The 288358-nt window shown below is 43.2% G+C and overlaps 4 protein-coding genes across 6 annotated transcripts in view; 2 read left to right on the top strand and 2 right to left on the bottom strand.

Moving 5' to 3' along the window:
- The window catches only part of SHQ1 (SHQ1, H/ACA ribonucleoprotein assembly factor), a 38856-nt gene extending 4675 nt beyond the window's left edge, over window positions 1-34181 (bottom strand). Inside the window, exons 1-11 of the mRNA XM_071439335.1 lie at window positions 34113-34181; window positions 31834-32016; window positions 31327-31391; window positions 30745-30867; window positions 29822-29970; window positions 29034-29146; window positions 27036-27163; window positions 22005-22159; window positions 20685-20738; window positions 18736-18859; window positions 15968-16088 (exon numbers count right to left, since the gene is read on the bottom strand). Of these exons, the coding sequence (XP_071295436.1) occupies window positions 15968-16088; window positions 18736-18859; window positions 20685-20738; window positions 22005-22159; window positions 27036-27163; window positions 29034-29146; window positions 29822-29970; window positions 30745-30867; window positions 31327-31391; window positions 31834-31976 (1175 nt within the window). The 5' untranslated portion in view covers window positions 31977-32016; window positions 34113-34181. The remainder of the gene's footprint in view (window positions 1-15967; window positions 16089-18735; window positions 18860-20684; window positions 20739-22004; window positions 22160-27035; window positions 27164-29033; window positions 29147-29821; window positions 29971-30744; window positions 30868-31326; window positions 31392-31833; window positions 32017-34112) is intronic.
- A 3212-nt stretch (window positions 34182-37393) lies between these two features.
- On the top strand, window positions 37394-58609 carry GXYLT2 (glucoside xylosyltransferase 2). Its single transcript, XM_071439334.1, has 7 exons — window positions 37394-37725; window positions 43656-43845; window positions 44047-44178; window positions 49836-50087; window positions 51454-51577; window positions 54490-54662; window positions 55195-58609. The coding sequence occupies exons 1-7, from the start codon at window positions 37544-37546 to the stop codon at window positions 55375-55377; spliced, it is 1236 nt and encodes a 411-aa protein (XP_071295435.1). The 5' UTR covers window positions 37394-37543; the 3' UTR covers window positions 55378-58609.
- A 3661-nt stretch (window positions 58610-62270) lies between these two features.
- On the top strand, window positions 62271-89848 carry PPP4R2 (protein phosphatase 4 regulatory subunit 2). 2 transcript variants are annotated; one of them, XM_071439332.1, is made up of 9 exons: window positions 62272-62462; window positions 63162-63243; window positions 79555-79725; window positions 84191-84284; window positions 85103-85140; window positions 85462-85536; window positions 85904-86047; window positions 86303-86571; window positions 87527-89848. In XM_071439332.1, exons 1-9 carry the CDS (start codon window positions 62429-62431, stop codon window positions 87838-87840), a joined length of 1221 nt encoding a protein of 406 aa, XP_071295433.1. In that variant the 5' UTR covers window positions 62272-62428; the 3' UTR covers window positions 87841-89848. The 2 variants fall into 2 exon arrangements, with proteins under 2 accessions (XP_071295434.1, XP_071295433.1); XM_071439333.1 differs by lacking the exons at window positions 84191-84284; window positions 85103-85140 and having other exon boundaries at window positions 62271-62462.
- Window positions 89849-143350: 53502 nt separating this feature from the next.
- On the bottom strand, window positions 143351-274708 carry PDZRN3 (PDZ domain containing ring finger 3). Of its 2 annotated transcripts, XM_071439329.1 has the most exons (10): window positions 273764-274708; window positions 267689-267775; window positions 266459-266566; window positions 159413-159654; window positions 156659-156746; window positions 149268-149366; window positions 148655-148717; window positions 147851-147952; window positions 146663-146779; window positions 143351-145778 (listed from the first exon to the last, which is right to left on the bottom strand). In XM_071439329.1, exons 1-10 carry the CDS (start codon window positions 274478-274480, stop codon window positions 144237-144239), a joined length of 3165 nt encoding a protein of 1054 aa, XP_071295430.1. In that variant the 5' UTR covers window positions 274481-274708; the 3' UTR covers window positions 143351-144236. The 2 variants fall into 2 exon arrangements, with proteins under 2 accessions (XP_071295430.1, XP_071295432.1); XM_071439331.1 differs by lacking the exons at window positions 266459-266566; window positions 267689-267775; window positions 273764-274708 and adding an exon at window positions 173826-173943.
- Between the last annotated feature and the right edge of the window lie 13650 nt (window positions 274709-288358).

The raw sequence follows: 288358 nt of genomic DNA, 5'->3' as shown, positions 1-288358 counted from the left end.
AGAGTTTCTTCAGGTGCTAGAAGAAGAAAAAAAATCTTGTTCTACAGATCTTAGATTATAAAGGAGTGAAACTGGGCTGAAAAGAACAAAGAATCAAAAGAGATTTAGCAAATAAAGGGAGATGGATGGAACTCTGAGAAAAATAAAAAGAGGATTATGGCAACAGGCAAGGGAGATCATTAGAGGTTTACAGCAAAGGCCACCTGTGGCAGCATGAAGAGAAGAGCTGGTGATGGCACTGACTGCAGGACAGGGACACGAGGGACAAGCAGGGTGCAGGACACAACTCCAGGTAAAGCCAAACTCCTACAAGCTCCAGTTCTGCTTTCTGTTCCAGGGAGCACAGGATCTGAAGAGTCAAGATAGCTGTTATCTGCAGAACATAGAGCTGTGAGGAAGAAGTCTCACTGCAAACAGACACCAGGGATTTGATTGTTTTCAAGGAAGATTTCACATAAGCTGGAAGACAAAAATCAACCCAGTCACTGACAGTAAAAAACAAATGCAGGAATTGGAGGGTGGGGCACATCCAGCCACAAAATCCTCTCATTTTTCCCCCAGTGATGAAGAAAAAAAAAATTATGCTTCTGTATACTATGTCCATCAGCCAGCACTATGTAAGGAAAAAGGTTTAAAGACAGAGTGTTAATAGCTCAGACCTTCCCATCTGCCTGGTACTTCCCCCCTTACATGCAGAACTCTTGTTTTAGCAGTTATGTTAAAAAAGACCAAACAACTCAAAGAGAAATTGAAAATATACAAGTCAGCAATCTGCTCCTCATTCTGAATGATGGTGGTACTGCACACTCAATCATGGCAGGGGAATTACAGATCTAAAACACTCTGCAGATTATTTGCAAACACATGGGAGTGAATGTCACTGCCCAGAGCAGCTGTGGCTGCCCCTGGACCCCTGGAAATGTCCAAGGTCAGGCTGGAAAGGGCTTGGAGCACCCTGGGACAGTGGGAGGTGTCCCTGGTTGAAACTGGCTGATCTTTAGGGTCCCTTCCAACCCAAACCATTCCATGGTTCTGTGAAAGATTCACACACTGGCAGCACAGCCTCCCGAAGCTGCAGTCAGTAAAATCTGTGGAATGGAAAGTGACTTTTCCTGCACAGGCACAAGCTCCAGCTTGCTTTTGTTTTTGTAAACAATAGAAGGATTATTTCTACTGGCTCATCAATTTGGCTTTGCATTCACAGATGCACACAAACATCCCCTGTTCTGAAGTACTCAGTGTAAACAAGGTGTAAGACACGGCAAAGCCTCCCTGGTATCTCCCCTGGCTCATCCTGGCCAAGTGGCAGCTCAGAGCTGCCAGGGCACATCGAGCTGCTCCTGCCCCAGCACAGCAGGAAAGGGACCAAGCAGGGGAGCCTCAGTGTCACAAACACTAACAGCAGCTCTGCTGCCTGAATGGGACCCAACTGATCTTGGAATGAACTAAAGGTGATGTTGTTCACATGTGGACAGGGCCCACTCGGTGTTCAGTGGGAATCAGTGCCCCACGCTGGCAGGGCTGCCAAGCCCTGTTTTAGAGTGTGAAGCCCTTCCATTAATTATCTTTAAGCCTTGCAGGCAAGATAAACAAGTCTCAGAGGCAGCAGAGCCGTGTCAAGCACGGACGTGCCTGCGGAGCGAGCGGGGCTGAGCGCGGCCCTGCAGCTCCTGGGGATGCATTCAAACATCCAAACATGCAAACATGCAAACAGCAGCAGCCTGCTGGGCCACTCTGCAGGGCTGACACATACTCCAAGGGCTGCTATTTAACTTCTCTCCACTCAGCACGAGCTCTGGACACACAGGATCCATCTCATGGTAAAGCTGCTGCATTAAGCAAAAGGCTTCCTGTCTGCTGCATCACAAGAGCCTTAATTTTATATCTGCAACACACAAGGAGTCACCAAGTTTAAAGAGAAAGCATCAGGCTATATTTACACCACCTTTCTCCAAGAGGCCTGGCAAAACTCAGACTTAGCAGAGCAAGTTTCACAGACAGCCTCTTTCTTTGATAAAACAGATAAGATATCAAGCAATACAACCAGACCAGTATCCCCACTTTAAATGTGTTCCAAATTACATACCTGGCAGCACTGCTTACAATTTCCCACAATTATTCATTTAGCCAGAGGCACTGCAAGTATGAAGACAATTCTAGAGTTAATATTATCTCAGACATCACCAGATATTATCCCAGAGCCTGAGCAGTTCAGATACAGAGAGTGTGTAAATTTACTATCTGCGAGACATTGAAATGTCAGTTAAACTATAAGGAAAAATGAAATTTTCTGCCTTGCCACCAGGACTGGTTGAGGACAGGCTGCAATAGGACATGCCTGGTGTTTCTGCAGGGTCTGTCCCTAGTGAACAAAAGGGCACCTGCAAAGGGACAGGCTCTCCACACCCTTCAGATGGTCTCATTTTCCCCCTGCTCACAGTGGCTCTTGCTGGATTCCATCCATCACTGTCTTCCAGCCCAAGCCTGATCTGCTCACTCATCAGGGGTATGGAGAGACATTGTTCCAGTCTCCAGATAATGCCAGATGAGCTCCCCATGGAATTCTGTCAGCATCCTGGTGTACATTCCTATCCCTATGTCAGTAAGTCTACAGCTCAAGTTCTCTCAAAGCAGAAGGCACAACAACACAGCAGCAGAAGGTAAGAAAGTGAACTCATACAAGAATGACACAGCTGGAAAAGCACCCAACTAGTCCATCAGGAAGAAAATTAATTGTTCTTTGCTCTAAAATTCAGATACAGCTTCTATCTAGTCTCAAACAGCTACTGGAGCAACCAAACTGGTGATTTTGGGGGAAAGCTTGAAGCTGGTAACTGAGACCACCCTGGTCACTGATCAGCATACTCTGAGAGCCAGGGATGGAGGATAAAGCAGAGGGAAGGCACATTCAAAAATGGCTGTAACAGAACTCAAACTTCAGGGGTTTAGCCCAAAAGTAGCACAACTCCTTCAGCAAAGCAAATAACAATGAGAAACAATCCTCCACACCCGATGTGCACTTTCAGGCAGCTTGAAAGAAAAAAAAAAGATTGAATTCTTATGATACAGAATTGACAGACAATTTGATTTTAATAAAATATTCAAGACATGAAAGAGTCTAGGTTTGATCAGGCCTGACTGGTAAGACACAGGAGCAATAATGATGATGGCACTGAATACTAAAGCAGAATTCATTAATGCAGAAACAGCTCCAGTCAACAGGCACAAAATTGCATAAATGGTCCAACAATGGGGTTAGATCACAAAACCCCTCCAGTTCAGGAAAAGAACCCTTATAAATGGACATTTAGGTGCAATAATAAGAAACTCATCACACTAAAGGCACCATCCATTTGCCCAAACCACTCTTTAAAAAGTCATGGGTTACAAAAGAACTTGAGCCTCAGAATCTGCCCAGAGACAAGAGACGAAGGCTCAATTACACTTTTAGAGTGTGTTTTATAGTATCTCACATATTTCACCATTTATTATTTCACTTTCAAGGTTATTTATAATGAGTGCTTCAATTATACACTAGTCAGTGACCTCCAATCATAGTGAATTAGCTTTGAAAAAGCAAGTTCAGGAGCAGGGAACAAAAATACTCCAAAGGAAGTTCTGAAGGAAATTCAGAGCAGAAAATAATCTGGATAAGTATTAATAGTGCCACCCACTTTGCCTGTCATGCACACTGCTGAATTACAGACCATGACAACAACTAACTTTACACAGTTTTTACTGCTGAAGTATCCTACTACAGAGTTTTACCCCAATTCCCCACAAGGCTGGGCAATCTGTGCACAGATTTTACCTCATCTGGATCTGGGAACACAACTATTCCTTTCAAACTAAAACTTAAAGCACAATACTACCATGAAGTTTAAGGCATGAACTGAAAAATACACACAGCACCTGAACCTGAACATGGCAACAAAAGGCCCTGACCCAGAAGAACACAGAAAATATTTTATAATCATCAGGAAGATGAGTAAGTAACATCTAAATTTCTTTCCAGCCTTTATTAGCTGGTTAGCTCATCATAGCCTACCTGCCTTAGGAGATCTGAAAGAATCCCAGAAGAGGTCATAGAATTAACAGAGATAAAAACAAACAGAACCATCCAACAGTTTCATGTGCTCAGTTTATTATACACTTTTATAGTAAGAGGGAGAAGCCATAAATAACTCCATTAAAATCTCATTAGCTCTGATCAATGAGTACAGAAGATAATGGAAGAATGTTAGTAAAGGAAAAACAGGATCATTTTCTTCAGAACTTAGGTAAAAATTGACCTAAACTTTAACTAATCTTCTACCTTATCTGCAACAAAAGACAGATGAGTGTGAACATAACAGCAAAAACACAACATTTGTTCACAGGAATTAGTCCTGGATTAATCACTGTTTTCATAGAAAAGAAACAAACCACCTCCCCAGCACATCAAAGGCTACTTAATTTCTAAACTTCAAGACAGTACTCAAAAAAATAAGTGTTCAATCTGTGCAAGATCTTTTATGCAACTGCAGGCAGGAATTCTTGCTATCTCTCAAGATGATGGACTCTGATTTTCAGCCTAAATAACCTAGCTCTGCACAGTTACACTGTCCATGTCCATACTGACTGTTAATAATTTCCTTTCTAACAGCTCCTGGAAACAGCAGGCAACTTTATCAAATTTAAGAGCAACTAGAATTTAAAGATCTTTGAATTCCTACATATTTCATGAAAATAAGGAGAGGGATGAATAATGAGCTTCCTGGGACAAGGCTGGCAGGACACAGCTACTGTAGGAGGCCAGGGCAGGCACCCACCAGCCACTGATCCATGCTAATTCCAGCTGTGGAGGTGTCAAAGGAGGTGGGAAAGGGACTAGAACAGAAGAATTGAGTTGGGAAGTTTATAAAGTCTTTTCTCCTCCTTTCCTCACAGATCCCTGATAAAGCAGAGACAGGAAAAGTTCCCTGCACAGCAAATCTTCACTGCAAACAGGAAAATCTCACTGAAAAAATCAGTGCTGGGTTCAGAAGTGTGGAAAATGCATCTCCCTGTGAGCAGCATGCCCCCACTTCAACTGGAGAGGAGCAGAAAAGCTGAAATGCAGCACCAGGAGCAGAAAAGCTGAAATGCAGCAGCAGGAGCAGAAAAGCTGAAATGCAGCACCAGGAGATGACTCTGGGCATGAGAAACCACCCTTCTGTGCAGGTGACAAAACACAGCCCTGCCCCATAAACAACGGCTGATGGGGAGAATCCAGCAGGCTTAAGGGGAACATAAAATGCTTTAATCTTGGAATTCTGGCTTTCAAAGGGCATTACATGGATTCTGAAACCAAGAGAGTGATGTACTTACACTGCAATCCAACTGGCAGTCTTGTAAACATGAACTGCTATCTACATAGCTTAAAGTATTACAGTTTGTTAACCATAAATCAAATAGAAAACAGCACCAGCGTTTCAATTTAAGTGACTTCTTTTATGTTAATAAGTCTGAATGTTTCAAGTGACTTTCCCCCCTTATTTATTCTGAAATTCCACAGTGCTTCTTTCATAATGAATCTAAATACTGCATGAGCTGAACTTCACATTTATAAATATTTTAAAAAAAGATGAAGCTTTCCAATATAACATCTTACTTTCATTACTTGCTCTTTTTGATAAGTTGAAACCAAACAGATCATGGATTATAAAAGAAATCAAGTACAGCTTACTTATGTAGATGATATTATGAAAATATTCGTAAGAGAAAACAGACTTGGAATTAATATTGCACTATAAAAAGAAACTGAAGAGTATTTATATGTTTTAAGAATAGTTTAACAGAGCTCTGTTGCCAAAACAGCTCCAGTAAGTTGCAGCCAGTCCAAACATCTAATAATGGCACAGCTTCCATAGTCATATATGATAAACACAAATAATGAAAGATGAATAGATAACTCACCACAAAACAGATGCAGGGAGAGATTTTATGAAATGATAGCAATATTGACTGTGTTACAGAAATGGAACACTGAACTGTTCTGTATTAGCCCCATTTCCCTCAAGTTTCTTTGCTGCCATTGCCTAGAATTTGGTCTTCACCATCACTGCTGGTGATCTAGGAGAAAGCTCTTCTCATGCTGCAGATCAGACAATTTGTGTTCCAGTATGGGAATGAAAGGTACTCACACAGCAGGGCAGAAAATGTGAATTTTACTTTCAGGATAACGCTAGCAAAGTCCTGTATTACAAAAATAACAACAATGGCAGGGAACAGGCGTAAAGGCACAATTACAAACATTACTCCAACGTGATCCTACCCCTCCACAATGGAATTTATCCACCAAACAACACAGTGGGGCTGATCAGAGTTTAACTCCTCCACTGCTCCAGTGCTGTGACTGACACTCAGAACACCTGAAGGGAAAACTCCACCTGCAGCCCCCTCAGTCCATCCTCAACCCAATCTGAACAGGAAAGGACACCAAACCAGAGCATCTAGCCAGCTGCTGGCAGGAAGCCAGATTTCTGCAAGGGGCTGGAGGGCACAGCCTGCTCCCAGCTCCTCCACATCCCCTGGGTGCTCAGGCACCTGCTCCCAGCTGCTCTGGGGCACCACTGAACAAGGGATGATCTGAAACTGCAGCAGGGTCCACTCAAGTTAGATATAAGAACAGTTTTTAACAATGAGGGTGATAAAACACTGGAAAAGGCTGCTCAGAGAAGCTGTGGCTGCCCCATCCCTGGAAATATTCAGGGTCAGGTTGGGCAGGGCTTGGAGCAACCAGACTGAGTTGAAGATGTCCCAGCTCACTGCAGGAGGGTTGGGCTGGATGCCTCTAAAGGTCCCTCCCAACCCAAACTGCTCCATGATCATGCCTCACAGAAATAATGACTATTATTAGGCTAGCTGCTGAGCAGGTTGGAAACAAAGCAGAAAGATGTTCCCAGCCTAGAGCTCAGCTTCCCCTTTGGAGCAGGGCTGCACATTCCACCTGCTCAGGAAGGGAACGACTGCACCAGCTCATCCTCCCCTCATCAAACCAGAAATGCACTCAGCTGAGCTGTGCTGCCTGAACAGACACAGATCACTGACCCTTCTGCAGGCACACAGCAACTGCCTCCCCACAACTTTGGAAAATCAAAGCAGTAGCCTGAGGGGGGAAAAAAATGGCTTTCTTCTTTGCCTTCTCTGCCCACAGCAAGGTGCATTCAGACACAGCCTGAAGGAAGCTGAGCTATAGAAAAGTGATGGAATAAATAGGAAAAAACAACAGAGGGCAGGAGAGCAAAAACATCAAAGGAAACTGCAGCTAGCAGCTGGAAGGAGAGATTAAATCCCTTGTTAAAAATCCATGTTTTACAGGGCTTGCTAAAACATACATGAGAGGGAATTTCTGGTATAATACACATCTGTCTATCACCTCTCTGAGCCCTCAGGGCAGTGTTTTGCCTTAAGGCTCTTAGGTCAGTGCACTGTGTTAGTTGAGTATTGTTATTTACAAGTGCTCTGTGTGCACCTCCTGCTTTACAGACACCTGAAGTGACAGCTCAGGCCTTAAACAAGATGCAGGACCTAAGGAGAGGCACTGGCAGCAAAACAGAAATTGTATTAAAAACATGCATCAAAGCACTGAAAGAGGAGACACACAGAATGTGCCTGCAAATTATTAGTTACTCTTCTTAAATCCAAGAATTGTGATCTAAGGTGTAAGAACAGATGACTTGGGATGAAAATAAATAAATTTGGGGGTTCTACCAACTCTCTGATGAATTGGTAAAGTCCTACCTAACTTTTAAGGAAAATGATAGCATTTCCTGTTTTAGTAGCATAATAAACTGCTCAGAATCTCCAATACTTCCTGAATCAGACCCAGAACTCAGGTTTGAAGCAAAAGGTGTTTATCTGAGCTGTGCAATTTTGATAGAAACAAGTAAGACTGTACAGAATTACCCAACAACACAGGAAGAATGAGTCAACTCAATTACTTTTCACTAGGAAAATGTGAAAATTTATTGCTGTCTGAATTTTTCCTGTTCAAATAGACTGTGCAATTTCTTTTTTAAATACAACTCAATGGCTAAAACCTGAAATCTCTCTCCCAGCATACTTGTAGACAAGTCCTAATCAACCTTTAATTTTCTTACCAACGCACTCCTGAGTTTATTTGATGTCTTGGTGTAACCCAGGTCACTCAGACATTTACATTCATGAAGTATTTTCCCCCTAATCCTCTCCATTTTTCAACATCTTCTTGAACAAGCACTAGAATCAGTGTTTTAACACAGTCTTACAAATGATGCATTTTAAGGTCATGCCACTTCCTTCTCCTAAGTGATACTACTCTGCTTCTTCAGCTGAAGTGCACTCACCCTCTCTCACCTGCTCAGGTTCAAACTGTTCTCAAGCATGACCCAACCTATTTTTCTGAAGCTGCTGCCCTCAGCTGTCTTTTATTCTCCAATCCAAAACTGTGCTCTGCAAGCTTTTACTGAGTGTGTCATTTTAGACTCCCTTCTATTAAAATGCACATTGTTCAAATAAGCACTTATGGCCTGTTTGGGGCAGCCTGTGCAATTCATTTTACACCTTTAAATAAATAAATAACATTTAATGCTACAAAAAAATTCTAACAGGATGCATTATGTGCTTTCTTACAGATTTTTAAATATACATTAAATTAATCTCAAAGACCATCTGAAGCAGCCACTCATTATTGGTAAGAGCAGCTGGGACAGCTCAGAGTTAATTCAGCACTCCAGGCCACCAAGGAAGTGAATGGGAAGCAAACCCAGCACAGCACGAGTGCTGCAAGCAGTGCTGCACACTGAGCTGCCTGCCAGCAGCAGCAATGCCAGCTTGTAAAACCTGCTAAGAAGGAATTACAATAATTGGGGATTGCTGTCCTGAGCTCCAGTAATTGGGGATTGTAGTCCTGAGCTCCTGCAGCAAGTGCTCTCAGGGCAGGCAGGGTGCAGCCCCAGCTGCCTCACCTGTTCCAGGTGTGACCACAAACAGCACCAAGCTTTTGGGCTTGTCCTTGTACCTGCATGGCTCTTACCAAAGCAGAACAGCAAAGGAAAGAACTGCCTTCAAGGTGAAAATCTTCAAAATAGGAGAGGGTATTTGGTTTGCAGGGAGTAGGGGAAGAGAATGATGTGGCTTCAGTGCATCCCACAATGACATTGTCATTAAAAAGCTACAGTCAAAACTCACTACAAAAGAGATCAAAACAGATGAAGTTAAGGGGTTTTGTGATGGGGTTGTTACACTACCTGATAAGTGAACACAACAGGCCACAGCAGAACATAAGCTAAAAACACATGCTCATGGCAGAGCTGCTTTCAAAGCAGCTCCATGAAAGCCATTTGGCTTTTCTCTGCACCACACACTCTGCAAACTGGAGTTTTTAACAAACCTGAAACTCCTGCAGCCTCCACTAAGCCAAGGCTGCCCTGCAATGAAGCTGAGGGCAAAGGCAAAGGCAGGCAGAGCAGGAACAGCTGCCCATGACCTGTAACTCAACACCACCAGGGGCATTTTCCCTCACGCCTCAACTGCATGGAGTGCTTTAAATGTGCTGTACAAATCACATTAATCCCACAGAGCCAAGAGGCAGGATTTTCATCCAGAATATATTACTGCTTATGCCTTTGTTCTTTGGAATCAGGGCTGCTGGATCCAGGAGGTTAACAGCTGAAAATTAGCATATTCCTCTAACATTTGAGAATGCTTTAAATCACCAATTCATTCTTATTATGTGTTAACACATTCCCTCTTTCCCCCAGCACAAATCAAATATTTAATAAACTAACATTAGCAGTGCACCATTTGAAAACCTTTTAGGACAGTTTTGTTCCTGAATTCTCCTATCTGAACTCAGTATTTTCACAGTAGAAGTGCTGAGTGAAAAACTATTTCACTCCTCAAGAAAAACTCCATTCACTCCTCATTTAGTAGTCCTGAGTTTCAAAGGTTAAATCCTTCCTAGGAATGTGAAAGTGCCATAAAGGTGAAATAGGATTTCATGAGTATAGGCAGGTTTAGGTGGGATATTAGGGAGAAATTCTTCCCTGGGAGGGTGGGCAGCCCTGGCACAGGTGCCCAAGGATCCCTGGATCCCTGGCAGTGCCCAAGGCCAGGTTGGACACTGGGGCTGGGAGCAGCCTGGGATAATGGAAGGTGTCCCTGCCATGGCAGGGGTAGAATGGGATGACCTTTAAGGTCCCCTCCAGCCCAAACCATTCTATTAATCCATGAATATCAACTGTACAAGCAGAAAAAAAGCAGATAAGAAAAGACTTTTAAAAGCCTGGCTAGTGTCTTTTCAAGTGTTTTGAGCTTTTCAAAACCCCAAAACACTAAAGAACACAAAAATACCAAGAAGAAACAGCTGCAAAAGTGGCACAATCAAGATATTTTCTACACACTTTGAAACGTTTTTCAAAGTTTTCCAGCTTTTAGCAAATAATAACCAAATCCAATTTCTTCAGTTTGCAGATAAATGATCCATTTCACAAATTATTTTAACACACCATTGGAATGCATGTTAAAATTCTATTTACATTCACTGAAAGATCATATTTGACTGCAGAAGCTTCAACATGTTTATATGTTACAAAATATTTCCCCAAATCTAGCAAAAGCCTGAGGTAAAGCCAATGCAATGGACTGAAACTACAACACTTAAAGTTGAGTTCTTTACTCCCTTGTGCACTTTAGGATCTGATGTGAGACAGGCAGTAAAAATCCTGCATCTCACAAATCTTTTTTTCCCTCTCTCAAAGTCCTGGACTCCTTCATGCCTTTGCAGCATCAGGGCAGCATTACACTGTATTGATTAAACAAGGGATTCAGAAAACCTGGGGAAAAGAAAAGCAAAGGGGGCCTGAACAATCACAGTCGATCTCATCACCTCGGTGACATGCTGTGAATGTAATTAATCCTACATTTATTTAGGAGAAATTCACATCCTACACATCAAGCAGCAACTCCCTGCTGGCTTCAGACTGGGTAATTACAGTGTAACAAGGACAAGGCTTCCATTGTAAGGAGGAGATGAAAAGGAAAACAGACCTATGAGGCCAGCCCACCTTTCAGGGGCTGTCTCACCTGCAAACCAGGAGAAGCAAATATGACATGCTCAGGAATATCTGATTTTAAATTAGTTGGTACCAATGAAGACAACAGCTTCTACAGAGACTGTAGAAATGCCACAAGGAATCCTGGTTTTCGCTTTAAATCAAGGAGTCCATGCTCAAACTGGCATGTTACACCTACAGTCACCAAAATTAGCACCATCACATTTGTCTGAGGGTGCAGAGCACGTATTTGTGAAGGATAACAAAGCAAGTTGCAGATACAGCTCCAGAGAACACAGCAAGGCAATTTAACAGCTCAGCTGCCTCAGCTCACAGCTCTCCCTCACTGCACGTGTTGAAGCTACTACAAAATACAACACAAACAATGATCTTCATCATCTTACCCAAGTTAAAAAGTAGAAAAACATACATGGGATCAAACATTCTCCTGTGCATGTCATACCTATAAAACTATGAGAAAAAAAACCACTGTACAACAGGCAGGCTGGATGAGTAAGCTGGTCTGGTGGAAGTCTCCCTGCCCATGGCCAAGGGTTGGAACTGGATGATCCTCACAGTCCCTTCCAATCCAAACCATTCTGTGATTCTATACTGAGAGCACCAAACCCTGGGAAACTGCCAGGAACACTCACAGCTTCACCTCCAATTCAGGACTACAGATAATACACTTTTACAAATGTTAAGCTGGTACAATTTAAAGCTAAATATGCATGCAAATATTAGGTAAAAATCCTTTAAATTGCCATGGGCTGGAGCTGTTCCCTTGAGCAGGGGTGCAGAACTGCCTGTACTGCCAAAGACTGGAGGAAGCTGTTCAGCCTCCCACCCATGTCATGGCCAGCAGGCACATATGTACAACAGCAGCCAAAAAACCCCATGTGAATAGAGCCTGGCACAAAGGGGAACACAAAACACTGGAGAAAGACATCAGGCCACACAAAGGAACCTCAGCACAGCAAGAGACAGTGGGTAAACTATTCTGGCTCCTCTAAAGGACACAGCTCCTGGGGTCACAGACTCCTGACAGGAGGGAGGAAAAGCTCTCCTGCACTAAATGCACACCTGGATTGCCCTGGTCCCAGCTGCCCAGATTGCAGCCATCAGCCAACCAGTGGTTTCCCCAAAAACCCCTTTCCCTCTCCTTCATCCCCTTCTGCTTCAAGGAAGGTGTGAAAGATGGAGAAAACCCCAGACTTAGAACAAAAATTCAGTTCTAATTTCACCTTGGAGAGGCTGCCATATGTATCAGAGTGGCTTGTAAAAGCTCGGACCTGAAGAACAAAAGCATGCAAACCAGGCAAATTAAATTTAATTTTATTATGGAAATGAAAGCAATAACAGAAGTGACAGCAGGGTGGATGATAAGCTCACTTAGCAGGGGGATCAAATGAAGTGATGACATGTCATTATGACCTCAGGGGTTAAAGATGCAATTTTCCATCTGGCTGCATCTGGCTTTTCAACAGAAATGTTGACACCACCTGCTGAGATTTACCACAAGCTGCTTTCATAGGTCTTTGTCAAGCTTTTGTTACCCAGGTTAACATTTACTTTTCCCTCTTTTCTGATAAGTTTGGCTGAGCAACATGCTGCCTTTCTTCAAAACCTAACAACACTTAAAAGGATTTACATGCCACCTTACACAATGGATGGAATTATTAATAGTCACTCCACAAGCAGCTTGGAGGGAAATACTGAGAACCTAGAAAGCAGGTGAAACTGTCTTTAAAACTTCAAGCAGAAAGAGGACATTTTAGCTACACTTGCTGGTATCTTCCATTGTCTAAGACATTTTGGAATCTACTTTTCTCTTAGTAACAGGCACCTGAATAAAGTAATTTTTCTGAAAAAAAAAAAACACATAAAAAAAATCCTTAGAATTCCAGACCTAGCTTGTACTCCCCATCCCCAATTGACTATTAGCCACCTGTGTGTGTTTTATTCAGCATCTTCATAATTTCCAATTCCAGACAGACTGTGTTTAAAATAAATCACCTTTTGCCAGCCCAGTGACACATTCACTTATTCATGTAATTTACCCACAGCCAAACTATGATCTCAAACCAAATTTGTAATCAGCTATTGACACTCTGCTGGCTATAAGGATTTTGTTTCCACATGGCATATTTAAAAGCTAGTACCTACCAGGGGTGTTTCTCTTCATCTGGAATGGGACTGAGTGCTGTCTTTCACTGGATAGATCCATTATGGCTTTGCCTGTGCCAAACTTTCTTCCTAAACCCAGAGATCTGTGCCAGCACAGGTGAGCTGAAGGGCTTGTTTCCAGCTGCTTTTAAAGTGCCCAGATTCTTCACTAAATGAACCTACAGTCTGTTTTAGCTGTGTAAACAGAGACCCCCCACCCCCACCAGGAGTTTGTTGCTTACAGGGGAAGAGGAGAAGAAAAGCAAAACCCTCCATGGATTTTGAGATTATCCTCAGCCACAAAAGGACAGGAGGAAATGGAGACAAAGGAAGTTAATGAAGCCTGATGGAGCAAATAATAGTTAAGAAGCAAAACAGGGGAAGCATCCAGACTGACTGGAGGTGGAAATAACTTTAACACTGAAAGACCACAGTAACATCTATAAACACCTTCTCCCCCCCAAAACTCTTCCACCACAACAGCAATTACAGAACCACAGAATGGTTGGGGTGGGAAAGAAGCTCAAAGCTCTCCTCAATCCACCCCTGCCATGGCAGGGACACCTTCCACTGTCCCAGGCTGCTCCAAGCCCCATCCAACCTGGCCTTGGGCACTTCCAGGGATGCAGGGGCAAACACAGCTGCTCTGGGCACCCTGTGCCAGTGCTTCAGAAGGAATTCCCAGAGGGATGTCACAACCCTCATCCCTGAAAGGGAAGATGCACACTCTGCTCTGCAGGTGCCTCACCTTGGGGAGCTGGGACCCCTTGCCTTGAACAGACAAATCACCTCCCTGTCAAGGTATGTCCTGAGTGACAAGTGAGCTGAGCTGCTCCCTTCAACATAAAGGAACAAAACCAAGTGTTCCCATTCCCTGTGCACTTGCTGAACTTCAAACACTGCTGAACTGCACAGCAATAACTGCAGCATATGCTTAAATGCTGTCCTGATTCAGGCCTAAAAATAGGACTGGGTTCTGCAGCTCCTCTCTCTCTCTCTCTTGCTCTCCTAATGACAGACAGCCATTGTGCCATGTCACTCTGACAATAAGATAGCTTAATTGCCCTCTTTCCAGCAGCTGTCAGTTCTGCTTAACTGGGACATAATGTGAGAGTCTGGGAGGAAATGTGTTAATCTATCAGTCACTTATAGCTACTGTGCATTTTCCTGGGCTGGATTTAAAGAAAACTGGGTTTATGACTGACTTGCTAGTCATTATATTCATTGATATGGGCAGCAGAGGTATTACTGCCTAATGACTCATTTCTCTGTGAAAGATCCATGAAATAACTTTTTCCTTTATTTACTGCACTTTTTCTACTCAACTTCAACCTGAATTTCCCCGTACCTGGAGAATTTCCCACACATTTCAGGTGTGGTTGACAAAGGCCTCTTCAAATTTGACAGTGTAAAATGAAGTGGCTGTTTCAGGAATTCAGCAGAATCAAAATATTTGGAAACTCCTGTAATTTTTTTAAAGCATTTTATATTTTATATATATTGTTACCTATAGGAACAGAGTCACTGAATGCACACAGAGAATAAGAATCAACATCTAAAAACCATCATGAACAGCTGTGAACTGATGGTCTTTAATTCTCCAAGAAGTACTGCTAAGGTCACACCTCAACATACCAGCCTGTGCAGGCTGCCTCAATTCTGCCTCATTCCCCCTTCTGATCACAATTATTACCAAATTCCCTCTATATCCCCTTCACTGTCTTGTGCACTTCAGATGTTTTATCCCCCAGAGTCTCCTGGTAAATACAAAGACTATTTTAGCCACTGGTTCAGGAGTCTGCATTGCTGTATTAACAAATAGACAATGACTTTTTTTTTGTGTGTATATTAGTCATGCCTACTCCAACTCACACCTTTTGTGGCTTTCAGAGAAGGCTGTGAAGATATAAGAAGGAAGGAAAAATAATACAAAAAAACCAGAGTAAATCTGACAAGAACAATATAAAGCTTAGTAAGATTTGAACCTGCAGGTTGCTTTAATCATTTAATCCACTTCCCACTGTTTTCCTACTGGTACTTTTGGTTTTAAGCCATTAAAACATGCTGATATTCCAACCAGTCTGGCTGCAAACTAGCCAAAACTCTGGGAATAAGCCATGCTGAGTCCATTAAAAGAACACAGGTGAGACAGAAGTGCAGGGGTTTTGTCTGGAGGTGGCAAAGTCCTTCTTTCCTCTCAAGCAGTGGAAGCCAAAGCTTCCCACAGTGCCAGGGAGAGCTGCAGGAGCAGGAGCACATGGGGATTTGTGACACTTCTTCTGGTGTTAATAATCAATTGGTGCAACTGCTACAGCCCATAAATCAATGCTCCATGCAGCTGGGAATGCTTTGCATGTGCTGTCAGTTGTGAACTGGAAGCTCCTTCCAGCCTTTATCCTGAAGTTACAGAAGTGCTACATAAACATTTATCTTCATAGGAAAGATCACAATAGAATGAGAAATCCCCACAAGCTGTTTTTTTCCCCCAAAACCCCTATTAATATATTAATGAAAATTCACATTTTTACTTAAAATCCAATTCCTCCCTCCCTTCTCCAGTGGCATCCCTGTATTAAAAAAAATGCACTGAATGTCTTTGCTTCTGTATCAAGAATTGCTGGACAGACACAGCTACTAAATGAAGAAACTGATCATATTCCCACATACAGGAGACAATTTATTTTACTGATATTTGTTCACAGATGAAGTATGCTAAAAACATTTCCCACATCAGAAGAACTTACTTGACTTTCTGGATCCAGATGCAATAGTCTGTAATGAAGAGATCATTAAGGATGTAAGCAGGGTCACTCTCCATAAAAATCTTGTGAATGTCCAGCAGACACTTGAGCACTGCAGCTTTCCCTGGAAACAGATTTTTGGTTTTGTGATTCACAAGAAATTCACAATAACAGATCATCTTTATCCTCTCCCACCTGAGGGTTTAATAACCACAGTATCCACGCCCTCCTTGGAAACTGGGCTTGATTCCCAGGCTGGGAACAGCAGCCCTGTAACTGTGTCCTCCAGCATCCACATCCCTGGGGATGGGGAGCCCTGGATTCAGCAGGAATCTCTGCAGGACCAGAGCCTGCAGGCCCAGCCATGCGTGTAATTCTCCACAGCTGAAGCAGCCCCTTCCCCCAGCTCCAAACTGCAGCACACACAGGCAGGGCACTGTACTTCAAAAGAAACAAACTAAGCTGAAAAGGAGCTCACAAATAACAAGAAGTTATGGCCCAGCATCTCTCTCAAGAGGAGCATTTCTCCCTTTGTGCCTGCACAAACACCAGTGCTGGGAACACACAGCTCACAGCAGGGCCAGGCACGTGGAACTGGGAGAGGCAATGGAAGGATTACCTAGCAGGGCCTGGAATTAGGGAGAACTTCTCCTACTTCTGCTAGTCACAGAATAGTTTGGCAAAACGAAAGAAAAAGCTCACTTCATGTTCAGGAAGGAGCTATTTGACACACAGTCAATAAAGACATTTTTAATTTTTTACTGTATTCTCAGTCCACAACTAGAAAACCTCCCATTGTCAGTTTGAGTTTTCCTTCCTATGCAGCATTCCAATTAGCTGGAATCTCCCCCCTTAGTTTTCTGATGACAGTTGCTAAAGGGTTAAGTGCTGGAACACTTAAAAAAATTATTTTCACCGTTTAATGGTGGGGAAAAAAACCCACATTCAAATGAAAACAGCCACCACTGCAAATGGAATCTAATAACCCTCTCCCAAGAGGCTGGCTCCTCCCAGGCTATGAAACCTGAACAGGGATGAAATTTCATTTTACAGATTTAGAGGAGAGGGAAAAAAAAAAAAAAAGAAACAAAAAAGATCAGAACTCCCCCTGCTGTTCAAGCACAAAATTTGTTTGCTTATTTGTAAGTAATTCCATGCTGAAAAAAGATACAGCCAGAGAATGAAAGCTTAAGGGAAGGAAGATGGCAATAAGGAGGAGGAATGGAGAGAGCAAAAAGCCATGGCAAACAGAACAGAAAAAGCCCACTGGTTTTGGAAACCAAGTCAGCAAAGAAAACCTACAACCCCAAATATAACTAATAACTTTTAAATTGTATCCCCATCAATGCTTGTCAAGCATCACTATTTTGACTAAAAAGAAGTGTGCTCTTTCACAAAGAAATGATGTGTGGAATTAAAATTTTGCTGATTTTTTCAGGTTCCAGCTGTCAAGCTGTCAGCCCAAACCATTTCCAACATCCACTCCTGTTACTCATCTGCCAAGTAACAATGTACATCAGTGAATGTTACAGTCATTCCCAACTAAAAATGTCTTTCTTCATAAATTCAAAGTTTTGGATTACAGTATCTTGATGGGTCTCTAATGAGAGGCTGCAAATCTTGCCAGACTTGAAACAGGGAATCCTGCATCAGGCAAACTATCAAATGTCTGCTTTCAGAACACGGGCCCATGATATTTAACAGTTTTGGCATAGTTACAGCTCTGCATTATAGTGATCAATAAATAAACTGCTCTTTATGTGCAGATGCTACTTCCTTATTATCCAGAAAACCCCACTAGTTGTGTTTAGAATAAAAAAGCTTCCAATGTGTGTAACAGGAAAGTCAGAGAAGGTGTCTGCAAATCACTGGATCCTTCTGGAGCTCCTTGCTGAGAGAGCTGCCTGAACAGCCTGAAACCTGAATTTTACACACTCAGAATCCAGGCCTCTTCCCACAGACTATTTCAAAATGAGGATAAAATTTGACCCCAGCTCTGTATGTACCATTTGATATGATAATCTGATTTTATACCATCATGAAATTCTACCAGCTTTCATCCCGTGTATTTGGAAGGAAAGTTTAAGTCATATATCTCTATTTTACATTCTTTTTCCCCACAGACTTCTATGTATTTTTCCACATTTTCAAGGAGGAGCATTCATCTAAAGATAAACTGAACTTTGCTGTTCTTCTCTCTTTTTAATGGAACAGTATTCTGAGACACAAGGAAAGAAATCTACAAACTTTTTAATTGAAAATATCCTGGTAGTAACTTACCCAGTCAGGCAATATTTCACTGGATCACTGAATGTTCACTGCAACACCATTTTCCATTGTGACATTAAAATAAAAGCAAATTTCTTACCTCACACGAACTGTATCCTCCTCAGGAAAAGGCTGCCAGCACTGCATCACAGAATTTTCTTTTTCACACTTATGAACAGCAACATAAGGCAGTGCAGATAAGTGAGGAGGGACAGCATCCATCTTCCCCTTAAAACTTCACTCCCTGACTGTTATAATGTCAATGGGATTTTCAATCAGCAACAGTTTTTGGCAATAGTAAAGATTAATATTGCCATTTGTGTGGGTTTTTAATCCTGCAACTCACAAGCATTTAAAATAATCCAGTGATCCTTCTGTCCAAAAAATAAATCAAATGCTTTTCTCAAAGAAGTAACTCATGCTAAATAGAGAAGCTGCAGGTAACTTGAACAAGGCAAGGTATAAGGATGGGTTTGTACAACTTCCAGTCCCTAAAGACTCACCCAGCTGCAGAATCATGACTGTGTCACTGAAGGCACGTGTCACCAGCTCAAAATGCCTGTACAGGGGATAGCACAGCACTCTCCTTCCAAAAGATACCAGGACATCATGGATGCTGGAGAAACTCTGTGTGCATCAGGGAAAAATCTCCATTAGTCTGTGTGCTTGTTTGTTTTCCTTTAAGGAAAAAAGCCATAGCAGAAGAGGAAAAAAACCAAAAAGCACATTTTGATTTATTATGCCTCTACTCTAAAAATCTGTATTTGAATAGATATGGAAATGTACATGTTAAATAGAAACAAGACACTGCACACTGAGTTTGCATGGCAAGATAACACAAGTCCTGTACATTTTAGTGGTTTGGGGGTTAAAAAAAAAACAGAGAGAACATGGGAATAAAACATCTCAGTCAAGACTTTGCCATCCTTTAGATTAAAGCAATAAATTACATCTGTCCCACATTATTACATATATTAAGGAGAAGCTATAAAAAGCCTTCTAAGAATAAAGGAAAATTAAATCCATATGATATTAACCAAATACATGTGTACATGTAAGATCTTGAAAAATGATACACAACTCTGCTTTTCATGAAAATTCTAGATATTCAAGACAGGGATAAATATACCTGCCTGGGGAGAACAGTTCATTGTCCTCCTTCATGAGTGAGGAACACCTAATTTACTCAGGCCAGAGGCATTAAGGAGTTATTAAAGACTTTCTTAAAAGTGATTTCCCTTCCAGCTTTCACTTTTCAAGACAAAATGCTCCATTTATTAATGAATTAAAAAAAAAAAAACTATTTCATCTTGAACTCTCAATCTATTAAAATTAATAAAAGCACTTTGCTGACAGCCAGCATTTCTTTGCATTCTGTGACTACCTCAACCCATTGTTCATTTTAATGGATCACCAGCAAGCATTTAAATCATTTATGGTTTGTGATTGAATATTTAGAGGCTAAGGTGTGTTCATGTCATGGCCAGGAAAATGGCAGGCAGCTCAAACAAACCAGAGCTGAGGCTTTTTTTTGGTACAGAATGATGAAAACTCCCAGCCCTAATGGTTGGGCTAACAGAGATAGTTATTAAGAGTTTGGTGCCAGGACTGTGAGTTTTCTAGGTGTGAAATACACTGTTGGCTGCACAAGAACTGCTCTATCATAGGGCAAGCACATGCAGAAAACTCCTTCACTATGTTAGGATGTGGATATGGAAAAAAAATATTGTGAATTAAGACAGGGCATTTTTACTGCACTCTTTGTAACCTGCTACTGCAGAACTCAAAAGAAAACCTGCTGTCACAAGACAAGTTATAACTGAATATAACATTCAGCACTAGTGGAAGAGATTGAAGGACTGGACCCAGAAATCCTGTCCAGTTTCAGTTTTGATCCTGCAAAGTGAGACTGGGCTCAGCAGACTCAGCTCAGGGCTGGGACAGGCCTTTCCACCTTCCTGCATTTTAAGAATTCATGGGTTTCAGGCCAGGTCCAGTCCTTTCCACCCCCAGCTCTGTAACAATTTCTTTGCACAGGCCTGGGTGCTTTCAGTGAATAACCTGAATGTGGAGAGATGGAATTCAGGCTTTCATCTCTGCTGGTTCCAAAGGATGTGCAACAGCTCAAACAGGGAAGTGGCACTTGGACATGGTTTAATGGTGAGTGTGGTGATTGTGCTGGAAATGGTTGGACCTGGGGATTTATAAGGTCTTTTCCAACCTTTATTATTCCAAGAGTAAGGCTGAAAAGAAGGGGACAGGTAAAGCAATATATGCCCAATAACTTCTGGAGCCCAGAACCCAATTTCTGGCACCATTAAAAACAGGATATACAATTAATCAATCTTCAATCCTAAAGGAGCAAACTTGGGACAGAAACAACACAAAACACCAAAAAAAAAACCCCCAAGTAACCCAGCAAAAATAACACAAAACTTTACTTTTACCTTACCTCCAGCCAGCACAATGCTGCACTCAGTTTCCTGATGTTCCAAGATGATTCAACCTGATTTTAACAGAAGACAGTAAAACAAGTATTATCTAATCCAACACTGCTGGCAAACTATTTAAGATAACATTCTGGCAGCAATTTAAGAACATTTGTGAATAAGAAGCAGTAATTACATTATGTGCATTGAAATGGCCACAGGACAGCATTAAAAATTATATTGCAATGCAGATGTTAAATAACTGAGTTGCTTCCCATAGTAGGATGATCCAGCCTATGCACAAAATCTTTAAAATATAATAGCAATACACAGAGAAATGGTATTTTAGTGGAATTCTGTCCCTTTGCACAAAGCAACAGAGACTTGAATCAACAAAAGCCAAGCTCAAATGCCTTGTTTCATGAAAACAGCTCAAGACTTTTGGCTTGCAGAGAGGGTCCTGAAGCCAGCAGTACATGTAAAATGTCATTATTCTTAATATGTGACAGATTCATAGCATTTGAGTGGAAGTGTGGTCCAGTGGGATGACTGGGGCAAAAAGCCAGAAAGCCTTGATCTATAATCCTGGCTCTAGTAAAGATTTGTGTGGCCTGAATGTCTTGGTTTTCCTATTAAATAGGAATGAAAAAAAAAGGGCAGGAGGGAAAGGAGAAAAAACCCCAGTGTGTTTTCCACACACATCATACAGTTACTGCAAAACCAATAAAGAATTGCACAACTGTGGTCCTGGCAGATGTGCAATTCTGTGCAGCTCTAACATGCAACACAACCACAATCCCAGATTATTCTGGTGAATCAGCAGGTCTGGACACTTTGCTTGTCATGCTACAGTCCATGCCCTGTGTGTGAGTCTGATTAAGCCAGAATGGCTTTGATTACATGTGCCAATATTTTGGTTAAAAGCATTAAAAACACATCTCCTTGGTTCATATCAGCACAGGAGATGTGAGGCACAGAGCTGTATCTGGGAAGCAATCCCAAGAGGGCAAGGTATCCACACAGAACAAAAAAGAACAATTACTTGTTAAATTTGCCTAAACCAAGATACAGAAATCAGAACTGCACAGAATTGTCTGGAATCCCCTGCTATTCCACATCTCTCCCATTCCAATGCTACTGCAGAAGAACACAGGTATTTAGAAATCCTACTAATCCCCATGTGCACCAAATTTAGAGATATAAAGTCTCACATTTTAACTTCATCACCTAAGTTTAATGCCTGGGAATAAGTTCATGTTAAAAGGTAAGTTCCCTAAATGGCAGTAGAGGGTCCAGCACTAAGTTCCTAAAACATGTTATATTTTTTACTTTTATTAACTCACATTCTTGTCCCCTTCATTGACACGGATCTCGTAGCAATATGCCAGAAGAATATCAATTAATCCAAGATAGACGTGGCGACGGCTCCTTTTATCCAGAAGAAAAGATTTGTTTGTGAACTTCCTCATCTGCTCTCTCTCTGCCTCAGAGAAGACAACTATAAAAAGTAAAAGGATAATTGATTATGAATTTAAAGCTGGCACATTCACTTTAAGAGGTGGGAATACTACCTCAACAATGTCTTTAAAAAGGAGCGTGTAACTAATCACAAGACACCAAGCACTCAAGGAAAAGCCTAAATCACTCTTACTTTCCTTTTTCATTTTTATTAAGCTCTGATATATTCATTTCCATGTCAAGCTCCAGCACAGCACTGCATGTACACACTGATGATTTTGACCCTCCCCAGGTGCCAAGGGTTTCTGTGGATGCCTGGATATCTTACAGGGACAAATGCACAATCAGGATCCAAGTAAAATGAGGATCCTAAGCCCACAATGGTATGGGACAAAAATCCAGAGGCAAGTGGCAATTAATTAAGAGTATGGCAGTTCTAACTCTGTTTTTTCTGTTCATGCTAAGCAGGTCAGTATCACCCCTTGAATCACAACTATACATGATGTATCTCTATTCTATCAGTAAATTTCTTTATAAGTTGATTCTTCAGTGTAAACATGAACCACACTTCACTTTTAAATACCAAAGAAACCCCCAATGAAATATAGCAGTAAAGTTTTGTTCCTTTAAAATTCAAACTCTGAAGCATCATAACATCTACAACTGGACCATAAACACAGAAATTCCAGGTATATTACATACCAGCAAACAAGATGCAGACTAGACAATTCCCAGAGGTAAATGTTACAAGATGCTCCTTAAGTTGCTGCAAAGTGCCAGGTGTTCTAAATAAAATATCTTTCTCTGAGAAAATACTTCAATGCTGGAAAAAAAAATTCTATCAATTGCCTCAAGTTTTTGAAAATTAATTATCCAAGCCTGAAACTCATTATTAACATGTCCAAACCACCACCTACTTTGTTTTCCCTGTACTTCCAAGTACATGGTGTGAAATTATCAGAACAATTAAAATTGTAATTACATTTCTGCTGTACTAAGCCTGTACACTTTTGTACACTTACACTGCCAAGTTTTAGCTAACAATCTGTACCACAATCAGTATTAATCTGATGCAAAGCAGCACTTGCTGCTACTTATCAAGTAAGCTAAATTGGCAAGTTTTTCTGTAACTTTGATTTAAAATTGTTTTGTGTATTTGCCAGTGGCAAAACCATGCCAGAATATAAATGTGTGTTAATATACCCACATCTAAAGGAGTCAGACATTCATCTCACAAAGTTTCTGACAGATGAGACTGCAGACATTACCTTTACATTTTAATCACCTCTTTTACTTGTTTTAAGCTGGCCATTGCTCATGTTAAAAAAGAAGCTACTTCAAATTGTCCTCCAGTAGCAGTGTCAGTGAAGCAGAGTTTAATCTCTGAGGGGAGGATGAGGTCTGACAGCCAGAGGGTGTTTTGTTACAGCCCTACTGCTATTTTACACTGTGATAACACCACTTAAATCACTGGGAGATCTGTATCTCCAGACTCCTATGACACTTCAGCTCTAAATGTGTTAGGGGCACTTAGATAAAATGTGCTGGACCCACACAGAGAGCTGACTCAGTGGGCAGTCAGCAAAGTACAGCTCAGCAAGCACCTCTGATAATCTGCTGGGGAGAGCACAGCCTCACTTTCTGATCCTGTCAAGCCAAGTCTTGAATCCCACAGCTCTCCCAAAGGGGAAGAACTGAGCAGAACTGAACCTTCCTTAACTTTTTTTTTTTTTTCTTTAAACTTGAAATATTATGTTCCAATTTTAAGGTTTTTAAATGTGTGCCTCTACCCCTGTAGGAATCAGCAACATCAGATGGAGGAGAAGGCAGCAGAGAGCAGGTTAGTCAGAATGAAGTTAATTATTGATATTTATCTTGCCTTTTAAGACCTGAGATACTTTACAGTGGAACCCAATCATTAGGAGTCTTGTGTGAATAAAAAGCAGAATTTCCTCACAAATAACAAAAACTGCTCTGCAGCAGAGCCAGGAAGGAACACAAGATGCAAAGGCCTGAAAACTGAGCAAAGCAGGTAGACAGAAATTTGATAAAAAAAGAAAAGTAATCCATCTTAAACTTATGAATCCACCAGTAATGGCATATATTTGAGCCAAGCCTTACTGAAAGGTGGAACTTTGAGAGGAAATTGCTTCTCTTTCTATAAAGAAATAAAAAAGAGAACAGTCACTGTAAGCATGAGAGGTTACCCTGAACAAAATAAGATATCCTTGGAGCATATAAATGTTAGATTAAATACATATGTCAGCCTGAGCCTTTGAAGATTATTGTGTTGCCTAAAGAGGAGTTTTTTACAGTAGTGCAATTGGAAGTAGAATAAAAATGAACTCTTAACCAAGCTGAATGTGACTGTTAGAAAATACAAACCCTTTCATCTGGAATCTGTAGAAGCAAGACACTAATGTAAACTTCAGCAGCAGCAGCAAGGAAGCTTTCCAAAAATGTTATCCCCTCATGGGAAAGGCTGTGTAATTAATAAGGCTTTATGGAGTATTACTTGACTTGAATGAGACATTTTAAGTGTGAACAAGAGAATGCACAGTAAGATGTACAAAAAGGACAAAAAGAAAAGACACTTGGGATAAGGAAAAATTTTAAAAAGGCAAAATACACAAATCATGCACACAAGCTGGAGAAAAAGTAAAAAGGTCAAATAAAAATAGATTCAAAGTAAGGACAGAAGAGAGATGAAAACTTTAAATGTTAATGAGAAGAGATGAACCAAAAAGAGAAAAAAAACTTGGTAATGAGACATTAGAAGAACTTGATGATGTAAAAACAAAGAGAAAATAACTAGGGATAAATATAAGAGCAGTAATCAACCAAAGAAAATCTTCAGTTAATTGCAATGTCATGCAAAAAATAAAAAAGGCCATCTGTACTTCTAATTACTTCTTGCAGCCAAAGACATTATAAAGACAAAAGTAATCAAGATTTTGGTTCCAAGAAACCAATAAAGATAACAACTGAAAAGACATCAATGTAAATCAGGAAAAGGAAGAAAAAAAACAATTCTCTTTATTCAGTGTTTCTGAAAAAGAAAATAAATTTTAAAGAATCTGCTAATTTTTATGTTTCTTTCCCACCATAAACTCACTTTTACATTTAACCTGAGGAGCCACATGTCTTCATTCAAAACCAAATCCTTCCTTCCCACAGGACAGAGAGGAATTGCTGATTAAGTGCACCATTCCCTTGGCTGGGTAGAGCAATGTAAACCCCCAGGGGACACATCCTGCTGATGCCCAGATCCCAGCTGGAACAGCCTGGAGCACCCCCTGCCCTTCTGCATTCCCACTGACAGGAGACCTTCACGTAGAACCTGCACTCCCTCTCATGGTGGTTTCCTTCAGCACAGCTCACTCAGGGCTAGGAGCCTCCACTGATTTCAGTCACTTATCCAAACAGCACAAATGTTACCAAAACTGAGGTTTCTCCAAGGAAAAGGGTGGCTTTGTTGGCATTGACATCACCCAAACTCCAGATTGCCCCTCTTGGTACTTAAATTTCCTCAAGATTCACAAAACAGCATGAGCCTCTCCACTCAACCCCATGAAGGTGAGATTTTTTTGATCAATCTTGTGAAATAGGTGTCTGTTATAACAAATGGTTTGGAGCAAAGATGATCCTTTATGAAGTCCCTTCTCTGGATCCTTTATAAAGTCCCTTCTCTGGATCCTTTATAAAGTCCCTTCTCTGGATCCTTTATAAAGTCCCTTTTCTGGATCCTTTATAAAGTCCCTTCTCTGGATCCTTTATACAGTCCCTTTTCTGGATCCTTTATACAGTCCCTTTTCTGGATCCTTTATATAAAGTCCCTTTTCTGGATCCTTTATATAAAGTCCCTTTTCTGGATCCTTTATATAAAAGTCCCTTTTCTGGATCCTTTATATAAAGTCCCTTTTCTGGATCCTTTATATAAAGTCCCTTTTCTGGATCCTTTATATAAAGTCCCTTTTCTGGATCCTTTATATAAAGTCCCTTTTCTGGATCCTTTATATAAAGTCCCTTTTCTGGATCCTTTATATAAAGTCCCTTTTTCTGTGTAATTTCCATTAGCAGGCTTGCCAGACTTTTGAGGAGTTTTCCTTGTTTCTGACCCTAAAACCCAACAACAGACATGTTTTTCCTCAGTACCTCAGTTTGGAGGAGAAACATTCCTTATCAATAAAATCATCCAGTGGTTCTTCATTTTAATTATATTCCTTAAGCCAAGCAAACAGGAGTAGTGTTTCATTTACTAAGGAGTGAATGGATAAAAACAAACAAAGGAAGCCCTCATTATTGTATTCTCAAGCCTCTTGTACCTTTGTCCACTGCATTTTAAATCAAGTGATTATGATGGACATAATTAACAATTTCAGAGGCTGAAAAGACACCAGGAATGAAGATCAGATTACATTCACAGTAAAACACACAACATCTATCCAAATTCTATTTTTCTCCCAGAGAAAATGGGGAATTGCAGGTATTATCAGTGCACTGAGAACCCCTGGTGAAGGGATTATCATCATCTGCTTTAGGAATATCAGATTTTCATACAACATAGGAAATGAACAAAGAACAATAGGAGAAAATGCACAATAGTAACTTGCAGTGCTCTCTGTAATCACTGTGTGCAGGGAGGCAGCCTCAGTTATCTGCTAGCAGTGCTCCCACAAGGTCACCTACTCACCCTGGAACATCCCTTTAGGTTTCCAAATGGACACAGTGAGTTTTCTTTCTAAAAAAGTTTCTGAGACACATAAAGTAATGTAATAAAGTAATAAATATTAAATGTAATAGAGAAATAAATTAACTTGAAGAACAATAAGCTATAACATGGCATCACAGCAATTATCATTCAAGCAACAGATGTGTGTATATATATATATTTTTATATATATATATTTTCTCACCAAATGCAGGACTGTCATGTTCCTGATGACTTCCTCCCTGCAAGGCTGTCATCTTTTTATGAGCATCAATCCACCAGGGCTTGTACTTTAAAAGATGCTTAATAGCTTCATCTTCAAAAAAATCAGCTCTAGGGAAAATAAAAAGAACTTTCATATGCTATTTATTTCAATTCATATTATATGTGGGTAGATATTAACACATCCATAGAATACATCTCACTTGGCCCCAGGTTATTTTCCATGTTAGAAATATGTTCTTTGACTTTAAAGCAGAAAATAATAATTATCTAAAAAAACACAATATTCTCCTATGTTTCATTATTCCTTCCTTACCTCCTCCACCTTTCCTGAGCCACCCAGAAGCCCAGGAATTAATGAGCTTGCAGCATCACATGAAGCTGAACCAACCTGATTTGTTGTGAATGCAGCTGAAGGAAAACACTCCAAAGGCTTCTCAGACAATCATTTTGTTGAGCAGCTCTCCCACTTAAGAGCCAGGGAGTTTTTTGGGAGGAAGTCATGCAGCTGAAGGGTAAAGGTGAAGCAGGGATGGGGATGGACTTGAACAAGGACATGCAGCAGCAAGGTGGAAAAAGAAGAGTTGTACATGAATTCTGGAAGAGAGATCACCTCCATCTCAGCACAAAGCCACTGTGCTAAAAATCTCAATCTAGTAATTCTGGGAGGATTTATCCTAAAGGATTCAAGTTCTAAGCCTCCTATTACCAGCTGAGCTTTTTCTTCAAGTCAAGCAATGGTATAAATACTGAGAATTAAAAAAAAAAAAAACCTCACAGGAAATTTCTCAATACCTTCTTCATCACCACACAAAACCTAAACACAGAATGCAATCTGCTTCCCTCTCACACTGACAGATTTTTTTGTTGCCTCCCTTCAATGTCAATGCAACTTTTCAGCCAGGGTACACTTTCCTCAAGGCCAACAGAACAGTTGTTTTGCCCCCATTTCTACCAGAGCTTCTGTTCTCCTCAGGAAAACAACTTTTGTTGAAGAAAGGCTGGTATCATCTGTTCTGAAACAACCAAGACACAGCCATTAAACTAAATGGTGGAGCTCTACCAGGCCAGAACACAGAGTCTAAAATTGAAACTTGAAATTACTGCAATTTGCATCCCATTAGAGGTTAGGAACTACTTCAGTTCTAGTGAAATGTAGTTCAACAAAGCTCTTCTGCTTTTTGTGAGTTACAGGAAGACATGAGGATGCCTCTGAAATATCCAACTGAGGAAAAATTCCAGGTTTGCAAAGTTACCTTCTGAAGCAATCCAAAATGGGTTAAGCCTTCCTGTCCCCACAAAACACACCACAGTACTAACTCTCACTGGGGACTACCCTCTTCTCCCACCAGATCCATCTTGCAGGAATCAATTATATTAATAAATCTCATGGCTTTCATTTATTTTATGTATCTGAACCTAAGTTGCCTGAAATATTTCAACCTGAAAGGCACAAAAATCATTTTCACCTCACTACATGGAATGAAGCATAAAAGAAACAAAGTTTTGGTTTGGACATTTTCTTCATTCTGCTGTAAAACAAGTTTCACATAATAAAGGAAAAAAAACAAAAGTAGCAAAGACAAAATTTTATAGCTTCAAAACTCAAATTCCCCCTCTTAGACAAGTGTGGCTTATTAATCCTTTCACAAGGTGAAAAAAAGTTCTGATTTTGTCAACCCAAGATGCCAGCAGGGAGTGGCTGCTCAGCTGCTGAAGAGATGAAGTTTATGAAACAAGGTTCTGCAATAGCTGACAGCAGCTCCCCTTAGACACAGAGTAATGAAACAATTAAGTAACCCCAAAACAAATGAGCAATGTTCTGTGCCAGTGTCAAAATACCCACTAAGGCCTGCTCTGATGAGACAAAAGGAAAGCTGCTCTTTCTTGAAGTGATCTTAGGCCCAATCATTTGTGAGAAGGGAATGTGTTTCAGAGGTACCTGGCCAGGGGAAGTTCATCAGGACTAATCAGTACTCACAGGTAATGGTCAGGCTCAAACTTGGCAGCCTCAGCTGCCAAACGTCTCCTCCTCCGCTCCTCTGCAGGCGTCTGGTCTGGATCCTTAATGTCAATAACATCACTGAGCTCATCCTGCACATGGCAACAAAATTCTAGAATCAAGCCTCTGGTATGGCACACAAGATTGATTCAGGAAGAATTTGAGTAGGATGCTTATCAGAATTGCACTGAAATCCCTAGAAAAGCTTCAATCTCCAAATCCAGGCTCCACTATGCAAATAAAACATCAAAATTCCAAGGAAATGCAATTATTTGAAGCTCCTTAGAACTCGTGATATTATCAAGTCTATTCAGGCCATTTTATCATAAGACAGGGAGGTTATTTTGCATTATGACAAATTTGCAATGTTAAACAAAAGCACACAACCCCAACAAAGACAAGAATCACACACCATTTGTGACTTTTGAGAACACTCTCACTCTCTGAAGTGGCTGTACATTAATAGGCAATTGCAGTGCCCTTTTAAACATCATTAGGTAGTTATTTCCCATCCCATTTCCTGATGGGAAATGTATTTCTTCACAAATTTCATGGTAATAAAGCAGCATTCATGTCCAACCAGAATGTAAATACTTTATTTATAAGCAGCAATCCTGCTCCAAGCCCTGTGAACACTATAATTCATACAATAGTAAGTTAGAGTTACATAACTGAGTTGCACTTTTCAGTAGCTGTTGTCTTGTGAGCAAGGAAGCCTACACAGTTACCCAGAGCTTCTAGGACAGGAGAAGATGAAATGCACCCACCTGCAGCCTCTGGAACACCCCTGAGCGCAAATTCCCAAATCCATAGGGGTGCTGCAGGGGTGGGGGGCTCTCCTCATAAGGAATCTGTTCCATTTCCCAGTCAAATTCTTCTTCATTCTCTTCACACAGCTCAGCAGAGGCAGCTGTATCTACAGCATGGTCAGAAAAAGAAAATTATTTCATAGAAAATACTATTTCCTTGAAAGGTTTATGGTGCTGCTGGTGTTTGCCTTTCTTAATTTACTGCATCTTTTAAGAAATCCCACTCAACACTGGGTGATACAAATCTGTAACCCACAAAGCCTGCTTCAAACTCCCCAACTTTCAAAAATGACCATCAGGAACACTAAATTTTAAATGCACTCCCTCAGACTGAAATACATCTTCCACTGAATTCAACCAGATCAGCATGTGATGCTAAGAGAACCCTTACAGAACCTAAGTGATGTTATTGATAATTTAAGGCAGGAATTGAAAAATCAGAGACAGCCAAACATTTTTGTCTGTTAAATATTGCTGTTAAGCAAGACATGCAACAGAACCTGTGGTTTTAATTAGCTTCTCACTTGAGCTAATAGTCCAGTTGTAGTTTGTAGAAAGCAGAAGACTCAACTGTGTGTGTGTTCTACAGCCACTAGAGGGGTACAAAGCCCTACAGAGCATCAGTATTTTTAAAAGAACATTTTAAGCATATTTTGGAAAGATTTAAACATAACCAAACCCCTAAAGTTGACATGTGTATGATCTGCAACATTTTTATTTCTACTCTTATCCATACTTTTATTTATTCACACCTTTCTCATACCTTGGACTAGTCAATAATGAAAATATTGTACTTTCCTACATGTATCCCTCTATAGATCAATAACTGTTTCATTACACACATGTATCATCTTGTATAAACTAGATTGATTTTGTCATACCCATCTCTTCTACCAAAGGTTTTGCTGATCTTGATTTCTTTGGTGCTAAAAGCGATGTCAGCATGTCCAGCCCCTCAAAATATTGGCCAGGAACCTCCTTGGGCAACTGAATTGTAAAAGTACCTTAAAAAAAAAAAAGTGGGAATACAATTATTGCATTAAAATATCTGAGACAGACAAACATGCATTATTCCTCTGTGAGAAAGGCTCAGAGGAAGTAGGACACATGCAGGTAACATTTTATTTTTCAACGATCCCTGTGCATGTTTTTAACCTTATTTTTCATAACAATTCAGGATTTTAATGATAAAACATGAAAGAGAATATTTAACTACTTGAAGTCTCCTGACTTACATTGTATAAACACAAACCAACAAAAGAAAGCAAGCTTTATTTAATTTTTAATCCTTACACCAAACAATCCACAGAAGCTACATTCACCAACCTGATTATTGTCTTAAGCCATGTAATAAAGGTTCTGCAAGCAACAAATTTATTGCTTTACCTTTTTTTTTTTGTTTGTTTTGTTTTACAGCATAAATTACTGGAAATAGCAACATTTTTTGACATAGATACCAATACCTTCATCTGTATTGTAAGATGCTTTTTCTCTGCCATCCTCTACAATTCTTCCAGGAAGTGTCAATCTGCAGGCAAAAAATGAGATGCCTCACTGAAAGCCTGACTAATTCTGCAAGTTAATGTCTCAGCCTATAAAAATGTAAGGCACATTCCAAAAGCAGCACAAAGGACTTAGCTACACTCCTCCTTACAGTAATGCAATCCATGCAGTTCAATCCCCCTGGATTCCTCTCTACAAAATTTACACCCAGAGAGCTGTCTGGCCATCTACAGTTAAAAAGCCATTGTACAGTAAATTTAGAAAAGTATTTCTTTCACCTCCCTTTAACATGATTTAATGCCTAGGAACAAAGAGGCCAGATCCAAAAAAACCACATCTTTGCATGAACTGAGCTGTCTGTAGTCAACAGAACAAAAGCTGCAGATGAAGAACATTCTGAAGGGACCAAAATTAAGTTCATTTCCTACTATGAAGATCAATTTTTGAAAACTTTTTCCACTACTTGCCTGAGAAAGTATGGCTTAGCATAAAATTTGAAATCTTCCCCTTCAAAGTAAATGTCAAACTCTGAAGCTCTGGCATAAGGCACTCTGATTTTTACTGTAAGGAAATCCGGGTCCTGGGTCACTTCAAAAGCTGGAGTTATCATGATGAATCCAGCAGGAAAAGCAAACACTGCTTGTGTGGCCCTGCAGAAACAGGAAAAGAAGAAAAGGATTATTGTAGCTTTCAATTTGTGAGAGCAAGTGATGTATCTCCAAAATTCTGTAAGAACATTTCAGATTGCCACAATAATTATCCTCCACGTGCTCAAGAAGAAAACACTGATGACAACAACAACAGCATAAAAGTGTTATCAAAAACATGAAGGAACCACCTCTCTGCACCTTAATGAAACAAATGAATGTAGAGCTGCAGTACAGGAAAACACCTGTTACATGCCATGGGAAAACCACATTAAAATTCAGTCCTAAAACTTTCCAGCTTTCCCTAACTGTTATTTATAATTTCACACATAGCAGATCTTAGACCTTTACAGTTCTCTAGTGAACTGAACACAAACCACTATTAAAAAAATCCTAAAAACAAGTAATACTTCCAAAAAATAGAGCTGTGTTTTGTAATTCACACACATATTAGCCAGAATATGAGCAACAGATTCAAGGGCAGTTTAGGTAACATCCCTCAGAACCATATGCATGTATACACCTGGCATGTGTACATATTTAGCACAAGAAAAGGAATTTATATAGTGCTATTTACCTAATATACAATTGTCTGACCTTTCAATAGCTTTTCATCTGATGTTTAATTTAGAACCCAGTTATGGATTGTTTGGGGATTTTTTGTTTGTTTGTTTTGGAAGATGTGTTTACAAAAGACCACACAGTTTTGAAAATTAGCTTTTTAAACCAAAACTATTTTAAATATTTAAACAAATATAACCAGAACAGAACTATTATTTGGGAAATAACTACTTTTCACTCACTTTCAGTTACCTTTACTTAACATATCCCATTCTGATAATTCTATGAACAGCCAGAAATCATTAACCATTAACAAGGCTAAATTAACAGAGCATCCTTTTTCTCATATGGGTAATTAGCCTTATTTAGCATGTATAAAAAATATTAAAAACTCCTATTTTACCATATCACCTGATTCCAGGGTTAACATTCCCACCCATTCCAGGCTGAGGCTGCCAGGTGTTTTAAGGAATTGTATCTAAACAGGAAACACGTGGCTCGTAGAACACCTACACCTGAACACCAGATACACCTTCCTGTGGATTTTCTTCTTCTCTCAACACCACAAGCACAGCTAAGAGGCACCAAAACCCCAAGAGCTCATTTGGACTCTCAGGGATGACTTGCCAGTGTGCATTTTTATTTTCCCCAGTCAGAGGTCCATAATTAAACAGCAGCCCCCAAACCAGGCCCAGCTCTCCCTGCCCTGCGCTCCTGCTGCACTTGGAGCATCCCTGGCTCAAATTAATCACCCCAAACCCCTCCTGGGGGAGTCCTACACAAACCTCTGATATCTCACAGCTGAGGGACCACTGGGACACAACACTCTGACGCCAGATATCCCAAATAATCACATCTCCCGGCCTCTCCTGTGCACCAGGGCAAGGCAGAGGGAGCAGGGCAGGCTCAGGGATGGAGCATGCGAGGCTCGGCATTAAAACACAGAATTGCTCGGTTTGGGGGGGCCTGGGGACCCCTCTAAAGCAGGGTCACCTGAAGCGGTAACACAGGAACCCCGGTGGGCTTGGAATGGCCTCAGAGAGGGAGACTCAACACTCCCGGGCAGCCGCTCAGCGCTCTGCCACTCGCCATGCCAAAGTCCTTCCCCACGTTGAGGAGAAACTTTCTGTGTTTCATTTTACGGGCGCTGCTCCCCGTCCTACCGCTGGGCACCCCTGAACAGAGTCTGGTCCCGTGCTCTGACACCTCTTGGCGGTATTTATGTACGTTAATCTGATTTTTCCCTTCTCCAGCCTAACCAGGCCCAGCTCCTGCAGTCTCTCCCCATCAGAGATACTCCAGACCCCATATCATCTTTGCTCCCTCTCCTTCCTGCACTCAGGAGCCCAGAACTGCACACAGCCTCCCGCCGGTGCCATCACACCGGGCCACGCGCCGACCTGCGGCCGTACCCTCCCTCAGCCACCCAGCAGCGGGCCCTGCAGGGGACAGAGCCCTCGGGGAAGGCGCCTAGCAGCGGGAAAATCCCGGGAATAGCGCCGGGAAGAGCCCCGGCCGTGCCCGCCCGCGTCACTCACTGAGCCCCGCGCCGCTCCGGCTGCCGCTTCCCGCGCCCGCCCGCACCGGGGCAGAGCCACGCATGCGCACACGGGCGAGCCCGCCCCGTTACAGGCGCTCCCTTCATGGCCGCCCCTCAGCGCCTCCCACCCCGCCCGGCGGGCTCTGCCCCTCGGTGTTTATAGCTCTGTTCTTTTGAGGGAAACGTGTAGAAAGTCAAAGATCTGCTCGAAATTCTTGCTGCCCGTAAATTTGGTGGAGTTTCCTGATGTTTGCAGGAGTTGTTGGAAAGGGAGTGTTTAGCAGGCAGTACGGATGTGGGCAGTGTAAAGCTAGGTCGTTTAGGGTGAAAATCATAATCCGTCGTCTGGACAAATGAAAAGAATGAATTCTTTCCTGCGATTGCATAAAACATCGTACACAGACTGAGCATATTTTATTTCAGCAGCTGCTATTCATAAAGAAGTGTGGAAATTGAACTCGAGTGTGGAAATGGAACTCGAGTGTGTTGGGGAGATGGTTGTTTCTTTTCTGTGACACCACTGCTTAATCCAGCACTATTCCTGTGCTATTTCTGTTATGTTTACACTCCCCTGTCTTCTCCTTTGCTGCAGATAAGGTGCAAGATGAGTAAACAGAAGAGTGACCCCACAAGCACTGTCAGAGGAGGAATTCCCAATCACATAAAGCTCCTCTGAGCTACTGGATTAATGCAAACACTGACAGGGTGAACAGGGGACAGATCCTGATGGATCAAAACAAATACAGCAGGAAGGAGAACAGGAAGATCCAATAGCTGTAATTTATTAAAAGTAATAATAATTACTTTTTAAATAATTAAATGTAACATTTATTAAAATTTTATTTATTTATTTTTAAAAGGTGTAATTTGTTAAATGTACCACCTAATGTAGAATTCATCTAATTTTTCTGTCTTTGGACCATGAGAGGTATTCTGGTTCCAGATAATTCTCTATATTTTAAAATGCTACTGACTGTCTTACTGCCCCCTCTGAAATGCATTCAAATATTTTTTCCTGGAGGGCAAAAGCATAATTATGTAACCTCTCCTAATAAATTTTTCTTTAAAAAAAAAAAAAAAAAGTAGACAAACAATCCTGCACACTGGAAATCCACTGAATATGTACTGAACTGAACCAGCAGTTCAAATACTGCACAAAAATTAAGTAATTTGCTTCAAAATAGATAGTTCTCCCCACTGGTTTAAAATTGATGGATGGTTTTAATATTTAGCCTAAACTTCCTTGTATCCCAGTTTTTCACGTGCAGAAATTGAAGATGTATGGCATATAAAAAGCTTTTTTTCATGTTAAGAAGTTAATGATATCTAATTTCAGATGCTGATTTGTTTTGGACCAAGGCCTCAGTCATGTCCTCAGAAACTTTGATGCATTTCCAGAGAACTTCAGCACTAATTAACTTTTAGACCTTACAAAGTAATCTGCAATAAGTATATTGGACAGGAAGTTGGATTATGAACCAGTAGGCACCATCTTCTCTAGATAAATTCAAATTTGCAGGACAAGCCTGTGAAAGATAAAGAAGTTTCATCTGACAATTAATTCTTGTCTCACTGACACTTTCCAAGACCGCCTCAGAATTATATTTTTAGAGCCTAAGAACTCCTAGCCTGTTCTTTTTTTTTTTTTTGTGCTAATACTTTCCTTGTAACAGAACTATTTATATATTGATTTTAGTGAAGAAAGTGGTGCATCAGCCATTCTGCTCTTCCATCCAAATAAAGGATGAAGTAGCATCTCTAAGCAATGAGAATTGCTTTCTTCTGTAAAATACACACTGAATTTTTTTTAGAGCTGCAATGAAAAAGTTTTATTTGGAAATGTACAAAGATACATCTATTAGTGCATCTCTGATGAAGGGAATTTGGCTGGCATGTATTTAATGGAGCACAGAAGAATTAAAATGCATTTTCTACAATGTTTTGGGCAAGTAATTAGGACAACTTGCTGTTTGCTTGAGAAATAGAAACATGAAGCTTTGCAATTGATAAGCACAATTGGCTCTACATTGCTAATAATAATGAGTAAATCTGGCAACCTTGGAAATGGTAATTCGAAACAAAATTACTAAAAGGGCCTAATTGATACATCTGGAGGAGAAAGTGATTGTATTGATGATACAAAAATCAGACATTTGAACAGCTCAAGGATTTCAACCACTGGTACTCTTTTTCATTAAGTATAACGTTTGGTAGGGTTTTATTATAGTCTGTGTATTCTTGGGAAAGAGCATATGCTCATGCATTGTGGTTTTTCTGTAGTTTCTCATTTAGTATTGCTATTTTCTCTTAGCATGAAGTAATTTACGTTTTCATATCTGGCCACAATCTGAGTTGGATGAAACTCTTGAAAGAGTAGTTGTTCATTGCCTTTGGACTGATGCTGAGGCAAAGTACATTTTGGGACACCACTGACGAAGGCATGTGGCGTGAGCAGTGTAAAATGGACTGTAATTTACATTGTAATGGGACAGCGTAAAAGGCTGCCCAGTTCCACTGCCAAGTGAATGCCAGGGTCCCTTCCGTGGCTCCAAGAGGGATGCAAAGCTCCTCCAGTACTAAACTTGCAGGGCTCCACTTTCCCTTCTCTCCCCTTTGGTGTCTCCATTCTTTGCACAGCTTGTACTCCAGCTCCACGGGGCAGCAAGAGTCCTTGTATTTCTGTCATTCTGTACATTTCAATGTATGTTTCTGTCACTCTGTACATTTCAAGGTCTATTTCTGTTATTTTGTACATTTCAAGGTCGTAAATCAGATTATGGCCCCAAGCAGGATTTACCTCTGCGAAATTCAGTGTTGTGATTTCTGCTGATGTCCCACGGCAGACTGGCTCGGATGGGTCACACGGGGACAAAAGCACCCACAAGTGAGTGAGCGCCTTGTTCCTCCTGCAAGCATTCATTGCACTTTCTCGTTTGCCTGTCCTCGGTGCGGATGGAATGAGGAGTGCGCGCTGCCTGCAAGCGATAAACCGGGGCAGCAAGGCGGAGGGAGGCTCGGTTTCCCCGTTAGCACCGGCGGAGGAAAGGCGCTGTCGAGAGGAGCTTCCCCACTTTCTCCTGATCCCATTCACGCTCTCGCAGCACTGCCCACCCATGAAAGCAAAGCTCCCCCTGAGTTCCCGCGGTCCGTGCCGCGTTAGTTGCACCCCCCCAGGGGTGGCACGGCCCGGCGTTCGGCCGTGCCCGGGCGCTCCGGGGCCGGGCTGCTACTCCAGGCAGTACGGTAGGCGCGGCCCGCCCCGCTCCGCCCCGTCCCGTCCCGCCCCGCGCCGCTCGGGCCGGGCCGTGCGGCCACGTCCCCGCTCGGGCCGGGCTGTGGCGATGCGGCCGGCGGGACGCGGCCGTGCGGTGCTGCTGGCCCGGCCGTGCCGCGGTGCGTACCCGGCCATGCGGCCGTGCTGACCCGGCCATGCGGCGGCCCTGCAAGGTGGCGGCGGCCCTGCTGTGCCTGGCCGTGCTGCTGCTGCTCTATCTGCTGGCGGGCAGCGCGGCCCCGCCGCCCGCGCCCTCCGCGCCCGCCCGCCGCCCGCCGCGCCTCGGCCGGAGCCCCCCGAGGAGGAGCCCCGCGGGCGGCGGCAGCGCCAGCGCCAGGTAATGGGGGCGGCTCCGTGCCCCGGCCACTGTGCCCGGGCACGGCCCCACGCGGGACCCGCGGGTCTCCTCGGCGGTGTCGCTTCGGTGCCGGTGCGTCGGGCACTTCTCTCTCCCAGATGTTCTTCCCCCGCTAGCGATCGGCGTTGAAAGACCCTTTGCGAACTGCTGAGGTTCGCTAGTACAAACTTTCCCTGGCAGCGTAGTTGCCAGAGGTGCCACGGAAGGTTTTCCCCGTGCCCGAGCGGGGGGTTCCCTCCTCTCCGGGAGCAGGTTCTGAAATAGCGGCTTTTCCCTCGCTCCTGGCCTTGCCTGGGAGGCGGACGTGGGCACTGTGCTGCTGCTGTGGGCACCGAGGGGCTGCTGTCACCTCCGGAGAGCGCTCCCCGGGTTTGCCAGGGAAAAGGGAATGCGGCTCCTCATCGCCCTGTGCTGCCGCTGGGTTCCGAACGGCGGAGGCACTGGCAGGTTTGAAACTATCGAGCTTTTTGTTTTGAATGTTTTTTAGATGTAAATTAATTCAGCAGAACTTTAAAGGTGCTTTAAATCGTGGTGTGGTGTGTTTCCTGTCCCAGCACCTTACAGGCAGGGTATTTTTTAAAAAACTAATTAGTTGAGAAAGGGCAGCTTTCAGTGGGTGGAGGACTTGTTTTCCCCTTTGCATTCCAATTATATTATGGTCAGTGTGACCTCATATATCTAATTAACTTGGTATGTCTTTGTGTCTCTGATTCATGATTTCACAGAGATGTTCTGAATGAAAGACTATTCCCGTTTCTTGAGCTCTTACTCCTTAACTTATTAAAGCGGTTGGTTTCTCCCAGCATTGTTACCCCACTGAATGCAGGAGATGTTTTCTGGGGCTGAGAGTGGGCCACGGACAGAATTTAAATGCCGGTATTAAAGCAGGATTATTTCCACTAGCAACTGTACCTCCTGAAGTCATTTTTCTTGAAGGCATATCTCTGGGATTATCATGGAAATCAAGAAGAACACTGAAGGAGGGAGCCGGGAAAGTGTGGAACTGCCAGAGAGTGTAAACAACCATTCCACTTCAAAGCACTTTTCAGTGGCGTCTTCATGTTTCACAATTTGACATTATCTAATTTTTTGATTATTTGTTGACTTTGCAAGTCCTTTTTAGAAGGTCTGCAACACAACAGCAAAAAAAAAAAAAAGAGGAATTTAGTATTCAAAGTGTGCATTTTCTTCAGAATTTTGTTTATGGGGCTTGGTGGTTGTTTTTCCCTGTGTCATCCTGCACCATTGGCCCCAGCAGGAGTTTGTATAACTGAGAAGCCCAATTCTGTTGCTCCCCTTCAGCCATTTCCTGAAAGATTCTGTGTTATATTAGTTACTACTAAAATTTATTCAGGTGAAGGTATATTCATAAAAAAAGAATTTTTGTGGGAAGGGTGTGACATAAGTGGTTTGAAGTGGAGGTGATGCTTACCTTGTTGGAAAGGCATCAGGTGGTGGGATCTGCTGGGTTTAAAAAGCCTGATCCAAGCTAAACTGAAAGCACTGTGGGGGGTTTGAATTTGGATTGTAAGAAACAGGCCATGATTATAATTTCAATTCCTCTTTATGAGCAAAGGAACGTTATTTTTTTATTTGATGCAAGAGATCCCACTTTAACTATTCATTCAGGGTAATAACAAATCTGATCAGGACTGTAAGATCTTGTGAGGTGATCACAGTGTACATGCTTGTATGAGACTGCACAGTTGATTGACAGAGCTTGAATGTTAAACATTTAAATTCAGTTTTGTCAAAGTGGTTTGTCAGAGGATGCAGGATTTGGGCTCAGCTCAGAAACAAGGGTGTAACTTAGGTTTGTGTTTGCTTCATGAGAATCAGCACCGTGCAGGGAAGATGAATTGTATTTTGACTGGGATTTGTAATATTGCTTTCTGTAGTCCCATAATATCAGAAGACATCAGGTTTTAAGTTTTAAGCAGTGCAGAATTCTTTTCACAAAAGAAGCTATACATAAAGCTTAATGTAGGCACATATCATTAGTTGGCTGGTGCCTCACAAATGTTAGCAATGACATTTGTGTGTCCTGCTTTGGTCATTAGATAATTTTGACAAATCTAGGTAAGTTTATGATTAGCTTTGAAAACTTGATTTTTTTGTGGTTGTTTTACTGCTCGTTCCTGTTGGAAGTAGCAAGTTCTGTGCTTTCAGTAAGACTTTTTTATATAAAGAATTTTAAATACATGCCAAACCCATGTGTGCAAAGTATTAAAAAGAAGGAGGATCGTTTTACATTTGAAGTGCAGATGTGACCATGCTCTCTCTTAAACCAGCGTGGCAAGGCAGGGGAAGTGAACCTTCACCAGCACATTTGGTTCCCTGAAAGTAACTTTTCCAATGCCAAACATCCCTTGCATGGCAACCTGTCAAGATACTTTTTCTTTCTGTGCAGCCTGTGTGCACACAAATGCAAGTTTGGCTTGAGTTTGATAATAACATGCTGAAACCCCAAGTATTTCATACTTGTTTCATAAAGAACCCACTTCATAAAAGGAGAGAGAAGCATCCATTCTGGTTTTGAGTGGCTTTTTCCCTTTCCTTTGAGTGGTAGGAGAAGGTGGAAACTTTAACCACTTTTGGATTGACAGCAGCTCCAGTTGGTTTTGTGCAACTGCTATGAAGTGAGAAAGGTTGATTTAAAAACGTTTGTATTTCAAAGTGTGCAAGAAAATGTGTTTCACATCATGGAGCTGTTGTTGGGATGTTGACTCAGAGGTGGCTGTCAGGGAAGGAGCCTGTTCAGTGAATCACCAGTTTTGATACAATGCCTAAATCTACCCTTGTTTGTGCTGCAAAAGTAAATGAGATCATAATGGAAAGAAGGTTTCAAACATCAACATCTATATTGCATTTTGGAAGTGTCTGCATGCATTATCTTTCAGGAATAAATCTGAAGGCTTGAATAGATTAGCAGGCTCTGAAATGAGGTGGGAATGCATTATTTTGAATGGATTTGGATTGATTTAGACAGGTTTTGGGTTAATTATGTTTGAGGCACTTTGCTGTGACTAATAAGAAAATTACATGTAATCTAAACTTTAAGACCTAGGAATGCACACTGTTGTGCTTGAGCACCCAGGCTGCTCCTGCTGTGTCAGTGCCTTTCTGCAGAAATTGTATTCAGTAAATAAGAGTGAGCAACTGGATGGGAGTTGTTCTGTATTGTTGGAAGGTTTTTGCTGTAAACATTTTATTGTGCTCCATCTTATCGAGTTCAATTTTCAGCCACTGCATGGGGATGTGTTCTGCAAGTATTTTGTGGTGTTTTCTGGAGTGCTTAATCTTAGTTTGTGTATTTGTTCTTGTCAAACACGTTAAACTTTAGGGGCCAGGTCTCTGCATTGCTTTCAGTGTGCTTAGACATTTAATTTAGGTTACAAAATCCATCTAGAGACTGTTCCTAACAGACAAGTTGATCTATAAAGGAATGAATGTAAATGTTAGGAAGAATTGGCTAATGATAATTGCATTACTCTGTGGATCTTTGGGCTTTTTGATGTCTTGGGAATCTCTTGAGGTGGGAAATTCTTAGAGCTGTAACAGCATTTTCCATTATACAGGTGGGACAACTTGGCTGTGTCCTGCACATTTTTAAGGGATGTCCTTCCCTCCAGCTGTTCCTCCTGCCCTTTCCATTCTCCTTGCCCTGTATGGGGTTCCTGCATGAACAGGGAAGGGGAGCTGGGAGCTTCTTTGCCATGATCTGCTTGTTTGCCCTCCAGGCAGTTTGACTTTGCCTCTTCTACACCCACCCCTTCTCAGGCTTCTGGATAATTGTTATTTTTTAAAGCCTAAGTTAAAATTGCAGTCAAATGCATCCTGCTGTGGAGCTGTCTCCTATTGCAGCTCACCTTTGTTTCCTCTGTTCTCTAAGTTTCTTTATGCACTTAAAAGGAGATGCAAAATATTGTGTCCCAAAGTTCCTCTGTACCTCATTGATACTTTTCTCACTGATTATTGCCCTCAGTGTCCCAGACTGTGACTGATGTAGTTCAAATAGCTCCTTTTTCTGGGATGTTTATTCCAGTTCAGGCCACTCCAGGCTCCTGAACCCCTGCAATGTTGGAAATTCCTCACCTCCAAGGCTCAGCTTTCTCCTCCAGGATGTCTATGTGTTGTTATCCCTACTCCCATGGGCTTTCCAGGCATTCTGCTTTCACCAGGCATTGCTTCTGCTGAGTCTGTCCTTTGGAAGTGTTGTCTGCACATGCTGGATTGTTCACTGCAAAACAGCTGCAGAGCTCACTGTGGCTAAAACTGCCCAGGAAAGCCAAGTGCTTTGGTGTGGGGTTTTGAAATGTTCCAATAAAAGTGCAGGGTTTAGTCCCTCTCCCAGTGAATTCCATTGCCAGAAACTACATCAAAGCAGCTCCCAGCCTGTGCATGGCTTGATTTAGAGACTCAATTAAGGGGAAACATTTCGCAGATGGAGAGAAGGGGGAAAAGGTGATCTGTATGAGCAGCTAATTATTCACTTCAATAATTCAGCAATTTTTACACTAATAGGTTGGAAAGTAAATACCACTTCACATAGAGGTAATATTCCATTATTTATACACTGGTGAAATTGGGGGTTAATTAGGACTAAAGCAGAAGATTTTAAACCCTTAATGAAACGTGTTGCTTTGTACAGTCAGTGAAGTGTCAGTGCCTGGTGTTCCTTTACACAGAGGTGGGTTACTCTGAAGGGTAGAATGCTGCTGTTACACAGAGCAGCACTTCAGTGTCTGGAAAAAATAATAACAGCTTTAAACTGTCATTTTTCTCCTTATTTAGAACTTCTGTTTGTAGCATTAACTCCAGTGATTAATTGTGTGTGTGTAATTGTGTGTTCTGAGCAGGGCTGGGATTGATGTGCTCTGCTCAGAGGTATGTCCAGAGCAGGCAGTGATCTATGATTTGCCTTTTGAACTCTCCAGGAATGATTCCTGTGCCTGGGATTTGGTTGCTTGGTCAGCTCCATCCTGTGTGATGGAGGCTAAGTGCCATTTGTGTTGGAATGTGGAGACACCACGGTGCAGGCATTCCTGGAGGATGCAATTCTTACCTCCACACTAATCACAGAACTGAGACTGCTTTCAAAAGGTCTTCACGTTTTTCTGGCTAGCAGAAAGCTTCATTGTGCCTCTTCCTGTGTTCCCTATATCTGGATGAAATGTATTTAAAGCCCACACAGGTGGGTGCTAAGTGAAAATCCCACAGTTTGGCCCTTGGAATATAGTCTGATTCATCTGGGATATGTGACTATATTTGTTTTCAAAAATCTCTATTTTAGCAAAGTCTCATGGATTCCATGGGGTGAGATGGAGAGCAGTCCTTTGAAACTCTGCCAGTGCCTTCAGGCCAGGATTAAGGCATGCATCTTTAATAGAAAATTAATTAACTGTTAGAACAATTTACATATGGATGCAGTGGGGTTTTTTTTTAAGTATGGATGTCTTCTTCCAATGTAGCCATTATGGGCTTGGAAATGAAGTTGCTGGATGCAGTTGTGTGATCTGCATTGTGTTAGAAAGTTGGCTGGGTAGCTGTAACTCTGTTCTGGCTTTGTGGCCTCTGGAAGGGGAAAGAGCTGTCATTTGCACAGAGCAAGGTGAAGGTGCTATGAAATTGGCTTCATCTCTGTCTGTAGTGCAGTGATTTTTGCAAACCCAGAAATGTAGGAATAACAGAAAATAGCCTTTTTCTTTACATTATAATTGTAACACTGTTGATCTGTACCATGGACAGAAATTACCATGCTATTTGCTTGTTCTGTAAATATGTAACCAAAAAAAACCCCTGATCCCTGCAAAATGATGAAGAATAAAACCAACCCTGATGTCTGTTAATGAGGGCTTCTCTTCATGTCTACCTCAGTAATTTTTGTGTGCCTATCCCTGAATTTTCAGGAAGCCTGGAGAGCAGAAACATCCGAAGGAGCCCCCATCCTTGCAGTGCATGCATCTGGCAGTGGTGGCATGTGGGGACCGGCTGGAGGAGACCCTGATCATGCTGAAATCAGCAGTTCTCTTCAGCAGCAGGAGGCTCTGCTTCCACATCTTTGCTGAGGATTCCCTTAAGCCTGAATTTGAGACAAAGGTGAGCTTCTTTGTCATTTGGTAAATAAATAAATTATTAGTTAGAAGTTTTAAATCTCTGAGAAAATTACATGAACATCAGCAAGTAGCAGCTGATCACGTTGCTTGCTGTCCACACTTATAAATTCCTTATGCATGTATTTTTTTACAAAAGCTCTATAATAAGGTGTAGTGTCTGATTTCCTCCCACCGTGTCTTTCAGTTAAAGGAGTGGCCTTCCTCATATACAAAGAAGTTTGAGTCCAACATTTACCCAATAACCTTCTCAGTAGGAAATGCTCAGGAATGGAAAAAGTTATTCAAACCATGTGCTGCCCAGCGCCTGTTTCTTCCGGTAAGGCACCTGGATTTCTGAGTAGGTTGCTTCAGGAAAATTCCACGGAAAGGAAGCTCTGCTGGTATAATATTAAAACCATTTTCAGGCTGAAACATCTGCTGAAAGATAATTTTAGTCTGAACTTTAAGACACAGTAAAAAAGAAAAAAAAAAACAACACAGAAATCCAGCCTGGCTTTTTCCTGGCTAACAAAGGATGTGTGTTTCTGATTTGTCTCTGGTTCCATGAGCCTCTTGGGCTCTGCACACTCTCCAGACTCCAGAGAAAATGTGAGAACTCTGTCAGGGCAGATATTTTGGGGTAGATGCTGTGTGCCTTTTGTAAATAACATTCTTTACAATATGCCCTCTTTACCCACCATCTTCCTTTCCATATGTTAGCCCTTAAACTGATGCTCCCAGCATTCCCTTTTCCTTGAGTTTTACTTCTTTTTTCCAAGACTGTCACAATTGCCCTTCAGGTAGTAATTCCAGTGTGTTTGAAGTTGGATTTCATGTGAGAGCTTGGTCTATCCTGGACTCTTCAAGTTCACTGAAAAGTTATATTATACTCAGTGTTGTAAACTTGGAGAGAGGGGAAGTGTTGATACCAGTTTTGCATATCAGAAGTTGAAAGAACGTTTGCATAAAGCAATTTCTGTGGAACTGAGAACATCTATCAAAAATACCTCGTGGGTTGCTGTTGATTGGGGTGACTCCAGTGAAGTGACAAGCTGTTCACATGATCCAGATTTCTTCATGGCTGTCTCAGGAGAAGTGGAGGGGGGACAAAGAAATCTTTTCCCTCTCAGATGGAAGCAATCAGAGACAGCTGCATGTCCAGATATGTAGCCTGTGAATACATATGTGAGAAAATATGTGCTGTCAGCAGTTCTGCTGATCTGCCATTTAGGGGTGGACTATCAACAGCACAAAGGCCAGATGGGCTGGAAGTAACTCCAACTGCAGCAGGGATCCTCTCTCCCCTGAGTAAATATTTGTATCACCTGGAAGATGGTCCCTGAGTGTTAGCTTGTTCCATACAGTGTCAGGATGTCCTGGATCAACAGAAATCTCTGTTCTTCTGTCATTTTGGGGGACTAATCATAGGAATGACTTCATTTTCATTTCTCTCCACTGTTCTGATGACAGAAAGGGGTTATGCATTCATGCTGATTCCTTCATGCTGGGCAGTGCTTTTACTGATCCCTTTTTGTCACTCACACGTTGCTGAAGTTCTCCAGTTACTTCTTTTAAAGAATATTAGACTGTTGCTTGTTGTGTTAGCAGAATGAGGGGGCAGCTGTAGATGTTTGCTTCTCTAGGGGCAGTTGCAAAATGCTGTGTGTGGTCAGGCTGAGGTTTATGGCTTTGTGTAGGAGGGGCTGTGCAAGAGGGGTTGCAGCTGACACGGAGTTGATGTGGGTACAATAAACAAGCTGTCATCAGAGTTGAGGTGGCAAATGTCCTGGGGGACCCTCAAGGTTTGGTGCTCGAGTTCACGGGCAGGCACAACCTTAGGCTGTTTCTGGGTAATTCCAGCCATTATTTTGGTTTTTTATGTTGGATAGCTGGGTTCTGATATCCCACTTGAACTGTTAGCACACAGTGGGAGCAGAGCATTCCTAGTTCACTGTTTAGAGAACTAGTTTGACTTTTATTTTTAATAAATACCAGCAGAATATCAGTTTGGGGTTTTTTTTCATCCTTCTCTGTACTGAGCACTTTTCCCTGCAGCAGCATGAAAGGTGCCTGGATTTCGGGAGGAGCCCAGGAGAGCAGTAGTTATCAGCTGCTTAGCTCTCAGTTGTGCAAATTGTCCTGCTCCTGATAATGCTAAACCCGAGTGGAATGCGAGTCTTTGATTCACAAGTGCCTTTCCTGCCAAAGAAATCTCCTCTGCAGCACCAGCAGGCGTGTGAAAGTGGACAGGAGGCTCTGAGGAATGTGTTCAGGGAAAATGGGGTAAGAACCTTTCAGTGCTTTTACCCCGCGGTGGAAGCAGAGCTGTGGGATGTGAGCCTGCACTTTGCAGTACTGAGCTGTTCTGTCCTGGGCACAGGTTGAAGTGCACATTCCCAGCTTGTTGACTCTAGCCAGGATGCTAAAATATTCAGGAAGACTGTACAGCATCCTGCATTTTTCAGAGGCATTCTGAGACATCTGATCACATTTGCCACTTTGATGCAGGGGCCGTTGATGGAGCCTCTGTGTAATCTCACAAGAGAATCTCTTGCTGCACTCTGCTGCAGCAAAACCACCCAGGGCATTTGTAGGGACACAGGGAGGAAGATGTGTAGATCTTTTTGTAAGCACAGAGTGAAACTTCAGCATTAAACTAGGAGTCACTGGGAACTGGTTTGTACTCCTGCCACGGGTGTTAAGACAGCAGATGAGGAACATCCTCTGCTCCCAGGGATGTTGGTCCCTCAGGGCTGGTGCAGCTGTCTCTGTGCTGCTCTTCTGGAGCTACCAAAACAATCAGCTAAAGTATCCTGAAATGCCTAAGGGATTTTTGGATGATTTTTGGATGAACATTTAGAGCCCTTCTCAAAACACTTAATCTACTTAAGAGCTTTTAAGATAGCTTAGCAATATCCCTGTGTTACAGCTTTCCTCTTGAGGGATGCTCAAGTATCCAGCCCAGGGGGAATAGATGCCAGGGCCTTATCTAAACAAAAGTCTCTGCTGTAACTTGAGTTAATCTCTTACTACAATGAGGTTTAGTAACTCAACTTTGTGGCACTGTTACTCTAGCATTAAGCTTAGTGATTTGTCCCTACTTTTGGATAAAGCTGTGCTAAGCTGCCACATGAGCCCTCACAAACCCTTAGGTAGCCCAGCTTCACAGTACACCAGTGTGTGTTTACTCAGGAGTGTGTTATTCTTTGCCAACCTTGCTAACACAGGGAGAATCTATGGAGACAGAAGTTGTGAAATCAAATTACAGATAATTGAGTATTTAAGTGAAGTGCCAGGCTAAATATAGCCAGTTCTATGCAGAACTTTTTGACAGATTTACTAAGAATACTCTATATAGCTAAAAAAAAAAAAAAAAAAAAAAAAAGAAAAATCACACTTTTAAGATGTTAAGTGCCTGCAGAGCAAGGGGAAGACAAGCAGAGCAAGCAGTGTTTCTGGCCATCCCTTTCCAAAATTCCAGGCTGCCAGGTGTGTCTGCATGGTTTGTGTGAGCCCCATGAGCTCCTCCAGACACAGCCTGGCAAAGCTCCTGTTCCAGGTCCCTGTGTGTCACTTTTAACCTGCACTGAAGTTCCTGCTCAGTGGGGAACTCCTACAGCTGCAGTGGGTGAAATTAAATCCCCCCTGCCCAAGGCACAGCCAGGAGAGATGTGAGCAATTCAAACTGACATCTGCAGCTTTTAGAGGAGTCTGCACGCTCAACATGTGAAAGTGGGAAGGGCTTAAAGGAGGTAGCACAGCTCTTTTTTTAGGCACTTGGGTGTCATTGCAGGGCAACACCTTGGACACAGGAGAGGAAGAATCTTTGAACCAGCAGGAAGGAGAGCAGGTGAACCCTGAGAGGAGGAATGCAAGGTGGGGTCAGGTGCTGGTAGGCACTGCACAAAGAACTGCAATACCTTCTTGAATCTCTGGGAAAATTATAACAGTCCATGGACTTCCACAGATTTAGATTTATTTGTGTCTTGAAAGCTGCTGAAAGAATGTTTTTCTGCTGGAAGAAGCAATGGCCAGGCTGTCACTTATACTTGGGAAGGATGAGGAGGGTCTGTAGGTACCTATTCAACTTCCCCCTGAATTGTTGTCAGTTTTTCCTGCTGGAAAATGCCTCAATTTGCCTTTTGACCAAGGCCCCCTTAGACAGAAATCTTAAATGGTCTGCAGTGTGCTGTGGATCCACAGGCAAAGTCTGCTCTGCTTGTCTTCCAGTGTTACCTCCTGTCTCAGACTAAATTTGGGGATGGTTTTTCTTTTTTTAATGCATTTTCATTTGATGTGACTTGATACAGCAGGTCCCTATGAATCAGGGCTCCTAGGTGCTGCAGAATAATTAATACACAATACCCAGGATATCCCTAAACTGAAAACCTCTCTTCCTTGCAGACTGTCTTCTATTGATTTATTCTTACAGTACCTGTCTTTTTTATTGGTTTGGTTTTTTAATACTGGACTTGAGGATACTTAACATCTGCAAATATTTGCTCTGAGCTCTTAGTGTATTGCTGTACAATTTTTGTCACTTACTTACAGATACCTCTGCGTGATGGTTTGTGAGGGTTTTGTGAGAACATGCTGTATTTCTATAATCTTCCATCCAGCAGAGATCTGGACTGTGTTGAATGTGTTTACTTAGAGTTTGTTGTAAGCCTAACTTTTGTTTAAAATGCAGAGACAGTTCTTTCTCCTGCCTGCCCTGTTCTGTAGGAAGAACATGTAGTTATCCTGTCAGAAATACAGGTCAGGGATTTGTTAAACTTGACTAAATGTCAGTCTGAATCCCAATGTGTTGAGTCAGGTGAAAAATCTCATTTAAGTCTTTACTCAGGCATTTGGCATCTTAGTGGATTCCTGTTGAGCATGCTTAGAGGTGATATTTTTCACCCACTTTTTTACCCATCAATCCTAATGTTGTTCACTCTTATTTCACAGGTAATCCTCAGTCACAATACATTAGAATTTATGTAAAATCCAATTTCCTTGATAGAATTTCTTTTCACCTGCATAAATAAGAGAGTTTGTCATTAATGTCATTGCAGTTGGATGAGAGAGTGATTGTTGTGTTCCACATGGTGAAAATCCAAAGCCTTTTGGGTTTGCTTTTCACAGAAAGAGAGAGAAGTAAAAGGGGTTTTGGCTAGACCAAAGTAAGAAAATTTCAGTACTTAAGGAAATTTTGAACGGTTTTAGCAAATAATGAAGAAGAGCAATGAGAATGCAGTTGGGACTGGTGGTCAGCTGTAGGTAATGATCTTTATTACTTTAGAAAGACTTGAAGCCCCAGGTCATTGTCCCACCATGGATATTAATGAAGGAGCGTGTGAGGATTTGGGCAGCCACAAGGGGGAACATGGTCAGCAGGAACTGCTGAAACATCCTGGCTCTAATCTGCAGTTACACCCTTCTGCCCTGACCAACTTTACTGCGGTTATTCCTCATACAGAATCTGGTAACAGAGCTCAGAATACGACCTGGTGTATTTTAATGTGACATTTCTGTTTAACAACCAAATTTTGTTCTTCAGGGGGATGCACATATGTTGGTGATCAATGGGGTTGTCTTAATTAATGTGAAACGGTTGTATATATTAATTATATATGAAGGTAAATCTAAATATTCTGGTCTCCTGGGTTACCTGGCTTACCCTTTCTGCCACTGGAGATCTTGAAAATAGCCCTGTAAATACATTTTATTTACATGTAATTTCTGAACAGGTACTAAGTAGTCCTTGCAGGTATTTTTGGGAGCTCAGTGAATTGCTGCTTCAGAACCTCAGTGCTCTGGTAGCTGCTTTATTGTGCAGTTAAAAAAAAACCCACAGCAAGCAATAAGCCAATAATCTGATAACTGTTGTTCCTCTGTGTAGTTACATTTAGCTGATAAATCAATAACCTCTTCCAAACCATCAGTTTAAAGGAAAAGTCCCTTTTGCCAATAACCTTTGTGTTTGCCGCCTCTGTGGTTTGTTTCCCAAAGGTGATTTTAAAGGATGTGGATTCGCTGCTTTACGTGGACACTGACGTGCTGTTCCTGAGGCCCATCGATGACATCTGGCACCTGCTGAGGGAGTTCAACTCCACCCAGCTGGCTGCCATGGCCCCCGAGCACGAGATGCCCAAGATTGGCTGGTACAGCCGCTTCGCCCGGCACCCCTACTACGGCAGCACCGGCCTCAACTCCGGCGTGATGCTGATGAACCTGACGCGCATCCGCAGCGCGCGCTTCAAGGTGAGAGACACGCAGCTCTGGCACAAACTCGGGATTGCTGTGCTTTCCTCACCGCTTTTCTCCTCACAGAGAAAAGCAAGGCAGTCTGCCCAAGAGTACTTCTGGGATTTGTGGTCTCTGAACCTCAGAGAGTGGTCAAAACAATTCTCATCGTTTGCTGCAGCTGTGTTGTGCCAAAGTAGAATGCAGTGTGGAGATTGGTTACCCAAAGCGATGGTGTTTTGTTTCCTGGGCCTGTCCTGTGTGTGTGTTGGGACTGTCGGGTGACAGTCACAAGTTGTTGGGCAGTGGTGTGCAGAGTTGAGTGCTTGGCAGATTCAGTTTAGATGTAATGTAATATAATATACAATAATATAGTATAATAAAGTCATTAATTAGCCTTCTGATATCAATGGAGTCCTCCTCATCGTTCCTCTCCTTGGTCAGGGCATTGCTGCAAATACTGCATGTTTTCACATCTTGGAAAGCTCAGTGTAAAATTGCATGATGTTCGTAATACAAAGAATCAGAGAAATACGGAATATGTATAATTGGATATACTAAAAGCTGTTGTGAACATGATTATTAAAATAAATGAAACTTCCTCAAGGCTGGAGCAGTGAGAATTTGCAGCTGAAGCAGTCTGGTAGCAGTGTTAAAAATGGCTTCCCCAACTTCTTACATTTCCCTGAAAAGATACATGAAAGAATAAACTCACGGATCTTCAGTAGCTGTATTGTTTTTAAAATTGAAAAGCTGGATGTGAATATCCAGAGAAATTGGTGATTTCTGCATCTGTTGTGAATAGACTTTTGCATCCTGCTGCAGGTAAGTGAGTCTGTCAACTGGTGTAAGTGAGAAGGGAGCGTTTTCATGACAGATCTGTGTTGTTGAGCACATATTCTGTAATCACTAAAACTTTGCTTACCCCAAGTGGTTCCTCAGACAATGCCAGGGGTTTCCCACATTGTTACTGGAACAGCTGGAGGAAAAAACCCCCAAGCTTTGCTCTTACTACCATAATTCCCAGGGAGGATGATCTTTAGTGTGTCATTTTCCTTGCTTTTATACCTTGGTTTTCACCTTGTCCCTGCATTTTCCACTTTTTCACTTTTTTCCCCTCCTGTTACTTGGAATAGGAAGATTGTGAATAGCAGGAGCTGACATCAGAGCTGGGCCCAGGAGACTTTGTTTTCCTGTTGAGATAAACACAGTGAGTTCTGCTCTTACAGCCCTGTCCAGGTCCAACATTTCCTGGCTGTTTTTCAGTTTTGGATGTCCAACATCACTTAGCAAAGCTTAGAGATTTGTGTGTGCCCACTCTGGGTCAGATACCACAGCACTGATCATGATTTTAACCCCTTGCTTCTGTTCTCCTGCCCTGCAGAACAGCTTGATACCCGGTGGCTTGACTTGGGAGGAAATGTTATATCCATTGTACCAAAAGTACAAAAATTACATCACATGGGGAGACCAGGATCTGCTAAATATAATTTTTTACTTTAACCCAGGTAAGGAATGATTCTTGGAGTCTTCATTATCTGTGTCAGGGAAATATCTTGAGCTTGATTTTTTTAACTGCTATTCGTTATTTAGAATATGCATAAATACTCTGGTATGGAGTTACTGTGTAACTGCATCCTCAGAGGATTTATAACCTATGAAAATATTTCTGACATTGCTGCAGGTAATGGGGCTTGGACTTGGTTCTATTGAATATATAAATCTGTTTTCTGGAGATTTGAGAAAATAATGAGGTGTAAAATTAATGATGAAGTGAAGGGGTGAAGTTCATGTTGTGTGTGTCCTCCAGGGTGTAGCTTCAAAAATGTTTTTATTTCAGATATTTATCTGAATGTGAAAGTGCCAAACTTTCTGCAAAGCTAAACCCACTTTTTCTGAAATTCAGCTGACTTGTGATAATTATGCAAATAAGTAACAAAGCTAATATAGACAGAAGGTGGACACAGCCATTGGAATATCTCACCTAAAGCAGCTTCCAGCCTCTGAGCTGAGTGACCTGGCCTCAGCAGGCACCAGATGATGTCATGGATATCCTGCTGGTGGGAAATGCAGGGATTTAAACACTGGAGCATAGCACACACTTCCCAGAGAAGCTGAGAACCTCATTCTGTGCTTCTGAATGGATGCTGAGTATCCATCCCTACTGCTTCTCCTGGTTTCCTATGTGACCTTGTCACCTTAACTTATCTTAAGAATAAACCGAGTTTGGAATTATCTTTATTTATTCTGCTCCCATTTCTTTTTCTCTGAGGAGTCACAGGGTAGGTAATTGGATATACCCAAATCCAGGCAAACTGCTGGAGTGAGGAGAAGCAAAGCAGAAGGCAAACATCTGTTTACTGCAGACAGATGTCAAACATCAATGTCCCATAGATTACCCCCAGTCCTAGGGAAAAATAGAGTGGGAATTAGTTTCCAAAAAGAAACAAATGTTATGGGAGCATGGTCTCCTGGAGAATGAAAAGTATGGAGCTGGATTAGTTGTGAAGTCAGACACTGAAGTGTGCAGGAAAAAACAAAGACTGCAAAAAAAACTTCAATATTGTGTTGAGTGTTCTCTATCAAAGCTACATGTGGAGACTCTTCTGCACCACAGTCTATCCTTTCCTCAGAACTGGTAAAGAATTTTTTTATGAATTGTGTCATACCAGACTGCTCAAGAAAAGAAAATGAAAGAACTGTGTACCATTAGCACTGAAAACTGGACTTTCTGGGGTTTTCAGCTCTGGGTTGTTGAGACTGGCTGGGGAGGGGAATTGGCCAAGACTGCTGCAGTTGCCTTTTTATGGATGTGAGAGTTAAAACCACAGAGAGCTCTGTTCCCTGGGCCTGAGGAGCTGCTTCCTTTGCCCATCTCCAAAGACTGCTCTCCCTTTCTGGAGAACTCTGCTGGAGAGGCCCTAAGGGAGGAAAAGGTCAGAAAGTTTTTCTTCTGCTTTTTAAGAACCACACGAGACCAGCTGCAGGCTTCCAGGGAAGCTGGGAAAGGCCAAGGGAAGAATTCAATCTTCAGTGCTTCTGCCATGCCCTGCTGGCACCAGCCATCATTCATTGTTCCCCAGGGCCAAGGCAGAAAGGTTGCAGGGACTGGAGTGATTTATGACAAGCAGATTGCAAGCACTGTGTGCGTGGAGTTTAAAAAAAATCACCAGGAGAAAGGGAGTTATGAGCTCTTTTGAGAAATTAGGCTCATCTCTAAATAACCTAGACCTGTGAAATTAATGGATGATGATTCTTTGGAGGGCTGTGGATAAAATACACCAGCCCTTATACTCTGCTGTGTAACAAATTGTCAGGGCCTCTGGGACAGCTTCAGCAGCAAACCCTGGATATACTTTGTAAGTTTTCCCTTGCTGGCTTCAGGAGGAGTCTGGATTTTTCATGGCCCCACTGCTGTGTGTGCTTCCCCAGTCGCTCCTGTCACTCCAGAGACTCCTTCCTATGGAGGGGGTGCTGGACACTGCCACCTGCTGTGTGCTCTCCGGTTTGGTTCTTCAGCTTTCTGAAGGGCTCCCTTGGGTTGTGTTCAGTCCCAGACTTCGTGTTGTCCTGTCTGTTCAGTGTCACTGTCATGTTTTCTGAAAAATCCCCTTTGCCCAGGATTTTTCTCCTGGGAAGCTGAGAAGCCTCAGAGAAGAATGAAAACAATATTATCTCATTTTCCTCTCCTGTTTGGCTGCTTTGGTCTGGAGATTGTTTATCCAACAGCTGGTTGTTTCATTGGTTTAATGAGAATTGTTTTGACTTAATGACCAATCACCATCCACCTGTGTCAGGACTTTGGAAGCAGTCATGAGTTTTCATTATCATTCTTTGTTACCTTCTGTATGTATCCTTTCTCTATTCTTTAGGATAGTTTTTGTATAATATAATGTAATATAATGTAAATATATATAAATATCAATACCAATATAAATATAAATATTATATAAATATAAGTATAAATACAATATAATAGAAATATAATATATAATATATAATGTATTTTATATACAATACATATTATATTATATTACATTACATTATATATAGTATATTATATATAGGATATTATATATAGTATATTACATCTAGTATATTATATATAGTACAATATAAATATGATATAGTATAAATATAATATAACATTAATTTAATATAATAATAAATTAGCCTTCTAAGACCATGGAGTCAGATTCTCAATTCCTCCCTCGTCCTGGGGACCCAGCAAACAGCACAGTTCAGGACCAGCAGCTGGGGAGTGGAGTCCCCCATGAGGGAAGGAGGTGTCTCTGTTGGGGCTACTTGCAAAAGATGTGACCGAGCATTCCCCGATGATGGGTGCCAGGCTGGTTTAATTTGCTGTAACCCTCGTCTGCCGTGTCTCCTCTCTTTCCCTGTGCCCTGCTGGCGTGGGCAGAGTGTCTGTACGTGTTCCCCTGCCAGTGGAACTACCGGCCTGACCACTGCATGTACGGCAGCAACTGCAGGGGGGCGGAGGAGGAGGGCGTCTCCATCCTGCACGGCAACAGAGGCGTCTACCACGACGACAAGCAGCCCACCTTCAAGGCCCTCTACGAGGTGATCCGGGATGTAAGTGCTGCATCCTCAGAGCCACTCCCTGTGCCCCAGGGTGGGTTCACTCACATTGCTCTGCCAGCCATCAGGATGGGTAGTTGTGTTTGGGTAAAACCCACCAGACACAAATGAACGTGGTTGTTTTGGCTTCTCACGCAGTTGAGGTGGTTTCAACATTTCTTTGTTGTATTATAGTAATCAAAAAGGCTGATCAGTTGCTTTTCTGTAGTACTGAAGATAGAAAAAGCTGGAGTGGAGTTTCTCATGCTGGGGCTGCAGCTCTGGTCCATAAATTCCCGGGAAAGCTTTTTCTCCCTGAGCACCTCAGGCCTCCAGGCACATAGAGAGCAGAAGCTTGTCCATAGGCACGGCTGGGATGTTGAGTGTGTACAGCTCTGCTTCCCAAAAGTCCTGTTTCCTTACAGAATCCTCACATGAATAAAATTCCTGTCAGTGCACACTCTCAGGCAGGCAGGATGTGAAGTGATGGGGTTGGTGACACTCAGCAGGTGAAAACTAAAAATTCTTTTTTGCTTCTTTTCCTTAGTTTCCATTTGAAGACAATCTCTTCCAGTCCTTGTACTACCCTCTGCAGTCGAGGTTTCTGGATACAGTGCACACTTTATGTGGGAGAATTCCACAAGTATTTTTGAAGCAAATTGAGAAAACAATGAAGAAGGTGTATGAAAATCGTGTCATTGTGTACTTGGGGGCTAACCACAAATACTAACTGTAGCTCTCTTACACAGAAGTTATAAGTCTTGTACTCCATTTCATGAAGGATATAAATGAAGAATATGAATTCTTTTACTGAAACTCAGAATTAAAATATTTCTTTTTCCAATTTTCTAATTACCCTTGAAATTACAAAAAGCAGGAAATCCTAGAAGCCTACTGAGATTGTTGCTGAGAACAGCAGGAGAATCCTTTCTTTGTGGAATACAGCTGTGGCCTGCCACCCCAGTCCCTTACAGTTTAAGAATGTATTCTCTGGCTTGGTAATGTGAATTGCACGAGGCACAGTCCAAGACTATTGTCAGTGAAGAGTACAAACCCAGGTACTGTTGATTCATCCTCTTTAAGTGCTATTCCCTGCACAGTGAAGGCAGTATTCCACTGCCACACAGTTTTCCATCCCTGCCTTGGGGGATGATGGCCAGTGCTGCCCCTGACTCCCCTCTCCTGCATGGAAATGTATTTCTGCCTGAAAGTTCCATTTCTGGGATCACAGCACCACAGAATTCTAGAGTGGTTTGGGCTGGAAGGGACCATCAGGGATATCTTGTTCCACACCCTGCCATGGTGACAGGGACACCTTCCACTAGACCAGGTTACTGCAGCCCTGTCCAAACTGGCCTTGGACACTTCCAGGGATGGAGAAGTTGAGAGCTTTATGCTGGGATCAAAATGAATAGCCTCAAAGTGGAAGAGGATACAAAATGGCTTTGATGTTTATTTAAAATACTTCATTTAGCTTAAATTTCCAAGGTATGATCATCATCTTGTGATAAGCACAAAGAGCTTATTTAAATTGCAGTAGCTGAAAGATGCTTGGGACCATTCCCTGGGGAACTGGAAGTGAGGACACTCCTGCAGAGCAGCTATCCAAGAGCAGACTCACTCCTAAAGAGCAGTGATCCAAGAGCAGACTCCCAGAGGGTATTTTCTAGGTGTAAGCCCCATGGGTGTGTGTAGGAGTGCTTCAAGGAAGCAGCAGAGAAAATGATGTTACTTTTCAAGTCTGTTGAGCAGAAAACATCAGCCATTACTTGGACCTGCTCATTTTTGTATCTAACAGGCAAAGTAGGAGCTGGGTGAGATAATGGAGCCTTCCCCTAATGAAAAGAAAACTGGCACAGATGGGATATCCTGTACATGTATCATACATTGTTATAGAGAAATTCTTGGGGACTGTGGGGAGGGAAAGGATATGGTCCCAAAGTTAAAACAGGATTTCTGAGGAATTGCAATTTTGGGCATTCTCCCCTATCCAGTCAGGGTTTCATATGAAAACACCAGGAGTCTCCCTTTTGTCTCAACATTTCTCTCTCCTTGTGTGGCAGTTCCTGAGAGGAGGGAAAACAGGACCTTGGTGCCATCCCCAGGCTGCCAGATAAGAGCCTGTGCACGGGATGGAATCCCAAGCTTTTCCCAAGCCCTGCAGTGTGAGAGTGTGTGTGACACAGCCTGGCAGAGAGCAGGGCTCCAGGCAGCTGAGCAGGAAAGCAGTGGGACAGGGCCTTGGAGTAAGGGACAGCAGAACTGCAGCACCTCACAGGAGTGACAGGAACAGAAACCTTGTTTGTACCTCTGCTGAAAATCGTAATCACAGTGTGGTTAAACAATGTGCTCTGACTCCAGCCCTTATCTCACAGTGTTTGCCACCAGAGTGTAAATTGACATGTGAAGGACAGAGGCAGCTAACTCGACTGTGTGACTGAGAGCCTGGGACCCAGAAAGTCATTTAAACTTGAGCAGAGATGCCTTTCCAACTTGCCTTAGGATTTTCTATTTCAGTTGCCAATTTTTAAGCAAGAGTACACTTCTACCTACTGAGAGAAGTTTGAAATGTAACTCAAATGAGCATTGAAGATTTCAGAACCAGAAGGCACAGAAAAGAAGGTAAAGCTGCTGATTTCAAAAGTCTAAACTAATGTATGACAGGTAAACCTTTAGGCCAGCAATTCTGAGAGCTTGTATAAAGTATTAGCTTGCTTTTGGTCTTTATTTTCAAGTGTCAGGGTAAAGCTGACACAGGTCTAAGGAGCTGGTGGAGCTGCATGCTGGGCAGGCTGAGTTCCTGATTTCCATGGTGTCTCCAAGGCACAGAGAGCTGCAGAGCACAGTGTTGCTGCCCAGACAGTTGCAGCCCCAGTGCTGAGGCTCTGGAGTTTGGGAGGCTGAGGTTGTGTAAGCTGTGATTCAGCACAGAGAACCCTGCAACTACAGGCATATTCAAATGAAGGAGTGGAATTCATTACAAAACAAAGGCATTATTGCATATGAACTGATAAGAGATTAAAGCAGTGCTTTTTATGTTCACAGGAGGTGCTGCATTTTGTTTAGGAAGAACTGAGTTGTGTTCTCAACAGCTATTAAATATATGAAGTACTTGCTTTAACATGAAGACTCTTGTTAATGTAATATCAGCTGGCAGGAAGAATGGGGGAGGTTCCCCCCTGCTGGGCTTTTTCTGAGGAAAAAAGCAATAATTGGAGCTCTCCAAAGTGTTTTAAAACAATTATGTAACTTTGGTTTTTGTTGTTGTTAGAATTATTAATTTATATTTCACTACAGCTTCCAAAACCTTGTTATATTTTATTTTTAACAGTAGTTGATTGTAATATTCATCTTACTTAGAAACCAGTTTTAATTCATTTTGTATTTCATACTTGTGGCTAATTCCATGTTAATTAGCCTTCATTTATCTTAATAATGGGATGTGTAAATACTTACTAAGACTTTATGTCCTCATTTCCCCTTCCTCTCCTGTGTTTTAGTTATTTCCAGTGGTATAATGGATAGAGCTCACCAGCATTTTGCTTACAAGGGAAACTGGAAACTGCTCAGTGCGTGTGTGTGCACGGCACGAGCCTGTGTGTAAAAAATGTCCCTTTTCTCTGTCACTGAATTGCTTGTGGATTTTTCTTTGACAAGTGCACTGATTGTTACAACTCCCAAGGAGGCTGAGCAGTGCATTTCTGAGTTGAGGATGATCCCTTGGCTTACAATACAAATAAATGAAATTTTAAGCAAGCTCTATAATTTGCTAGTTTTCTTTTAAATGCAAGATTTTGTGCTGGTCTGGTTGGGATAGAGTTTTGTAGGTGTGATGTTTTAGTGTGTGTATACTGGGTTTGACAGCAGGGAACACAGATAAATGTTCCTCTTTTACAGTTTTACTGTAGTGAAAGAGTCTGATATTGGATATAAAGAGATAAATACATTTAACTTCCCCCAAAGTGCTCGTGTGTCATGCTGCAGCTCCAGCTGTGTTACAGTGAGCATAGATCAGAACCTTCTCTCAAAGGAAACTGGAGTTTTATCTGGTACTCTTTACTGGTTCTCCATAATGTTTCACTCTCTGGAGGTCATTTAGCATCATTTCCCCTCCCTCCTCCTTGTATGCATTTTTGGACGTTATTTTGTGGTCACTGCTGTGCTGTCCTTGCTTGTGACATCTCTGTGTGACAGAAGCTGCTGGGCTGTCTGTCCAGCCACATCCTGGTGCTGACACTGTTCCCAGCTGGGTGCCATGTTGGGCTCAGCCTCAGCTCTCTGAAATCAAGGATGATAACACTGTCATTGGCATGGATGGGCAGGGGTGGGCCAGCTGTGAAAGCCCAGCCCTGTGTGGGTTCTGGGAAGGCTCTGGTGTGTGGGGTGTGTCACACACTCACAGTCACACTGCTCGGTGAGCCAGGGCTTTCACTTGCAGACCTGCCTCCAGCCAGTGTTGCTGTGGGGAGAGGAGAGATTTCCCTAGCTGGGAATAAAGTACAACTAAAGAAAGAAATAAATCTTGACACTTGATCAACTCTCAGAGAATCCTTTTCCCCTCTCCATCAGGTACAATAAAATGTGATGGTAGGAAATAGAGAGAGCACCCCTCCAGAGGTGAGATGGGATGGGATGGGATGGGATGGGATGGGATGGGATGGGATGGGATGGGATGGGATGGGGCAGTCACCAGGATCACATTTCCCACTGCTCCTGGGCCAAGTGCTCGTGTGTGCTGGGATCAGCCTGCACCTCCTGCTGGCACGAGACTAGGAATTGTTATCTCAGCTTCAAAAGAAAGAGTGATGTTTGGAAATTTTGCTTTCATTCTGGATCAGAATAAAAACCAAACTGTCAACACTTCCTTTGAAATGAAAATGGAGACAAAACACCAAATTGAGAATCAGCATGGAAGATGAACAAAGCGCTTTGTTAATGTTTTCTTTTGAGGTAAAATATTTTGGTTTGACTTTCACATTTCTGTAAACTCCCTTAATTGCTGCTGTTACTCTACTATAGGCCAAAAGTGTGGATGTATAGCTTTGGGACACAGAAATGACATGGCTCTTTATTATAAAGACCTGTTCTTGTAGAAGCATCTTTTCCTGAATCCTGCAAATGTTAACTCCCTCCTGTGAGGGTTAGAACTGTGCACAGCAGGTGCCCTCTCAGGGTTCACACCCTCAGGGAAAGATCTCCTTCCCATTCTGCCCAGGGCTTCCCAAGGGCACCCTGGTTCTCACACCTGAGGCTCCAGATGACAAACAGGGCTGGTTTTAGTCTGGCTGGTCCCAGAGTTTGTGGAGTGATGTCAGGAAGCTCCTGTCCCAGGGATGCACTGGGAGGAAGATGTGAAATACAGCTTGGAAAGAAAACTGCTGGTCAGCTTGCCACAGGCTCTTGGATTAATAGGAGACAATCCCTGGGGACTTGCTGGGGCCAGCGGCTGAGCCAGGTAAAGCCTGGAATGTTTGTCACATTCCTTGGTTTTTTTGTATCTCCTGTGGGTAATCTTTCAAAAGAAACAGCTCCCACAAATACAATTTTTCTCTTTTCAGCCTCTTTTTTTTGGGCACTGTGTGTGAGCTGTTCTCATCTTTCGATACTCCCAAGTCTTCCAGATTTTTTAAAAGCACAATAAAGATTTTTAGTCATTTTCTCAGAGGAGAATCATAATTTGTCTCAAGGTGGCTGTGATATACTTTGAAGAAAAAAAAAAACAACTTTCCTTCCAGAGATCCATGATTTTTAGTGTCAAGTTATTGTACCATACTCAGGTTCTGCAGCTATAAATTTAAACAAACCAAACAAAATCTCTATGCTCCTTTTTTAAATCCTTTGATGTGTATCGATGTACAGTATTTTCTGAAGACCTAAGTGGGTCTTGAAATATAAGATTGTTGTCATTTTCGTATTGTTCTCCCTGGATTCTGCTGCATCTCCCTTGCTTGAATGCTGTATTGAATTGCTACAGATTGTTTCAAAGCACAACAATCAATTTTGGTTGAAACTGGGTGGAAATACCTTACAAATTGCTGTCACGCTTCAGTGAAGGGAAACTGCTTTAAGTCAAGTTGGGTCAGGGCTCTCTAGATACCTAATCTAAGCTTCATTACTGAGAGCAGAAGTAGCTGCTGGTCTTACACCACAAATAATTTTAATTATTGATCCATGCCCAAGGGTTGAACAGCCTATAACTCTCAAAAAGTATGTTTTTAAATCTGAAACGTAAATCTTAACAAGGCTTTGTGTAAGTTTAGTGGAAGGAAAAAAAAAAAAAAAACTGGATTGTTAAACAGTTTCTCATTGTTCTTTACTTAGATGTTAAAATGACCACATCTTCCCCAACTAGGTGATTTTTCTTACTGTTGGGTCTCAGTGAATACAAGCAGGCTGGGAACTGACACAAAATGAAATCATCCTCTCTGTGTACATTTTTATTACAAGGTGTGTCAAATACCTTACAAGGAGTAATTATAATTTATGTTTCATTAATGAAGAAGCTCAGGTGTGATTGCCTCACCCCTTTGCCTGAGATCACACAACAAACTGATGATGAAACTACCTACAAGCTTTTTGTGTCCTAGGATTACATTTAAATGTTTCAGCTTTGAAAAGAGAACTGGTGCAAAAGGTGAACTGAGCTCTTTCCCAGTTAGTGGAGGGGCCTGGGCTAGAGCCTCTTGTCTGCTCCTTGCCTCACCTCGGGAGCTTGGCCAGGAAGGAGTGACAGCTCTGCCAGGCCTTCGCATCCTCAGAGCCCAGAGCTGGCACAGGGTGGGCGAGGGGATCGGATCGTCCCAGGAGCACGGGGAATGTGCCAGGCTGGGAGGGGCAGGAGAGCACCGGGAGGAGTCTGAGGGGAGGGAGAGAGACCTCACTGGGATCTTCAGCATCCTCATGAGGGGAAGCGGAGGCGACAGGTACTGATCTCTGTCTTCACTCCCGTCACCAGTGACAGGACTCGAGGGAATGGCCTGAAGTGTCGGGGAGCTTTGGGCAGGATATTAAGGAAAGATTCGTCCCCCCAGAGAGTGGTGGGGCACTGCCCAGGCTCCCCAGGGAATGGTGCCGGCCCCAAGGCCGCCAGAGCTCCAGGAGCATTTGGACACTGCTCCAGGGATGCACTGGGGGGATTGTTGGGGTGTGTGTGTGTGTGCACGGACTGGATGGTGGACCCCTTCCAACTGGGGATCTTCTGTGATGATCTTGAGAATAAAAAGACAAGCACGTCCTTGCACAAACAGGGGGTAGCGCGGTCACCCTCAGCCTGAGAGCGGGGAGGAAAGAGCAAGAACTCTGAGGGGCCGGCGTGTGAAGGGGAAACGGCTCCGCGTTCTCTCCCCCGAGGATCCGCACGGCGGGGCCGGCATGAGGAAGACGATAACCCGCGGCCGGAAAAGAAGCCCTGGAAGAGCCGCGCTCGGACCGTGCCCGCAGCTCGGAGCGGTGCCCGCCGCTCGCTCGGCCGGGCGGGCGCTGCGGCCGAGCCTTTCCCGCCGCTTTTCCCGCCGCCTTCCCTGCCCCTCCCTCACGGCCGCTGGCCCCGCCCCCTGCCGCGGGATCCCCGTTAACCCCGCCCCCGCCGCGGGACCGCCCATTGGCTCCGCCCCGTGGCTCCTCCCCCGGCGGGCGGGGCCGCGGGGCCGCGCACGGGCACGGCGCGGGCGCCATGTTGGAGCGTCGCTGAGCGCGGGGTCTTGCAGTGAGCGCGGCCCGGTCTGCGCGGGACTGGGGCGGGGGAGCCGCGCGGAGCCGCGGGGGAATCGCCCGGGCGGATCATGGACGTCGAGAGGCTGCAGGAGGCGCTGAAAGGTGACGGCGAGGCTGGCGGCGGGGGCTGGGGGAGCGGTGTCGCCGCGCGGAGGGGAAGACTGAGGTCCCTCAGACGCTGTGGGGGGAGCGCCCCTCGCTGAGGGCGACGGGGCCCCGCTCTGTGGGGAGGGGGCTGCTCGCTGGGGGGGTCCCGCAGAGCGGGGAGAGCCCGGGGGTCGTTGGGGGGAAGCGGAGGGCAGAGTCCCCGATCTCCCTACCCAACGACCCTCGGGGCTGCGTGAGGGGGATCGGTGACTCTCGGGGCTCCCCGGCTGCCGCCCTGGACTCCCCGCTCTGGCCGCCCCTTCTCCCTCATTCCTCCCCCTTCCCCCGCATCCCGGCCCCTTCCCCCGCATCCTGGCCCAGCCCGGACCTGTCCCCTTCTCCCTCCCCAGCCTTCTCTGTTCTGGGCTCAGCTTGAGGAAATCGGTCTCTTTCTGTGCTGTAGCTGCTCAGAAGAAGTTGCAAATCAACTTTTGCCACTCTGGTGCGTGCGGTTTCTCCGCAGGAAAAATAATAAGTGTTTCCCAGGGCTGGGAAGCTGGTGGAGTTCATGGGAACAGCCGGAGCATTGTGAGAACACAACAGTGTTTATGTGGGAGCTGTACTGATAGTTCAAGCAAATCGCTATTTATTGTGAATTTTTGTTCTGTCCCGTCTTCTTTTACCATTCTTTTTGTGTCGTTCTCATGCCAACAGATTTTGAGAAGAGAGGAAAGAAGGAAGTGTGTCCAATACTGGATCAATTTCTTTGTCATGTTGCTAAGACTGGAGAGACGATGTAAGTGTGACTGTTTTGGTGATCCTCAGTTGTGACTTAAAACAATTCTTGCATTTGACGTCAATGAGATTTTACCAGGATTCTTTCTTTGCCTGTAGGTTGCTTCAGTGAGCTGGATAAGCTTTCCTTAGTTCCCTTTTAATTTTGTGTGAATTAATTTAGTCTGCTGGTAGTTTGATCTAACGAGGCTTCTCGTATAGGCTTTGCTCTGGGGTGTCTGTCAGGTCTTACTGATCCTGCTCAGCACAATAAAAAACCTGTTGCTTTCCCTGGATTTTTAACAGAGATTCAGGTTTTGTAAGTGGCAAGTTCAGCTGCTGTCGCAACGCCTGCTATTACACTGTTGTATAACTGTGTTCGCAGTATCTAATCGTGTTATTTACATAAAGATATCAGTCGCTCACATTGTTTCTTTCTGAGCTCTGTAACCATCCTGTGATTGTGCCTGGGCGCTGCTGCTGCTGCTGCCGGGGGACGCTCCGGAGGTGCTTTTGCAGCCGGGGTGCGCTCGGAGCTGCCGTGGTTGTTGGGCTCGGCGCAGTTTCCCTCGTGCCGCCCCTCCCGTGCCGCTCTCCCGCTCGGGAGCGGAGGGAGCCGCGCTCCTTGCAGGGATCGCTCTGGTGACTTCCTGGGCTCACTATTTGGCAGGAAGGGGAAAGGCTTTCCCGGCTGCGCTGCCGTAGCGTGGCTCACTTTCTGGCGCCCAGGCTGTCTCCTTGTTTTTGAGGCCTAGTGCCAGACTACGGCTCCAGCAGGGGAGATTTGCTTTTGCGAGTGTTTTGTGATCAGCCAGTGACCGCAGGGGCTTTGTTTGAGTTTCTAGAGTCCCGCGAACTTGTAAGAGGTTTTGTAGCTTTTGGTGGTTTTCTTTTTTCTTTTTTCTTTTTTTTTTTTTTTTTTTTTGGTAGCTTGCTAGTGCTGCTTGGATTAATGGTTTAGAAAGAAAAACAAGTTCTGAAATGTACTTTGCTCTTTGAATAGAAGGCTCATGCTCAGCAGACATACACAGCTGTAATGCTTCTTGTTTTGGTGTAGTGCTTATTGTACAGAAAAACCACACCACAGTAAGCCCATACTGAAATATGTTTAAAATTTTTTTCCCATTCTGAGATATTTCTTCAGGGTGTTTTTATTGTTTCTGCCACTATCACACATATTCCAAACTAATTTTTAAAAAGTGATTCTATAGGGGCGAATTCTTGGGAAAATTATTTCCTCTCTGATTTTATTTTTATTTAGAAAATCTAGGTTTATTTTTATTATTTTTCTTTTATTTGTACAAACTTAAACCTGAACTGGGGTTCAGATTTGAGTCTTCTGATATACTGATCCTGCCTTCTGTTTCTAGGGTTTTCTTTTGGTTTTCTTGTTTTCTTTTTTTTTTTTTTAAGTCTGTAGCTCTTTTCAGCCTTCTTAAACCTTTCAGATGCATTAAATAGTTTTTTAAAAGGTTTTGGATGTGAACATCAGAAGTGCCTAATAGAATCTGGAGGTAGGCATGGAAATATTGTTTTATAATACTAAATTTGCTTCAGAATATCTAGCAAAGTCTGTATTTGTTCATCAGACATGTTTGTTTGTTCACTGATGTGTTATGTATGAAAATATCAGAGAAAAAATGAGTAAAAAAATTAAAATCTCCTGGGAGTCACTCATATGAAGATTGCTAACATGCCTTATAAGAACTTAATGTACTTTTAAGCTGGTACAGCTTGACAAGTACAAGTCTTTGGAACAGGCAGACCTTCCAAATACATGCAAATTTAAAATGCACTAGATAGTCCTTATTTTCACTTCTATAAAAATAACTTTGTATAATAGAATGAATCTAAACCAGCAGATACTTTGGAGTGAGAAGATAAAATACTAATTTGCCATGACATTTCTTAGGATTTTTACAAAGTTCAGAGGATAGCTTAAAAAAAACAAGCAGTGAGGATGGTTTAGTCAGGAGTAATTACACCCGTGGTTTGCAGACTTGATTATTGAACAACAATGGATCTTACTCAGTCACAGCCTGTTCCTAATGTAACAAACAAAAAGTACTGAGGCAAATCAGGACAAGTGAAATGTGAAATATTTTTGTGTTCAGTTGTTAGTTCTAGCAGAGTTCCATGGTCTTCATGGGGGTTCTGTCAGTTCTTTAACTTCATCATGAATCCTGATTTTTAGAGGATAAACTGCAGTCTGTATCCTGGGGGAAATGCTCTCATCCTCCACATGTTTCCAGACAGGGTTGCAGCAGATCTTGGTGACTCAGTAAAATTACTTTGAAAAGGTAGTAATGAAGTAAATTAAAGTGATGTTTTAGGTTCTCCTCAAGCTTGATCACAGGCAGCTCACCCAGCAGATGGAAGGCACAGGCTCAGGTCAGGTCTCTGGGTGCCTCCCTGCCCCCACTTGTTCCAAAGTGCTTATTCATCTGAGGGAGCTGGGAACAGGTAGGTGCAGGTTGAGTGAGGCTCAGCCCTCCCTGGGATTGCCATGGCAGCAGCCTTGCCTGGTGCAGCCCGTGGGTCACTGCTGCACTGGGGCTGTTGAGCTGCTCTGCAGCTCCCTGGAGCCTGGGGCAGGAACTTCTCCAGCCCTGACTCTTCAGGACAGGGCTCAGTTCATTGACCCACGTGCTCCGTCCTGGGAGCTGCTGCTGGTGAAGGGGAGGAGCAAGGGGTGAGAGGTGGTGGAGCCACCACTGCACCTGTGATAAGGCTCTTGGTGCTGTGTTGTAATTAGAGGGCTTTTTCACTTACAAGGCAGGTGTGGAACAAAAACATTGCTAATTTTGGTTCTGTTATCACTGTAAGCTTAGGTGTGTTATCAGTGCTGTGCAGTAAAGTCCTGATCATCCAATGATGGGCATTCACTTCATCTTTTTGAAGTTGAAGTTTTCCTCTTGTGCAAAGTTAACCATTCATGTAATTGCTGGTGAGATTATGGCCTACATTTACAGAAGCCAGTCTAAACTTCCTTTATTAGAGGTGACAGAAGCAAAAGTCTGATTGCTTGGCTACTATGAAATATTTTTGTTTCTTAACAGTTGCCATGGTAAGACTTAGCCTTAGGTGAAATATAATATAAAGTTTGTTGTTCAACCTTTTTAAAGTTGTCTTGAATCTTAGGAATTTTTTTCTTCTTTTCAGAGGAGGAACATACTCCTCAATTAACTTGACTTTTTACTGAGATACTAATGTGGAATTTCCTTTGTGAGACCAAGTACAGTCAGGGAAGTTTGTTATAACCTCCTTGTCTCCAGTTTGTAACAGATCAGTGTGACTTGCAACACTGAGGAAAGTGAAGAGAGAGGAAATTTGTTCCTCCTAGTACTTAGCTGTACCTGAAAGACCTCTCGAAACAGGATGAGTTTTATGGTTTTTTTTTTTTGTAAGAAATCCACTTATCTATTTTTTCTGAAGTAGAAAGAGCTTTAAAGGATGGGATAGAAATCAGAGCATTGCAGTACTAGAAGTAAAATGCAACAGTGACATTTTTTTCTTGTTTCTGAAGAATCCTTAAAGATAGTTATGAAGATCACTGATGAATTGTGATCTTGTGTCCTATATTTAAAATATTTTCTCTTACCTCTTAGGAAATTCTTTTGGGTTTAGAGTCACTCTGCCCCTTCAATAGCAAAAATGTTTTAAAACCATTTATTTAGGGGCTTCACCAAGAAAATCTAATGTATTGGACTGGAAAGGAAAACTAGATTTTTCTAAAGTGGAAAATAAAACTTTGAAAACTAAAGCAATCAAAATTTTTATGTTGGTTTTTTATGCATTTCCCCACTCTTGCCCTGGGGCAGGGAACCTATAAAGTGCAGTTTTAATGGCTTACTGTAGTGGAAAGTATAATGCAAAAACTTACTGCCAGTAAAGGAATCCAGAAAGTAGTGAAGTACCAAAATCTGGAGCAGTGCAGTTTGTAGGCAGGAGTGATTAATTGTAAAATCCTTCTAGGCCTAAGTAGAGAGCACTGCCCAGGACGTGATGCAGTTACACTGGTTCTTCCCCTCAGTGCAGCTTCAACAGCCATTAAAATACATGCTGGTCTTATTTCTTCCTGTAGTGAAATTCTTTTGGAAGCTCTGAAATGTTTGTTTGAACCTCATCTGGGCCTGAAAACAGAAATTGTTTCTTTGCTTGTTTCCTGGAGGGCCAGCATAAGTGGGTTTTGCAGAGTTTCTTGAGTCAGGTTTCATTCATGTGATAGGCAAATCTGGACATCAGTACTGTCACCATAGACTAGTTGGAAGTGACTTGTGCATATGATCCAGGCAGATCCTGTGCTCAAGGAGAGCTAATTCCAAAGTTAAATAAAATTGATTAGGCTTTGTGCAGCATTTCTAAAACTCTCCAGTGATGGCAATTCCATACCCTCAGTTTGGCTCCGTTTTACTGCTTAACCACGTGCACTGGGAAGAGTGTTTCCCTTGGAGCATCCTGGGCCCAGTGCTCTCAGGAAGGAACCTGCTTCCATCTCCCTGGTGGCAGGGAGCCCTTCCCTGGTGGTTCTCAGCAGCTGGATCCCAGTGGCAGGGAGCCCTTCCCTGGTGGCTCTCAGCAGCTGGATCCCAGCAGCAGGGAGCCCTTCCCTGGTGGTTCTCAGCAGCTGGATCCCAGTGGCAGGGAGCCCTTCCTTGGTGGCTCTCAGCAGCTGGATCCCAGCAGCTGGATCCCAGTGGCAGGGAGCCCTTCCCTGGTGGCTCTCAGCAGCTGGATCCCAGTGGCAGGGAGCCCTTCCCTGCTGCTCTCAGCAGCTGGGTCCCAGCAGCAGGGCCCGTGTTCCCCACTGGGGCTGGCAGAGCTCGGCTCTCCGGGCCGGCACGGGGTGGGGTGGGTGCCCTGCTGTGAGCCTGTGGAACTGGGTGTGGCTGGACTTTGGCACCGCGGGCCCTGCAGCGGGGCTGCAGCTCTCTCTGCTCAGGTTGAACTGCAGCGTTCTCTGGTCCTCCCTCCTCGGCAGCCGTCAGGTGGATCAGGGATGATTTGCCTTTGGTAAATTACATAACTGTAAATGTAAGTTACATAACTGCAGCTCCACCAAAGATAATGGCAAAAATATTTTTGACCTTTTGATGCTGTTTTGTGTACTTTATGTAGCAGTGAACTTTTTTCTTATTACACTTTTAAGCTTTTTCAATCAGTTTAACTTTCCTGTTAGTTTATTAGAGCAGTGAAATAGTTTGTTTGCTGTGGGAGAGCTAAATGAAGATACAGTAGCCATGAATTCCTACAAGAAGAAGTTTGCATCTCAGCTTAAGTGTTTTACCTATGTACTGTGAAGGCTTGTATAATATCCTTTCTCTTGTTACAAATGTATAGGTTTTTTTAGCCATATGTTCTCTGGCTTATTTCACATGCTTAAATTTAAATCTATTTTTTTCCTTTAACTATGTTCTCTGCTTTTATTCAGCAAGCATTTGTCTTGCTCAATATGTGTGTTCTAGCATTTTTTTCTGATTTGGAGACAACTTAACTTTCTGGAAATCTTAATGCCTATTTGGGGAATGTAATTCCTTATGATTTTTTAAGACATGAAATAAAACAATTCTCAGGTTTCTGTTGTAATAAGCATGATCATATTTTTCTGAAAGCAGTTTCTGTGTGCCTTTGATAGTGTAAGCCTGTTCCATTTCCATGCTCTCAGTAAAGCAAGAGATGTAAGTAAACTTCCTTGCATTGTTGTCCACTATTATTCCTCACTAACTCCATTCCATTCAGCATCTGGAAGTACCCCCTACTAATCCCATTCCACTGGTGTCTCGAAAGGAGAGGAATCTTTGGTCAAAAAGCCTGCTGATGGACCTTTGTCAGCACTGATTCAGCTTCCTTACTCTTTTACCTCTATTATAAACAGCAATTTCTGTATGTGTGAATTGTGTAGCTGCAGTACTTGAGAGCAGTCAGTGGTGATATCAATGAAATCACTTGCTGCTTTGGGAAACACACACTGTTGTAGTGTTTTATTTTAAGTGCTGCCACTTCATATCTATTGGGAGTGGAGTTTACAGTGTAAAGGTCAGACTTCAACTGCCATTATAAAAGGTGTGTGATGAACTGAGCCTAATAAACATTAGTCTCTCTATGGAACACACGTGGAAGGAAAGGCAAAAAGCAAACTGATTGCAGCACTGAGGTTTTTGGAGTGATTGGACTGTTTTAATCACAAATGGAGCTGTTTGCACTTTCAGATTTGCAGTGTTAGGGTGGCTTCCTTCCCTGTTGCTATACACAGTTCTTGTAAGCACATTTCCTGATAATCTTTTTGGCAGCCAGTCCATGTCACTTTGCACAGAAAACCTCCCCACCATGCATTCTCTGGTAGTTCATGCAGTTGCATGTGTTTCTGATGATCACTTTTACTTGGATTCTGTGCTCATCCTTCTCCTCAAGCTCACTTCTCTGCCTTGCTTGATAGGATTTGTTGTCACCCTCAGGGTGTCTCTTGGTCTGTACCTTCACCTTTCAGTGACGTTGCTGTAGTAGCTGCCTCAGTGTGGCCTCTGATATTTTCCAGTGGGCCTCAAATCTCTGTTCTGTAGGGGCTGTGCTTGTTAGTATTTCATCTGAAGGACTTTCCCAGGCATTTGGATATTGTTCACACTATATATCACTTCTCAGTGGCAGGGATGTTTCTCCATTTTGACTTTGTAATTGGTGAGCCCTGATCCCTCTTCCTGTCTGAAGCTTTTGGAAGGTTTTTGCCTGATGGCACCTGGGGGGAAGAAACAAGGCAGTAGTGCACACAGAAGGAGGGGTACAAAGCAGTTGGGGAAGATGGATTATCAATTTATAGATAAACCAGACTGATGCTGCCTTTCCACAAAGCTGATACATGTCTGGCAGGTCTCAGCTTTAGAAATAAAGCTACTTGAAGACAATGACAAAATTTCCATGATGCCAGTACCTGGTGATGCTTGGCTTGGAAGTGGCAGGGGAGTGTGATGATGCACAAACACCTAATGCCTGTGGATTAGGTCAGTGAGGTAGGGCACACCTTGTCATCCCAAGCTTAGCATGTGTCAGCTGAGCTGCCTTGTGGAGAAGCCACTTGGGTGCCTTTTGTTTCTGGTTTTGGAAGGAATCAGCAACAAGTGCAATTTCCTTGATCCCAGCAGAACTGCTGTGAGACCTGAGTGAGGCCTGTGGGTTCCTGGGACACTGCATGAGGTGCAAGCACAGGGACTCAGTGCAGCAGAGATCAGGAGGAGCTGCACAGGGTGCATTTTCCTGATCTGCTCTCCCAGTTTTATTGCTTGATACAATAAACATCTGATCATATTATGGCAGTGTGGCCTGCAGCTCCTCTAACAGGGACAGCCACACTGACCAGAGGAGCTGCAGCAGTTCTTGTGTGGATTTGGTTATTTGGGCAAATTGGTGATACCTGAAGCAGCATTGGTGTCCTGTATTGCTTTCTATTCTGCTACAAGGAAGTTCATTTTTGAATGAAGAATGTTGTAATCTTGTACTTTTTTGTTCTGTGGTCAGTTTTTGACTTTAAAAGAAAAGAAAATGAAAGGTACTTGAGTTTGGTTTTAGATAACTGTATTCACAAATGTACTTCTTAGAAAATTTTGGCCTGAAATTTTGTTTCTGTTCTGTGGGACAGCTATATTCTGTTAGAGTCAGCTGAATATTTATCAGCAGAGATTAGAATTAGTCCCTTGATGATTATAGATAGTGCTTTAATGTCTTCTTCAGCTGCTTGTTTCCATAACTAAGTCTTAATCTTTGTTGTTCCTGGCAAGAGCAGTAGTCATTTGCAAGCAGCAGAGGTGAACACTCTCACTACTGAATTAGTTGTAGTTCTGATGTCTGACAGTTTCCCTGGTTCTGGAATGAGCTCACTCTGCTCCCAAGGAGAGCAAAGACTGCATTTAGGCTGACAACAATCAGCCAGTGAAAATGGAAAAACACCTCCTGTGCTTGTGGGAAATACCAGTTTTTCCTCCTTTGAACTCTTCAATATATTTTTAATTAAAGTGAAAGGTAACATGAGGTAAAAGCCTGCTGAAGATAAAATGTGAGTGTTTAATTTTACATGAGTTATCAGGTGAAAGGGAACAGGACGCTCCCCCAGGACGAGCCTTTGCCAGTGCTTTCCCAGCAGGAGCTCTCTGCAGCACACACAGTGCTCCAGGAAATGCCCCTACCTGCAGCACCTCAACTTGAAATGAAACACTCACAGAGGGTCTAGCACTTGTTTAAGGCTTTGATTTGGTGTTGGGTTGAGGTGTTTGTCTGCTGCCAGAAGCCAGTCTCCATTGCTGTACAGGGGGTTTTACAGTGTGAATCTGTTGACATTGTTTGGAATTTCCCCTGTTAGTCTGCACTGTGTGAATGGTGAAAATAGCAGCAGTGTGCAAAACCATTACACTAAAATGAATTGCATCAAAATACTGTTAAAGCACAACAAATGGAAAAATAGGTTTAAAATACAAAGAATATTTGCCACAAGAGTGGAATTCGGTGAAGTATGTTTTTACCTTATAAATGAGTGCTGCTGCTTAAAGAAATGGCTTAGCTCCCTACTAGTCCCATCACACACCTCACTCAGCCTTATCTGCAGCATTAATTTTGTGGTTAGATCAGGGATCTGCCTCACCTCCCTGTGTGTGGGATCACAGGAACGTGTGGGAGCAGCAGAGCAGGCTTGCCCCTTTTGGTGCAGACAGAGGACAGGGTTGAGTGTCTGGTGGGCCAGCACCCTCCTGCTCTGCTCTGGAATGGGATCCTTGTGGGAACCTCAGCATGGCTCAGGGTTTTTATCTCCCTGTCACTGGGAGTTCAGTGCTGCAGCTTTTTATCCCAGAAATGTTCAGTGGTATTTTCTGAAAAAAACTGAAAGCACACCCATTTAAAAAGCAATCTGTTTATATCTTAAATAATGAAATAGTAATTCCTGTATGAAAGCTAACATGTGAAATGGCAACAGGTTTGGGTTTTTTCATTTGCTGGTCTGAAAATGCTGGGAATTGTGTTTTACAGGCAGTTCTTAAAATTTTTAACTTGTGCACCCTTTCTGTATGTCCAGGTATCCTTGTTTCCAGCCACTGAATAGATCTCAAATTTGGGTGTGCTGGATAAGGTCAGGATTGATACAAAACCACAAAAAGGTGGAGAGAGTAGAACAGAGACACCCGAGGGAGGAGCTGAGCGTGGAATCCATGCAGTCCCTGCGTTCCCTGAGCAGCTGCAGCTCCCTGGGCTGTGGAGAGGATCCCTGGGTGCTGCTCCGAGGGCTGGGGACAGGACAGGACAGGACAGGGGGACAGACAGGACAGGACAGGACGGACAGGGGGACAGACAGGACAGGACGGACAGGGGGACAGGATAGGACAGACAGGGGGACAGACAGGACAGGACAGGCCGGGCTGCCCCGGGCAGGCTTCTGGCGCTGCCTCCCCGGCGCTGCTCTTTGCTCTGTGCACAGCCCGGGGGAAGGGAGCCGCGCTGGGGCTCCCGGTGCTGCCATGGGCTCTGTGCTCCCTGCTGGCAGCCCCGGGATCCAGGCTGTGGGAGAGTGTGTGTGCTGCAGAGTTTGCTGCCTTGCCAGGGGTTTGAATTGGGTGTGTGATTGCTGAGTGCACTTCATTTTCTCTGCCTTTTCACTTTGCAAATAGTTCTAGAGATCCCATTGATTGACCGGAATAGCAAAGGAATTAACTTGTTTTGGATGAAACTTTAATTTTGCCTTTGACAGCCTGGGGAAATTACTGTCTTAGGGTATGTATTCATCTCCTATGAGCTCTAGAACAAGGCACAAAAGAAAAGAAACAGTTACTAAAGTTGGCAAGTTACTTCACTTCCAAACACCTGTATCCTACTCTCAGGTCTCTTTGGGAGTGTCATGTAAGTCAGCAAAAACTGGGGGGGCAAAGGTAATAGCAGTGACTGACATCTCTTGTTCCATGTTATGTGACTCCCTCAGAGATTGTCCTCTGCTTCTGTCCTTGTGTGTTCTGAGGACATTGCCTTAAAATCAGTTTAGCTGGACATAAAATGTTTGCATCCTAAATATACTAATTTGGTGGGGGTATTGTTGTTTTGTGGTGTTTGTTTGTTTGTTTGTTTTTAAGTTTCTACTTGTCAGAGAGCCAATAGTGGGAGAAGTGTGGAGAGGGAACTATTTCTTTTTACTGAGTTCTGATATTTCTTTTATGGCCTGTTCAATGAACAGAATCAATAGTAGATCCACTTTGGTTTCATTTTATGTTCTGTGTGGTATTCAGCATCTCCCCAAAACAGATGGCATCCTCTTAAAATTTCAATCAAGTAATTTTGTAATGAACTTAAACACTGTGAAATCTGAAGACAGACATCCCACCAGGACTCCTGGGACTCTTCATGTTTTAAGTACATAGCTGGGTCTCTGGAAGCTTAACATCTCTTCAATATAATGTTTTTCTTAATTAAACCTCTAATCTGTAAGGCAATTCCAGAAAGATTTATGGAACAATTGCAGTACTTTCATTTCTGGAGTTAGCCTTGTTTCAGGCATTCTGAATTCTTCCTCCAGCTCTTCAGTCAATTGTAGGTTTTGTCCTGCTTTGCTTCAATAAGTCTTACTGGAGTTTGAACCTTAAAATCTGCAGAGTTTCTCTAAAGTGGATGAGCCATATGCATCCCCCAGGGCTATGTCTGATGGTTTATGTCAGTTTTTAAAGGGAGATGAGTAAATCAGTGGAGTTGCCTTCTGCACTCCTGGAGACTTGGCAGCCCAGCCTCCACCTCGTGTCCAAGTCGTGTTCTGCTGTAGGGATGCAATTTTACAGCAAAACCTTGCAGTGCTAAATATGTGAGAGGGAACCATGTCATTTGTTCAACAGGGATTGTTTTCCCTTAAAAATAGTAGGTATTTTTATCTTTGTCAGGTCTTGCCCAGACAACTTTGTTAAATATTTCAGGCCTTTTGCTCTTCTCATTGACACCTTATCTCCCAGAGTGACTGTAACAAGTGGCCAAAGAATCAAGTATAAAAACTTGTCCAGTGGTCAGAAGGAAATGCCAGTTAATTCTCTGGCACACAACAGTGCAGGTACTGAGCTGGCTCTCCTCCTCCCCAGGAACCATTGTGGTAAGAGAGAAAGCTGCTTTCACAGCTTCTCCAGGACAAGCATTTTGCATAAGCAGGAGATAAGGGAATGGGGGGATGTCTTTTACACTCTGGGAACGATATGATTAGATTATTTCCATGTAAAATGCAATTTTGTTTGGATATGCATGTTTGGAAGGATGAATCCTATGCAAATCATGTTAGCAGAGACACAGTCATTCCTTGCAAGCAACTTTCTGCTCCTAATTCTTTGAAATCAAAGCATTGCATCAGATTTTGCCCTGCTTTCTGTCTGAGGTGGCCTGTTCCCTGCTGAGGATGCTGTTCATCAAGTAGAATTGGTGCATTTCTAAACTTGGTTGATGTTGCTTGGCAAATTCTGTTGATCTGTAGTAATGGATTAGTTCCAAGAGCAAATCATGTAATTCAAGTACAGGTGTGAAATAGATGGATTGCTTTTATTAGAGAACAGAGCTATTGAGGGTTGTGTTCTTCCATGACCCTGCTCTGACAATGTTAGATTGTGTCTAAATTAATCTCTCTTCTTTTTCTTGTTGTATTTTCTTATTCTTCCCCGTGCAGTGGAGATATTTTTGCTGCTTCATCAACTCTCAGTGACTCAGGGTGTTACTGTTTCATGTTCTGACTGTGGAGTTCCCCATCCCTCCTTGGTGGCTTTCCTCTCAGAGTTTGTTTCTTGTCTTCATCTACTAATTTTGATTGCATTCTGGGGTTTTGTTAGTTATGTGTGGGATTTTTTTTGAAAAAAAATAATTTTATTAGCAATTTTTTTGGTTAGCCTGTCATTTAATTTAATCCCTACTGGCTCATTTCATGTCTCATGTCTTCCCCTCACCCTTTCCTAGCCTTTTGTCACCTTGTCTCTCTGATTATATGTAAATCTCCTCAAAACTTGCTGATGTTCTTTATAGGATTGGCTGTTTGGTCAGGTGCTGTCTGCTTTCCTCATTCACTTGGAAAACACAGCTGAGTGTCTTCAAACACTGAAATCTTTCATCCATTTTTCCCTTGTGTTTCTAATGTTCAGTGAAATTGCAAGGCCAGGGGCTGCACTGGGGTGCAATATAAGGGTGTTAAACATCTCATACCTTGAGGCACATTATTAGCATGTATAAAATGTTTAGAAAGACTGGATTTGTTGAACTCTGTGAGGTCCCATGCTCTCATTTGTTGCTTGACTTTTAAAGGTGCTTTTAAAAAAACAATTCAATTTTTGATTTAAACTACCAACATCTGTGTCTGCCCTGGGAAAATTTGAAATGGGTGCTGTCTGTATGGATACAAGCTGTAGTTCTGCAGGGCTGTGATTGATTGTTCCTCTTCAGCCATGCCTTTGCCTTTGCCTTACTTTTCTTGTTAGGGGCTTTTTACTTGAAATCAGCTTCTTCCTCTTGGTTTTTTGCATGCCAGGGCAAATCATTTAGGTTGATAAAGGGGAGGGTGGTGCAGGATCTGGTGGGAGGGAAGCAGAGGACTCCCATGATAAGCTGACATTTTTTCCTAAATTATTTGGTGCATGTGTGGAACTCCAGGCTCATTAGCCCAGGAGAGCTCTTTGTACAGGTACATCTACACAGGGTGACCCAGATATTGTAGTGAAAGGTGCCTTCAAGTACAGAAATTGTGTATAACTACAAAGCCATCATTCTCTAGAAGGAAAGTACACTGAACCAAAACATTTTGGGATCAGCTAATTTTTTAAAGTATTATTTTGAAGGTGTTGTTTCAGATCATGCAGCATTCTCAGTAACTTTTTTCTTTGAGTGCCTCTGAAAGCTCTCAAAGTTGCTGATACAAATTCCCAAGCTAGTGTAGTGGACAGGAAGAGCATGGTGGAAGAAAAGGCTGATTATGTGCAATGCTGAGTGGGAAGAGCAAGTATTTATAAACAAGCCTGCTCTGGAAAAAAGTATGAACAGCATTTTTTCCATGGAATTTCTTCAATTTGTTTTTCTTACAGAATTTATCTTGTTTATCAGTTATTTTCCAGTGTATAAAACTTAAAGAGCTTGAACATAAAGCAGAGAGTAGAAAAAATTTCTTTTGCTTCTATTTGGCTCTTGATCTAACTATAGAAAGTATTGACCAAACTTTTCTCTTGGTTTTGGGTTCTCACATTGTGTAACAAAGCAGAGAAAATAGGGATCTTTCTCAGGAAGCTTATGATACATGTGGAATATTTTTCTTTTCCTAGAAAACAGATACTTGGCACTTGTTTGTCTCTTGTGTTGTCTGTATTTCTAAGCAACCAGTCTTTCCATGAATGGGGAAAAAAAAAACCAAAACTCTAGAGTTGTAGATAAAGATTGCTTTGATAGCTGGCAGGATATGTGACTTATCTTAATTTGGTACTGCCAAGCTGGAGCCATTGTTAGGAAGGAACTGGTTTCTCTATGGATGAGACACGTGAGTTTGTAAAGTTCAGCTGATGCCAATTGTGTCATTTTCATAGACTGGTAAAACAGGAAAGGTGACCTGGCTCTTGGACACTCGCTTTTGATCACTTCCACTAAATTAATGGGAACTGAGGAAATCTTACTGTCCCTGCAGAAATCATTTTGGTTCTTTTGGTCAGAAATGAGTTCATTATTTAACAACACTGCTGTCAGGAGATGCCCAGGAGACAGCTGTGTTTATTGTTTGAATGGCTGCTCTGTCTGGGATTGCACTGAGTGGAACAGTGGCCTTTGAGCAGCTCAGCTCTCCTGCTGCTGCTACTGCAGCCTGAGCAGCAGGGAGCCCAACAGTGCTGGGAAAAACTGCTGGGGAAACATGAATGGGCAGCAAGGCTGTGCTGAGCCCCTTGTGCTGGGCTGCCACAGCTCCCAGCAGCAGATGGTTGGGTTGGTTTGAGCTGTGCTGCTCCCTCTGGGATACTGTGGTCACCTGTGAGTGATCCTCAAACCCTGCTGCCTCTGTGTGACCTGGCCAACAGCCCTTTAGCAAGGGCTTTGAATGCAGCTTGAGAGATGCTGTCTGTGTCACTAGTTCAGGGTGTTGCAGGTGTGAGTTCTTAGCCTTTCTATAATGGGAGAAATGCTAATTACAATTTGTAGTTTAAAATCCCAGTGATAGTTTTCTCAACATCTCGATATGGGCACAGTGTTACAATCTTTGTTTTCTGTACTTTCAGCATTGTTAAGGTGGGTGCTGCTTTCAGGCAGGAGATTGCAATTTTAAACTTCATGTTGTTGATTTATTTCAAACACTGATGGGTTAATAGTCTGTGACAGATAAGGATTACTATTTAGCAAGAAATAAGTAACAATGAAAACAAAGAACAAATCAAGTTTTACAGTGTGGAAATATATCCAAATGGAGTTGTCAAAGAATGTTTAGAATAATAGTGGAATCCCCTTTCATGAGACAAGTAAAGCTCTTGGGATGCTCTGTGGGGAGTAATCCCACACTGTCATGGGGTTATTTACTGTGGTTGTGGTTTGTTTGTGTGTTAAATCTGTGATTTGTTACTAACACTTTGGTTTCATGGTGGTAACACTGCAGAATTGTACAGTTTTTAATTTAACATTTGCAGTAGTAATGCCCAGTAGTGTACATTGGAACATGACAGTATTCTGCTTTGGATGTAGGATGCTGACTGGAGACAATCCAGCTAGACTCAGTAGTGCTCTTTAATCCACACCATTCCCTTTTGGGACCTTGCTGTTTATTTATTTATTAAATTTTATTATTGTTCACTAAGTCCTGTGATCCCTCCTGCTGTGAGGTGCCTAAAGGTCTCTTGTGAAGGAAAACAGAGGTTTGCTTTCCTCTTTGGAATTCCCCTATTCTTGCAAAATTTATCATTCCTGGTGAAAGACAGGGGCTTTGTGTTTGGATCTCTGAAGATAAACCTGAGCTGTATTTCCTCCCTTTTCATCTCATAATTATTTCTTGGAGACAAAGGAGAAAATAAAGGCAAAGATGACGTGGCCCTGCCTTTCTGGTGCAAGCAGGCTGATAGAGCTTCCTTGGCCCATGGGCTGGGATTTGGTGGTTGTGGTGCTGGAGATGCAAACATCACCACCCGTGGTTCACAGCACAGAGAGCTGGGTCAGCCCACAGGAGGGCAGCTGCTCTGTGGGGTCACAAACAGGCAGGGCTGTAGAGATAGAGCCTTTGGCTAAGTACTTTTCTATATAGTTGATATTGCTGTGAGCAGGAGCTGAAGGGCTGCCCAGGGGCTCACATTTTACACTTGTTTGGTGTGAGCCTGCTCCTAGCACAGTGTGTGTGTGTTACGTTTATATGTCAAAGGTAATTTTCTTCCTTTCTTTATTGTTGGTTTGTTATTCCCTGGTCCTTCTTTTTCTCGGTGCTGAAGCTGTGCAAGCTCCTGCATCAGGAATAGAAACAAATCGATCCTGAACAGAATCAGTTGCTGCTCTCACGTGGCTCCCTGTGCTGCTCAGGCAGGCACATCCCAGGGAGGCCCTGAATGGCTCCTGGGGCTGCCTCAGCACTTGTCTGTTGTAGCCAGTGAGAGGGACCTGTTTGCTTGGAAATGTCAAAATCTAGAATTTTATCAGTGATGGAACTTGAAGCTGTAAGGCAGGAGGTCATGTGGAACCATCTTAATAGCTTACTGCTGTGGCAATGTTTATTGGGAGTCCAGGTTGTTTTGCTCAGTTATTTGTCAGCAAGTGCCAGCTGTGATACAGGAATATTTGCCTTTTTGACAAAAAGAGGTACCATGAAATGTTTTTAAGGTGTGTGGAGTTACAAAAGGCCTTTGGTAAGGTTTTGTGAGGGGAGCAGATAATGAATGCTGTGTTTAGTTGCTCTGTGGATTCCAAACTTGAAAAACTTCATAGTTTGGTGTGGTGGGTTTTTTTGGTGTGGGTTTTTGTGGTTTTTTGTTGGTTGGGTTTGTTTGTTTGTTTGTTTCCCCTTCCACCTCTTATGAGCTCAGTGAAAACTGTAGGCTCCCTTACATTGTATACACACGTGATATTTCAGGTTTAGGTTTGCCTTGTCAGGGGATATTGGTTCTCTAAGGAAATGGCTTCCCCTGCTGTTGGTGGCAGTTGATTTGTGCTCCATTGTTGCAGTGTAATTGTTGAAATAGTTCCCGTGCTTTCAACTGGGGAAGGAGAACAGCACTGCATTCCCTGCCTCGTTTATCTCAGGACTGGCATGCCAGGGTGAAGCTTGTTATGCAAACATCAACTCACACTGGTGCTCTTTGGCTTTAGGACTAACCTGTCTGTGTCTCAATGCTTGTGTTTTATGCAGGGTTCAGTGGTCTCAGTTTAAAGGCTATTTTATTTTCAAACTGGAGAAAGTCATGGATGATTTCAGAACCTCAGCTCCTGAACCAAGAGGGCCCCCCAATCCAAACGTGGAATATATTCCCTTTGAAGAGATGAAAGAAAGAATCCTGAAAATTGTTACTGGATTTAATGGGTATGTATTCTTCATTTTCTCTAATCAGGATAGCAAACATATTTCCCCTGTTTTTAACATAGTAGTTTGTACTGTCTCTGTGACTGTTCACTTGGCTTCCTCGAATAGATGAGCAGAAGCAAATATACACCTTGGAAATACATCACAGTAGTTTCTGAACTTGATTATTGTGTCACTGAGTGAAAAGTGTGACGTGTGACATGCTGTGCTGACATTCACTCTGTTTTTTCAGTATGTGTTTAGTTTTTAAACAGTGCAGTTCAAAGAAGTATCATATTACTGTGTGCATTTAAGAGATGAAATAGACAGTTAAGTCAGACTTCTTTTAGTGCATTTTGAAATACCAAATGGAAAGAGGTCTTCTGGTGTTCAGTTCCTGACTGTTTGTGGCAGTTCACTGGCTTTTGAAGAAACCATGCTGTGAGGAACAGGGTGTGACCAGGAGGCAAAGGTGTACCTGGGTTGGAATTACTAAATTATGCTAGATTCAAATTTCTAGCTGAAGTGATACTGATGAAGGATATGGGGTGTTTGATCTGTTGATGACAGTGTCCTAGATTGAAATGTATCTGTGCCCATTGCTGGTTTCCTAATTTTGGAAGTTTTTGTTTCCTTTCAAATAAAGCTCCTGATGTTTTTGTCTTATTTGGTGTGTCCTTTTTACTAGCTTACCTAGTATTTTTGTTGTTAAACTGGATTACATACTTGCCATCAGCTGAGTCATCCTGCTTGTGGTGCTCAGTGCTTGTTAAGAGTCTTTCAGCATTTTTCTCAGCTTCTTGATAAATGGGCATGTTCTAAATCTTGCCTTCCTGATACTCTGAAATTTCAGGTTCAGAGGTACCACTGACACGTCCTTAGTATTGTATTTGATGCTGTATTTATCATTTACACTGTCATTGTTCCATGCTACTTCATTTATTTGCAGTTTAGGAGTCTTAATTCAGATCTCCTGTTCCCCCCACAATTGCTCTCATGTAGGAGACTCCTAAGCATGTGAAATTCAGCTCGTTCTCAGCTCCCCAATATTTATACCGGGCTGCTTCACTGCAGGAATTTAAAAACAAACCTATCCTTTATGCTCAAGTCTGCCTCTCTCCCGCCTCCCCCAGCTTTTTGTTCATGCTTCATTGCCCACAAAATGGGTAATGTTCTCCCAGGGACAGCTAATGAATGGGCTGCTGTTATCTGCTGTTGTTCCCAAGTGCACTGAACAAACCTCTGGATGAGAGTCTGGAGCTTAGGCTGTGCTGTGCTATTTTCATCCTTTGCTGTAACACTTCAGGGTGCTCAGCTTCCTCCTACTTTGCACTGAAACTCCCAGGCTTTGAGGAAGCAAATGCATCCATTGGTTTCCCTCAAGGAAATAATGCCTGGGGATGTTTCAGGATCTGGGATTGCAGAGTAAATCCTGTAACCCCCACAGGGAGGATGTGATTGTAAAAGCTGGACCATGTGGAGATCTGTCCAAAAAGCAGCAGCAGCAGCTTTTGGGTTGTGTGATTTGTGTATCCAGGCTGCTTTAGAGCTGTGGGTGTCATTTCAGGGTACCAGGGCAGACAAGGAACCTATTTGATATGACTTTATTATTGGGACATTTTTATTAGTGTTTGTTTAAGAGAGAGTGGGAAAGAGTTCATCAAAGTAGCAAATTTGTAAAAACTTCTAACACATTAAGAATGAGCCCTGTTTTGGGGTCTTTCTAGCTGAAGTGCCTTTTAAAGAAAGCACAAACTGGCTCTTTTCACCTGTCTGTATTTCATTTGACATGGTGTCTGCACAGGTCTGCCCAGCCAGATTCTCTTTTTAATTCTCTTACAATTGCTGTGGAGTAGGAACTTCTGCCATTTTTTAATCCTTTGTTAGTGAAACAAGGAAGTTCCAAGTTCTCAGTTATTGGGGATCTCTGATGACAGAGAAGCTTTCAGAGCATGAATAAAATAATCATAATCCAAATTTCATTTTTGGGGTTTTTTTTTTTTTTGCTACAATTTAATATAGCTGTTTTAAGTCATGTTCCCAGATCCCTCTTCAGTCCTGTCCAAATGAATTTTTGGTTTGTTATTCACTCTGGACTGTAGTGCTGGAAGTGCAGTTTTGAGTGTGTTGGTATAGAATTTTAAGTGGTTACCTTAAGGGGGCAGATCAGGACTATTCATGCAGCTCATGTGCTGAGCTAATTAAATTTCTGAGTATTTACAGTCAGTTCTTGTACTGCTCACAAACTTTACATTGGTGTTCTTTATAGATTTTCACCAATTTAAATTGCCTCTGTTTTAAAATCACCTTGTTGAACTATTTTAAAACAGTAGTTTTTCACCAGAAAGAGTTCCTGAGGTGAAGTTAACTTTGGCTTTTGTCAACAAAAGCATTTGTAGATGTTGAAGGAGTTCTGTGCAGAGGGGTGATTGTGTGACACCGGCTGCCATCTGCTGCTCAATGCACGAAGTTCACTTTGCTGGGAAGAATTTGGAGGGAAACGAGTTGGCTTTTCCTTTTTCTTTTTAACTTATTGTATCTGAAACAAAACAATACCACAGCTTTACAGCTTTTCCTTCTGGAGTTAGTTGCAGGCTGTACATTTTTGAATTTTCTGTTGTACTTGGGGAATTAGCACTGCATTGATGTTCCAAAACATTTCATGTCACAGCATTCCAGGGGAGCAGTTAAAAGTACAGCTAAACCCAAATTAGCCAGGTACTGATTCCCCAGGATGTCTTACAGATCTGGCTGGTGGAGAATAATTTAAAAATCTGTATGTTTTTGTTTCTATTGAATAAATGGATTTTTAAATGGACTGTCTATTCTATTAAAAAAATAGCAAAATCTCTTCAATTACGAGTTTTCAACCCAAAACCAAAATGGCCATCACAAGAAATAGTGAGATCAATTGAATATTTTATCTATATGGAAAGATGAACAGATTGAGTAAATTCTTTGTGACTTAAAAGAAGGCACTGTGCAGAATCTGAATATTGTGAGTATGGACTTGATCTTTAAGGTCTCTTCTAAGCTTGATGATTTTATGAAGAATTTGGATGTCAAACATTGCTGGTTGGCCAATGAAGAGCAAGGGAAGGGAAATTAATAATGCCAGAACTATTGCCAAGCTTAAGAGTCCTCATGTAATAAACTGAATTAGAAGGAACACTTGTTCCTGTGGTTTTTCTGGTTTGTTGAGGATTAGGACTTCCTCAGTAACATAATGTACAGGCAGTTCTGGAAAACATAATTAAATTGTTGATACTTAGTCACTCTCTGAGTACTACAGGCTTTTAGTTAAAGTGAAGTGTCATGTGGGATGATGAATTGGAGCTGTGCTGACCTCTGCACTGAGCTGGTGGAGATCTGGGCATCTCTAATGTGGCTTTTTAGCTAATGAGCAAGCTGGAGATCCATGCTGTGCTAGCTTATGATACAGGCTGGAAATGCCATGTACTGACTTCCTCAGAAAGTTATAAATGTGCAGTTTGGACAAAAATTCGCAATATAGGGATGTACACACACACACATACACAATACATGTCAGATTGATGCTGCTCTGGATTTGGTGTCAATTGTATTCCCAACCATGACATGGTTCATAAATATTGTATTGTACCAAATACTCTTCTTAGATAACTTTTAAGATGCTTATGGCTTTGACTTCCAATAGTTAACTATAAAAATACATGGTTCTTCATCATTTTACTGAAATATTTTTGATTGGAATTTGTTAAAATGTGACACTGAACTTGGATTGGAAGTGTGTGACACCTCAGATAACTGGGAATTGTTTGTAAAGTGTTGCTTATCTGAAAGGTCAGTTTCTCATTTCTCCAGGGATGAAACTGAGTGCAGAATTGTCAAAACCAAAAATGTCTTTATGTGGTTCCTATGGGCTTACACATCACTTATTATTATTATTATTATTATTACTTATTTTTCCTGATCTGTTCCTTGATAGATGAGTACATTGTCCAGTTGTAGCAAAATAGATTATTTGTAACAACTGAAGTATAATGGTTCTACTAATTCCAACATTTACTGCTTTTTTCTGTAACTGTGTTTTGTTAAACCTGCAATAAACTACAAGTTGAGACTTTTTTAGCTCTAGTGTGTATGACTCAAATTTGTTTTGAATCCCTTACAATTTCTGTTCTGTGTATTGGAATAGTACAGTCAGAAAGTTTACTGTTGATGATCTGATTTCCTTTTCATTGTTTAAACAAATCCTGTGAGTTGTGGGATGATGTTTTTAGGATTCTGCTTGGGTTTTGTGGTGGTGAGCACAGGAAACAGCTCTGTATGAGATAGTGGAAAATAAAGCCTTGAGGTGCCACCCAGTATTGCTCATGGTAACAAATTTCAGTCCTGGTTTTGTTCCACCTTCTCAGTAAGGGGGAGAAAATGATAATGTTGTTGCTTCCTAACAGTTGTACTTACTAAAATTAAATTAAATTGTTACAAATCTATTTCATTGCAGCATCCCCTTCACTATCCAGCGACTCTGTGAGTTGCTGACAGATCCTAGGAGGAATTACACAGGAACAGACAAATTTCTAAGAGGTGTGGAAAAGGTATGTATTTCTCTGAGAGAGAGCACAGCTCCACAGTCACAGCCACCACTTAATAACTTCCCAATTGCTCCCAAAGGTCTGCTGCTTTCCTTGGGGCTCAGAGCCAGAGTGCACCTGATGGCTGCTCTTAAATGTCTGACTTTGTTTCATAGCTTTCAGCAGCAAAAAGCACTTTTAAAAGAACTGCAGACAAAAATTAATCTCAGGGCTGCAACTGCTGTGTTTCCCAGTCACTATGCACTACTCCACCTGTAGTTTGTGGAGAGTGGCAGTTTTTGTTTGGATTCCTAGTTAGAAATAATCAATGAAAAACCCTGGATCTTTTGATCAGGAATTTCCCCCCATATTTGCTTTCAGAGTAGATCCAGAGGTGAAGAATGGAGGCCCCTTCCCTCCAGTGTCTTTGGTTTCAGTGTTTAAATCCTGTGCTGTAGCAGAGTGTGCCTTCAGAAGAGCACACAGGTGTCTTAGCTGGCATTTGTAGCTTGTATCAGAACGTGGGATCCTTCAGAAGCCAGGAAGGGACTTTGAGAATGTGGTTCCACAATAGGATGCTTCAGTATTTCTGAATACTTTGTTCTCCAGAGATCCCTCAGTTAGAAATTACAGACACTCAGGCCTGAGGGTTAGTGTGCTGGACAGTAACAAACTGAATAAAATCCTGAATTTTAGTGTAATTATGGCCTGACCTTGTACGAGGGAGCAGAGGTATTTTAACAGATACGACCAAAATCCTGTAACTCTTAAAAGTTCTGGGATGTTGTCAAGAGCTGAAGCTTCTATTTCTGAACTCCTGATGTGTTGTTTGTATATTGCAGAATGTCATGGTTGTCAGCTGTGTATATCCATCTTCAGAGTGAGTATAATCCTCTTTTCCATGAAACTTCAAGCTTGTGTTGGTAACAGGCAGGATGCATGTGTGTGCCTGATGTGTCTCTGTTGCTGTCAGTAGTTGTATCTAAAAGCCAGACATGCAGAGTTCAGCTTTTGCTATCAGCAGTTCAGTCAGCAGCAGGGATGATGTCTGCAAATGTAATAATTTGGGAATAAATAAAAAGCCCTTGGGGACTGACAGTGGGGACTTTGTAAGATTGGGATTGGGACATTCTGTGCAAACAAGCTTGAAGTGATTCAAGTTCCTTTATTCATAATATTTTGTTGCTGTTTTGTTTGTTAGGAAAAATAATTCCAGTAGTTTAAATCGGATGAACGGTGTTATGTTCCCCGGGAATTCACCAGGCTACACTGACAGGTGAGTTTGGCTCCAGGGTTCATTCTACTGCATCAAAGCAGTGGAGTTCTGGGAATAAGCACCCTTAAAAATGAGCTGTGACATGGGATACTGGGGAATGGGGGTAGAGGAAACATGAGCACATGTAGTCTGTACTTTGATCTCTCTAACCTCATTGTTGAGAAATTTTTTTTGTTATTTAAATTTTTTTATCAAATCTGCACATTGCAGGCGAGGAACATTTTATTCAATATAAACCAGCAAGGCCCTTCATCTATTTGTTTAATTCTGTTGATCTTTTAAAGGAAGGATATAACTACTTTCTGCCAAGTAGGAACCAATGACTTGGCTGAAAGGCTGGATTAACTTTTCATTTTTATTTTTAAAGATCGAATGTAAATGGCCCTGGGACCCCCAGACCCGTGAGTCGGACGAAGGTTTCCTTGTCAGCTCCCATGACAACCAACGGTTTGCCAGACAGCACAGAGCATAAAGAGCCCAGCTTGCAGCAAACAGAGGAGAAGAAACACAGGTTTGTCACGAGGTGTTTGAAGCTCAGGCTTTTTATTTATGTTGTAAAAATAGTTTTAAAAGACTGACCCTCTAAGGGATTCATAATAGAGTCTTAAATCAGGAGTGATGACTTTGAGGTTTTGTTATGTAGTAAGTGGAGCAAATTCTATTGTTACCACTTAATTCAAAGGAGTTGCTACTTTTTTCTTAAAGTGTGACAAGATACAGAACGTTTGTCTTCAATAAAAGCTACATTTGGTTTTGTTGCTTGTAGTGAATCACCAGCGTCTGAATCAGAAGGTGCTCAGAGCAGCCCGGTGAAAAATAAGCACTCTGAGGATGATCCTGCAGAAGCAGAAGGACATGAGGTAAAAAGACTTAAATTTGACAAGGAAGGGGAAGCCAGAGATGCACCAAACCAAACTGCCTCCAGTGAAGTCTCTTCAGGCATGGGGGAAGAGACAGAAGCATCCTCTACATCTCAGGATAAAGAAAAAGATGCTTCCTGTGCCAGACAGCACTGTACAGAGGAAGAGGAGGAAGGTATTTCAGATTTCACTGTCTTCTTTTTCTTCCAAGGAGTTGGGATTTTCTTTGCTGGAGACCAGTGTTGTGGGATTGCTGAAGGTCTCCACTTGTGCTTAAAGAAGAGCTGCTTGTTTGTACTTCAATTTTACATAATCCAGCAGTTCTGTTATTTCTGTTTCCTTGGTCCTACGCTCAATTTGAAACACATACAGGGGTACTTAAAATCTTCTGAGGCCATGAATTAGAGCAGGGTGCACCACGAATTCAAGAATCCCTGTGTGAGGCTATTATCAGGTGTTCTCGTCCTTTCTCCAGAACAGGCATGGGTCGCAGCTCGGTTTGACTATCTTTATTAATGATGGAATTTATTTAAATACAGATACAAATCTATGTTCTTTCACTCCTCCTTTCAGAGGAGACTGAGCAACAATATCTTCACATCCTATTAGAACAGTAAAAATTATCTCATTGTAGTGCAGGCTCTGTACATAAGTGAAAAAAAAGTAAATAATTGCAGTTAAGAGACTAATCTATTTTTTTACATATTCTTCAAAATTATTTTTTGTGGCTCATATATTTGTACAATGTTCCTGTAGATCATGATGGCTTTACACCTGAAACAGCCATGGCTTCATAATTTCCAAGAAACTGCTTCTGAAAGCAAGTGGAGGGTGTGGGGAAGCCAGAAAAAGTTACTTCTTAAACTTTGTCTTTATCCAGTGAAACTTAATTTAGTGAAGCTACCTTTTAAGTAAGATAACTTTTTTTTTAATTGTGTGTTGGGATAGTTTGGATATCCTGACAAAAGTGGCTCTGACTCTTTATCTCTTCTAATAAAATTGGGGTTTGTCTGTTTTTCCTGTCCTTGGCTGTGCTGCAGAAGTTCTGCTCAGCATAGCTTGGAGTGGAAAGCAGCATGATCAGGGTATGTTGGAAAATCCCTTGGTAACACTGTGCTTTTTGTTCCTAGAGTCCTTCATGTCTCCCAGGAGCGTTGGTGCAGACAGAAAAGATCAAGACAAAGACAGTGACTCCTCGAGTGTGGCTGAAGAGAGCTCTGAGGAGAGCAATCCCATGGAGGAGTCTGAGCAGCCACGGGCAGAGAAGGGTTTACACTCAGCTGACAGTGACCCCAGTGCATCTGCCACCAGTGGAGCTGACTGCAGTGACACAGAAGAGCTGGGCTCCTATGCCAGTGAAACTCCAGAAAACTCCTCAGAGACCCCGATGGAGAACAGTGATGAAGCCACAGAAGCTGCAGATGAACCTATGGAGCAAGACTAATTTAAATAAACTTAGAGGCAGTATTTTCCATAAGGCTCCGGTTTTACACTGTATAAATAATTTTATGTAATAAAGTGGACCTTTAGTTTTACAAAAAGAAGCAGGTTGTAAAATAAACTTCTCCATGGATTGAACCTTGAAAGAGTTGTACATGATAAGAACTGTGAATACCAGCTCCTTCAGGTCCTGCTTACCGCTGAACTTTCGTTTGGTCAAATCAGTGGTTTGTGTATAGTTTTTTTTATTTAGAATAAAAGTTTTTAAACTGGAAGGTAATTATAATTTTGACAACTTTTTTGGAGATCACCACACCTAGTTGTATGTAAGCAAGAAAGCTTTTTGTCTTGTCTTTTTCTGACAGCTCTAGCAGTTACTTCATATTTTGGTTACAGTTTCAACATTTGACATGTGAAATTCGGGGTTTCAGGCTGGTTTCCGGATTTTTATTTAAATACACACCAAGGAACCTTCTGTTGTGTGTTTCAAATGTGTTCCATTTCACACACACATCTCCACACAGCATGAACACCTCCGTGTACCCTCGTGTTCTAAGGGGGAAAGGGTATATTTTTCTGTTTCTATAAAAGATAAATACAGCAAATACTTTTTCTATAGGAAAAGACTGAGTTCACCTCTCAAGGCACTTTGCTTTGCCTCTAGAAAAACAAAACACACGAAATCTGGCCCATATGAAACCCTGAAAATGCTAACATTGTTGAAAACACCAGAGTAAACACATTCCAAGAGAACTGTTCCAATGACAACATTTTTGTATACTTCTGAGGTGCCTGAGTGAAAGGAGTTCATTTATTTATGAGAAAATGTGCTTTATGTTGAGAACGTTGTAATCAAAACATTAGCTTAAACTTTTGTAGAAGAAATGTTTGAAAATAAAATACCTTGGAAGAAATGAGCAGGTATTTGCCTTTTTGAGTGCTTCTTGGAGCTTGTGAATATTGTAGAGAAGTCTCAGAGTTCCTCCAAGGTTTGCAGGTGGCATCGGGCCGATCACACCACGGGATGGGAAGGATGGAGATGTGACCCTGGTCATGTTCCTGAGCTGCAAGGGTTAGGGGTGCAGAGGAATCACCACGATTTGTATAACATTTTGGAAGTGAACGAAATATTTTTGAACATGCTACTTTGACAGCCAGTGTTACATTTTTTTCAAACCAGCTCAAAGCACAAACTACTGCTTTAAACTCAATATTTTCCAGTTCCCATATTTAAAGACATGCAAGCTGCAACCTCCCAGTCACAATTACTGGCTGCCAAATTTATACCTGTTTCTTCAACTGTACCTTTTTGATATTTAGAATTTTTAAATTTCTGTAAAGTAGATTTTTTGTAGATTGTAATGAGTGCTCACTGCCATTGTGAAACGGTATATAATTGTATAATTTCTGTGTGTAAACTGAATGCTTGGGCTTTCAATACAGTATTCATATAAAGCAATAAATATTAATGTTATGAAATATCTGAGTACATTTTTATCACACTTGTCCCTCTTTGGTTTTAAGTTCATGTACCTGAAGTACAAAAATGACCTCTAAAATGCATGCTGATAGTTTCTTGTACTACATGGTCTGCTTTGTATTGTTTGGGGGAAATTTAGCTTTTGGTTAATACCAGAATTAATTTGGCTCAGTTGGACTATTTATAAAGTAATTTCTTGCTGATGTTACCTATCAAGTTGTGAGCAGACAGGATTCAGGGAGACGCTTGCAAAAAAAAAAAAATCTTCTTGATCGAGATCCCCTTGCAGAAGGAAAATTGTACTTTGACTCATTTTCATTGTGCTGAAGGGTTGGATGTGTGTTATCAAAGGACTGAACCAATATATTGAAATTAGGAAAGTTTAAGAATATAGTGACATCTTACACTTCTTTTTTTTTTTTAATATTTTGCCAATGAGAAAATTTTTAAATTTCTAAGTTTAGAGATTTCTGAAATTTTCTTTAGATTGTTTATTTGTGACGATATTGTCAATAAACTTGTTCTTTAAGCACCTGTGACCTTTCCAGATGTTTGTTTGAGCAGCTTTAGTGCCACTCCTGCAGAGACCTGCAGAGGGATTTGGAGGTATGGATCCATTTCTGTATCTGCAACTTATTTTAAAGACTAATAAAAATTGAAATAATGCTTCAACCTCACAGCAAAGATCTTAATCCTAAACGCGCACCCTACATTTAATGAAATCGGATTTAAATTCCCTAATTACACACCCCAGAGCACATGGCTTCAAACTGGGAGTGGGTTTAGATTGGATATGGGGAAGAAAGTCCTGAGTGATGGTTCTGAGGCTGCCCTGGATCCCTGGAAGTGTCCAGGGCCAGGTTGGACATTGGGGCTGGAGCAGCCTGGGACAGTGGGAGGTGTCCCTGCCCTGGCAGGGGTGGGATGGGCTTTAGGATCCTCCCCAACCCAAATTATTCTGTGAATCTCTGATCCTGTGTTTGTGTACAGCCAAATGGAGTGTTCCACTTGAAGGAAACGTGAGGTTAAACCACCATGTGCTTGTTGATAGTGTTTGTGGGTGGCTTTCCTATAAAAAATTATGTGGGACCAGAATAGAAAGTGAAGTGGAATTTATTCTTCAGAGTACAAGCTTAAAGTCAGCACTTAGTTCTGCTCTTGATACTTAAAAAAGTTAAAAAATTATTTCCTTATGGTATCCAGGGTTCTCTGTCAGCCTTGATTTTTAAACCTCAGGGAATACTTGAAAGCTTGCCCTAGGGAGAGCTTTCTAATACAGCATGGATTTGGGGTTGTAGAGACTGGATTTAGATTTAAAATGTTCAAAAAATCTTTGAGTTGAGTGAATGGGGCAGAAGTTTTTGGATTTCAGGGTTGATTTATGGGCAGTAACTTCTGCTCAGAGACCATGCAAGGGCATTGCTCCCAGTGGGAGAGGTTTGCTGTAGGACAAATCAATCCTGGAATCCTGGTATGTCCCAAATGGAGCTGGGGACAGCACAGCCCACGGACCTCTGGGGCTGTCCTTGCCTGCAGCTCCTTGCCAGCACAAAGCTTTGGGAGGGGATTATTGCTGCTCTTTGCATTGCTGACCAGCTCCAGGACTGATGGGGTTTCTTTGGAAAATCCTTTGGGATCTACTGTGGACTCCCACAAAGTCAACTTTTTTTTTTTTTTTAATACAAAAATTGTGTTCTGGAGGTTTCCAAGGCTGGGGCACCTCTGGAGCACCAAGTATTGTTTTTAAACATTTCAGCAGGAAATACTCATAGCTGGAACAGTAAATTGGAATTGTGTTTCAGTTGATGCCTGGCCTGGGGGATGCAGGAAATGGGCTAAAATAATCTGCTTCAGGCTGTGAGTTGTTTTGTGTGTGTGCTGTCCTTTGGTCAAGCAGTTCACTGAGAAGCTGCATCATGACTATCCTGGGTCTGGTACAAAAGAATCCAGCTTTTATTTTTAGCCTCTTTGTTAATTGTATGCGAGGGGGAAATAACCAACCCCGGGCAAAAGCCTGATAGAGTCTTGGTTCTGTGAGATTTCTGTTGCAATAGTTAAGTGGCAACACAGTGATTTATTAAAAATAAATAGATTTTTTTGCTAGAATGGATGCCTTTTATTGACTGCAACTGTACAGAACACCCTTCTGCATTCCTTTGACATTTTTCATGCATACAGTGCACTTCTAGGAAGAGTTTAAAGGTTATTTGTATCTCTGTCTGTCTCAGTGAGACCAGAGTTACAGATTACTGGCATCCCTCCATTAGCAATGGGAGGCCCATGTTGTGTAACTTGTAAACTCTTGTTAATCAACTTTTCATCCTCATTCACCTCAAGGACTTCTTGAAGTGGTTCTGTAATCCTGTGGGAAGCAAAATACAGGGTGTAAAAAGGGTTGGAGAGAAAGCAGAGCTGTGTGGGCCAGCAGCACGATGGATGTGCTGGGACAGCACAGAGAGGACAGCGAGCCCAGCACGGCCTGGCCTGTCCTGGCAGGGAGGTCACACAGCTCAGCACGTCCATGAGAGAGCGGGAGTTCCTTGGATAGGTGAGAAAACTCCTGTGCAAGCTCGTTCCCATGCCAGGAAACCCGGGCTGGGGACAGAGCACGAGGGGAAACTCGAGACACTGCGGGAGCGAGGTGATGGAGAGCAACATTCCATGGGGATGGAGAGCGGCATTCTCAGTGATGGAGAGAGGCATCCCCCGGGGATAGAGCGGGGCATTTCCTGGGGATGGAGAGCAGCATCCCCCGGTGATGGAGAGCGGCATTCCCCGGTGATGGAGCAGGGCATCCCCCGGTGATGGAGAGCGGCATTTCCCGGTGATGGAGCGGGGCATTCGCCGGTGATGGACGAGTCCCGCTGCTGCCAGAGCTCAGGGCTCTGTTGGGTTCAACATTTCGTGTGCCAAGGGCAGGAAGGGCCGGGACAGGGACGGGGACTGAGAAAGGACAGGGACAGGGACAGGGACAGGGACAGGAACTGGGACAGGGACAGGGACAGGGACAGGGACAGGAACAGGGACAGGAACAGGGACAGGGACAGGGACAGGGACAGGAACTGGGACAGGGACAGGGACAGGGACAGGGACAGGACGGGATGCGCGGCCGGCAGAGGCCGCCTCGGGAACGCGGGATGTGTTGGGACATCACAGGAGCTGCCACAGCAGGGCTGCCACAGATCCCTGTCCCAAAAACAAACCCAGGAAGGTCAGGCAACCTTCCACATTACAGAAACCAGGGCCTCCTTTATAATTTTAAATCTAGCCCCTTTAAAGTTCCCAGCTTTGCAAACTTTCCCCTCAAACTTCCCCCCTGGTTTCGGTGGGAGCTGAGCCGCTCCTGTGTTACTGCCGTGGCTCCAGGAGATGGAGCTTTAGAACAGACAAACATCACACCGAGGGAAAACGGGCACGGAGATGCTCCAGGAGCAGCAGCCTCAGACATGGGAGGTGCAAGAAATATTTTTTTTTTTTTTTTGCTTTTCTCCTGTCCTGATTTGGAAGGATGTTAAGGAGATGCTTTGTTCTCCGTCCCTGAATGACTCTCATGTGGGAGACAGACGCTCCCGCGGCACTTGGCGTCACTTATCTCCCTGGGAATCTGGGCTAGGAGTGACAGTCCCTGCCACAGGGGCCTCTCTCAGGCAGTTTCCACCGCCAGGATCTTGCCTTTGGATGTTCTGCTGCTGGGGAGTCCCCATAAATCAGCCCCTGGTCGGTGACTGCTGCACTCCTCAATTTATTGCAGGGGTGATTCATGTAAAATCCCCAATAATTTGGGGAGCAGGAGGTTGGCATGTGTTTTCCTTGACAAGGTGACTGGGCTAGAGGGTGATGCCCAAACTTGCTTTGTTCTTTGTTTTCCTGGGCCAAAGAGATAACTTTTGATGCTGTTGAGTTAGGGACAGAAAGAAGACTCCAGTCTTCAGGTGGATCAGAAGGTAAAAGTGTTTAATAAAGTAGCAGGTCTTTTTATAATGTGACCAGCTAAGGTGATACTTGATTAAAGTAGAAACATCTCATACTATTAGTAAACTATGAATAACACCCTCTAGAGAGCTATATCTATAAACAACAGTTACAGAAAAAGAAATAATTGTTTAAATTCTTCAGTCTAAGTTTCTTTCAGCTTCTACACAGCTTCCCAGGATTTTCCTGAGGGAGCTATGTCTCTCTCTGTTTAGAAGATATGTAATTCTTACAAACTTTGGCTCTTCTCTTGTACAAGGAATAAAGTTATGTGGAAAACCATAATTCTATTATTATTAGGCCCTTCTCTCTCTGTAATTGTGTAATTTAGAACAAAATTCACTTTACACAGAAAAAGAAATGCCTCATACTCCCGGTGCTGTTGGACTCACAGAACAGATCTGTGTGTCTCAGAGTCTCACTAGCTTCTTTCTACTCCTGGTCTTTTGATTATTTATTCCTTTCTGCATTCCCTTTGACTTGTGGAGGAGCTGTGTGCCCTGCACCAAAGGCCTCCTCCTCAGATCTCCCTCTGTTCATAAAACACCCCACAGGAAATACAGGTCTTGACTGTGTGATCCTGAAGGGGGTTGTTCTCCAAGCACAGGGGTTTGGCTTTATCAGGGCATTCCTGCAGAGCTCTCTGGGGTCTCTTGCACAACCCTCACCGGGTTTTCCTCAGTCAGGGAGCATGCCTGAGGCACAGAGAGGTGCCTTGTGTGTCTGTGTGTGACTATGGAGAGGTGGGACCCTTTGGAGATGACTTACTCTAAATAACCAGCTTCTAAACACAAACATTTTCTTCCCAATCATTTGAAGTGTTTACAGTGGGAATTTCACCTTCATGTAGTTTTAAATTCTTACAGCATTTTAAAATAATAACAGGAACTTCCAATATAGGAACTTTATGGATCTGGCAGTGCAGGGCCCTGCCTGTGGCCATGGTGGAGGGGGAATTTGCACTTGTGTGTGTCTGATGTTTCCCTGGAGAGCTGCAGCTCAACTGCAAACACAGCTCAGCTGCACCTCTGCTGCAGGGATCTCTGCCTGGAGAGAATCTTGCACTGGGCAGAGGTGCCAGCAAAGTCCCCTCCCTCCAGCAGGCTGCTGTGCTCTGGGTGCCTCTGCAGGGGCTCTCCCCTTCCCTAAATAACTCCCCGGGGTTTTTGGGCCAGGCTGAGCCGGGGAGGGCAGGGCAGATGCTCAGAGCAGCTGTGCTGGGGGAACTCTGGGGGTGATCCATGGGGGTCAGCCCTGGGATCTTTGATCAGGAAAAGCCACTTGCAGACAGGCTTGGCAGGAATGCAGAATTCAGCCTGACAATGCAGAATGAAGCCTGACTGTAAAAGCGGCTTTTGAAACTTTCTCTTCCTCGCAAGTTTCTTTAACTGGAGTTCCAAATCTTGGCACATTTCAAGGCTTGTGATTTCTTCCATAAGTCATGGAGAGGGAATGTTTTATACAACTGCATTTGAAAGAGAGGCATAATTTTATGTTGGAGTCTGATGCTTTGAAAGTATTTATGTGATGGGGAACTTGTCAGCTGTGGCTGCACAGCCTCCCTTTGACTGGCTGCTTGTTAAAAGCACCACCCCAGAGCCAGTGGTTGCACTCTGGACAGGCTTGTGCACATCTGGTGTGTTTTAAGCTTGTGGGAAGACTGGACAGCTTTTTTTTTTTTTTTTTTTTTTTTCTTTAAATCATCGTTGTTTAAGTTTAAGTTAAGACAGTCTTTGTAGAAGTGTAACAAAAAATTATAATGCAGGAGAAAGGTAAAACAGAGAAAAGGAGAAACTGGAGGTGGGTGAGAAAAGGTAGAGGGAGAGGGAACATTCTGTGGCAGAGTGGGAATCCAGATCTTTTACTTGTGAGTACAGAAGGCTTTTCTTGCCAGAGCTCAAAGCATGAAATAGTGTTTAACATTACCCTGTCCTTAGCCATCAGGTGGCTGTTCAAAGGATCTGAGTGTGTCTGTGTGGGCTTTGCTAATCTAAATCTACTGCAAAAGGATGGAGGAGCTGGTTAACTTCTTGTGTGAAAGGTTATTCTGCAGCAGAAATTGCTTTAGGTGGCTCAGCTGTATTTTGTCAATAAAATGTGCCATCAGTGGAGGAATTGGCAGTAAAGCTGCTCCTGTGAGCTTGTAAATGGGAAGCACGTTTGAAGGGCAGCAACAGAGTGTTTGGGAGATGTAGCTGGCAATTGTATCATCACCAAGGCTGCCTTTTTTTTTGGATCCAGAATTTCAGTGTGTTTAATTGCACTGGGCTGATATGATTTACAGCCTGGACGTGACTCCTCCATCTCCTCTGTAAAGGAGGCTGTAAAGTGAACTGTGTGCTGTGCACGAGTTCAGTGAAGGGCAGGGGAGAGGGCACTGCCAAAGAATTCATGGATGTGCTGGGAATAGACCCTGTCCCATCCCTGTGGGCACAGTGGCTGTGTGGGGTGCTCAGGGCACTTGGCATTGAGTCCTTTTGCATTTGGGGCACATGAGATGGGAGGGAAGCTCCTGCCAGGCAGTGAACTCCTCACACACTTCAGCAAGTTTAATGTTGATTTCTATTTCCAACGTGACCACATGGGCCAGGCTGTTCCTTAGGGCAGCTCCTCCTCCTGAAAACACAATTAATTAGTCTTGATAATAATGCTGGAGGCTGATGCCTTGTGCTTTTCTTCCTAATTTTAAGAGCAAGAAATGATGGTCTTGACAATAAGACAGTGTCCTTCTTGATTCTGAGGCAGATTTATATGACCTAAGGTGAACTAATTTTTATTGAACTTTTTAATATGAACTTAAATATTTTCAATTTTTATAATTAAATTAATTAATTATTTAATCAAATTAATTAACCATTAAATTAATTTTATAATTAAATTAATTATTTTATAATTAATTTTTTATACTTTTATTTTTTATACTTTTATTTTTTATACTTTTATTTTTTATATTTTTATTTTATTAACTTTTGTATTTTTATATGAACTTTTTATTTGCCCACTTGCTGCTTGTTGTGTTTCTTTGGGCTGTATTGAGTGGCACCTACAGGCTTTTGCTGCACACTTGGTTAATGCAACGAGGTCTGAGCTTCTTTAGGGTTTTCAGGTACTGTGGCAGAACAGGTGAGCTTGAACAGCATTTCAGCAGAACTTATTTGTAAAGGACTTTGCCCAGGAGTTATTAAAGAGCATCGAGCTCTGGTGTACGTGGAGGGAAATAGCAAAATGTGGTGCCTGGAAGCTTCCAGCTGCTGTGGTCAGCTCCACCAGGGTGTCTGCTGCAATCCATGGGGGCAGCAAGGGTACCCTGCCTGCACTTGGAATCTGGCCCTGAGATCACACTCCATAACTGATTCTTTAGCAGGGTTTAGGAAATGATGTCATTGGCTGACAGCAGTGTGAAATCTGCTGTATCTGGGCTCTGTGAAACCCTCTCATGAGTCAGAGCAGCACTGTGTGTGTGAGTCTGGCACAAAGAAATCCAGGGTCACCCCTGGGCACCTCTGCAGAGGGTTCTGAGGCCCCCATCCCACAGGGTGGGTCTGCACTAACAAAAGGGGTTTTTTTTGGAGCTTGTTACCATTCAAGGCAAGCTGACAAATGAGCTGAGCTGCCACTCAGGGCACAGGGCTGAGATCCTGTTTTCCCTGGGAATACAGATGTGCCCAGGCTTTGCTGTGGCTGTGGCTCTGTGAATCCTCCCTGCTGGAATACAGTGGTGGGAGAGGGCTGGCTTTGATGGAAATGGAAATATTTGTCTGGGGGTGGAGAGGCTGCTCCACCTCTGCCTTTCTCTGCTCTCCCTGTGCTGAGCAGCAGCAGTTGGGTACCCTGGAACAGAAGATTTGTTGATTTAGCCTTTTTTCAGCCTTAGCTCTTTATTGAAGAGTCCTGAGCAATGGACATGCTCTGGGATCTGTCATCCCAGCAAGGTGGTTGTGCTCAGGTTGGCATTTTGGAGAGTGCTGTCCTGCCTGATGAGAAAAAAGACAGGATTAGGGAGCAGCTGTGTTCCCTCAGTGCAGGGAGGGGAGCAGGGCGTGGGCTTGTGAAAACTGCTGGGGGATCAAGGGTCTGCTTAATACCAGGCAACCTAAAACAATAATGATGTGTATCCAGACCAGGGAACTGACTCAAGAAATATGGAACTACTAAAACAAATCCTAATTATATCTTTCCACAAACCTCAGGAAATAAACAGGTTTGTTCTTTGCAGCTTATATATATTTTTTTATCACACAAGCATTTCATGATTTTTCTTGTTACAGCTGAGTGTAGGCTTAAGGAGCAATACAATTCACATATTCAGTTTATATTCATGAAGCACCTAGCAGCCTCAGCCAGAGACCAGGGCTCTTTCAAATGAGATATTGTGCAGGTTTCTAAAGGAACAGTGAAAATCCCTCCTACCACACTCTGCAGTTTATCAGCTTCCTACAGCTTCAGACCCAGGCAGCTTCTGAGGGTTCACTGGAGGCTTAAATCAAATGTGAGGGATGTTATGTGGGAATATCAGCTGAGGAATTAGTTTGATGTCAGCAGTTTTGCCCAACATGGGATGGTTTTCAGCTCTTGCACAAAAGCAGCAGCGGGTTTGGTTCTCTGCTGGCTGCTGGGGAAGGAGGAGCAGCCCTGTGGAGGTGCAAGGAGAGCTTTGGTGGGGAATTTACTCACCCACAGGGTAGGGTGCTTCTGAAGCACTGAGAGGGGTGGGCAGGCTCTCCAAAAATCCACAGGATACCACAGGAGTGCTGATGAAATGGGTGTAGGAGAATTGATATGTTAGCTGTGGGTGAAGCACTAATTATCTGCTGGGGGAGCGTGTCTGGGTGTGTCTGGAGAGCCAAACATTGAATTAGGCTGGATCTGATGGGCCCCTGGACTTTAACTTCTGGATTTATGGTGTTTTGCCTCATTAGATAAAATAAAATTGGAATTTAAAAAAAAAGATCCAGAGTCCAGGGTTTTGAGCCTCCTGGGTGAAGGCCCTTGTAGCTCAGAGTCAGTAAAAAACAACTCTTACAGCATCCACAAAAGTAGAATTGGGGCAATATCTTGGTTTTGACTGGTGAGTCAGCAGATATTCCAGGCTGGGCTTGCACAGCTCTGCTGGGTTGTGAGTCTGGGTTAATATTCCTGTGCCTGGCCAGGGTGGGGACAGGGAGGGGGCACGGAGCCTTGGCTGGAGCCCCACTGCCCCTGGCTAAGGGACAAAGCACAGAAATGATCCATGCCATGGAACAGTGCCATGCTGACCAGTACATTGGATGGTCTCTGTGTTTTCCTCTCCCAGAAAATCAGGTCCATGGCAGGACAAGAGTCTTTGTGATCCAGAAAGGGCTTTTCCAGCCAGCTATGCAGGCAGGGCTTGCTGGTTTTCTTTTGGCCTGGGGAAAGACTTAGAAACATGAAATTTGATACTGTGGTGCTCAGGAAATAGATTTCTTTTTTTCTGTTGTTGCTCTCCTAATTATAGAGCCTGGATAAATGTACATTTTGGTATAAATATTACTAAAGTTGGCAGTAATAGAAGGTGAGCCTGGCAAATGTATCTATCAAGCCATTTCACAAGGTAATCATTTATGAACATAGCTCTATTAATTTGTTTAGTCAGATGCAGAGAAGCAATAAAAGTGATTGACTAAAAACAATTAAAACAGTAAAAGTAAATTGTTGTGTGCATTAAAACCTGCTGAGCCTGTCAGATGAAAATTGTAGGTTTAAATGTGAAAATTAAAGCTATTGATTTTAACTAGTGTGTATGTAGCTACAGAGTCCTAATTTGTTCTAGTTTCCTTAGCTAAAAGTTGCTGAGACAAGAATAAAGAGAATCCTGAAACTCATTCCCAAAAAGGCATAAGCTCTCAAAAAGACATGTATGATAAATATTTGTCTTCTCTTAGGAAGATGGGAACGTTTTTTGGAAGAGTTATCTTAACTGTCAGTATCTTGACACTGCAGAACTGAATATAAATATTTACCAATAATGTAACTTATTGTACTTCAAAGAAAGTGAGGAATGAGACAGAAGCATGAGAGAAAATATAGCAGTGGTAGAGACCAGATTAGAGGGCTTCTTGCTTAATTTATGTGTGTGACTTTATTGTCGTTTTATTTTTATGCCTAACAGTAAATCTTGCATTCGGTGAACTATTATTTTTTAGTATTCAATTAAAACGGTGGCACAAAGAGAGGCTGCATCCAGACAGGTATTAAGGGATAGGGATTGGGAATGAGGCTCCAGCCTGTGCCCAGGGCTTCAGGCACTCAGTAAGGGCTGGGTCAGGATTCCACTGAGCCAGAGCTTAAACAACAATTATACACATAGTATATATATAGTAATTAAAGGTGCTGGCTTGCCAGTCTTTAGCAACAGCTTTGGGTTTGCTGGGTCCCCAGGATGAGGTGAGAGATGAGAATCTGACTCCATGTTCTCAGAAGGCTGATTTATTATTTTATGATATTATATTAAAGAATGCTATACTAAATCTATACTAATTATCTGCTGGGGGAGTGTGTCTAGGTGTGTTTGGAGAGCCAAACATTGAATTCGGCTGGACCTGGTGGGCCCTTGGACTTCAACTTCTGGATTTATGGTGTTAGTAAATATTTATATACTTAGTAATATTTTTGTTAGTTATAAATATAGTTAGTAATATTTATGTTAGTAATATATATTTATCTCTATATATTACTATATATATACTATCTATATAATACTAGTAATATATACTATATAATATTACTATATAATATATATATATCTATATCTATCTATCTAGTTAGTAATATTTATGTTATTTAGTAATATTTATACCATAAAGAAAGAGAAGGATACAGACAGAAGGCTTAACAAGAATGATAATGAAAAACTCATGACTGACTCCTCAGAGTCCAACCCAGCTGATGGTGGTTGGTCATTAGGTAAAACCAATTCACATGGACACAAACATGCACCTGTTGGTAAACACTCTCCAGGCCACATTCCAAAGCAGCCAAACACAGGACAAGCAATCAGGTAATTTTTATTTACATTTTTCTCTGAGGCTTCTCAACTTCCCAGGAGAAGATCCTGGGCAAGGGGATTTTTCCAGGAAATATCATGGTGCCAATAGATCACTGTCTCATTTCCTCTTTATATCTCTTTAATATCACCCCTCTAGACTGTACAATGTGTTATTTGATAGTTAGCTACTTTGATCAATAGACAGAGGTTTTTTAAGTCTTGCTTTGAGGAGTGTAAAGCAGGCTTTCCAACAGCCCTGTTTTCTTCCTCTTTTGGAAGCAGACTGAGAGTTTCTGTGACCTACAAACACTGAATCTATCTAGACTAACATGAGACATGTGGAAAGTTTGAATTTTTCTGCGTGCTTGAGCAGCCCAGAGTTCCCAGGCAGTGTTTGTCTCAGTAGGGGATTTTTGAAATGAAGAATTCAGATCCTGGGGCTGATTCATCTGAGCTGTGTGGCACACCTCGAGTTCCTGTGAGCTGCTGCTGCCCCAGATGAGCTCCTCTGAGCCTGTCCTTGCAGCAGATAACACAGAGGGGGTTACAGGGAACTTGCAGCCACTGCACAGCCCTCAAGTGGCTCTTTCAGCCTGTCAGAGCACCCAGCTCTGTCACCACACAGTGGGCAGCACCTCAGGGACGGTGACACTGAAATGCCAGCGAGGAAGGAGTGAAATCTGCCTGGCTTTAGGCAGATGTTTGGTGCTTTTTGAGCAGCAGCTCCATCACCCTGGCTCAGCAGGAGCACTGGGTGTGTTCAGAGCGTGGTGTTTGAATCCAGGGTTGGTGCCAAGCACAGCTGCTGCCCTGTGCCCTGTGCAGGGACAGAGCCCCAGAGCCCCACAGGGGCACCCCCAGGCAGATGTAGCAATATTAGTACAGTCTAGAGGGGTCATATATAAAGAGATATAAAGAGGAAATGAGACAGTGATCTATTGGCACCATGATATTTCCTGGAAAAATCCCCTTGCCCAGGATCTTCTCCTGGGAAGCTGAGAAGCCTCAGAGAAAAATGTAAATAAAAATTACCTGATTGCTTGTCCTGTGTTTGGCTGCTTTGGAATGTGGCCTGGAGATTGTTTACCAAGAGGTGCATGTTTGGTTCCATGTGAATTGGTTTTACCTAATGACCAACCACCATCAGCTGTGTTGGACTCTGAGGAGTCAGTCATCAGTTTTTCATTATCATTCTTGTTAAGCTTTCTGTCTGTATCCTTCTCTTTCTTTATGGTATAAATATTACTAAATAACATAAATATTACTAGCTATATATAGATATATATAAAAATATAAATATAGTAATATAGTAATATTATATAGTATATATTACTAATATTATATAGATAGTATATATATAGTATAGTGTATATATATAGTATATATAATATATATATTATATAGATAGTATATATTATAATATATATTATTTTATATATATATATATATATTTTTTAATATATATATATATATATATATATATATAAAATATATATAGATATATATATTACTAACTAATATAAATATTACTAACCCTCCCCAGGCTGGCAGGGTCCCCACAGAGGGTGACCACTGTGGTCACAGGGGTGGCTCTGGGCAGTCACAGGGAAGCTGTCACTGGGGTGTCACTTCTGGGCTCTGCCTCAGCAAAGCTCAGGAGCATCTGCTGAGAGGCTTTGCTGAATCAAGTTCCAGCAAAGAAACTTGTCAGAAGCGTTTTGCCTCTTCCCATGCAACTGTCAGGGTGATCCTAATCCTTCCAGAAACTTCTGTGGGAAGTGCAGTCCTAGTGGTGACTCTCAATTCAAAGAAAGGTTTTTATATTCCAGTTGTGACTCTGAGTTAAGCCACACTAGTTTTTTCTACTTCTGGATTTTAGATTGATACTGTTTTCCTAGAAAACAAGAAACCTTTATTTAAAACAGCATTAAGCCTTTGTGTCACGTTGTGTCAAGCCTCTGTCATTTCATGTTTATAAAGGCATTGCCTTCTGCATCTTTATCATCCCTGTCATGACCTCCACCTCTGAAGAATTTTCATCTGAAGCAGAGACTGTGAGGAAGAAGAGGAGCAATGACAGAAAATTAAGCTAAAGCAATTTTCTGGTGGAGCGTGTTCCCTTTGTTTTAAATTCTTGGTAAGTGATGACTGGGAAATGCAGTGTTCAAATAGGAAGGGAAAAAACCCAGCATCCCCAGGAGCTGAGTGGGTCTCAGTGCTCATCCAACAACTCACAGCTTCCTCCTAAAGTAGTTTTACCTCATTTTCCATTAAATAATGGAATGCACTGCTCAGGCAGTGAGCCTGCTAGACAATGAGGATAAATGTGTGGCCACAGATGGACAATAGCTTTCCCCAGTATGCTAAAACAACAAAGTGAGATACTTAAATTTTATGGCCTTACATATGTAGTCGTTGTCCTGACTGTGCATTTTCATATAAATAATAATTTATTCACACCAATTTTATTTTCACCAGCCCTAAAATTCAATGTGTTTTATGTTTAGCATTATCACAGGAGGAAACTATTCCCTTGAGGGCAGGAACTTAGTGAATTTTCACATAAGCACCACAGCAGCATTTCCTTCCTTGTGGAGACTGCAGCATTCAGCAATTCCAGCCCTCCTGGGAGCTGTCGTGTGGCACCTTTATAGCAAATAATTGGAGTGGTTATGCTCCTGTGTGCTGCTGCTGGCAATGCCACCCTGAGCAGCTGAGGCAAAGCAGGTGGGATTCTGAACTCTGCTTTAAGAATAAGAGTGCTCCTTTTCCTATTTATAAGGCTGTGACTTGGCCAGGATGAATACCCTGAGGTGAAGGTCAGTTTAAAAAGCAAACAGAGCTCACCTGCCTGTTGGCAAAGGGAGAGGGGTGTGATGGGGGAGCTCCTGTGTCAGTTTGTGACAAACAGGTCAGTGCCCCAGCCCAGGGTGGAACAAAGATGAATGTGAACTCCTGAACATGAGTGTGAACTTCTGAGGCTCTTCCAAAGGGGAATGTCCCCACTGAGGAACGGAGCAGGTGGGAATAACACTGATTTTCCCCTGGATGGCTTGCTGGAGGCTGGAGAAGATGCATCTCCTGTGGGATATTAGGATTATTTTGACTCTTCTCCACATGAACCATGGGCTGTTCTGTAGGAAGCAGCAATTCAGAGTGGATACTCATTGCTGCACTGGCTGTATCTCCACATCTTTGGTAACACAGATTCTGGCATGAATTCAGCTTGGTACTGAAAGCTTGGCTCACCTGAGGAGATGATGAGGTTTTGAGGGAGCAAATTTTGTGATTCTAAGCATTGCAGAAATTCCTGTCTGGAATTGTGGCTCCTGCTGGTATTGAAAGCTGAGATGCAGTTGGAGGTGCTCATAGTCCTGAGTCACCTTCCTATCCAGAAAATTTCTGAATTGGAAGCTTAGTTCCAGTTAAGAAATTGGAACCCCCTCTCCAGATTTAGCCTTTATGTTGTGGTGGGATGAACAGGAACTTTTTGTAGAAGTGACTTTATTCCTAAGACTCTTAATGCACCACAATAGTTTAAAATGTCAAGTTGAAATACCACTTACTAATTGTGTTTTCAATTAGGATTCAATAACCTGTTACTTCAGGTATTAGAGAAACTCAGTTTTAGTTCTTTTTCCCCCATGTATTGATAGTACAAAATTCAACTTTGTTACAGAACATTACTACATAACTTTCCCTGCAGTATTAAATGCAAACTGTATTTAATATATATGCAAATGACCTTTTTCATGGAAGTAAAATTTCACATAAATTGATAATTAGCAATTCAGCTTCTGCTGTGTAACGTGCATTATGACATTAAAGTGCTAAACAGAGCTGATTTTTAATAAATTCAATGTGAACTATGACTTTTGGCAGCACATTTCAAAGCAGTGCAATGAAGAACTAGTAAGTCCTAGATGTATAGGCCTAGTCATCCTAAAAAAGTTTTTTTAAATGATCATTACAGTGGGTCCTAAAAGCTAAGTTTGTATATGATCACCCCTGAAGTTTTCTGGTTAGTCTTTAAGTCTGTTGGGATATATGGAAGCTTTTTACATATGATCCCTGTAATTTGCATGCTAAAAATCTAACATGGAAGCAGAATCCAACATGAAACGGCAGAATGCCATTTTTATTTGTGTCAGGGTGCCCTGTGGCCCTGCATTCCTTGGGCTGCAGGTGGGGACAACAAAAGGCATTAAAAAGCAGCCAAGGTAAAATCAGGAGCTGTTGGCTCCTCCACCACCTCTCGGCCTGGAGGCTCCCAGACTTTGCCCTGCTCAGGTGGAACCTGGGAGGTTTTGGTTTTTTTAAGGTCCAAGCCCATCCCTGGTAGGGCAGAGCCCTGCCCAGCAGCCCCTGCTGGCTCAGTCACTGCTCCCTCCACTGCTGCATTGACTTTTTCCAAAAAAAGCATCTGGCTTTCTAAGCATTGCCCCCTCAGTATCAAAGGGGAAAACAAACCAGGAATTTATTTGTGGAACTGCCTTTCCCAGCACCTCTTTGTCCCTCTGTGCTCTGCTCAAATCCAGTGTGAGCTGCTGCTCAGCTGGGATATAAATCATGGGAAATGCAAAGCTGAGCTCTGTGTTATGCATCATTGTTGTTGGAAGCTCTTTTTTTGGTCATCTTGGCACTCTGTGCAGAAGTTTTCTGCACATCTGCCTCCTTTTGGAGAGAGAACTCCTATCTCCCAGGAAAAATGAGACCACTCCATCGAGCTGAATTGAGGGGCTTGGTGGAAACCTTACTTAATCATAGTTTTGGGCATCATTTCAAACAAAATATAAATCAGGCCAGATCTGTTTGAGCTAAAGCTCAAATCTGCCAAGAAGATTTGCAGACTTGAGAAAATGCAGTCCAATTTTTACATCTTACACTGAAACCCAAACTTGCTGTGATTTGATCACCTTTACAGAAACTGCACAGCTCCAACGAGACACCTTTTTTCAAACACTTCATTTAAACTTTATGCCGTGAGAAGATGTGAACTCCCACTTCCTTCAGCTTTGCAAGGAAAAAAATGACTGTGGCTGTTGTGTTTGGAAGTGTGAGTGTGTGTGCACTTACAGGAGGGGTTTGCAGAGGAACAGAATTTGTTTCACTGCATGGCTGGGGGAAGAAAATACTTGTGAAGTGTTCCAGTCCTAATTTAACATGTGCTGCAGTGGATGGCTGCAGCACTGCCAAGAGAGGAAATAGAACAAGATGTGATGTGGAGCAAGATAGCATTTCCAGAAATGAAGAGCTGTTTCTTCTGGAGCTTGCTGGTGGGCTGTGGTTCTCCACTGGAGTCAGAAATACTGAGGTGAAATTCACGTTTTGTGTGCAGTGCTGAGGTGGTGAGCAGTGCTGCTATGGAGGATGGAGGTGCAGAATAAGCCCAGAGTTTAATGTGAGTGTTCTTGTGGACTTCACCAGCTCTGGGATTTCACCTGGCCTCTGTGGACCTTGTGATGAGTCCTGGTTGTCTCTGAAGGGCTGGAAGATGTCTTGTGGCAGAGATGTGTGTCCTGCTTCTGGGGGTTTGAGGTCCTGGCTTGGCAGTTCAGACACAGCTATTTACAATATAAATAAATATATACATTAAAAAATAAATAATTGACATGCTGGCTTTTAGTTGGTCTCCCTGGCTGTGGTGGATTTAATGAAGTTTGTTCATGCAGGCATTTAATTCCCATCCTGCTTTTCTGCCTTACTCTAACTTGCTAAGGAGTTTGCTTAAAGATTTGACAAGAAAAGATCAAATAAGGAAAGACAGTCACTGTCAACACCACTTATCTGGTTTTGGCTAGCTAATTATTTTACTTGTTTCTTTACTCTCTAGCAAATGCTGGAAAAATAATTTTTACAGATCTCTTTTCATGTTTTTTTACCCAGTTCTAAGAATTCTTGTGATTAGCCAATAGTGGTTTGTTCTTCAAACAATGCTATGTGTTACAAATGAGCTTTTATTTTTAAATATTTTTGCAGCAATAAGTTGGGGGTGGGAAAAGTGCCTTTGTTTGCCTAATGACGTTGGCTTTATGGATCCATAGAACATCAGTGCCTTAATTACTACAAATGGATAATAAACACTTTCCTGGATATGAGAATGGGAGAGGCACAGTGTGACTGTCATTAGGAACAATTGGATTTTCTCGTGATAAGTTGGTAAAAAATGTAAATACTACAAATAACTGCCTGAGGGCTTGTTTAGATAACGGTGCCAGGAACCAGGCAGCAAAACTGGGTTGTGCAGAAATTGCTTCCTCTGTTGGAGCTGAATACACAACAAGCTGAATGCACATTCTCACATAAGCTGCAATATTTTTCAGTTTCTTTGTGACCACTTTGCGTTAAGATATCTGCTACATGCTTTCCTTGAATTGCTGAAAAGACCTGAATACTGGCAAAGGAGTGGTTAGGATTAAAACTTTTGGGGAAACCATCACAGGGCTGTTAAAATCACTGCAGTGCCCTTGGATTCCCTATCAATCCATGGGAAATTTCCTCCTTGCTGGAGCCCCTGGGAGCTGCCAGATCACACAGGGGAGAGGCCAAAAGCCTGGCTGAGGTTTGGGGGTGCTGGCTCTGACACCCCAAGGTGGGGGCACTGGCCAAGCTGGTCCTGCTGCCCAAGGGACATTTGGTGGGAGCTGCCCCAGCACCAACTGAGGAGGAGGAAGCACAAGATAAATGAGCTGTGCCATCCTCTATAGGGGAGGTTTTATGATGTATTCTCCCCTGCCATGGACTCCCATCATACCTACCCCTTAAAATGAAGGCTGGTGAATAATGGCTTGGGCAGGCAATAAATACATAATGCAGTGCCACCTCTGAACCTTGTAGCTTGTGTGTAGGTCAAAGATTATATGGGTTGTAATCATGATTTATGCCTTCAGTCTCTTGATATTTTTTAGGCCATCTTTGCTTGTCTGCTGGTATGACTTTAATTATTTAATTATTCTATTTTAGGAGGCCACTGTGATCCTTCTGATACTGCTACTTTTTATTTTTCTGAATATGAAATAACTCAGGTTTTGTGTTCGGTGTACAAAACCTCGTGTTTGTTAAGACAAGTACATTCAGAAAAATGTCAATAAGTACATCATGCAAGTGTCTGTATTCAAGTTTAACAATTTGTTAAAAAGAGAACTTGATTTATTACTAGTACCAGGCTTAGCAATTGCCTGTCTCTGAGCAAATAATGTAAACTTCCTAATTGTTGCAGAACAGTAATTACACAAAGACATCTAGACAACTTCTGTATTAATTAACCTCTCAGTGGTTGATTGGAAATTTTTTAACTGATGAATGATGGCTTGATCTCAAAGCTTCCAAGATTAATGTTGTTTGATGGTAAAAGTGCATCAATCAGCCCTTAAGCAGAACCTGACACAATAATGGGATAGAGATGTTTTCACCCCTCTCCTGCTCCTGTTTCTGTGCTGCACCTGAGCTCTGGGCTCACCTGGCTGTATTTGCTCTCTGGTGACATGACAGCCAATATTGACAGGTAGTTCCACTCTGTGCTCTTCTGGCTGTTCAGCTGGCAGGATCTGTGCTGCAGATGAATGGAGCTTGCTCCCAGCCCTGCAGGAAAGGTGGGAGCTCTCCCTCATTCCCAGCTCTGTCTGTGATGTGTGAGCACCTCGTGTCTGCTGCTGCAGGGCATCCCCCAGCCTCCATCCACACTCCTGGCTGTTCTGCTCCTTCCCTCCATTCCCTGTGCTCTGATGGTTGAAGTCACCTGTTCAGTGGAGCAGGGGCTGCTCCTGACTCACCTCATTCCCAGTAGGGTCCCTCAGAGTACAGCTCGCACTCTGTGCCTTGTGCTGTGCTTGGCTGACTCCTTTTGTGCTCCCTGAGGATGCTGGAGGCATTTTCCTCCTGGAAGAGGTTGGATTTATGGTATCTATGCTCAAACAGGGATGCAGCAGCCAAAGAATCCCTGCATTCCTTCTCCAGTGGCGTGCTCTGGGTGCTTTGTCACCTGGGGGCAATGACTGATGTGATCCTTTCCCTCCCTCCCTGGCTGTGGAGTGTCCCTGGGAAGCTCAGGCTGTGCCTCAGGGGCTGTTCTGGGCTCCTTGGCAGGCTGTGGGATGGGGTGGGATGCTGCTGTGGGAGGGATGCTGCAGGGTGTGCAGCCACTGCCACAGCCATGCTGGGAGGATGCTGGCACACCACATCCTCACTGCCAACTCCAATTCTAAACCTGCTGCCTTTAAAACACACCACCAAAAAATTCCAAAGCCATGCTGCTCTCTGCTACCACTGGTATTTTAGTCCACTATTAGCTGTGCTAATGTGTTTTCATTTTTTTGTTTCAGCCCTAATGGTCTGGATAAGGCCATTAACTGTCCAGGAGCTGGAGTGTGGCCCATCAGAAGGAAACCTCAGGACTGCAGCACTCCAGTGTAAGTGGTCCTGAACATAGACAGTTAACAATCAAGTGTAATTGCAAGGAATAGTGCTTGGAATAGATGACTGCACTCCAGCCCCAGGGCATTGTGGCAGATGCAACATAAGGTTTAATAAACTAGGTCCCTGTTGCCACCATTACTATATAAGAGTAATAATAGCAGGGAGAGTGAAAACATCCATCACAAGCTGACAAATCTGACACAGATTATACACATGCACATGCACAGACTAAAGATGCCATTTAAATCTGATGGAGCTGCTAATAAAAAATCGTTGATGGTCTTAATGAAACATCATTTTGTGCTTATTACTCCTTTCACGTGAGGTTATTTTTGTGGAAACAATTATTTGAGTGTTGGAAAAAGGTGTTTGTAATTACCAAAGTAAAGAGCAATATGTTGCCTGATAAATCATAGACACAATAACTCTACTTGGGGAGCACCTTGTAGCTAAAGCCTAAAGTCAAAACTAGCAGCATGGTGGATATTTACACTTATTTTTAGCACAGAGCCTGTGTCTTTCTTGTTATATATTCCACCAGGAAACCCTGCTAGACAAATGACTCTTATTTCAGTTTGTGGGTGGCCTCGTTGCAGATGGGCTTTTTTAACAACCAGAAAAAGAACATGTGTGTGATTATAATGAATCTGTGTGTGGGTAGGTTTCTTTTTTAAACAATGTCCCAGCAGAAGTAGCAAGGAGGACATTCCTCTGAGCTGATCCAGCCACTGCTGCTGGTGGTGCCACCAGTGTCCCACTCAGGGGGGCTGATGTCTTTGTTGGAGATGGCAGTGGTACCTGCAGGACACAGCTCTGACATGATTTTGGCAGTACCTGATTATTGTAATTGTAGGGTGCCCCTGATGAAGGGAATGATTGGTATCTGACTCTAACACTCACTTTATTAAACCATATTATATTACATTATACTATATTAAAGAGACATACTATACTATAAAGAATACCAAAGAATACTAAAAGGTACTTAAGAAAACTCATGACTGTCTCCTGACAGTCAGGACACAGTTTTGACTGATTGGTCAAGGAAAAAAACCCCAATTTTCAGCAGAATCTAATTACCAAATTCCTTCAGGTAAACAACTTTCTTAACACATTCCACCTGTGCACAAACACAGGAGCAGTTGCTGAGATAAGAATAGTTTTGATTGTTCTTTTCTCTGCTTCTCTCACAGCTTCTCCCTGCTCAGAGGCCGTGTGAACACCACGCCTGATGGGCCAGGTCATCCTTCCTCCCTCTCTGCAATGAAGTGTTCTGAGACCATTGCTGAAAACCAGTGTGGGTGTGAGGAAACTGTTCATAGAACCCAATTTTTATGGCAAGATAGTGCCAGTGTCCTGTTGAAATAGGAGCAAGCTGCATGGTCACAAATGAACCTAAAATGGCAGAGTAAAGAAAAGCAAGGGCTGTGGTCCAGCTGTGTGCATGCAGCCATTCTCCATCTGTGCTGGCTCCTCACTCACACTGCACTCACATCTTTGGAGCTCAGCTTCCAGAGCGATGTTTCTGCCTGCAGTTTTGAAGTGTGAGGTGAAAATGCAAACCCTGGGAGCTGCTCAGGAGCTGGGTGCCCTCCCCAGGGCTGGGGGCAGCTGCAGGTCCCAGCCTGGCAGGGAAATTCTGGGCTGTGCAGCCTTTTCTCCCTGTGTGCCAGATCAATCCCAGCTGCCTGGGATGCTCTGGGGCTGTGCAGGAGGAGAGGACTCCCTCCCACCAGGCAGGGTCTCAGATCCACTAGAAATCCTATTTATCCCTGTTCTGTGGTTTGGTGAAGTCATTTCTCCCGTGCTCTCAAACACTCTGGCAGTCACAGCCTGTTTGCTTAGGAATTTCCTCTTGTGTGTGAATCCATCGGGTCAGAGCAATTCTGGACATCTCCTGCTGGTGGTACTGGGACACCCAAGGAGGTGCTTGTGCCTCACCAAAGTCAGTGGAAGCTGAGATCCTGATTTGGGTTTGTTTCTTTCTCTTTTTTTTTTTTTTTTTTTTTTTTTTTTGGAGCCTGTTGCTGAATAAATGCTCTTGTTTTCAAGCAAACATCCAATTTGCATTCAAATGCAAGTGCTAACAATTGTGTGAACCTGTTGCAGGTGCTGAAATGTGGCACCTGCTCCGGGGGGTTAATAACACCAGCAAAAGAAAACATGGCCATGAGGCTTTCTTAATATGACCTCAGAGATTGGGTTTGCTGCTCTGGAAATGTATGTTAATGAGAGAGCTGGTCAATAATCCTGCACTTTTCTACTGCACAAAATGTGTGACTATTGGAGCATTCAGCTTCTGGCTTTCCAAATGAATACCTTGCAGAATGTCAGTGCTGTGCATGCCTTTGGGGACAGTCAGGCAGAGACACTTTCCACTCTGATTTTTGGATAAAACTGTCCAGACTTACAAGGATCCCATTCTGGGAGAATTTGGAAGCCTGGGTTTGTATTTAAGTCTTCTTTTGTGCTCACCAAGCCCAAGGAACTATGTGGAAATATTTATTAATTGTTATTATTGTTGAAAAAAAAATTATGGCAGGACCTGAGTTATTCAAAGGTGCTTTCCAATTCTGGAAGGTGATGTATAGGCCACAGCAGAGATCCTGTTTGTTGAAGTTAATATTACTTAAGTGTGTTCTTTGTGTATCTTATTAGACTTATTTGTGGCCAATGACCAATAAAAACACCACTGGATTTTGCTGTTTTTTTCCCCCAAAAGTGTGATATATTCACATTTTCCAAAGAGGAGGGGTTTGTTTGCATGATTGTGCAGCAAGAGCTAATATATTAAACATTTTCCCAAAGGATATCAGTGGTCTTTAATTAACTTTTTTCCCATAGGCCTATAATACAGAATTATACAATATTTGGTCAGTACCCTGCTCTCCTCCTCCTGGGTAGGACTTATTGGCTCTCATTTCCTGGGGGAGCATTATGAGTGCAGACAGGAAGAATGCATCAAATGAAAAGTTAATTGTGTTTAAGCTGTGGGTGAGAGGGAAGCAGGGTTGAGACTTCAGTTCTATTGTGCCTCTACAATAAGAAAAGCTAAATGTACAGTTTCCTAGGCCACTAACCCAGGAAAGCAGGGCAAAATTAGCTCAGTCACAGAAAGGACAAAACACAAAACATGCAGGCAGCCACAGGAAACTTCCTACTTCAGCCTGAAAGCTGGTGCCAGCATGGCAGAGGTAAGAATCCATTCATGGGGATCACTTCCTGAGGAAGGATAAAATCAAAATCCTGCCTGCTTTCCCAAAGCTGCTCTGACTGCTGCTGTCATCCTGATCCCACAAAGCAACAGCCAGGGCTGGGACAGAGGAGCCCATCCCTCTACAGGCTCCTGATAAATCATGACAAATCAGAGTGTTTGATGCCAGGCTGTGGCAGGGCCATGCCCAAGCCCTGCTGGCAGGGATTTTTTAGGGGGAAGCCAAATGGGGCAGATCTGAGACGGGATTTTGGCACTTGGAGCAGCCCCGGCCCCAGCCCGCAGCTTCCTCCTGCAAAATCTGTTGTGTGCAAGGACATCAGCTCCCAGGGGAGGGATAACGTGAGGAACAGCAGCTGCTTCAGAGCAGCATTCCCAATATCCTCCTCACTGGAGATGTCCCCATTGCTTATAAGACATTTCCATTGGAAAAGCTCCAACTGTCAGCAGCAATTTACCCCGTGAGGGTCTGGGATTTTCTGCTCTAATCTGGTTGTTAATGGGGCTTTGTGGAAGCAGCTCCTCGGATGTTTGATTGGTCACTGCTCTTAGTGATACAGTTCGAGATTTTCAATTTTTTTGGGGTTTAAGGTTTTTGTATGAACTAAAATTTGGTGAAGATTGCTGCATCAAAAATGTGGCTTCTGCCTTAGTTCTGTGCCAAAGCACTGGATCTTACCTTGCACTGGATTTTCAGTTTTAATCCAGATTTCTTTGATACTTGACTGTAGTTTACTCAAATTCATAAACCAGAGGATTGTCCTGCCTGTGAATTTAGCAAAAGTTGGTTTAGAATTTATCACAACCCGTGCCTGGTCCTATTTCAGGTTTGAACAATAGAGGCCAAATCCAGAGACAGAATTTTGTGAATTTCTGGGGGACGGGACAAGGTGGGGGGGTGGGGGAAGACAGACAAAAATGCATCTGTGATGATTCTCCTGGAATTTGATTTGCTTATTTTCAGTCTTTAGAGTGCACAGACCAACATTCATTGAGTGAGAGCAGCTCAGGACCCTTCCCAACAGTGAGCATGTGTGTTCTTGTAAATCAAAATTAACTGGTGTGCTGGGATCTAATGTGCCAACTGCACATGGCAAGTGACAACACCACTGTGGCTTTATTGCTTGGATGCTTGTAACCTCTAGAGATCTTAATTAAGGTTTCATTGCACTGTTCATGCACTTAATTAAAAAAATCAGTTCAGTCTAGTGTCCTGATTCTGCAAATACCTGCATGTTCTTACCTTTATAAGGGGTGATTTTGCTGGAAATATTCATAAAATTCATAACATTTCAATATAGTAATGAACCAAGCAGGCTGAGTGCTTGTCCATGCCCCAAGGTTGTTGCTATTAGGCTGATACTGATGATAATGTTTTAAGAAAGGTGGATTATCAGTAAATATGTGCTCAGTTGTCACAGCACAATCAGAGGAGCTGCACCCTGGGCTCCACATTCGTGTCCAGGTGCACCAATCACTTTGCATTTTCCTCTCAATGTGATGTGACAGACTGTGACTGACACTGGGTAACAGTGAGAGTGATCATTGCCCAGGAACCTTGATTGGCAACCCAGGGAAATAAAAGCAATTTTCTGAAAGAAGCCTGGTGTAAGAATCTTAAAATAATAAAAAGGGTGGGGGAGGAGTATTTAGCTTTTAATAGAAAGGAATTCCTACAAGAATCAGACTTTTTTTTTATGAATATGTAGATTAAGCACTAAAATGCATTAAATCCTCTCTCTCCTCTAGCACCCTGGTTTTATTCAGATTGCAGGCACACAGATGCTGCTGTGCCTGACTTTAGCTGTTATGTCCATAATACTAAAACAAGATGATTGGATTGAGGCTGTTTGTACAGAACACATTTAAATTAATTTAGAAATGGTGGTTTTCACTGAGATGGACAAAGTTAATAGTTTTCTTGGACACTTATTGTGTGATGGGCTTTTCTCTGCTGTTGGGCATTATGCAAACTCCCATTTTAAACAATTTCTTAGCATGCTGTTTTTCCCTGTAGCCTAAACAAGAACATAAAAATTGCTGCTATGCTTCTAATCCTGGTGACAACACGTTATAAAAAATATCTCCTGATCTCAGACATCATTAACTGTGATTAAAACAAGTGGCAGTGGTTTGATGAGCAGCTCTAAAGGGGTGTGTTTAACAGCCTTCCCAACCTTTCCTTCTCCTACCAGGACACTTAGATCAAATTCAGTATCAGTGGAACTTAAATATGCAGTTTCAGGTAGGATGAAATAAAGATGATCACAGCTTGCATTCTTTTGTGGAGAGAGCTTGGAAGACATCACAGGAATCTTTCTTTGAAGTTTGAACAGTTTTTTTTTGTTTTTCTTGTGTAGACAAAGGAGTTGCCTTTGAGCTCAGTTCTATGTGGATGATGGGGGGAATAATTCTCCACATTGATTTGTGACAAACTCAGGGTGCTGATGATTCAAAGTCTGGCCTCAGTTCTTACAGGGAAGTGCAGGATGAATTCTGGATTTGTGTGGGCAGTAGTAACCTGTATTTTCCTTCCAGCTGGAGGCTGTGAGTGCTGCAGAAGCTCCTCCTGAAGGAGCCTTAGTCAGATCTCACCTCACTGCCCCAGGCTGGGTGGGGAACACTCAGCAACAGCAGAGCCAGGCCGCCCTTTGGTTTAGGTACCTATCAGAGATGCATTTGGGAAGTAAAAATTACACATAAAGTTTGTGTGTGTGCTTTAAAATAATAATAATAAAATAATAAAGTTTGTGTGTGTGCTTTAAGATAATAATAAAATAATAAAGTCTGTATGTGTGCTTTAAAAAGTGCCACCTGTTTCTTTGCTCTGGTGGCAGTGGCAGTGGCAGGGTGAGGGCACAGGGCAGGATTTGGGCTGCTGGCTGAGCCTGGAGCAGATTCTTGGCTCTGGAATCTTTGCCAAATTCCACAGGCACCTTTGCTGCAGCTCTTCAGTGGGGCAAGCCCAGCTGCCAGCAAGGCAGGCTGGCTGATCAGCCCTCAGTGCTCTGCAGAGATGGCAGCCTGAAAACCCCAATTAATTCTGTAGGGTGTTACTCTCTTTCCTGGGAGCTGTGTGAGAGAAGAACACCCAGCCTCTGCAGGAGGGTTTGGTGCCCAGGGCCAGCTCTGCTCAGATCCATCACACAATGAAGGCTCATCCTGTGGAACAAAGGGGGCCTGGAGTCTCCTGCTGCTCCTGGGCCTGGCTGGGGCTGAATTTGCCTCTGGAGAATGGCGGGGCCAGGGCTGCAGCCTGTCCCATCTGTCACTGGTGCTCCAGCAGTGACACATCCCAAACAACAAAGCCCTGCACCTATTTAGACCAGTTTAGAGCTCCTCAGGACTCAGTTCTAAAGTTAGCACCTACCTGAAGATAACAGTAGCTGGAGTTTGAGTACTGAACTTGCTTAAATGGGGCTCTGAAGGCAGCAGGGTTGTTATCAGAGCATAAAGGAGTTTGTTTGTGAGTCTATATATGGATTTCCCCAAGATCTTGGATCTGGAGGAGAATTTAAAGCACCTGAATCTTTCATTATCTCAGCTCTGGTAAAATATGAAGGCTTTTTATGCTGTGGCACAACAATATTTTATTATAATTTATTTTCCAGTAGGCCCCAAGAAGCAGAGGAATTACTTTCAAGCAGTCTAATTTATAGTCTAATATTTATATGGGACTGATTCACAAGTAATTAGGTATCTGTGCTTGTATTGAATTTCCTTTTAAAGAGCAATAACTTAAGTCTATAGAAAATGCTGTGGGATTTCACCCATTCCAAAGCCTGAGGGTGTTTGTTTTTTCAAAGTGAACAATGGATGACACTTATTTTCTTGCATGTAAAACAATGAAAAAACCATTTTTGGATGCAGGACCCAGGTTCACTGTTTTAATGTCCAGCAGCCATACCCCACTGCACTGTTAATGGGATTACCAACACCAGCTGGATGATTTGGTGCCTCTTTGAGAAGCCAAACTCTCTAGGAAAAGTGAATTTGGAGATTTTGAAATCTTGTCCTGGGAATATTTTCCCCCATCCAAGCTATAAAATCCACACATCTCTTTTGTGACTGCCTTGTACTTGACAGAGTTTCCTTGAAAATGGCAAAATGGGAGTAAGAAAAGGCAGGAGAGGTAAAAATCAAGGAAAATATTGAGGTACCCCTTAAGCACTCTTTGAATGCTTGCTACAGGAAATTGCAGGTGAACTGAGCAGGTTTGGCAGAGGCATTTTTCCCATTTCCCAGACATTTCCTTCCCCATTTCCTTGTCACGGGAGCCAGTTCTGCCCCAAGGCCACATCTTTGGTGACCCATGGGCAGGTGGCACCAGGGCACTGCCAAAAGTGCTGCTGGCAGGGGGAAATAGAGAATTGGATGAACCAGGATGGGCTGGCTGAGCTCTCCAGAGACAGAGGACAGCAGGGTCATGATCTCATTCACCTCCCAAAGGGTTTCTTTTCTTTTTTTAATAGAAAACAAAATTATTTTCTTCTAAAAGCTATTAAGAAAACAAAAGTTATTAAGAAAACAAAGTTATTTTCTTTTATTCAGCTTTACCTGGTGTTAATTTAATTGCTGATTAAATGCTGGGTTTTGGAAGGGGGAAATGGGAACCTCTAGAGGAAGGGCAGGGATTTAAAACCAAAATTTCAATGGTTCTTTTCTAATAAAGTTCAAACTATTTTCTCAAATGTTCCTTAATAGCATGATTTGGGTTCTTCTGTATAGAGGGAGATGGTGCTGGATCTTCTTGGTTTTGAAAAGCATTCAATAAATGGAATTACTGGGCTTTTGGACAGGGTTTGCACACTGTATCTGTTCCTCTCAACTGCAGTAAGATAAAATGGGCATGAAAACTTTATTCTGGCTTGGAGAAATTTAGCAGAATTTGGACAATGTTGAGAATGAGACTCCAGAATCTTAAATATATGTTAGGACAACTTGGATAACAAACAAATCAAGGTCTGCCTAATGTTCAGGGACTTCCCCAAACATCAGTGAGTTTAAGCTTGTACACAAGTGTGAATTTGCAGAAAATTGCCAGAATTTCAGAACTGAGCACAGTTGGTTCTGCTAAGAGCCCCCTGCCCACAGGGAGCCCTTTGGGGATATTGGATAATTGCTGGTGCTCTTTGGGTGCTGTTAATATTTGTGTTTATGGACATCTGGGTACTTTCATACTGTTCACTTTTTATAGGGATCCTTAAGGGTGTGTCTGTGTATGATTATGTAGCCCTGTGGTCTTTATGGAATTCTGTTATCCAGACTGGATGTAGTTGCTATTCTGAATATTTCAGCTTTGCCTTGAGCACTGAAACTTCGGCTATAGTTACATAAATCAGGCAATAAACCCTTTGCTTTTAAAAATTGATTGGAGAAGCTGTAGATTTGTGGAAATATCCTATATACTGAAATGCCCCCAAAGCAACAAAACCCCTGCTTGCTGGAAGCTGGAGTGAACCGGTGTGTGAAAAGCTGATTTTTACCTCACACTTATTTTAAAATTACAAAACTGTTACACTTGGGTTGTGAGTTACCAGAGCAAGTAATATTCTGCATCGAGTTGGAGTTATGGTGATATAAAATGTCTCACTGAACACCTGTTTGAATTATTGTAATGGTTTAGAAGCCTGTGGAGAATTTCCCAGGCCATTCTGTGCAATCACTGCCTGGCTGGGGCAGTGCCTGAGGCTCTGATGCTGTGGGTGATGTGTGAGGAAGCTGGATGGGAAATTCCCAGCTCTCTCTGGAGCTGTCTGTGGGCAAGAAAAGAGAACTTGGTGCCTCCACTTCTCCTGGAAGGATTGCAATGGATAGGGAAGCTTTGCTTTGCCCCTGTGAACTGTGGGATTTTGAAACCCCACTGTGGGATTTTGAAACCCCACTTTGTTGTGGTGTGATTTTGGGCCTGTGGTGTTGGATGAGTGATCTTGACTGGCATTTTCCCAGCAATTATGGCATTTGGTTATTAAGTGAAAGACCCCAATCAAGTCCCAATTCATATTTAACACAAGGTTTTAGCAAACAGAGCTGAGGAGGGAGAAAGCCTGAAGGGTTTGAGTGGGACCCAGAAATCCCCCTGGTGCTGAGGAGACTTTCAGCTCCTCAGTGGAGCCACGTTGTGCCTGTCTGCAGGAATCTCACTGACAAGGGAAGGTAGAAAATAATCTGGGTTTCAGTGAGGGAGGGTGAGCCTGTGCCCTGCCAGGGGCTTTGTAGCCTTCAGCTGGTTCAGTCTGGCAGAGGCTGCTGTAGGAATGAAGCCAATGGCATGAAACATCCCAGTGCTGTGTTTCTTACATAATCATCTGACTCTACAGCGGCTTCAGAGCTCTTGTTATGTCACCCACAAGCTTTATTTCATCACTGAGGATTCTTTCTGAGGTGAAAAACACTGCTGTGCTCTCTGCAGAAATGAATCTGCTCTGAAGGCTTGGGAAGGGCCTGGGTGCATCATCACCCCTGGCTGTGGTGACTGCAGGGGATGGCTGAGGGTGGCTGCCCTGGGGACAGTCCCTGTGGCACAAGACACAAAGGATGTGACATCAGCCTGGACTGGGGTCACAGAGAACCCTCCTGGCTCTGGGCATCAGTCTGAAGGTGTTTAAGTGCTTTAATATCCTTTCATGCTACTGCATCTCAAATGAGAAGCAGAGCCAGGACTATTTCACTGTTGTTTTTATTATTTGTACCTTTATGTCCCTAGAAACTGGTGGAAATGAATTCTGTACAGGGCAAAGTTTAATTCAACAAAAACTTCTGTATCAGTCTCTGTGAAAGCTGCCTGAAAACACTTCTGTCAGGACTAGGAGTTTGTGACTTGTTTATTTTACAGTCCCTTATGCCAAGTTGCAATCATACTAACATCCTGTATTGTAAGTATTTTCCATTCTCCTGACTCAAAAAAGAAACCCTTACCAAAAAAATAAAAAGTTATTCTTGTTACTCAAATTATTCCTTGTTGCTAACCAGACTTCTTACATAAAATTTTCTTTCTTTAGAATGAAAATTTTAGAATGATGATTTTTTAAAGATCTGATTTTTGAGTAAATAATTTGATTTTGCAAAATTGCCATGATTCTAGAGATGCTTCTTGCTGAACATAGAGCAGCCAGTGACTGCTCAGCAAGATTCAGCAGGACTGTTTAATGAGGGGTGAAGACAATACAAATGCAAATCCAGGGAACAGTTGCTTTTTCACAGTTGGTAGGCTGTGTTGCAGGTGCATTTCCTTAATGAAGGTTAATTTGTCTCATATTTTAACCTGACAATACTTGGCATTGTTAGTATATGGGCTTACTTAAAGAGGTAAAGGGGAGTTTTTCTTAGGTAAGATTGGGTACTCAATTTCAAGTGTACTGAATATTAGCTGGAGTTATTCAGAAAAGTCCTATTAGATTTTTATGAGAGAAGGGGCCTTTTGATTATTTTGACAGATTGGCACAAGGCCAAAATCAGCTCTGTTCCTTGGATATAAATCCTGAAAGGTTGAGATAAAATGGAATAGGTTGGTGCTGATGAAGATTTACTGAGGGAGAACCAGAGGCAGGCTTGAGTACCACAGCAAGCAATAAAAAGGCCTTGGGCACTTTCTGTCACATTAAACCCAGAGTAAGAGCCACTGGCCTGGCTCAAGTTGGTCAAAATCCCCTTGGAAACTTTAATGTGTAACTGTAAAAAAAAAATAAAAAGAGAAAAATTACCCTGGGCATAGGCAGAAGCAAAAGCTTTTCTGCAGTTGCTTATTAAGCATCATGTGTAAATTATCCATTGTTATCCTACTGTACCTCAAAGCCTTTTAAATCTCTCCTGCCTCTTGTATCGACTTGTTTTCTCCAATATGAGCTCTCGTGAATGCTGGATGCTGAAGGACTGCTCAGAAATCAATTCCAGCTGCTGAAATATTACCTCTATGCCAGTGACTTCTGCTGCAGGGAATCCAGCTCAATATCCTATCTTGCACCCATCCAGATGACTCCTTCAGCTTCCTTATTTCTGCAACATGCAAAGGGATATTTCTACTATTGTAAAGTAAATAACAGCAGAAATCAATGTGTGAAAAGGGGCTGGGGTATCTCTGGCAGTGGTCAAAGGAATTTGGAGTTTTTCCCCTCTTGCTTGAGATGTGATCCCAGTGGATAAGAACTGAAAGCACCATTTCCATGGTATTTATACAATAAACCAATGGCTTTGGTTTGGTCCTTTATAGATGATCATGGAAGCAAAAGCAACATCATCTGGCATCTGGGTTGAAAGTCTCAGTGAGCTGTTTAATCCACTGTCATTTTCATCTTGTGCTCTGACACAGACACAGAATTGGCAAAAGGATTTCTGTATTAAAAAGGTGCTTATCTCATTCAACTGTTGATTTCACTTTAGGAGTAGGTTTTAATGAGAAATTGCCTGTATAGTAGAATAGAGTCAGATTAGAATTAGAGGGGACACTCTTGAGGGGTAGTTTGCTACATGTTGCTCATAGTGAGGTGCAGTATTTTATCCTTTATGGCAGGTTAAAATGGTGGAATATTGAAAATTTTGGATGTTTGCTAAGGGTTGTACCTAATTCATGTGACAGATTTTTTAATTTTTTTTTTAGCTTCTTAGAAGCACTCTTAAAAATGATCTCAGTTATATCAAGAGTTTGTTTTGAGCAGTACCTTTGGCATTTATGCCTGCATCTACATTGTGTGTGTGTGTTCCATCAGTGGGAATTACACTCAGCCTTACTCGAGGAATCCTTTGGAGAAGATGATGTTTAAATGTTTAAATGTTTAAATTAACAACCCAAGGCCTCAGTTTTGCAGAAAGAACCAAGACAGTTCCTTGGCAGAGTCAGAGCTTCTATTAAAATTGAGGATAAAGGGAGTTTTGATCAGTTGCAGGGATTCAGGCAAAGGAAATAGTCTAACAAGGTGAAATTTCAAAAATGTAGGTATTTCAGAGCCTCTGTTTTTAAAAGAAATTCTTGCTTCCAGAGTTAGAGCTTCTCTCTCACCTCACAGCCACACAAAACTGAAGATTTAAAATATTTTGAGGCAGAGCAGGATGAAGCTGACTTGCTTTGCAACAGCAATTATTGATTAACCCAAATTTAACTTAAAAAACCCCTCAAAATAAAGCAGAAGGGGAAGAGATGAGCGATGTCTGCAGTGAGCTCAGAGCAGTGCCTGGGGCTCAGCTCTGTGTGCGAGGTGCCAGGGCAGAGCTCTCAGGAGGGGACACAGGGACAGCCAGGGGTGCTCAGAGGGACCTGGCTGGACACCCAGAAATGCATTTACATGAGCAATCTGCAGCTTTACAGAGCCTGCTCCTTCCCTCCTGAGTGCTGGGCTAGGTTAATTTATTTCTGTCTAGTCAGGGCAGTGATAGACACAAATCTCACTTCTGACTAAAACCAAATAACACCATTAGTCCCCTGCAGCAGCTGGGGTGCTGACCATACTCTAAAGCAGCAAATCCATCAGGAGTGGGGCTCTGAAATCAGCTTAGCATCAGGTCCTGAGCAGAATGGTGCTGGACTGCCAAATCCAATACAAATACTCCTGATTTTAAATGATTGTGTAACAATGCTTTAGGTCCTGGCTTTGAGAAAAGAGATTTGTTTCCATTTTCCTTCACTTTGCAGTGTAAAATTTCACTTTGATGTACCATATCTGTGTTCTTGAAGGTGTGCTCTTATTGCATCATATTTTATGGGCATAAATTATTGTTGGTGCTGCAGGTGCTGCTCACAATGATTTGTGTAACACATTAAGCTACAAACTTGCTTTTAATTCTGATTAAATTCCTAATAAACTTGCTGGTGAGTAGTGATTACATTTTTTTTAAGAATTAAATTCCAGAGCATATTTGAGGTGTGGTTAAGAGCACACCTAGACTGCCCTGCTGCTCATCATCTGGCTTATTTAGGTTGAATGCAGAGCCAGGGTTTCTCATTCAGCAAAGTTTTGTTTTTCTGAACGATGCCCTGTGGGGCTGCTTCCTTCACCTGTCTCTGGGGGGCTCAGGGGTGCCTGGCCAGCAGTGAGGGTTTCATCTGTGATCAGACACCTGTCTGTCCACCACATCTGTCTGTCCCACCACAGCCGTCTGTCCACCACACCTGTCTGTCCCACCACAGCTGTCTGTCCCACCACACCTGTCTGTCCACCACACCTGTCTGTCCACCACAGCCGTCTGTCCCACCACACCTGTCTGTCCCACCACACCTGTCTGTCCACCACAGCTGTCTGTCCCACCACAGCCGTCTGTCCACCACACCTGTCTGTCCACCACATCTGTCTGTCCCACCACACCTGTCTGTCCCACCACAGCCGTCTGTCCCACCACACCTGTCTGTCCACCACATCTGTCTGTCCACCACATCTGTCTGTCCCACCACACCTGTCTGTCCCACCACACCTGTCTGTCCACCACAGCCGTCTGTCCCACCACACCTGTCTGTCCCACCACACCTGTCTGTCCCACCGCAGCTGTCTGTCCCACCACATCTGTCTGTCCCACCACACCTGTCTGTCCCACCACAGCCGTCTGTCCACCACATCTGTCTGTCCCACCACAGCTGTCTGTCCCACCACAGCCGTCTGTCCACCACACCTGTCTGTCCCACCACATCTGTCTGTCCCACCACAGCTGTCTGTCCACCACACCTGTCTGTCCCACCACACCTGTCTGTCCCACCACAGCTGTCTGTCCACCACAGCCGTCTGTCCCACCACAGCCGTCTGTCCCACCACACCTGTCTGTCCACCACAGCCGTCTGTCCACCACAGCCATCTGTTCTCTGGCTCCATCCCTTACAGAAAGCTCCAATGCTTTCATTAGCCCTTTCTGGGGAATGTTGGAATTCCAAATGTAAGGGATTATTAGAATTTTCAAACTGTTAATTAAAACTTAGAATTAAACACAGGGTTAGAGCTGAGATTTTGAAAAAAGTTTCTAAATTTAAGTGATAGAAGTGAGAACATAAATTTATAGTTTAAAGTAGAAACACTTTTAAGTGTTAAGTGTTTTGTTTAGATTTCCTAAATAGACAATTAAAATCACTGAGCTGTTTGAATGGATACTTTACCCATACATCTGAGCCTTTGTGATGAAGCTTACTCTACATATTCTTCTGGAAGTCCTCTGATTTATACTTATTTAAATATTCTATTAATCTATCAATAAATTCTTTATTAATCAAATAACTTATTCTATTTTTATTTCTTTTTATTTATATTAAATTTATCTTAATATATTTGATTATATATTACTTATTATATTTCATATATCATTATTTATTATATTTCGATATTATTTATAGAATCATTTAATATTAATTACTTATATAACAATGTATATTAATTATATATTAATATTTATATTTAGTATTAATTACTATATAATTGATAGTAGATATTAAATACATATATTATTATTTTTATATTGTTTATTATATTTTAATGTATATATTATATTTTATTATCTATTAATTTTATTATATATTTTATACATTTTTATTATTTTATTTTATCTATTTTTATTTTATTTTTATTTATAAAAAAAAAAATCTGCTTTAATTTGGGTTGCAGAAATGTTGAAATATGCTGCTGTCTCTGTCATAAGCAGTGTCATAAGCCCCTGAGCTCTTGCTGTGTCTGCAGATGCACAGGTGCCTGTACATGCAACACACTCCTAAAAGTTGCAGGCCTGACTCTCAGTAGATCTTGTTTAGAATTCTCCCTCTTTGCTTTCAAATGGAGCTGTAGGAGCTGCCCTTGCAGTTGGATGGAAATCTGTGCAACAGAGCATCCCTGCTGAGCCCAGGCTGCAGGAGTGGAAGCCAAGCAGGTGGTGAGCATGCAGGACTGGGAGGATTTAGCCAAAAGATGGATTATGTATTTCTTTGAAATTTTAAGCTCTTCCTCCCTTCTCTTCTTTCAGAAGCTGGAAAGATCAGATGGATCCTAAAACTAAAATCTTGAAGTGTGCAGCTGAAAATCTCTGCTTCAGATCACCAGTGTGCTTTTCTGTGTGTTTTACAAAGGACTTCGTTAAAACCAGAAATTCAGCTTCAGGAGCTGAGGAGGAAATGTGCTCTTTGTAAAACAAATAAGTGTGCACAGAGGTTTGTTTGTTAAAGACAGTGTTTGGGGATGCAATTAGACCACAGCAATTGAGGAGGAGTAACCCAAGCATTTCCCAGCATCTGATAGAGATTGACCTGTGCAGGATGAAAGAGCTCTTTGCACACTGGGACTCTGGGACTGGAAGGAGCTGCACAGGTGAATTGTTTCCAAGACCCTTCTGAGTTAATTGAGGCTTTGATTACCAAAGCAGCTGACAGTGCTGACCTAACTCTGCTCCTGCTGACGTTGGAAGGGGTTGGGGTGAGGCCAAAGGTGGATTTTGAAAACTCTGCTGGGCTCTGGGTGCCTCTACCCAGCCTGTGCTCTGTGGGAGGCAGGAAACTTGGAATTTTTGGGGGTAAAGTATTAGAGAACAGCACTGCTGAGCAGGGATGGTAGCCATCAGCAATTCTCTTTAGCCATCACAGCACAGAAAATATTCCTGTTTATTCCAGTGCTGGTGTGCATTGGAGTTCCCAAGATAACTTTTGTGAGTTATTTTAATTGACTCTGGGAGCAGGGGAGTAAATATTATCAGGTGTTTTGATTTGTTTACTTGCTGAAAGAAAGGCAGACAGAAACTGTGGAAAATCTGGGATCCATCCCAGGTGCTGCCTCTTCCAAACCCCAAACAGATGTAAATAACCAGCCTGGGAGCATGGCATGGAACTCTGGACAGCAATAATGCAAAGCTGCAATGCAATTGCACCAGTGCAGAGCCAGAGGATTTTTGAAGGAATTTTGAGCGAGTTAGAGATGGGATCTCTGAGTTTTTTAGATTTTGTGGTTTATTTTTTGTATTTTCTATCTAGAGAGGAAGGGTGAGTTCAGTTCACATCTTTACTGCATGGTTTAGAAGGTCATAAGGCCCTTAGTTACAAGGCTTTTTAAGGATTTAGTGAGCAATAAAATACTGTTAACAAAGATATTTATATTTTTGACCTAATTTTTAAATATTTTGTCTTATGGACCTATGCTACAGTAAGTTTTCTTAGTCAATAATATAATGATATATAAACCTATAATGCTGTATTCTGAGCTTTGTGTTTGTCTGCACTGCAGTTCTGTGTGGTTTGTGGTGAGGAATCAGGCAGCCAATTCCTTATGAGATTTCTTTGTTGCTGCAAAGAAATTTTGCTTTCCACTCCATAATTTCTGGTGGGGGGGTGATTTTACAAAGGTTCTATTGGTAGTTAGGAATAAAAAAAAAAAGAAGAAAATGAATCTTTGTGAATCTCAAAATATATTAATATAAGTTAATCTATTCAAAATATATCAATATAAATATATTACTTGTGGCAAACATTTTATCGTTGGCCATTAAATTGTGTAATACTAATCAGCTTTCTGTTAGAAAGTTATTTAGCACAATAAAAAGTGCAAAAGAGGCATTAAAAGACAATGGCAGAGGAGAAGGGAACTGCTTGCCCTGGTGACCAGTGAGGGTGGGAGATGCTGGAGCTCTGCTGGGAGGAGCAGGGATGGAGCAGAAGGGGCATCCCCTGGCAGCTGTGGCTTGGGCCACGTCCAAACAGGCTCAGTGAGACAAGCACTGCTTGTCCAAAGTATGGCTGGGGCTCTTGTGCACAAATCTTACCTTAATTTGGGGCTGGCAGCAGAGTCCCCAGCAGGAGGGTTTCACTGGGGATCAGTAGGAAAGGCTCAGATTGCTGTGGGGGCATCTTGCTGCAGAGGAAGTTGGAAGATGTGTCTGTCAACAAAGTTGCTGGAGAGAGTCACAGGAAATGGAATTTTATATATTCAAAGCAGTGTGTATTTTTATTTTTTTTTTTAATATTTATATATTCAAAGCAGTTCAAGTCTTTCAGGCATTTCTGCTACTCATTTTTTAAAAAAGCAATGAATAAAATTTCAAAATGAGAAATAATCAGTATTTCCTTGCAAGTGTACTTGTGTAGAAAGGGAATGTGAGAGCTAGAAGGAAAGCAAAATTACTGCAGGATCCCCTATTACACCTTCCCCTTCTGAGTCCCCTTTGTTTTTCCAGTTCTTTTGGGATGGGAGATGCCTCATATGTGGAACGAGGGGTAGGAAATTCTTTGCTTTCTGGTTGAGATGGGCTTTGGTGCTGTAGCTGTGCTCTGTGCCTCGTGGCATCATTGCCACCAAAGATCTGTCAGCATTTTCAGGAGAAGGTGCTAATTTCAGGCACTTAAAACTCGGCAATAAAAGTTGCTTCAGCAGGGATACAAAATACAAGTGCTTGGTGGTGCTGGTAATATTTATGCCCAATCTTTCAGAGCAGCAGTTTAACAATTTAAAAGAGGTTTCAGCTGAACTCTCCTCTCACAAGGTGGATTTCCTCCCTGCCCATATGGGCTCCAGGTTTGTTTCACCCTGGGGATGACAATTTCCCTGCAGGGCACAGCCATTCCTGGGGCAGATAAGAGCCCAAAATTATGGGTGCCAGCAGCAGTAACCAAAAATTTGGTGTTTTAACTCCTCACAGCTTCCAGCACCACAGGATCTCCCATTGTGGCTGGTGAGGATCCTTTGGGAAAAAAACCCAAACCCAACACATGCTGCACGGAATAAATCCCTTGCTATTCCTTTTTTAACTCCAGTGAGAGTTTGGCTGAGACTTCCAACACATTTGCTTTCTTTGGGAGTTTGCCAAAGGTTTCTGTATTTATTCTTTAGTTTGCATCACATTCTCCAAGTTGTAATGCTGATTGGGTGTCTTTTCATGTCAAAACTGTAGTATTTTATACTTTAAAAAAAGAAAATCTATTTTTTTTTAGTCTCTTGCCATTTTGAAGCAAATGGCAGCAGTCAATCTCTGAGAGTGAGTTTGCAGGGCAGAACCTCAGCTGTTCTCCAGCACAGCTCTCAGGGTTTAACCCAGCCAAGGAGCTCTGTGGGAGCTCCTTCTCCATCCAAGAGTCCTACAAGCACAAGGGATCTTTCCAGCTTGACCCTTATTTCAGATTAACAGCAGCAGCTCCTGAACTTCAACACAAGATTTGAGTGGGGTGATGTTCAGCTCCTGAGCTTCAACACAAGATTTGGGTGAGGTGATGTTCAGCTCCTGAACTTCAACACAAGATTTGGGTGAGGTGATGTTCAGTCACTTCTCACAGGAGCACTGTGCTCAAAGCTGAGACTGTGGTGCAGACAAAGAGCCATAAATGGTTTTACTGACCCTTTCCCACCCAGAATTCCAGAACCAAGGATGCTCTGGAAGGTTTCCCTTGGAGCTGCCTGGGCACTAAGATGGGTAAGAGCCCTCTGGACCATCTGGGGGTGCCTTGGCTCTGATTTTCCATCACAGCTCCCAGCTTTGCAGATGAATATTTGGGATAACCTCAGAACCATGCAGAAATGTGGAATTTGTAATCCCATCTCTTGTGTTAGAGAAACCCCATGGGTTTGGGTGTTCACCTGTTCTGGTTTTGGTGGCATCACCTCTACAAAGACCTGTGGGGTGTTTGGGATTTTGGAGCTTGCTCCTACAGCTATGTGGCCCCTACCAAAATTGGGGCAGGAAAAGCATCCTGCAAGCCTGTCTCTTTCAATATTTCCTGAGCTGCTTGGCACACTCCTTTCTCTTCACCCTTTCCATGCAGTAAATCTTGCTCTTGCTGACAGCCCTGGTAATTGCCTTATGTAGAATGAAAGTCCTCCATTCTCTTTGTTTTTATAGTATGTAGCCTTCCCCAGTGAAGTTTAAAAGGACAGAAAAATTCATGGTGTTTGCAGTAAGAGCATGTTTTATGCTTCCCTGCTGCTGCAGCACAGACAATGCTGCCCTGATATGGAGATGTCAGGGGCACAGGCCTGTGTCTAAGGCAGTAAATGTTTCTTTTATTTCTTGTTCCCCTTTATTCTGGTTGCTATTAATTTCAAACTTTTCTTGGCATTTGCAGCAATAAAAAGGATAAAATCTTGAGGCTTTGTTCTGCTCCTGAACCAAGACTTAAAAGAGACCCAAATGGGGCTTGGGCTTATTCTGCTTTCAGAGACAGCTGGGAGCTCTTACAGATCCATGTGAGCATTGGAACAGCACTGCCTTGGGGCTGAGGGAACATTATCTGTTCCTGATGAGCTCCACACACAACATGTGCAGTGGGGATGAATGGAGACAAATGTCTAAAATCACCATAGAAAAAAATTGAAATCCATCTTCCAAGGCCTTGTGGCTGTGGCCAAGTGTGGTGCTGAGGCTGCCCCGTGGCTTTCAGCTGCACCCTCTGAAGGATGAGCACAGGATGTGCCTCCAGAGTGTGACCAGGGCTCTGCTGAGCCTTGTGCTGCCCAGACCATTCCCCTCTCACACCTCCCTGTGCTCCAGGAGATGGGGGGCACCGGGTTCAGCTCCTGTCATGATTCATTTAAAACTTGTCCTGCCTTTGGCACAGCAGCCTCAGAGGAAACAATGACACCTTTGCTGCTCTTGTGCCTGTCAGGATTCCAAAGGCTCTGCAAGCTGAGCTCAGCTTAAGGAATATGTGATGCTTGGCAGTGGTGAGCAGGGCTGGGAGATCAACTCAGGTGTAGGAAAGTGCCAGACGAATTTCCACAGCCTTTGATTTAATCAGGGGGTATTGACAGGAGGGTTCAGCGCTGCTCTTTGGGTCCTAGACTGAGCAGGTATTGTCATGTTAATGGAGGCATCCCCAGCAAGTTCTGCCCTGGCTCACAGCCTGAACAGCCAGGAAACAGCAGCTCCTTGCTTGACCCAGACTGCTCCTGGAGCTGGGCTTGCTGGGACAGGAAAGGCTGTGTCAGCCTTGCTGGGGATGTGAGAGGCTCTGAGAGCCCTGCCCTGCTCAGGGCTTGCCACAGGAGCCCCTCTGGGATGCAGGGGAGGCACAGTGACAATTGCTGACGCTGCCCTCGGGTGCTGTGACCAGTTTTGTGTTGTTAATCCCACACCACTGCATGAAGATCAGCCCTGTAAATAAATATTTGTTATAGAATTATGTGGTGTTGAGGAGTGTGAGCACCTTGGGCGAGTGGAAGGTTCTCTGACCATGCTGAGATGATCTTTAAGGGTCATTCCAGCCCAAACTATTCTCTGATTTTTGTCAAAGTTTTCAGGGGACCTTTAGCCAAGATGCTGCTCCATTATATCGTGGGAAGGAAGATTCCTTCAGAGCATTCCTCTCCCAGAAGTGAGATTTCCCTTCTGTTCTGTATAAATAAGCATGGAACTGCTCATCCTTTTTTCTGATATTACAACAAAGGGGATTTATATGTGAAATAAATCTTTGTAAATCTTTGCAAGGGTGCCTAAATTATTTATGGGGGTTTTAGTTTGGTTTGCATGCCATATTGCTCTCTTGTGTTAAACACTTTATTCACCACCCAGCTTTTCACATTAATCACTGCAGGATGTGCTCAGCTATCCCTGCTCAAGAGCCATCTATTACATTCCAGTAGCCACAGCCAAATGGTCTAATTTTTGTTAGTTGTTCTATCCAATGGTTCATAAACTCATGGCTGTTACTGCAGTAGCAGAGATGTTTTGTTATCCCACATTGATGCATTTGTTATTTTTGTGATTTTGTCACCTTCTTCTCTCCTTTTGTGGAAGAAATTGTGATTGAAATGGGGGTTTGTTCACAGAGCCTGAATTTCTTTGTCTCTCCATGTGTAAATAGGCCCCTGGCATTTCAGCTCAGGCTGTTTTCCAAACCAGGTGATGACTGCTTTTTTGGGAACGTGTCCAAAGCCTTACAGACATTGCAGCCCTTTCTCATTTTGATTGGGAAAAAAAAAATAACCTTGACAGACTCACATCTTTTATGGTGTTGTTGGCACAGACTGGGAGACTGATGCAGGTGACCTCAGCTGGCTGGGATGAGCTGCATTAGAATTGGCCCCAGTCCCTAAATGTGACCTCTGTCACTGTGCCATTGAAATGTTCAGTGTCTGTGCAGCTCCCTGAGTCTGTTTTGGTATCTGTAAATGCCTTTTCTAACATTTAGGTACGGCCTTCTGTGGGTGTCTCAGTGCTGTGCCACATCCCCTTGCTTCATTACAAACAATAAATGGTGCATTAATTGGTGCCCACACAGCAGGGCTTTACTGTGCTTGTGGATGTGAATGTGAGCTCCTAGAGATGGTGAACAGCATGAAGATGTGCAATGGATGAAGCTGTGGAGTTTTACTTGCCTCATGTACAGCTGACAACGTCTTTGAGGCTGTTTTGATAATTCCTTGGGAGATGGAATTCCTTATCTTTGTGAAGCTGAGCTATGGGACCTTGAGAGCAGTGCAGGCTTGTCCTGGTGCTTCTCCTCCCTGGTGTTTCCCTATTGTAATTGTGGGGTGCCCCAATGAAGGAAGGAATGATCAATCTGACTCCATGTTCTCAGAAGGCTAATTTATTTTTTTATGATACTACATTATATTAAAGAATGCTATACTATACTAAAGAATACAGAAAGGATACTTACTGAACACTAAAAAGAAAATAATGAAACTTGTGACTCTTTCCAGAGTCCTGACACAGCTTGGCCCTGATTGGCCATTGAGTCAAAACAACTCACAGCAGAATCCAATGAAACAATCACCTGTGGGTGAACAATCTCCAAACACATTCCAGATGAGCACAACACAGGAGAAGCAAATGAGATAAGAATTGTTTTCCTTTTTCTCTGAGGCCTCTCAGCTTCCCAGGAGAAAAATCCTGGGTGAAAGGATTTTCCAGTGAATGTGAATGCCTCACTTCTCCTCCCTGGTGCTTCTCCCCCCCTGCCATGTGCAGCTCAGACCAGCAAAGCTCAGGTCAGGTCCCCTCTCAGCAGAGCAGGGTCTGATCACCACAAACACAAATCCAACACAGCTTTGGTGGGAACAGCCAAAATGGTGCATTAAAAGCACATGAGCACCGATGGCTGCAGAGTAAGAAAAAGTCACAGCTGTTTGCTCTCTCATGGTTCTCAGGAACCTGTTTTTAGCTCAGGTGCCTGAACCACCTAAAAACAAGGGAAAGGGGAACCTCCTGGCTTTAGGAGAAAAGCACAACAGGAGCCTTGTTCTGCTGTAATTCACGGGGGTGTTGCTGAAGCACGGCCATGTGTTCCCATCCCAAAGGGGCATCATTATTTCATGATAACAGCTCTCCCCAGAGTGGCCTTACTGGTATTTTAAAAAGCAATTATTGTGGAGAAAACCTATATTTTTAGTGCTGACAGTTTTAAGAATATCGAACAGTAGCTGCAGATGAGATAGTGATTCACAGAGATTAATGCAGCTCTTCCCAAGCCAGGGGGGAAGAAAGAATTCTTTACATAAACAGCTGTAAAAGTACAGAACTTTAAGCACCCTCATGCAAACACCAGCAGTTGTCAGGTCCAGAGAGAAATTATTCATCTTTTTCTTTTAAGAGGCCAAACTGTGGAGTTCTTTGATCCAAATCTCTGCCCAGGTGCTGTGGGAGGGCAGTGAGCAGAGTGTGAGTGGCATTTGCTTTGTGAGGGAGGGCTGGTGCTGAAAGCCTGCATGTTGTGGGAGGTGAGCTTGCCACCTTCTGAACAGTGCACAAATAATTGCAGCCTTGGAGTTTGGCTTTGGTCATCCCCTTGTGCAGATACCCAGGTGATCACAATGCCTCACACAGAACTGCTTCAGCTCTTGTTGTGATGCTGCAGGAGAGTTTTACTCTGACAGGCTTTTAAAAGCACATCTCAGAGCTCAGAATTCGTTGTTTTCTACGAGTTCCAGTGAAAGAATGTATTTGCACATTTCCTGAGGTTGTTCTGTGTTAATTCTTCAGTGATGCACCTTTCTCCAGGGCCCACAGGAGCTGTGTGAGTGAGTGGGATTCTCTTTGCCTGGGCACTCTCCACATTTCTTCTCTCCCTAAGAAGTTGGGGTATAAAAGCACAGGGTGATTTTGGCTGGCTGGAATCTCCCTAAAGGAGTCCTGAAGCCTGGATGTCTTTCACCACTGAATTTCCCTCCTGTTCTGGGGGAGGTAGGACACAGGGTGGTGCAGCAATTGTTTTTGTTTGTTTTTAATAACAAGCTTTAAGGCAATAACAGGCAGGCAGTGTCAGCCTGATGTATTCTGCTTTGATTCCAGGCATTACACAAGGGACCAGACTATTTTCACATCTCCCCCTAGAGCTCTTTAGCAACAACAGCAGCAATAATAACATCCAGGTTATTAAAAAAAAAAAAAAAGAAAAGAAAGGAGAAAGCACCAGCCAGTTCCCTTAAGGAGCAGCACAAAGCCAAGGTGAAGGTGCACAGGACTGGGCATCTTTGCTCCCAGGGTAAGAGCAGTGCACATAAATAACAATTTCCAGCAGCGTTGCACTTTGAGCACTGCTGGTGTTCAGGAAAAATAGCCTTCCTTTCAGTAAAGGAAAAATGAGTCTTTTCACAGAAAAAAAAAAAAAAAAGTTGCCTTTTCAACCTTTGCCTGTGTAGGAAAATGAAATAATTTTCTTAAATCTCTTTAGAACAAGCATTGAGCAAACTCATGGGACTGCAGTGAGTTGTGTCAGGGGGGCTTTGCCTCACCTTGGAGGAAGGGAATGGCAATAGAGGGAAGAGCTGATGCCTTTTTAACGTGGCAGGGTCAGGGGGCTGGCAGGAGCAGTGATGAAGTGCCCCCAAACCCTGCTGTGTGCAGCACTGAGGCTGTGCCAGGGCTGTGTCTGTCCCAGGAGATGGCACAGACTCACCTTTGCACGGGGTGAGTCTCAGACTTCCACCCTCTACAGCTTCAGTTAAGGCTTTCATTTCTCCCTTTTTTAATCTAAAATGATTAAAAAGAGAAGCTTTAGGCTCTTTTGTGCCAGAGCTCTCGAGAGGATGCAGTTCTGGATTTCCTGTGTGGTTATCAGGTGTGTTTGACGCCGAAGAGAGGAGCTTATGAGAGGAGGTGAGGAGAGGGGGAGCAGTGCTGGAGGGGAGAATTGTGCAAATGTTTGGTATGAACGTTTCATCAGAGCAGGAACAGCAGAAATGAAACTTCTTCATGGGCTTGGAGGAGGTTGGTAGCACTGCAGAAATGTTCAGAGCCTGTGACCTTATTTTTTCCATTCAGATCCATCTGTGGGGATAAACAGAATCCCAGAGCCAGGTGGGAAAACAATTCCCTGGATGGAGCCAGGTGCAGAGCCTTTGTCTTCTGGGTTGTGGCAGACATGGAAGAGTCTTCTAAGTTTTGAGCCATCATCTGCACCCCTGTTGCCATTATGGGCAGAAGATTTCTTTCAAATCAGTAACTGTCAGCATTAATTACATTAATTACCAAGTTTTTGCATTGATTTGGCTGGGCTGACTGTCCTGAAAGTCTTTGAGGCAATAGTTGTTGAAGAGTTAAAGAAATCCTGCTTTGCAGAGGAGGGTGGTTATGGCTGCCCTGTCAGCTGAGAGTGATGCTAATGGAGAGGGCCCAAGAACAAATGTGAAATGTGCACATTAGTGAGCACACTCCTTGTTAATTAGTGCTGTAACATGTGCATTGTGCTGGGATTCAAAGGCCCTGGAACATCTCTCTGACTGCAGTTCCATTGCAGGGCATTTTGCCTTCCATGAAAATGCTTCAGGAATGCAGGTTCACCTAAAATAGCCAATTTTTCAGACTGAGAAAGCAGAGAAAGAATTCTCTTTGTTTCTTTCTTGGTTTAACCTTCTCCTTGTTCTTCAAAACAAGGCATTAATCAATGACAATAGAAACTGCTACTCTTAGGGCTGTCAATGTTTATAGCTTTGGGTTTAATAGCAAGGACATAAATATATACCTTTCATTACATTCTTGCTGTTATTTGCTCATCATCCACAGTGTCTGATATTATCATAACTCTTTGGTTGAAGCTATTAAAGTTATGGTTTGTAGCTCACACTGGCACACAGCAGACAGAGAGCCATAAAAGCAAAAAAACCCTCCGAGACTGAGATCAGCTATTAGGAAGAACTGGTCATTTTCTACCTGGTCACACAACAGCAGCACCATAATCTTCCCTTCCTTCCCTTCCTTCCCTTTCCTTCCCTTCCCTTCATTTCCTCCCCTTCCCTTCATTTCCTTCCCTTCCTTTCTTTTCTTCCATTCCTCCTTTCCTTTCCTTTCCTTTCCTTTCCTTTCCTTTCCTTTCCTTTCCTTTCCTTTCCTTTCCTTTCCTTTCCTTTCCTTTCCTTTCCTTTCCTTTCCTTTCCTTTCCTTTCCTTTCCCTTTCCCTTTCCCTTTCCCTTTCCCTTTCCCTTTCCCTGTTTGGGAGCAGAGGAATTCTGATGCTGTGCTGGGCAAGAGCAGCACCCTGAGTAGGAATTAGAGCAGAGAGGGTTGGGGCTGTGCTTGCAGGTGGGTGCCCAGCCCAGCTCTGACTGTAAACATCCCCTGGCTCACATATTTAGGAGGAAAATGGAGTTTTTCTCCAACGGAAAATCTTTGCAGAGAAGCTTTTTCCTCCTCTGTGTTTGGTTTTGCCTGGCAAATTCCTCCAGTGGGGCCCTACCCATGAGCTTCTCCTCTGCCCTGGGAGGCCTCTTGGCTGTCAATAATTTGGCCTCTTTCCAGGTGGGTGGGTAGGAAGACAATGAACTGATGGAGCCAACTCCATCCATTAGAGATGGCCAATAAGCAAACGAAGCCTTGGTTGAGACTTGTCAGGGTAGGAATGATTGAGGTGGTGACTTCATGGGTATAAATCATTCATCTTCTGGTGGAGGATGTCTGGCTTCCTTCAGTGTGAAATAACCAGCAAGACATCCTAGATCAAATTCTGATCTGGTCTGAGCTGAGCTGGTTCTTGTAGTGTTGCCAGGTTCTGATGGGCATGGTGGGAAGGATCCTCCTTCAGAGGCCTGATCAAAACCCCAGTGCCTCTGGTGAGTTTTGAACCAACTTCTGAGGACTCCCAAGCGTTTCATTCTCTGTATTTAAATTTCTGTTTACATTGTATTTCAGAATATAAATTTACAAAGAGTACCAATGCTCTTCCATATCTCCCCCTTCAGAGCCAGTCAGCTGTTGGCAGAGACTTTTGCTGGGTTTTCCCAGCTTTCTGCAAATAATCCAAGCTAATCCTTAAATAGCATAATTCTGTGTCAGAGAATTTTAGGATTTATTTTAGCCTCTAATATTTCGTGTGACTACCAAATAAAATAAAGCATCCTTTAAAAAAAGTCTTTATACAAATCGAATTGTATTTCTCTCCAGCAGCAGCACGTTTAGCAGCTTCAGAAGAAGTTTGATTTCTATTTCCAGTAAGGTGTTGTTCTTTGTAAGCTGCTCAATGCTTGCAGCAACCCACAGAGAGGAACCAGGAGGGGCTGCATTTCCCTTCTCCCTTTCTGTGAGCATTTGCTGCTTCCTCACCTGAACCAGTGTCACTACAGGACATGAAATAACCCAACATGGACACCCAGCTCTTCACAAGGGTAAAAGGGAGTATTTAATTTCTGACTCCAACATTTATAGATTTCCAAAAGTGACAGTGGATTGGATGGTGACAGTTCCACCTCTCCAATGACACTGGATAAATTTCTCCTCCTCCATAAAAGAATGCAAAACAATAATTTCCTTTCTAGCCTTCTGATGAAATCCTTTTATTCTTTAGTACAGTTTTATATATATCTTTTTCTTTTAATATAATGTATATCATAAAATAATAAATCAACCTTCTGAAACATGGAGTCAAGATTCTCATCTCTTCCCTTGTCCTGGGACCCCTGCGAACACCACCACAGAGGGGGACAGGGTGATGTCTGATGTCTGTCTCCAAAGAGAGCTGACTTAGCTGACATAGAAAAGTGCTGCCTGTGTTTGTGAGTGCTGTTGGAGTGAAAATTCATAATTTGATCCAAATGGATTCTAAAAAAAATATTTTAGTACTTTTTCAGATGAGTGATATGCTTGGTCTCTGAGCTTGGAACTCTGTGTTCCTGGTTTTTTTTAACAAATGGTTGTTGTCACCCAAACTGATCAGCCAGCAAAGTGAGAGGGGGGGAGAGAGGTTTGAGGGGCTGCTGGCAGAGTTTCAGGGGAATATTCTGGGTTCTTTGCTGGGGTCTATTGCTGCCCTTTGTGGGGTGGCACCTGGGCAGCCTCAGCCAGCAGCAGGTCCCCTCCTCCAGCTCTGGAGAGGGTGAAAACCTGAGCTGCATTGTTAAGGCACCCTTGCTGCCTCAGATGTTGGTGATGACTTGAGGTTTAGGGCTGTGCTGGGAATACACAATCTCTTTGGCAGGCACTTGTTGTTTAGCAGAATTACTGCATTTTGGGCTCCTGTGCCCCTGCTGATGGCACTAATCTCCATGTCAGGAGACAAAGTACCAGCTGTGCCTGGCCCTATTTGTACTACTTTAGCCACATGGATGTGCACCCATTTAATCTGGAAATATTTCTCCACGCTCATCAACAGCCACATGCAGGCAAATGAAATTGCCACATTTATTCTGACTGAGTTTTGAAAACGACAGATGCTGCATTACTGTAAAACAGGGTGAGAGGGTTTGCTAGCTTTGGTTTTGTTCCTTCCTTGTGAGTGGTTGATATGTGAGCTATTAATGCTGATGAGTGAAGCTACTTCTCTTCAAGGCTGGCTCCTTCTCCCAGAGCATCAAGCAAAGCTTCCACTGCAGTTCTGGTGTCATTTATGCTCAGATAAAGGACTTGGAAACTGCCCTGGGACTCAGGAAGGAGAGGAGCTGGCACATGTGTGACTTGCAAACACAGGCAGATGTGCTGTGTGGTAGCTATTACTTTTTCCTAATAATGTGACTTTTCCCCCAGCCTGAATAATTCAAAGGATGCTGTTGTGCACGTGCCTGAAGGAGCAGAACCTTCAGCATCCTCTGGGTGTGGGGCTGCTCCCAGAGCAGGGATTTTAAGGGGGCAAATACAAAACCATCAGCCAAATCTGGTGCATCAAGAGTGCAGCTGCTTCTCTTCTCACACCTGACCACTTTTAGGGCTGTGCTATAAGCATTCACACACCTGAATGGTTGTAGCTTCTCTTCTCACACCTGACACTTTTAGGGCTGTGCTATTTTGCTATTTTAGGGCCTTGTTCCCACTCCTGACCTCTTGGACCAGCTGTGCTTGGGTGACCAGAGGGGACAGGGACTGTCACTGCTCCTGAGCAGCCCCGGGGCCCAAAGGACTCTGTTCATGCAGGCACTGCCCTCCCTGTGCCACTTGCCAAGGGACACTCAGGTCACCTGGGCCTCTGTCAGCATTTAGGAAATCTGGCACTGGGGGTCCTAAATGATAATCCTGCAAGAGCAGGATGTGAGGGACGTGCAAAAAAATGTTTGTGGGGGACAGAGATCCTGGGCTGGAACTGTTGAACCCCTTTTAGTGTCTGGACCATTGTCCCTTTGGGATTTGCCTTGGAGCTGCACCCTGCAGCACCCTGTTTGTTTATATTGTGTTTAACAATCCTTCCTAATGCCGTGTTTGAGTGGTGAATGGGGCCAGAGGATCTCCAGAGGTCCCTCCCAGCCTCAATTTCTCTCTAATGCAGATGTACAGGGATGCCTGTGAAGACTCCTGGAGAGAATAAATGAATCAGAACCTCTCAGCCTCATTGGAAAACACTGACACAGGAGAAAGCTCTGTAGCTGTAGGTATAGAGAGGTCAGTCTTTCCTCACTGGAGACAGTTTCTCATGGCTTTGGAATGGAAATACTGAGAAAGGCTCATCAGTTCATTACCAAACTGTAATCACGCAGTGCCTGAGCTCAGTTTGTGAGTTCAAACACAGCAGAGCAGACAGGTGTTTTTGGAATAGCTTTGTAAGCTTGCTTTTGTGTTTTGTTACATTCTGCATCTGTGCTTGCTGGATTTTATGGTGTAAACAAGTCATGTTTCTTGAGGAAATTATTTGGATGTGACCAAATACTGCTTTTATTTGGGCTGATCCCTCAAGCCCAAAGGAATATAAATTTTGGGTGCTTTCACTGAACCAGAGCAAAGCAGCAATTTCATAAACCTTGGGTGCCTTCAATTTGCAGCCTTTTGATTTACTTTTATTAAACAATTATAGCTGGATTTGCCTTTTGGGGAGCCTTTGTTTATGGCATTCAGAGCTAACAAAGGCCAGCTAAGCCTGAGGATGGATTATGGAAAATCAAAGCCAGCTCTCCTAATCAGGACAATGGAGCCTCTCCATGACACCTGGGAGGCCCCCACTCCAATATGATAAAGTATTTTCTTTGAGGGAAGGTCACCAGAAGTTCACTTTTACAGAGAAGTTCTTATTCTCAGCTAATGGGGCTCCCTGTAGCATGGTCCTGCAGTTGCTTCACATAAAAAGGATGGATTGTCAAAGAAATTACCTTTGAAGCTCCTCCCTGGCAAACTGATTTGAAAGGACAGCCCAAGTGTTGTGTCCTGGCCAGAGGAGCAGTCCCTGGGCAGCCACACAAGCTGTGGTGCCTCTTTGCACTTGTGCACTTTGGGATTTGTCAGCAGTTTGAGCCCAGCCCTTGCTGCTGGGCAAGTGCCATTCCCTGGGCTTTGCTTTATAACAGAATCTCCTGCCTGGCTTCCAGAGCAAGCCATTTAATCTTTTCATGCTGTGGAAATGAAGACATTCTCAGTCCTTTGGGGATATTATGTGCTTCTCATATTGTGAGTGAGATGGACTAAGCCCTTTTTTGGTCCTGAAGAGCTAAACACAAAATCAAAACACATAAGCAGAGCCAGACTTGGCTCTTGTTCTGTGTGTTACATCTGTAATTTCCTGCACATGTAATTGATCCCCAGTCATAGCTGGGCCCACACCCAACTCTGGGAGACTGTGGGGATTATTCTTTCTGATCCTGTTCTGGCTTAGCTGGCTCAGTTTTCCCAGAAGGGGGAGAGGGATGCAAGAAGGGTGCAAGAAGTGTGACCTAAAGCCAACATCATCTGCTGGGAGAAAGGAATGGGCTGTTGGGGCTTGCTTTAACTTGATGGTTCTTAGAGGTGACTGAAGAAGATTCTGGAAAAAATGTAGCTATCTTTTTAAAATTACTTTGATTTTGCATCAGAAGGGAGAAATGATATCAGCCCAGATGTTTGTTTGGGCACTGGCTCCACTGATTTGGCTCCATTGATTTTTTAATGCTATTGGCATTACACTTTTGTAAATTAAAACCCTAATTGGAGCATTGTTGCCAAGTCATTATTAATTGATTTGATTAAGAAACGTTCTGTGTCAGAAGATGACAGTTGTTCATAGGAAACTGGTAGAACCTTGTTCTCATTTTGATCAGCAAAAAGCATTGCAGTTTTGCACTTAGATCCACAATGCTGAGGTACAAATTTAGGTAAAAAAACAGGTAAACTTTCAATTCCCAGCATTCAAAACTGGCAGATTGACTCCAGTAGAATAGACACGTGGCTGTTAAACTAATTTTGGGTTTTGTTCTCTACCTAGTTCTCAGAGTATGTTGTAGGAATGAGGATGTTTGTAGTGTTTTTGGGCATTTTAGGATTCCAGCAAGAAGCTTTAGACCCAAGAACACTGAGCAGCGCTTGCTGAGTGTGAACCCACTCCATGGTGAGTCCTGCAGGGGCTGCACAATTCACTTTGCAGCCTGAGCTGGGGCACAGATCCCCCGGAGGAGGGCACAGATTGGGGTGGCAGTGTTTTAGCAGGGCTGCAGGAGGGGTTTCCTCAAGCAGTGACCATTAGAAGGTCTGTGGGAGGTGTGGAGAGCAGCAGGAGATGCAGTTGTGCTGTCCCTTCAGATCCTGCAGAGGTACAGGGCAGGGTAATTAACTGTGTGAGTTAATAGAGTGTTTCAAACCCTCTGGGACTGCTTGGAGTGCTTCAGCTCACATGAGTGGGCTTTGTGGCAGGCCTGTGCATTAAAGCCCTCATGCTTCAGCATGAAACCAGCCCAGCTCCCCTTTCCTTGTGACCCCTTCTGTTTGATGATGTTAAATGCATACCACTGTCCCCACCACGCTCAGCTCCTCCTGGGCCAGTCCTGTGGTTCTGCAGAGATGCTCTGATGCTGAGATGTCCCCACAGAAACCCCTGGGTCTGGCGCTGCTTTGTGCCACTGCAGACCCCTGGAGGAAGGGGAGGCTCGTTCTGCACGTTTGCATTCAGACAGAATTCCCACATCTCCACACAAACCCTGCATGGCTGAGGTGCTGCTCTCGGGCAGAAACCACCCCTCTGCCAGCTCAGCTCTGGCTGGGAGCCCACAGAGCTGCTCTGATAAAACCCCAAGCAGAATCTGCTATTTTGTCACATCCAACAATTTACATCCAATAAAACCTTGGGATGGAGGTGCAGCATCTGCTGCGTCAGTCTCTGTCTCACTTCTGGTTTTTGAGTTTTCTAATGAGTTTATGTTCCAATAAATCCTTAATACAAAAACTGCTTTAAAACAATTGAAAATAAAACAAAGAGAGGAATTTAAATTGCTTATGGCTTGCTTTGTATGGCTTCCAGGCATTTGAGCAATTTTGCTAACAAGTATCCGGTAACCTATTTCCAAAGGCCACTAGCAGATAATTATATTTGGTTAATTTACATACTTTCAGTTTATAATCCTAATTAGTTCTCCAACCAGTAGTCCCTAGGCAATATGTAGTCTTACCTCATTTTATTTGCCATCCCTACTGTGCAAGGGATGGCAAATTCTCTTAATTTACAAAAAAATGCTGTTAGGTTTGGTTCAGGGCTTTCCCATCTCAGTGCACATCTAAACCTGGCGGTTCCATGCCGCTTTCAACCCGATTTGCAAATAAGTATTTTACATTTTTATAGATTTTTACATCTGGGAGACGCTGTGCAGCTGGGGGAAGCTGACCCCAGTTTGACACAGAGCCTGTTTGCAGTGCAGGGAACCAGCCAAATTCTGCACCAACCTGTACCCAGGGTGTGCCCTTGTCACCTCGGTGGGATGGGGCTGTCAGGGGATGGGGCTGAGGTGTTGCCATGGCAGGAGCAGGGACAATGAGTGACAATGTCATTCCTGCAGCAGCAGCAGCAACGTGCAAGGGCTGGGGGAGAATCTCCAGGAGCTGCACACACACACATTCTGGTTAAACCTCTCAGCTTGGCCATTCCCTGCTCCCTCCTGGTGCATTTAGGATCTCTCCCTGCACGCTTATAATTCTGGGATAATTTTGCACTCAAGCTTGAGGTGATGCTCAGTGAAGTGGCTGAGGAGGAAGCTGAGTATGAAGTTTTATACTTCCAGGTTTCAATGAACTTCAAAAACCACTTGGAATGAGCATGCCCAGTGGAAGGAGCACATCTCCCAGTGCTGATCCCTGCAGGACTCTGGAGCTGGAGTTGTGCCCAGGCAGGACCAACCCACCACACTGTCCCACAGGCTGTGGTGGAGGGTGCTGGGTTTTGGGTACAACCTGTGGTAACCCAGGGACAAAACCTCTGCTGCTGCCTGGAGATCCCTTGTATGAGAGGGCCTTTAGATAACAGCACAATTTCCAGCGTTATCTTTTAAGCACTTTTATGCACTACAATGCCATTTTTAGAAAAACTGTTGGGTGAAATATTTCCTCTTAGGTATCCAAGGCTGCTTTTAGTTGGATTCATTGCTCTGTAATGCCAGGTTTGGATTAACGTTATGGTAATTTCCAATGTTTCCTTGCAAGCGATAAAAAGAGCCCAAATCTCCCTTTTCAACACCTCATTAAGTACTTTGAGAGGGCAATGAGAAGTGGGATGACAACTGCAAAAGGAAAGGAAAATCTGCAGTTTGCAAAGCTTTTGCTCAGATTTCCAGGATAACGGATGGATTCTGTGAACTGATGCTAATTAATAAATCCTAGTGCCAAAGGAGAGAGGTGATTTTTAACTGTCCAAAATAACAAGTGTTTAGCAGGGAAAAACTCAAAGGTGTGATAATAATTTTATTTCAACATCTTAACGAATGTAAATTTTATACTGCGGATGCTTTGTTGTAATTCCTGCATCTCACACTGAATTCCCAAACATATTCCTGCTGCTACCCAATGCACAAAATGCTCAGCATTGATGTCCCTGGTGCCCAAAGGAACCACTGCATGTGAGGTTATTCCAAAGGAGTCTGTTTTTATGAGGAGCAGCTTGATAATAATTATTCCTCATTAGAACATTTCAAAGCTTACTCTAATATTTCCAGGCAGACTAAAGGTGGCTTAGCTGTATTTCCACACCTGGTTTAAGGATTGTTATTCCACTAATCACAGCTCTGTACACCTGAGTGTGAGGCCTTGAGGAGGGCAGGATTTTGCTGTGGCTCTCACACCTGCAGCTGAGATGAACAGGAGATAAATTCAGGGTGAGATTTGAGACAGAGATGGCAAATGTCTTACCCTGGCAGCAGTGTGTGAAAATCTGGTGTTTTTCCCACTGTGCCACTGGTGATGGTAACAGCTGGTGCATGTCAGGTGGAACCCCAGCTCCAACAAAGTCTAAAGAGAAACCTTCCACAGACTACAGTAGGACTGGCTCTTTATCCCCAAGGAAAATCCAGCTTGAAGGTAAATTTGCAGAGGCTTATTGACAAGAGTGCCAGATGACACAGGCTGGAGGGGCATTTCCAGGGATACAGAAGTTCACTGTGGAGTGTGGCAGACACATTTCATGGAATTCAGTGCTAGTCCACAGAGGGAGCAGAAAAAAACCTGGACAAATCTGCTGTTTGCTTCTCAATGACAGACAAAATAGGCACAAGAAGCTGCCAATCTCTCCCCTTCCAGCTTTGCACTTCTATCACCAAGGCTGCAATTTTTGTTCATTTGAGTTATGACAGAAAAGTCCAGAACAAAAGCTCAGAAGGTTTGGGGGCAAGTTTCAAGGAAAAAGGGAGAGGGTATGGAGAATCTGGGAACTATTCATAATGAGTCTACATCACCTAATCCGGCAGAATATTCCAATTTATATCTGAATTCTTAATCAGAAATAGAAAACACAGAAAGGAATGTAATACCTCGTTGACACCTCTGTTATTTTTTCACCATCTCCTTTAATTTGTATATTTATTTGTTTTAGTTTTTATATGCTTTAATTTATATATTGTCTGGTTTTAATGCAAACCCCACTGAAGGCTGTAGGTGGGGTTTATACACCACAAAGAAACCACAAACCAAAGCAAAGCAGGAGAGCAGAAGTTCTTTTTCTTTCTTAAAGTCACCTTAAATATCTTGTGAGCTGAAGGTGAGCATTACTTGATTTTACTCGTGGTATTCCTTGTGCTTCTTCCTTGTCCCTTCCCTCAAGAAAACCCCAATCCAAATTCCCCCCAAAGTCTGGATGCCAATTTTCCCCTCAGGTTTGGCTCCAGTGGCTGTCCAGGCATTTCTGCAGCACAGGAGCTGCAATCCATAAAATTATATTCTAGGTGGTGAAACCAGAAGGGAATAAAAAGAATTTAAAGTAGTTTGAAATATAAAACAATAATTTATTTTACTTCATTTTACTTGTTAACGTTTGTAGCTAATGTTGATTTCATGAAACTGCTTTTATAATTCAATACATTCAAATCTATAAAGCAAACAGTTACTACCATGGGCTTTTCAAATTCCACAAACTGTCTTATATAAACAAATTAGCTGTACATGCACGTTTCTTCAATAGGTTGCAACATTTGCAAACATGCTTTAAAATCCTTTAAAGCTGCATAATAGTGTACTTTGCCTCAGGCTTTTCAGATGAAACCTCTATACTTCTTTCAGAAACCTTAAAGAGAAAAATGTTTAAATGTTGAGCATAACTCTAAAAACTGCTGTTTGATAAATGTTAAATATTACAAGAGAATGATTCTAATTCTGAGTTTAAACCTTGAGCTAAGTATTGATAAACAGCACTCTGTGTAGAAGTGAACAACAGCAAAATAATATCACAAAATATGGTTTCACAAACAAAAATACATATGTGCAGTTGCTCTTGTGGGTTTCTTGCATTTTTTTTTTTTAGGTAAAGAAAAGCACGGGTACCTTTTAATATGAATATAGTTTAAGCAAATTACCTGTGTAAGTATGGTTAATACATTTCTGATATTTAAACACTTCATGTAAAAGGTAACAAGTAAAAAAGTACAATCAGTATTCCAAAAAGCACTGCTAATATTGCCTTTGAAGGAGATGGGCAGGCTTCCTCCCCACTGCAGAATGGGGATCCTGGCACCCACGGCTGTAGAGTTCAGTATTTGAACTATAAACTCGGTGACTGTATCTTATATACAAAAATCTTGCCACATTGAACGAGGCATGGATTCCTACCCCATTGGTAGTGTTTTATGTACATAATTTAGCCCTGGGGATGGATTATACAGTAGTCACTGACAGGAAGGAATTGTACACCCGCGTGCCGTCCGGTGACTTTGTTCCGTGGGTTAGCAGTTCTTGGATCGTCATCCAATTGTCAAATATTTTTTTATTTCTCTTCTTCATCATTTTTTTGTGGCTCAGTTCAATGATGTTCATCTCCTTCTTCTCCTCCGCACCTTGCTGCTCCTTCAAGCACTCTAACCTGCTCTGCATCATGAACTCCCGCCGCCTCCTCTGCTCCTTGGCTTTCACCAAGTGCTGCTTCCTCTCCTCCTTGCTCCAGTACCGGCCCATCTTCATCTCACTGATGGCATCATCATCCGTGGTCATCCCACTGCGCTCCTCCTTGATCTTTATGGCCCGTTCCCTCAGCAGCCTGTCCCTCACCGGCCTCTTGGTGATGTAGCGCGTCCCGTCGCTCCTCACCTTGACCTTCCACTCCATCCTGGGCTCGCTCTGCCCCGACGCCAAGTCCTTGCACATGCTCACCAGGCTCATCTGGCTCTGGGCGTACTCCACGGCGGATTTCTGCTGGATCAGCTGCATGTAGCTCTGGTAGTGCTGGGCGTGGGCAGGGATGTGAGCGTGTTTGTAGGGAGAGTGGTGGTAGGGGGACACGTAGGGCTTCTGGCCGTGAGTGGGGCTTTTGCTGCCATCGCTGCCTTTCCTCTCCTTGTTCTCCAGCTGCTTGCCAGGGTCAGGATCTTTAGCAGAGGCGTGGCACTTACCAGCGCTGGATTCATGGCTCTCTGAGCCAGCAAACAAATTCTTTTGGGAGACATTATAGGCCACTGCCCCCTCGCTGCCTTGGCAGCCGACGCCTTCGGCGGTTCTGCGCAGGGAATTGTCGGGGGAGATCTCCAGCGTCAGCGGCGTGCTCCGGCAGCTCTCGCCCGTGTTGTAGGCACTGGAGCTGTCCTTGTCAGACTTCTCAGGCAGCTCGGTGATGTCTGAGAGCTCGTGCCTGCGCACGTCAATGCTGGTGTTGTAGTTTCGGAAGCCGCTGTTGTGCAGCATCCAGGGCTCCCGGTACTGCTCCTTCAGCTGCTGCATCTTGTGGGCCCGCACGATGTTCAGGCACTCCAGCTCGATGTTGCGCAGCTCCTCGTTGAGCATCTCCAGCTCTCTGTCCACGCTCTCTTGGTCGCTTTTGCTCATCTCCAGGGTGCTGTTATGGTAGTACAGGCTGTAGGGGTTGGCAGACTTCACCTGGCACTTCAGCTCCAGCAGCTCCCGGAACCGCTCGCACTCGTCCACGGGGATGCCGAGGAAGTCGACGTCGGTGCAGTCAGCTGAGATGAACGACTCGTTGCTGAACTGCATGTCCCCGCTCCCCAGGGTGTCGTGGCTGTAGGTCAGCTTCTTCTGGCTCCCCAAGGTGTTGGAGGAGGTGGTGTGGTCGTCCCCATTGTTCTCCTGCTCGGAGCTCTCGTCGTTGCGAGTGCTGTCGTCCGTGCGCCCCACGCCGCTGTCCTTCTCGTGCTGGTTGGACAAAATCGTGGCTGTGTCTGTGGTGCCTCCATCCTCCTCGTGCTTCTTCTAACAACAGAAACAGCAGGACACAAAGAAAAATTATTGCAAGCACGTGAAACATTTCAAGGTGTTTATTTTTAAATAGTTCTCCTAATCCATCACTTTTTACACTTCGTGTGTCCTATACGGAAAGAGTATTATTAAGGGCTCAGAGAAAAGGTGAGCAAGCCCTCAGCCTGCTGTGGATGTTCTTTTCAGAAGAACCTGAGGTCTGAGTTTCACCTATGCAGTGGTAGAAGTTACATTTTCAAAATGTTTCTGCTCCCACTTGGGTGCACAATGATATCCAGTTCTCCTACAGTGCCTAAGTGAGAACATGACTCCTCACAGCATGGGGATGGCACAGAGGATGCAGAGTTCTAGGAAACTTTAGGAAAAAAGTCTAGGTAAAAATTGAGAAACTGCTTTAATCATAGCAGAATGATGGAGAATATAAGCCCTGTATCTGTGGCCCTGCATAAAATTTGTAATGTAAAAACTTTTTCTTTGCCTTTTTCCCCTTGTATAGATCTTACTTCAGTCATTTGCCTGAGTTGTCCATGTGGGTTTCCAGGTTTTGGGAGACTGTTTCCAGTCTCTGCATGCACACCAAATAGGAGAGTCTGTAAATCAGTTCTCTGCCTGCTCTACCCACCACACACCCAGTATTGCTCTCAGTGACCACAGTGTTAAGGGATTTCCATGAATTGTGGTCCTGTTGTTGTAAGGGCCAAAGCACAAAAGGTACTATTTTAAAACATGGACAGCCATGTAATATCTTGATTTTACAGAAAGTCCTTTTGCCTTGATCTCAGTGTCACTTGAGACACCAAGTGTATTCAGCCAAGCTCAATATTGAATATTGAGTGCAGTGGGAAGTTTGACAGCCCTGCACACCAGAAGGGCAGTACCTGCTGAAGCATGCTGGCAGTAAATTGCATTGCCTGGTGGTGCTGTTCCTCTAACATGTCCATGTGCAAGTCATCCAGAAAATCGTTTCTGTCATCATCCATCCATCCTTCATCCAGCTGTGTGAAAAGGGAGGGAAAAAACAAACCAATCATTGTCAAAAGAATGAAGACTGACATAAATTACTGCTTTTCTTCGTGGATAGTGGTTGGGAAATCTCAGGAGATTCCTTCCTGTGACAGTGCTGCTGTGTCTTGGGAAGGAGCCTGTCCTTGTGCTAAGTGTGGGTATTGACTGTGCTACCTCCTCCCACAGCTGCCTCCATCTCCAAGAGCAGGACCTTATCTTCAACAGCCCTCTACATATGAAAAAACTCAGTCTTTTGATCTGTGGGAATACTTGCAAGAGTTGGGGTAGTTTTGGTTTGTGCACAACTTGATTAAGTTGTATAAAAACACTCCAGAGCCCAAAGCTCAAACACGCTTCTTGTGAGGCAGCATCAAACTCCAGAAGGAAAATCTGGCTGGGGTCTGTAGGACATTTTTACTCCCAGTCCCAATTATCCCGACGTGAAAGATCAGAAATATCCAGGCTAAGAGGACAGTGATGATCCTGGCCCCGTGTCTCCAGGTGCACGGGCAAGGGCTGCTCTCCCAGCACCAGGAGCAGAGACAGATCAAACAATGCTGCTCCCGGCTGTTTGTTCTACACCTTTGTTGTGCTAATCCCTGCTCTACAAAGGGATCTGCTTCAACCTTTTATTGCAGCTCAGGAGGCTTCTTGAGAGTATTCAAGTACTTTAAGAGACCGTGTATGAAGGGCTAAATAATAGGTGTTTTAATGAATGAATAATCAATAGCTATAGGAATTAGAGTTCAGCACGTTCTTCAAAACTGTGGCTCAAAACCATTCATAATACCTTGCACTGATGTTTGTAATGGCATTGCAGCACAAGTAAATCACCAAATGTCTTAGAAATTGAATTTTAATATAAAATATATATGTAAGTACCATGACTGCTGAATTCCATTATTTTAGGCTATATATATATGTGCAGTCAAAGTGTAGAATATGGTTTTAGGTAGATCTGGTAGATTTAAACAGGCTAAACAATTTGAAAGAATTGCTTTCTACAAAACAGCAACTGTTTAAATTAAGACTCAGGTGAGGGTTTTTTGTTGCTACCATACCTGAATTTCTGGTCTTGCCACAAGTAAGGAGATATTCTTGCTCTCCTCACTGGAGAGAAGTGCCACAGCTTCCTCTCGGTTCTGCACCTCGATGCCATTGATCTTTAAAGAAAAAACACCACCATGAAGGGTTTTCATAGGGACCCCTGGCTGCTGCTGTGCCCAGCTCCATGGAATGCTTGGCTCCATGGATCCACACACACATCCCCAGCCTTGTGCAGAGAAGTGCTGGGCAGTGTGGTGGCTTGGACGTGCGATGCATTTCACCCCCCTGCATGCAGAGCCTTGTTAGGAGGGCAGGAAGTGGAGTTCTGGGGTTTAGGACACTGGAGCTCTGGGGTTTAGGACACCTGGAGCACTTCCCAAGGAGGAAGGCAAGAAGTGGAGTTCTGGGGTTTAGGACACTGGGATTCTGGGGTTTAGGACACTGGAGTTCTGGGGTTTAGGACACTGGAGCTCTGGGGTTTAGGACACCTGGAGCACTTCCCAAGGAGGAAGGCAGGAAGTGGAGTTCTGGGGTTTAGGACACTGGAGTTCTGGGGTTTAGGACACTGGAGCTCTGGGGTTTAGGACACTGGAGTTCTGGGGTTTAGGACACTGGAGTTCTGGGGTTTAGGACACTGGGATTCTGGGGTTTAGGACACTGGAGTTCTGGGGTTTAGGACACTGGAGTTCTGGGGTTTAGGACACTGGGATTCTGGGGTTTAGGACACTGAGATTCTGGGGTTTAGGACACTGGAGTTCTGGGGTTTAGGACACTGGAGTTCTGGGGTTTAGGACACCTGGAGCACTTCCCACAGGTACCTGGATGATGCGATCCCCTTCCCGCAGCCGCCCATCCTTCGCTGCGATGCTGTTGGGATCAATCTGCAAAATAAGAGAATTCTCAGTGCTCTGCAGGTTTGGGAGCTCACTGTGCACTTCCCCTTCTTTCCTGGGTGGTGCATTTCAATGGAAGGGTTTAGATTTAATTATGAGTTTCTTTCCCCAAATTGGTGCAATTCATCTGAAATGGTTCTGCACGGTGAAAAAACGTTGCTGTATAAAATGCTACTTTTTCATGGAAAGGGACAAGGAGAGAGAAATGGGCCCCAGATGTTTGCAAATAGAAGTGTGTGGGGTTTTATACAATTTATATTGTTTCAGGAATAATCAAGGATAAAAATTAAAGGGGGAATACATGAAAATATTCTGAAGGCATCATCTGAAATAGAACATTGTTAATATAATGAAATTTGACTTCAGTGGGAGCAGGACTGCACTCAGTTTGGAGAAAAGGAAAATAATTAGATTTCTTCCAATTACTGCATTTTGGCTGTTTATCCAACATGGTACAAACAGAGGATAAATGTCTTAACTGCCCAACAATGTAGCTGGAAAGACAAATGGTATCTTATGGAAGGCAGCTCAATCTTACCTCACTCACATAAATACCCATGTCATCTTCATCATCTGTTCTGTAACAGACAGTAAGGCCAAGCTTGTCCTGGCTGTTCACTCTGTGTAAATCCACTTCCTGAGGTAAAAAAAAAAAAAAGGAAAATATATTGTCAGTGAGACACTGGTGACTGATGGAAGCAATTTTTCAAATGCAATGAAAATATTTTGCTTAAGTGATATAGTGGATGTCTTTTGATTTCACTTGTAGACGAGGTTAACTTACTGAGCAAAACGTGATTATATGCAGACAATCAATACCTGGGACATTTTTGACCCTTCAATCAATAGGAAGTCATTTTGAAAATAGACCTTTTATTGATCTTAAGGAAGAAAAATTACCTATATTTCATGTAGTGCTAAGACTTCAAAGGCTAAAATACTTATAAAGTATGATTTCAATATTTGTCACAGCTGATACATATTTCCTCATAAGCAGGGTAATTCTCTGGCTTTTCAGAGAAAAACATAATACTCTCTTACTTTAAATTGTATAATTTTCACGAAGTCATCTAATAAATTTCTCAAAAGTGTGACTGAAGATCAATATATTGATCTTCAAATGCAAAGCATTTGGTATTGGTAATAGAAACATAATAAGCATTTCAGTATCTTGCAAGTGTTTGCCTTCAGCAGGTCATGGTGGTCTTGTTTATCTCAGAGACATTTAACCCATCTTAAAAATGTATGTTCTTCCTCTATGCTTTTTATTTCCAGGAGGAATTCCTGAGGGTTATTATTTTTTTTTCCTTCTGTGTTTGACACTGGCTGGTAGGAAGGGCTGTAAAATCCATGGAGATAGCCCCAGGCTGGAGGATGTTCCTGGCTGGTGACCATCCCCGTGGCACCTTTCAGTCCTGCCCTTTTGCCTCTGAGGGATATCCCAGGGGGGTTTAAGGTGTTTAACCAAGTGATCGTGGCTGCTGGGCTGGTCCTGAGGATGCTGCCCGAGACAGATGTGTGAAAACTCCTGGAGTTGGGATTTCACCTCCTCAGGTGAGGGGAGTGAGTGAGGTGGGGCAAGGTCCTGCCCATCCTCAGGCCAGGCAGGTCTGGCTGTGCTGAAAGGGAAAAGTGGGAGCAGCCACAGGGACACAGAGGGACCCCAGAGGTGCCCCAGCCCCAGGGCACTCCCTGCACCCTCTGTTTGTGCTGGACCTGCCATTCCAGAGGAAAAGTCCTGACAACACAGCCCCTTTTTTCTGGCATCTCTGCTGCTGTGCCATTTGGAAGGGCCAAGACAATAAAACAAGCTGATATGAATAATTTATTGGTGTGTCTGGCTGACAGCTGCCAAGATCAGCAATCTCATGTTATTTACTTGTCAACATGTGTAATTTCTTTTTTTTTTCCCCCTAAAGAAGCGTAGCTGTAAATGTCAGTGACATTTCAGCTGGTATTTAAGTGGTTTCAATCAATAGTATCCATGGTGAACTGCTGTGCTTTTTTTCCCCCCTCTTTTGTTACTTAAAGGTTTGAACACAATGCTTTAATAGAGGGGTTTTCTTCACATTTCTAAAGCTTTGGAGCTTTCTAGAGAGGAGATGGAGATTCTTCAGAAGAAAGATGAGACAAAGTGGATTCTGTTCTGATCTCAGCTGATCCTCCAGAAAGTCTCTGCAGTCAATGGGTTTATCCTGCATTTACCCTTGGAGTGAAGTGGAGTGAGGTGGGAATTTGTGGATTGAGCCTAATTCAGGCCCAGAATGATTCCCATATTCCCTTCATCTTCAGGAATGCTTTTATATTGATTTGAAAACCTGGAAAGAAATTTCCAGTGGGGCTCATTCTACTGGTTGCCATACTGGCATTGAAAAAATACATATGTTAATAAAAACATATAATATTTATAAATATAAAAATTAATATATAATATATATTGATATTATATTTATATAATATACACTATAGTATACAAATATTTCTAAATATAAACAAATATATAATGCTAAACCCCCCCCACAAAACCAAACAGAACTATATGGTGACTTTGGCCATTGCTTAAATAGATCCTGAGTAACTACAAACACTTGGGAGTGGAAGGAAAAGAGGGAGCAAGCTGCTATTTTCATTCTTATTTGCCACATGTTTTTACTAACAATGGGTGTTTTTCCAACACTGTACAACTTTAAAGGCTATAATAATTAAAAATAAAGCACAGGCTAATATTTAAATTGTACCATCTGAGATGTCACCTGTGATATACTGGAAGGTAATAGATAATCTGATTAATAATTAATATATATTTTGAAATATATATTTTACATATATACATAAATGTAAATAAAGATATAAGTATTTCTATATAAATGTATAAATAAATTTACATATTTTGAGTATATATTTTGAAAGGAAACAAGCTATCTGTTGTTTAAAAACACACAGAAATAAAGCAGCAAGAAAAGCTAGAGAGGAAAAAATTATAGAGCAGGTATTTAGAACCTGAATTTTTATGAGCAATTAGTTGACAGACCTACTCTTGAGTACAATCCCTCTAGTCCTTGGTAGGAAGAGAGAAAGTGGATTTGATGCTACCCAAATATGATAATTTTATGAACTTAAACATAGGAACAGCTGCTTTCCGTGGGTCTTTGCGTCAGTGAAGTTTTAATATAATCATAAAGGTTTGAAATATTTGAGAGATAAAAGTGTGCAATTCCAGTTGGAGTTGAAGAATCAACACCAGAGTCTTCAAAGCAAAGGTTATTTTCCATATTCAGAGACAAGTCTGTGTAATGCAGAGACACATGAAAGGGGAAAACAGAAAACTGGCACCTGCAAGCACAGGTACTATGGCAGCTTGAGTGATTGTACCAGGAATTAATTAAACAGAGGGAAAATGAATATGGGCCTGGAGGAGTTTAAAAGTGTGAGTTCCTGTGTCTGCCATTTCTTACAGTTTTGTCTCAGGGGCTGCACTCCTGGCCCTGGAAGGGGCAGGCTGGGGCTGTCCCCCAGCTGCTCTGCAGGCACAGGGAGCAGCTGGCAGGCAGGGGTGCTGCCCACAGAGAGGGGGAATGCTGGGCTGGGTTAATGTGATCAATGTGGAAATTCCATCCACGACAACTTTTACACTCGCAGATAATTCAAATCTGCTTCTTCGGATCAGGTAAAAGTGACATTTTGAGAGATGTTCAAAGGAGGATTTGGATGCTCTTTCAAAACAGTCTGTGCAAGGGAAGTGTGTGAAAGATTATTGGCTCCTCATCAAATGCAGAGCCAAGGAGGGCTCACAGAGCTGGTTGCTGAAATCCATCTGGCATTTACAGCAAGACAAGAAGAAATGAACATGCCCTGTGACATTATACCTGCAACCACTCATCATAATGAATTAGGAGCAAGTGATAATAGTAAATTAACCTCTATAAGCTCAGAAGATCCTTCATTTGCAGAGGATTATTGAATTATTGTACTGCTGATTTAAAATTATGGCCTGCCTGCAGATTTATAAAAATCAGAGTCCTTTCTCTAACAAGACAGAAATGAGCAGTAGAGATGTGAAATGACAGCAGTGGGTAAGAACAGTTCAGTCACTCAGAGAGCCTCACCACAGCTTGCATGATAAGTGCTCTGTCCTTCTCCCTCTCCCTTGTAAAATGTGGTGGATTTTTTTTTTTTTTTTCTGTGCTGACCTCTGCCATACCTCACCAGCAGGGTCCCCTTTTTTGTGCTTCCTTTTGCTAGGTTTCACAAAGAAAACAAAGTCAGGGAAATAAATAAATATAAATAACTATTTCCTTTTATGCTGCATAAGGCTCTCTTGCTACTTTTTGGCAACTGACCCTGCCAGAGCAGGAGGGCAAATCTTCTTCATGCTTTCTTGAACCTAAGAAAGTAATCTTTATGTTTGTGTTTTCATATCAAAGTGGTTTTCAACACAGGTGAATGGAAAGTATCCCACCCCTTCCCTTTTCAAGGGAGAAAAGCCTATAAGCCAGATTTCCTTTCCAAACTTCTCTGCTCTAGAGAAGCAGAATTCTACCTGGGGGTTTCTGTGGCAGCCCAGCTCTGGGATGGGATTCTCTGTCAGAGCACAGGGGCTGGAGCAGCTTTAATCACCAGTGGTGCTGGGGAAGGCTGAAGGGAAGTGTTTCTCACCCCGATGAAAGGAGGTTTGGGATGGCTCAGAGAGATAACTTGGAGGATGCCAGGCTCTCTGCCAAGCAGATGGGCAGAGCTCCATAGCTCAGACCTTTCTCACACAGCACGAGCTGCTGGGGCCAGGCTGAAAACCTCCAGAGAGCTGAGGCAGGACAACTTTTCAGTGCTGGCTTGTGAGCCAGATGAAATGTTTTACCACTTTTGCGTTTGTTCCAAACAGAGAACACACAAATATTTGTGTTAGAAAGTACAGCTGTGAAGCTTTTTAAACCTTTCCATATTCAATCACTGCCTGAAGCAGGCCTGCTCAGGCTGCAGCTCTTTGTATTCCCAGACACAGCAATGCCTTGAGAAGCTCCTGATCTGTGCAGCTCCCTGCAGAGCAGGAGTTTTCATAGAGAAGAAATATATTCACATAAAAGATGCTTTGAAATGCTTTGTAAACCAGGATGGAATAAAAATTGCAGAGTGCCTGTGATGGAGCCTTTCAATTCTCATGCTCAGAGTTGCCTCTCACCCCCCTTGCAAACAGATTATTGGAGAAGTGAAAGAAAAGTTTCAGCCAAAGTAGCAAAGTGCAGCAAAGGGGAAAGCTTGAAACCCTGGTACTCAGCTTTTACTCATGGTTTCCTAAAAGCAGCGGAGTATTAATTTCAGATGGTGAAGCACTTTTTTTGTGCCCAGTGTGTCCATCTTTTGCTGATCAGCTGTTGTGGTTTCATGCTGGGAACACTGGGAGCTGTGCACTGGGTGGGCCAAAAGCTCTTTGAACGATTTTGGTGTCCTCCTTCAGTCTTTTGACAAGAATGCTTCATTTCTGTCCAAGACTGAGTGAGAGTATCAGAAGGAACTTTCTCAGCAGTAGCAAACATTTCATGTCATTTTCATCTGCAAGCTTCACTGACTTTCAGCTAACCATTCAGTTGAGTTCAGCTCTTTTCTTGGAAAGAAAGTTGCATATTGGGGAGGGTGAAGACAGAAAGTGAAATGGGAGGGAACAGGCCCCTTTTTGATGTAGAATGTTCTCCTTTGTAATGTGAGAAAGTTCCACTGAGAGAGCCCTGGCTTGGGCTGTGTCTGACAGCTGGACAGACTTGTTTGAATAAACATATTAATGCATAACACTGCTGGGGAATCCTGGAGTGACATTATTCTTCCTTTATGAGCCTGAAATGACTTCTAGCTGGGCCTCCATGAAGAATGAATGCACTTTTAATTTATAATAAAATAGGAGTTCACGATTTAGTTCCTCTTTACTTGTGGCATGGAAACTTCAAAAGAAAAGAAATGGTATTTATTTATTTTTGTAGCAGGGAATATATGGCAGTTACCTCTGAGTCATCAATTTTAAGACAAATGTTGAGATAAAACCGAGAATACAATTTTGGCACCTCAGCAATACTGCCAGCATAAATTCCTTCCTATGGATATTTACATTGGAGGTTCGTTGCGAACTTGGCTATTTCACCTTTTTTGTCTTGTTTGCTTGTTACAAATCACTAACCAGTCAGTTATAGACCATAAAAGTTTAGATGAGGAGCTTCTGATTTAAATTCAAAGCACATTTTATAGACATAGAAACCCAGAAGGCTGACTTGATGGCTTTCTTACTTTTGACATTCCTGCTGCAGTCAATGAAACAGTGCCTTTGTGGTCTTTTAAAACATATCTATCAAAAGGCAAACAAAAAAGCAACCAGCCAGTTGAGTCCCTGTTAGCACTTTGACCTTACCATTGATCACAGTCTTTACAATTTGAACAGGAATCTTTAGTGGTTTTTAAGAAATACTATTAGGCTACAGAGACTTTGCTAATGTTCATCTGCCTGTGTTACTGAGCTGATCACCTTTTGCCATCAAGTACTATATCAATGTCACAATTATTAATGTTGTGGTTTAAGGCATATTAAGGTTTGGCTACTGGAGTGCGTGTGTTTAAACTGTTTTCAGCTCAACTGGTTGACCTTCTAATGGAAGCACTAGAATTTATCCACAATATTAGATTTCCTAAAAAGTAGATTTTGGAAAGATACTGGTAGAAAACACGGATTTTTTCTACATTTTCCTTTGAGACTGAAATCTATATTGTATTTGTTTTTATTTGAGAGAGGAAAAAAAGGCCCTTGTTTGAAAAGTAAGGCCTTGAAGTCTGCTAAGTCGCATTTGTTTTACTGGCACTTTGATTTTATCCTGCCTTTGATTTACGTCTGTATACAGAGACGAATTGCTACCAGATCCGTAGAATTTGAGAACAGCTTGCAAACTTTTTATGGGGTTTTAGTCCTTGATCCTGCAAACACTTTTATAGAAGGAAACAACCTGGTGCTCATGGAAGGGCTGAACTCTGCTCCCAGTGAAGCTGTTGATAAATCTGCACTGGTTTCAGCAGAGCTTCAGGCAGCTCAGCGCTGCTTGCTGTGACCAACAGGTGTTTGCAGGACTAGGATCTAAGAAATCAGAAGTGCAAGGCAGCTAAGGGTATAAAATATTCTCTTTCTGATAGTCTTGGATGGATCAGCTGGGTCAGACATTGCTGGCTGTATTTAGAACTATTGGGATACTTTGCTGCTATTTATTACAAATAATTAAAACCACTTCACTGGGTCAGTACTGCTCAAGTATCTTGCAGAACCCCACAGTTTCTGTGCTGTACCTTGAATGATTGGGAGCAGGTTATAAAAATTAGGAATGAGAAAACTGATGATGAACTTCTGATGGGATTAACAAGCACTAAAACCAAAAGTGGTTTTTAAAGATTTGGCAGGGAAAAGGGCTTGCATACCTTCATGACTGGTTCAACTTTTATTATCTGTAATTTCATATGTATACATATGTCACTTAAGTAATGAAAAAGGGAGGAACAGCTTAATATAGTGGCAAATCTCCTGGCCTTGTCTTGTAAACTTAACATACTTCAAAATTATATGATCAAGAACATCTGTTTCTCAGCCAGGAAATATTTAAGGGAAACTCACACAGTTTTACTGTGGTTATGTGGAACAGGTCCTGCCACCCAGCAGAGCCTTTCGGATTTTCAGAAAGCCTAAATCAGCACACTTAAACAGAATTTAATTAAAGGAATCAATGACTTCATTATTTATGTTAGCTGAAGATCATCAGTGCCTGGCTCACATTTCAATGGGGTGATAAAGGTATCAGCAACTAGTGAACAATGTTATCACAAATCTCTGCTTTGGAAGTCTTTCCACTTTATGCAATTCAAAGACCTTGAGGTGCATATGGAAATGAAAGAGTTACTCAGATTAAGTACCTCTAATTCCAACTCATCCCGGTCCATTTCTTGATGAATTCCTCCCATGTAGTCATTGGGGTCGTAGTATTCATGCACGGATGGATGGCTGGAAAAAAAAGGTATTTTTAAGGACAGCACTCAGGACTTTAGTGGAACTTGTTAATGCATTCCAAGCTTGTAGGGGAGATGATGGAGTGACCCCCACACCGAGGAGCTGCATGTGGTTAATTCTGTAAGCTACACCACTTACCCCAGTAAGTGTTTTAAATGAAAATTCCATGTATTGTAGGAGGACAGCCTGCTGCTTTTTACTGCTTGAGCTCTCCCACACTTCCACTGCCTTTACTTTGGAAGTTGTAAGCAGTGTAATGCTCTTGTGATCACTGTCTTCTGTGCTGGATTGTTTTATCTGCAGTGAAAGTAAACTCCCTGTAATTCTCCATTAACTAGATACACGTCTGAGGCTATTTATGTAACAGCATCTGCTAATTGGCCAGGATAGTCAAGTTGTTAGAGGCAGGAGAGATTAATCTGAATGGAATTGGGAGAAGTGAGAAGAAACACCAGGAAAAAATGACTTTGCTTTCATGTGCTGGGTGACAGCACAGCCAGAGAGAGCTGAGTGTGGCCCTGGCATGGGAAGGGCACTGCTGACCCAGCAGCTGGGATTAATAATTAAGGAACAATTTGGAGTTCATAGGGCTAAGGTGGAATAATGCAGGCACATTGGAACTTAAATCATAGAATGATAAAATCATGGGACAGTTTGGGGTGGAAGGCAAATCTTTTCTTGAGAAAATCTCATTCCACCCCTGCCATGGGCAGGAACACCTTCCACTAGACCAGGTTGCTCCCACCTGTCTTGGACACTTCCAGGGATGGGGCAGCTACAGCTTCTCTGTGCCAGAACCTCAACACCCTCACAGGGAATAATATTTTCCTAAATGATTCATCAGGAAGGAATCCTCGCCATTTTCCAAGTGCAGCTGGCAAGTCAGAGGTACTAAAAGCCCCTCCTGCAGATGAGGCTGGGAGGTGCAGTGTCGAGGCCCTAGGAACAATCGTGTCCTCCCCACAGGCTCCAAGCCCTGCTGTTTGCTCACTGCAAGCTCAAAGCTCCAGCCTTTTGTCAGGTATTTCCACTAAACCCTGCTGCTGTGCTTGAATTTTGAGTGGGCTGGGAAGAGGTGGCCGTGCTGGAATATCTCCTTTGAGTACCAGCAGAGAGAGGCGTGAGAGGAACAGGCACTGCCATGGAAAGGTCCTGGCTCATGTGTGAAGGTTTCTGTGCTCTGAAAGTCACTCAGGGGCAGTGCAGGATCAGTGCCTGCCTGCAGCCAGACTCCATTCCCCAGGAGGGCAGGCAGGGATGCCTGGAGAGGTGCCCTAGGATGGTGGCTGCACACCAGCCCTGGTCTCACAGCATGCAGGATCACCCCAAAACCTCAAAGAACAGGAATTGCTGTGGCTGGACCAGATCAGCCTCTCACACACAGCAACTGAGAGGGTCAGAATCCTTTCCATTCCCTGCTCCCTGTGGAGATGCATGGCAGGATGACAGGCAATCTGCAGGGGCTCCTTGGGGAGCTGTTTTCCTCTCCAACAGCATGTGAGGGCGGGGGGTGTGTGCGCCAGGAGATAATTGTCATTTGTATTTGTAAGTACAAAAGCATCAAATTACCATTAACAATAATTAAAATTTGATTCTAAAACATCCATGACAACACTGGTAAGTAATTTTAGTCCCAGAAAATAACTTATTCGAGTAACAGCGCTGCAGGGTTATAATAAAGTAATTAATACACTGGAACAGAATGCAGCAGCTCTTAGCATTACACAATTTATGGCAGCCATAAAAAATAAAGTTAAAACATAAGCAACCCAAAGAGGCAGTGAGAGGAATTACAAAATGCAATAACTTTATCCATCAAATGCCAGCAAAAAAAAATGAGCTTTATGAGGCCATGTTGTGACTCAGTGGCATTACTCATGTGAGTAATGTCCCGCTAATGTGGAGGAAAAATGAAAATGCTGTGAGTTATGGCTCAGTGGTGGATGAATCCTGGCTACTTCTGGGAGGACATGTTTACCAGAGAGGGAGGTGAGGTTGTGAACTCATAACACACCACTATGGAGCACAAGTGTGGAAACCCAGGGCACTGGGAATATTTCTCTGTCTGCTCTGGGATGCCCTGATCCCCAGACTGACTTTGACCCTCATTCATGGAGAAAGTTTCAAGATAAACTAGAACCCACAAAAGTGTGAAATAGATTATAGAGACTAGTGTAGGTGTATCACTTGGTGAGAAATTGAGGTTTTGGGGTTTTTAGTGTGTTGTGGATGGAAGCAAGATGGAGGGCACAGGGTGTCATCCTGGGTTTCTTCTTCATGCTGCTTCTTCCTCCTTCTCCATGGGTTTGGGTGGCATTTTGTAATTGGGCAGAAAAGTCCCCATTGCAGCTCTGTGGGATCAGTTCTTGGGTTAAAGGGAAAATAATCCAGGTGTCAGCTCTTAACTGGATAATTTAGTCTCAAAAGACCTTGTAACAAGAGATTGTTGGCCATTCTGTGCCTTCTAATGAAAAGCTGCCCAACTCACAGCAGTGAGACTGTTTTACTGATCAGAAATAATAAACACTTGAGTCCCACATGAACTACTGACCCAATGCAGACCCAGAGAAACCCACAACCGGCACCCCAGTTTAATAATAAAGGAACAATATGGATTATTGCTCCATAAAGATTTCTGAGGCTCAGCAAGCGTCACTTACTCTTCGGGCAGCAGGTAGGGGTCCAGCCCGGGGACGGGCGGGCTGGGCGAGCCCATCTTGCTGAGGGCCATGATGTGCTCGAAGGTGATGTCGGTCTGGGTGCCCACATCCACCAGCTGGGGCTCGTGGGCCTTGGCACGTGGGGCCCTCCTCAGCACCTGCACCACGATGGGCTCCTTGGCTGTCTTGAACGCCTCCACCGCCTGCTCGTGGGTGGCTTTGGATAAATCCTTCCCATTGACCTGTGGGGAGAAACAGCAAAGCTGTCAGGGACCCAGGCTCAGCTCCCAGACCTGCCCGTGATGCCTCAAGGTTCACATTTCCTATTTTCCAGATTCTGTACTGGAGTGGTCCATAACTCTGAACTCCACACAGAGTGTCAGCAGCTCTCTCACAGCTCAGGCACACAGAACAATCCTTTTCCAGCTCAGAACCAAGGACACCCCTGCAGCTTCAGCCCAAAAAGTGCCAACAACAGGGAATGGAGGGGAGCAAACTGGGAGGGTGGAACTGCATCACCTGGAGCTGGAACTGGACAATGAACCCCAGCATGGAAATGGACCAAAACTTATAAAAATATAAAACCTCATGACACATCGTCCATCTTGGGTCCATCTTGGGCAGGACCATGGCCAGGCTCTTTTACTGCCCAAGCTGAATCCTTGAAGGTCTTTTAATAAATCCCTCCTTTATTCTTTTAACTCTGCCCTCTGTTCTAGGTCAGCCTCTTCAGCACCACCAAGGTGTGAGCTGCCAGTGCCCATCCCCACAATCTTGTGCATTTCTCATTTTCCCTTTTCACTACAGTAATTTTAAAAATCCTCTGCTCTGCCTTTTATTTTGATAGATTTTACTGGGTTTGCTCTTTGAGGTGAAGTACAAACCACCACCCCATTTGTTTCTTGCAGATTAGAAATCCCTCAGCCCTTGTTCAAACACAAAAACTTATTGATTCTCCTGGAGTTTTTCTAGTTTTGGTTTGCTTTTTAGACTCTTCACCTTTTTGCTGAACAAAACCAAAACTATGTGTTTGTGTCTGATAAACAATTTTTTAGATGTAACATGATGGTAGTAGTCAGTCACTGCAATAAAAACCTCAATTTTAGAGTAGTGGAAAGAAATAACAGGAGACATGCCAGGCCATGGAATTGGGGGCTGAGCAGAGAATTCACACACTGCACTAAATACACACTATAATCCACATTTAGTCACATTAAAGTGGGGCCCCTGAACAGAGAACATTACTCAGCACAATAACTGAATTTAGCCCACACTTAACATATTGCCCAGGGCAAAAAGCTGGCTGATATCAAGAGGGTTAACTTGAGTGCAGAATAGATTGAAAAGGCTAAATTCCTGCTGAATTACCTTGTGCAACTAACACTTTTCCCTGCTGTCATCTTGGGTTTGCCTTGGGGAGGTGATGACACCGGGATTTTTGTGAAGCCAGCTGAGAGGGGAAGGTGTTAGCACGACATTTACATCACACAAACGCTCACACTGCACACCATTGCTCCCAGTAATGCACAGCGTGCAAAGTTTGGCCTGGTCAAATTAAATATCATTAACTCGCCCAATTGAGCAGATTACTTTAAAACAGTTTGTACAGCTGTAAAATTAGGTTCAGCCTAATGTTTTCTCTGGAAAAAGGAAATGCTGATTATGGGTTGAGTTTTATTATTTGCTGCAAATTAAATGTTGCACATTTTACTGTGTGCATCCTAATTTTTTTTTAGTTTTTGTACAACAAAACCCAACAAGCAATCAAAACAAAAGAATCTAAATTGCAGTGTATAATGTTTTTCAGAAATGTGCTCAGAATAACTCTTGAGCAGGAAACTATTTATGAAGATCCTTTCTCCATCTTCAGAGTAAAGCCTGGTAAAATCCTGCACAGGACAGATTTCCAGTTCATTCCCAAATGCTGTCATGAACCTGCATTACAGACAGTTTAGTACAGGCCTGCATTTTAATTTAGGCTCCTTAGGACACTTTTATTTCTGCAAATCCACGGACTGGCATCCTCTTTGTGCTCTCCTATGCAATTGTTACATAAATAATCATAACTTCAAGGACAGCTTGATGTCATGCAGGGAACAGGCAGTAGTAGCTGCACTGTGCCATAAATTGTTACTACAGGAATTATGTCCAAGTAGTTTCCTGACTATGTTGCCTGCACGCTGATAATGCCACGAAAAAGAAAAGGTGCTGCACAGCCAGGAAGAAGGACTGGGACCAGATTTTAGAACTGGGCTGATGAGGCAGCTAAATTCTAATCTAAACCCTCCCCTGCTGCAGAGAGACCTTGTGTAGGAAAGGTTTGAGACTTTCTGGCATTCAGCCTCCAATGGGTAAATTGATAACTCTACAAGCAGAAGTGTATTTGATGTGTGTACAATTTTAAAGGATGGTTTTGATAGGATGGCACTGATTGCAGTGAAATGGAAGCATAAGTCACTGTAGTGCTGTTATTATGGGCTTCTTAACCCCCTTCAAATATATGGTTGGGGATTTTGTCCTTAGAAGTTAATATTTCTGTGAGCTGTGGCAGCACCCACATTTGTTAGGCAAACAATCTTCTGGACAGTAGCTGTCCACATGATGAATGGCTTTGGGGTTAGTCTGTGGATCCCTTACAGGAGGTGATTCCTGAACCCCAGCTGAGTGGAATCCTTTCAGCTCTGCAGGTTCCTGCTCTGAGCAGCAGCCTTGGCCACTGTGGTGATGCTGATCTATGAGACGTGGTCAGAACTGCCCCAACAAATGATGGAAGAACACACAAAAATGCACTTAAAAGTGCTTTACAGCAGGGAATTACACTTCTGAATCTGGTTCCTAAAAACCCCCCAGCAAGTGCCATAATATGTGGTAAATACTGAGCAGTGAATAGTTTGTAATTACTTTTTTTTTAAGCATTTCCCATCTCAGCACACCAATATCATTTTCCATTACAGGGAAATAAGGATGGCAGTGCTAAATATTTGGATAATAAAAAGCAGTAATTCCCCAGTCTGCTTATGCATAACAGAGATAAATTGCTTTTTAGTCTAGAAAAAGGAGCAGGTATTGGTATTTTATTTTTAGCAGCACAAAAATGATGCAGAAGAGAAATATACTGGGATGATCTCAATGGCCTCATTTCTGGTGTATGTGTTGAGTCAGTACTTGTGGCTAATCCTGAGTCTAGCAAATAGGTGATACTAATATGCTTAGTTTCTACCTGGAAAATTTGTTACAATTGACAAATAATTATTCCCAGTGCTTAAAAGCCAATAAATACATAATAAAATAAATAAATTAATAAATCTGTACAGATTTGCTTTGTTTAAAAATAAGTGTTTTATATTCCTAGACTTTATTCCTAATGCTGCTGAATTGTGCTCAGCAATTTTTTTTTTCCTTACAAACAGTTACATCGGAAATAACACAGAAAAAAAATAAATCCATGCACATGAATGCTTCAGAAGACTGCCAAAAACGACAAATATGCATAATTTCTGAGGAACATGCCATGTGACAGAGACAATGGGATCTTTCATGGCACAAAGGATGGATAAATTAACTTGTCTGGAAGGGTGAAATGCTTAGCTTTTGGACCTTCTTAGCATTGGAAATATACTGAATATGGAGAAAGCTGTAGATAAAAATGCAGTGACTGGAGTTAAACAGAGCTGAATGGACTTGGGTGAAATTTGTGGTGCAGCCAGAGTGGATTTAGCCACTGCATGAGGCAGGGACACAAATACTCTGTATTAACACCAGACAGTGAATAAGGAAGGCATGCTTGAATTGATTTTTTTTTTTAATAGAAGCTATGCAATGATTATAAAATAAAATATAGCACTTACAGTATTTTACTTTGTAGTATGTAGTGTATGTTCTTCTGCACTGAACTAGGCTGGAGAGAGGACCAAGAAATCTACAGATAAAGATTGCATAATCCTGTCTGGGAGGTCTGTGTCTCCTGGAAGTTTTAACACTTGGAATGAAAATAAAATAGTCACTGGAGCTTGATTTGGTGCTCACTGGAGTCAAGGGGTGTTTTGCTTTTGCAGTGCCCCAGCTCAGGCTCTGACTGAGAGAGGACTTTAACAGCAAATCAAGAAGTTATGAAGCTGAGAGTGCCATCAGCACTGCATGGCCAAACTGAGATAATGGAAGGGAAAATGCTGCCATGGTCAGTGAAGGTGGAAGTGATGTCAATTTGTAATTGAGAAAAAGAGAGATGATGCCCAAAGGGGAAGCCATGGCACAAATCCAAACAGTGACCCCAGCAAACAAACAGAAGGAAACAATATCTTCAACTCTCATTTTGATCATGGAGCTCTCATTAATTCCAATACCCAAGAAGTAAATGATCAGAAAAAACCCCAGGAATTAATGAAAAGAGGAATGAAAAAAATAGAATATGCTGTATCTGGCCCCAAATGGAAGGAGCAGAACTCCACTAAACATCAAGAGGAATTGCTGAGGAACACCCCATGTCAGCTTAGGAGGTGTGAATACAGCAAATGTGTGGGTAGAGACTGAGAACAGCCTCCTCAGAGCCATGAGAAAGGCTGGAAATGTTGGAGTGCTACCTTGGAGATAAAAGGGTAAAATCAGGCAGTAGGATCTTGGGGGTGTAGGGTTGATAAGACCCACATCTCTCTCTGTTGGTAGCTACATATTAAGTAGGAAAAAAACCAAATAAATCAGTGATGATTTGTGAGCAGCAATGTTCTCAACAAGGAGAAAAAAAAAAAAAAAAACAAACAGGAAAACCCCTCATATCTTTTTAGGCTTGTGAAGAATTTGCTCTACCTCTCTAGGAGATGGCTTCCCATACAATTTTCCAGAGCTGTGAGTGTGTAAGGCACTGGATCTACATTGGCTTCTCTCTGCTGGAGCTGTGCAAGGCATTTTGCATCCCTCCTGTTGAAATCTCCTCCTTCTACTCACTCCAGATATGGCACAGGGAAATACCTTTTACAAGGACAGATTTTCTCACGTTTTTACGCTTATAGATGAGCTTTTAGTTGTTCTGCTGAGAGGTTCCTGAGCCAAGTGCCACTGTTTAGATGCTAATGTCCTGAGGTCAGAATTGGCACAGGGAGCAGAGGCTGGAGCCTTGCAGCCTTCCCACTGTGAGGACAAGGCTGCACCTCCTGTGCAAGGCAAAGGGAATCTGCAGCCAAGGCTGGGCTCACAGAATTGTTCTCTGTTACTAGAAAACACATCCTTATTTTTGCTTGAGGTATGAGGCAGGATAGGACACGGCTGTGCTATTACATAAATGTCATTTTATCAATAGCTGCTGTTTAATTATTGAGCAAGGTAAGTGATTTACATGCTTTGTTTCTCTGGGTGGGAAGAGAAGGCTAATTAATTGCCACTTTGAAAGAGACATAAATTAGAGGCCTTCAGGTATATCAAAAAATGTCACTTGTTTACAAGTGGACAAAACTTCCTCCTGGCTGCCACCAATTCTGATTTTCTCTTCCTCCTGACACAGAGCTTATGGAAAGCCCAGCAGGGGTGGTTTTTGTTTTCCTGTGAGAGCAGAATTAACACACAGCATTAACACATCTCTGCACCAGGAGGCTCCTGGAGCTCATTCCCAGTTTCCCACAGGGGCACAGGCAGGAGCCCTGGGAGGGGACACTGGGACAGGGCTGGGACAGGAAAGGGCTCCAGGAGAGAAGGTGGGGAGGATGCTCAGCACTCAGGCATGGGCAAACATCATTGACAACAGTACAGATGAGTGACTTCAGGCACTGGTGGGAGAAGTTACTGAAAGGTTGAGAAAGCCACTAAATCCCCGTGCAGAGCAGTTTAGTTATAATGAACTATTATATTATTTTATTCTGTGTTTTATTTTTGCAGCAATAGTGTGTGACATTGTTTTCTGGATGTTGGGAGCACACAGCAGAAGCCAGAGGGGTTTCAGGAAATTATTTTTTCCCATTAATTTAGGCTGATTTCTGTGGGTTTAATGCCATGCATGATAAACATTTGTATGCATTGTACAGCTTGTTGGCTCTTCTGTGCCTCACAAATGTCACAGGGAAAAAAACTTTTTTGCCTAAGAATGAGTAAGCAGCTTTTCTTTGTAGAAATTCATGCAAATCCTTGGGAAGTGCACTATAAAAATGCTAGTTCTGTTAGACTACAGATGCCTGTGCTCCATTTAAAATGCTCTTTATGGTCTGATTCACTCCTTTAGCAAGTTCTTAAGGAGTCTGCATACTATGAAAAAGCAGCACAACTTTAAAGATTTTTATAGAAGCAAGAGCAGCAAAAAGCCTATTTTATAACCCCCCCTTCTCCTCAGGAATTGGAGAAAAAAGGTTCAAAATACAGGTTAATTCTCCTTGCAGATCCATCTAATCCCTCTTTTATTTCCCTCATATGTACAGTCTCCCTGCTTTTGAAAACCCCAGAATTATATTGTTTGGTAATAGACTGTTTCCATGTGTGTGCATTTCCCTTCTGCCTTGTGAGCCATCCATGACAAAACAGTTCAGACCAAGGAAAGATTCTTTTCCTTGAGAGCACAGAATACATTTGTCCTCCAAACCGTTAACTTGCAAATGGAAAATCTTGGGAAAAAGAGCCTGGAAATAAAGGAATTTAAATTTTGTTGGTAATTAGCACATTTAGGTATTACCAAGGCAGTGCCAGGAGTGTCTGGAGCATACTAAGATGCTCTTGGTTGGGTTCTCAGGCTCTGCTCCTGTGGATCACTACTCCAAATAAAACCACAGGGAATTTTATTATGAAAACAATCAGTGAAAACACAGAGCAGTGCTGGGGCTTCTGAGACTTTTGGACTTGCACTAGAAGCAAGGTTTCCTTGGAGCCCTTTTTCTCTTAAATATGCATTAATCGTGTTAAATGACTTTATATCAGGGCAGAAATGCTTTTCCTTATTTTTTCAAGGGATCTTTTGTGTGTCTTTTCATGGCTTAATAACCCAAGTCCACCTAGAACACAGCCAGAAGTTTACAGGCTTCCCCTTTCAATGCCTCTCTCTGCCATTTCTGCAGCCCAGAGGGGGCCAATCAATGGCATCTCTGAGTGAGCTACAAATGAGCCATAAATAACCCTGAATTACTAATGACTGGATTCAGCAAGTGTAATTACCCGTTTTCTCACATCCTCTGCTTTGTCCACCCCTAGCACTGCACCTCCAGTGTGGCTCCTTGGGAAATGCTCTTGCCCTTCCCACATGTGCTTTTCCCAAGGGGCAAACCCCGTGTCTGTGCGTTCATCTAGCACAACAAAATACAGATTTTTTTATATCAATGACAGCTTTCAAAAGCTGTGTATTCTATATTTATGTTTAAAATAACACACGATGAGAGTGAAGAGCACGAAAAAGTTAAAACCCTTTTAGTTGAGGGTTATATGGATTCGAGCTGAATTTGAGCAGCATAAGGAACAATTCTTGTCCTGAATCAGACCAAAAGCCCCTGTAGAGCAGCACCTTCTTCTCATAGAAAAAGGGAATGGTCAAAGACAAAGAGTTGGAGGGAGCTTTCCCCTGCTATGGCCTTCCAGCACTCAGAGTTTGTAAGGCAGCATTTAACACCACACCTCAACTAAAATCAGAGTAGTGCAACTTTCTGGTGTACAGACCAGCACTTCAAACAAGACTGACATCATTTTAGCAGCATATCAGACTGTGTGCAAGCACACAGCAAAAGGCAGGGCTGCCTCTGGAGACCTGCTCAGGGCAAACAGACACAGGGATCTCTACAGGAGATGAAACACAGAACAAGTGAGTGATCTGCCTGAGGTCACAGGAGGGCACAGCACAACTCAGACCTCCCATCCCACCACCCAGGCACTGTGTTTCAGATAATTCTGATTCCCAGCACCCCGTTTTCATTGTTAGGAGCTTTTAAGTCCATCTTCCCACTCCCTCCCCTCTTCCACAAATGTGGTGCAGGACAGGGGAAGAGCAATTCTGGAGAGCTCTGAAGATCACCTGTGTTGAAGAGGGTTATTGAAGCTGCTTCCAAGAAAAGATGGAAGGAACACCTGGTGCTGCTCTGTGAGAACCCAGTGACAGATCCCTGAGAGTTTCTGAGCCCTGCTGCTTCAGGAGCTTGGTCACCTTGGGCCTTCCACAGGCAGAGCTGAAGAACACAAACCTCAGAGGGGAGCCCCATCACCTCCTCCCTCTGAGCTGCCACGGCCATGAGTTCTTAATGAGACATTGACAAAAACACCTTCATTTTCCTTTGTTTCTGCCTAAAACTGATGGCAGTTACACAGATTTATTGGGTCAGACACAAGAGCTTCTGCTGAGCTCTGAAGCACCTCGGCCAAATTTAAGAGTTCTTATCAGCTGTGATGTTCCCAACATGTGAATGATTGCTTTCTCTAAAGTGATGTTCAGATTTCACTTTGCAGGAATGTACAGAATATTGGTTTGAAGTGGCAAAAAACCCTCTTGCTGCACTTCTGTTTGTAGTTTTTGTTATTATTTGGGATAATTTTGATATATCAGTGCCCAGTTCCTATGCCAGTGGACATCCCTGGCATAGGAACTGGGCACTGATATGTCAAAATTATCCCAAATAATAACAAAAACAGTGGACATCACTGGCATAGGAACTGGGCACTGATATATCAAAATCACCTCTGTGATTTTAATACATCAGTGGGGCACTGATATATCCAATCACCTCTGTGTCCCTACCCAGGATTATCCCTGGATGGACACAAGAAAGAAAACAGTGCCCTGATTCTGACCATTTGTGTTTTGGATGGTGGCATCTGGCTTTTTGCCTGAAGATATTCCATGTTAATAGGAGGTTTTTCTTCAATTGTCACTGCTTGAATTAGTGCATATTGGAATATTTAATGTTTATGCATATTTGACATTATTTATTCTGCCCCTCTCCTGTCAAATTCTTGACTTGTGCCCAAGTTCCAGTTGGATTTGTTTCCCTTTACCCACCAAGTCTCTGCAAGGACAAATCCAGTGTTCATGTAACTGCAGAGCTGTCCTGTCCCAGTGAAAATGAAGCCTAAGCTTTTTCTTCCATTATTAATGAAGACAACAAAACACATTTATTGAATCTGCACTTTTTCATTACTCCATATGTTTCCTTTTTTCCCAGCCCGTGTCTGACAGGTGACAGTAGAGCACAGAGTGATTGTCCCTGGTGCCTTCTCCCTTGTGACTTCTGCCACCTGCTTTGTAGCATTAAACAGATGTTTAAGTGTAAAGCATCACAAAACTCATCCCTTCAATCATTCATCATTTAAACAAAATCCTAATAAATCCATGCTATGGCTGAGCATTTTATCTGCCCACTGTAAAGATGAAAGGCACGATAGTTTTTAGGAAGATTATGCACACTGAGGCATTTAATGTGCAAAGTAGGTCAAATTAGGCATTTATATCACAGGTGACCATTAGGAATTTGTTTATTTCGTATCAGATCTTGTTTATGTTCCTTTAATGGCCAAAATATCCCTCTAACTTCACAATAAAGAACATCTTCCAGAGAAATCCTAACAGAGGCACTGCATTATTCATCATCAAGTGAAGAGGAAAATTTCAATTGCCAGTTTCTGGTAAATGTCTAATTAGGAAAGGGGACTTGTGAGCCACAGACAGGCGCCACGATCATTAAAGGGCAGTTTTCTGAAGATTATGAGTCTCCAGTCTGTCAAGCAGAGTTTTTCTACAGCTGAACTAATTCTGCAGCAGAAAACCCCGTCTAGAACAAAGCCCTTGGAATTAACATCTTGTTTAAGCAAACACATGACTACTTTGAAGTAAGTGTGATAGGTTCACAACTGTTATTGAGGTCGAGTTTAATGGCAGTGAAGTGACAGAATCGAACTTCAGTGCTAGTTTTAATTTCAGCTGCAGCACAGGCTGCACATACAGAGCACTTGAAGCCATACACTGTATTTCAAGTAGAGCAGCTCCCTATAATTGGCACCACCACTTTGGTCTTTACATGGAAAACTACTGAAATGTAGAGCAACTAATTCTCTGGCTGCCCAATTAAATTTGAGGGTGTGAAAAGCATATGTACAGAGGCAATTATTTCTGTTTTCCAAATCTTACAGTTTTGATTAGGTGGTTTTTTTTTTTGAGCTGAATGTTTATTTTGGCAAGCTTCACTTTGGCCCTGCTTTAGGATAACATCATTGCTCAGTAGGTTTAAGTCTAGTTAGACTGTTTCCTTGAATTAGGCTTTCTTACTGATTGATTACTTTGGTCTCCTTTTCTCAAGTCCGAAGGTGCAAATGGAACTCTGGTGGCAAGGGGGCCTGCACTGGGGATTAGCTCAGTGCAGCAGGTTTGTGTGGGAGTTCTGCTGGAGAACAGTGCCCTGCAAGCGATGCCACTGGAAGCTGCCAATGGAAAACAGTGTTGGCTTGTTCCCCATCACTGCTGACCTCTCATTAGCACACAATTTCTGCCTGACCTTGGTGCTTATATAACCTTGGCCACAGAGCATCTCAGTCTGCTTTGAAGCACAAATCCAGCTTGCCCACTATTGCTTTTTACCAGCACTGTCATTTTTCCACGTCTCAGGGACGTGCCAGGCTGGGAGCATGTGAGTGAGCCTTTCAAGTTCCCGACACGCCGCAGGATCATGGCAACAACTGTTTATTTATATATGAACTTTAGTATTTGTGAGGGGAGCCAGCTCAACAACCACAGAGCAGAATCTTCTGACCTCAGCTCAGCTGAGCCAAGGGCAGTGGCAACCTGAGCTGGTTTCCTGCCAGCCTGTCCCCAGCCTGGAGGGACAGCCTGCAGCAAGGGGCTGGGCTCTCTGCTCGCCTGTCTCAGGGCTCCTCAGCTGCAAGCGCCAGTTTGGATGGGCTGCGCTTCTGGTGTCTTCCCACTGGGTGAACTCCATCATCCTAAATCCCAGGGAACAGCTCTGAGCACTGCCCGTGCGAGTTTAGACTCATCTGTGATTTAAAATTCGATGTTGACATCCTTGGGAATTGTTCCAGTGGAGGTGTCCCTGCCCATGGCAGTGGGGTTGGAATTACAGGATCTTTAAGGTCCCTTCCAATCCAAACCATTCTGTGATGCTCTGAGGATTCTGGAAAACACTGTGTCCATCTAGGAAATGATTTCACTGTGTTTTTACCTCCCATATTGTGGGCAATGTGTGCTTAGTGTGAAAAAGATACCAAGAAAGTTCTTGAAATTGCAGGCTTTAACTTTTTTTACTCTATTTTGCACTCTCAAAAGCTCTATCTCAGATGATTCATTCTTCTGTAAGCTTCCTCCAATGGAGTTTACTTTTTGGTCCCTCAGGAATTTTCACACAAAGGGAAAAGCCCTGATTTCTGTTATTGTTTATGTAGGAGCTGATGGCACTGAAAAAAGCACATCAGAAACCTGGTGTTAAACACCCTCCCAATTTTCCGCTTTTCTTCCCCCTTCTCCTTCCCATTTTCACAACTTTTAGTAACTTCTGAAGAAGATTTCCAATTTAACCAGACACCCCAAAACCTAATAGTGTACATTACTTCATTTAATATGCTGCATTCAGCTGGGAAGTAAACCTTGGGACACATCTAAGATGGGATAGGCAGCCCCACTGCTGCCACACTCATCAGTGGTGACACTGCTCCCACCAAGCTGCCACAGCCCCCTTTGTATTTGGAGCACAAAGCATTGATATGCACAGCTACAACAGTCTCTAATGACGAGGTGTCTTAATTTGGTTTTTATGATGTGATTAAAGGTACAATAAGGTAAGTGCTCAACAAGAGGGAAGACCATTGTTCTGCATCATTAAGCTCACAGCGGCCCAAAAAAGAAATTGTAGGCAATGTGCCAAAGCCCTTAATGAAGAGGATCTCTTTGAATTATCTATGGATGAGGAAGGGATAAAGCCTGAGCCCTGGTATATTTGATCCTCTTTGTGCTCACTGTTAGAGGACTTACAGAGCCAGCCGTACTGGACCTTCTGGAATTGTAATTTATGGAAGCATTAATTTCCCAGCCACACTAAAGCTCTTGGCCTAATAGAGAAAGTGCAGTTATGTGCTATTATTAATTCTTTCAAGTGTCTCCTGAATTCCTACATCTAGGAATCATGAACTTTCAAATAATAAGGCTAAGGAGATTTATTTGTAAGGATGCTCAATATTCCTTAAAATCAAGTTATGTAAATTTTGTCTAACTCAGATTTCTTAAAATAGCAATGCCTTCTTATCACATGATATTAGGGTTACATGGATGACACAAAAAACCACTCTAAGAGACATTTTCTACTGTTGGCAGATTTTGAAACTTTTATCTTCTATATTCTGTAATTTTAAATGGCAGTGATCCTTCATCTCCCTCACCATTAAATTTTAAGTGATTGCTCTTGTGTGTAGGTTACATGAGGACGTATTTTTATAGTTGTAGTGACATATAATTATCTGGATGTGCTCCATAAGCTATAGAATTCCCTCCTCCTGTCTTGCGAAAGAGAGAAATCAAAGTAGACCCCTGTTAAAACAATTTTGCAGTTATTTATATTCTAGAATAATCAGGGATTATAGTCTTAAATAATTCAGGTTTTGCTATGTTGGAAATCCCAGTTTTACAGGATTACATGCACCTTTCACTTCTGTGGAAACTGAGGGTATTCCAACAGTGTTTCCCAAAAGAATTCCGTACTTCATGAGGAGCCCTGGGCACTCACACAGGCTGCAGCACTTTGCATATTGACAGAAGCCTAAAGCCAAACTCCTGCCAGGGATCTGCACCTGCAGCCAGCCCTGGATAGTTCAGTCATCTCAGATATCAGCAGGAACTGTTCCTGGGACTGATTTCAGGACGTGTATTTAAAGAATGTTGTCCTGCATCTGTTGGGAGATGTCAGTAAGTTGCAAAGGTTCCCTGCCACTTTCCCTTCGCAACAGAAATTGAGCAGGCCCCTGAGCAGTCACAGCGTTCTGATCGGCTGCTGTCCGTCTGTCCTGGTTGCTGTGCTCCCGAACATGACTCACTGCCAGTCCCCAAACCCAGACTGCACAGAACTTGTCAGGATAAGGAATTTTTCCCACAGCCACTGCTGCGTGTGAGCAGAGCATTCACAGAGACCACACCTGGCCCCAGGTGTGCTGCTGCAGGCAGCACCAGCTTCTCCGTTCAGAACACTGGCCGAAGAATCTGACTGCCTCCCTGTAAAATTCCTGCCCCCATCACATGCACAGCAGCTTAGCAAGTGGAAGTGTGCTGGTATAAATAGAAATGACAGTCAACATGTCTTTCTATTTGCTCCCACAGGTTTTTTTTTAATTCCGCAAAGCGTCAGCGTCCTTTGGGTGAGCGAGCGAGAATTAGATCACAACTACGTGGTTAAAATTTAATCACTTCCCCACCAGCATAACACACAGGCCACATCTTTTATTCACTTTGTTGTCGGTGCCATCAGGATCGGGGATCAGCTGCAGGTGGGCAGGCAGCAGGACACGGGACTGCTGAGCAATTCCCTCTGCCGGCAGCACGGAGCAGCGCTGGGAACGGCACCCAGCGCTCGTCACTGCTCCTAAACCACCTCAGGAACGGCAACGGGGGAAAAGTGCAGCTCGGAGGATCTGGGTAGTGTCTGTCCATCCAGTCTTGGTACAGACAGCCCAATCCACCTTCTCTGCACTGGCTGTGAGTGTATGTATCTATGACTATTCCCAGGGAGATCTGAAGGAACACATCCTGAAACACCTGGCCATCGCTTTGCAGGGCTCCATCACCCTACCTCAGTCCAAACTCAGTGACAGAGTAAGGAATTTCAGAGGCGCACTGAAGGAAAGGCAGAATCAGGAAATAAAATCTTTGCAATAGAGGTTGATGTGTTAACACACTCACAGAAAACTTCTCAGAAGGTTCATATGAGTAATTTGGTATACAAAGATCTGTAGGGCAGTAGTTTTAATCTGCTGTCAAATCTGTTAGCTGGTGTTTTTACAGAGCAAGGTGCAACAGCAACAACAACTAGCTATAAACTCTCAGTGACAGGCACTCAGACCAGACCGAGCACCAGGGCACACGCTGCACACAAACAAGTGGCTCCAGGTACTTGTAAACAGGTACAAAACCTTCCTTATGCATCTTTTCCACTTGTGCAAGGAGTGTGTGACCAAGCCATGATCCTTGACAAGGAATTTAACCTAATCTACACTGGAGAAATGAACACAGTCTTATCTAGTGATGAAAGTTTTGTGAAAAGTTTAATGTATAATAGTGCATTTAAATACCTGATGTTCTGCACACGTGAATGGGAACACACAGGCTAAAAACATAATCACTATCACACAGATTTCAAACAAGGCAAACTCACTTTCATTTCCAGTTCCTGCCATTCTACCTTCCCTGCCGTTAACAGTGGCCACAAACCTAAAAGAGACCATTTCCTTCCAGAAAAGAAATCTAATTCTTTACCTGACAAACTTCATACAGCAACTTGTACTGCTCTTCTGGCTTCTGCAGAGTGCACAAACTGCATCCCATGTTTAAATTCGAGCGGCAGAAAGGAGCCTCCTTATTCCCCCGAGCAGCCAGAGCGGTGCCTGTGGCATCCAGGTGAGGCCGGAGGTGATGCTGCCAGGTGATGCTGGCCCCGCAGGTGATGCTGAGGCGGCTGTGCCGGCACTGGCGGTGGCAGCACCGCGGAGCTCTGCCCGTCCCCGGCTCGCAGCTCCCTCCCTCTGCCTCTCCCGGCTCCCAGGCTCGGCTATATACCGCCACTCATGCATATTAATCAGCTCTCATTGACTATTCATAACAGACAGTGATACACAAGCTATAATTGCCAGCTATGACAGCTGAAATTTCTCTAATTAACAGGCAAGTGCTTCAGTAGCAGGCATAATAAAGGACACTAACAATTTTGTAAAGCATTTTGTAGCAATTACAAATAAACACGACTGCGTTTTACTACGGTCCCTCAGGATAATTCTTCCCACATTTCAGCAGGCTGGGAGCAGGGTTTAAACGTAAGGCACAGTGAAATGAATGTCGTGGTGCAGAACTCAGCCAGGGTGAAGTTGAATATGCTCAGCAGCATTTATTTCCCTCCCGGACTGTGGTGCTATTTGAGAGCCTCAGTTTTACAGCAGCAGCTGACTGAACTGAGTGTTTAACAAGCACAACAGAGAAAGGCATCTCTGTCCCTGAAAGCCTCCACAGCCTGGCTGCAGAGCAAAGATATATGTGAATGTATGTGGATTTAGGGGAAAAAAAAACCCAACAAAAAAGTGTCTTGTATTAATATAAATTAACTTTAGATTAATATATATTCCAAGTGAAAAATGGCCATTTATGCTACTGACTCCCATTGTGTATTTGAGTGGCGTAAATGACAGCTTCACATATTATCTGTGATATTAAAAATATAAACTTTATGAGATTATAAAAATATGTACAATAAAATCAGCATGGCATTTATGAGTACTCAGCATTTGAGAGTGTAGATCTGCATTAAACCTGCACCACAGATGTAAAGGATAAGACAGCAGTGAACTGCCCAATGAGCTAGAAAAGTACTCGTAACTCACAGGCTTTATGGATATTTTCCAGTCTGTGAGAAGCACTACCTTGCCTTGGGAGTGTGGATTGACCATAATTTTCCCAGTTGTTTAAGCATTCAGAAGGGGCTGCATTTTTATAACCTCACTGCAACTCACTCTGCCATGAAGAGGGTGACAGAGCAGCCAGGAGTGGGAGCAAGGGTGCCATTCCCTCAGGAACTGCAGGGACAGCCTGGCTGCATCCTGGCCATGCTTATCTGACTGGTTTTGACTATTTGCTGAGTGAGTTTCTGTGGATCACAAGGGAAGTGTTGTGCAAGGACCATCTTTCCTGGCCAAACTCTGCACACAGGTGCTGGCTGTAGGGATCCTGTAGAACACTCAGCTCTTGCTACAATGGCACTGACTCACAGTTTGCATTAAAATGTTCACTACTGCAATGCAGTTCACGCTTTAGCACAACTTTAGTAAACAGAGACTGACAAGAAAATTTGCTTGCCTACAGAAAGAAACGAAGAACAGAAAGAAAGGAGACCTCGTTTCAGTGGTGTCCAGCAACAGGACAAGGGACAATGGGCACAAATTGAAACACAGGAAGTTCTATCTGAATATGAGAAAAAATTTCTTTATTGTGAGGGTGGCAGAGCCCTGGAACAGCTGTCCAGAGATGCTGTGGAGTCTCCTTCTCTGGGGTTATTCAAAACCCACCTGGACATCATCCTGTGCAACCTGGTCTGGATGAGCCTGCTGTGGCAGGGGGGTTGGACTGGATGATCTCCAGTGGTCCCTGCCAATCCCACCTGTGAGTGAAACCCCTGCCCAACACCCAAAAGAAGCAGGAACTTTATCCCTGAGCTGTTTCCCTGTTGAGAGAACTGCTGCCATGGTGGCAGAGGTTGCAAGGCAGAGGAAGCCTGGATGTTACTGCTGCCCTCCAAGCATGATTCAGGCTATCCCTGGTCAGATATGCCACTCAAATACTGCAGCTTTTCCAAAGCTGGTTGACAGCCAGTGACTGTGGATCTTGAACAACTGGAAAATTCTTGCATGAGGGGATTAGTGTTCCCTAAGAGCAGAAAAAGATGACGACGATAAGTGAATTAAATAAGAAAACCTCAGACTCTATGGAAATTGTAAAAAAGTTTATGGCTTTGGTTAGATAATTTTTTGGTTAGGTAATTTGATTAAGCAACTTGAGGTAGAGCTTCCAAAAATGTTGTCTGTGATTTTGGTTTTCTTCTTAAATGCAATTAAGTTTCTTCTCAAATACTAGATGCCATTTAAATAAATGTTAGTGTTCTGTTCAGGTGGCTGAGGTCAGTCAGGATTTTTTTGCTTTTTAGGACTAGCAAGCAGCTGGATCTGCTTAGAAATAAACCAGAAACATGTGGGATATTTAATTTCCAGTTTCAACGGAAACACACCTATTTGTTATTTCCCTATAGCAATGTGATAGACTGCAGGAGATAATGTTTCATCTGATTCAGAGAGATAATCCCTAAATCAAGCCAGGAGAATAAGCCCAGCAGAAGACTTGTTTTGATGTGTGAGTGGAGGGTCCCATAAATGTGATGTTTGGGATTCTCCAGCTGCCATGGCCCCTGGTAAATGAGCTGCCCTGGAGCCAGGCCAGTGCCCATCTCACTGGAGATATTTCCATTGTTCAAATATAACTTGCATCTCCACTGTTCATCTCATAGGCAAAAATAGTAGCACTGCCTCAGGTCAATATAGACTGGTTTTTACAGCACTTTGCCAAACTTTAAACATTTGGGCTGCAAACTTGTGTTCTGGGCTTTGTCCAGTGCTGATTTCTGCCTTTAATGGTACACTCGAGCTGAAGCTTCAGTCATTTCCAAGAGTAAGATTACAGGGTGAAAAAAACAGTTTGCCTGTGTTCTGCAATTCTGGATGCTTTCTTTGAGAGGGGTTTCAGTATCAACACAATTTGAAACAAGAATCTGAAGTTTGGCACCGGGATGGTTTGCGCTGTCCCTGTGAAATCTGCTAAATTTGGTCAGCTCCTCCCAGGCTGTTGCAATTTGTGTGTTCTCAGCACAAAGTCGGTGCAGGCTTCCAGTTTAATTCCTGAGAGACTTTAAAGGAGTGCAGTGAGCGGTGCCAGGCCTGAGGAGGCCAGCTCGGTTTCCTGGTGGCTCTTTGTGAGGTGGGAGGATGGATTCCAGGAACAAAGGGATGCTCACTGTGCTCCTCACCCCGGCAGGGAGAGCCACACGAGCTGCTGGGATGGGCTGGATGTTAATTTTGTGACTTCTTAAATAACATATTGACCAAGGAAGCCTTACAGGAGCCCTCATCAGCACCTGCTGTACCTGGGGCAGGTAAGCCCAGGCTTCCCTGAGCCGGCGGCTCGTCCTGGGATGTGTCACCAGCGCTAACGATGTGCCATGTGTGGTCTCGCCAGGGCCACAGATAATGAGCTTAACCAAATGGACGGGCAGCGCAGGGTTTACATCACGTGTAATGGGAATGTTAGAGTGGTCCCAGCTGAATGTGAGCAATCCGCGCTGAATGGGAAGTCAGCGAGCCAGCTGACTGGGAACAATAGGAAATAGCCTTTGAATACACAAGGTGCCAGCGAGAGCTTTCATTAGCATTTATCTAGATTACTCACTGCCTGCCCGCCTGCGTGCGACCGCGCCGGCAAAATCCCCCTCGCCACAATACCTGGCTCCGACTATCAGACACATTTGCTTTTGTGTCCGAGAGCTAATTCCCAGGGAACAGGAGAAGGTGGGAAGCAGCCAGACTGCCACCACAAAGGGGAGGCTGCTGCTCCTGTCCCCACGTCCTGGACAGACAAGGAGGGAACGCTGCCGCACACCCCGGGCTGGGTTCGCTTTTTGGACGTGTCTCAGCTTCAATTTGCAGCCTCTCGCCTTGCAACTACAAACCTAATATATATATACATATATATATACAACAAATCTGCAGTTTCAATGTTTGATTTATTCCCCGATTAAGGCTGCCAGGTGCTGGCAGGTAAGGGCAATCCACAGGAGGCTGATGCGCTTCAGGTGTCCTGCCTGTCTGCACGGGATGCTGAATCAGAATAAAGGGGGAAATGAAGCACTCATGAGGGCCCTGCACCCTGGAGGGGATCATTATTAGGGAACTCAAAGGCTAAAAAGCACTCTCTGCCAGCTTTTCAAGGGTAGGGACTGGCTCTGCCAAGGGTTGGCTCTCGGACAGCAGTTCCCACCAGCGAGAATAAACTCGTGTCCTTTGTGCGAGGAGCAGATGGCACACAGCTCCTGCTCGGAGCTGGCCACACACCAAACCCAGCTCCTAATGCTGGAGTGGCTGCCTGCGATAGCACTGATGGCTTGGCATTGTTTATTTTGTTTCTTTAAATGCAAGTTGGCTTTCCTGCTCTGCAGTAACTATTTAACGCTGTATTTCTGTACATATACTTAACAAGTTCTGTTTAAACAAGTGATTCCTATTTAAGCAGCGTGATTAGGGAAGCGTTTGCTTAATGTATCAATACTTTAATTACTTTTCTTGTTTTTACAAATATTTAAGACTTGTGAGAAACAAAAGCTAGGAAAAAGAACAGCTGTGACTTTATAAATAATTCTTGCTTTGGTGTGTTAAATAAACAGAAGTCATGGAACTGTACAGATTATGGTTACCCAGAGCGGTGTGAAAGAGAACTGTGTTACACAACCGTACTTCAAAGTTAAGTATCTGGGATTTTTCAAAGTGTGAGAGGTGTTTTTTAATTATAACCATTGGGTTACCTTTATTAAAGCTCGAGTGCCTCTGCTGGGAATGTGTTCAGACTGAGTTCTGTTTCCCTGTGTTTATTTGAAAATGTTCAATAATACAACCCACTGATAGCTGTGAAGCGTTGGGTTCTTAATAATACATGTAATTAGTGTGGATCTAATTTAAAAATACCCTTCTGAAAAGTTCTTTGTTGAATATGTGAAAGCAAACCGGGGTTTTCTATGGCATCGTGCAGGCACAATAATTAAATACACACTCTAAATATAACAGCATAAAGATCTCAATTCTGGTGGGGTTTTTTTGCATGTGGGCATAGCAATCTGCCTATGCATTGGAAGCTTCAAGACTGAGCCAAAATATTTAAACTAAAACATACCACAAGAGAGGATGTGAAAGCAAATGTAAAACTTTGGCTTTATTCCCATCAGTTAATGCTGAAGTCTTGAGATCCTTATTTGCTCCACTTAGCATCTCTGAAAGAGTTCCAATCCTCAGAAGTAACTTAAATGAAATGATACTTATTGTTAAACTGCTGAAGGAAACTGCTCTGCCCTTGAAGCTCTTTAAAAGTCCAATATCTCTGTAATTTATGCCACTTGAGGAAGGCCGTGGTGCCTCAGGAGCATCCCTGCACCATCCCTGTAAGCTCTGCAGGGCCAGCAGATCCAACACTATTGTGTTAATTCAGTCTCCCATGAAGCAGAACGATGAGGTCAGAATAGGGTAAATAACTGTTTAATATGCCGCTGAGACCTTGTGGTGGGGAGAAGCAGGAGAGCTGACCTGTGGACCAGGGAACTCCTCCTCCTGCCCTGGGCTGCCCCTCTGGGTGTTGATCACAGCCATGCCAAGAGGTCTTGGCCAAAGCTGAAGGCAAAAGGTGATCCCTGAACCTGGGGATGCTCAAGCTGGATTTACAGCAGTGACACTGGGAGGGAAGGGGGTGAAACAGGGTTTGGGTGCCGAGGCCGGAGGATGAACTCATCAAAAAGGGACTGCTCTTTCACCTGAGCAGCTCCAGCTCCAAAACCACCAGCTGCCAGCCCAGCAAAGCCCAGCTGAGGGAAGGACCTGGAGGCAGATCACACTCCTCATCCCTCAGCTCAAATCCCCCATCCCTTTTCCATTCATGGCACAATGGAGGCAGCCACTGTGAACCACAGAGCCAAAAGTACGGAAGGCTGGCGAGGAAATGAGAAAATCTGATTATAGGCTGGATTTGTGTTCTAAAAGCTTCTTCCCTGATAGCTGAAACCTCAGCTTCCTCACAATAAAGCATCTTTGATTTCCTGGTTTTGATGCTGCAACAGCCAAACTAATCTCTGTAATTTTTTATGGGTTATTTAACTGGACAGCTTCTATTTAAGAATGACAAATTTAAGCTTGCACAAATTGTCACTTTTTACATGGTGAAAAGTGCTGTGGTTATTGTTAGCAGTTACAAGAATATGCAATAGCAAATTAGGAAGATTTAAAGGAAGAAAGTGGGCAATGAAAGTATAGGAGTGTGGAGTCAAATGTTAGTTCTACACTTGTGTTTATAAGGTTGACATGCTCGCAAATCTGAAATTACTTACAGAGCATCAACCCCCATTTTGATTTTGCTGTGAAATATCACTTTAGAGAGACAGTATTGGTAAGCACAGACTGCTCTGAGTGATGGTTATTTCAAAATAAGAACGTTTTCTGTAGAAGTGATAATCCCCTTTTAATAATCTCAGAGCACGCCAAGTGATTCGGCGGACTTGAACGCTGCATAAAAACTATTGACACAGTACTTCATCTTTAAAACTGATAGACACGTGCCCCAAAAGCTAATAAAGTTCATTCTAATACAAACGAGGAAGTAAAATAGTATATCATAGCCTGTGATGGCTTTGGCTCCTGATCATATAACTGTAGCCCAGGGACAAAGAAAATTGAAGTGATTTAGAAAGGTACCCAGTAGGATATATCTGATATTAGTCAGCTTGCTGAAGCAAAACAGTAATGTCAGAGAGATACAAAGGTGTAAAATCCATTTGACTGTGTCCAAGTGCTTCTGCTCTCTGACCTTAATGTCTCCAGATGAACTCCCCTTAGGGTCAGCTGAATAATGCTTAATAACCTATGGCCAGAAACTGCCAAGACCTGCTAAGGATCACAGTCTTCACTTTTGTCTTTTAGCTACTGTATTCATATTAAGAATTTTAAGCCATTTCTATTTGAAGAGATATTATCTTTCAGTTTTTACTGCTCCACACTTAATATGAAACAGAGCAAAACAGGAATGCCATCTATGGTTCATTAGGTTTTATATTAACCACCCGATGAAAAGAATATGTGGGAATATTAAGTATTAATGGTAAATGGCAGGACTTGCTTATCTGTTTGCCTTTGTTTTCATTTCTAGGTTCAGGTGGACAATGAGGGGTTTGATTGCTAATTCTCAGCTAGAGCTCCTGTGCAGGGAAGGCCCAGGAGAGGAGCAGACCTTCAATGAGACAGGATTTGAGTCTTTTAGGAACAAAGGAAATGTAAGTGCTCATTTCTGCCTTTGAAGTTGGGAAAGATGTGCTCTCACTGAAGGAGACTGGCATCAGCTCCAGAGCTGGTGTGTGTGATGGATTCCTCTGTGGGCTCTCAGAGGGGACAGCAGGGACTCAGCTGGGGACGTGAGGCAGCAGCAGCAGCAGCAGAGTCTGTGCTGCAGCACAAGCACAGCGAAAGCCGAGCAGGTGTGGGGTGGGAGCAGAGGAACAGAGGGAAGCAGGGACTCTGGGCTGGCTGCAGTCCAGAGCCAGGCTGTGTCTGTGCTGGGAGCTCACCTGTGCTCTCACCAGTCTTGAAGCTCTGGCAGGATACAGCAGGTGGCTCAGGTCCTGCCCAGTGCACATTTCCATTGTTTAGCTCATCAAGCACACCAACAATACACAACAATATTTGCCTCCCATTTATCCTCTTTGCAATGTAATCTCACCGGCCCGTGGAATTGCAGCAATGCTGGTTCATGTCTCATTTCATTATAAAATCAATCCTATTGCAAGAACATTGGTTGGATAAAAGACACTCTAAGTATTAATGCCTTCTCTGACACAAGAAGGACACTTTTTATGCTTGGCTCGTCTTGAACAAGGAATTCTGGTTCAATGAGGAAAGTCAGAGAAGGATTTAGGCTGGAAAAGACCTTTGTGGCCATCAAGTCTGAGCATTAATCCCTGTCGGAAGGCACATAATTCCCAGTTTTGTTCCTTCTCCAGGTCACATCACCTGGCTTTATCTTCAGTGGCAATGGAAATGATTTCCACCTGTTATTACCAGTGTGTTTCTGGGAAGCCCTGTGAATTAATGTTTACCTTAATGAAAGACATAAATTACCCACATTGGCTCTTGTATTGGCCAACTGCATGGAGTTATCCCATAGCTGTACCTACTCTGACATTTCCTCCTTTAAAATACACATTCTGATCAGCAGCATTGATCAGGCAGCATTGAAATGAATACACAGATATAAATATTTGATAAAAGAAAAGGCAAAGTCCACAGGGAATCATAACCCAGAAATGATCATTCCCATCAGAAGACAATCACTAATCTTGTCATTTCCAGTGAAGCCTCAGAGCTGCTGGTTTTCCCTAATCCAGAAACTGCATTCCAGTTTTCCTGCAGACTGATGTTTCTCTGCATTTCTCTGCAGAAGTAAACCAATGTCCTTGATAGGAATTTTACAGACAGAATGGAAGTTAGACTACAAATATTAATTAATGAGATTATCTAGTAACAGACAAAATAAGTGGTTGTGTTTCTTTGAAAGTTGTTTAATGTGTCCAGAATTTTCATCCTGGTGGCTGCAGCAATGAACATGGGATGCAGACCTTGAAAGTTTGTGTGATTTATGGTGTGACTGTATTTATTTTAAATATTTTTATGGTTTGAGTTGCAGTTTGACTGTTTTGGGGTGTTAGGTGTAGATGGGAAATAAGATTTCAATGATATTCCTTGTCCCCTGCCTATGCTTGCTCTCCTCTGTTGCTTCCCCAAACAAAAGGGTTCTGCAGAGAGCTGCACTTTCTTTTCAAATTATTTGTGTCTGTTCTGACCACGATGACAGAAAACTCAGACTCTGTCTAGGACACAAATGTGTCTGCACATACATCTCTAGAGGCACAATCTCTTGGCTGGGGGGAAGAGACTGAGTTTCTGAGAAATACACCTATGAAAACATTAATTAAATCACAGATGAAGCCCAGATGATGGGGCTGCCTGCTTAAAGCACTACATTGGTTGCCAGGATGATGATCAACACAATTTTCTGCGCTATTTAATTTTTTTTTTCTATTTCTTGGCTGTAGTTAGAAGGTTATAAACTGGCAGGCATCTATTCCTAAGACTTTGAAATTCAAGTTGCTCTCTGCTTTCTTTGAGTTTCATGTTCTTAGCGGAGGAGAGAAATCACAATAATTACAGCTTAAAATAGTCTCATTTCATGGTGTGGCTAACAAGTGAAACTACAAGTAATGATGTAATCTAACATGTCAAAAAAGAAAATGAAAAGAGGAGACAGAAGGCAGGACGGAGCCAAGGGATGCGATGTGCCATGTCATCTTCTAATTAACTAACTGATCCTTTAAACTGTCAAAATCAGCCAGGAAATCCATGGCCCAGTGTCTTATTAATATTCATACTGGGCCATGAGAAGCTCTGATTCCAGTCCCAGTGGTTATAGTTAAACATTAAAATAATAATAATAAAAAAGCCTGGCTACGCAGGGCTGCAGGAGCACCCCATGGATGGGGAGATGCAGGCAGGGCACCCTGCTCCCCAGCCCTGCTGGGGAACCCTCCCAGGCTGATTTCTGGATTATCAGGAGGCTCCTACATTGGAAAAAAACCCAATTATTTTTCCTCTTGCTACGAGCTGCCATGTTGTTAATCACATTAAGCTCCATGTTGTCAAAGGAAAGAAGGATGCATGGAATGTTTTGCAACATGAGCCCATTTTTAATTTTGCCCACACCAAAGGAATATGCAGTTAATAAAGCCTGGTTGTTTGGAGGAATGGGGGAATTCATTTTGCCATGTAGGATGCAATTCAGGATTGTTTTTGCAGAAATCTGGGGCCCACAAGAAAAATAATCTTCCATAATCTTCTTATAATGCAATTATTCTCTTACATTTCAGCCTGCCAGTCTCTTCCTACTCCCACTAAGCAGTTTCCTGAACCTTGAAGTCTAAGGGAGCAGCTGACATTTGGTTTCTCCATTCATTTTCTGTTTAATTCTTCATGGCAGGACAATGCTTTAAAAAAAATAATAAAAATCCTCTCTGCTCTGAATTACATGGGCTATTTTGGGGCCCACTCTGCCATAGACAGGGATGTGCCTGTGTGCAGCAGGAGATGGGGATGAGGAGGTAATTCAGCACCTTCTGAAGTCAAAAAGGAGTTTTGACATCAGCCTTGTACAATTAATTTCAAGCCCAGACTATTTTGAGGGCAGTTAATCCTGTTTTATTCTTGCCATTTCTAGCTGTGCATGGCATAGTGGAAAGCAATATATTATGTAGCCCTTTATAGCAGCATGATCAGTAAAGGAGTAGCTGAGCTGTAAATCACATGCTGTACCTCTCAATGAAAATTAATTAAATTGTTGGAATCTCATTAATTGATATCCTTTATTTAATTGATACACTAAAGGAAAAATATCTTGGTTTGCCCCCTATTTCTTCTGTTCATTCCCTGCCCTTGCCAGTTTCCTCTGATAGAACTTTTTGCAGTCTGACACAGCACTTGGAGGAAATAAAGGCCACATTTCCCATCTCAGCCCCCACTGTGTGGGTGCCTGTTCCTGGGAATGAGCTGGTGAGGATTGGATTCCCTGGGATTTTCCTCCTGCTGCTGGGGGCTGCCCCAGGGATCCCCAAATTCCCAATTCCCTGGCATTTTCCTCCTGCTGCTGGGGGCTGCCCCAGGGATCCCCAAATTCCCAATTCCCTGGGATTTTCCTCCTGCTGCTGGGGGCTGCCCCAGGGACTCCCAAATTCCCAATTCCCTGGGATTTTCCTGCTGCCCCAGCCCCTCCTGCATCCCACCAGGACCATCCCAGCAGGTGGAATTTGGGCTCTCACCTCCCAGCCCTGGGTCACAGCCCAGGTTGTGGGGGCTGAAGGAACTTTTCCTGGTTTTCCCTCTGCCCCTGGAGCAGTGTCAGGGTATCCTGGGATGGCACCAGCACTGCTGCTCTGGAGTTCTTGTCCTTTTCCCTGCCCATGGACACACGGACCCTGGGGCAAGTCCTGCATCAAAACATCCACACTGTGCCCACAGGGAGCTGGAATTTCTCTGGGAGCCACTCAGGGCTTTTTCCCCACCCCCCAAAAAAAAAAATTATCTTCAAGCAAAGCTAAAAAAAAAAATATCTTCAAGCAAACGCAAATATTCAACATCACGTATTTAACTCAGTTGTTTAAGCTCTATTATGGATGAAAGGAAGGCTCCATTTAAGAAAAAAAAAAATTAAATACCCCGAAGTGTCTATCAGCCAGGTTACATCAGGCACTGAACTGCCAGACCACAAATCTTGAATATGTTGATGCTAAATGTCTACGAGGAGCATATGTTATGGATCAAAGAACACACTGATTAATCCAGCAGAGACAAAAGTCTGTCACTTTGGTCATGGTGCCATGATACCACACAAGACAGCACTGAGGAAGCACATGAATAGAGAGCAAATGCCAGTGAGAGAAAGAAAAGAGAGAAAAGGAGGTTAAAATATAAAATCACACTTTTATTGGGTCAAATGCTCTCACCTAGAGATGCAGTTTCCTAATGCATTTCCTATTAAAAAAAAAAAATAAAGTTCTCAGGATTTTGGGAGGATGTGAATTTCTATCTATTTCCCTGCTATCATTTTATTAATGCAATTTTACATTAATTCAAGCATAATTTCTCTAGTGAAACTGATCTACCTGAGGCTGTCTATTTACACTGGTACATCATGAGGGAGCAGGAATGTGGAATCACAGCAATGCATTCTGAGCTGGGCTGTTTTTCTCCAGCAGTTTGTCACTTTATTTTGCATTTCTGCCAAGCAGTTCAGCAGAGCAGTGTCTTGTTCATGTGTAGTTTTTCTTCAATCCTTCAAAGGAGGTCCTAAAGTAGAACACACTCTTTGTAAAATCTACTTGAAAGCAGAGGAAGACTTCTTCCTTTTTAGTATTTTAAAGTATTTTTCCATTTGGTATCACATCCCTATATCTGGTATGTCTTCCCTAAAGAATGTTTCAGAAAACCTTTCCCATAACTTACAAAGGAACACTTATTTCAAACATTTTCCGTTCAGTTTCAGTGTTTGTTTGAAAGTGTTTCAAACATTTGCTTTCTCTGCATTCATATCTTCTTCCTCACTGTAGCATTTAGTTTTTAATTAGAAATGGAGAAGAAAGCAGCTTAGGAAAATGAGACTTTCCCAAATTCAAGCTTTAATACTGAAAATATTTCTTGTTCAGGAGGTAACAAAGCCTGTGAAGATCCCCTGCTTGTAAACTGGGGGATCTGAACACAGATTACATTCAGGGCCACCTGGTTTTCTGGCAAGAGTGGGATTCCCAGCACCCTTTTCAGCTTCCAGAAGAGTCTGTGGTTGAGCTCTGCTGCAGGGCCCCCAGCCCTGCTGTCACTCAGGGCTGCTTTAATGCATCCCCTACATTTTGACAAGGTGGCCACCTTCATCATCCTAATATCCTGTCCATGCATGTGCAGTTGGCTAAATTAATGTGAAATGTATGAAGTAGGTTTCTCAAAAGTAGTCTGTGAGGGGGGTATATTAACTCTACACGTTTTGTCACTTTTCCATCTCATTTGGGTGCAGATAAGTTATCAGTAATTGCAGACAAGAGATAGCTGTGTGTGAGTGGCTGTGCATATTTTATGCTGGCAATAGCTCCTTTTACCATGGTACCTAGCAAGCATGTCAGGCAGCACATGCACCCCCAATTTTACCTGATTTTATTGCAAAGTGATGCCTGGGGTTCTCTGAAGGAATAACCACGGCTGTATCCTGGAGATCCCTTTAACAAGGCACTGCTCACTTATATTTGTCCTCAACTTGTTTTTCTGCATAATTTAAAAGGCAGCTGTCACAGCTACCTGCTGTCCAGCCTGAAACCTGGGCAGTGTTAAATAAACCTGACATTTGTACAGTGCTAAAGAAACCCCACAGTGATGGGGAGAGGCTCAGCCCTCCCCATGAGCCTCCCATTCCCAGCAGCCAGGCTGGGATACATGGAAAACCAACAGCAACAACTCATCACATCACATTACACTGCCAGAATGAGCAGACCTGCCCTCAGAGAAAGAGTTAAAGTTAATTGCATGCTAAAGACCATGAGATCAGAATCCTGGGACTCAGGAACTGATTTATGCACTGCAAATGTGTATATCCTTTGCAGAAAAGGCCATTTCCTGTTTAAAAATGTAAAAATACTTGATTAAACTCTGCGGTTCCCAAAGCAAACACATTACACTCTTTAGTCCATTAAAACTCTGCGAGCCCGTTACTCCTCGTGCTGTGATGGATTGATTGTGTTTAATCTCTCCTCCTTCTGAAGTTGCTTTCATTTCCTGCAGCCCCCTGCCCTCCCAGCACCAACACAGCAGCAGAGCATTCACTGGCCGCCAGCAGAGCTGATTAGAAACATCTATTGTCACCTGGACAATGTTTGTATGAAAACAGCGACATTTTATGAGTCATTATTGTTATTATTACTATTGTTATTATTGTCACAAAGCCAGGTGGAAGCTGGAGCGGGATGGCAATAAGGACACCTGGGCAGGCACCACTGAAAATTCTTATCTTCTACCATTAAATTAAGTCAGTGTCAGAAGGGTGGCTGATGCATTCAAATCATGCTGCACTGTATTACTGTAGGAAAAGCACTCTTTAGCTGAAGCTAAACACAGAGTAAACATGTTTCTTAAAGGGAAAAAAAGAAGTGGATTGTGACCTTTACTCTACCTGTCCAATAATAGTTTGCTATTTACCAAGAAACAAAGGTAAATACTATTAGCAGAGCAGCCTTCCCTTCTGTATTCGAAATACACAGGGGCACTGGTGCCGGCAGCCCTTTTCTTTCTCACACCTACTCAGGGACTTCTTGTACAGCTGAGACTCTCTCAGAAGTGTTAATCAGGCTGGTTCAAGGAATTTATGAAATAGAAACTCTCCCCAAGTTGGAGCACAGTGCAAAGCACTGGTGTGCAATATTAGTGTCGTAGATAATTAATTTCCTTAAAGATCAAGTTCAGGAATCTTCTTCTGTGGAGTTTCTGAGTCATTGCTCATTTCATGGTTTAGGGCTCTGTTTATCCTGAGATTGGTGAACACATACAAGCTTCTTAAAGCTGTTTTCCAGGTCTATGATTTCCTTTCTCTCTGCCACTTGCACATTTAGAAAAATGTAAACTTCAGTATTCAAAAGTTCATCGAATTTCAAAAGAATGGAGTAATTTTTCAAAACCAGTGTGTGCTCTTGAAAAGATGTAATACAGATAAATTCTACTGTAGGCTATTTTATATTGAGAAGGGAAACTGCTTGGTGTTTGTTTTCACTTAAAGTGTTCTTAGGAGTGCCCACCCTAATTTCCTCACAGCGCCTGGTGTATGAATTCCATTGGGAACTTTCTCTAACAAACTTGGGAAAATGCTGATGGGGAGTTACAGACTTCATAACTCATGGAACACTAAGGCTGGTGCTTTTTCATTTCTCTTAAGCACAGAGGTCTACCTAAAACTCAGGATTTGCATTAGTGCTCTTTCAGTTCAGTGTGGTGATCAGCAGGCAGAACTAATGGGATGGCTCCTGAATCATTGCAGGAAATCTGAATATGTGGTTCAGACATCAAGAACAGTAGCAAAGAAGTGAAGAATTACTGTTCTTCCAACAAACACATGGCTTCTGAGTGGTGGGAGGCAAGAATTGCTGTTATAACATATAATGCAGCCAGAAATTTCCAAAAGGTGTCATGTTGGGATTTTTAAATGCCTAACATCAATTTAATTCAAAATGATGCCCCAATGGAAATGGGATTGTTTTATCTGTTAACTTATCTCCAGGAATCTGAAGAGCTTTGACTCATCAGTCAGGAATAGTTAATGTTACACCTTTCAGTTTTTCACTAAATCATTTTTCAGATTAGTCTGACTGTGTGGCTTTTACAACTGACCATTTGCTGCAGAAAGTGAATCAACAGGAAGAAATGGTGTGAATTTTTCCTGCTGCTGTGGATATAGCTTTTTGGCTCCTCTGGTAATTACTTGGATCAGACCACAGGACTCGTGTGATTAGCCTGCAAACTTTGCTCTGACCTGGAAGAGAAAAGATTAATCTTTTTAATCTTTCCAAGTGTCACAGCACAGCCTGGCATTGTGCTCTTGGTCAGGGGGGTGATTTCTTAAGTCGCTCTTTGGGGTTAAAGTCTTGCTCCTGAGTTGCAATATGTGACTAGGGTTTAAGTCACTGTTATGTGTGATTAAGAGTAATTCTGAGCAATTAAAGAAAACAGTTCATTTGTGGCAGGTGGCAGAAAGATAAAGAAGATAATTACTCTTTTTAGCCATCTGTGTTAAGTGCCATTAGCAGAATTAAACTGGGATTCACCACTTTGAAATCTGAGGCAAAGTTCTTTTCCCTTCACTACACAATATAATATTGCTTGAAGTCTAATTACCAAAAAAAAAAGAGTAATTTCACCCTGCTTGCCATGAGGTGCCTGTTTGTTAATTTTGTTAAAAATGTTGGCACTCCAAGATATGATAAATTGGACAAGTGCTTGTACTAAATGTCTTTTGAATTACGTGTTGGCTCTGAAAAGCTGTTCAACTTTGAGTGAGTTTGTCCTGAAAAGCCCTGATCTGCAGTGATGAACTTCTGCTGACAGGAATAAACATTTCCCCCCTTCTGTCAGGTGTCTGAAACATCCCCTGCCCTTCCAGGGTCTGCTGAGGATCTGAGCACTTCCAGGGCTGCTGGAGGGGTCAGGCAGTGAGCAGTGCCTGGAAATGTGCTGAGATGTAGGAAACACACATCACCAAAGCAAAAGAGGGAGCAGGGGAAACCTTTCCTGGAGGAATGGACACTCAGTGTAGAATTCCTGCCCCCTGGGAGCCTGCAAGGAGTACAAACCAACCCCTTCTCTCTCCAGCTGTGTGATGATAGCACCAAGCACTGCTGGAAATGAAAACTACAATCCTGGAAAAGCACTCCTCTCCCAAAGTATGGATTTTTTTTTCCCATTTTTTCTGTTTTCTGGTAATTATAAGGAGGCTGAATTTCATGACTATAGGACCTGGTTCATGTTTTACCTTCTGGTATTTATCAGTTGTGTCTGCTCTGTACTTTCACTTTGGATATTAGGATTCTGGTAAAATTCATGTCACACTGTCACCACACACAGACACAGCCTCAGTCACTGTATTAAGGTTACTCTGGAAAAATTGCTAATTTTTCCAAGTACTAATGACGTTTCTGATTATAGAAGTGCTTGGGATTTTTTACAGTAAACTTTAATCACCAGTAGGAGTTTTCATCTTCACAGGATGATCCCAGCTAATTAATGAATCTTTCTTACTGATTAATACCAACTACATTTCATTTAAAAATGGATGGATTAGGTTAAGAGAATTTTATCAGGCTTTAATGACTGTAATGACCAATTATAAATTTAAGGGTATATTAAGATTCCTGTCTTGTGTGAAACACTTTACAATAGCATTTTTTCATAACCTGAAGAGGTGTTTATTGGCAGTCCTTGTGTAATTCTGTGCCAAAATTGGTCTTGAGCAAGGACAGAAGAGGACACCTCCAAGGACACCACAGCAGGGCTGTTCAGAAGGTGCTGCTCTCTGAAGGCAGCACAGGACAGGGATCTGAGATTTAAAGAAGGAAGAGGTTCACAACCTGAACCTCAGTGATGTAGCAGTTGTAGAAGAAATTAAGGACTGAGGATGGGAGCCCTAAAATCTCATTTATCTCCCAAGATCACTAAGAGAAATCACCAGGCCTTTCTGGAGCAGCATCTCCAGGTCTGCCAGAGGTTTTGATCTTTTCCTTTTTCAGCAGGCCTGATAAGAATGTCAGTCTGGGTGATTTCTGTGGGCAAACCTGGATTAACAAAGTTGCTTTTTGTTGCCAGCAAATACTACATGTCTCTTAGCCTAGTATTAAAATGGAAATGTAGATACAGACATGCAGAGTCACCCAAGGTTCCTTCAGCCATCCATGCACTGGCAGGTGGGATGCAGGGCTCAGGAGCACCTGCAGGCCAGTCCTGACCTTCCACAGTGCCTCAAATGCCACTGGAGTTGGATGTTGAGGCAGCAAAATCCCAGCTCTGGCATGGTAAGAATGCTCCTGCCAAGCTGATCAGGCTGGGGGAACGAGCTGGGTTGTAGCTACGTGAAGATGAATTAAACACACATTTACACAGATTAGATGTTATTCTGTATAAGGTTTCTCTTTTCTGTTTATTGTGCTTTGGTCTGTAAGTCATTGCACTGTTCCTTTAGCTGGTGAGATGTCTTTGTTTGAAATAAAAACAATGTTTGCTATGGAGGCAATATAAGCATGTTGAATTCTAATGAGTAGGTTTATGTTAAATATACAGGACAGTTATTCAAATCTCCTCTGTGGCCCAGACACTCTGGGAGTGATGTGCTAAGCCAGCTCTGCTGTGGAGCTGTGTGTCCTTCCCAGATACTTCTCCCTTCATTATTTCCTTCCTGAGCTGTGTTCTGGGACTGGTACAAAAGAAAGGAGTGGGAGGCAGAGATTGTGCAGGAGAACAAAAGCCCTTCAAATAACTCTTTTAGACACTTTTCACACTTTAATTGAATAAATTGTACAGAAAATCCTGTGTCTGTGGTATACAACTCCCCAGGTGCTCTCAGCTACCATATCCACAGCTGCTTATATTCAAACTAGGTAATTTAATACACTTTTATCTGTATATATTGAACACCGTCTTTTAAAATCAAATGGCTGTGAATTTTGACTTGGAACAAAGCAAACACCCTGCGAAGGAACACTGCCTCCCTCCTTGGATGCTGCTGTTCATCTCTGAGTATCTGAGCACCATTAAAAAAAGCCCTTCATGCTGATGTGTAAACTCTGTTTTCAGCCACGGTGTAATGCCACTAACATGACATCCATGCACAAAAAAAATGTATGGCTCGTGGCAGTTGGCAAATCAGCTCCTGCCTGGTGTTCCCCAAGGGGAGGGATTCTTGCATGAGGCTTCCAAAAGAAGGGTCATGATTCAGTTTGGCAGGGGCATAGCCTGGACACATTTTCCTTTAATTGCTCCTTGTCATGTGAGATGTGGTCCTGGGTGACACTGTGGCTAGAATAATACAGAAAATAAACGCTCACTATCTCATCCATGCCAGGATCTCTAAATGCTCTGCTTGTTTTGCCATTGATCATTAAAGAAAAAATAATTAGTGCTGCATTTTCTCCCACTATTTTCCCCCCCATACACACTTCTGAGCCATGCAGGAGTCAACATAAAGGAATGGCAGTGCATGGAATCATTTTCCTGGCTGATCCTACAGTCAAACTGCTCCTGCCTCACTCTGTAACTTCATCAGCACAGGGAAGAGGGGCTAAAGATATTCCTGAAGTGTCCCTGTAAAGCCTGATGGCCAGGGGTGTCCTCCAGGTCCTTCACAGCAGGGAGTGCTGTAATTGTCAGCTCCACATCCCTCCCCTGAAGGGCTGCTCTCTGCTGAAGGCAGGGAAAGAAATGTGAACAAGATTTTACAAATTTGGCATATGGCAGAGCAACTGCAGAGGCTGGAAGTGGCTCAGCAGCTACAAACTACAGGGAAGAACATAATTCTGAACATAATGAAGCTCCTTCTGCACCTGGGCACCCTGCACACCAGGCTGGGTTTATTGGAGGTGCAGTTTTAGAGCTGGGGAGGAAGGAACTGCCTCTGCTCCAGAGGGAATTTGCTGGAGATGAGGAACATCACAGGGAGGGATGGGAATGGTTTTTTTTGTACTAACACACAACTGAGATACCTTCCCAAGTAAGACATTGTGCCTCCAGGAGGCAATGCTATGGTTTGCATATTATTGCATATTCTTACAGTCCCTTGGCTGGGCTCAGATGGGATAAACTGATATCAAACTGATATAAAATGATACAAACTGACCATGAAGGACTGCAGAGATTCCAGTGTCATCACTGAACCACTGGTACAGAAGTGTCCTGACCTGTTTGGTGGCTGAGCTCTGCCAGGGAACGCTGGCCTGGCCTTGGGGCAGCTGGAGAAGCTCCAGCCCTGGGCAGAACTTGTGGGTGAGGGTGGCTGAGGGACAGGACCCTTGGCAGAGCAGCAGAGGGGACCCTTCAGACAGCATGGGCAGTGACCCAAAACTCATCCAGAAGAGCCAGACCACCCTGGCTTGCCAACTGATCCTTTAGAGACACCAGCAAGGTCTTTGTCTCACTTGTCCCCAGTAAGCTCCTTGTGCAATTATCATTAAGACTGTGTCAAGTGTTCAAAGGAATCGCCCATTTAATTGTATGAAAGCAAAGGTTTAACCACAAAAGCTGCCAGGCACTCCCACAATTATCATTTATCAGCCAAACAGAATGTCCTCAGGTTATGTATTCATCAAATGGTTATTGATTTAAGCTTTGGGCATTTTACGAGATTAGAAATTATTACTTGTGATTTAAATAGTGTTTAGAGGACAGAAATCAAATATAAACCAGTGTGTTTATAAAATGACAGGCTTTTATAAAATTGCACAACAGAAATATTGTAGAATGGGAGCCTCCATCCAGTGCTTTGAAACTAAAGAATGGTCTCCATACACAATTAGCCAAGTATTAAAAACAGAGTGGGCTCATTTTTCATGTCAAGGGTGCTCTTCCCTGTGACTCCGTTCAGAGTATTAGAGAATATCAGGTACTCTGAAAATCTCTGGAATTAATGTGAGAACACAGAAACATGAAAGGCTTCTTCTCCTGCTTCTTCCTCTTCTCTTGTTCTAACAGTCTAATTAGCCAGAAACGCTTGAAAAATGACAAAACTCTTTTGGTTTCATTTGAAGTGCAGACAGCAGCCGTGGGTTGGGTGTCTGGGCTCTACTGGAGCTGCTGGCTGGTCACTCAGAGGGGCTGCTGGCAAATGATGAGGGAGATGCTCCCACCCAGGCAGAGAGAGCCCATCATCCCACACAGAAATGCTGAACCCCTGGGCAGGACACAGCACTGGCTAGCTCTGTCCAGGATGGAGATTTAAATAAATTACCTGCTGAACTGTGCCTCTGAAGCAGCTCAGTCCCATCAAAGTAGCCATGCCCTGAAGGTGGAGCTGATCCCCAGTGAGGACATCCCAGGGGCTGAGGATGAGCCCCAGCAGCCCAGGGTGTCCCTGCCCCAAACACCACCCCAGAGGGGCAGCCTGGGCACATTCCCTGCTCCCAGCCCTCCTGGAAGCTCACTGAGGGCTGTCTCTATAGACACAAAAGCTGTTCTCATTCCATGTTTTCCCTTGGCCTTTGTGGTCTTGGCCTCTCCAAGTGTGACATTTGTTTACAGGTGAAACGTGTTTTAAGTGAAGGGCATTTCTCACAGCAATCTGTCTGTGTCTAAAGAGCCTGGGGCAGGGGTAGACATTTACTTAAAGAATCTTTAGACGACTTTAACCAGGCCTTTGGGACCTCCCTAGTGACCAGCCTCTACCATGGCCTCCTGTAGCATTTCTCTGTGCTATTTCCTTTAATTGACTAACCTCAACTCTGGCTGTTCAAAATCACTTTAACCCAACCATGCCCCCGGTCTGAAGCGCCTAATGACCTTCCCCTGGCCCTAAACACATATGCTGAGACAATGCAAACATCATTTGGAAGATGAGCAAATTCAATAACCCAATTACCACTGCACCAAAATACCATTTATCAAAGCCTGGCCACAGCAGTTCAGATCTTTAGCCCTCTCTGTTTCGATGGCCCAGCATTTGGGTGAAAGTAACTAATCGATTTAGGAATGATTAAATAGAAATTTGTAACACTTGGCATTATTAAACCTTCCATCTTCATTACAACTGCTTAACAATTACATCATGGGCTGTGTAAAATACATTAACAGTAGCTGGAAACAATCTCCTCATAAATAAAGACAGCAAAGGTATTAGACTAGCATTCAATAGGAAGTCTCATAAAAATACATATATTGTGGCATTATTAATAGGTTGTAAATTCTGAACTTTGGAGGTGCTTCAAGAGTGAAAAATTTAAAAAGCCCAGTGAGAATCCCCCAGCTGGTATCTAACACTGAACTCATTTATTTTAAAAGGTCTAATTTAGTGGCAGAGCAGCAGCCTGAGGGCTAGAGCTGAACAACAGGTCACCCCTCCATCCTCCTCAAACAGGAGAAACACTTCACAGCCAGCCCAAATCCCAGGCTCTCTCATGGGCTCCACATTCTCATTCTTTCCCTGAAGTTCAGGAATTTCTAGTTCCAGTTTCTAGTTCCAGATTCTGCTCCTTTAGACATGCAAGGGAGGGTCTTCTTTTCCTCTTTCAGTATCAAAACATTCAATATTTTATATAATTAATAAATGTTTTATATAATTTTTAAATTTTAAAAATAATTTCCAACGTCCTTTAGAATTCTTTTACTGAATTTTCCTATCATCTTTGTCAAAGCCTGACCTTCCCATGAACATCCAAACTGGGCAAACCATTCTATTCATTTTGGAAGCCTCACTTACTGCTAAAAGAAAACACAGCATTTAAAAAAAGTTACCCAGGCTAGCTATTACACAGATATATTTGGTCTGTGGATCACTAATCTAAAATATATTTATGTCCTAACACTTGGATGCTAATACAGCAGATCTCAATGTGAAATATTTGCCTCATTGAAATTCAGTATTTACATTAACTTTTGTGTGTACTGAATTAGCCCTAGACCAGCTCCTTCCACAATCTGACAGATACATTATTCCAGTAAAATGAATGGATTTAGAGTAATTCCAAAGAGTATTTAGAAAAAATACAGCATATTTTGAACAGTTAAAGTGAAGTTTGATATGAATTGTCACTAAATGCATCTCAATCATTAATGTGAAATACATAAAGCACTTTTCCCAGGCAGATCAACGTGTGCTCCACGGATGTTTAATAACAACAGGGCTGTTATTAAACTTCCACAAATCTTATTTTGGGAAGTTCTGCTCCTCTTACCAGCCAGTTGTGATAATCAGCAGTGAAGTCACACATGTTAACTGTAACAATATTAAACCATGGATTGATGGTGGGCTGGGAACTGGAAAGGTGTTTTATCTCAAGGCTACTGGTTCGATTTATCAGCGGCTGCTGAAATTTGTTCAAGCTGAGTGAGAGTCACTGTCCCATGGGAAGGAGCTGGGTGGGCCTGGATCAGGATCTGGGGAATCTCATTAAAATCCTGCCGTGATCAGGATCCTTAAAACACAGCCAAGATGCTAAAAACCAAAGTATTAGCCTATTGCTCCAAATCAACAGGCTTACAAGTCCTATTGAAGTCATGGGGGAGGAAGTTTGTTTTGCTTCTGGCTCTCATATCCCGCAGTGTTTCTCTAAAAACAGAGCTTGCCCTTAAAAGGCAAGGAGAGCTGATGACACCGATCCAGAGGGACGAAGCACATTTCTACACCCACAGCTTTAAAAGCCGAGTCCCAAAGTGTCTGAAGGCAACAGAAGGATTTCTGCAGACTTCAAACGCCCTCACATCAAGCTCTGGGGAGCGCACGTGTCCCCCGGGAACCTGGAGAAAGTATCAAAGAGACTCAAAATTCAGATGCTTCCAGTTAAGTTTGTTTTATGACCACACCACACTGCATCAGATATTATCTCTGGGACTGATAAAAATGTAATTTGTGTAGGGCAGGGCTAACGTCACCAGTGCCCCAGCCAGGGCAGATCACGTCCCAGAGCTGCCATCTCAAACCCTGGTGTGACAGAGTCTGTTTTCATTATTTCTCAAAATAAGATCTTAACCAGAAAATGTAAAATATGCCTTAACTTTCCATAGCCTAATGAGGTGTATTTGCATTAACTCCCCAGGCTTGAATATAAATTTAGGATTCTGTTGGTGGTCTGAACTAATTCCCACATCACTGTCTGTAGTCCAGAGGTTTTGAATCCTGTTGATGCAAACAGGTATTTCTAGGTTAATTAGCCAAGACTGCTCCTGTATTCCATGTACAAATAAACTGTTTAGGTCATACACCTGTGCCCTGCATCCAACTTCATACATGAGGCTTGTATCTGAAGTTCAGAATCGATATTTTGACCAAAATATTCAGCAGCTGTTATAAATCTGAGAATATAATTGCATCAGTAATTCAGGCACTGAAAACAGCCAGTGAAGAGCAGACAACTCCTTTTAAATGAGGATTGCAAAGGTGCTGCAGGCAGGACTGAAGAATTAAAGCTGAGCCCAGTCCCAAAGCCTGTGATAACGTGTGTTAGTCTCTGACTGAAGGCTCTCTAACACCGAGTCGGGTCACCTTGGACTTTTCCTTCAATCCCAGGATGTCTGAAGCTTGGACAGACAGCTGAGCTTGGTTAGGGGTGACAATGACTGGGCATCTTTTCAAATGTTTGACTTTGCTGAGCTTTGTTTAGCTTTTGCAGACAGTTTTAAGAGCCGCTACTGACGTACATCCCGCCAAGCTCCGTGGGGTAATGGGCAGCAGATGGGGAAACCCTGCCCCAAGCATGGCCAGGCTCTTATCAGCTCACAGGACATGCTCCTTCCTGCCTCCTTGCAAGAAAGACACTTTGAAATGGTTCCTAAAACAGCCACATATCCCTCGTGGTCTGGCTGTAAGGACCAGCTGTGAAGAGCACAGTCTTGGGGATTCTGGGAGCAGTCAGAACTCAAACACAGTGAAGTTGTTTTCAAACACAGTGAAGATGTTTGAGTTCAGCTCTCTACACTTCCCCCTGGTAGTTCCTCTGTTTTTGTTTATTTACAGAGAAATAAAGAGTATAATGGGGAACAGTAAAGCTAATGGAAAACATTTCAGCTGGGTGTGTTTGAGTTGGCAGCACAATAATAACTGCAATAATCTCACAACAGCACTGGCTGTCTCAGAGAACGAATCCAGCCTTCACTCATAAATGTCCCAGTGTTTATGGAGGAGGATAAATCCATTCCCTGAGTTCACCAGCTGCTCCTGAGCAAATTATCACCGCTGTGTTTGAGATTTTCTGTAGGTGTTGCTGGGGAGCTCTGCCTTGTCAGACACCTAAATCACCCGGGCACAGTGCTGGGAGTAACACGTTGTGCTGGCTGCAAACACCACCCGAGTGTCACCTGGCACTGCTTTTATTGGGGAAGAAGCCACACCCCCAGTGGTGTCAGCCTGGTGTCTGGGAGAGGCTGACACAGATATCCTGATTATGTTGTCATCAAGTGTCACCTCTGTGCTGAGCCTGCTCTGCTCTGCTGTGGTTCTCTGGATGGAGGGCGGTGCTTGAGGATACAGCAGGTGGCAGATGAAGAGACCCATTGCTATGGGATACCCCAATCAGTTCAGCAGGAAAATTAATAAACTGATAAGAACAGGGGAGAATTAATGGCTTCTCCTTGAATTTCATCCTCTCCTGCTTCTCCCTCTGAATGTGTAAGGTTGGCTCTCCAGGGCAGCCATGGAGAAAAGGGCATCAATCTCGATGTCCATTTCATTTGTTTGCTAGAGCCTATTACTGATGATTCTTACAGAACATATAGCTCAAATGCACTCTTTAATTCATGCTTGAAATTCTGAGGACTTCATCCAAAGTCGTAACTAAATGAAGAAAAGCCCAGTGTAACCAGGTGAAATTTTTAAAGAGAAATTTCAGTTCTCAAATGTAATTTTTGTGTTGGTATCTTTGACATTCTCAAGCAAACTCAAATTTCTAAAGCTGAATTACAACCTATGAAAAATGCAGTTACTGATGAGGTACCTAAACCAGCCATACTTGTACTGGTGCAAATGATACCATTCCAACACAATAATCAAATGAGTTTCTCATAACCTCTCCTGTAATCCAATAAAGTAACAGCCTTTGTTATAAAACCTTTATCAATCTCAATCTGTAATATTTACATACATATCACAGGGCATGAAAGGGACCTGGAACAACTGACAAGCAAACTGAGATAAATGACAAATAACCATCATTATGGCAAAAAAAAGCAAAAGGCAGCATTATGTAGAAACTTTATCAAGTAATTAATGATCTATCTGGGAATAATTACATGTGACTCACCACTCCCATTTTCTTAAATGAATTTAAAAGCTATTAAATATCCCCTCAACAATAACCAGCATGTGAGACACAGCTTTGCCTCTTTTGTCCACAAAATTTTATCTTAATCAGAGAATATGGAGAGTCTTGAGGAGGAACGGGTGAGCGGATACAGCTGTCAGGTAGTGAGGGATGGGTGTGCTTGTAAGGACAAGGCTCTGATGCCTCAGCTTTGAGCTTTTCTATTTTTCAGGTTCTGTGCTGCTTTAGTGTGCAGTTCTGAGCTTCACATCAGGGCATGGTGAGCTCTGTGCACAGAGCAGGGACACAAAACAATTCCTGCTCCAGCTGGGCACCAAGGACAAATGATCCAAATCTCAGCCCAGGAGCACAAACCCCGTGGGCTGGAGAGAGAAAAACAAGGATGGGACTGCAGGGGCTAAAGCTGGAATGGGACAATGAACTGCAAGGTGCAAATGGAGCAGAACTGATCCCAGGGACAGAGCCCGTGCCCGGCCGGGCATTTTGGGGCCATTTTGGTTCATCTTGGGTTCATTTTGGGGCCATTTTGGGTCCATCTTGGGTGCAGCCCTGTCTGGGCTCTTGTGCTGCCCAAGGTGGATCCATGGAGGAGATGCTTTGAATAAATCCCTGCTTTATTCTGGAACTCTGCCCAGCCTCTGCTCTAGGGCAGCCTGCACAGGGCACCAGCTGGATAATGACAGAACCTTGGGAATTCTCAGTGGGATGTCACCTGCAGAGAACAGGATTAACTCCTGGATGAACTGCATCTTTTCATGGCTGGTACAAGATGGGCCCAGTGAAGGCCTGTCACAAATACTCTGGCATTTCTGGAGTGCAAAGCCAGGCTGGGAGCAGGATGTTCCCTGATCAGGGATCCCAGAGAGCAGAGGGGTCTGAGGGAGATTTAAGTGCAGAAGATGTTTTATGCACAAGCAGCACGTGCTCCCCTAAAAGTCTCAGTGCCACACTGTGATGCTTTCTTGTTAGGAGAATAAACACAAGTGATGCTGAGTGCAGCCATGAGGACCTAAACTGGGGTGAATCAAACCCAGGGAGGGTCACAAGCTCAGCAGGAGAGACACAAAATGAATTTTCATTCCTTTTCCTGTGCAAAGGTTCGGATGTTCCTTAAGGCTGTGGACAGTGCAGGTTTGAGGACAGCACTGCACAGAGGTTTCTTACCATGTACCCTAAAGACTCTGAGATTATTATGGAAGTTATTTGAGGCATAATTTTTAAAGTAAAGCAATTCAACTGCTTGTTTTGCTGTCATGGGGATAGGCATGGACAGAGCCTCCCCACCAGACTGACCAGCTCAGGTTGGGTGACTCAAGCAAGGAGTGTTTGATTTTGCAACTTGGCTTAGGTAGAAGGGAAGTGTTGAAATGGCTGGAGTGGTGATGGCTTTGTGAAAAAAGAGAATTTAGGGCTCCTGGGTGTTTTTAAATTGAACTAAAAATATGAACCATTTCTATTGTACCAAATTTTGCACCAAGTCCTGTATCAGCTCTACTTGTTCACCACGTTTTAGGAGGAGATTATTTTGCCTTTATTTTAAGATTTTATCCCATTTATCTACCTAGACTGTAACTTTTCTGGGCAAAGTCTGTGTTGATAAAGGTATGTATGAAAAACTCAGTGCTTCAGCTGCATTCTCATGCACAAAGAATGCAGCAGAACTCACGTGCACAGACACCAAAGTTTTCTTCCTCATCAAACAAAACTCCCTCTTACAGTATGCAGCTGTTTCAGTTCATGATTACAGCTGGGTTTTCTTCTAAAGCTGAAATTTGCTTAAAAATTGTACAGAAATTTCACTTATGAGTCTACTTTACTGCATTTCACATGCAAGCTAAATATCCCCAAAAAAAAAAAAATTCATCAAAACATCAGCAACCTTTAAACCCAATTTCAAAAGACATGGTCTTTGCCATTAAATCTTTTTCTTTTCACCCACAGAACTGTATTATGCAAACTTGGGAAGTGTATGAGATCGTTTATTGTCATTATTGGTGTTCTGTATGAGTGCTAACAACCTTGCATAAAGCAGACATAAATTATTTTCACATATCATCCCTAGAGTAGCTTTATGGAAATGCACAGAGTGATTGTGTACCGAGCTCTTCAATTAAATGCCAGAGAAAAAGTGACTTTGGTATGGTTTTGCCATTTGATTTCATGGGATGATCCCATTCCCCAAAGTGACAGTAACCTACTTTTATGCTAAAGGGCAGTGGTTTGAAGGACCATATCAAAAATCTGTGCCTGTTGTAGCTAGCATTTAATTTCAACTCCATTAAATTGCAATTTGACTGGGGAGACACGAATTTTAAATATTCAAATGCAAGCATTCAATGACAATATTTTCATCTGAAAGGAAGAAAAATGAATACTTTTTGTGCAAAATTTTAAATTCTGTATCAAACCACAGACCATGTTCATGTTGGACTTGTCACAGCATACAGGATGTGTATGAGATATGCAGGAAAGAGATGTTTAAAAACATGACTTGGTTTGATGTGGACAAACTGCCAGGAACACACACCCCCCCTACTCAGTTTTGTAGTTATTCCCAAACCAATGTATGTAATGAGGAAAAGGCAGTTTTGCACAGGCACTCTGTAGGCTAAAATTAAAACAGATATATTTGTAAATATGTCTGTTTGTGGGGGGATCAGGTTTTGCTGCAACTTTTGGATCCAGATGTGAATTTTGGAGCTGGAGCATTCCCAGCTGCCATCCTGCCTTTGACCATTTGCTGTCCTCTCACTTGAGTGCTTGATTTAAAACTGGCTTCAGTGGCACACCTGATGTTCCCAGAGAAGCCTTCTGGAACTAACGTGCTGTGCTGGAAGGATTCTCAAACAACTCCATGAAATGCAACACAATGGAGGAACATTGTGTATCCTGGTTGTGTAACTTCAGCTTCCCCAGGTGCTCCTGCATTAAATTCTTCTCATCTTCAAAAAAAAAAAAACCAACAAAACCCAACCCAAACCTCCCCAGATATTCTATACTGAGTAATAAATATGTAACAACTGGATATATATTATTTTAATTGTTTTATATCTCAGGGTCAACAAGAAACATAAGAAAATAGTTGCATTTTTTGTTTGCAACAGACTTTTTGGTGTCTGCTCACAGGAAAGCTAGTTTTCCTTAAAGAAGTCCTCTTTTGTCCTCTCAGTTTGAAGGAGAGCAGCCTTCCTCTGGGCAATAACACCTGAGCTGACAGAAAGGATTGTGCAAGCAGCCTGTGAGCTTCACCAGCTCAAGCTGCTGCTCGTGACAATGTGGAATTAAAGCCAGGGCTCCCCTTGGCCTGGGAATTGGTGCATGGATGGACTCCAAGCAGGGCAGGGCTTCCTCCAAAGCCCATTTCACAGAGATAGCCGAGCTCCAAAGACAGACACACCGTGTGGGCTTTGGAGCAATTCCCCACGCCAGCCAGCCCTGGCCAAGGTTTCCACTTCAGCCTGACACAATGGCCCACAGTGTTCCCTGTGCCAGCGCCCACCAGCCAAGAAATGCACACTGAATTTCATCATCAGGAAAATAAAACCGGGATCATTTAATTTGACATCGATTTCTCCTGAATTCGTAGCTCAGCAATTGCACAGTGCAGGGACTGAGCAGCTCCTCCAAGCCTGGGCTTTTTCTGTGTGTAAGAAATAAAATCACAAGCTTGAAAGAGTTTCCCCCTTTCTTGTTGCCCAGCACATAGGGAAAATGTGGGGAATTGTTATCTTTGGCCTCCGTATGACAGTATGAAAGTGATGCATATAAAATACGTGTTGACAGAAAGCTGAAGTGCCCTGCTCTTTTCTTTTTGATCATCTCCACTTTAAATAGCTTCAACTCTGTGTAATTCTTCCTGTCCGTCTAATTTGCAAAGAAGAAGTGAAGACAACTGTTTCCAAAGATAAACTCAAGGAATTAAAATTATATTGTTCTTTAGTTCCTTGCTCCTATGCTGGTAAATTAATTCATAAATGGAAATATTAATACTTATGATGAAAATACATCCTATAATTGCCCTGCTTAATAGATAAAGAACCATGAGAAAGACAAAGCAAAATAATGAATCAAGGAAAATTGGAGTTTTCATTTTGGGCACGAAGTTTTGAGTTGCAAATGAAGATAAGAAAATGAAGCACATTTCCTGTTTATGTTACCGAGATTCTCATTAAGGTGTCTCCTCTTTGACCTATGTTGTTATGAGAAAGAAGCTAAGGCAAGCAAGCTTATCCTAATGAGAGGCAAGAATATCCCTGCTTTTTCACAATTAGAATAAATGTACTGGGGAGCCAGATGGGGCCTTTAAAATTTTCCACAATTATAAGCCTGCTGCAGATAATGGCAAAGACCTCACTGGCTATATTAAGGCAACACTTAAATGAACAGATTAGCAAATTTTTGGTTTTTTAGCTTCATTTTTCCTCCTTTCGTTGTGTTTTGATGTTTTGTGAGTTCTGGGGAAGCGAGAAGAGGGGGGGAAAGAGGTGATTTACTGGAATGCTTTCACTTCAAATGATAAATTTCATACAGCATAACCAGAAACAGTTTTTTACTCGATAAAAGGCGAGCTGAATGAATTACAAAAAAAAAAAAAGGCAAGCCTGGGGTGGCTTTCATAAGCATCAAAAAATTCTGTCGTTTTTATCTAACTGGAACACCAGTGTTCTTGATACTTCCACAATCTTGGATGTTGGTTCTCTGCTTATAATCCCCCTGTTTTCCTCATGTGTCCCACGGTCCTGGCTCTCCACAGCAGCTCCTCCAAACCACCACATCATTCCTGGGTTTCACATCTTTCTCTGTACTGAGAGCCTTTGGCCTGCCTGTGGCTCTGTACATCTGCTTCTTGCTGATTTAAGAATGCACTTTTTTCTTCAGAATACACTTTTCCTGGGTTGGTTTAGTTGTGATGTTTCTAAGGATGCTGGGACAGAGTGACAACGGGAGTCAGAGATGTGCTCAAATACACCATTGTGGTTCAGTGGCTTCAGAGGGACCTGAGATATTGGTAATCTCCAAAAATCAGACTGAAACTGGGTGTTACCAATGAAGTGAACAGAGACTGACTGAGCATTGTTTAATTGTCCTCTTTAGTGTAGTTCAAGCATTTATTTCCAAACCCTTCAAATGCCCCTTTCTTGGAAAGCCCCTGTCAAGAACAGAAGTGAATTTGAGTGAGTCTGGATGACCATGAGCAGGAGAAAACTTCACTGAGTCTGTCTCAATACAAGTACAGTGGAAGGTAGAGAAAAGCTGGTTCAAAATTTAAACCCAGTTGTGCTTCACTTGATTTAAATCTGAAGATAATCAGGAAGCAAATAACCAATACCTGCCTTAAACCTCCCTGTGGTACCTGGACCATGGGTTTATTTAACTGCACTGACTGCTGAAAACAGTCATTCAGGAAAGCCTACTTTGGCACCATAAACAAAGTCCAATTATTTCATCTTTACGGTGGCACCCAGCAAAATTACCAATAAATAAAACAACTGGCAAGGCTTTAAGATCCATGAGAGTATCCAGCAGTGTGACAAACAAAACAATCGAGTTACAACTGTTATAAAGTGGGTAATAGACACAGTGGGCCCAATTTTCCCAACTTTACAATAATTTGAAAAGCCCTGCAGAGCTCTTTTCACTTGTTCATCTTACTTCCTTCACTGGGGCTCATAATTAATTTAAACCATGCAATTCACCAACAGTTGTTCCATTGTATTGTCAGCTTGGTGGAGTTTTAAAACTGTAGGAGCCCTTACTGGAAACAATGATGGAAAAACTGAAACTGTGGTTGCATCTACCTTGGCTGCTTGCATTGAATTAGCATTGTTCAAAGGGTGCACTCCTGTGGTGGGCCTGAACGTGGAGAAGATCTGTTTGCACAAAGTCCACAGCATTCACTCCACAAAAATCTAAAATTTCTGAAGGATGGGTGTGATCTTGAGGTGATGGAGATGCAAAGATTGCAGTGCAGCCCCTCTCAGGGACAGGGAAACTGGGCTGGATGGGAGCTTATAGACAAGGAGTTATTGACAGTCAGCTGATGAATGGGAACTCATTAAGCCGTGGGAATATTATTGCTTGCAATGCTCTGTCCATACAGCTAATCAATTTTCTAAGTGAATGAAACTGCATTAGTCACTTTAATTTCCAATGAGAATGTCGACACAAGCACTTAGTGAAGTTTGACTAATCTATTTAAAACAAACTTAGATTTGTTTCTCTCAGTAGCTGTACGTAGGCAACTCTTGGACAGGATCAACACAGCTACTTCAGGATTAACATGCCAAGGAATTCTGCCATTTCTCATTTCTCAAAGTGTATTTCACCTCAGCATCCTCCAGACACAGCAACAAGCAGATACTGCCCTCCAAGCTGATGTTGAAGATTTATTTCAAACCCAAAGGGACAGCAGATTTACTTTGTCTTCATGGTAAATGTTTCTATTTTTTCATTATAAGGCTATATGGGAGTGACAAGAAAGCGAAATTAAAAAAGAAAAGGAAAAGAAGAAGGAGGTTAGAAGGTTTAATAAAGACCAATAGTTGTCATATCAAGTAATCCACAGGAAACGTGGGAAAAGCAGAGCATTAGCACAGTGTGCCACACACAAGAAATGTCCCACTGAGCCCAGGGAATTGAGAAGGCACCCTCTCCTTGAAGCTGATGGGAATTTTCCCACTGTCTTAGTGGAGACGGGTTCACACCCACACTGTCTGAGGGGAATGCTTTGCTGCTGAAGCACACCGTGGCAGCCACCCCAGACAAACAGCAGCCTGCTGCACCAGGACAGATGCTGACTCAGTCCAAACCCTGCTCTGGGCTCAGTCACTGAGGTTTTGGCATGGCTTTGTACCTGCTCCTGTTTTATCTGTGACATATGTGGGGATGGCTCAAAGCTCAGGGAGAGAATCTACTAACAAACATGAAATGGAGATCACCAGATCACATAACAGCCAGGATGTTAACAGTGGCAGGACAAGAGGACTGGACACAAATGCTAAAGGAAATAAACATTTATTTCCTGCCCTGAAATATTCAGAACAAAATAAAATTATTAAACTTTATTTCATCCCATGAAAAGATAAATTTTTGAAATGCATCTCCTGTGTTCAAAACATTTTGTATACAAAACCAATCACTTTTCTTCATCTAGCTCCTTTCTGTGGAAGCAGTTTTGCCACTGCCCTGGATGTTCTGGTAGACAGAAAACCTGGTCAGAGATTAAAAGAAACTTTATTGTACTGACTGTTAAGGGAGCCTCAAAACATGATGTGGCCACTGTCCTATTTCTGACTTATGCCTCAAATTACCTGTCCTGTTGGTTTAACATGGATTTGTCTAACAAAAAGTGTCAGATTATTTTAACTACTAACCAGCCTCCAAGGAGTAATTACAGCAACAAAAGAAGCAATCACCTGAACACAACTGGGAATCTGTTATCTCTTACTGGTCACCCCAATGGCCCAAATAAACCACAGCAAAGGCCCTGATTAGTTCTGAGCACTGTTGGTTCAGCTCACAATAAAGCTTTTAACCCTCAACAGCAGACTTGGTGCACCACAGTGAAGAATTCCTCATACCTGTTCAAGAAATTCATTGTTCAGGAACAGCTGAGTACAAAAAGCTCAGAGTTTTGAAGCGATTCTCAGCCAGTTACAGATTTTCTGCAATCCAAAGGGGCACTGTCCTGTATGGACTGTGAGGAGCCATGGGCACAGGAAGGGTTTTCCTGGGAATTGGATCCCTTTGCAAAGGAGCTGCAGTATGAAACTCTAGTGAGTGCCCTTGTGTCCAGAGCTGTCCCCATGGAATCCAGCTCAGCAACCCTGTCATGGCTCCATGGGAGACGGGCCAAGAGGTGAAGGAGGGCGAAGCTCTTGTGTCCAGGGGGATTGTCAACCATGCACAAGGAGTATTCAAATGATCTCATTAGCCTACAGTCCTGCTTCCAAAGATCCTTTCAGATGCCCACAGAAAGACAATTCCTGTTAGCCTGGCATAATTTCCATCTGATTTTTTTTTTCTTAAAAAGAGCTGTGCACAGTTGGCTGCAAGCTTTTCATGCTTATCTGGGATAAGCATGAAATACCATAAATACCATAAATTTGGGGCTCAGCAATGTTTTTACTTCTAGTAATGTTTCTTTTGATTATTTCTCACATGAGAAAAGATATCTAATTCTAGAAAATAGCTGCAATAAATTTCATACCGTGCAGGAAATCAGCCTGCACCTAACCCAACACAGGCATGAGAGGGAGTCAGATACATATATATATATATATATATATATATATTATATATATATATATATATATATATACTATATATATATTATAGAAGGAAAAAAAAAATTGTTTTTAAAGTATTCCAGCTCCATTCCCTTCTTGCTGTTTTGGATGCTGAAGAGCCATCCATCTCTGCATGTCTACAGCCAGAGCTCATCCCTTTCCCAGGGAAGCCAATGCCATTGATTAGGAGGAGAAGTGCCTAGTTAGCCACCTATCCATTCTGGAGAAGGGAGAGACCTGCCCATGTGTTACAGCCTCATCTCCAGTGCTACAAACAGGCCCTGCTTTGCCTCAATTAATGGCTACAGACACATCGATCCCATGGCAGGAAGGTCACACTCCCCAAAGCCAGACACATAAAAGAGAAAAATGAAGATGAAGAGCTTCACTCTTCCAAGTGAGCTGCTCAGCATCTCTCCAGAACTCTCTGTCTGCATCCAGGCCTGGGAGCTCAGGCTTGCCTGAACTGCAATATCCCAGTTTACACAGCCCAGTCTGCAACATCCCAACCTTTGCAAGGCTCACTGTGATTACAGCAAAGCCCTGTTTTAATCACAAAGAATGTCACCTTCATGTTAAAACCATCCAGACAGTTTTCAGCAGACGTGGTTCAGCAGGGTCCTCTGAGGCTGAAGTGAGCCCGTGGTGTTATCATTGTTTTATACTGAATGAAGAGAGAAACTAATTCACTGTCCTTTTGTACTGGGAATAGAATAATGCATGTGATTTTCCACTTTCAAAAGATATTTAATAATCCCATTTAATGTTGAGTTAAACATTTCATTGTTTGCCATGACTAATCCACAGATTTGAAGGGAAAATTCCACTTTAAAGTGTAATGGAGCTTCTCTGCTCCTTCACTTTTGAATTAGTACTAACACAATTTTAAAAATAAGTACCAATTTGTGGAGATATTTTGCAGCACGTGTCCTAACACACTTATCCTAAGTGCAGTTAAATAGAGGGTGCTTTGGATAACAAATGCAAATTCAGTAAAACCAGTGCAATCTTCACACAGAGAAACCTTCTAATTAAATGAATAAACTTATTCTGAAAGATGTTCAATGAAGGATGCAGAATAGGATTATTCTACTCCATCAAGCACCCTTTTGAAGTTTAATGAAACTACAACACCAGGTAAATTATGGGTTTGTGTTCACTGCACACTTTTTAATGGGATTATAAAGAAAAATCCAATATATTACAAGTGGGTTAAATATATTTTTATATCTCTGTCTGGAGAGGCAACCTCCAGAATGATCATTTAGAAATACCCAGCTGACTACTGGAAAATATTGAAAGAAACACACTGTTATTAAAGCACAGAAACCACAGAACTGTTGCTACTTTCAATCTGTCATGGCCAGTGAATACAATATAAAGATATGTAAATATTTATGGGTGCACAGTAATGACCTATAATAACAAATTCCATTACAGTATTTTTAAAGAAATACAACCGCCACAGCCATTTTTGCTCTTTCCATATTTATTTTTTTAAAAAACACTGTAGGTGTCAGGATTAAGAGGAAAGAGGCACTGGAGCCTCAGGGGCCATGAGGCGTGTGCCACACTGCACGAGGTTGCAGCCCTGTTAACATTTCTTAGGAAATGCACCTTATTATTCAAATACTTCAATTACAGGAGCTCCCTGCCAATTTGAAGCAATTGAAAATGTCACACCTCAGCACAGAGGGCGATCCTGGCACCCAATGGTTTCTGTGTAAGCAGCCCTGCTGCTCGGTGACAGCAGTGATGGAGCTCCCTGGGACTGCCAGGGCCACACAGTCAGGCTGAGGCAGCTCCACCTGGAATAAGCCATGGCACCAACCAGGGATGCTCTGCTGGGTCTCAGATTCCATGAGCTGGATTCCATGGAGACACCTCTCTGATCACCAGAGCAGCTGCCAAGGCCACCCAGCCCCACTGGGTTTGGTTTGCCCTGATCACCACCTTACCCTGAGCAAAAGTTACACTGGCCAAAGTGGGTCAGCACCCAGCTTAGCTCTAAACCAAACAGAAACGTTTCATCACCCCTAATTCTGCCCAAAGGAGGGCCCAGCCCAGTGTGGGTGGGAGCAAGACCCATTTATCTGGCACCTCCTGCAAGGCAGGCACTCTGCTGCAGGACAAAGTCTTTAAATCCTGGCCAAATGGCTAAATCACTCCTCCTCCTCCTCCTCTTGTCAGTGCTTGCTTTTGTGGAAAGACAAGTTGTCTGGGGAGGGCTGGATGCACATCTCAGCAGTCTGAGCTGGACACAAACTGATGAACTGCTGCCACCCCTGCTCTGCCAGCTGGGCAGCAGCTCCAGCAGCAATCAGAGGAGGGCCAGAGGAAAAAGCAGGGTTTGAACACCACAGAATTCATCTTGCAGTTTCTCCTGAGATTATGGTGTTTGATGGCTCCAAAGCATCACAGACTCCTGGGAGTTCTGACTGGAGACAGACAAAGGGACATTTTCAGGCACAGATTTGTGAAATTTGGAGAAAATTTTAGTTCACTTGCTTCTAAAACCTCCATAGCTAAAACCAATATTTGTCTGATAGCCAGGTGACATAAATTGAGTCCCTGTATTCAGCAGCTGCAGTTTTGATAAAGATTTTTCTTTTACTCAGAGGCTTTTGAGTTGTGGATGACACCAGTTCCAATGCTAAGAGCATCTTCATACAATAAAACTTGTACCTCAGGGAAAGAAAAGACTCTTTTTCACTGAATCAACAGGGAAAAAGTGGTTACCAGGCTTGGAAATGCTGGGAAAGAATGTTTTTTCCCTAAAAGTAACAAGGTTATGCTTCAACCTCACTCACTTCTCACCCCATGGACTTGCTGCTGTCTCTGAAGGACACCCCTGCCTAAAACAGGTCTTGAGCCTTAGCTCATGTAAAGCACTAAAGGAACATCAAACACTGCAATAATGTCAGAAAACAAAACTGCAAGTAATTTTAATTGAAATAATGAAGTGGAAGCCGCTCCCTTTGACTCCTCGTTCAGAACTGACTCAAAGTTGGTGAGTTTTGGTAGGCTTTGGTTGAGGCATTAACACCTGTGAAGTGGATGAGGTTGAGAAGGTGCTCAGTGTTTTGCTGGCAGGGCTGGACTGACACACAGACACACAGACACACAGACACACAGACACAGACACACAGACACACACACAGACACACAGGCACACAGGCACACAGGCACACAGACACAGACACACAGACACACAGACACACAGGCACACAGGCACACAGACACACAGACACACAGGCACACAGACCCACAGACACACAGACACAGACACACAGACACACAGACACACAGGCACACAGACACACACATACACAGGCACACAGGCACACAGACACACAGGCACACAGACCCACAGACACACAGACACACAGACACACAGGAACACAGGCACACAGACACACAGACACACAGACACACAGGCACACAGACACACAGACACACAGGCACACAGACAGACACACACATACACAGACACACAGACACACAGACACACAGACACACAGGCACACAGGCACACAGACACACAGGCACACAGGCACACAGACACACACATACACAGACACACAGACACACAGACACACAGGCACACAGGCACACAGACACATACATACACAGACACACACATACACAGACACACAGACACACACATACACAGACACACAGACACACAGGCACACAGACACACAGGCACACAGGCACACAGACACACAGGCACACAGACACATACATACACAGACACACAGACCCACAGACACACAGACCCACAGACACAAAGACCCACAGACACACAGACACACAGACACACAGACAGACACACAGACACACAGACACACAGACACACACACACCCCCCTCTGCAGGTCTGGTGACACCTTTGGCTTCCGCTGTCACCCTCAGCTTTGGCTGCTGTTCCACCCCAGCTGCTGGCTGTGTGTCCATCCCTCAGCCTGGCTCCCTCCTGCATTTCACACTCCCCTCACCAGTGCTGCCAGCTCAAACACCAGGCTCTGAACTGGGCCACCCCAGGGCTGCCACACGTCCCTTTCTGTCACCCTCTCCCGAGGACACTGATGCTGGCAGGCACAGAAGCTTTAAGGAACAGCTGGAGGTGCTCCTGTCTTGGGCCAGAGCAGCTGAACCTGCCAAAGCACATCAGGCAGGGCACACAGCTCACACATTCAGCTGCCCTCCCTGAGGATCACCAAATTGCTGCTTTAAACACAAAGCACCAGCCTGGATGAGACTGATTAAAGAAGAATCCAAGTAACAACCAGAACAGCTGAGTGCTTCCATAGAAAGCACACTGCTAACACAATTTAGGGAAAATACAGGATGCCTAAACTTTGCACGTAATTTAATAATATTCTCCAGGATAAAGAAAAAGAAAAAAGATGTTATCTGCTCTCTTGATAAATGCTTCAAACTTACAGAGATCTGATCTTCATCTGGTTTAACTCAGAGTGACTTCACTTAAAGTCAGAGGAGCCATGAAAGTCAACAGCAGATGAAGAGCTGGCCCTGGTTTGCTATTCACTAATCTTCAGGGAAATAGTAAGATTATGGACAGAATACTTTCTTTCTCCAAGATAAGGAAATATAATATCCCTAGAATACCTCTTATCTGCCCTCCAATTCAATCTGGAAAGTCTTTCTTTTTTTCCAAGCTTTCTGTAGAATTTCTGTTCCACAAGCACAGCCCTTCCAAGTTTATGGCATTTTTAATGTGTTAAAGCTGTCGCTCCATTTTTGGCCACAGCTCTTTCTTTTCCTGAGTCCTCTCAAAAAATTAAAAACCTGTTCTTCTCCTGCTCCTTCCACTCTTCAGAGAAATTTTTCCATTTTTGTGGATGGAAATGTTTGCTCCAGTTAGAATCCCCTTGAGCTCTTTGTGGCGTTCCAGGTCCTGAGCTCCTCAGTGAGTGTGTGGGACAGGGCAAACCAGTGTGTGTGAGCTGAGATCCCAGCATTGCTTGCTCCGTGGCAATTCCCATCACCACCACAGCTCCTTTATGGTAGAAAAGCAAACTGGATTCCAGATAAACTCAGGAGCACATCCATCCAACATTCCTGGGGCTCTGGTGCCATCTAGTGAGTTAGTTCCAATACTCTGTGCGTCCATTTCTGCACAAAAACCAACTTTATTTTTAAATATAAAACTAAATAAATATATTGCTGTCCTCTGGCAAAATTCCATCAACAGAGTAATCAAATCAAATCAAATTCTTACCCAAACAGTGCCCTGTAGCATTGCATTCCCAAGGCACTGGGGCCGCACAGGATTTAACATTCCACTCAAAGTACAAAACTTGAATCTTTGATAAAGTCATTCCAAGCAGAAACAAAGGTGCTTTAGTTGGTGGTACCCAGCTTGTAGACTAAACACATCACTTGTATAATCTGTCTTAAAAAGCTCTTTACACCATTTGCCACACTGGCAAAGGGATGTGTAAGGGCCTGTTACCTGCCTTGAGTATTTCCTTGAAATCTCAAGTCCTGCAGAGCTTCTTTGTAGCAGATGCTCAAAACCACCAAGAAAAGTGGCTTGGTTAGAACCCAAAGGCTTCAAATTGGAAATTTGCCATTTAACCCTTCCTGTACCTCTGTGTGGGACACAGGATTTCCTTCTTTAGGTCTTCACCTCCTTCAGGTGACCTCACTCTGAGCCACATCTGGGGCCAAGACACCCCCAAAGAGTTTTTAATGTTCCCCTGCAGCCTCTGAGCACCCCTCACAGCCCGGCAGCTCCATGCCCAGCTCCCGGCCAGCCTGACCTCTCTCCACTGCACAGAAATGAAAAAAAAAAAAAGTGCCCATCCTGGATACCATCAGCCTCCAGCTCACACAGTTTAGGAGAGTCAGTAAAACCACACAGGCATTGTTCAAAGCTCCATCATTGTGTCATCTTTGCCTTAAAAGTCCCATAAAAAATACCGCGCGATCAAAAGCGCTTTCTTTTGTCTCACGTGCTCCCGTCTCACCTCTGCTATTGCTGCTCTTTATGGAACTGTAAAAATCAGCCCAGACCTACCAAACAGCTCTCCTGTGTGATGGCTGGGACAGCTGCAGACAGCTTCCACCCAAGAGATGGCAAATCACAGATCTGATCCCAAATCCACTAATGAACATCTTCTCACCCGTCTCACAGGGGTCTGCAGAAGGACTAACGCCAAAGATGTTGTCTATTAAGTTAAATTCTGTTTTGGATTATATTTTGGATGATATTTGGATGATATGTTGCCACAGTTGATAGTTCAGTTTCCATTGTCTGCAGACAGATGAAGTTAATATTTTACAACAGTTTTACGCAGAGATTGGAAAACTGATTTAAGTTATTCCTACTGCTGCTTTACTTCATTGAAGGAAATTGGTATTAAATTGTTGGATATATTTATGTGTCCACATTTGTTAGTACTTTAGTCTGTCTGAAGTACCTGCAACCTCCCATACTTCATTCTCACCATTAATTAAAACTTTTCCAAGCTTAACACACCCAGGAAGGAGGATTGGGGAGAAAGCGTTGTGTAAGAGATGAACTCATATCAAATCCAAATGTGATTTAATTAGTTGATAATGGATCATTAATTACAAAGCTAGTGAAATGAAACACATTGTTGTGGAAACACATAATGGAACTATTGAGAAAGAATGGATTTGTTTTTACTGAGTACTTGTCTGCTAAGAAAACCACCTGTGCAAATAACCGGCTCAAATCAGATGACAAGCAGATTTTTTATTGCTCAAGAAAGATTTGGGTTTCCATGACAACGCACCCAGGTCAAAACAGCAAATTCTATATTTTTCTGCAATAAACATCTCATTTACTCTAAAAGGTTTAACATCCAGGTTTATAACGTGTCTAAAATATATTTATTAGCTAGGAATTATTTAATGCAGCAGCTTCTGCCCAGAAATGGCTGTCCAGTGACTGGGGATTCAGCTCCAAGTGTATGGGATCTATCCTAAGCCTTCTGGCATTTTAAACAAATGCTGTAATGCTGTTTGGCTTATAGTAACCTACTGTAAGCTCTGGGGAGAACTAAGCAAACATTTTAAATGTTATACAAAAAATTTTATTTAATTGAATTCAAGCATTTATAAAATTATATTAAATTAGGTCATATTCATAGGTTATCCAGTATTTAACATTTTCACCAGTAATTGCCTATCCATCTAATTTAAAATTTAATGACATTATTTAAGAAAAAGGTTTTCTTGATCTGAGGGCAAGTATGCTTTATTTATAGGCCCTTTCTTAGAGGGAGAATGGAAAGTACAAATGTGTTACTCATTAAGGCCCATGTTGTTACGTGGCTGCATGACTGAATCACTGCTTCCCCAGGGTGCCTGACCAAAAACTGCTGCAGTCAGCACAAGGAGGAGAAGAGGTGCTCTCCTCTCCAGCCCTCTGAATCGAGAAAGCCATGAGTAAATCTCCCAAATAATGAGGGGTTCCATCCACCAGAGCTGCCCGCAAGTGGCTCTGAGCTCCAGCTCTGAGATCTGATGGAATTTTACCTCAGCCAGGGAACAAAAAGCAAGGGACAGGCCACAGGCTGGAGCCCAGCTTTGCTTTAGGTGTGACTCTGTGCCTCAGAAATGCTGTTCTATAAAATCCTCCTTCTCAGAACTCCCCTCATCCCACAGGGAGGAGAAGGAGAAGGAGAGAAGGAGAAGGAGAAGGAGAAGGAGAAGGAGAAGGAGAAGGAGAAGGAGAAGGAGAAGGAGGAGAAGGAGAAGGAGAAGGAGAAGGAGAGAAGGAGAGGGAGAAGGAGAGAAGGAGAAGGAGGATAAGGAGAAGGAGAAGGAGAAGGAGAAGGAGAAAAGGAGAAGGAGAAAAGGAGAAGGAGAAGGAGAGAAGGAGAAGGAGAAGGAGAGAAGGAGACGGAGAAGGAGAGAAGGAGAAGGAGAAGGAGGAGGAGAAGAAGGAAAAAAGGAGAAGGAGAAAAGGAGAGAAGGAGAAGGAGAAGGAGAAGGAGAAGGAGAAGGAGAAGGAGAAGGAGAAGGAGAAGGAGAAGGAGAAAGAGAAGGAACCTCCTCAGTGTCCAGCAAATGTTTCCAGGTCCCTTTCAGCCTGAAATGCAGCTTGTACAAATGTGCTCTCATCTCCTTCTCAAAACTTCTCAAACTCCTCAGGTTTTTGGTGTGCTGGGAAGTCTGGCAGCTGCCCCAGCTGTCCTGAGAGCTCCTGGGGACTCCTCAGAGCACATTTTGCTCTGGGAAATCCACAGCATGTCCAATTACTGCCCAGTGGATGGGTCACAGAGATATGGGGCTGAGGCTCATGTGGGAGAGCAAAACAAAGGAAAATCCTTGAGGAAAAATGGCTTTAATTTGTAGAGAAATGGCTTGATTAGCATTTTTGGGCATAGAACAGCTTGTTTTCTTTCATGGGATCAGCCCAGGCTAGATGGTAGAACACACCTCCTTCCACCTGGAGTGATCACAGTGACCATATTGACTCCTCAACCAGAGACCACTTCTTGAGAGCAGCATTTCTTTCACAAAGATTTTCTCCTCATTTCAATCTGAGCCATGTTCAACAAGGGGTTAAGGCAGGGAGAGTGAGCGCTGCAGCTCCAGCCTTGTTTGGGGCTGTGGGGGCACTGCAGTGGGCACACAGCTGATCTCTGGTGGCATTTATGTGACACACAGGCTTTTCCCTGCATGATCTAAGCTGGGTCTGAGCCTGGGGCAGCTCAGAGGAGAATTGGTGCAGCAGCAGCAGGAGAGGCAGGGACTGGACTCCAGGCACAGCTCCAGGAGGTGCTTAACAGGGTTTTATGGTCACTTTGGAAAAGAAAGGGCAATAATCACCCTCGAGTCTGGATTCAAAGGTAGATTGTTGTGTTGTGAGGGAAAATAGGCAGCTGGATCAAACACCTTTTAATGCATGAAATTTTTTTGAAAAAACTCTCTGAAGATAGCCTGGGTCAGCTCTGTTCCTTTTTTCTAAACTTCCAACTAAAAGAAAGACTTTTTCCTCTTTCAGTAAGAGTACATAAATACAAGTCACACCCCCCCCGAGACTTCTTTAGAACAAAACCTGAATATAAAATTCTTGATAAAAGGAGAAGTTTGCTTTACATAATTCTGCTCCCAATATCCACAACTCCCAAGTGGATTAAGAATAACAAAGTAAAGCTTAAAAGGTGAGGCTGAGAAAGAAGCAGTGAAAAACAAGGGCTGGTGGAACTTAGGAGAATCCCAGCATGTTCAAACACCAGACATGCTGCTTCCCATCCCCAGAGCACATCCTGTAACGTGAACAGCCCTTGCAGCAGTCACTGGGAAGTGTGGAAGGAGTTTAGGGGATTAGCTGTGCCCTGCCCATACATAGAAACACTGCACAAACCAGTGCAGGGAGCATTTCCTCACCCTCCTCCTGTCTTTGATTAATATCTGTAGCCAATGTGCTAATTACTATTTAAAATAAAGGTTAGATTCTGTGAGCACTGACATGCAAATCATCAGGAGAACCAAAATCTTTCTATGCACACAGGCTTCAGGGCTGGACACAAACCTGGGGCACAGAGCTGGATTTGGCACATTCCAGGTGCCTTGGTTTGGTTTGGGATGCAGCTGGGCAGTTCGTGGTCACTGTCCCCTTGCAGGGACCAGGCAGGCACTAGGTGGCTCCCGAGTGACAGGCTTGGTTTGTTTAGAAATCCAACTTTCTAATGATACCTTCCCTTCCTGCCTTAGAAATTTGTCCAAAATCTCCGTTCCCTTCTCACAGACTTTTGTTTTTATAATTCAGCTTTGCCCTCCCAGGCACTGTGGAGTTTGTTGTTTCTTGAAGTGGATGGGATAAAGCAGGGCTGCCCTGGGTTTGTGGCAGCCTGGGACTGCCAGGGCTGCCCTCACACAGCTGTGGAAGGATTTCCTGGCTCTGAGTCCTGCAGAACTGGGTTAGCTCAGCTGGGAGCCAGCTCCACTGGCACCAACTGGCCTCCCTTGGCTGGCCATGTCTCTCCAGAAGTGACTTTCATGTTACTTTTCCTGTCTGGTCCTCTGAGAATGTGACAACACTCTCACCCTTTCCCAAGGCAAACAGCTACTGTCAAAAGCAGCTTTTCAAAAGAAATGGGCTTTGTAAACAACAGAATGCTCTTGAAATCCTCTCCCTGTTGTGATGTGCTGACCACACAGGAGTACAACTGCTCCCAGCAGCACAGCTCCGAGTTCCACAGAAAATCTGCACACTGAGAGCTTTAGCAGCCTTTCTCCAGTAAACAGAAATAAACAGAAACCTAATTTCCTCCCTGAAAAGAGACAGAGGAGCACACTTTCTAAACATGGCACGCATTCACGATCCCAAGGTAAAGCTTTCCACATGGTGAGCCTGTCATGGAAAACGAGGCCAGCTTGCCTGTCACTGGATTTGTGTTCAGTGGCTTGGACACAGACACTGGTAATGTGAAAATGCTGGGGAGTCCAAACCCAATGATGGGCTTTAGATGTCAGTACAATTGTCTGAATATTGTAACACTGAGAACACTGAAGTTTCTGGCCCATTTAATGGTGGCTGAGTGACAAGGGCTGGCCTTGGGAGCTTTTCAGGACATCATGGGTGTTACCCAAATTCCCATTCTCCACTCTGCTCCTGTCTCTCCTGGAAGGGAAGGTGCATGCGTGGACAGAGGGGTCCCAGGGGTGGGCAGGACACTGCCATGAGCTGCTCTGCTCACCTCTGCTCTCAGGAATTGCCTTCTGTAATTTCACAGCTGTCTGGGTGAGGAGAAATGTATCACTGCAATCTCCTGCAGGTACAAGCAGCACTGAAAGTCCTTCTGGATGTGTGAAAAGGGTCTAATTAAGGTCACCTCAATAGTCCTGAAGCCCTTTGCTGAGCTGGGCACTGCAGTGAGCCCAGATGGACTGTTCAGCAAGAACAAAGCCCCAACTCAGACCATCAGCAGCAAACATTGGGGAATTACCATGAGCACACAGTGGAGGCACAGTGTAGAAAATATCAATTCCTATTGAGTTCCTCACTTCCCCACTCCCTGTTAGTGAAACAGTTCACAGAACTCCAGCAGAGAAGCTGGAATAAAGAACAGTGGCAGCTGCTTGTGCATATTAAATAGATTTCCTGAGTCCATCCTCCACATTAGATTAGGCAATACCAGCATTTAAAAATTTTTTAACCATTTGAGTTTGGAGGGATGAGACAGGGCAAAATGTGGCTGTGCTGCACATTAAACTTATAAAAGCATGGCTCAGTATCCCATCACCCACCAGCAGCCTTCCAAACTCAGACAGGAAACACCTGGACCTCTGTGGTCAAACATCACTGGGAGTGCACTGTGCATTTTGGAACAGATCATTTCGAATTGTTAATAAATATTCATCTTCTTGCACTAAAACACTGTGTGTCCCCTGCTATAAACATTGGTGGAGCTAAATTAAATATGTGCAAGGTTAGTCATCTTGACTTTTTTTTTCTCCATTAAAAAAAAAAAGAATGCTTGACTTCCCCTCCAAGAACATCCAAAGTTTAAAAACCTTTAAACCCCTGAAGATAATTCTATGGGATATACAATTTAAATATCTCCATTTTGGTTACATTTATTCTTTGTTAACACATTCTTCCATCTTTTCTAAAAGGCTCATTATGGAGCTCCCTAAAATGAAGCCTTTGTTTCCTTTCCTGGGAAAAGCCTTGCACCTTGGCAGAGAGAGCCCTGTGGGTTCACACAGGAGTTCACTGTCACTCCCCTCACGGTCTCAATTTGAAAAACAAATCTGGAGATGGCCCTAATTAATGTGGGAGCCAAAGGGCAAAATGCAAATTGTGTACAAATCCTCAGACCTTTCCTCAAGAAGCTGCACAAAATCTCTGCCTCTGCTTTTGCTGCATTATGTTGGAGGTAAAGGGCTCCAGAATCATACCCGAACTGAGATTTCCCAAATTTTAGGATTAATCATTTAATTGTTGCAAACCAGCCCTGAACTGAATGAAGCCCTGAACTTTCTGCTGCTGAAAGAGGCAGAACAGATGATCCAGGTTGGAGATTCCAAATCATAACACAGATATGTTAAAGATCATTATATACAAATCTTCCTTTCATATCCTTATAAATAAGGCAGATTCTTTATAATTTGCACAGGTTTGAGGGCTGTTTCAATGTTTCTCTTGCCTCACTATCTTTTTTTAGAGCTTGCTTGCTAATACTGTATTTCCATGTCTTAACAGCTTCCATTGTTTAGATTTAACATAAGCATTCACCAATTTTCTACTAAAATATATTGCCTGTGGAAAATTAATGTATTTTTCTGTCTTTTCTCAAAGCATTTTAATACTCAGGAAAACAAGATATCATAAATCTAAGGAAAGAAAAGCTGCTTTCAATTGAGCAGAAAAAAATAAAAGGGAAATCTGTTGTGCATGTGTGTCAACAGCTTTGAAAGCTGCGAGTGAAGCACAAAAAGCAATCAGAAAAATCCTACTGCTCATACAGAAAATATTTCCCTTGGTGAGAACTCCACCAGCACTGAAGCAGCCTTAAAACTTGGCTTATTTTCTCTGTCTGTAGCTCCACAAAGAAGACTACTTGTTTCTATTTTCTGAACGTGTTGAAAACTAGAACATGGCAGCTGTAATTCTGCTGCAGAGCTCCCCCAAACAAACAGCAAAACAACCCTGGCCACCTGTTTTGAGCAGACTTCAGCTGTGGAAAATGCCTCTCCAAAGGGAAAGTGTTGGGGAATATTTATGAGACCCTAAAAGCAAGTGGGTTCTAGCTGCGATTTTTCTATAGTTTGTGTTATTTATGAAATATCTGTTGCTTTCACCCCTCTGCCCCAGGGAGGTTGTTTACTTGTGCAGTCATCACTGCTGGGAAGAGCAGGATTTCTGCACAGGCACATGCAGGAGGCAGGCAGAGCTGAGATTCCAGCCTCAGTTCTTACTGCTGGGACAGGAGGAGGAGGGGATGGACCCTCTCCAGACCTACTCCTGATCTTCTTGTCACCTTCTTCAGACCTTCTCCTGATCTTCTCCAGATCTTCTTGTGACCTTCCCCAGACCTTCTTCAGACCTTCTCCTGACCTTCTCCAGACATTCTCTTGATCTATTTGTGCCCTTCTCCAGACCTACTCCCAATCTTCTCCAGACCTTCCCCAGACCTTCTCCTGACATCCTCCTGATCTACTTATGACCTTCTCCAGACCTACTCATGGTCTTCTCCAGACCTTCTTGTGACCTTCTTGTGACCTTCTCCAGGCCTTCTCCAGACCTTCTCCAGATCTCTCCCTGGGCTGGTGGCTCCTGAAGGGACCTGCCAGGCTGAGAGGGCACAGGATGCTGAGCCAGGGCCAGCACCCATCCCTGAGCTCCAGCTCTTCTGGAGCCACCTCAGGTGTGTGAGGCTGGCCAGGCAGCCAGTGCAGCTTTGCCCCTCGAGGGGGTGGGTGACACCTGGAATTTGCAGCCCTTTGGAGTGCCACAGGCACTGCTCACACACTCCTACTCCCTGGTCAGCCACCCTGTGGAGCATTCCCTGGATCCTGCAGCAGTCCCAATATCCAATAAGGAGATAAGTGGAATCATAGTTAGCACATCTGCTCTGCAAATTGCCTCTGAACCCTCTTCTTTTCTCCCAGCAGTGATTTTTTTTGACTGTACCTTCACAGTGCTGTGGATAAATAATGCCCCAACCCCCCTGCCCTCCATCCATCCATGGATTGCCTGAGGAAATCCATGGAGCTGCTCCTCACCACTGCTGCTCCCCACACCCTCCCAGCTATTGCCACACTCAATTTCCTGTCTTCTGTTGACACAAATAAGCTTGCAAAAATGCAGACATTCTGGAGGCCATTGTGTTCCACAGATATTGGTATTTCCATAAGTATTCAGGCAGTCTGGGATTTAGAGGACACAGAAAACTGCACGAGACGCCCAAAGCGTTCAAATAAATAAATAAATTGTGATAGTGAGTGGTTCAAGAGCTTGGAAAGGCCCATGCAAAGCATTCTCTAGAAGTTTGTAAAGTTCTGGTTAGCAGCATTGCCTACAAAACAGGAGGGATGAGAAACAAACTCAGACACAGCTAAAGATGGACAGAGAAAGGTGGAAGAGCTTCCTCAGTGGCTGAGCTCTCTTCCCCAAGCCATCTAAACAGAAGCAATTTTCATGTAATAAAGAGATCATAGATCATCTGACATCAAGACTGTTTCAGCTTAGTGGTAGCTAAGCAAATCATCCAGTAGCTTGATTTGCTTTTTTGGCTGATCACGGCCAGTGTGCTGGAAAGGAGGAACGGGAGGAGATTAGCTCATCCACCTTGAACAGATCTAATAATCCCTCAATTTGCATTTCTTATTTTTTACAGCTCCCTACTCCAACTGGCAAAGAAGGAGAAGCTCTCATCAGCACCAGCCCAGCACCATTCCCTGCCTGTCCCCACACTCCCCATCTGCTGCCAGGCTCGGAGGTGACTTCACCACAGACACTCACGTGCAGGCCAAACTTTTTCCTTGCAACCTTCCAAACATTCACAGCCTTCCTTGGTACCTAGAGACCTCTCATTTCAGAATGTATTCCAGCTGGGCTGCAGAGCTGGGCTGGGATTTCCTTGCTGGCCCTGCTCTGAGGCCGAGGGGAAGCTCAGGCCTCTCCTGCTGCCATCAATGCCGTGTTTGTCCGCAGCTTTTGCCACCAGCCCCGGCACTATGAACACTCTCACTGTTACTGTTTAACTGCAGTAAATCTGTTAAAGACTAACTCTGGTGTTCCACAGAAATATTTTATTTCATGCAACCAGACTGGCCTGCAGTCATGGACCTGAGTGCCAGGCTGGAAGGACTATAAAGAACAATGATTTTGGATTTCGCTGCGGATTTTTCTCCATGACTTAAACACACACAGAGTAAGGAAGAGAAGGACTTTGTGCCTTAGCAAGCTCACATGTGAATACATCTGCCTTTTCAGGTACAGAAAACAGCCTGCTGGGTCTAAAAAATCAGCACATAGGTATTTTTAATGAAAGATTTCATTGTGTATTTCTCTAGCAAACGAAAGAGCTAAAAGCAGGCATTTTTATGGTAACTCCTGAGTGACCAGTTCAAACAGGGCAAACACGGATGTTAGGATAAATGCCTTTCCAAGAAACCCTCCAGATTCTATTTCATTTTTCCAGGAGCCTCTCAAGTGCGACCGTGTGGATTTTCAGTGGCAGAAATATCCTGCTCACAGCTGATGTTTTGGTTTTTTTTCCTCAAGCCAAGTCAGGAGAAAACACATAAATATTCTTCCAAGCAGATCACTTATTTCCCAGCTGACATGCATTTTGCATTCCCCTATTTTCACTCTATTTTCCCTACACACACAGTCCATATTGTAATAGGGAAAACAGTTTATATGAGAACACTGGCCTGGCAGAGCTTAAATTCTCCTTGAAAATCTTGAGTAAAAAACTATGTGGGGCTCTTTTCATTGGAGATTGGGGTATTTTTATTTAATGTGAAGCTGTTAGGGAAGGATTCAACTAAACCAAAGTTTAGTTTGAAAACTGGAGTTTGGCACTGTTAACTCTAGTTTTTGTTTGTTTTCTTTTTTTCAAAAGACAGATTCATGGAGACTTTTCCATGCAGAGAAACTCTTAAACTCTGTATCCTTTTCAGTTCCAAGGCTTCCTGCAACCAAACTGCCCAGCTTTAGGATACAGAGAGGATGGTAAATCTGTTTTGCATTATTCACCATCTGAATAGGGACTAATCCCTCTAGAACATGCAGCCATAAAGCAGTGAGGGATGAAAATCAACCCAACTGATAGGTAGGATGTCAGAGGAAAAGGAAAACCCTTGATGCAAAATACTGGAGAAAATGAGTTTTAAATCCCTGTATGAACAGAACAAACTTCTGGCATCTGGAGCATGATTTAATACTCCACCAGGTGCTGCTGCACTTTGTGTTTTCAGAAAAGCATATGACAATCTTATATAGGATTTTTGCTTTAATTATCAGTGTGTGAAAACAGCATTAAGGAGGTGATCACAGTAAGCCTTTGCTCTGATTAACAAATTAGCCAGTTCTAAACAGATCAAGTAACAGTCAGAAAAGCTGATGACCCTTGAAAGCAGGCTTAAACTTTCATTGGGCCACTTATTACAGACCACTTGCTTTGGATGCAAACCATATCAGGTGTGCCCCCTTGGACCAGAAAATCTCTTTATTAAAAAATGAAAGAGCCCTCGGTTTCCACTGGATGCTTTGAAGTAACAGCAGTTATTCCAAATAAGAGGGATTTTCAGGAACCAAAGAGTCTGTATTTAAAAAGAGATTGCTTACACTGGCATACTGCAATTTAATTAACTCAGATTTATAAGAAGAAAGTCTGTGTTAGTTGCATTTGTAATAGGAAATTAAAAAAAAAATAAAGAGTTTGCAATGAAATAGAATTTATATAAAGGGAAACAGTATTTTAAGAGTCAGCATATCAAAAATATGATGTTGTTGAATGCTGAAAAATTCATTTTGTATTGGGGAGACCCTTTGCAATGTTTTTGCCAAGTGCTGAATGATTCTAAAGTGACATTCACAGGAGCATTTTCCTGGACTCCAGCAGGTGCTGAGTTGGGCAGAGGCACACTGAATAATGAAGTTTTTTGCTTTTATCTCTGTCATTTCTCAAATTTTAAAATACTAAATCCTTCAGCTTCTCCTCAGTCTTCAGAAGTGCTATTTGTCAGGAAGAGAAATGATTTCTGTGCTGGAGTAACTCAGTGTAGATGAGGACCTGTCTGGAGGATTTACTTGCTCAAAGATAATGTTCTCCTACACACATTTAAACAGGTACAAATTAGGAGGGATCTCACAGGCTGGGTCAGTGCATTTCCTCACAGTTCAGCATTAATGAAGTATTTAACAAGCCATCTCAATGATTCTATTTGTGGAAAATTCTGTTTGTGAATAATTCATTTTTGGCACAGAGACGAGGACAGTACAGCAAACGACAGCGTGTACTGAGTTTACAGCAGTGTAAATTGTCTGTTCATTAATTCTATCATTGATTACAGCTCCCTGTGGGAATGGCATTCCTCCTCTGAAGCTACACCATCATTTGCTGTAGCATTCAGTCATGAGTGGTTTCACCATTAACATGCAGCTCATAATTGCTGCTGGGAGAAAATGTAGGTCCTGACCTTGCAGGTACTTCTGCATGAGTAACTTTATAAACAAATGTAGTGCACAAAGAGCTCTCTCTGGAAAAGCAGAATGCCTTTCTCCAGGAATTAGAGAGTGGTGTGTCAGTAAATATCTTTACCAGGGGAGGGTGACATGTGACAGAGCCATCAGATTAAAGCTGAAAGCACATCCAGAGTTCATCTCTGTAGGACACACATTGCAGAATGCACCCTGTGATGGGCAGCCATCTCAGGGGCATCTGACTTTATTCAGGGGCATATTTATTCAGAGTCCAGAACATATTTTCTCAATCTCCAGGTTTCAATCTGCTACAGGGTTTCAGTTCCAAACTATGATCTAGTCTAGCTTGGGAATTTTCATGTGAAGGCTGTTCGTGCATCTGGTTTGATTTGTTTCTAATCAACCACTGTGGACTTTTAAAATGTATTCCCTTGGAAAGTTTAGCTGATATTTTCAAGGAAAACAATAAAGCAAATTCAGCTTTGACATGCACATTTTTTTTGCTTACACAACAAAAACTTTTGCTTTCAAGTCTGTGGTGTTCCAGAGACACTGGGGAACAGAACTATTTTTTCATGCCAAAGTATGCATTTCTCTTGTAAGTGGATTATTTAAAGAAACCTGTCCTCTTAAATGAAAACCCTCAGTGCATCAGTTCATAAATGAACATTGCCAGTATCAAATAAAAAAAATAAATCAGAATAGTCAACAACAACAAAAAAATTGCAGATCTTTGTATTTTTATCAGCTACTGAAATTACCTGTGGGGAATCTTAACTTTCTGTGAATCAGATCGATGCCCCAGAAGGTACAAGACCCAAGCAGGCACCAGGGAGCAGGTTTCCAAATTCAGCTTCAGCAGGCACTGCTGACACTTCATCCTAAATCTGTGTCCCTGTGCTGGGCTCTGATCCTCTGCTGCCTTCTCTGTGTTTTCACTTGGCTCCAGCATCACTCTCTTGGTTTCCTGCTCTGTGTCATGTCCCAGCTCCCATTTTTGCCTGGATATTTATCTTTCTCCTGGTTGCCCTCCAGCCTCAGTTGACTGCTGTAATTAATGGCTTTGATATCTGCCTTATTTCATCCCTACCACTTTCTGGATCACTGAAATACAGCCCTTTGGAACATTTACCCACTTCTCTACCCTCTGGTGGGTGCCTGGCTGCAGAACATACACTGCTCAATAGAACTGCCACCCTTTCCACACGAAATACGAAATAACTACAGAGATTTCCAAAACCAGAGTTTTTCACAGCACCCTTCTATTTGCTATATGTTTGAGACTGGTAAAGACACCTGCAATTAGTCATCCTAGGCACCTTTTCAGATTTTTTTTTAAGTTACTCACACTTTACCAGCTTTATCCAGGAGGTTGAAATTATCCACACTGGATATCTGCTTCACATTTAGTTTTGTGGAAAAATTTTCAAGAAAGAAAAAAAAAAAAGAAGAAAAAGAGGCTCATATGTTTATCTGTTTCTGAGAATGAATATAGGGGAAAATATGCTGGTTTGCACACAGGGAGTGTGAGGACATCAGTGGCAAATTGTGCCTGCACAAGCAGGGTCTGGATGGGGCAGGAGATTTAAACTATGGGATGCTGTGCCAGGGGAAAGGAACCTGAGGGACACGGAGAATCAGAGAATCATTAAAATTGGAGAAGACAATGATGGGAGAGTTTTGGGGAAAGTATGGCCTGTTTTTTAAAACACTCAAGTATTGCTGCTGATCACTGAAAATGAGATTTTTGCAGGTGGCCCCAAGCTGGACACTGCCCATTGTGTCAATGCCCAGCGTGAGGCCCCTTACTGGCTGATCTGGAGTGCTGCCACCCCACAGCCTCACAATACACTCCTGTCCCTTCTCTAAACATCCACAGTTATGATGTAACTCTAAATCCTCCAAGAAATCCCATCTAGGGCTCCCAACATGCCAAATTTCCCGTCCCCCACCACGGAATTACTTTTTTCCCGTGTTTCAGGTTCGTCTGGCTGTGCAGTTGGGGAGATTAGTTAATGTTTGGGAAAACGCCACAAAAGGGGACAACTGTGGCAAAATTAGCAATTCTGTCCTTGCAGCACTGTGTCAGGGAGTCAGTCATGTGAAACAGCCACTGAACAATTTGGGGAACACAAAAGTCCTGCAAAGCTGCTCGTCCCAGCCGGGCTGGCCCTCGTGTGCCCTGCAGGGAGCTTGGGGGGACAGTGTGTGATCACAGGAATAAAGAAAAGAACACAGAGCTGCCCTGCCCGTTGGGCCTTTCCATTTAACAATTTACCAATCCTTTAATGCACTCTGGGTGTGTAAAGGAGCACACGGAGCAGCTTCTTGCTGTTTGCTTTAGGAATTCCAAACTGCCCAGCTGCCGCAGCCCTGCACACACAATAACCCCGACAAATTGCTCTGGTTGCTAATCAAGGTGCCAAGGGCCAAGGTCAGAGTTCAGCTCTTTCTGATGTCAAGGGCCTTCCCTGGAGCCCATGTGATGCAGGGCTGCTCTTTAATGCCAGCTCCATTAAGGGCTGCAGCGTTCACGCTCCGCTGGAAGCTGCCTGGGACATTTTGCTTGCACGAGGGGGTGGGTTGAGGCTCCTGCTGGTTAATCCCCACAACGGCCCACTGGCTGCTTTCATGAACTCCACTGGCAAGATTAAAGCTGCCTGATTTTCTTTTCCCCCCTGAAGTTCACGAGAAACTGCCAGGGTAATGCTGAAAACCTGCAAGAGCGCCCAAAAATGCGTTCAAAAGAGAAACAGGTCTGTGAAGGATGTGGATCCTGAGTTTCCTGGTTTTCAGACCAGCTTCCAGTGGTTATTTAACACATATTATTCAAGGCATTATGAAAATATAGATTATATCTCTGTTATAGTTGGGGGGAAAAGGCAAGTCTGATACTCAAAGCTTTTCTCCTCCACGGCCAAGCTTTTATGTTCCCCAAAGAAAGCTGGCATGCCTAAACAGATTATAGGGAATATCTGACACTTTTATTATTGCCTTTTCAGGAAGGAGCTAATATTCAACATGAAACAACGCTTTGCCCTTCAAACTTTAAAAACCTGAGTGTTAACTGTGACATTTATAATTCTCACCTCAGCAGTGAAAGTCCTGCTGACATCTGTGAAAAGGTGAAATCATAGGAGCTGGAAGGCAGAGTGTCAAGCTGGGTTTGGCTCTTCTGAAAGTTTAGGTGCTTATCTCCTTTTACTGGATTGAAAAGTAGTTGGGTACCTAACATGGGGATCTGGGTTTCATTAGGCAGCAGGGATCCTCACTGGGGGCTATGGAGCTCAGGTTTGCATCATTCCACGTTTACTTTTGGCTCTGAAATGGGATTTGGCTGTGGCTCTGATATTATTCCTTCTCATTTCAAAAGTACCCCAAGGTTTTCTGTGCTGTCTCCTCCTCTGTGGCTGCATTCCACATCAACTGGGGGTTTCTGCTTTAAACAGATGTCATTTTGGATAAGGTTTTGTCTGGGCAGATAAGCATGTTCCCTTGTGTCACCATTTCTCACAATGACCAAGAACCAACACAACTAATTCTCATATTTCAATTCTGTAGATAATCCAAACCCTTTTTCCTTCTAAACTTGAAGTTAAAAGTAAGCACAGGAAAAACAAGTTGTACTTTTCATTCTTTGAAATCTTCTTCTTTCTTATCTCTTCAGTCAGTGGGAGAGGGTACAGAGTAAGTGCAGCACAAATCAAGATATGTGACTAATCTCTTTAAATTCAAACTAATGGTCTCTATACTTTCCAGCTGATGTTTCTGAGTCTTTACACAGTGTTTCTTCTACTGCAGGGGGCACTGGGAACGCCCTTGGAATCTCCATCCCACACTGTTGCTGCTGTTTTGCTGGGAGCTTGGAAATTTTACAACTTGCTTTTTCATCCTTATTTGTAAATGGTCCAGAAAAATCAGCCAACTTCTTACCCACACGTTGGCCATTCTTCTGAAAGTGTGAAAACATGACAGCATTTTTTCCATCTTAGTAGAAAATGCCTTTTTCAATGTAAATATTTGCAGATGAAACTCCCTCCTCATTTTCTACACTAGCAGCTTTTTTCTTCTTCAAAGGGCAACTTGAAGTATTTATAACTTGAGCTGATTACAAATAGCCCATTATTTTAGTTCTAGGAAATTTTCTCACTAGCAGTCAACTGCTTTTACCACTTTGTACTCCACTAATACACTTACTAATGGTATAAATAAGTAGGAATGAGGAATTCATAGGTCTGCAGAACAGATTGATGCAATTAGAGGACAAATGCTACTTTTCATACATACATCCTTAATTAATTCATCTAACACAATCATATGGGAAGGCAATCTGATCCACATCTTGCCTGTCCAAAACTGTTTATGGTACATGATTAGTCTTCAATAAGACAAAAATGTGAATTTATATTTTCTTTTGCACCCAGGCAAGGCTACAAGTAAATATTATATGACTTCAGAGGAATTTAGTGTATAATAAAGCCAATCAAAAGTCCAGCCAATTGACTGGGAGAATAAATATCATCCATAACTCCACAGATCTTTAATTGCAATAAGAACATAAATCACTGTGGTGGGTTGATCCTGGATGGATGCCAGGTGCCACCAGAGCTGCTGCATCACTGCCCTGCAGTATTTTGGAATTATCTCTGATCCCCAGCTGGGCAGGAGAGAGGAAAGACAAAGAAGGGCTGGTGGAGGGGTAAGGGCAGGGAGATCCCTCATCAGTGACTTTCACAGCCAAACCCACTGGGCAGATGGGTTTCATTTATTACCAGAGAAGAAGGAAAATGAGAATTCAAAACTACACCTTAAGACACCTTCCCCTCCTCCAGCACAGGTCTTTCCATGGGATGCAGCTTTTCCCCTTCTCAAATTTGTTATCCCAGAGGTGCCAGCACTGCTGCTGATGGGCTGAGCCTGGCACTGGCCCCACTGGGCACGGGGGGAGCTACTGGAAGCTTCTCACAGCAGCCACCCTGGAGCCCTCACTGCCAAAACCTGCCCAAAAACCCAAACAGTGGTCAGGCAGCTTTCAAACAACCAAGTCGTGTGAGAGATGAGAAATATCTCTAATTTTAGATATAACAAAAAGGAAAAGATGAGCAGAAAATGAAATTGCAGGGCACATCTCCTGGTGTTCTTTTTCCACAAGGCACAAAAAGCAGTGCTTTATATTAGCTAAAAACCCAACCTATCATTTTTTTTAAATGACCATATTTTTTCCAGCACACTCATGAGCTGATGACAGCTGCTCAAGGCTTTCCCATAAATGACATTCCTCAGCATTTTACTAACACAGGCCTGAGCTGCTCCAGTATTTCATCTGCATGAATTAATCTCTATGAATTAATGTTACGGCTGAGCCATACTCATTTACCATTACTTACATGCACATATATTCCATGACTACTTGTAAAGGAATAAGGTTCACATTTTCTACATAAATACATACTCTTTATGTCTCTCCTGACTTGCTCTCATTAGCTCTGCACTAAATGATGTTAGACATGAGACCCAGTCAGTGTTGACTCTGGAATGCAGCACGTGCTTGACTGGCCCCTTTGCTAAGGTTTATAGTGTACTTTTGTAGTTCATAATGCAGCCAATCTTTACAATCTAACACCCCTGCTAATAAAAATGAAATTGTTATGTAAGGCCACTGCTAAATAATGAAACCACTACTATGTTTAATTTACCTATTAATTTCTGTGTGGCAGTAAATGCTGTTATAGAGTTTGTTATTAATGTGAGTAACCTCAAGATTGCTGCCAACACTTCAAACATAAAATTTCTGTAAAGATGTTGAAAACAAATGATACAATGCTCTGCAACTTAGTCCTTATTCCAAAAGCAGGGGCAGCTTCCCAGTAATTAAATGAGAGTCCCAGTAACATTATGGAATGGAGAGAAGGAGAGGATGTTGAGCCCACCTGCTGAATCACCTCAGGTGCCTCTTCCATGGGATTTCAGCACAGTTACATTGCCAGTTGTTCTGGATTGACTCAGTTCAGTGATTCATGTTCACCTTTGGAGCAGAATCATGGAATGATGGAATAGTTTGGGTTGGAAGGGACATTAAAGATCCTTTCACCCCAAATCCACCTGCCCTGGGCAGGGCTGCTGTTCACTGCATCCAACCTGGCCTTGATCACTTCCAGGCATGGGGCAGCCACAACCAAGTGAATGTGCATGAAATGCAAGGAAGTGTCACAATTGTGATGGGTTTTTTTCAAAATTCCTCTTATTTCTTTTAAGGACAGTGTAGGAGCTCCAAAAAAGATGCCAGAGTGAGCCCCACTGAAGACCAAGATGCTGTGACAGGCTGGGACAGCCCTCTCACAGAACATAACCCTTTCCAGCTCCAGCCTCCTTGGATCATGGTAACAAATAGCTCTTTGTCATAACTAAAGCATACATAACTGTAAAATACAATTATTATCTACTTGCATATTCAAGGAACTCTGAAATAAAACTCCATAAATAACTAAAAGAAAACACAGCAGCTTTAGCAAAGTTCTGCCTCAACAAATCTTCACTGTGACCTTAGGATTCAATTTTAACAAGTTGGTTTTAATCCTGTTAGTTTAAGATCAAAGGAAAAGATTCATTGGCAGGGTTAAATGAAGCAACATTGAAGGATTTGGAAAAATAAGGCCAATACCCACACCAGTCCTTCTGTCCTAATTAAGTTTATATTTTTTCTAAGTATTACTGGCAGGAATTAATACTCAGAGACCTAAGCCAAAGTAGCTCACTTTAACCTGAGGACATTTTTTCACTTACTCTGACTGTAGTTCAAGTTTTCCATTTTGAAGTATTTAGCTTAATTTCCTACTTGAGAAAGTAAAGCTCTTCTCAGCAACTCTTCAAGTAACAACTATTTTCCTCTTACATGACTGAGTCCACACTGCTGGGCTTGACATTAACCTATTCTGGTCTTTCTGAACACTTCCCTCTGGTAAAGGTGCTGACCAAACCATGGTGCAACTTCCTCCTCAAAAGAATATTTATTTCTGTGGCGTTGTGTCCCACTGCCACATTTCTGTTCTTGCAGCTGCTTTATCAGTGTCAAAAATGGTGAGAAAATGAATCCTAAATATGAATGATCTTTGTAGTTATGGGCAAGTAAATTCTGACATGCAACAATACACATTTACTGTCCACTGCTCAAAAATGAGCCCGTGCTGGTCCAGCTCTCAGTGGAACTTGTGCCCACTCTGAACATCTGGCACCACTCAGAACATCTGGCACCTGGAGGCAGGTGGGCTCTGACAGTTCAACTGCTGCTCAGATTATCTCCAGCTGAAAACATTTGGGCTACTGGAGCCGGTAAAACCTCAGAGCTTTGCACAGAGGAATTAATTCCTGAAAATACTCCCCGAGAATGGGTCACCTGTGGACTTTCCCTTGTTCTAGAGACATTGTGAGGAGGAGGAGGAGGTTGGAGGGCAACCACTCTGCACTCAGCCTACATGGAGAACAGAAACAGACAAGCCAGATTTAGAAACCTCTGAAAGAGAAGTGAACATATGAAAGTACCACTTCTAATAATTTCATTTATCCTCTAGTCCTTCCAGCTTTACATTGCCTGTCCCTGAAAAAAGAGCCATCCTTTGGGTTCCCAAGGCAAACACTTCAGTGCAAGTTAAGTACTTGTTACATCCCCATCCTGTTTCTCCTTTTGTCTGTACAAAAGCTTTCATTAACTTTCACTGATCTCATTCTATACTGTGGTCTGGATAAATGCTGTAGGAGTTGCAATTTTGGCTGCCTCTTTGATCTGCGTAAGATGAAGGATAATTTCCATTTTTAAGTGGTTTTGCTTGGCTCTTATACAGCCTAGCACATGGTGTAAGATTGTCCTGAGACAAAATGGAGAGGCTGAGGTGGTGGTAAAATATCCAGAGTGGTAATGTCAGTTCTTTGTGTTCCTACTGAAAACCAGGAGACCAACAGTTAACTCATCCATTTCTGCATCTGTGTGTCTACATGTCATGCACAAACATAATTAAAACCAATTGTAACTGCTGAAGTGTAACATTACTGAGCTTAACATGTATTTTGTCATGACTTCAAAATGAAAATGTGCCTTTTGACTTGTTATGGAAGTCCTGCTTGCCAGACATTTCTAAATAAAGCCCAGGAGGCTGGATTTACATCTTCCCTCTCTTAACCCTTCTCTTAATCACTTCCCTCTAATTCCTCTCTTTTCTTTTTCAATGTGTGTGGCTTGAGCAAAGCCTCTTCTCTGCAATTGTCTTCTAAATTGGCAAAAGGACAGTGCAGGGTGTGACCCTCCTCCAGTTTTTGTGCACAGTTGTATCCTCCTGGGCCCCATTCTCCTACGAGCTCTCCCACATCTCTGTTAAGTAGCCAAGATTATCCAAAGCAGTCAGATTCCTGTTGCACATCTGTGCCTTCCTGCAGCAACTGGAGCCATAAAATGAGTTGTCTTTGTGGTATTTCAGAATATTCTGAGCCAGAGGTACTGTATGTTCACCTCTGGGACTGAGTGGGTTCACTCTCTGAGGTGCAGAGGATGGTGCATCTCACTTGCACACAAGTGGCAAGAGATGCAGCCAAGGATTTCAGAGAAAACCAAGGGAAATGTTTCTTTTTGGTAGGGATCCATGTTGAGCTGTTTCCTTTATTGTGCATTTTGCAGCCAGGGCTCAGCTTTCCCCGAGTGAAGGTTCTCTCAGCTCCTTGTGAGCACTGAAAATGCTTTTCTTGCCTTGGGATTGCACAGGCACATCCCATTCAGGATGAGCTCCAGGGCTACAACCAGAGAGCAGCTCCAAGCCAATGCAGGAACAACCATCAATATTGTGTTCTAGAGGACCAATTTTAGAGAAAAAAACATACACTGTATGTTAGTCTAATGTTATTGCTTTTGCCCTAATTCTCTTCTGTTTGCTAAACCCAATGTTTTCAGCACCTGATCCTCAGCAGTGAGCTGGGCTGACAGCTTCTGGTGTGCTCTGGTTTTTAATGATTACCATCCCCTGGCACACACTGCCTCCTCTAATAAGTACCAGCCACAGGCACACATACCAGGGATGTAAAACAGTTTTATTAAATTAGGCGGAGGCACAAACAATCACAATTATTTTCTTACTAATAAAGGGAAATGTTTGCATTTATTTACACTCTACTGAGTTCAAGATGAATACACGATTGGCTGTTGTGCAATGCCTCCCCACAGGAGTTTTGATGGGTTTTCAGAACTGGGTTTTCTTACCAAACACAATATTTCCCAATGTTCTGACTGTTCCTAAGGGCACTGTCCTAAGGAGATGCAGCTGCAGTTTCACACCCTTGGCTCCAGCCCCAGCCCTGCCCTGGGGCGAGGTGCTGGTGCCACCTCTGTGTCCCCACCAGGGGCTGGGTTCACCTTGGTACAAACCCAGCAGTGCTGTGTGCTCAAGCTGCTCCATCACCTGCACCATGCCTGATTCCTCCTCCTGAGAATCCAATTTATCACCTCAGTGACTGGAATTAAGTCAACAGAAGGGAGCCAGCACGAGCTATCCCCTGTGGCTGACCCAAACCTCTCTGCTCTGTTTCTCTGACCCACCAACAAATACCCAAATATCACTTATCCCCAAAGTTTCTGTGGAGAATTTTTTGTTCCTCTTCTACAAGATCAGCCAAGGGTTTCACTGGTTTTTCACAGCAGGGTTTCACTGCTATTTAACTGGGTGAGGTTTACTGGAGCAGTTCAATGTGCCAGGCTAACACAACCCCACTGATGGCTGCCTCAGGTGTGGGCTGTGTAAATCTGTAAAGGTGACCTAAAAGTGAATCTAAATGATGATGAAAGATTAATCTTGGCCCCTGGCCATTAAATTTTCTTCATGGCATCATGTGCAGCGAGAAAAGCTTATTGTCTTCACAATGCATAATGCAACTTGGTTTTATTTCTGTTCTTTGACAGAAGTTTACAGGAAAAGAAGAAATGGATTTTTATTCACTATTCACTGAACACTGGAATAAAAACTCAATCTGCTTTACATGGAAATTAGTGTTAGGAGCTACTGCATATTTTTCCAGCAGAAGATGCTCTTCAAAAGAACTAGACAGGAAAATATTTTTTCTACCTAAATACTTATTATGTTAAACAACAATAGTACGTTATGTGAAATGCATCCTGTAATATTTAGAAACCGCTATTGTTAAAAAAAAGACCATTCACAAAAATTTGATCTTCCAATTGGTGCATTTTAGTACTGTGAGTAGGGGTTGGTAAAACCATGGTTACTTGAATCCTGCAAATTTGGCACTTTTGAACAGTTTCTATCAGAAAAAATGAGTATTTTGGAATTATCTCTGATCAATCATCCCACCAAAAGCCATACCTAATTCCTCCCTTTTTCCTCCTTTTCTCCTTGTAAGATTTCTGAGCAACCAGGCAAGAAGGAGGTAAGCACAGGAGGCAGCAGATCTCCCAGCAGCAATGACAAAACGATTTTCATGCTCCAGTATCACCTCAGGGAGAGTGTTATAAAATCCACCCTGAGTTCTCCGTGGCACATCCCCACACCTTCCTGCTGAGAACAGCCCTTGGCTCTGAACCCCTTGCTCTCCCTGTGGATGCTGCTGCTCTGGGGAATGTGGGATACAGACCTATGAAACACTTTGCTACCTCCTGCTGCATTTTCTTTCCCTATAGTTCAGTGTGCTTCTTTCAGGTAACGTGATCTCAGGCTAGTATCACTATCGTGCTACTTATCTCCAATAAGCTGCCCTTTCTGAAGTCATAAAACCACAAGATTTATCTGTAGGTATTTGTACAATCTCAGTACTGTATCAGCATTTTATAGGGTGTATCTGGAAGTTCCTCTGATTTCTCAGATGTCTTTAATTTTCTGCAGTAGTGTAGGTAAGATTAAATGCAAATCTTGCCAAACAAACCTCTGGCATTGCAACAACAGAGAGATATGGATTTTTCTTCCCTTTATTATTCTGCTAGAAAAACTTGGAAAATGCAGGTTTATTTTCTCCCTAAACTCTAGCAGACCTACTCTTATACTTTGTGCAGGATTTTTAGCCACTGGAAATTAGAGTTCTGTGGTGAGAGTGGCCTGATTCTCCCAAAGGATGTGACATTGCCACGGCTGCACAGGTATGTCCCACCACCTGCAGGACCTCCTGCAGCAGATTTTGCCACAGAGGGAATGGGAAAAGGAGCAGAAATGGGTTCCTGTGCTCACAGGGCTGGTGTGAGCTCAGGGAAAGGCTGGGGTGAATTCCCAGCTGGAGTCAGTCCCACAGCCCTTGATGTCAGCGGATCTGCGCCGAAGAATCGCAAACTTGAGCACATTTGGATCGCACGCTGCTCCTTGCTGGCTCTGGGGATGTGACAGATTTCCTGCCGAGCCCCAGCTGCTCTCACTTTCCCGTTCACAGGGCAGATCCCCAGCGAGGGTAAAACCCTGCAAGATGGGCCAAGCCACGGCCCTGCCCAGAGGAACAGCTGAACTCCCCGGGAGCTGCGTGAGCTGGGCAAAACCACGAGCACAGAGTCCAAACCCAGCGAATATTCCAGCCTTGGAAATGTCTGGAATGAGCCTGGATGGCCGGAGGAGGCTGTGGACTGTGATTTATGTCTGCTTCCAGGTGCATGTAAATTTTCCATCCCCCATATAGACTCAAGCTCTGGGCTACAGTCACAAGAGATTAAAATTCCTGTGTGTTTTCTGGAACTATCAGCCCCGCTGAGAAAGGAGCATGGGAAGCAGAGTTTGTTTGGTGCTCACAGGAGTCCTTCACAGATACATGTATTTTCTTAGTGTTTGGTATTAGCATGAATTAAAATATTCCATTTGGGTGAGATGTTATTTTAGCTAATTTCCTGCAGGCTCTCTCCAGCCCGTTCCTCTGTGAATGGTGAATAACTCTTCAGTGGAGCCCAGCACTTTCAGCCCCTGCTGCTTAGAATAGCTCCCTGCTTCTCAAGTATTAATTGTGTCTGGTTATGTTTAAATGTCATTAAAATATGCAGCAAGTGATCTACGGGGATTCATATTTCTACCCAAAATCGAGCCTGCACCTTAACTTCCCTCTGCAGGAATCTGGGATGGGTTTTTCCCGCTGTGCCTGTTGCAAACATCTGCCACTTCTGAACGCTGAATAGAGCCCTTGCAATCCAAATTTGAACATTGTAACCCAACGCTTCTAAGAGAGAATATTGCTATTTTATTCATAAACTGTTTCGAGAAAGGAAAGGGGGAGCAGAGGCGAGGAAGGAAGCCAAGAGAGCTTTGAGTCGCTTTTCTGTTTTCAAGTGTCTTGGGGAGCGCTGTGCCAAGAAAAACAGAGTCCAGAGCAGTGAGCAGCGGGGAGATCCTGTTACAGCAGCCCAGCACCTCGGGAGACGGGGCTGCCTCCGGCAAGGAGGAGGAAAGGAGGGGAGGAACAGGGACCTGGCTGCCTCTGCACCCCAACAGCTGCTTTTTTAGGGGGGTGGCTGGTGACAGGGACCCCATTCTTCACACCACGGCAGCTCCGCGGGTCGCTCATGGGGGCAAGACAAGCAAAGTCTGGCCCTGGCTGGAGCTTTTCAGAATTTGGTAAGAAAACCCAATTCAGAAAACCCATCAAAACTCGTGTGGGGAGGCACTGCAAAGCAGCCAGTCATGTATTCAAATGGGGAAAAGGAGAGGGCTCATTATTATCAGAATAATAAGGTGAAGGAGGAAAAGTGTAAGTGAACTTACACATGGGATTGCAAACTGCTACACAGCCAGTGTGGGCAGCTCTGGGCTTTAGGGCTTCACCAGTGAGCTCTCAATAAGGGAAGGAAAAGAAAGACTCCCTTTCCCCAGCACAGATGTGTATTTTCTCTGGGTACATTTGTTAGTCTTATATGAGAAAAGGAATATTTTTGTCTAGTTAGGGTACAGATTGTGAAAAAATTGCTCAGGACAAGTCAGCAACTCACTCACCCTATACATTTGTACAGCAACTCACCCTATACATTTGTAAGGGAGCTGGGACAAGCCTACAAAGCTCCTATTTATCCCCTTTTATAAAGAAAGCAGGGCTGCAAGTCCTTCCAGGCAGGCAGAGAGGGAATGGGAAAAATGCAGAGCACATTCCAATGAGCCTAAAGATGGAGTCTGGTCAATGCCACACTGTCCCCCCCTTACAGATGAAGTCTGTCTTTCAGAGGGATGATAAAATACAAGGAGTTAAATTAAAAAGTGAATTTGTGATGCTGTTATAAACAGTGACACCAGGCTGGCCATTGCTGTCACTGAGAGGGGCAGAGCTGCTGAGCCCAAGGAGCCAGGCCAGACCCACGTGTTTTTGAAGGATCATTATTTTATGAGGGGTCAGGGCTGGAGCAGGTGCTGTGTGAACTTTCACAGGGGGCAGTGCCCTGCAGCAACCCTGCTATTCCTGTCCCTGTGTCTCCAAGGGCAGCTGCCACCCTGCTGGTGACAAGGACTGCACAGGCTGGGAGTGCCAGCGATGGCACAGGGCACTCGTGGAGTGTGACACAGAGGGAGAACATGGAAATAAAGCACAGATGTGGCACTTCAAGGGTCTTGCAAGCATAAAAAACTCCCTCTAGATTCAGACTGGGTCAATATGGCCCAAAGGCACCCTGCCTAATGAACAGAGGGTCTTTGTGCTGCCCTGGGCGGGACAGGGAGGGCTGAGGGCCTCTGGAGGCCTTGATGGCCCTGACCAGCTTCACCTGGGCTCTCTGCCCACCCCACCACAGCCCCAGAACCCACTTAAGCTCAGCTGTGGGGCTTTTTTCCCTTCCTGAGCCATGTTGGGGCTGTCTTGCTGCCTGTCCTTCTTTTGTGCTCCTTGGCTTGACCGTGGTGCTGCCTCACTGCCCTGGCCCTGCCTGGAGATCCCCAGCTCTGGGTAGGACATCTTGTTATTGCTGCCCTGCTTCATCAGCTGTGGCTTTCTTTATGTGGGCTGTTTTACATTGCTATCAAAGCTGCATGTCAATTGTATCAGGTCAAGATTTGCTGCCTGTTGCTGGTTGACTCTTGCTGGGGTTTGTTATGTTGGTTGTAACCTAATGAAACCTTATTCCTAATTGAATCCTAATTCCTCTTTGTTAAGGAAGACTAAGAATGGGCCCAGAAATGATCTGGGAAAGGTTGTGTTTCATGGTGGGTGGAAGTGCTTATTGCTGAGGTACAGTTCCAGGCACACAGTTAAATCTTGGTCCAAGCCTTTCTGGGAGACGTTGCAATCTCTTAGAAATGGGGATTTCTCCTTTCACATCCTTTGGCTGGGGGGACTGTTTGAGCTCTTGGTAGAGCTTGGAGCAGTTCAGGTTTGCTCTGATTTGTGCCCACAGTCCCAAGCTGCCAGGGACTGCTGGGGAAGAATGAGTGATAATTTGCTTTAGGCACTTCCATGAGGTTTCAGCCTCTGAAACTGCTCCAACCATCCTCTTCCTCCCTTCTACTTGAACAAGGGGAACCATGATGTGGCCTTGGCCACTGGTTTATAGATGAAGAGCTTTGTGGATGATAAAACCACTGACAGCATTGCCAAATACTCCCCAGAGCACTGAACAATCACAGGGATCTTTATTGTGGTTTCCCTGCCATGAAATTGTTGGATGTTGCTGCTGATTTCTGAACACAGCAAAAATAGCCCGTGCAACTTGGATGTATTTTGTAGAACTGACTCAGCTTCCAACTTTAATCCTTTAAATCTGTATGGAGACAGGAGAATCCAGTGGTTGGAGCACAGAAGTAAGATCCAATAAATTAGTTTCTAGCATTGCATTCTGCCCCTTGCATCACCCTCCCCACCAAGAGATCTCCATCTGTAAAAGCACTGCCAGCAGCACTCAGCCACCTTTCTACATGGCTGGGCTGTTCTGATGAAAAGGGATCTTAACATGTGAAAGACATTAATGAAACTGCAGAGAGAGTAAAAGGCACCAGCCAATATCCAGCCAGGAACACATTAACTGTTCTTGCTCACTGCTGGCCCTCTCACTGAGTACTTTCCAAGATAAGGTACAAAACATTGCAAGCAAGCAGTCCAGAAACCTAAATCTGAACTCCAATTATCAAGGGAGAGTCAATTATTTGGGATTACAGAAGTTAATGCACTTCAGGATTGATTAAGTGAAAGATTGTTCTGAAAAAAAAACCCCCTGTAATTAAAAATATATGTATTTTTAAGGAGCTTTTCTTACTCTGAAAGCCTTGTATACAGTAGTGGGAGGAAAGCTTATGTTCTATACGTGTGTGTGTGTACATACACTACCCAAACTCTGCTATCAATTACAGATACAAATCTGGAACAACTCCAGTGCTGTTTGCATGGGCCTGAATTAGAACAGACTGTGGTTTGTTAACGAGGTGTATGTGTGTGTTCAGAGCTGTTTGCTGCTCTGTGAGGGCAGAGATTTGTGCAAATCAGCTTCTCATATTTACTGGTGGCATCAATGCTTGAGGGATCTCTTCTGCTCTATGGCACTGAGTGCAGTTGTAGCACATCCACTTCCCAGAATTTAAAATTGTCACCAATGAAAACTCTGTGGTTACTTGAATCTGCTACGATGGCAAATATTTTGCATGTATGAACATCACTTGCTGGTCAGTCTCAGTGCTTTTATGAATTTTATTCTGATGGCCCCATGTGTATTGGGTTATTCATCCTGTTTCTTAGCCAACATTCAAGGTCTTGATTGTTTTCCAGGGTAAAACTTTGCATTACACTGGGTTTGTCTCTGAATCACTGTGCACGTTTTAGCTTAAATATGGCTCAATAAGGTAATTGGAATGATAGGCAATTGGAAACATGACCTGTATTTTCAGAATCCTAATTACTGAACCAATACTAAGCACTGGTAGGTGTTTGAACAATAAGGCTCGATGCACATATGAATTGCCTGAAAATTAATTTATTTTAAAAAAATAGTATCAGTTCTGCTTCTACTTTAATTCCTTACAGGCATTCAATGCCAGCTGTGCTTTACTACATTCAGATGGCACTTCACATACCACTAAAATATAGTTTGTGACCAAATTACAGTGTAGTAACACTAAGATTATGCAGCCATTTAGGTCAGGAAACATAAAATAACATCTTATAAATAACTTATTACATCAGCTCCTAGAGGTGAGGAGAAATGCAGTAATAAAGGATTTAAGCATTGCTTGTTTTTAATTTTATTCTTGCTATAAAAATCTATCAAATTTTCAGCTATTTTCTTTAAAAGGTGGAAAGACAGGGTGGGTTAAGGTCTTCCCCTGGTGTGGAAGGGGAGCTGCATTTCAATCATCCTATGGTGGAACAAATTGGGGTGAAACAAATTCTCCAGTTTTTAAAACGCTACTTTTGAGCAACTTTGGTCAGTAGCAGAAATGAGGCCAGGAAGTTGACAAATCATGTTCAGCTTACTAAAAACAGATAAATTTTCTAACAGGCCAGGCCAGCCTTGTGTGGCTCAGACAGTGCAAGGGAAATAACTGGCATGGCAAGGAAATGTGAGGGGGTTTGTCAGAGCCACAAATGCACTACTGAGGGCAGCACAGTGTCACTCAGCACACTGAGGTGTCATTCAGAACATTTTTATCCAAGCTTTAAGCTGCTGATTTTTAAATCATGAGCTCCCTAGAGATAAATGATGGTTCAAAACTGAGAATGCAAACTCCTCCTTCAGCACACTCAGTTTTTTCTTCTGAAAGAAAACATTCTGCTGGTTTAAGGAAAGCAGCTGGTTTGTGTTTCTAAAATTTGCATTATCTTTACTTGGAACTGGATCATCGGCCTTGGGTTAGAAAATCTGGAAATATTGCCCTGGCTCTTTCTGAGCTGATTTCCTCACCCTGGCTGCAGGAGCAGGATGGGCCATGTGGTCACAATTTATCCTTGATTTCCACCAGCAGAGGTGAATGCTGAGAGCAGGACTTCAGGAAAGTTTTAGGGTGTAGTTCTTAAATATTAACTATGGTAGAAGTGTTCAAATCGTCCTAATTGTTACAGGATGAAAGGATTAGCTTTATTTATTCACTTGTGATTTTGCTGTATTTTTTTCCTTGTCTTATTACATTTTTAACTTTACAAACTTCTGCTAATAGTGTGCCCTTCCTCTCTTTATTCCTATTATAGGAATGAATCTTATATGTATAGGAATGAGTCCTATGAAGTAATGAATCAAGTCAAAATTGCCACTAAGTCAAAACCAAACCAAAGACCACATAAAACCCCTTCATAAAGTGAAATAACCAAAAATCAGGAAATCACTAATTAAAAACTGCAAAGATGCACTTGTATATCACTGTTGTATCAATATGAGTGTGGTCTGCTCTCCTGGACCAGGGACTGAGGGGGCTTTTGTACAAACAGAGAGACACCAGAACCCCAAATCTGGGTTTGTGTTTTTAGCAATGAGAAACATGTTTTAGTCACCATCAACCAAAATATGGTTTATGCCAGTTGAAGGTTTTGCTGATGCAAATTGTGTTTGCATGCCTCAGAATCAGCAATGATAACATCTGCAGGGGAGTTTGTTCAGGCACCAGGAGGGTGGAAGGGGTGCTAAGAGCCAGGATGAAAGCACAGTACCGTGGGCAGTCAGTGCCAGGCAAGGCTGAAATGGCATTTCTTGCAGCTCTGGGATACTCCTGCAGAGTAAATCAGCTTTTAGGACGTTCAGCTGTACACTTGGGGAAGCCTACAGCTCTTAGCGCTGGCAACTCCTTTTGTTTAACAGCACCACCAATTGCTCCATGAGCCAGGCAGAGCTCAGCCCAAGCCCAGCCTGGCCACTGCCTTCCTCAGGAGCTGGACAAAAGCCACAACTTTTATTTCTGAAAACATTCTGGCTGTGTGTCTTGATTGAGTCAAAAGGAATGTTCTTACAGCTACAAATGCCCTTAAATATTTCAGCACAATTGGATGACAATTATTTCTCTGTGCTTAGCCCTGGAGACACTCGTGTATCCGTAACAGAGCTGAGTGCAGTAAGATCCCACAATAGGAAGGAGTTTTTCTCAAAAATGTGGCATGATTATATGTATTTTTTTAAAGCTCCTAAGGGTGAGATGTTTCAAGTCTGCAGATGTATGCATCTATTTTGGGAAAGCACTAAATCATAAAAACCTTGCCCTAAAAGTTGTGTTCAAGATGTGTGTACAAGTGTATTTTTTGTGGGTGTTACTAAACAGTTAATGTGGCACATCTGCTGGTCAAGAGCTGGTTTATCTGGGGACAATTGCTCAGGCATTTTGAGGGACTCTGGAGTTTGATGTAGCCAGACTGGTATTTGGTAATGCAGACCTTGCCTTAGGTTGCTTCCAGGAGGGACAGGAGTGTGAACATTTGAAAGGTTATTGCTGTGCAGGTCACACTTCCATGGAGCATTTTGGATGCACAATATTTTTGTCTTTGGGATATTTCTCCAACTGGCTACTTTTAAGGAGTGAAGCATCAAACAGCTCTGCTTGAAGAGAATGTAAATTATCTCCATTTGACATTTGTTAGCAAAGGTTTGAGTCATTTTGCCATGCATCTGTCTGGATTAAATTTGTTCCCTGCCATAGTCACTATATTGGCTTAATCATTGAGTATTTTCAGGTTTTGATACTCATAAATATTACCATATTTATTTATGATATGACACCATAGTTTATTTTGATACTCATATATATTACCATGTTTACCTATTTTCAGCATGTAACAATAGAGGGAAAAGGGAAGGTTTTGTTGTGTTCAATTCCTCCTGCCCCAAAGTATTTGTTAGATCTCCCTACGAGATGTGCAGGAATAGCAAAGTATGGATTCTTTGGCCAGTGCAGTTCTAAAATCCTCTGCACCTGAGGATCCAAAAAAGCCCACATTGGACTGTTTCATTTAAAAGAGCACTGTCCTGAAATGCTCTGAAATCCTTCTGTGTGTGAAGCCTGACTGGTTGGTACCACCTGCCTGGGGCCTCAGCCAAACACAGATTTCAGATGCAAGTGTGATTTTCATGAATCACTGAACTGTTGGCAACCAAATGTTTTCTGGATCATGCTGCTGAGAGCACAGAGCTGTTCTCATGCTTAAACTTTGTTCCTAACACTTTCTGGTAACTTCTGCTCATTCTAATAATTGAGATGTACCAGGGAGATGAAATAATTAAATCAGGCTGTGAATGTTCTGGATCATTAACAAAAATATTTGTGGCATTAGTCTGAGATATCTTCAGGAAAATATGGTGTTATTCATTCACTATAATGCACTGCAGTCAGCAAATGGATGAAGAGTGACTGCAGACCACTGTGAATATCAGATTGGGTTGGCACACAAGGTCTCACTGACTTCAGCTGAGAATCATTTCACTCCCTGCTTGTTGGGGGGCTGCATTTCTGTGCATTTTCTGTATTTTTTTTCCTGTATTTTTCTGTATATATATTTCCCTCTCCTTGAGGGTGGGGCTTTCTCCATGGATTTCCTCATGGATCCTTCCTTTGACTCTGCTCCCTCTGTGTATACACTTTCCTTGAGCTCTGTGAACATGAAATTGTACAGATATTTGAGTCAGACCTAAATGTCTCAAGGCCAAGACTCACAGCACCAGTTCTGGCTCTGATTCCTTATTTTTGGTGCCTGTAGGAAAATCCTGAGCTTCCTTGCAGCCTGCATCCCTTGCTGGCTGGCAGCCAAAGGATGAGTGTGACAGCCTGCTGTCCCCTGTAACAGTGGCAGCTCTTCCTGTGAGTTCCTGCATCACTGTTTGATATATTCCTCTGTCTAGGAAACCTTTATTTACTTGCTGGGCAATTGGGATTTTTCAAAGGCTGGGCTTTTGCCTGGGAGCCTTAACAAATGATCACTGACTGTATCAATTGATGCATTTTCTATGTTATGAATATTTTCATTTCATTCTGTAAGGGCATACTGTGTTTGTACACGTTTCCTGCTGGAGCAGGTCCCTTCCATCCTGCCCTGTTCTGTGGTTTTGTCATTTAAGTACATGCATCTTTTGTGCTGGGATTGTTTCTGTTCCACTGCAGACACTCCTTTGCATAAAGCCCAAGAAGAATAATTATAGAGGCTCCAACAAGACATATGTGAATAACAAACAAGACATAATTCTTCTCCTCTTGCATTATATTGTCATAGATTTCTTGAAGTGTACTAGCATAAACTTTTGCAATTGATAGAAAATCATCACCAAATACTTGCAATTAAATAGCATCTAGTGTTAGGAACTATTGCACCAATCAAACTTGTGTTCTGGAAGCCTTCATGCAGTGATTTACACTGAGTTTGCCTGGAAAGGGCTGAGGAGATGCCTCGGTGCCTTTGGAGGAGAGCAAAGAACAATAAATCAGGCTACTTTGGATTTGATTTTACAACTGGAAAAGATTACACTGATCTTGACAAAACAGAGAGGCCAGTGCTCTGATGCTCAGAATTTGATGGTTACCATTCATTTTTGTCATGGAGAAGAAAGGAGCAAATTGTCCATATGCTTTTAAATAGTACTGTCAACATACTGTGTTTCTAAATCAGCCTAATCCCCTTTGCTATAAATGGAAACCATGCTTTCAGTATTTCTGGTGGGAATTAGTTAACTAAGTGTTAAAACTTGCCAAACTGCATTTTATATAAAAAAAGGAGCTTCATGAATCAAAAGCTGTGTTCAGCTGCACATAAATAGGCTCCCAGAAAAAGGTATGCCTTGTAATCACATCTTGATAGTCTAATACCTTCTATAAAATCCAGAAACTATTTTTTGCATCTGACAGTGTTTACAACATGGAGCCTGAAGTCTGCCCTCCTATAGTTACTGCTGGATACAACTTTATTTATGGCAAAAAACTGAACAGGCTTCCAGTTTACAGCAAGGATATTTATCTGTCAGGTGAGCACCAAGTGTCCAATTCCAGTGCCCCTTTCTGAGGGAAATAGGATGTGAGAACAAATGTAATCCAAAGTAGAATGTAAATTGTCAAGTACCTGTGAGCTTGCATAAAGCTCAGCATCCAGTGAGGAATATCCCTCACAGTTTAGACCTTCTATTCATGGAAAAAACTTTGTTTATCCCAGTGTTGTTTGATGGCTGGGGAGGCAGAGACTGCTTGAAACCAGAGAGAAATCTCAGCTGCACACAGAGCAGGTGCTGGATCAGTATTTTACTGCATTACCTGGAGCAAGGAGGCAAAATAAATGGCAAGGGGAGGTTGTGTGGAATTTGTGGAATTAGGTTTAAGAGTCTGGACAAACTGTTCCATTTGAGGCAAAACAAGAGGGATGCTCCTGTGAATTGGACTTGGTTGGACTGGGCACCTGGTGTTCAGCCTTTAGATTCCCTCTGGTTATTCTGGCCTGATGCACTGCAGGTATATTTATATCCCACAGGGTTTCCTGTGGATTATCAGGTGCTTGTTTTGCTTTCAGCTGGAGAGGCCCTTTAGGGGAGAGGTACCTTTTACTATCCACTTGACAGCAGTAGATTTGATGGATGTGATTTACAAAGAGGATGAAAAAATGGAGTAAGTGCTTGGAGCTGATTGACAGCTGCAGTAAATCTAACCCAGCCTTTGAAGAGCAGTAACGAGTGGTGGGGCAGATGCTGCCCCATCCATTCCCTCTCTGTGGAGGCATTTCAGCTTGTGAACAGTGCCCTGACTTTTCCATGTGCTGCTGAAAACCAAACAGATGGTTCTGCTCAATGAAAACGAGTTGGAATCACTGTCAGATGGAACCAGATTAAAACCAGAGGAGAGGAGTGACCCACTCGGGTGCTGTGCCCTCAATGCCTCCCTCCTGCTCCCAGGCTTTGCTGGGAGCACCCTGGCAGCAGGAGAGCAGGAAATGTTCCTGCTGAGGATGAGGAAGGATCTCCAAGCACTCTGCACAAGAAGCAGCTGGTATTGATGTGTTATTTGCTGTGAAGAACACCCTATCACTGCATGGCCTCGTGCCCAGCCTTTGTAATGGAGACAGGGCCTGGCACAGCCTCTGCTCTCCTCCTCAGAAAGCAGGAGCTGAAGCTGGGCAGCTCCTCTGATGAACAAATAACCCTCGATGTTTGTCTCCTTTTTCACTGTTTGTTTTCCCAGGACAGTGAGGGGTGACCATTCTCCAGGGGTTCAGCTCTTCCCTGCAGGTCAGAGCTCCTCCTGCCGCTTACACTGGCTGGGAAAGCTGACTCTTCTGCCATGTCCCTATTCCAGTGCCTCTCCCAATTCCTGTTTTACAGCACCAGCTCCAGCAGGGAGTGAGCCCCTGGGAGCCAGAAACCCCCCCCCTCAGCAGGGGTTATTTTAAGCAGCAGAAGAGAGGGATCCTGTGTATAACACTGGGGTTGTCCAGCCCCATGGCTGCAGTTTTCCTTAGGAGTGAAGCTTTGGAAGGCACATCTTGAATGCACTGGAACAGCTGCAGCTCTTAAATCCCACAGGAAGCTGCTTTGGGTTTCAGGATAGGGTGAGACCAGCCTCTAACAGGCTGCTGACCCTGTGAGCCCCTCACAAAATTAAGCTTTTTGCAATAAAACCACATAAGGAGATGACTGCATTGCAATCATAAAGGGTGCAGCATTTGAATTACTGTTTTCAACTATTTAGAAATATATTGCTTTGGACATGTGCAGCTTATATGGATCCCAAAATAATTTATAATCCTGCATTTAGGTAGTGACCAAGATGACCAGTGTGCCAGTCCAGTGCCAGTCTGGGGGGTTGATGTCACATCTGATACGTTTCCTATCTGATTTCCATGAGTCTGTGATATGTAATATCCAACATGCTTTGCTGTGTTAGATCACATCTTAGAGATCTGGTGCAGCATTTGTCAGCTTCTTTACAGAGCAAAAAGAAACCCCAGGAAATGTCCTGGTGCACTGCTGATGTTTAGCCAAACATGCAAAGCTGGTAATTCAGCAATTGCTGCTCCAAAACCCCAATGGAGCTGGTAGCAAATCTGCTCTGAGAACTTGCTCTTCCAGAGAAACTGCAACTCCCATTTACAAACCCCAAATCTTAGTCTTCATCTATTTACCCACAGGTTTAGAATTTATTTTTTGGAAGAGTAATGATGATATCATCTAACAACAAGTAATGAAATAACAGGGTTGAACAGCCAAAGGAAGGAAAATCGCTGCTTTAAGAGGAAAATCCCAGGAGGAGCTGCACAGTTTTTTCTGCACAACTTTGCTCAGAAGGAGCTGAAATCCTCTGAGCAAAAGTCTGTGGTGCTGCTCTGTGCAGCACTGCTAAAGGTTAAGTTGCTGGCTGTCAGAGCTCAGTTATCCATCACATTTCTGGGGGGAAGGGAGCACCAACTGCTCCTTTTCCAGACTCTCCAAACAATTTCCTGCACTGGCCTCATGTAAGAGACTAAACTGTTTCTAATACAAGGAATGCAGTTAACTACAACTGATAGACAAATACCTTTTCTTATCACTAATGGATTACAACACTTGACTGCAAAAGCAATTTAAACCTTACAAATGGCATATTCAAACCCCACCAGCAGCTATGCAGGGAGAATTGTTGTTACAGCAGCTTTTCATTACATCTTTGAATGTTTGCACTGGAAGTTGATTGTATTTTTGTTGAAAAATCAGCAATATTGCTTTTTATCCCATATATCTCTGCAAATGATAGTTTCATGAGAATATTCTGTAGCTGTGGACAATATTTCATGTTTAGCAGTTCATACTGACACTCTGCAGCAAAGCAGTGATGGCTCAGGAACAGTTTAATGAAAAAAAATCATTACATTTATTAAAACATCTGAGCTTAAATGTCCCAACATGATGGGAAACGTTGTGGGTAAAAGCAGCAAATGGGGATGTACATAAATAATCCCCAAAGACATGAAAGTATCACAGGTAAAAGGGGATTTGCCTGACATTGCTTAGCTCAGGGGGCAGGAGGGAAAACTCCTCTTACATGGACTACACAGCTCATGGTCAGGCAGCAGAATTGCTCCTTCCTCCTCTTCCTCTGGCACTGTCATTTGTATTCCTGTGAATATTCAGTGTGTGGGGAGGGAATGAGCCATGGTGAGCAGCCAGGAGGGTCTCTGTATGTCCCCTGCAGGCTCTGTGGATTCCAGGGGGGATCCCTGGATAGAAGAACCTGTTTGTGCTCTGGGAATTTTCTGTAATTAATGAAATCCTGTTTTTGTGTTGTTCTATACTTACCCTACTCAAAATCCGAATTACTGACAGCTCATCTCAGCCACATCAGTTTTACAGTAAACCTGTGACTACACAAATCAACACTTTCTAAAATAAAGCACAAATGTTCTTCTTTTCCACATATCTGATCTGAATTATGAATAATAACTCCTAGCCTACAAAGGTATATTTGGCATAAATCATGTCACTAAGCTGAAATGTGTTACTCCAATGTATTGAGCCAAGATCATCCTGGAAGTGATGAGTTTCAGCACTCTGGGGAGGTAGAAACAAAGATTTAATCTGAATTTGGTACCTCAGCTGCCTACTCAATGACTAACTAATAGTTCTGGGTGAAATGGATTGGAAAGGTGCATCCTTTTCCAGCTAGTGGCACAAATCAAAACTCTGTTTATCAACTCTTCCTAGGTTGCAAAACATCATGGATGGGAACCCTGGGGGTTTGCTGGGGAGGCAAGAACATGGAGTGAGCAGAAAATCCATGAGCAGCTTTTTCTGCACAGAATTCCACCTGCACTGGGTCTCCTTCCCTTCTACTCTGTGCCATTTAAAATTACAGTGAGTGTGAAACACCACCACTGAGAATAACAGTGTTTCACACCTTTTTCATATTAGATAAAACAACCACCCATGGGAAAGTTTATCTGAAATAGTGATTTCTTCTGAGTGTGACGATCCCCCTGAGACTGTCTGAGGTTTCTACCTTGATTCAGTGACTCCTGGATTTGTGGGCAGTGTCTGGTCTGGATTTTAATTTCTCTGCTCCCCAGAATTAGAGTGCCAGCACGTGGGGGGCAGTTGTGAGCTGCAGGTCTCAGCCCCCTGTGCATTTTAGGCAGCATTCCATCACTGCTCTTCCCCACTATAAATACCAGCAGCTCTGGGGCTGAGCTGTCTTTGGTGGAACCAGCAGTGATGTGCTGCACATTGTGCACCTCAGCAGGTCCTTGCAGGGTTAAAGGGGCAGCGTTCAGCAGACCCCCAAGATATTCCCTGAAAACGCCTCCATGTTATGTTATTTCCTACTGTAAAAACTCAGGTTTCAGCACAAATGTCAGGCTGGATCCTGACCCAGCCTTTGGGGGGGCAGCTCATGCTGAGCCTGATTTTTGGGAGGGGGTGCCATTTGTTGGAGCCTGCCCTGAGCTGTCACATACCTTCCCCATCACACAACAGCTGCCAGACTGATATAGTCCTGCCCCACAGCCCTGCAGAGCTCGTGTGCCCCCTCTTATCTTCCCAGGGGCTGGAGCTGCTGATACCAAATCACTAAAAATGGCAGCAAAAAGAGCAATTTGGGGCTGAAGGGAAGCCACAGCCCACCCCACCCTGCATTCCTTGGACACCCCAATCTCCCTGTGGGACTCTTAGGTACACACAGAATAAATGTTTTTCTCCATCTGACACTGATGCACGCTGTGCTTTTTATTTAAAGGAGTAGTATTAATTGTTGTTAGAAACAATCAAATAGAGCAAGCTGTATCTGAATGCATAATTCATGGATCAACCAAACTTTGATACAGCTGGAAGTTCAAGCAGCTGTTATCCAGATCATGGGTGCCTCCCATTCATGATGGAAGTGCAGGTACAGCTTGTTTTTAGGGTATGGAACTGCAGGTGCTCAGCTATGGCTCAAGAAATATTTTAGTAATCCAAGTATTCAAGACTTTTCTGAAAAGATCCCTGTTTTGTCTCAGAATTCTTACTGCTCTCTTAGTCTCAAGGCAACTGATTTGTATTTTAAGGATGAGTAAAATTCTAAAAACCATGTTATGAATGAAGGGATATTTTCCTTAATTTTCTCTCTGTTCAATTTTCTGTCACTTTATGCTGTGCCCTAATTCCACTGATTCCAATTCTGTTAGAACTGTTACCTAGTCTGGTCTAGCATAACAAAAAAAAACCCCAAAACCCCAGTGTAGGTGTGATCTATACTTTAATGCAAGCTCAGCTGGTCACATTGAAAGTGATGCCTCCCTAATCCCTCCCCTGTCTAGCTCAGCATACAGTGATTTATGTCACATGTGTCATACATTGAATTTTTAGAATTATCTCTCTAAATCTTAGTCTAGACAAAGGCACTGTGAAACTACCACGAGCTTCCATCTAAACCCAGGAGCAGCACTGAACCTGGAGAGGATTAATATGGTGGATTTATTCTCCTTCCAAGGGAAGCTGCTGCCTTTGTGCTTAAGTCACTCCCTGGACTAAAGGCTGAGGGTCCCAGCCTGTGGAATTGGGTAAATTGAGCTTCTCTGGGTCACTTCTGACAATTAGTTCAGTTTTCAGGCAGTAGTTCTGCTCTTGCTGGGTCTTGGGGCCCAAATCTGGTCCCACCCAGAGGAACAACAAAAACAAAAGAGGAAACCCTGGAAAGTTTTACAGTCTCACCTCAGGCCATGAAAGGAATTGATATTAATTTAATGCAAGTATAAAAGTTCATGTAAGAAAGCCCTTGAAAAGAGTGTGTATCTTGCTGGCTCATCCAGCTCTGTCATCAGGAACCCTTTAACTGCCCAAGTTCAAGTTGAATATTTTTAAAGTGGAAAGAATTTCATCTATGGACTGGAACAAAAATATTTTAAAGCATAAACAAGACATCTGGTCATTGTGCTGCTGTTGCATGTGAGATGAGATGTTTGTTTGCTCACACACATTCTGAGGCAGAAAGAACAGAAAATCACCCTTGCCCTGGCTGCTTATTAGAAAAAGCAAATAGAAATTATGTGCACAACTTGCTGAAACTCCTGTCTCACTAAATGAGAAATAATTCATGTGGCTAAAATGCAAACCTTGGAAAGAGTACAACTCTTCTGTACTGCAGCTTGACTCTAACCACCTGCTGCAAGGATTCAAAGCAGTTTCCAGTGTCTTTCCACATCCCAGGGCTCAGTGAGAGGGGTCTCTTAAAAGGGGTCTTTGAAACAATCCCAGTCCCCACCTGGAAAGGGAAGTGAGTGTGAGCCTTCACAGCAGCCTGGCAGCTGCTCCTGGGGAATTCCTCCTCCCCTGACAGGCCAGAAATGGCCATTTTGATTTATAACTGAAATCTTACCTTGGTTTAAGTGGGTGAAGTGAGAAATTTGCCCTGCTGCCTCTTAGAATGGATGGGACATCATTTTGCTTCATTGAACCTATTGGCTTTTACAGGCTGATAACTGATTCTATCAGTACAAAACAGCCACTGCAGGAACATCTGTTTAACCAGAAAACCTTCAGCTGCATCTTGAGGAAAAATCAGCTTTTCCTTCCTCCTGCAACCTTCCCTGGTGTCCCCTGCAGCTGTTCTCCCATGAAACAATAGCTGGATTCAGGCTCAGCCCAAAAAAGAAGAGATCACAACCCAAATTTCATCCCCTCAGGGTTACCAAGGCAAGAACTCTCTCACTTCTTGCTGGCCTGCAGCACTGGAGCACAGCCTGTTCCACCAGCCAGGATGTGTCCACTTGGCCTCTGCACTTGTGTTCTTGGATTCCCCAGTGACTGGGATGGAGATGAATGTGTTTGGGAATAAAAGGTTTTATTCCCCTCTAAATTCCTCCCCAGTGCTCTCATGGAAGCTGAGCAGCCAGACAAACAGCAGTGAGGTGTAGCTGTTGTCTCTGGAAAATATTCTCAGTGAACTTCCAACTTCACCTGACAGCTTCTTTTATTTCTGTGTTATTTAAAGTTTTTCATGCACTCAACTGAATGCCCTGAACTGATTGTGGTAATGCTCTGCCTTGAGTTCAGTGCTCCACACCAATCTGTGGTTTTGCAGTCAGATTCTCCTATTTTGGGAAAATCTATGATTGGTAGGTGAGCAGAGCAAACTGTGATTTGTACAGAACAAATCTATGATTTGTAAGGGACAGAGCTGCCCCTTAATCAGATGTGTGTAGAATGCACTGTATACAATGCCCCAAAGCAAACCAGGTTATTTAAGGGTGAATGTGAATAAACTTAGGTAAATATTTCATCCAGAAGTGAATTTTAAGCTAAGATACATCTATTTGTCACTAACTGAGACTTTATAAAGATAGTTTATAAATAGTTTTTAGATAAATTGCTTGCTGAGGTTCCAAAAGAATTTAAAACATCTTGCCCTGTGCTTTCTTCCCTAAAAAAGCCTCTTCTGGAGAGATGCATGTTTTGTTTTCTTTCCCTTCCTTATCTATTTACTTATTTTCCCTTCTTTTAACTGTAAAGTCAAGGAATTATGTAAGAGAACATGTGAACATACACAGATTTTATAACAAGTTAAGTGTATAAAATTATATTAGGTCTGTCTAGAAAGTCTCTCAATGTCTGTCTAATGGCTTTCCCTTAAGTGGCTCCTTTTGCTTTTCATTTTCTCCCATGTAAAGCTATTCCAAGTACCAAAGTGTTACCAAAATGGAATCATATTTTATTGTTCCACTAATTTTCCACTAAGCTTTCCCTTATTTGTTTGTTGCTGGGCTATGGCATTTTTCTCCTTCAGCATTTCAGTGCCTCCCCTCTCGGGGTAGGTGGTCTGTAACACTAAACCATCAGGCAATCAGTTTTATGCTTTCCTTTCCAGCTCCAGCTTTCTTTCCCCAAACAACGGTAGGAAATCCTCTGTCTGACACAGTGCAGGATGAAGAAAAACAAAAATCAGGCCCATTTGTGATTCAGAGATATGCTCAGTGCTCTTAATGCCTAAAATGCCCCGTGTTTTGATATAACAAAATACTTTAATCCAAAGGCAATTTAAATGATGGACAAAGTAATGGTTGGGAGAGAACAACCAAAATAAACTGGAGCTTTAGAACTGACCTTGATCTAGAATTTGTTGAATTTGTACATCCAAGCAAAAGAAAACTTTTAACTGTGGAGCTGAACTATAAACTGGAATAGAATAAATCTAGTTAGATCATGACATGCACAAAAAATTTACATTCAGAGAAAAGTAATTTTAAATAACTTGGATGCCAGACAATAACACAAGTCTGATGTCTCTCTAAATCACAGAGAGTGGTAGAAATCAGTGTGTTTCAAAGCTATTACTCCAGGCTCCAAGCCTGTATCTACTCTGCAGTTAATGACAGAAATCAAAATTTAAAATCAGGACTAGAAAATGACTGCACTGTAACAAAATAACAGGGATATTCTAAAAAGGAAAAAAAAAACCCCAATGTTTTTCATTTTCAGACATTAAGATAATGTTGCATTTCATTTGCTTAAAAAGGAAATATGTAATACTTAGGCAGCAACATAATACATTGTGGTTCACTTTCTCCTGTCAAAAATCTGGTTTATTGGGAGGATAAAAGCAGTTGCAAATGTGGATGTTAGGAACTGAAGGAAGCAGAAATGGAGCTGTTTACAACAACTGTGCTGTTGCAAAGTGGGAGACTGAACTGAAAATCTGACATTGTTTTCCATAAAATTGTTCTCAAGTGTCAAATACCACAATTTGGATTCTCCAAAGATGAGTTAATGTTTAAAGTATTCAAAAGAGATGGAAAATACATTTGTGCCTGTTATAGATCAGGGAATTTGTCACTTCTACGTTATTTTCCCATGTTTCTGGACTCTGACACTGAGCAGTGCCTAAGACCCCAGTTGCTGTTTATCTAATGCATATCCTTTAATTTAGGCAAATAAGTAGCAACTTTGGCTGTAGTAAAACAAATCCCTCCCTTAAACTGAACAGATAAAACATGCTTCAGTTTCTCCACTGTGATGGAGAATTTATGGGGCAGCTTTATCCCAGGGGTGTCTGCTCACCCACAGACCCCACAGGCGTGCACAGAACCTCCAGTAACAGTTCCAATAAATAGTTGTCAATTTACTTTTTATCCCTAGCTTAGAACAGGCTTTTTGAATGTGGCCATCAGTTCCCAAAAACTTCCTTAGTGAAATCTTCGCTGCTGACCTCAGCCAGGCAGTTATCAAATTAATCACACATTGTGCTCATTATTACAGGGCAGCATTTGCCTTTCGATTTTTAGCAACTTTTAAAATACCATCCTGCTATCCCTGGCCACCCAGTCCAATTTCCTTGGAGAAAGGCCTTGCCTGGCTTGCAATGCTGTGGTTTGCAGTTAACAAGTGATTAACACGTGGAGGATTGATACAAACAAAGGCATTTATTCTTCCAGCATGTTGCACTTGCACACTTTAACTGCCCAGTCCTTTTTGCCCATGCAGAAGATGATGTACATCACCTGATTGCCTCACAACATGAATGACTGGGGGTGATTATGAGCCTGGTGGCAAAAAGCAGTCAGGACCTTTCCCAAGACCTCCATTTAAAGCCTTAATTTGCATTTTCCTACAAGGATAAGCAAATTCTACCGTGGTTTATCGCTTCAGTGACAACTCCCTTGAAGCAGCCATGATAATTGCATTTTTTCCTGAAACACTTCCTAAGCAGTTAAGAGCTTTTGGGCTTAGTTTTTCTCCAAAGGTTTTCTAAAGGAGGGGAATTCATTCCTTGCAATCAGGCACAAACAGGAGCTGAGCACCAGTCCCTGCATCTTGTTCATACTGAAGAGCACCTCAGGCAAGGGGATAAACAAATGGGAAGCAAGTTATTTTTAGTTATTTGGGACAAAAGGGACAGAGGCAGTGACAGGTGTATCATCTTAGTTCTGGTTCCTTTGTTCTGTGAATCTGTTCAGCTTGTAACACAGCATTCAGAGCAAGCAGAAAGTTTAACTGACTGAGTGTCACTCCAGGCTGGAGGGCTTTTCTCTTAGATTATGCACAAAATTCATTTCATCCCAAAAGAAACTTCACAGCATCTTAGCCTCCCAGCTCCTCTTTCTGAAATACTGAAGTCACTAAAAAAGCCACTGAGATACTGAGTCACTGAAGTGTTTCTCATTAATGCAGTGAGTTTGGGTGCCTGACAAAGAACCACAGCAGGGTCTGGGGAGGGCAGGCTGGGCAAAGGAACTGGACTGCAGTGCCAGAGCAGGGAAAGTGGCTTTCAGTGGGCTGCAAAGCCTGGAGATGGGCTAGAGCTGAAATATCCCATACTGCTCTCTCTGCCCCCCTTGGTTCATAACTCACTTTAACATCAGCTGCTCAGCAAGTCTGCTAATGCCAAAAACGGGGCAAAAACCTTGCTTTTGGGTCAACTTAGAAGCAGAGAAAGACAGAGAGGATTTTAATTAGCAGCAGGACATAAAGCTGGCTAAAAGTGAAGGAGGAGGTTCTTGTTGCTAGAGAAAGGTTTGTAATAGAAACATGAATGATTCCCCTGCTGCAGAGGAAACTTCGCCTACAAAGGTTCTAAGGGGAAAGAAGGAGGCCAAAATGAAGGGAAAACAATGAAAAGTTGGATTAAAAAGAAGTGGCTCAGTATGTCCTGGCTCCTTCAGACCTGGGAAGGAATCACAGGGCTGGCTGTGTGAACACTGAAATTAAAACAAGAGCTGCTAGGAGGACACTTGTGAGCACAGCTCAGTGCCTCTGCTCATCCCCAGCACCCAAGGGGCCAGGTCTGCACTCCAAAATGAGAGTCAGGGCTCTTGACAAGCTAGCAGAGAAAATCCAAAAGCGAGAATTACACAAATTCACATTTTCTTCCTGTTTTATTGTGGTTAAGAGAGCTGGCTCAGCTCAGTTCTGGGAACATGGCTGGGTGCAAGGCAGTGACAGGCTCCAAGAGGTGCAGCTCCCTGAGCTCCCCTGGGTGCCAGCAGGCTTGGTTTTTCAGCAACATCTCATATCCCATGGCATTATCATCACCTGGCTTTGTTTGTTTGGATTTAGGGTGAAGCAAGCTTTAAAGAGTCTGGCACACATGGGGTTTTTTTTTTTTTCATTCAATCATTTAAGCCTTCCTTGTAACTACAGACAGGAGATTTCTTTAAGACTTACAAAATAGGAATGAATTCTGAATGAGCTACAAGGGAGAGATAAATAAATATGCACTCAGTGGAGTATCCTGACAAAACAAATTTTTTTTTTCTTTGCAAGAAAGTTGCTTGGGAAAAAAGTGCTGTACAGAAAAGGGGTTGTTTGTTCTTAGGTTCTGATGGAGATGATCAACTTGGGAGGTTTTTTTGCTAAAGGGAAACGCAATTAGGCAGAAAGCAATTTCATCTCCACATGTAACACATCTAGAAGAGGCTGACAATTTTCAATTTCCAATTTCCATCCCCTCTGTCAGCAGATCAGGTTGGGTACTTGGGGATTTCCAAACAGGAGCTGGTCTGAGCCAAGAGTCTGTGTCCAGTTTACATCCAGAGTGGCCAGGGAAGCCTTGTCCTTCCCACCATCACCCTGGCAAACCACAGTGCTCCTCCATCCAAACCCATGCTCCCAGAAATACAGGCCCTAAATCCCCAGAAATAAATATTTTTTATTGTCCATGGCATGGCTTCTTACTTATGAACAGTAACAGAGCTTGAAGTAGCAAAAATACAAATAATCACCTTATTCACTTAACAGATGAAAGCTCTGCCCAGAGCCCCTCAGCATTTGCTGTCAGATTTTGGGCTTGAGAAAAGAGGCTTGTTAAAAGAAAGGAGAAAAAGATTTCTGTTTGGGACTCAAGTTCGAGAAAAACACTTTGGAGAAGGCTGCAAGGGTGGAGATCAGATGATCTTTGTGTGTTTCTTTAGGAGGAAAAAGAAGTTATGCAATTCCAAGCAGTCATGTGGTGTGGCAGCTGCTAAAGTTACTGCTAATTTTTATTAGAGCTGGCCAGAGCCAGAAAAAGGTCTGCTTTATAAGCAAGACCTTTTAAGAAGTAAACTAAATCTTCCTGAGCTGGGAGGCCTGCAGAACTGAGAGAAGGAAAAAAACAGCACTAAAAAGTTCTGTTTTTTTGGTTTTTTTTTTTTTCTCCCTCCACCTTCCAATGGTTCAGGAAACATTTTCACTCTCCCTTCCTGTTGCTGGTTTCTTTCTCACATTCATCCAATCCATCAAGCAGATGTATAATATTTACCAGTTTTCAGCTCACATTCCTGCTCAGCCCAAAGGACCATTCAGGTGCAGGATGTGTGGGAGCCTTCATCCACCCCAGGCAGCCTCGTGGCCCTGGGTCCAGCTCTGGCTGACCCTGCTGCAGCAAGGGCTGGACCAGCTGCTCTCCAAAGCTCCTCTCCCAGCCCAGCCATGCCATGATCCATGAAACACCCAGGGATTTCACTCTGTTTGATAACCCTGGAGATGGGATTCCTCCCACCAGCCTTGTGGTATTTTCCAGGACTGAGCACCTGTGGCTCCTGCCTTGGGAATTCTGTGCAGGAGTTAAACTGAGCCAGGCTCCATCCCCAAACCTGCTCCTTGCTCTCAGCTCTGCAGCTTTTGTGCCCTTCAAAGTCACGTGGATGATGGCAAAAAATAATAAAAGATTAAATACAAACACCATGAGATAAAATTCACCACACTGGAGAGAGCAGACACAGCTCATCATACGGCATCTAATCTCTGTCCAAACAGGATTAATTTTGTACTGCTGTTAAATGGAGCATATAATTAATGTGGATACTCCTCTGGGGCTGGGGATGATAACTGTGCCAGTGGGAAAGGGAATGCCTTTCCTGAGATCCACAGGTCCAGATCCGAATAAGGGATCTAGAAATTAGTGGTTTTTCTAAGAGTATTTTATCACCAGGCTTAGTTAGGGTATGGAAAAGGGGCTTGCACTAACAAAATGTACTGTTTTCCACACTCTGCCTCTTTTTTTTCCACCTGTTTCACACAGCTGAAGCACATTTAATGCATAATTTAAGCTGAAGATAAGACACTTGCACTGTTTGCACTCTTTGGGATGTCCCTTGTCACGTACACAGGGATGGGATGTGTCCCCACCATTTACTGCTCAGCCCACATCACCCTCCTGCACCACTCCTCCTTCACCCCAAAGGCTCAAATTTCCTTTTTGGATGGAATATTCCCCCACACAGCCTTTAAAACCCAAACTTCCCTTTCAGAGGAAAATTCTCTTTAGAGATATATAACTTTACAGATAGAAGCTTCTTGAAAGATGGCACTCCTTTATATGAAAGCTAACACAACAAAAATTTACTTGGGATACTAAAAATGTACAATAAACGTCTTAAAAGGAAAATACTGTTTTCATTTAAAAGCCTCAGTGGTGAAGCAAAATTTTTAAACTGTTATTATTGTCAGCCCAGTCCCATTTGTATTTATGAGAGCCTAAAAACTTTACAAGTCCTGTAGTTGCACTTTGTAGTGGAACATAAAGTAGTCAGGTTACATTGTTTTGAAATTTATCAAAACATGAAGAATGTAAAGCAGCAGTCAGCAATGTTGGAACTTAATTCCCAACGTTGATAAGTTGTCACTTCTCAGTGTTTCAAGCCCAGAACTGCAGTTAATTGTGGATAATTTTTCATAGGGTAAATAATTAATTAATTAATTAAGCAAAGGAAAAAGCCTCATGTATGAAGGAGAGCATGAATCTAAAGCCATAATTGCTGTACAGTTTCCTAGAGTACATTTGATAAACTTCTATTGAGCACTCTCCTTTTCCAGGTTTCCTGTCTGCAGTGTTTCTTGTCCTACCGTACCCCCACATTTGGCAACTTTGATAAAACAAACAAAAACCCCCTCAGCCAGGACTGGAATAGATTTTGTTTACTATTAAGCCCCTTATTTGTTATTAAAACTACAAGGACCACTAGGAAGGAGAGACTTTGTACTTCTCACCAGAACAGCACCAGGCTCTTGTTCTGAAGAAAACTCCCTGCACCCAAATCCATCAACCAGGGCTGAACTGCAGGATCAGGATTTGGGGTCATTCTCCCACACTTGGCATTTTTCACGTTTGCTGAACAAATTCCGTTTTTAATTCCAAATGAAGAATTATGCAAATGGGACTCAAGTGCCTTTTGATAGAGCTGGTCTGAGCTTGCTCCTTTTGTCAGTTAATTTGCACTTACTTCATGCATATCTTTAACCCAATTGGCATGGTAATGTGCCACATATGTACTAAATTAAGGGTGATTGTGCCTGATTGCCCAATTATGATACCAAATGTGTGAAAATAGTTGATAGGACATTCTGTGTGTTTTCTCTAAAAGGACTTTGCCCATTCAAAAATCTAAAAATAAAACCTAACAGTTAATCATAATAGTTTGGCTTGAAATGTGGAAAACTGATGAGAGGATTTAAAATGCAAGGAGTTGCACCACAAATGAAAAGAATAAATTGTCCCATTGCTATATTCTCTATGAGCATCCTTTAAAATGCCCCAATATTTGTTGAAGTCTGGCACGTTTCTCACTGATGAGCTACAGAGGATGAACCAGCTATTTTTCACTTCTTTGACAGAGTAATAATTCCCAAATTCTAGATTGATAGGTGGTTTGTAATTTGAATTCATCACAAACTGTCCCAGGTCCCAAGCCAGGGCTGACCTGCAGCCTCCAGGTGCCCCCACCAGACTTGGCACAACCTCTCCCTGCCTCACCCAAGGGCTGGATAAACCCACCAAGAGCTGGATTACCCAGGCAATCAGCAAGGATTGGTTCAGCAGAACATGGCAAACACAGCTGAGGGAATTCACCACCACAGGAGTTAGTGAAGTGAGTCCCTGACTTCTTGTGAGATTTGACTGGAAATCATCAAAGCAGTTTGCATTTCCTCTCCAATCCTGCTCCTTGTGGTCCCAAACAAGTTAACCACACCAAAGAGAAACAACATTTGCTAAATAATCCGTGACTTTCACTGTGTTTTAAAGCACTGTATCAGCAGGGCTTTTCTCCCAGTTTTTCCAACCTTACAGTAATGCAAAGTTTGAGGCAAGAGGATCCAACCTGGAAAGCAAATTCCTCATAATTGATTCTCCTTTTTCTCAAGAGCAATTTCCTGTTTAACTGCAATTCCAACACAAACATGAGCAACATTATTTAACTTCTCTGCAAGGACTGTGGATGCTCCATCACAGAAAAAATTTGGCACTCCTCCCAATTCCAGCAGTGGCAATTATTTTCCTGATTTGTGCACAGTTGTCATGGTCCCCATCTTGAGTGCACTGATGGTTTTATGGCAGAGATTTCATGCTGGCTAAAGACTGAAATGATTGTTTTCAAGACTGTGTGAGCAAGGAAAGCAAAAGTGGAGGAAAGTGCAGGGGAGAAAGGACTCCAAACCATAATCCCATTAATTTAAGATGTGTTATGCGTAAGGGATCTATTCCTGACTTTAAGAGAGCTTTTTCTTGATAACTTAATTACCTCTTATTCATTCAACACGCCCTTGAGACCAACATTCTAAGCTTCCATAGATTCAAAATGCCCACATTACACTTAGGGTCAGCAAGATGTGGACTTCTATTAAAAAGAAGAAGAAATGAGATGGTGTGGAAATTTGAGGGGAACCCACAGAGGACCTTTTCAGAAGTTGCAGCATGAAATGTGCTTGCAACCTGAGCTCTGCAGCCTGAAGGTCAGTGAGTGTTGGTCCACAATACTTGAAACAACATTGCTTTTTTAATTTGCAACACTTATATTTTCATTCCATCCAATTTTTTAATGGTTTTGTTTGTGGGAAGAACAGTATTACAGTATTTAGTGTAGAAATCCTGCTGCACCTCTTTGGTTGCTTCTCTGGCTCATCCCCCTGCTTTCCCCACCTCCCTGCCACAGCTCAGCCTGTAGTGCTGGTATGAAATCAGGGAAATAAATTTATGAGAGGAAAAAATGCAGCGATAACCAAGGCCGCCTGTTTTCATTTACATTTTCCTCTCCGGGTTGTTATTATTCCTCCCTTTCTCCCGAGCTGTGGGATCTGTGTTTGAGCACAGGCACGATGCTGCTTTGTGAGACACCATTAACAGATATGGACAAAGGCCTTGGAAAGTTTTCTGGGAGCATAAACTCCAAAAAGAGCTGAAAAGAGCTGACTGTGCTGGAGCTGCAGTGGCTGCCCCGCCGCGCTCGCTCCCCACAAATGCTCTCATGTGCTTGCGTGTCCTGGCAGGAACTGCAACAGCCAATTTTAAGTCACTGTCTGAAAATGTTTTCTTCTAGAAAATTAATTCCTGAGTGTATGGAGCTGCACAGTAAATCTTGTTGGCAGGGCTGAGTTTTCCATTCAGGACAATTCTGTTTAATCCATATCCTTGTCAGGGTTCAGCTGGCACCGAGCGTCCCGCGAGGAGCTGCAGGCTTAGGATTATCCTGCTAAAGCTGGCATTGTTTTCAAAAGTGCTCACCAGCAAATCAGGAATGGAGGCTGGTGTTCAGACAGTAATTTTATTGAGTGATTATTCGTGGAAGCTGCCTGTGAGTGGTGATAGGTGAGCAGGGCAGGGTGCAGTGACAGTGCAGCCAGACCAGCAGCACACTGAGCCCTTTCAGCCACAGGCTCAGTCTGCTGGAAAAACGAGACCATCACGCACCACCAGACCACAAGGAATGCTTCTTCTTTTATTCATTCACTCAGTTTTACAGCCATCCTCGCTTCACTTTGTGTCACTGGCAGGGAAAGGTTCACCGTGCTCCTGCCAGAGTGTCCTTTCCTGCCATTCCTCTGTGCTGATGGATTCCTCGGTGCTGATGTGACTTTTCAGAGGCTGTGCTGTGAACACAGCTACCAAATTAATCTCCCTGAAATCCACCTAACCCCCTCCTGTGAGCAGAAAGTGGCTCTGCCAAAACACCACACTTACAACAGGGCGAGCAGGCAGCAAACGGCAAATTTTGTTTGTACATCCACGAGATTTGCTAAAAAGTTTCATTGTCCTCGTGTGTAATCTGTGAAGAAATGCACGTCCTGGAAAAGCAGCCTGTAATTTGTAGCACATGAGTGTGCTTTGGGGAAAATCAATCAAATGAACTAAGACGTGTTCTCAACTCCTAAACTAATGATCCTTCCTGTGAGCAGCATGAAACACCGGGCGAGTCCCAGATGGAATAAATCCTCCAGGTTTCAGCAAGGCTGTGACAGCTTAGACTACCTCAACAGTACCCTAATTGTGCTGCAAACTTTTTAAGGTGGCCAGCAGTCAGCCTTTTCAAAAGCCTCCTTCTTCCCCAGCAGTCCCAGGGCTAAACAAACAAGTTTACCAGTTAGCGAGAAGAGAATGGCACATTTAATTTATACTCTTTCAGGGCTGATGTGCTTAAAAATAATAACTCTGAAAATCTGATTTTTGTCTTAAGAAATGCCAAGCAGCTGCATAGAGGCATTCAGGGCTGGGACCTGAACCAACTTCTGTTGAGAGAGGAAATTAGGACCATTTTGTTGCCCTGACAAAAATGAAATCTATGAGAACAGTAATTCCTTTGCAGAAAAAATCAATAGTTTCAGCATGTTTTTAACGTGGCAATTTGCTATGGAACATCTTAACAATACCTCAGTAAATCACCAGTTGAAATCAGCTGCTGGCTTTGAGTGTGCAAGTACAGAACTGCATGAAAATTGTGTAGTCAAGGCAGAGGAAATCTCCCAGAATTGTGACTTCCTCACTCCTAAACTCATTGTGAAAAATCTGAGAACAGATACAGGTAAGAAGAAGCTTTGGTTTACACGGAGAAGTTACAAACCCACCAAAATCCAAATCTGTAACCCTAATCTGGCAAGAACTTCTAGAACTTCTTTCCCTCTGTGCCTCAGATCACCCATTTACAGAGTAAGGGTATTATTAAACAGTGAGGGGAAAATATTCAGCAGTTAATAACCACAACATGATCTTCATAGTCATATGTAAGCAGTAAATATCATTATTGAACAGATTCTGTAAAAGAAAACACAAGAAAAAGGCTATTTCTCTGTATTTGCTACATGCTGCTCTGATGACTGAGTAGTACAGACCATGCAACATTCATCTTGGTTTTTGTCATTTAGTAGTAGCAAAATAGACCTCACAGTGCCATTACTTATTTCAATGATCTGAAAAGGGCCAAAAAATTGCTTTTAAAGAAAATTCAAGTCAATTCTTAAACCTGATTAACTCTGCATTTAACCTTCTGAAAAATGCAGAACAGGAAATCCAAATTACACAAGGAAAATATGTTTAAAAATTATCTCTGTCATAATTCCAAGGTTATCTCTGGATCAAATTGTCAGGGGATAGAATTTGCAAGCAAACAACAACAAAAAAATGCTTCTGCTATCAGCCCTGAACAGTTCCCTGATGTGTCTGTATTTCACTCTGCCTAACCCCTGCTCAGTAATTAGAAATGTTGTGGCAGTTCTGAAAATGAGAAGTGACGCTCTTATTTTATATGTGCTCCAAAACACATCCACCAGAAGATCTGCAGCAATGAAACATTTTCCAAAAGGAAATCAAATGATTTGTGTTTTACTTCATTGTAAATTCTCTGTGATGGATGCTGGAATTAATTAGGGAGATGTTATGCTCAGCATCTTATACTGGAATAAGAATTCTTTGTGGAAGAATCATGCTGATGATCCATAAAACCTTATTATTGAATGGACAAGTTAAAGGAGCTCTAGATAGCTAAATTCAGCTCTAGGGAAGTAAGTTGCCATCTTTCCTCACCATTTTTTATGCCTTTGAAAGCAAATGTGACCTGCTAGGATGCTCTCTGCTCTGTGCCAAGTTCTCCAGCTGTGTCCTCCCAGTTACAGCTACATCTGTAAATAATTTTTGAGTCAAACTCCCAAATCAAAACTTTGACAGTGTGAAGGTTATAAAAAAACTTGCCTCTAGAAGGACACCACCAGTGGCCATTCCTAATTCTCCCCTAGATTGTTTACAGGTATTTAAATTATCTAAGATAATTAGATGTTAGGATGATAAAGGTCACTTAGATGCCTTGATGCAGGAGGGATCCCCTTTTTCCTTATCCAGAGCAAGGTTAGATAAAATGTGCTAAATATAAACTGCAGGGAACACAGGATGAAGCAGCTGCTCTCAGGAGCTGGTGTCCACAGTTCCTGTATTTTAAAGGGCTCACTTTTAGAGCACTCCAGTCTAGTGCTGAGAACTGGATGCCTGTGGTGGCTGGGCTGCATGAGACAAATGAATTTATCTAGAAAAGCATTCCATTAGCACTCCTGGAGACTGCTCCACCATGGGAAACAAACCCCATTAGCTGGGCACCACTCAGGGCTTGCTTCCACAGGACACTCCTGATCCAGAGTGATGCTGCTCTGGAGGCACCCAAAGCCAACCCCTGGGAAACAATGTGCTCCATTTTCATCAGCATTTTGTGTATATTTAGAGGTGAGAAGAGTGAACATGACAATGAGTTTGTGGTCAGCACAACAAGAGCTGTCAACACATGCCAGCCCCATGTCAACACACGGGTTCCTGCTACCCTTGGAGTGTTATTAATCCAACAGATCCCTCTAATGTCTTTGTTCTGGGCTCTGCTCTTGCCTGAAAATGCAGCTTGAACCGTGCACAAGGCTCTGCACAGGCACTGCTGGCACAGGCATGGCTCTGCTGAGGGAGGGGACAGGGCAGGAAAGCTCACCCAGCCTGTCCCCTGTGTCCCTCCGCTCCTCTGGACACTGACTGGGACTCACTCCTCAGCCTGCACCAACACTAAGCTTGGGGAGCAGTAAGGAAGGAGCACAAACTAAATCAGAAGGAAGGAGGTCCCTTGCAAGGCAGCAGATGGTGCAGAGCCCATGGAGGCTGGCTGCCCTTGTCCCTGCACTGGGAGCCAGGGTCACTTCCACAACTCACAGAGCCTGAACCAGCACCAGGACATTTCCCAACCCAGGGCCATTTGATCTCCCAGAGTTTTGGTTTTCATACAGTTGTTTGGTTTATGTGACTGTGCACTACTTCAGAAACGGATGTCAGCTTTCCAAGGAGGCTGTGGGGAAATTCAGGCTTATGGGAAACCTTCAGCTCAAACAAAATCAGAGTTCTCACAAAACTGTCCAGACCTTTTCGCAATTATCTTACATCACACACAGGGTTTGAGCAACTCTGGATCATTTCACAGCTCAGCTTCTTATCTTTTTATAGTTCTGCTACTGTGGCTCCATTCTTTCCCATATGAAGAAACTTAATTAATATTTTATACCCTTACTAGATTGTGAATACAATTTGCCATAACAGTACAGAAAAAGCAAATACACTTTGTCCCCTGCCAACAGAAAATCCTTAACAGCTGTTTATTGCTCATTTGCAAAACATAAGAGCAATGGAATTCCATTACTTAGAGAAACTGGCTGTTCCATGATATCCTTGGCAACAAACACCACACTTATCTTTTTGAACAATAGACTCTCAAAGTTTCTGTAGCCTACAAAAATAAGACAGTGAGGAAGACCTTTTCTTTAACTGCAAAATGCCAAACAATGGGAACTGACTCACCGTCAGCTGCATTGCTCCATGAAAATGAAACTTTTTCTTGCTCTCTCTCTCCCCCCAAAAAAAAGAAATTTGCTCGCTGCAAATTTAGGGAAAAGTTTCATGCAACCATCTCCTTCACAGGAAGAGCTTTTTATTGAGGTCAAGACTTTGGCAAAATGAGGAGAAATTCAGACTGCAATCTGAGTAATGTAAGAACTCACAAACAACATTAAAGGAGTTACTTAGGTTTATGATAAACCATAGAGAAATCACAGAGCGGAATTTTCCCTGACTGCTCAAAACTCAAATACCAAGAAAAATAACATCATGCTTTACACCACAGATATTTCACATATGGTTTTAACTAAATAACTTCCAAGTTTCCAACAGCTTAAAAAAGAACTATCTATGGTATACCAGAGAGATGCGAGCTCCTCAGAAAGTCAGGACATGCACATACCATCCATAATCTGGTTTCTATATTTAGGGAAGGACTATACCTAAAGCCCTGGAGGTCAGCACTGAATCAAGCCCAGCATATTTTCACAGACAGATGTTCTAGACAGTGCTTACCACGGTCCACTCTCCCAAAGCCACAGCAAATGTGCAATGGGAGGGCCTGAGCTGCAGCCTGCACTATTAAAAGGCAGTGTATTCTCTTACCTCAATAATCCTGTCGTGGATCTGCAGCCCTCCTTCCTTAGCAGCAGGCCCAGTGTCAACTATTTTGGAAACAAAAATTCCTTCGCTGGATGAGCCATCCTGATTGTCCTTCAAAGATGAAAAGGAAAACACATTATTGTCCCTCTCATCTGCCCTCAGCTGAAGCTTGTCCATGTCACAGCAGGGCAAGTAATCTGAGAGAAATATTCTTAGTGATGTCTTAATATGGAATTGCTTTGTGCTAATGAGAACACCTGATACTCTGATTTTGAAAGACTAAGCAACCAGGGATGGGCTTCCATTAGGTAAATTAGTTGCTTGATAATCATTTTCCTCTGACTTAGGCCAGCTCAGGAGTAATTGTCATTACAATTATTCTCACAGCAAAATCCAGTGAGACACAGCCTGCTTGCACATCAAACATAAGACAACAGTGCAATTTTCATTTTTAGTTGCACAGCTTTTGCTCTGGAGACTTGAAAATACACCCATGAAAACACCTTACACTTAACGAGGTATTTTCATATTTCTGTGTATTGTGCTTCTGCACAACAATGTCTCAGAAATTTGAAAGAGTCTAAAGAAAGAATAACTTTCAAGTGAATTCACTAGGAATAAATTGTGATTAATGTCAGATTTCTGAGCAGCCAAGAAGTAGTTCTGAATACTTTCTAAATTACTAGGACAAGGTATAATCCACTCCTTGATGTAATTAAAGTCATATGCAGCAGCTCCGGCCAACAAGCATCCCAAAAAAATACATTAGTGAGTGTGTGGTGCAGGAAACATCTGCTGAAATCACAGAACTCAAAACCAAGCTGTTTAAATTCCATCCCTTCACCTGCACACAGTGCTGCTGGATCTCTACTGGAAAGGAGAGTAAATAATTTGGTTTTTTTTTTTTTTTAATGAAAGGGACTAAAGTTGTGGCTCTCAACCCATGAGCTTCACAGCAGTAGGGTCTGAGAAAGAGACACCGTGGGTTTTATCATGTTGGGAGTGGCTCTGCACTGGGATTGGTGGTGCTGGCTGTGGTGAGATGCAAGAACAAACAGGCAGCGAGAGAAAAGGCAGCGTGGCCAATAGACATCCACACAACCTCAATGGAAGAACTGCTCTGAAAGAACCCCAAGGGCACCAAATGCTTGTCAGCAACATTTTTGCTCTAAGTGTTGACCTACATGCTTTTCCCCACTGGAAAGGGCAGACATATTTTAACAATTAACATACCACGCACGGCCGGCCACCAATAATATTAAACCCAAGAGATCCAGAGTCCCGGTGAAGGACCAGAGTCAGTGCTTTAGTTTCTTCACCCTGCAAAGAACAGACAAACACATTCAAAAAGGTCGTGTCTGGGGGGTAAAACAGGACAGGTAATACTTCTACCCAGGTTTTCTGTTGGGTTGGTTTCTCATTTTTGTTAAAATCCCTTTGTAATTTAGAGACAAATGTTTGGCATAACTTTGCAGCTCCCGGTGGCTGCTCCAGCCACCCCACTGAGCTCCAGCAGCAGAACCTCCCCCAAGATTTATGTGTCTTTTTTATTGAGATCTACACTGAGACACTTAACAGCAACAGAAGGGGTTTATATGCAATGCTGGTTCCTGCAACTACTTGACCCAGTCATATGAGATGTGTTATGTAAAATACTCCACGTTTCCAGTAGTCAAACTCTCTGATTTCCCAGTGCTTGGGGGTGACTGAACCTCAGGACTGGAGCCTTGCATTGCCTCTCTCTCCTGCTGACTACGTGACACTGTTTTAAGTGACATTGTTTTAAACAGTTTCAAACACAAAATTCTCTGCAGAGTTTTAGAAAACAGCATTAAACAGAACTGTGACAAATTTTGCCACAGGCTCAAGATGGCAATTGCTATTCACAGCACCTGCTGTGCATGATTTTTTTTCTCTGGCATTTTAAGACCAGCAAAACAGAAATCTCCCATCACTGAAAATCATTATGTTAATCCCCTAAAATATGAAATTCTGCAGTGAATAGTTTTCTGGACAAACAGTATGCAACATTATGGAAGGACATGTAATATTTGGGGGGCTGTGTGAACAGGCTCTGTTTTCCTGGTCTCTCACCCCAGTTGTTCCTAACTACAAACTCCTAAAAATGTCCTCTCTGACACAGGGATGCTACTTAGGCCTATTAACTTTTATGAAGACAAAACTAAGTGCATGAACTGTTAAAGACAACTAAATGTTCACAATGTTCTCCCTTCAGTCTCAATCTAGTGTTGTTATTTACAGCAGAGCACTACAAAAAGCCCTCTGAGTAACAACATTTAGAGATCAGAATAGGATCAGTGTGTGCATCTAGAGATACAGATGAAATTTTCTACCTCCAAAACCATTTTCTTTGTTTTATCCAGGGGGTGAAAAAGTTATGAACACAAAAAAAAGTTTGAGGAAGTTATCTTAAAAGTCTGGTTTTCATAACCAATTAATGACAAAAATTGCAACAGTTACATTGTAATTCAAGGCAGATGGTTTTAGTTTGTGCCTTTTTCTTCTAACATGTCAATTTGAAGTTGTCAATCAAATATTAACGTCTATTAAAGTCATAAAAAATGTCAGAGTAATCCTGGATTACTGAATTACTCCCAGAGATGTGGGGATGATAAGGGAGCCCAGTTCCCTGGCAGGGTGAGCTGGCAGAGCTGCACTGACTGCACTGCACCAGCAGCCCCACCTGAAACGTGCTTCACAACTTCCACATCACTTTCTGAGCATTATCCTCCCCAATGATCCACTCATAAATAGACTTGGACCCGATACAGAGGAACGTGAACAAACTCTGGCTGGTTTCGTTCCAATCTGCCTGCACTTGGCAGCAGTGAGAACCAGGTACCCAGAAGAGAACTGAAAAATGAAGCAAAATCTATTTCCCTGCAAGTCTACAGACCCAGACCTCAGACAGGATTTCAAGGAACAAATTTCCAGTCCTGTGAGACCACTTTCAAGGACTGATGGTTCTGGATGTGAAAGACAAGCACATGCTAGCATGACTGTTTCCTTCTATTATCCCTATTTAGGAAGGCAAATCAATTACAACAATCAAAATACAATTACAACATTGCTCTCAAGACACTTTCAGTAATTAGAGTTGCCTGTTTTCATTAAAGCCTCCTTATGAGGCTTTGATTTGACACTTTTACACCTGGCTGAACAAGTACTAAAGCAGGTGGGGTCGAACCAGTCGCGTTGTGAGGGGAAAGAAACAACTAATGCAGCTTTCTGCAGGTACTTCTGAAAAAGCACTTCTGTCCACAGGGGTTTTAAAGACATTTCCAGGTTTTTCTGGTGGCTTTGTGCAGTGTCTCCATGCTCCCCATGGCAGCAGTCACGTTGCAGCCCCGCTGTGGGTGCAGAAGTGCCCGGCCCTGGGAGGCAGCAGCAGCACCTTGCTCTGACACTGGGTCCCTTCTGCACACCCACATCTCAGCTCTCAATGACTCCTTCAACAACCTTCCCCTGCTCTTCACAAGGAAGCCACGATGCAAATGAGTTTTCCAGGGCTCCTCTGCCTTTCTCTCCCCCTCCAAGCAGAGCAGTCATTCAACAGTGAGGTAACTGTGGAAATGTGGTGGCCAGGGGCCAGCCCTGCCCCGGCAGCTGCTCCGGCAGCAGACCTGATGGTTCCTGGCATCTTGTATTCCCACAGCTGAACAGAACTCTTAAACATAATTCTTGAAATTACTGTACTTCCCAGCTGAGTAATGTGCAGCTAATAGACTGCCTTTCCCTTTAGATAGCAAGGACTAATTTCCTTGGTAGTGCTGTGGCTAGGAAGCTCTGTCCTCGCCAGAGGAGGCACCTCAGCTCCTCCTTCACTGGTGAAAAGGCTGCCAGGACCTGCCTGGCCCATCCTGCTTGAGGAAAACACATCATCTTGCTTTAGAGCACTTCATCTGGCTCTTACAGAATTCAAACCTTTGCCACCACCACCACAGAGGTCCTGAATGTCAGATCATAACCGGTTCTTGCCTGGCTGATCCATTTAAAGTCAGATCCTGTCTCTGGTTGCTAGGACAGCAGAAGGGTTTCCACCCTGGGCTCTCAACTGCTTCTGATTCCCTCTCCCCTTGCTCCTTCCCAAAGGACTTTGCTGGCTGTGTAAATGAGGGATTGACCAGATCAGCTTATCAAGAGGTGTGCACAGGGCTCTGTTTCACCAAGGATTAAGCCTTGTTTGAATTGAACAAGTCTTTTTCTTGATTGTTTAGACTTTGATATTTCAGGATGGACATGTGTGATGGAAGGAAATACTAATTTTGAGGGAGACACTCCACCTTCCCTCCCACTCCCTCCTCAAGCTCATCCTCAGTAAGCCTCTCCTCTTTCCACCAAGGAATAAACAGCCATTCTCTGAATAAACCTTGGAACTGTACACAGGAAAACTGAAGTGCTCCCTCAGTGATAACACACATGGGTAACACAACTGGGGTCACTTAAGGCACATCTACCTGCCTAAGGGGCTTATAAAATTGTGAGATGCTTACAGGTGAGTGAGTATATTAAAATGTAGTTATTTATGTCTTCTCTCAGTATGGTTATGGGGGTGTTATAGAACTCACCTCAGAAATGGTTGATGAAAGCACAGCAAAGCTGTGATTCATCCAGTATTATAAACAAGGTCTATGCTAAGGTGAATCCCCACCTGGGTCTCCAAAGATCACGAATTTGGGTCTTTAAAGAATGGTCTAATGTCACTCAATATGGTATTTCCCCTTTGACTAAGCATTTAAGCACAACTGTACGTGGGCATTTCTTCTGTTTTGCCTACAGGATGTGTGATCTGATTTATTCTGGATTGGTTCTACATCTGCAGCAACAAGCAGCAATCAGGCAGGAAAGCCAGAAAACCCCTTTTCTCCATCTACTGAGGAGCCAGAACATCCCAGAGTAAGTTCTGCAATCACTACTTGTGAGCTATGGATTGTTGGTGCTCAGCCTACTTATGCTTAGCACAGACCAAACTACTCCATCTGAGAATGTATGAAATATGAATAATGGTCATTATTTAAATAATGACAGCAAATTGGTTATTTCACACTACCATTCCTCTAATCCCTGCGTTCAGGGACATAACCCTCAGGAAAATTTACACTGAGTGTTCTTGCCCAGTCTGTGCTACTGCCTCTGAGAAAATAACCCCACACTTGGAAGCCTGCACAGAGGGAAAGCATACCGTGCACGAGGTGATCACCACAGGTCTTTCACTGAACTCCCTGTGTCACAAAGATGCAAGTTTGCTCTTCGTGCCTGCCTGGGAGCTGGGCAGCAGAGAGCTGTTGGTGTTGGCCAGCTGCCCAAAAGGCTGTGAAAGACACGGAGCTGACTGACCGCTGGCCCGGGGCTGTGGTGACACGACACCTCCCAGCCTTCTCAGAGCGGTGGCTGCTCCAGAGAACTGCACAACAGCCCTTTGTAACCGGGCTGGACCCAGCACAGGGGCCTGGGCCAGCTGGACCCATAAATCTGATAGGAAGTACAGCTGAAAATATGTGTCATGAACATTTGCAGCTGAGAAGGAGCAGCCCTCGGGATTGCAGCAGCTCCTGACACCGTACAGGGCTAAAAGATGCAAGCCCAACATCATCAGCATTGGCCACAAAGAAAGGGTGGTGGGAGAATAAAGGAGATGAAGGATGAGCAGGCAGGGATTGGGTGAGATGGTTTCTGACAGCAGGACAGTGTGCAGGGCCCTCCTGTCATCAGCAGGGGACAGGAGCTGTGTGCCAGGCTGTGGGAGCAGAGATCATGGCAAAGTGCTGCAGGAAAAGGGGGAGACAGAACTGTCCTCAACCTTGATATGACTGTGAACCCCCCATTTTTTTTCATGGTATTACTAGGATTTTGACCAGCATACACCCAGTACTGCCTGAAGTTAGAACAGTTCATTTAGTATTGAAATATTTTCTGGTTTGAGTTAGGAAAAGAGGATGGGTTCTGTCCTGGATTCCTAAGAAGGTTAAAACAAAAAGATCCTCTGACATGAAGTTTTATTTCCTTTACACAGCTTTTAGAGCCTCAACATTACCAGAGGTGTGAATACAGATGTTTGACAGTTTTGAACAGTTTAATACTGCTGTGTCTGTGGTAGCACATTCCAGGTCACTGGGAGGACTCTGAATGTCTTCATTTAAAAGATAATTGGCTTCCAGGGCTTCCCTCGCTGGGGAGCCTCATTCCAATTAAAACTGTTGTAGCTCTGGCTTTTGATTCTGGTCATTTTATAAATGGTCTAATTTTGAGGGGTTGAAATCAAGTTAATTTTTCCCTTCCAAATTAAAGAACCCTGTGTGACACTGAGAAAAAATAATCACAAGTACACAGCAGATGCCTTGTATTTGGATGTCACAAAGATGATGGCTGCAGATCCTGAAATAGCTGCTGAGGTGTCCGTGTCACATCACAGTAAATCCCAAAGGCTGCATTTTGTAGGAAGCCCGACTGTGGGATGCCAGGTGAGCTCAGGCTCTGGAAAGCATTGGGTCACAGCAGCTTCACTTTGTGGGACTCCTGGGAGTCAATTTCTGCAGCTTTAATACCATTTCCAGCCCTCGAAATTCCACTTTTAGAGTTTTCTTCGGGGAAGATAACCAAGAGTAAGCAGTAACACTGCGACCTTGTTACTTTTCTGTGCGAGTTACCTTATGGGGTCCAGCCAGCAACGACAGTCACACTTAAAAACGTCCCTACAGAAAGATGCACCTATAGACGCCCCACTTAAAGATATACCTATAGAAAGCGCCCTATTACAACTATTAAACCCCAAAGCTCAGCTATTTGAAAGGATTTGCAGCCGGATGGGCTCTCTAGGAGGAATCCTGCATAGGGAACGCCCTGGGCACCGCGCACGGGGACAAGGCGCATCCCGAGGGATAAGGAGCATCCCACGGGGATAAGGAACATCCTGAGGGACACGGCGCATCCTGAGGGATAAGGAGCATCCCGAGGATCAAGGTGCAACCCACGGGACAAGGTGCATCCCACGGGACAGGGCGCATCCCCAGGTACAGGGAGCATCCCACAGGATAAGGAGCACCCTGAGGGACAGGGCGCATCCCCGGGACAAGGTGCATCCCGAGGGATAAGGAGCATCCTGAGGGACAAGGCACATCCCGCGGGACAGGGCGCATCCCAGGGGACAAGGCGCATCCCGAGGGATAAGGAGCATCCCACGGGACAGGGCGCATCCCCAAAGATGAGGAGCACGCCCAGGGATAAGGAGCATCCCGAGGGACAAGGCGCATCCCCAGGGACCCCGGGCAGCGCGGGGCCCGTCCTTACCTTGCCGGGGGAAGCTGCGCGGGCGCGGGCCAGCGCGTCCAGGCGGGCGCTGTACTGCGTGAAGCGCTTCTGGTAGCGCAGCGCCGTCACCTGCAGCTCCAGCTGTGCCGCCGCCAGCCGCGACAGCAGCGACTGCTCCCGCTTGCCGGCGCGCAGCGCCTCCTTCTTCAGCGCCTTCTCCAGCGCGGCCGCCCGCGCCTGCAGCGCGGCGCCGTGAGCGCGCAGGGCCCGCAGGCAGCCGTGGCCGCCGGCGCGGCGCTCGCCGTGGGTCAGCACCAGCCCGCAGCCCTGCTCGCAGAGCCCCGCGGGCCGCGCCTCGCAGCGCTCCCGCATGTGCGCCTCCACATCGCGCAGGTTGAGCACCTGGCGGCAGCCGCGGTTGCGGCACTTGGCCGGCGAGAAGTCGCAGGTCTCGGCGTGCTCGCCCAGGTGCTGCAGCGGCACCACGGCCTCGCAGCCCCGAGCGTGGTTGTCGCACTTGATGTCCAGCTTGAGGATGAGGCTCTTGAGGGGCAGGACGTGGTTGAGCTCCTTGGTGGAGATGCGCTGGCAGTTGACGGGGCAGCTGCCCTGCTGCACCACCCAGGGCAGCACGCAGCCCGCGCAGAAGACGTGTCCGCACGGGGTGGTCAGCGGGTCCTCCAGCACTTTGTTGCACAGGTTGCACTTGAAGTCGGGATCCACCTCCCCGCTGAAGCGATCCAGCTCGAACCCCATCCTCCTTCCGCTCCGCCGCGAACAACCGAAGAAAAGAAAAAAAAAACAACAAAAAAGCCCAGAAAAAGTACCCGGAGTGCGCAGACGGGCCGGGGGCAGAGGCGGAGAAGGGGAATAAATAAGAAGGAGCCGCTCCCGCCGCCGCCCCAGAGGCAGCTGAGCCCCCGGGCCGGCCCGCGGCCGTGCCCCGTCCCCGCCGTCCCGGAGCGCCCGGGAGGAGCCGCGGCCGCGCCGCCGCCTGCGCGCAGCGCCCGCCCCCGGCACCGCCCCGGCACCGCCCCGGCACCGCCCCCTGCCCGGGGGTCCCGGCCGGACAAGGGGGCTTTGTCTGCGGAACCGGCGGGGCCGGGCCCCACAGTGCTGCCCCTTCCCCCGAGGGGCAGGAACGGGGCCCGCGGGCAGAGCGGGGCAGCGCCGCACACGGGAGGGGAGCGCGGGGAGAGGAGCGGAACGGGGACAGGGAGGGATGGAGGGGATGGAGGGGAGGGGAGCGCACGGAGGTCGCGGTAGGGTTTGACGGGGTGAGACCGACCGGCCTCGGCCGCCGGCAGCGGGGACAGACGGGGTGATCGCTCGGAGCGGTGTGGGACACATCGACACAGGGCAGGGCAGCCAGGCCAGCCTGGAGGGACTTGGTGTAGTGGAGGTGTCCCTGACTGTGGCAAAAGGTTTGGAACCAAGTGGTCTTTAAGGTTCCTTCCAACCCAAACCATCCAATGGCTCTGTGATGACTTTTGGAGTCAATCCTGTGATGACTCTTGGAGAGGGCACTCATGGAGTTGCCCCCGAGATCAGGTTCTGGACGAGCTTCTTAGAAATTGCGCTGACTGCTCAGTCCTCAGGTGGGAATTCTTTCATTACCGACGAGAAAAAGTGCAAACAGAACAATCTGCCAGCGTGTGAGGGACTGAAACATTAAGGGTTAATGATTTGCAGAAGCACCAGGGTGCTTGGCTGAGGCCGGGTTTGCACCCCGCAGCCGAAGGGGAGGTGAAGAGGTTTTGGATGTGTGGTGGCAAAACCTCTGAGCTGCCCAGATCCAGGGGGGATGGACACGCACCACCAGAGGATGGCCACAACAAATCAACCTTTGTTTAGCAATAAACCGAGCTTTGGGGCGGTCAGGAACAGGCCCTGTGGAGGTGGGGTGTGGCTTTCTGTCGTGCCCATGTCCTCCCTTACACACCTGGCTCAGGTGTAAACTCCCTCCTGAGGGATGTACTGGGACATTCACACGCAGACCTGGGCATTTTCATCCCGTCTGAGAAGGCACAACTGGCTCAGCCAGGAGTCATGTCTGGCCATAAACCACCCAAGATTCCCAAAATGCCCCCAGACTCATGATCCACAGTGCTGCAACAGAGAGTGGAAAACTCCCCCTCCAGGGGAGGTCCCTGGGCACTAACACCTGGATCTGAATGTGTGTTATCCCACCCTGGATTCCCTCCAGCCCTGATGGATGAAGGCTGAGACCATCAAAAGTGAACATCAAAACTGCAGCAGTCAATTCTTGTTTCTGGATCCACGGGTGGTGATATCTTTCCTCTCCACTGTCTGCTCTTATCCTTTCTTTCTCTTTCTTCCTAATTATTTTCTTCAGTGATCTCTTTATACTTTTATATTTATCTATTACTATAGATAATACCCAGAAGAGCTATATACCTCCTTTCCCTTGCATAGGAATTGTTCCAAAATAAACTTGCCATACATTTTATATAAACAAAAATACTCCATTCAGTGTCATTTCATTCAAATCCCCCCAAGGCATCTGTGAACAAGAACCTCAGTTCACAGAGCCCAGTGCTGTCCACATCCTCATGGAAAAGGGATGGGATTGTTCTGTGTTTGCACAGGCTCCTAATGCCCCGTTGCTGCCACTTGGATGTAGCTCATTAAAAGTCACCACTTTTGAAACCCATTTCTGCCCAGGGATGGTTGAAAAGCACTCCTGAATATGCTGTAAAAAGCCAGCCAGACCACACCTGAAGCACCAGACACAGCATTAGGCAAAAGCAATTTCTCCTACAAGGCAGATATTCAAGTACTGAAAAAAAAAAAAACCCAATAAAAGACAGCAGCTTTGTTCATTGTGGATAGTGATGCAGAATTCTCACGTGCACCAGAGCCATAGAGCAGCTCAATTGTTCCTTTAATGTGTTCTGCTTTATGGCAAAGCAGAAGCCAGCAAGAAACTTCAGCTTCAAGTGACCTTTAGTGTATGTCTGTGATGTCCCAGTAAAATGACTTTCTGGATGCCTGGGATGATTTTTTGTGTGTTGGTGACCTCTAGAAGGTAATGAGACTCGTGGTTACACAACTGTGTTCCCATTTCAGTCTCAGGCAAGTATTTTTTAGTGCTAAGGTTTTTCCTTTTTCAAATCTGAATTCCATCTGTAGTGCTCATTCTAATTATTAATGTTCCATAAAGCTTGAGGTTGCTTTTGGCTGCATACATTGCCCTGCTGAAGGGAGCATGCATCAGTATTTAGGGTGATATACCTAACTAAGGAATTTATAACAGATTTGTTCCTTTTTAAAAAAAAAAAAAAAAGCAGATGATGTAATAGAGAACTGTGCATGTAATGTAGGTTTCTGTTAACTCCATCTGAAGGTTGTGTGCACTGCAGGGTGATAAAATTTAATTAATACACTTATATTGCTGACTTTTGGGTTATTCTAATTAAACTGCAGTAGTGATTCTCATACTTCTTGTGCTTCACTGCCTTTTGCATCTTCCTTGTCTTTGCCATCTGTTTCTCCTCAGGATACCTCTGCTCACACGTCCCTCCTGCCATTGCCCTTCCTCCAGTGCCCCTCTCCTCCTGCATCCCCTGGGGACCAGCCCTGCCCTGCTGAGTCCCCACACTTCAGCTGCAGGGGCATTTCACCCTTCCCTGGCAGGACTCTCTCCTTTTGCAGCCTCAAACCTGGCATCGCTGTTACCAACCACAGCATCTGGTCCTTCCAAGGGCTTTTAAATGAAATAAAGCTTCACTCTCCCTGCTCAGGGGATGCACACAGTCCAGCTAAAGGGGTTCAGTGCTCATTGCTGTAGGTGCTGTGTCCTCTGATGGGGAAACCCAGCAGGTTCTGAGCAGGCTGGTTTGGGATTGCTGCTCCAAATCAGTGACCATCACCTTACAAGCCCCAGTTTATAAACTGCCCCATGTGCTCAGGATGGTTGTAAATAGAAAGAAATTAATTCCTTCAACGATTGCTGTGGAGATTTGGGTTTAGGATTTCAAAGTTGTTGCTCCAGGATGCTCGAGGGCACTGCCTGAAGGCAGAGGCAGAGCTTTTATTGATTTCCACCAGGGTGACGTCAGGACCAGGTTCCTTGGGCTATTTGAAACTACACAAATATTTGGATGGAAAATATAGGCAAGGACTGGAATAACATTGTCACTCGGAGCCATGGCTGGGCAGATGCTGTGCTGAATTCTGTGATACACTTTAATGACATTTATGTAGCAATAGATACTTTATTTATAAATTAAAGCTTTTGAAGGCCACTGCAGCCTTGCACTGAGATTACAGCTTGGAGTCCTGACAGGGAATTGAAGTTCCCCTCTCCCTGCTGCCTGTATCCATGGGAGAAAGCACAAATGGAGTTTTCCCTACTGGAGGCACATTTCTGTTCTGCTTTGGGAAAAAAAAAGAAAATTCTGAAAAGCAGCCTCTCAACATGAGCCTTTAATGTTCTTTTCAAAGCCTGAGGTTTGTAACTGTCGAGAGGTTTGGGTTGCAGGGCTGAAATTACACTGCCCCAGCTGAGGAAGGTCGTTTTTATTCAGTAAATTCTCTCACCCTCAGAGGTGGTGCTGGGGTGGGACCACTGCTGAGCCACGAAGGCTCTCCCATTTAGCTTTGCTCCCCTGTCAAAGGAAGGGTGAGGAAATCTCAGTTTGGGATGTAGCACAGGCAAAAATGCCAGCTCTCAAAGGGCTGCAGAAATGAAGGGTTTGCTGCAGGTTTCACTCAGATTGTGGATTTTTTTTTTCCTGGTGCTGTGAAGTTTCCATTCCCACAGAAAATACAATTCATCTTCACCTGCCTTTTGTCCATAAAGTTTGTCATCATTTTACACTGGATTATGAAGTTGTCAAGGGAAACCTGATTATTTTTTTAAATTATTTTTTGCATCAGTTTGCCTTTAAAAAGGGGGAAATGATGAAGTAATGCAGAGAAAGAGTTGAGTCCCTCTCTGTGTCAATCATCTGGGTCCTTCTGACAAGTCCCCTGTGGTTAACACGTCCAATGTAACCTGGTTTCCTTGTGCACTTAATTTATGAGCTGGACCACTCCCAGTGGTCCTGGGCATATTTCAAATATATTTAATCTACCTAGAATAGGTACAGTATCTTAAAATGTACCTAAAATGCTAAGATCTTCTCAACATTCTGTTCATTGCCAAGCACTGTAGAGAGTTATAAAGTTGAAAGATTCTGTCTTCTTTGACATTTTACGACCTTTCTTGTACTATGTTTGTCTTACATGGGTTTCTTTATCTATCTGTGTAGCTCCTATCATTAAATTTCATGTGAAGTTGCCTCAATCCTTTATTTTTACTGCTGGCAGAAATATAAGTTTGCATTAATAGAAGGTGCACAGAAGAGCTGGGGAGCATGGGCCAGATAAAATGTCATTGTGTGGTGGTGCAGCCATCAAGCCCAGCAGAGATGGTTGATAATGATAATGGTTTATATGACATTTATAGGCAGTATTTTGTGAAAGGTCAGGCTCTGGCTTGGCAGCTGAGTGACATTTCAGAGTTTTACATGTGCAAGTAGAAGGTGGGTATGAAATAAAAATGGGTTCTTAGAGATAAATGGGATCTCAACAGACCGAGCTGCGTGAAAAATCCTCACCAACCCCCTCCGTTTCAGAAAAAACATCCAAGCAAGAAGTGAAAGACAGAGCTTGAGCATCCTTTCCTGACATTCCAGACGTGCTTTTGTGTAGCTGCTCAAGAGCCACTTCAGAAATGTCTTCAGACAAACTTGAAGGAGTGGCAGCCTCTGAGCCTGTTTCGTAACTGGCTTCCCTCTCCTCTTCTCTGCACACAGCTAATGAAATAGAAGGGTTTCTATTTTATTTAGGAATAGTTGAGAGGAAAGAGCCACAAGAATTTTGGCTCTAAGTACACATTCCTATATTAATATGGATAGAGAAAAATATAAAATAATGCTCTTCTTTCTGGGGCTTTTTAGGAAATTTGATCAGCCAGCCATGCTGACTTTTGCTGCTCTTTGCCTGAATAGTTACATTATTCACCACTACAATATCTGAGCCTTAAAGTTATTTATTGTACATTTTATTATCAACAGTCCACTTTGTGGTATGGGAGAGTTAGCCATGTTTGAAGACTGGGCTTAATGTAATAGAAGTGCTAGTTGTAATTCAGCAATCTTTATCTGAAGTGCTAGAAATTGAATTCTGCTTTTCCTGAGCTCTTCTTCTCTGGATACTGGGGCCAGTTTTGGTGAGCAGACTCTGAGCAAGTCTGGGATTTGAGAGCAAGCCTGAGGCCCAGCCCTGACCACTGCTGGAAACTACACAGGAATTTCAAATTTCGCTGGAGGCCACATCCCAGAAAGGCTTTGGTGCCACAAATGCTGCATCCTTGGCTTTCCCCAGCACTACAAACCCGTGCAGTGGGTATCAAATTCTGATGTAGACACCACATTTTGCACTATATAATTTCTTGTCTTCTCCTCCCTTATTTAAACAATTTAGAGCAGGAGAACTGACATCATTTTAGAGAGGCCTCCTCCCCTTTAACACATCTTGCACGTTGTGAGTAATGATAATGTTTAAATCCAGGCTGTGGCTGATGGATGGGACATAAAACACAAGTTGTAATTTCGAGGCACATTCTGCAGGGGTTTGGAGGATGAGTTCAGCCATGGTGGGGAGTGCTGAGTGAACACAAATTGCTGAGCATCCCCTCCCATTTTCCCCTTTTCCAGGAGTGTGGGTGCTGCAGAGCTGGCCCTTGCTCCACACCAGTAGGTGTGCTTGGGATTGCATTGAGCTGACAAATCTGATTGCCCTTAACTGACAGTCTGGCCCCATGAAAAAGAGGTGAAGCTCCATTTATCCCTGTCTGCTCACACATAAGCATTCCCTCAAGTCTTTTTAAGTCCAACCTTCCTCTGTTGAAACATGAAAAAAATAAAATAAATATATTCCTGTTTTCAAGAGCAGGGGATGGAAACTGATTCACTTTTCATAGTGGCAGGATGGCTGTGAATGATGTGGAATGTTCTGGTTTTTCCACATCAGCAACACTGTTTTATCTCAGGATGCTTTTGTTCCATTTCCAAAATAAACAACCCTTAATACTTGCACGAGGTGTATTTGACAAGCAGGCTTTTGGGATCATCCACCATTCCTTAGGTGAGCAGTCATCCTGCTTATGTATTTACAGCTCTGTTTACATTTGTATAAAGGAAGGAAAAAATCCCTTTTTAAATCATGTCACTTCAAAACCAGAACCCTTATGGAAAGCCCTGGCTGTTCAGTACAAATTCTGAATTTTTGGGTCAGGTGAGCCCAAAGATAGAGAAGAATAAAAGGTTTGGGGGTGCTGTTTTTCCTGATGAGTGTTACAGCAGGGTGATGCAGAGCCCAGAGCTACCTGTGGGTTCAGGTAGGCCATGGAGCATTTTGGGCCAATAAATCCAGCTCTTGGTGCTGACCTCTGTCTCCAGAGGTTTCTAAATCATCACTGCTTGCCAGGAGCTGGGAGAGAATCCCTGCAAGCAGCCCCTGCCATTACCTGTGCAAGATGAGGATCCCCAGCTGATGGCTCTTAGGAAGGATTCTGGGCTCAAGCACCTCTAATTTGATCCTAATGGAGCTTTTGGCTGCTTTTTTTTTTTATTTTTTGGTTTTTCTGATAGCCCAGTTGTTTTGGAAAATGGTGGTGGCTTAAGGCAGCCTTTCTGTTCTTGGACCTTCTGTGCAGTTTATATTGCTTTAAAACAAAAGTCTGGACAAAAGGAAGTTCCAGCACTTGGTGAGCGCTGATTTCAGAGCTGTTCCTTCATTTCTGGCAGTTAAGGGGGCTGGGATAAACTGGAGCCGTGGGTCGAGAGGTGGAACAGGGCTCTGTGAAGCTGTGAGGTTACACCAGGTCAGGCCTTTGTTTTCCTCATTAATATGCAGCAATAATTACCCTGATTTCAGCCCGGTGGGAGCTGTGTGTGTTTGGAGCCCCAGACACTCAGAGCAGGAAGGAAGGGGCATCCCAGCTATTGAACATCCTCAGCGTGGCTGCTCACAGAAAAAAGGTACTTTTTTTTTTTTTTATTTTTTAACATCAGCATGTTTTGTGTTTTTTTCTCTTTAACAAAACCCCTGACCATTCCTAAAGGTCCTCTTTGCATGAGCAGAGTGCTCAGGAAGCTCTGAATTTCTGTAGGGTGGTGGCTGAGTGGCTTCAGAGACCCCCAAGGCCTCCCCTCAAGGTTTCTTTATTTATTTATTGGTTTATTTGTTTATTATTTGTGTGATGATGTGGAGGGTCAGGAGCTTTTATAAATCCCTGTTTGTGCTGTCAACAGCCCAGCACTGAGGACATTCCTACTGCACAGGGCACTGCTGCACATCCCTAAATATCCATCTCCAGACCTCTCTCCCTCCAATGAAAAACCTTTTGTGTAGCTCTCATAACTATTTCACTTTTTTAGCCCTTTTTTTTTGTGTGTGTGTGTGTTTCAGATGTCTTGATCTAGGCAGCTTCCAGCTCCTTTCTTCTTCTTTTTTATTTTCTTATTCATTTTCCCCCTTTGTGGTTTTGCAATATTAAGTATGCCCTGCAATCTCATTAACATTTTATACATTTACTTTAAAAGCCTGCTTGGTGTTTCTAAGATCTCTTCTGCACTTTGACAAAAGTTCCAAAAGGAAGAAAAGTTGTATCTTTCTATATTGGCAGGCTGTGCTCCATTTGTCAGTGACAGAATGTGAAACTCTTGGCAAATCAGTTTTTAATATAAATACTAGATCTGACTGAAAAAATAAAAGCTGAATTTTCTGAGAACTCCCTGAAATGTCAAGTTTATTGTCACTATAACAAATTAGAAACAGATCATTATGAGGAAATATTCTTCGTGGGTTCTTTTTAGAATTTTTAAGTGCAAAATGTAAATTTTCTGTACTTTTTTTTTTTCCTTAAAGTTTTATTAAAATAGCTCTTGAGTTTTTGGGTTTTTTTTTTGTTTTGTTTTGTTTTGTTTTTTTTTTTTATTTTTTTTTTACTAAATAAGCAGTTTTGAAGCAGAAATTAATTTGTTAATCAGAATGCCACATAAAAATGCAAGGAAAATATCATCCAGAAATTAACAAAGTAATGATAATAATAGAGTTAATGCTATATTTTAAGTGGAAAAGTGTTGGGAGAGGAATATTTTTTTTTTCTAAAAACTGTGTGGATGTGGCTGGGTCTAGAATGAATCAGAACTGCTCTAGCTTTATTCCTCCCTGTGAAAACTTTCATTGGAATGGGAATAAAACCTTGAAAGTGGCCTGAGCAGCAATTGCTTGGGTGTGACTTCTCTGTCACTGCAGCTCGTGTTTTTCACAAGGGGATGAAAGTTTGGCCATTAAATTGGGATGGAGGTTGCCTCCCCAAGTGCAGGAAACCCTGCTGAACACCAGGAGAAGATCAGAGCAGGGACCAGGGCAGGCTGTTGATGTCTGGGAGCAGCTCCTGCTGCTTTGGGCTGTTTTGGGGATTGTTTGCAGGATAACAGGGCTGGGTGTTTGTGTGTGGCTTTAGCACAATGAGGAGATTGCTCCCACACCTACTCCTCATTCATTTTCCATTAGCCAGCATTCACAGGGGCTACAGTGAGATTTTTCCATCCTTCGGTTAAATGAAATTTCTTTAGGGTGGTGGCTGAGTGAGTTCAGAGACCCCCAAGGCCTCCCCTCGAGGGCTGGTTTATTTATTTATTGTTTGTGTGATGATGTGGAGGGTCAGGAGCTTTTCAATCCATGTTTGTGCTGTGAGCAGCCCTACTGCACAGGGCACTGCTGCACATCCCTAAATATTCCTCTCCAGACCTCTCTCCCTCTAATGAAAAACATTTCCTGTAGCTCTCATAACTATTTCACTTTTAGCCTTTTTTTTTGTGTGTGTGTTTCAGATGTCTTGATCTAGGCAGCTTCCAGCTCCTTTCTTCTCCTTTTCTCTTGTAAAGGGACTTTGTGCCATGGAGCTCTGGGGGCCAGCTGAGGCTGTCCCCAGCATCCTCCAGCACACCCCAAACTGCTGCAGGGACCTCACTGACATCTTCTATTTAAACAGCTGCATTTTGGGGCTGGGAGGAGCCTTTCTGCCCAGTCTGCTGCTCCATCCTCAGGGGAGGGGGGCTGCCTGTGCCTCCCCAGCTGTGTCAGTGCAAGGCCCTGCTTGCTGTGCTCTGTACTGGCTCCTGCTGCAGCCCCCAGGGGCTCAAACTCCAAAGCCTGTCCCTTTAACCCATCTCTGAAGACTGAATTATTTAGTTCTGAAGGCAGGTATTACATAAATTTTTTTTTTTTTTATTCTGCAATGACTTCATGCCTTCCAACTCTTTTTTTTTTTCATCCATAGTGGGCTTTTTTACCCCCTTAATGTAAAGAGAAATTCAGTAATGTTTGTAAAGAAAACTGGGCTGACTGGTGAAAAATCATCAAAAAACCATGGCAAAAATAGTTGTTTTATAGATTATTGAAGCTTGATGAAGTAGGCTCTAGTGAGTGATTTAAGTCATTGAATAACAAGATAGAAAGTAATGGAAAAAGCCAAAGGTAACAACCTTGATGGCAGAGTTAAATGATTTATCTGACTACAGCTATTCTAAAGGCAAAGGTTAGTGTACTGAGCTGGTGTTGGGAATTATGGCAGGAGGCATGCAAAGCTCTTTCAAGTTGCTGAGATTTGTTTTTGTTGTACATTTGCCATTCCCTTAGCATTAGCCTCAGTTATTTTATAAAAGCACTGCATTGACCTCTGCTGTGTGAAGTTTGCACACGTGCAAGTGCCAGGAGCTTGTTGAAGACAAAGAGATTGAGAAGGGAGGGCAGTGGCAAAAGCAAGGGCAAAACTGCAAATAGAAGTGATAAAAATGCAAGTGGTAGTGGTGGAACTGCAAATGGTAATGGTGGAACTGCAAATGGTAATGGTAAGATCATATGTGTTTTTTGATACACAGTAAAATACTGGGATCATAATTTCATGGTTTGCCAGACACGCTGCCCATCTCAGCAAGTGCCAGGAGTTTATTGAAGACAAAGAGATTGAGAAAGGAGGGCAGTGGCAAAAGCAAGGGCAAAACTGCAACAGGTAGTGGTGGAAGTGCAAATGGTAATGGTGGAAGTGCAATTAGTAATGTAAGGTCATAGGTGGTTTTTATACACAGTAAAATACTGTGATCATAATTTCATGGTTTGCCAAGCACGCTGCCCATCTCTGCTCTCCCAGCTGCTCTTCTTTTGTTCCTCCTTTCATTTCTGCTCTCCTTTCCCTGTCTCCTCCCTTTCTGCTCATCCCACGCTGCCAACCAGTGCAGCTCCCACTCTGTGCCTTTCCAAGCCACCGCATCTGGTTTTACTTGGCTGTCCTTGGCAGGCCTGTTCTATTGCTCAAGGGGTTGGCTCCTTCCTGGAATATCCACCCTTCTGGGGCCTGGGCTGGTGAATGTTAATGCTCAATCTGTGTCTGCACGCTGCTGGTGGCATTTTGCAGTTGTTCTGGCCCTTGGGAGGTGAGCCTGTCACAAGGGCAGGGGCTCTGTGTGCTCCCAGGCACTGAGGTTTCTGCACAGCAAAGTGACCTGGAAAAAACAAAAAGTAGAGCAGAACAGGCTGAGGTGTGGTGTACATAACTTCCAAAGCCATGAAACTAGAGAGAAAGCTTTGAAATGGAACAGAAGAGAGAGATGGAGGCAGGTGCTGAGTTGGGAAAGCTGCTTCTCTTTGGTTGGAAAGTGTTCCACAGGGGGCAGGACAAAGGGACAGGGGTGTAATCCTTAAAGTAATGGTGAAGAAGAAATATATTTAAGGAAGCAACTACAGCTTGTGTGAATATAAATTGCTGAAGTGACACTCAGTTCTGCACTACCCAGAGCAGGCTGTTTCTGTTAAAACAGTGCCTGCCTTCTTGAAAATTCACAAAAGCTGGGTACAATTAATGATAAGCCAAGAAGGAGGAAGGTGTGAGACTGTCAGATTTCTTGAAATGTGTGGAGACTTTGGTGTGTCTCTCATCTTGGTGGGAGTAGCAACGAAGAGAATTGAATATGGAAACAACACAACTTAGCCTGGTGCTTCCCTAGCAAGAAATGCTGCTGCACACAGTGTACTTCTGCCCTAGCATTGATTTATCTGGGGGATAAATCAGCTTCTTTCATTATTGTTTGTTGTTGATTTTTTTCATATGGCTCTCCTACTTGACTGCTATTTTCCCATAGCATTTTCCCAGCATGCCTTCAGAAATATCAGAAAATACTCACAAATGCTCCAGAAAAGTGCCAACTAAATATTCCACAAAGTGCTTGCAGAGCTTGTGCAATGTTTCCCCTGGTCCTTCCCAGCTGTTTTTGAGCATTGATCTGATATTTCCCCCGTGAGCAGTTAGCATTTTTGTGACATTAAACATAGTGGGGAGGTTGTGTTTCCATGTGTGAATAAAGTGACTGATCTGATTTTTCAGATGAAAATAAATGTTCAGTGTTCCTCCTCACCAAAAATTGCTGCCTGAGGGTTTGGTTTCTTCTGCTCTTTTGGGGTTGTCTGTGGCTTCTCCAAAGGAAATAAGGTATTTTAGTGTTACAATTCAGACTACTCCAAACACATAGCATGTGACACTTTGGTTTCCTACTGGCATTGGATCAGGCTCTTAATAGTCTTTATAATATTTAAGCAGATTGCCTGAGGTATTTTTCAATATACCTAAAGAGGAGGTGGCTATGCCAGCTGTCTGCAGCAGGAGGAATTTAGGTTTTACGGATGTAAATAGAAGTCATACAAGTCCTATGCACCTCATGAAACACTTTGCATTCATTTTACCAACAGCTCTTTTCTCTTTTCTTCCCTGCAAATTGTGTCTAAACCAACATGACCCAAAGAAAGGCTGAAAAAACCAAAGGAGCGCAAATTTTGTGTTGTTTGTTCAATGGTAATTGGTTCATTACAGGTCAAATCCTGAATTGTAGTTCTGAACCTGTTCAGGTAAAACATGTGGCTTTGGGAAGCACAATAATCATTATGCAGAATCAAGCCTCTAATTAGACTGATAAAATCTCAATAATGCATAAACTTCAGCAGGACAGGTGAAACCCATGTTCCAGTTTGCAAAGCTTGCTGTCTTTTGAGGAAAAGCATTTTTATGCATATTTCAAAGTATTCAAATCCATTTCTCTATGATTATAATTGATATCAATCAGCTTGTGCCATTTCTACAGAGCTAATGGATGTCTTGAAAATGTTCCAGCTTGATCTCAATATGGCCTTAATGTAACAAATTTGCTGTTCAGTAGAATACATTGGTGAAGCCCCAGATTGCTTGTCTGGTTTTTCACTTCAGCCATTTATCAATTTATTCCTGATTTCCTTGAGAAAATGTTGACCCAGAAGATGTTAAAGGCAGAAATTGTAGTGAAGGCAGCACTTTCCTGGGTATGGTCTGCAGCCATCCCCCAGGAACAGCCAGTTTCAAGAACCAGATATTCACTAAAACCTGTGTTACTAAGAATATCTGTGCAGATGTTACCAGAAAAGTTCATACTGTAAGAAGTATGTGCTTGTAATGCAATACTGCATAAAAATGTTTTTCCTCAAAAGCCAAAAAGCTTTGCAAACAGTACAAGAAAGGAGAACAGTTGATGAGTAGGGACTGAAAAATTCCCCCTGTCTTAGCTGTAATTCAGTGCTTACACCAAGTGGGAGCTGGGGTGCAATCCCTGGCTGTAAGTGCTGTCTGCAGACTCCTGCAAAATCTCTATGAAGGAGAATTTCTGTTGACTTGAAAAATGACTGTTGGCAATTTCTTTTTCCTGGTGATTTGCTTATTTGTTCTCAATACTGATTAATTAGAGAGGAACCAAAGCAAGACATGCTCCAAGGCTTTCTGAGCCCCTTAAATCAATCTAGAGAGACCACTGCTCCAAATAAAACTGGCTGTATAAACACACCACTGTATAAATGTTTGAGAGATGCTATTGGACTGGAACAATATGCCAGACATCACTTCTGAGATTTATTGTCTGGGAATCTGAATAATATTCTGTAGAATCTCCATGATGGGTCAGGCCACTATGCATTTTGACTGGCAGCAGAGAGTGCAGCTTGTTCTTTTTGCTATCTCCTTACTCCTAGGGAGAATAAACCAGTCTGTGGATCCAGCAGTGAGGGAAGGAACCATCAGGGTTTATATAAACCAGCTCTGGGGTTCAGGGCCAGCAGGCCTGTCTGGGCTCAGGAGCTCTTGCATGAGCAGCACTTTGCTCTGTGCTGAGCTGAAGGGACCCATCAAAGCTCATCTTTGTCCTGCTGAGCCCAAGCCAAGGCCAGAAGCACCTTTTGTGCTGCTGAGAGCCTCTGAATGTCCCTGGGCTGTAGGAAGCAGGATCCTTTCTGCAGCAGTCTGGGCATTTCTGCTCCAGGGTGATTTAGTCCAGTTTAGTTGGATGTTTGAGTGTTTGACTTTTGATTTAGTCCTTGCTGAGAGAGAGATCCAGGCTGCAGATGACCCTGGGATGCCTAAATAAGAAGACAGAGCGTTCTGGGCTGCCCAGGGAGGTGCAGCTGTGTGAGTTCACAGTTAGTTTTCACATTTCACAGAGAGCAGTTTACATTTAGGCCCTTCCTTAGGGAGCTCTTTGGCAT

The sequence above is a fragment of the Agelaius tricolor genome, unplaced genomic scaffold, assembly GCF_023055355.1.
Source record: "Agelaius tricolor isolate 1412-34295 unplaced genomic scaffold, bAgeTri1.0.p SCAF_14, whole genome shotgun sequence".
Classification (NCBI taxonomy): Eukaryota; Metazoa; Chordata; class Aves; order Passeriformes; family Icteridae; genus Agelaius; species Agelaius tricolor.
The sequence above is the reverse complement of the archived record's forward strand: the minus strand, read 5'-3'. Positions and strand labels throughout refer to the sequence as shown.

Excerpts from the sequence above, each read along its gene's own strand:
- PPP4R2 (XM_071439332.1), top strand. The coding sequence starts at position 62,429 with ATGGACGTCGAGAGGCTGCAGGAGGCGCTGAAAG. Across the intron at positions 84,285-85,102 it reads TTCTAAGAGGTGTGGAAAAG|AATGTCATGGTTGTCAGCTG; the intron begins GTATGTATTTCT and ends TGTATATTGCAG. Across the intron at positions 85,537-85,903 it reads TCACCAGGCTACACTGACAG|ATCGAATGTAAATGGCCCTG; the intron begins GTGAGTTTGGCT and ends TTATTTTTAAAG.
- PDZRN3 (XM_071439329.1), bottom strand. The coding sequence starts at position 274,480 with ATGGGGTTCGAGCTGGATCGCTTCAGCGGGGAGGTGGATCCCGACTTC. Across the intron at positions 147,953-148,654 it reads AAGGGGATCGCATCATCCAG|ATCAATGGCATCGAGGTGCA; the intron begins GTACCTGTGGGA and ends TTTTCTTTAAAG. Across the intron at positions 146,780-147,850 it reads TGGCAAGACCAGAAATTCAG|CTGGATGAAGGATGGATGGA; the intron begins GTATGGTAGCAA and ends CTTTTCACACAG.
- GXYLT2 (XM_071439334.1), top strand. The coding sequence starts at position 37,544 with ATGCGGCGGCCCTGCAAGGTGGCGGCGGCCCTGCTGTGCCTGGCCGTG. Across the intron at positions 43,846-44,046 it reads AGCCTGAATTTGAGACAAAG|TTAAAGGAGTGGCCTTCCTC; the intron begins GTGAGCTTCTTT and ends CGTGTCTTTCAG. Across the intron at positions 54,663-55,194 it reads TCTACGAGGTGATCCGGGAT|TTTCCATTTGAAGACAATCT; the intron begins GTAAGTGCTGCA and ends TCTTTTCCTTAG.